Source organism: Neovison vison, chromosome 5 (genome assembly GCF_020171115.1).
Source record: "Neovison vison isolate M4711 chromosome 5, ASM_NN_V1, whole genome shotgun sequence".
NCBI classification, from domain to species: Eukaryota; Metazoa; Chordata; class Mammalia; order Carnivora; family Mustelidae; genus Neogale; species Neogale vison.
This window is the reverse complement of record NC_058095.1, coordinates 28977689-29266046: the sequence shown is the minus strand read 5'-3', so window position 1 is coordinate 29266046 and position 288358 is coordinate 28977689. Positions and strand designations below refer to the sequence as shown.

Below are 288358 nucleotides of genomic sequence, written 5' to 3'. Positions count from 1 at the left end.
TTAGGGAGGGCAATCTGCTTTACTCAGTCTCCTGATTTAAATGTTAATCTCATCCAGGGGCACCTGGGTGGCACGGTCAGTTCAGCATCCAACTCTTGGTTTCCGCACAAATCATGAATTCAGGTCATGAGATCAAGCCCTGGGTTCGACTCAACACTCAGTGTAGGGTCTGCTTAAAAGACTTCCTCTCCCTCAGCGCCCCCCCCCCGCCTCTCTCTCTCTCTCTCCCCCGTTAAAAAATAAATGTTGTTAATCCCATCCAAAACACCCTCACAGAAGCACCCAGAATGTTTGGCCAAATCTCTGGGCATCTCACGGCCCAGTCAAGTTGACGTATAAATGGAACCCTGACAGTAGATGCTTAATATTTACGTGTCAAATGAATTCTCCCACTCTTGCCCACAGTCTGCTTCCTGCAGGTCTCCTGACCCTACAACACTCAGCTGTTAGGTCCAGCACCTCCTCCTGGAAGCTTTCACTGACCCACCAGCCCTGCTACCACGTTCAATGGGAGACCTCTGGAGTACCTCAAACAGGCCTCGCGACCCCACATCACTCTAGTTCGGGCTTCACCATGTGTCACCTGCATTACGGGAGGGTACCGGCCTGCCCTTGGCCCCCTTCCAGCCATCCTCCACATGGCAGCCACAATGCCTTGTCGAACACCTTACTTCAAATCCTCCCACAGCTGGATGTGACGGGAGATTGTGAATTATTACTAACTATGAATTTTCTCAGGTGGAACAACAGTGCGTCGTGTGGGAGAATGTCCTCATTCTCGGGAGACGTGAGTGGAAGGAAGTGTTTAGGGGTGATGTGTCATCACGTCTGCAACTTACTTTCACATTGTTCCACAAGAGGCAACACAAAAAGAGAAAAGATAGGGTGAGAAAGATGTGGTGAAATGTTAAGATCGTGTTTAGAGGGCAGGAATAGGGTGGACCTTGTGCTATTATTTCAACTTCTCTGTATTTTGAAATTTCTTTTGTAACTTAAAGTCATTTTAGAAAAACCCTTCCACGGCTTTCTCCTTACCTAGGGGATAAAGTCTTAAACTCGTGAGGCTGGCACTGACTCCTAAAGCCTTCTTGCCCACCCAGATTCACCCCTCAGCACTCCTCCACCTGCCAGGCGCACTGACACTCCACCTGTGGTTCCTTTAGTAATAATAACAAACCCTGAGCACTTAGGATGATTACGATCACAGCCTTACTGAGTATGTAGCATGGGAGAGACACTATTCTAAATGACGCACATGAATTAATTTCATCTTCACAATAATTCAACAAGGAGGTTCCATTATGCTGTCCTTTTACAGATAAAGAAACAGAGGCAAGAAATGTGTCCAAGGTCACAGAGCTCTGAGCGCAAAAGCCAGAATCTCCACCTGGGAAGTCCGGCTCCAGAGTCCAGGTGGGTGCTACTCTTCCTAACGGCACCCCAATTTCTTTTTAAGGAATGACTTCTTCCCATTGAGCCTCGCCTGCTGAGGCTGTCTGTGGCTCCATCTCTCCATCTCTCCTGGCCAACAAGGAGAACATGAGACCCAGGTGAGGCCAACTGAGTACTCCCCATCTCTGGAAATGCGCTCTTGAGCAAGGTTACAAAGAACATGAAAATGAGTTCATGTGTTCTAGCAATGGCTGCATGACGAGCCTCTTCCTGCTCTGAACTGTCCTTGTAGCTCCTGCCTCCTGGACTTCCAGAAATGTCTAGATTCCTGCCAGGTTCTCCAGCCTTCTCCCTTGATTCTGTGAGCCCTTAACACTCTTCCAGGAAATTTCTTTTTGGTTAAGTCTTCCTGTGTCCCCTTCCTCCCCACACAGAACTAGACTCTCTCCCTGATTTGTCTGCCCACAGCCTGTTGTGCCTGCTTAGATCAGCAGGAACCACCCAGGCTCTGAGTGTTTGCCTCTCAATCTTCTCTGACCAGACAGAACTCCCCTGAGGACAGGAAGTGTGTCCGATTCCCCCATCTCTATTCTCTCAGTGCCAGCACATTACAACCTGGTACCAAGCACACTCCTCCATCAATGCTTCCTAGCTGATGAACCTCAGAATCTTCCAAGCCCTGAGTTCTCCTGCCCATCACCTCTGGCAGCAACATCCTCCCTCTCCTGCCCATGCCAACCCTTTCCGGTCCTCTCAGCTTCCCTGCAGGTCACCTGCAGGAATTCCCTGTAGGCAACTGACGCCTCCTACCTCGGTCGGTCTGGGGAGGCCATCGGGCAAGAGTATTTTCAAATCCCCTCTTTCATGAGATTCATCCTTGCCCAAGAGCTGACTGATGGACTAAGAGAAGTGCTAGACATTTTTACAACCACCCTTGGACAAAAAAGCATTGTCATCCCATTTTGCAGATGTGAAAACTGAAGCTGACCATGAATACACAACCAGGGAGTGGCAGCGCTGGGATGTGGACTCGGACTTGACTTCAGTGCTCTAACTTCCTTGAGTTCTTGAAAGAAAGGAGTCCCTCCTTTTCCCTGTCTCTGTTAGGCTCTCAGAGCCTCTCTCCTGGATTAATCCAACACCCCTTCCGACATGTCTCTTCTTCAATCCCTCTCTACGTGCAGCCAGAATGAGCAATGGAAGACCAAAAAAATCTCATCTTTGAGCCCCTTGCTTGACATCCTTTAATGGCACACACAGAACAAGCTCTAAGCTCATCAGTATATGAGTGTGTATGTGGGGGGGGTGTCAAGGCTTTCCTAGGCAACTGCCAATCTCTATCCCATTTGAAACCAAATTCTCCATTCCCTCCACCCTCTACCCAGCTCAGCCTCCTGTTAGGCGCACCTGGCATGCAGTGGTCTCTCAACAGAAGGGTGTCAGATTGAACCCTTCCTCTCTCCAACACCTTCTAGTCAACTCTCCCGCATCCAGAAGACTTGAGTGGAACACTGAAAGTACATGGGCCCCCGATCATGGCAAGACTGATGGGAGGATTGAGTAAGGCAGCATGCATGCCTGCCGGGATCATGGCAGCAGCCCACTCAGTAGGGGGCCCTTTTCGGGGCCTGGAAAAGTAGCAAAAGGGAAAACAATACGTTATGATATCTTTAGGTGCTTCTATCTGAGACAAGACTGGGCTGCGGAAGGGAGATACTCACGCAAACTGACACTGGGAGAGGTGGTGGATTTCACTGATTTAGTGACCTCTACCAACATCAGAGAGAAAAAAAAAATCTTTTTTTCTTTGAAATCAAACTAAAGAGCATATGAAATTTATTTAGCTTTCTCCCCAAATCAGAACTGAACTCTGGTTATTCATGCTGTCGCCTCCGATGAATTAGAAAGTTCTAAAAATACTGAAGGTGGCATGGCCTGACTCATGGTAGACACTCTCGGTCAGAGGTGTTAACTGAATGAGCAGAAAAGTCATCCAAAGTAGGGAGTCTCAAAACCAGAGCACCGAAGGCAGCCTTTTCCTATCCAGGGTAAAAGAAATCTCTTCTCCCCATCCCTGGCAGGGAGCTTTCCAGCTTTTCTCCCTTAATATGCTCCCTCGTGGTGGGGAGCTCACGACCTCCCGTCTGAGCTCTCCACTTCATTCGTGGATCTGAGCTCTGCCTTCTGGGGCTCAAGTCTCTACCCGCTCCCCCCAGCCCAACGACCTCCGAGGCCATTCTGTCATTGTTCAGTTAGTGACCCCAGCCCCGAAGTCATTCTCTTCCAAGATCCCCACCCTGAAGGTGCCATCCTCTCCTAATGCCTCCCTGTCCCACTCACACTCTTCAGGACACACGCACCCTCAATATCGGTCTCCCTCTTAGATGTACTGTCCAGGGGGGAAGCCTGGATCCTGACCAGCTTTGTGGGTTCTGGATCTCAGAGGGCAATGTCCCCTCCTTTACCTAGCTGTTCAAGAAAGGCCACTCAGACAGCATTCTTGGCTCAGGCCCTCACGGTGACTCTGGCATTCAGCTCAGAGGAACATTTTTTTCCATGAACACTTCTTAAATCTGTTTCCCACCTTGTATTTTATTAGTTCTGTCCAGAGTCACCATCTGCTACAATCTCTGGGGTACCTGACCCTGTCTATTAGCCAGCTCCACTCAACTCAGCACAACAAAAGCACGAAACAATCCCATCCCAGGCATGAATGGGGTCCAGAGAGAGAGACAGGAGCCCCAGTGAGCTGTGTCAGTCACCCACACAATATCATTCAGAGAACCTAGCACATGTATGGCTCTGGGCTCGGCCCTAGGACCAGAGACGGATGGCCTGGCATGTTACCTAGCTGTCCCACCTCGAGCTTTCTACACGGCTGATGCCATGTCGTATGACCTACCATTCAGGGAGTGATCAGGAAGTGCCAGGAAGGTGTTGAGCGCTTCATGTGTTACCCTGTGCACCCTCACAACAATCTTCTGGGGTAAGAATCATTAGTCCCATTTTATAGATAATGAAACTGGGGCTCTGAGAGGGTAAGAAACTTGCCAGAGACCACACAACTATTAGATGGTAAGGCCAGGAATCACACTGAGAACTGCTGCCCCTTGCCCCTGCCTGCTTCTAACACCACCTGCTACGTCTGTATCTGAGCCATCCACTGAATGCCGCCTGGATCCAGGCTAAGGACCCCACAGAGAACTCTCCTGGAGCTCATTCAGGACCAGGCCCGCAGGCATGAAAGCACTTGACTGTGCTATTATCCCACACTTATTTTTCAACCTTCTCCATAAAACTTTGCTCCATGCTTTTCTGAAACCCAAGGCCATCATCTATAGCTTCCTGCTGCATAAAGATGAAAAAAAAAAAAAAAAGTCACAAGGCTGATGTCAATTATACAGACAAAGAAAAGGGGGCAGCTAAGGAAATACTAAAAAAGTTCTTAGGAAACCCAAAGGAGACGATAACAGGATAAAGGAAAAGAGTGAGAATAAAGCCACAAAGGGAATTTCCTGGGAGCCAAGTAATATCACTGGTACAAATGCTGAGAAATAGGCCTACGGCCCCATTTAACCCCCCCTGGCTATTTCCCTACCCTGTGCCCTGACATAAGGCACCTAAAAATAAGTGGGAAAAAGTCATATATTTAAAAAAAGAAAGAAAAGAAAGAATGAAACTGCAGAACAAGACCAGAAATTATGCCCTATTAAATACTGATACAAGGCTAAATTAAGCCTGTGCAGGCCATTGTTTAAATATGCAATTATTTCTCTGGATGGGGAAAGTCGCAATATAGAAGCAGAGTGATTCTGCTCCCCCACCTCTGGGGCTCTAACTTGCACATGCACGTTCCAAGCTAGAAAACGGGGCAGCAATTTGTGCTCCTCCAGTCCCTTTCCTTCATGGTCAAGGCTCTCAAGACCCACCCTCCCCGTCCTCAGTGTCCACCCCCGCTTCATTCACCTGGACAGTACCTGGGCTCCCAGCTTTGTAACAATACCTTGCTCAGACTATCCGACTATCAGTCTCTCCAGTCCGACCGGAGGATACCTCCTCAAAAGCACACTGTGTCACTCACCTTCTCCAGAACCTCTGTGGAACGTTTACCCTTCTCAAATCTGCTTCCAACTTGTCTCGTCAAACTCATCTCCTGCTGTCTACAGTCCCTACATTCTAGCCACATACTGAACTTAGAGGCTAAGTTTCTGGACCTTGGGATGAGGCAGTCTACGTTCAAATCGTTGCTCCATCACTGGCCAGCGGTGGGACCTGGGCAAGCTTCTCAATTTCCATCGCAGAGTCAGCTGCACATCTGTCCATGAGGCAACTAATGGTATCTCCTGCACAGACTCATTGCAAGGACTCATGAATGCTCCTAAGCCACTAAGAATGCTCGGCACATACGAGGCACTTGGTAACTATCATTAATTGTGTCTCTGAAACACGCTGTGCTCTTCAACGCTTCTCTTTTCCTTACGCTGGATTCTTCATCTGCCTCAAGAATTCCTCTTGATCCTTCAAGATGTAGCTCCCGCATCCCTTCCTCAAGGCTCACACCACATGCTGCCCATACTCCTCTATAAGATCTCACACTGGAATCCTTTCTATAAATGTGTGTTAACTTCCATTTACCAAAGAGGACACTAAAGCCAGGAGGACAATGGCTGTCCTGGAATCCCAAAGCCTCAGACTCGGGCCCTGGATCCTCAGCTCTTCCTCCCACACCTTCTGTCTCTCTCAGAGCCTAAGGAGCCACTCTGAACAGCCCATGTGTCCACTCAGCCGCCCTGAGCTAGTTTGCCAGCTTCAAATGAACCTGGTAAGCTAGCCCCGTCAGTGCAAACTGGAAAAATCAGACAAAAGGCAAACATGCTGATCTCAGAGCAGTGCGGCCAGCAACATGAAGCAGGTCATCGTGACATTAGGCAACGGCCTCCCACACATAGGCCACAACATACCAGTGTGGTCCGAGGGCAAAAGAAGGAAACCATGACACATCCACCAGGTGTCTGCCACGTGGCTGAGTACTTCACGGGGGCTACTTACTCTACAATCCTAATACTTCCATTTTGCGGAGGATGAAAAACGGAGGCTCCGGGTCACACAGAACTGGGTGAGCGCGCAGCTAGGCTTTGTACCTAGGTCTCTACCCTCCTAACAAGCTCTTTCTACACATACGTAGGGCTCATCTCAAAGGACCCTTGAGCTGAAAGCTCCCGATTTACCCTTCTCTCACTCTCTCCCTTCCTCCCTTACCCAACAGCTCTTCCAGGCACCCACATTGCTCTGCCCTAAAGGAATCCAGGTCTCACTTAAGAGGACGTTCCTACCATTCTGCAGTCCCTTCTGTCTTTCTTCCTGGCACTTTTCACCACCTGACACCTCTGTATTCCCCCCACTGGAATGTAAACTCCATACAGCAGGAAGTTAATTTGTTTTGTTCATGGCTGTCTCCCTAATATAGTACGGTGCCTGATACATGGTAGGCATATGAGCATATGTATTGAAATAGTCACTGACATCAAGGTCTAGGTACTGGGGTTACAGAAACAAACAGAAGGCCCTGACCCTATATACCTTACACATTAACACAAAATTAAAACTAACTACTCAGTTATAATTGCTACAAAGGTGAATTCAGTCCCTGAGAGAATGGCTCATAGGGTCCCTCACCCAGTCAAGGGTCAGAGGTTTCTTGAGAAAAGGGCATTCAATCTGAGGTCTGAAGGAAGAGTAGGATTTGATGAAGGGATGGTGAAGGCGGAAGGCAGCTTGCATGAAGGCTTAAGGGAGGAAGGGAATGCCAGGACCCCCAGAGTCGGGGGAGGGGTGCCAAGGGAGAACAAGAGCTAACAAGATGATGGCCAGGAAGTCTGGGTCAGATCCAGAAGCGGCTTGGTAGGAGGTGAAGAGATTAGTCCTAAGGTCCATCAACTGATGAATGGATAAATAAAACATGGCACATTCATAGTGGAGTATTATTTTGTAATAAAAAGAAATGAATACTGATACAGGATACAAAATGGGTAAACCTTGAAAACATTACTGTAAGTGAAAGAAGCCAGTCATAAAAGACCAAATATTGTATGATTCCATTTACAGGAAATGTGCAGAATGGGGAAATTCATAGAGACAGCAAGTAGAATAGGGATTGCCCAGGGTGGGGGTGGGGGGAATGGGAGTTTGAGAGTGACAGCTAAAGGAGAGATTTCTTTTGGGGACAATGAAAGTGTTCTAAAATTGATTCTGAGTATGGATGCACAACACTGACTATACTAAAAGACATTCGATGGTGCACTTTAAGTGAGTGAATTGTAAGCTATGTAAAACAAACAAACAAACCACTATGGTGACTGCTGTGAAATGTGTAAGCCTAATGATTCACAGACCTGTAACCCTGGGGTAAACAATACATTATATGTTAACAAAAATAATTTTTAAAAATAAAAATAAATAAAATAAAACAAGACAGTCCTGAGGACCAAGAGGTTTCCACACTCCGCGGGACTTGACGCATCTTGCAGACGCGTCTATCAGAACGTGAAGGTCACTCCAGGCAAGCGTGCTCCCCGGGAGCTAGCCTGGGGCAGATGGGCCGCGGAAGGGCCCGTCTGCTTTTATAAATGGCCCAGCCGAGACTGAGCGCGGAGGTGTGTGCCAGACAGTGGGCATTTCATAGAGGCGTCTGGAGTCCCCCGGGCTCCCTGCGGCCCTCCCAGCAAACTGGGGCCTGCCCCGCTCTCCCGAGCCCCCCGGCGAGGCCTGCGACGGGCCCGAACGCGGCCGGGAGCCACACACCGGGACACCTGGCCCTCCGAGGCCACGAGAGCCGACGCGGAGGGGACGGGGGCAACAGAAGCCCCGATGGGTCTTCCGCTGGCCGCGCAAGACCGAGGACAGCCGAGGCCTCACACCCCTAGCTCACCCCGCCGCCTCGGGCGGCTCCGTCCCCCTTGCGCCCTTCCGCGCGCGGCTCCTCTCCCGCCCTCCGAAAGCCCAGCTCGGCTCACCCGCCTCCACCGAGCAACGTCAACCCCGGACGCGACGGACGCCGCAGCCACGAGTGCGCCTGCGCTCCAGGTTCAGCGCGGCACCGCCCCCGCCCGTCGGCTGTTAGTCGAGCGCCCTCTGCCGGCCGCATGCGGGGCTGGGGTCTGTTTATAAGGAAACCCTACAGGCGAAACCAGTCTGGGTGCCCCTTGCCTGATCCAACCCCACCCAGATGAAAAAGAAGGCTGTCCCACTAACAGTTGCCTTCTCTACCTTAAACACCCACTCTTCCTTCTGGCTGTTGCTACCTCGGATATAAGCCCTGAAGGCAGGCTCTCCCCCATGTTCCTGAATACGGATCGCTGCTAAAACATTAGGGGTGTTCAAGATTGGTGAAAAGGCTTGCTGGAGGACTTCCCCTAAACCACTCGTGCTGATGACAGGAATTGTATTTGTAAGGGAATCTGCGTTTTGAGTCATTTCATCAAATTACAGTCCCATAACACCTGTCAAAAGAATAAATATGACAGTAATAGGCATGCTTCCTTTCAGTCCCATCTATAATTATAATTGAGGAAAAGAATACAGAATTTAAACTCAGAGCTACTGCCAGTATCATTCTTTGAAAATGAAATAATGCTGTTTTATTAAATAGGCTTTCCCCGCTCTCTAATGTTTAAAACTAAAGTGCTTCTCTGAATTGATTTAAATACAAGTTTTATATCCTGAAAGAAATAAAGATGAGTCTTTATCTTAAGACAAACCCCCTGTTCAATGATGCTGCTGATCTTCTCTCAGCTGTCTGAGAGAGAGTTGGGTTGTTAGTGGATAATATTGTTTCTGTTCACGTCTCACTTCTCTAGGGCTTTTTAAACCCATTTGTAATGAAAAGGCTGATTTCCTTACACAGACTGACTCCATGTGTAGCTGATTTAACAGAACAACTTTTTCTTTTTTTCTTTTTCTTTCTTCTTCTTTTTTGAAAGGAAACTATTGCTCCCTGGTAGCATCTGAGAAGCTATTTTTCTCCTTCTAGACTAAGAGAAGCAGGGGCTATTTCTTAACAGAAGTGGGGTTTTTTGTTTTGTTTTTTTTTGGTGTAGGCTTTTCTCTCTTGTTTTTTGCAGTTTCTCCTCTCCGGTTTTTGGTTTTTTTTCTTCACCTAATACACTAGCCTTCACCTACCATACAAATCATGTGGGCGTTGCTTTCCTGAAATATTCTGATAACCCTTCAATTTATTTTCAATATGTAGACTTGGACCAAATATATCTGAAAGATACGATTGTACCCTCATAAATCAGCCCTCTTAGTTACACACACAGAGTTAGGGGCACATCATTAGTGAAGATCCAACCAATAAATCATTAAGCTTTTAAATCCCTTATTAGGAACAATCTGCAGTATCCCCATCCATTGCTATTTTCAGCCTTGGGATCACTTGATTATTTTGAAGAAATTTCACAGTCTGTTCCTTGGCCCCCATCTCCCTTTTGTTCCTAGATCGCTGTGTTCCTGCATCAGAAACATTGTTCTAATACCTAGATCTCATAAAATATTTAAGATGCAAGCTGTTCACTCCACCTCAGAAAGACACCACCTCCAGAATTACTTGTGCCTCTTCTGTCCTTATAAATACATATAGTTTTATGGTTCACAAAAATTCTTTATAAACATCCAAACAACAGGCAAAAAATAATCCAAAGTTGAAAAACCTTGTTTTTCAAAAATAATTGGATTATAATACTTTGAACTTGACAGCAGCCTTAGATTCTTGACAGCTTCAGTAGTAAAACTAAAGCATTCTTTCCAGGCCAAACACTACAATGACGCCAGGCCCCCTAATCTAATGAAAATCCAACCATTCTTACTATGTCATTTTCCTTTACATTTAAATTGTAGCAGATGAACACCCTTGTGTCAGACGGTCCGGGATGTTTTACAGATAAATGGAATTGAAAGACTTCCTTGAGAAATTTGTCACCCAAGAGTTGACTGTCCAGGGGACATGTTCTCACAGGGGAGTTTATCGACTTTCCCAAGAAATACATCGCCACATTTCTGACATTTTGTCATTGAACCTGATAACTGCTGGTGTGTAACCAATATTTGTAGGAAAAGATACAAGTGGTGATGCTTCTTCCAGTTCAAACCTGTTTTTAAATTTCAAAGAGAAATGATACATTTGCATCCTCCGGTTAAATCAGGTTATTGTCTCAAAGGTTGACCATGTAAATAATTCAAATGAATTCATCACTGTACAATAGATTTAATAAGCATAATAAACACTTGGAAGAAAACACTTAGGACCCTCGGTCTGCCCTTGCCCTCACTCCCATTATCTCAGATTTCCCTGTGAACAGAATGAGTGTACAGTGTTGTTCCCTTCTATTTAAAATATGCAAAGTTGCTATTTACCAGTTTGCAATTTGCATGTTTCAAATCCTGCCAGAGCACAGGGTGGGGGGCATGGGGTGACTGGTGAATGTGCCAAAAGGGGACACCAGGGAAAAGTTGGAAAACCCAGTGAACAGATCATCTCCATCTCAGGCTGTTGCAGAACATAACCCTTTGTTTTTAAGACAACAAAAATATTGGGTATAAAAGGTTATGTGAATTCTCAGACACCTACTGTCTTTTCTTCTTTAATTGCTGGGCTGAAGAAGAGGATGAGCAGGGATTTCAAGATTTTTATAAAAAGGAGTACAAGAGGGATGCCTGGGTGGCTCAGTCCATTGAGCGTCTGACTCTAGATTTTGGCTCAGATCGTGATCTCAGGGTGGTAGGATCGAGCCCCGCATGGAGCCAACATCAGGTTCTGTGCTCAGTGGGGAATCTGATTGGAATTCTCCCTCTCTCTCCCTCTGTCCCTGCCCTTGCCTCGCTCACTTCCTTTCAAATAAATACTTGGAAAAAAAAAAAAGGAGAGAGAGAAAGAAAGAAGGAGTACAAGAGAGAAAAGAGAACAGTGATGACTGTTTACAACATATACCAGGAGACTAATTTACAGCCTGGGTTTTAGCATTCCTGGACCTCTGTCCTGTGTTACTGTCTGAATTAGTTCCCTAATTCTAAACGCGCTGACTGGTATATATCATTCAGTGTCTCCTGGTATGTTCTGTAAACATGTAGTCATCGCAGCCACACGTGAGAGCACATCGATGATCACATGTTCGTCATCTCTGAATATGAGTCTGAAGATGAGTAAGAGAGCCACAGATCAGAGTTCAACGCCCCAGTTAATAGAAATGGAGAATGAAAGATTTGATGAACTTGATTAAATAGGATTATTTGGCAAGAGAGGTGTAGAGGAAAAGGTAGGAAAGAGAAGAAGAAAGAAAAACAGGGCAGTGGATAATGAGAAAAGGTAGGAGGGAGTCATCACTTTGGTGCTGTCCCAAAGAGAAAGGCCTAATAAAGTTAGGTGGGGCATCGTTAATTAAGGAAAATCATTATTCATCTCAGCCAGGAAATAGGGTGTTCTGGTCAATCAAATATGTAGTTAATAGTTACCTTCCACTTCAGCAAATATTTGTTGAGACTCCATCCGTGCCAAGTCCTGGGTCCCTGTGGAGGCCTCCTGACCCCCTCTCTCCTGCTCCTTTTCTCCCCTCCTTCTCTATTTCTTGTTGGGGGCAGATCCCATCTAGTCACTGGCCAGCCTCAGACCTCTCAATGGCCTCTCAGTGTTCTCTGCGTAGATGCGTCAGACTCCTTACCTGCAATGTCTGGCCTCTTGGGCTTCACTCCACGGCCCCAGTCCCCTTCTGTGGACTTCCTGACCCTCAAATGCACCATGTTCCATTCTGCTCCTCCCTTAGACCCCAAGTCACAGGTTGTCTTTCTCAACTTCCCTAATGTGCCTACTACTCCCGTTTGACACTGAGGCAGATAACCCTTCCCCTCTCCTGGCCCCGGAAGAATAGCCTGTACCTTGCCCTGTGGCATGTATCATAGTTTATAACGGTAGATACCTTACTTTGGAATCCCCCAGAAGAAGACTTGGAAGCTGTTAGTGAGGGCGGTGAAAACAGCCCCGAGCTGACAGGTTTTGCTTTCAATGTATGATCGAAACTCAAAGGCGTCCTGGATCCTGCCTGGGAAGAGAATGACAGTCTCTCTGAGGGCCCACCCTCGCTCTCAGCAGATGACCTCAGGGAAAAGTTAGACACTCTTCACACTCCCTCTTCTTTCCTGGAGAGCTGCCTTCTGCCTTTGAAAAACCAATCCCTCTGCTGGATCTCTGGACCCTCTCCCCTCTGCCTTCCTAAAATCTTTGCTTCTGCAGTTATTCAGTTATTGCCTCTTTCCTGCTCCATTAATTTCCTTTTCTTCACCTGTTCATTCTAAGCAACATACCGATATGGTCTAAGGGCTTTACTACTCAACATGGGGTTCACGGACCAGGAGCTCTAACCTCATTTGGGAGTTTGTTAGAAAGGCAGAATCTGAAGCGCCTGGGTGGCTTAGTTGGTTGAGTGTCTGCCTTCCTCAGATCATGATCCTAGGGTCCTGGGATGGAGCCCTGTGTCAGGCTCCCTGCTCAGTGGGGAGTCTGCCTCTCCCTCTCCCTCTTCCCACCCCCCTGCTCATTCTCTGTCTTTCTCACTCTCTCTCTCCCTCTCTTGTGTGCACACTCTCACTATCTCCAAAAATAAATAAATAATCTTTTTTTTTTTTTAAAGGCAGAATCTTCCACCCTAGAGTATCAGAATCTGGATTTTAATGAGAGTCCCAACTATGGTTCCTAGGCATACTAAAATTTGAAAAGCATCGGGCTATTCCTCCACTCTCTATTTTAGACAAAATTTTATCCATCCATTGAACAAATGTGTATAGAACATCTTCAAGGTACCAAGCAAACTGTCAGGTTCTGGAGATAAAGGAGAAAATAAACCAAAACCAAAACCCACCACTAGAATCATATATGTGTGATGTCCCAAGGGCAGAGAACAACAAAGAAAGCAAGAAGATATGATCAGGTCAAGATATGATCAGGTCATAAGTAAGTGCTTTGCAGAGAAATTAAATATGGCCACGTGATAGTGACCAGGTGGCTACTTTAGATGACTCCAAAGAGGCGATACTTACTCTGAGATCAAAATGACAAGAAGCCATCATTAGAGTTGTCTAGACAGGCTGTCTCACCTCCTCACTCATTCACCCATTCATCCTTCTGGCAGTACCATTGGCTCCCACCTTTATGCCACCGAAACTGCTCTTTGTATAGTTTTGGATGGCTTCCATATTGTCAGAAGCAACGGTTCCTTCTCTGTCCTTAGCCTCTACTTCTCAGCAGCCTTTGGGTCCACTGACCACACCCTTCTTCTTGAAGCATTGTAAAATTAAGTTAGTCACCTGAGTAACATTTTCCTTACCACAGAGTGTTCAATGTAGCTATTGTTAGGTGAAAAGAATGAAAGACTTTAATGAGGAAGAGAAGAGAGGGCGGAGAAGAGAAGGGGAAGGGGAATAAAAGATCCCTTTTGTTCCAGTGTTTGTGTGGAATTCCAAATCAGGGGGAAAAAAAAAAACACATTTTAGTTCTAAAACCCCTTTGTGGGGCACCTGGGTGGCTCAGTTGGTTGGGCCTCTGCCTTCAGCTTGGGGTCCTAGGATCCCAAGGACCTGGGTCCCGGGGTCCTGGGATTGAGCCCCACATCGGGCTTCCAGCTCGGCAAGGGCCTGCTTTCCCCCTCCCCTGTGCTCATGCTCTTTGTCTCTCAAATAAAGAAATGAAATCTTTAGAATAAATAATAAATAAATAAATGAAATAAAACCCCTTTGTTATGTCAGGTGCATCTGGAAAGTGAGATAGATAGCTGCTTTGATCCAGCTCACAAAGGATAAAGCTGTTTCAACATGCCTCTAGGGCTGCCTCCCTGAGCTCCGAGTTAGGTCTCAGGGAGTCTGGGTGGGAAGAAGACCTGGCAGGGGCTCTGAGGTTTCCCACAGGATCACCGGTCTAAACTCCAGACTAGTTCTGGAAGGCAGGTTGGTCTTGTGAGGGGCACTGGGGGTGGGCAAAAGTTGGAGAGGAGTCACTCGCTGGAAAATGTATCACCTCACACAGGAGAAGGATGGAAGTTATTCTTAGCTGCTGATGTGCAGAGAGACCTTATGAAGCACAGGGAAGGTAACTGAGGGATGTCAGTGTTTAGCATCCCAAAGTGTGGGGTCATTAAAGCAGAGGATGGTCTGGGTACCACACACATAGGATCATAACACTTGACCCAGGTATTTGTTTTTTATTACCAAATACTGTGAAGCCATTGGGAACACACAGCCCTCATGGGACCCTAGTGCTGGATGCCGAAGCTTGGTCCTGGCCCACAGCAATGAGCATAGCACCTGCCGAGGGGCGCATGCACCCTCAGGGTCATGTGACACCCTGACACCCGGCAGGTCCAGACTCATCAGCCCTTGGCTCTCTGCTTATGGGGCTAGGGCCAATGGTAAAGAAAAACTCTACAGGTTAGAAGATAGTTCTAGGGGCACCTGAGTGGCTCAGTGGTTAAATATCTGCCTTTGGGATGGAGCCCCACATCAGTCTCCCTGCTCAGCGGGAGGTCTGCTTCTCCCTCTCCCTCTGCTGCTCCCCCTGCTTGTGTTCCCTCTCTTGCTGTGTCTCTTTGTCAAATAAATAAATACAATCTTCAAAAAAAAAAAAAGAGGAAGAAAAAGAAGATAATTTTAGCTTCACATCCCTGCCCCACCCCCAATAGCCGGGGATGGTTAGCACAATCGAAAGAAGAATATTTTGTGACACGCAGATATTTTACAATAGTCATATTTCAATGTGGACAAGTCGAGTATTACTGGAACGGCCATTCGTTTACTTGTCTGCTGCTGCCTTTGTGCTATGGTGGCAGAGTTGAGTCAACTGGGAGAGAGACCTCATGTCCCCCAGAGCCTAAAATATTTACTCGCTGGCCCTTTAAAACGCACACACACACACACACACAAAACAAGTTTGTCAGTCTCTGGTCTACAGAAAGCGGTGCGTGCCTCTTCTAGGTTCTGCTTGGTGGAGCCCTGTCCTCCCTGCGTAGCATTATCTGTGGGGCTTTCCTTCACATTGCTTCCTGGAATGGCTCTCGTAAACATCTTGTGGGTTTTTTTTTTTTTTTTAAGATTTTATTTATTTGTTTGACAGACAGAAATCACAAGTAGGCAGAGAGACAGGCAGAGAGGGACGGGGAGGCAGGCTCCCCGCTGAACAGAGAGCCCGATGTGGGGCTCGATCCCAGAATCCTGGGATCATGACCTGAGCTGAAGACAGAGGCTTTAACCCACGGAGCCACCCAGGCGCCCACATCTTGTTCTTCATTTAAATGTCATGCTATCCCACCTCTGTGTTTTCTTTCTGCCATTCCTCTTGCCTGGAAACCACACCCGATACTCTCGATTTGCTTTTATACGAATTTTCCCCAACCTTCAAGCAGGCCTTCCTGAATCTCTCAACTGTAATTTATTTCTCCACCCTCTTTTGGCCATAATTCTTTCTGTACTGTCTCATGACAGACCAGTTTCCTACTTTGCATTATAATTATTTATGCACATGTTATTCCCCCTCTAGACTGTAAACTCCTTGAAGAATGCATTGGCTCATTACAAAATTAGCATTCTGAGAACCCTTATTTGCATCACACACAAGATCTCTTGTCTTCAGCAAAAGGAAGTATACTTATGACACATTTAATTGGCACTTATCACACAAATCAATGATAATGGGGAACAAGGGCAAGACGGTTAATTAAAACCCACAGAAAATTCCTCCAAAACTCATTTTTGCCCTTACCATTTTACCAACGTGATATACACTGGTTTGGACAAAATGCCCTTTCCACCTTCATTGTGGGTGTGTTGGCCACGAGGCAGTTAGTGGGAGCAAAAAGATCAGAAGTGAATAATAATCCACAAACCGAAAACATCAGGCCTCCAGTAATGGAAAGCTTTTGGGGCATCCTTCCAGGGGAGTTTATGAGCCTCTGAACTTTCCACCCTGAGGGCTCCATAAAGATTCGAATTTGTGTGTGTGACATTTGGAACTTAGACATGGAACAATAATCTTTCAGTATGGCCTGCGTGCTCAAAAGAATAGATAGATTTCAAGTGAAAGAGAAAGAAAGAAAGAAAGAAAACAATCAAGTTCCCCGCACATATGCTTGATTAAGCAGGCCAAATATTCTCTTGCAAACATTAATTCAACAAGAAATGATAAGGCAATAAAATACATACGCAGTGTAACCCTGCTTTGCCAAAGCAGCATATGCGTTTGGGCTGATTCTCTGCACCCATGACTAGTGTACACAAATATTGTGTTAAACCTCTCCTCCTAATAGCCTCATTTCTCACATGCTCTTCAGAGGGAAAAATGTGATGCTAATTTAAGATGACTTATCCTGCTAAGCACATAAATAAAAAATAGTTCAGAATCCAGAACATGACAGAACTCCCCTTTCACGTCTAATTAAGTACTTTTAATTGGCAATTCAATTGGCAGACTGTATATTTTGTGCCAGAGAGTGGAAAGCAGAAGAGACCCCTAGTAAGATACAAAAGAGATATGGGTCGTGGACAATTGCTCTACCGTATGTGATGCAGAGAAGTGATGTTAGGCATGGGGGGAAAAAAAAGGCAGCTATCTGTACATCTGGGAAGGAATTAGCAGCTAACAGGGCAAATGCTAGAGGATCTGATCATGATTATAAAATGTCATTTAGGAAGATATTTACATTGTTAATTAAGCAATGAAGCTGATAACTGCTGCTCTGTAAATTGTGCTAATTACCCCTGTGCCTTGGAAGTTTCTCTAATCAGCCAGATCAATAGGTTCCTGGTTTATGCTAATAATACCGCGTCATCGTCCTTCTGAAGTGCTTTGCTTACAGCATTCTGAACTCGGTACAGCTCCCGCCCACTGTCCTGCGCTAGAGGCAGCCAGTATTCATCTGTCTGCCCAATCACAGCGGTGAGGATGATGCCCACTCACCCCCAAGGCTCACAGCGAGAAAACAAGAATCCTACCGTGCACTGCGTCCCCATCTATTGTTCAGAGGAGTGCCCTGAGCCTTTGTGTTTCATGAGATTTGTACGTGGTCACAGCCCCATTTTCTTCCAACAGTTAGAAAGAGCCCATAGTCTGGGGGGATAAGGGCCACGAAGGAAGACCTAGATTTGAGGGTCCGCTCTGCCATTGACTTGATGGCATGACCTTGAAGCGGGACATGCCAGTCGTTTTGATGAGCATGTGTGTGGACCAGGAGGATCAATTCGGTTCAGCTCCTGGGTGGACTTCCAGGGGTTTTTGTCTGTTTTTGTTTTTCGCTGAATTGAGGGGTTGTTCGTATGAACAGACTGGGCTTTTGAACCAGAAGAACCAACCTTTGTTGTCAGTTTCTCGAAGGCACCAGCATGACACTAGGCGATACTGAAATATGTAACACAGGCCAAGACAATGTCATGTCAAGGGTTCTCATGGGTTCGCCGGGCTCTTGGTCATCCAAAGGAAGGGGGAGCATGTGCATGAAGGAGACCTAGAGACAACTGATATACCTCATTGCAATTTACAGTTTCTCTTTCCTCCACCAAATCTCAAACAAAAAATCACCAGCTGGTAGCCAAGCATCCTGGGTTGAAGATTAACTTATTTGCTTTCTCTCTCATTTCTTGGTAGGTGGCCAAATGAACAGTCAAAATCCCACCTGGAGGGGAGCCGGGTAGAAAACAGAGTTAGCCAAGGGCTCGGGGAACTCATGGATTGGTAGCCAGCCCCCAGGTAACTGTGAGCGGATGACCCAGGAACCATGGCCAAGAGCAGGCTTGGCGGGGAAAAGCCAATGTGAGAGGAGTGCAGGAGCACAATTAGGGTTGGAAACAGCTGGGATCCATTTCTTCACTTGAGAAATAAAACTCATTCTGTGCACCTCTGCGTGGGGCTCCAGAGCTTTCATCACCGGCCACCCAGCCCCCGCGGGCAGAGCCTTGGAGTTCAAGGCCAGCTCCCAGGCTGGGCTTTGGGATGGAGCCAATTTGTTGAGTTGTTTCAGTGCTTTGATGTGTAAACTAATCATCCGTCATTGTGCTCTAATTAAACCTAAGTGGTGCAATGGATTTGCTGTCACAGAGGCCAGGGCCCTTCCTGGACTGGGGGAGGGAAGGGCAGCATCCGCTGAAAAGCAACCCAGCCCCAGGAGAGCCAGAGCAAGGAAATGCCAGATATGAATATGAAAGAGCTGGAAACCCTGTCCTGGTCCAGGAGGGCTGGAGAAAATGTAACAAACCAGAAATCTACGTGTTTCTGATTTCCTGGGTGATGTTGCCCTCGGTGTGAGCGTCTAGACATAACAAGCTCAGGTCAAGTGGGTAATCACAAGATGACCTTACTGTTTGCCATGGTAACAGACCTCGCAGGGGCCAGCTGGCCCTGGCATTGTCAAAATGCAACCCAGTTTCATAAGGCGAATGAGCCATTTCCACCGCTACTCCTAAACCAGATGACCGCAATGTAGAGGGAGGGCAGCTTCAGGACTCCTTAGAAAATGCTGATCTTTGGAACTATTTTCCTTTTCCCTCCAAATTTTGGCATCCTAACTCAAAAGATGTGCTTCTAAAATTATGAGAGGGAGAGTTGAGCCTCCTTAGGAAGGAGAGCCAGGGGGGCAGGGGAAGAAGATGGTGGTGGTACAGTTGACACTATGACATGGGTCCTGGGAGTTCAGCCACCTAGACTCAGATCTGACTCCTCCTTGGCTCAAGTGCATTGCCAGAGAGGGCAGGCAAGAGGAGGTTCAGGTTCCTATCTGCTCCTCCATTTTGTGAGTTCTCAACATGGATAATGCTGATTTATTCATGCCCTTGGCCCAACACAATTGACAAAGGGTAATGGCGTCATGAAGAAGCTCGACTCTTCGTCAACCATGTATCCATTGATTGAACATCTCGGTACAAGTCATGCTATAAGCTTGAGGCTGTGCAAGTTGCAGATGAAAGAACTCAAGCTCTCAGAGGACAGATAAGATGACCACACATGACTGGACAATTGCAAGTAATTCAATAGTCAACGTACCTTGGAAAGAAAGAAATAGGTCAAGCATAGCATATGGAACTATCTGGACGCCTAGGACAGGGCAGCGTAGGATAAGAAAGTGTGGCAGCCGCCCTTCCCTGCCCTCCCCATACCTCATAGTCTGCTCTTCCCTTCTCTGGTCATAGAAATGTAGTCTTCAATGGTTGCTCAGGTACAAAACTACCTTTCCCAGACCACCTTATATAGCTAGCTCTGGCCCCACGACGAGGTCCCAAGAACGGGACCTGAATGGATGTGATCTGTTCTCTTTTCAGTTTGCACGTTTAAAAAGATGGCAGCCTGTCTTCCCTTCCCTCTTCACCCCTTCCTGCAGGTAAGAACGCAGATGTGATTCTACTATGCAAATGAAAGGCACATACTGGGGGGAGGAGGAGGTAGAGAGCGACTAGCTGGCAGGATCCCGGACAGCCTGCCTCGCAAAGGCTCTACAGCACTTTGGACCACTTCTACTCTTATTCATCCATGAAAACAATACAATACACTATGTTATTGAAGTCACTGATGTAGGGACGCCTGGGCGGCTTACTCAGTTGAGCATCTGGCTTGGGCCAGGTCAGGATCCCAGGGTCCTCAGATAGAGTCCTGCATTTGGCTCCTTGCTCAGCAGAGAGCCTGCTTCTCCCTCTGTCTGTCGCTCCCCCTGCCTGTGCTTGCTTTCTCTCTCTCTGACAAATAAAATCTTTTTTTAAAAAAATCACTGATATAGGGGTGCCTGGGCTGCTAAGTGGGTTAAAGCCTCTGCCTTCGGCTCAGGTCATGATCCCAGGGTCCTGGGATGGAGCCACGCATCGGGCTCTCTGCTCGGTGGGGAGCCTGCTTCTCCCCTTCTCTCTCTGCCTGCCTCTCTGCCTACTTGTGATCTCTCTGTGTCAAATAAATAAATAAAATCCTTAAAACAAAAATCACTGATATATTAACCTTTGCTGTCTCAGGTGTATCCTAACCAAAACAGAATGACACAAACCAAATAACAAAGAGGTGCCTAGGAGAGGAAAACCATTATGAAAAACATTCAGTTAGTCCAAAAATATATATATTTTTTAATCAAGTACCCGTTATGTGCCAGGCACTGTCTTGTCCCTGGGGATTCATGCGTGGATGAAGCCAAGTCCCTGATCTCAGGAAGGAAACACCCAAAACAATCATTTAATGTGGCAATAACAGTGATAGAAATAATCACAGGGTGTCACGAGGGAGTGGGAAGTGGACACCTGTTTTGGCCTAAAGGAGTGACACATTTCTTTAATCTGGGCCTGGAAAAACCAGGTTGGATTTTAGTGGTGCAAAGAGCACAAGAAAACCTGCTGGCAAGAGGTTGCCTCCTTGACTGGCCTGTGTTGGTCCCCTGCCAGGAATGGATGCCTGGGGAATTCTCCCCTCTCTCTCTCCAGGTCCTAACCATTCTCGCATGCATGGTTTCAAGTCCGACCTTCTCTGGAAGACTGCTGAACCTCCCTCACCCCAAAGCTGGAGAAGTATATCCAACAAGACTGCACCACTAGCCTGATGGACTTCTCTCCCCATTGAGATGAAACTCCTCCAGCGCTGGAACGATGTTTTCTGAAATTCTGCGCATTGCAGTCAGTACATGGCCCAGAGCCTGGAGCTGGGAGCCCAGAGCAATGAAAAGAGAACTTGGACTTTGCACTGAGGCTGACCTGGGTTTAGGCTTAGGCTGACCTGGCTGTGTGTGACCTTGAGCAAATTCCTTATCCCTCCAGGCCTCCCCTTCCTCCTACATGAATATAGGAATAGCAGAAACTATCTGGAAGAACTGTTGTAGCTACTAAATACGATAATGATTGTAAAAGTACCTAGCAGAGCGCCCAGCACAAAGATAATTTCTTCTCTTTTGTAAAATAACTCTTGATGTCGGGATGGTGAGCTCAAGCCCCACGTTGGGCATGGAGATTATTTAAAAATAAACAAACAAGGGGTGCCTGGGTGGCTCAGTGGGTTAAAGCCTCTGCCTTTGGCTCAGGTCATGATCCCAGGGTCCAGGGATCAAGCCCCCCCACCGCCCCCGTTGGGCTCTCTGCTCAGCAGGGAGCCTGCTTCCCCCTCTCTCTCTGCCTGCCTCTCTGCTTACTTGTGATCTCTCTGCCTGCCTCTCTGCCTACTTGTGATCTTAAATAAACAAGATCTTTTAAAATAATAATAATAAACGAACCAGTAAATGTCCAAAAATCCCTTAACTCTACATGTTATATTATTTATTGGAAACTGCACTATAGGGATACCTGAGTGGCTCAGTCGGTTAAGCATCTGCCTTCAGCTCAGATCATGAGCCCAGGGTCCTGGGATGGAGCCCTGCGTAGGGCTCCCTGCTCAGTGGAGAGTCTGTTTCTCCCTCTCCCTCTGCCTCTGCCTGCAGCTTCTCCTGCTTGTGCTCCCTCTCTTTCCCCGCCCCCTCCACCTCTGACAAATAAATAAAAGCTTAAAAAAAAAAACAAAAAACCCACTGCAACGTACAAGCACTCTGCTTATTCACACTGACAACAGTCTGAGGAGTTTGGGAGATTCCCGTCTATACGGCCTAGATTCAACTGGTCTAAGTGTTATCGTTGTTGCTGGTGCTAATCTGGAGAGATGTGTGTTGAACATGTGAGAGACAGAGAAGGGGAGTTTGCTGGTCAGTCCTGGACCTTGTTTATAAAGTTGGTTATTTATTAAGCCTTTAACACTTGCCAGATTGGACCTCCAAAGCAAAGATTGTTGTCAGCAACCCCAAGCTGGGAAAACAGATCATTCATGCTCCGTGTGCCTCCTGGAGGCATTTCTCTTGCAGAGAAAGGCGATAAGGCACAGTATTTGCAATTGCCTGGCCTTGAGTTTTTTGGTTCCCTCCCCAACACAGTCTCCCACCACCCCCCACCCCAAAAAGCCTATCCGTGCCCTGGACTTCTCTGTGTCAATAAATGGTACCACCATCTCCCAGTTCCCAAAGCCAGGTACCCAGAAGTTGTCCTTGCTTCTCCCTTCCCTCGTTCCAGATAGGTCCTTCAGGAAGTCCTGTCAATTCTATCCCCACCTATCTCTTAAATCCATCCTCTTCTCTCCATCCCTCCACCAACCTGGTCCAAGCCCCCGTTGTCCATAGCTTGTTAGAAATGCAGAGTCTCAGGCCCTGACCTAAACCTAGGGAATCTGAATCTGTGTTTTAATAAGATCCCCAGGTGATTCGTTTGCACATTAAAGTTCAAGAAGCACCCCAAATCCTGCAGGAAACTAACTGGTCTCCCCCTCTTTCTAGCTGCCTCTAATCCATTGGTTTGGGATCAGATCTGCCAATCCCCACACTGCTCTGCATCATTATTTGACTCCACCCCTCCACGTGGCACCAGATTGAGATGTCTTATGATTCTTTTTTAATGCAAGACAAAGACAAGATTTCCAGCTTTCTCCCTGGGTTGCTGAGGGAAGGCATTTTAGCTGTTTCATTAGGGGATGGGGGACCCCTTTGAGGGTCCTAACTTTATGAAGGGTTTCAGTTCTAAGCCCTCTTTACAAGTAGGTCCAACCCAGTCCCTTGTCCCAGCACAAGCACAAAAACTCCAGCTCATACCCATTAGGGTTTGTATTCTGGAACTTTCCTCCAAGCCCATTCCCACCTCCAACCAGCCAGAATCCACTTGGAGATCCTGCCATGTCTTTAACTACCCTCTAACCCTCTGGCCCAAGATAATTTGGATTTCTTGCCATCAAACTCAAATACACAGTTCAGTTTAGTTTTGTTTAGCTTTTTTTTTTTTTTTAAGATTTTATTTACTTATTTGACACAGAGAGAGATCACAAGTAGGCAGAGAGGCAGGCAGAGAGAGAGGAGGAAGTAGGCTCCCTGCTGAGCAAAAAGCCCAATGCGGGGCTGGATCCCAGGACCCAAAAGACAGAGGCTTTAACCCACTGAGCCACCCAGAAGCCCCTAGCTTTGTTTTTTAAATGAAGGCATTTCTGTGTGTTTGTGGCGGGGAGGGGTCTCTAGTGATCCAATTTACCCAGTTACCCACCAGAGCCACCTTTTAAAAACTGAGATCAGATCCCGTTTAAAACAGATCAGTAGTTTCTCTTCATGTTTAGGAAAAATCCAAAATCCTGAGTAGGCAGTCTGGTCCCTGCCTACTCAGCTCTTCAGCCATTTACGCCCACACAGCAGTCCTTTCCGTATCCCCCATGCCGAGGGCTTTCTGGCCTCTGGGCCTTTGCACTGCCTCTGGCCTCTGCCTGGAAAGGTGTGCCCCCACCTCACACTGCCAGTTCCTTCTGCCCTTCAGGTTCTAGCTCAGATGTCCCCTCCTAAGAGAAGTCTGTTCACCCCCTTCTGCCCAACATGTTCAAGCTCAAGTGTCCTCCCAAGTCACTCTGAGGTAACTGCTCATCAAAACCTATAATCACCTTGTATGTTTGCATGTTTACTTTATGTTGTCCTCTCTGGAATGTAATTCCACGAGGTCTCAACTGATGTAACGCCTCTCAGGTGCTCATATTCGAGAAATGAAGCTGTGGAAAGAGCTGCGGTCTATGGCTGTGTCATCCACTACAATGGCCACTAACCACACGGGGTTTCCGAACATTCAAAATGTGGTTAGTCCAGACTGAGTTGTGTGCTCAATGCAAAATACACAGTGGATTTCGAGGACTTAAGATGAAAAAAAGAATATAAAGGGCACCTGGTGGCTCGGTCGGGTTAAGCATCTGCCTTCGGCTCGGGTCATGGTCCTGGGTCCCACATCAGGCTCCCTGTTCAGTAGAGAGCCTGCTTCTCCCTTTCCCTCTGCCTGCTCACTCCCCCTGCTTGTGCTCCTTCTCTCTCTCTGGCAAACATATAAATAAAATCTTAAAAGAAAAAAAAAAAGAATGTAAAATACCTCAAAAATAAATTCTCATATTTTTACATGTTGAAATGATAATATTGGGGATCATTGTGTCAAATAAAATGTATTTTTAAAATTAACTTCACCTCCTTAAAAATAGAGGATTTTAAATGATGCTTGTGATATATTTCTATCAGACACTGCTGTCCTAAGAGTGAATGAATTCCATGGAACCCAAGACGATGGCAGGTATCATTTGAACTCACACCATTTCTGTTTGGTCGAGTAGTCTCCTTCATGCCTCTGGGAGGCCCGGTGATTTGGGAAGCCATTCATTCCTCGACATCTAAACTCATTCCTGACTGTGTTGAGGGATGGACCACCTCCGTGGGGGGAAAAACAAACAGCCCCATCAGGCTTTGTTCTTAATGATACTCCTAAGTGCTGACGACACCCCTGCTGGGTCCAGCCTCCAGGGGAAACAGTGGGGAACTGATTGACAGCCATTAAGAAAATGGAATCGAACATCTCAGATCAGACATCGGGGCAGAATCTTTATTAAGCAAGCCCTTGTCGGCCCTTCAGCTAAGACGAAGGCTTGTTTGCCTTAAGGAACTTCCTACTTGGGATTATGTGATAGTCTCCTCTCCTGTTTAATATTCCAGAATTAGAACTCTAAAAGGACGCTATTGTGTAACTGCTTGCCATTCATTAGGCGTGTAGGCAAGTTAGTTAACCTCTGTGTCCCTCGGTTTTCTCACATGTAGAGTAGTGATAATAATTGCACCTACCTCACCGAGCCAGTAAAGACAAGGGGGAATACCAAGCAGTGCCCTTAGAACACTGTTCAGTACACACTAAGTGTTTGATAGAGATCAGCTGCTGTCATCATGATTGCTATTTATGTTTCATATGAAAACTTACATAGGGGGTCTGGGTGTTCAGTTAAGTGTCTCACTCTTTGTATTGGCTCAGGTCATGACCTCAGGGTCCTGAGATCGAGCCCCGCGTTGGGCTGGGCACTCTGGGCAGCATCTGCTTGTCCCTCTCCCATTGCTCCCCCCCTGCTCTCTCCCTCTCTCTTTCTCTGTCTTGAATAAATAAACAAAACCTTTTTTTTTTTTTTTTTTTTTTTTAAATCTTAAACTAAAGCTGAGAGATGTGCTTCTTATCACCCCACAAGCCCGAGAGCCTTTTCTGGAGGCTGGTGATGAATCCATCCAGAAACATTTTGCGAAGAGAGATTCAAATGAGGACTTTTCTGCTACTGTAATGGTCATAAACCATGTTGGCTGTCACGCATGCATACCCTTTTTCATAGCCCCACAGTTTTCTTTTGGGAAATGGAGCTCCTCTCCCAATGTAAGCGCACGCCTCTCTCTGTGTCCAGGGACCGAGTGCAGCAAGCACGTGATCTTGCCTAAAGGAGAAGGGGCCAGTTCCAGCTTAGTCTCTGCAGTGGCAGTGGCCTAACCAGGCTGTCCCTGCCATGAGACCATTGCTAGGGCTCTCGAGATCCAGCTCTGGGGTATTTTTCCTCTGAGCTGTCTGCCTCCATGCTATTCTTCTCATCCTTTCCTTTCTGGGTAACTTGATGAAAGTCAGTTTCTATTGCAACCCAAAACCCCACTGATAAAACCCTTCTTCCTCCCTGTTCCCCAACCCACCCTTTTCTTTGGATGTCACCAGAATAGAGAGCAGAGCAGATGGTCAAAGGAATTGTACTTCTGTCGGTTCTTCCATCAGATTTGAGGGTGAGGGAGTGGTCCGTGCTCCATCAACAGCCCGAAATCATAGGTCTTCTCGCCTACAGCTGAAATGTTATGACCAGAGCGACAGCATCCGATGTGGGAAGTCAGCTTTGTAGTGAGGGAGACAAGGTTCAGGTCTCAGCTGCCCCTTCTTGGTTACATGACCCCATGCAATTATTTTATTTCTCGGATGGTCTGTTTCCTTACACGTCTACCCACACACACTCACATCCACACACCCATGATGGTGAGGGTGGGTAAGGCTGGAAACTAGGGCAGGAGTTAATGTTGGATTCCAAGACAGAATTTCTTCTCCGGAAAACCTCAGGTGTTGCTCTTCAAGACTTCAACTGATTGGATGAGTCCCACCCACGTTATTGAGTGTAATGTCCTTCACTTAACTGATTGTAGCCACTAACCACACCAGCAAAGCTCTCACAACCCCTAGATCAGCGTTTGAGTAGCTTGGTACTAGAGCCTAACCAAGCTGATACATAAGAACCATCATAGGGATTATAAGACAATTTTGTATCCTTGAGGGTGAAATAAGAAATGCATATAAAGGGGCACCTGCGTGGCTCAGCTGTTAAGCAGTGGCCTTCAGCTCAGGTCACGATCCCAGGGTCCTGGGATGGAGTCCCACATGGGGCTCCCTGCTCGGCGGGGAGTCTGCTTCTCCCTCTCCCACTCCCCTTGCTTGTGTTCCCTCTCTCCCTGTGTCTCTCTCTGTCAAATAAATACATAAAATCTAAAAAAAAAAAAAAAAAGAAAGAAAATAAAAGAAACGCATATGAAGTACTTAGCACAGTACCTAACATTTAGTAGGTACTTAATTAGATGGTAGACACTATAACAGGCAGGAAAGAATAATGTCATATATGCAATGTCTTGTACTCTGGACTGTTCTAAACAATACAAATATAATACAATATAATTAACTTTTTTTAGTTTTTTTTTTTTATTTTTTAAGGTTTTATTTATTTATTTATTTAACAGAGACATAGTGAGAGAGGGAGCACAAGCAGGGGGAGTAGGAGAGGGAGAAGTAGGCTTCTTCCTGAACAGGGAGCATGATGCGGGGCTCGATCCCAGGACCCTGGGATCATGACCTGAGCTGAAGGCAGACGCTTAATGACTGCGCCACCCAGGCACCCCAAATATTTATTCTTAATTTACTCTCCAGCAACCCTAGGGCTCAAGTGATATTCTTTAAATGATGAATTGGAGGTCCGGGGAGGCTAGGTAAGTCACCTGAGGCCAGATAGCTGGTATGGTAAGCTCCGATGCATGGAATTGTCTCTCTGAATCAACTTCCCCCCACCACCCCTGCTGAGCCATTTCCCCAGGATGTACAACCCAACTCAAAATCTTCATCTACAGTGTGCCTTGCCTTGTCGTTTTAAGTAAAGCCTCACCCAATCCCACAAACATGGCCAGATTTAGCTGCCAATATGTTTTAGAATAATATTTTAGGGTAGAATATCCTACCCAGCGACCCTCCCCGCTTCGCTCTCACCCCCTACCCACGATGATAAAAAGCCAACACCTTTCCATCTATGAAGATTTGGCAGCAGTCCCACACACATGACGAAGGGCTCCTTCTGCCCACTCCCACCAGGAGCCACACAGAACAAATGAACTTTCCAAACAAAGAAATGTCAAGGTAGAAATAAAATCACTGGTTAATTGTGATTTTTCTGGAATGGATGACTATATAATATCCTGATCAAAGAGTTGGAACCACACTTGTATTTAGATAAAGGCTTGTTAGAAAAAAGATGGCCATAAAAGAAGGCTCGACACTATGGGTACTTCTCCCAAGGCCAGTCTCCACTGATATGGGCAGGTGCCCAGCAAGTGTCAAGGTGTCAAATTTTGGTCAAGTCCAGGACTCTAGGACTCCAGGAATGTCCCCTTGTGTCTACAGGTTCTTTCAAGGGACCCCAAATTCTTCTTCCACTGTAGCCATTAAAGCCTTCAAGCAGCTCCCCTACCAATTTGCTAGAATCTTCTCTCATAGTGGTGTTTCTTTGTGTTTTGAGAAAGTGCTGGGAATTTATTTTTTTTAAGATTTTATTTATTTATTTGACAGAGATCACAAGTAGGCAGAGAGGCAGGCAGAGAGAGAGAAAGAGAGAGAGGAGGAAGCAGGCTCCCTGCTGAGCAGAGAGCCCGATGCAGGGCTCAATCCCAGGACCCGGGGATCATGACCCGAGCCGAAGACAGAGGCTTTAACCCACTGGCCACCCAGGCGCCCCTGTGCTGGGAATTTATAAATTAACTTATATTAATATTAATTTAGGGTGCTTGGGTGGCCCAGTTGGTTAAGTGGCTGCCTTTGGCTCAGTTATGATCCTGGATCCTGGGAATGAGGTCCATGTTGGGCTCCCTGCTCAGCGGGGAGCCTGCTTCTCCCTCTCCCTCTGTCTGCTGCTCTGCCCACGTGTACTCTCTCTCCATCTCTCTGCCAAATAAATAAAATCTTTAAAAATATATATTAATTTGTGCTACTAGTCAGTAAGATTGAATGCCATGGTGAAGATGTTTAAAATCAAGGGCCAAGGAATTCTCTCTTTTTTTTTTTTTCCAAGATTTTTTTTTTTGAAATTAGAGAAAGAGCGAGAGAGACACAGAAGGAAAGGGAGAAACAGGCTGGCCGCTGAGCAGGGAGCTTGATTCCAGGCTCCATCCCAGGACCCTGAGATCACGACCTGAGCTGAAGGTGACACCCAACTGACTGACCCACCCAGGCGCCCCAACAACCAAGAAATTCTTAAATGTGACTGCTTTTATTTGGGCAGAAGTCAATTCCATATGGTGGGTGTGGGATAGTAAATTCATAAGCAGACATTCCAATGTGTTACTTTCCTCTCGGAATAAGAAAGATCTCCCACAGACCATGGGCCATGCCTGGGTGCAACCATGAAATACAGACAGCTCATCTTTGTCCAACCTCACTTTTTCTTTTTAATGCATTTTTTAAAAATTTTTTTTAAAGATTTTATTTATTTATTTGATAGAGAGAGATCACAAGTAGGCGGAGAGGCAAGCAGAGAGAGAGAGGAGGAAGCAGGCTCCCTGCTGAGCAGAGAGCCCCATGCAGGACTCGATCCCAGGACCCTGAGATCATGACCTGAGCCGAAGGCAGCGGCTTAACCCACTGAGCCACCCAGGCGCCCCTTAATGCATTTTTTTAAAAGATTTTTAAAATTTATTTGACACAGAGAGAGAGAGAGAGATCACAAGCAGGCAGGCAGTGGGGCGGGAGCAGGCTCCCCGCTGAGCAGAGAGCCCAATGTGGGGCTCGAATCTAGGACCCTGGGATCATGACCTGAGCTGAAGGCAGAGGCTTAACCCTCTGAGTCACTCAGTTGCCCCAGCCTCACATTTTTTAATCTCTCCTTTTTCCTCCATGATGTCAGGCTTTGTCTCTTTTCCCCAGAACCTAGACTTGGGAGCCCCAGATCTCAATACTGGGGCTTCTAGTTGGGCAAAGAGCTCCACTAGGTGACAATTCCAGAAGTTACTCTCTGCTTCCAGACCAAGCAGTGGAAATTGGGATTCCAGGCTGACATGATCCTGAGATCCCGAGAATTAATTTGGTAGAGCTTGAATGATACCAGTTACGCCCTGGGGTTTGGCTTCTCTTGTGTCTTTATCTGTCAATGTCAGTGTCAAATTAGGGAGAGAAATGAAATAGGACAAGCCAAGGGCAGCCTTTCTGGGAGTTATGCCAGGCTGGCAAGATAAGGCAGTGTGCTGGCAGGAGGTCACGACCGGGTCAGATGACAGAGAAAGAGGTGTGTGCAGGGAGAGAGACGGCGCTTTGAGTCCAGAGGACTGAGTTAAGGTCAGAGGTCGGGGGGTGGGAGGGCCGTGATAAACTGGTGTCAGCAATTCAGAAGCCCAAACTGGAAAAGAAATGTGTGGTCTAAGGGTGAGCTCCAGGCCAGTCACGGAGAGAAACAATCGCAATGCAGCCACGCTTTCCAGGCCTAGGGATAGAGAAGAAATGGAGCACGTGAATAGTAAGGGAACACATTTATTTATTTATTTATTTATTTATAACTTTATTTATTTATTTATTTATTTGACAGAGAGAGGGAAAGAGTACAAGTAGGCAGGGAGGCAGGCAGAGGGAGAGGGAGAAGCAGACTCCCCGCTAAGCAGGGAGCCAGATGCGGGACTCAATCCCAGGACCCTGAGACCATGACCTGAGCCAAAGGCAGATGTTTAACCCGACTGAGTCACTGAGGTACCCCACGAGGACACATTTCTCTCATCCTCATTCCTGTCAGCGCCTTCAGCAGCACAAGGGTCCCTGCAAAGACTTTCCTAACCTATCTCCCAATCGTTTCCAGGAGGCTGGAGGAGTTCTCAAGTGGTAGCCACTGAAATCAGTGGGAGGGCGACCGTGAGGCTCTCATTTTTCCTTCTCCGGCCTCCCGCCTCCATCTGCAAGGTTCCCTGGAGGAACCCCCACTGTCCTCACAGCAGTAAGCACTCGCTTCCTCACCAGCAGCCCTCACAGGCCAGGCAAGCTGTCTCCCCACTGCATGCCATGTGTCCGGCTCTCTGTGGGACCCTCAGGAGACGTACGTTCTGGTTTTCCACAGCAGTACCTCAATTAATGCGTCTTTCCCTGCCTCCTTTCCCTTCCTTGTCCCACTTGCCTGCGTCTGTCCTGGTCTTTCTGGGACCCCTCCCAAATATACTTCTCACGCTAAATTGCCTAACTCAGGCTGTGCTTCCAGGTGACCCCATGGTACGTCTCCACCCAGCCTATCTCCTTGCCCTGTCACTGGTGACTCTTCACGTAGCAACCCGAGTAGCCTCTGATAACATCCAACAGAGCAGGTCCCCTGACTTACTCAAAACTTCCCAATGGCTTCTCCTTACATCTAGAGTGAAAAGGTAGAGACCAGCTAGAGAGCTGCAAATGTTCTGGGCCTGGGTCATCTGGGTGTGTTTGCACGGGCATAAACATATATAAAAATGGATAGGGTTGCACGTTTAAGATATATATACAGATAAGATGTGTGTAAACTACAGCTCGATAAAAAAAAAAGTGAGAAGAAAAAAGAAGAAGAGAAAGAAAACAATAGACTGAGGAGGAAACTAGAATTTTCTAGAACCAGCTCAGTTCTCACTTTAGGCCTAATTAATATCAGAGCTGCTATGGATATGTTGGCAAAGAAGAAAAAGCTGAAGCTGAAAAAAGGCTCTCGCAATGATTTATTAATTGCAAAGGGAAAATGATAGTTTCATAGTAAAAAACAAAAGCCACCAAAGCTAATATCCCCAATACAGAACCAACATCCTACGTCCACTGATATGATGCCCGAAAAAGGACACAATATCACTTTACTGATGTTTCTGCCAAAAAATGCAGAAGCTGAATCTGATCATGAGAGAAAACCAGACAAGCGCAAACGTAAGTACGTTATACCGCATAACTGGTCTTTAATCTTCAAAACTGTCAAAGTAAAAAATACAAAGACAGGCTGAGGAGATATTCCAGATTAAAGAGATGTGATAATTTAATGCAGTGAGTGATCCTGAAATTCATCATAGACCTGGGAACATATCTATAAAGGATATCATTAAAATAATTGGGAAAAAACTTGAATATGAATTACCAAGTAGATGACACTTCTGTATCAATATAAAATTTCTTGATTTTGATTCTCACCGTGGTTATGTGGTTGTTTTTAGGAAACATACACTGAAATATGCAGCTATGAGAGGGACACGATGTCTCCAGCTTACTTCTTTATGGTTTAGGAAAAAAAGCAGGGAAAACAAAGCAGTGGGGCAGAATGTAAACAATTGGTGAATCTGACTGAAGGTCATGTGGGAATTCCTTGTCCTATTCTGACGACATTTCTGTAAGTTTCTTATTTGTTTGTCCACTCACATTTCTGTAAGTTTGAAATGACATCAAAACAGAGTGATTCTAAAAATCTAAAGCAAAGCATGATGATTTAATGAATAAAACAACATCTGTCTATATAAATGTAAAGACTTTTTTTAAAGAAGGGGATTGTGAATTATGTCTACCTTTCCCTATACCATTACTGTGGGAAGCGCAGGGCCAAGGCCGAGTTTACCAAGGAAAGTGAACACCATTTCTACCCAGGGTAATGTGAATTTCCTGGCTTGAAACAGGAAATGAAAGAGACACTCTTGGACCAGCATATCTGGACAAGCAAACAGAATACAACAGACAGCTGAAGGACCAGGCCCTCAGCTTCAGGGATTTCCTGGCTAACCTAATAAGACATTACAACATTTTCTTCAGTAATAATAGCATAAAAAAAAAAAAAAGTTTCTGCAGCAAAGGACTAGCCTGAGACCAAGGTCTGTTCGTCCTGAAGTGACAATATCTCAGAGTTACACGCTAAATGTTAAAGTTACATGCCTTGGAGGAGTTTGTTTGCTCTGGGTTTAAATGCAGGCTCTACCACTTATGACATGGATGGCCTTGGGGAAGCCCATTTTGATCCCTGTGGGCCTCAGTGTACTCAGCCTTAAACCAAAGCTTTCAATATATCTACCTCTTAGCCTACTTTGAGAAATAAATGAGAGAATGAGCAACAGGCACTCAGTACCATGGATGCCACATAGAAAGTGTTCAACGTAGAAACAAAAATATATTAAAAAAAAAAAAAAACACAAAACCATCCTGTGTGCCCAGGTTGCGGGGTCAGTTAAGCAACAGAGTCTTCGTTTTGGCTCAGGTCGTGATCTCAGGGTCGTTGAGATGGAGCCCCGCATTGGGCTTGCCATTCAGCCCACAGTCTGCTTGAGTTTCCCTCTTTCTATCCCTGTTCCTCAAAATAAGTAAATAAATCTTCAAAAAATAATAATAATCATTCTAGAGTCAGACGTGTTCAGAAAACTGGTTAGGGGCTGAAGCATTTCCTAAGAATAACTTATAATACTTATTGAATATTTACTCCACACCTGGCACATGGAAGACTTCACATCATTTAATTTTCACAACCACCCAATGAGATAAGCATTGTTCCTATTTTACAGAGGAGAAAGTAAGACCAAGGATGATTAAGCCACTTGCTGGAAGTCATGCATCTAACAGAGTTAAATCCACTCTAGAAAGTCAAGGCAACCTAGTTTGGTTCAAAGACAAAGGGGTGATATGAACACAGCCAACTCACTGTCTCTGAGGTTGTCCTTTAGCAGGTTACCTGGCGGGTCCTGACCTTTACTTGGGGATCAAGTGGGCTCCAGGATCAAGGGGGCAGCAACAACTTTTGAAGAAAAAGCCATTGCTTATGATACCCCAACCTGGGCTCCAGAAGCTTAGACCACAAGCAGCAATGACTCAGAAATGGGTCTGGCTACAGCAGGAAATGGTCTTCTTGGCACAGATAGAACAGCTCTCAACACTGGGCCCTGGCAGCCTCAGCAGAGATGCTGACAGGCATCAGCCGCCATGTATCTTTGGTTGATATCAGCAGGAAACACCTGGTGACAAGCTGGAGTCCCAGAGCAGGAACACAGGGCTAGGGTGGGAGGGTAGGACAAGAGGACCAGACCTAGCGACACATATTAAGACCACTGCCGGGGATTCCGATCACAGTGGGAGAGGAATCAACCACAGCTGGACCTCCCCAGGGCAAGTGGCAGGAGACCAAGCAGTATTACTGCTGGGTAAGAGGATTGTATTTTTCAACCCAGATCAATGGAGGCCGGACGATTAATTATAGCTTACATATCAGAGTAGGATTCTGACGCTCACATTATACTAGCCAGACAGTAGACAATCACCAGACCATTCATTATTCTTATTTCTTACATTAGTGAAAGGTTCAGGGTTTGTCTAATAATAGTCTTCATTTAGGTCTTTGCAAACAGTGTTGAACGAGAAATGTCCTTACAGGTCTGGGAATATACTAGACCTAGAAGGGACTTTCTTGGGGTGAGACTTGCCCATTGAACCTCAAATACATGACTTCTTCCTCTTGGCTGGGTAGGAAAAAAATAAATCTCATGGGCTCTAACTTTTAAAACAGGACATTGCTGTTTTTAAGACCTGCATTACGCGTAAGAATAAAGACAATGCTTGCCCACTGGGGCCCAAGGACCACCATACCAGCTTCTTCTTCTTTTTTTTTTTTTTTTAAGATTTTTATTTATTTATTTGACAGACAGAGATCACAAGTAGGCAGAGAGGCAGGCAGAGAGAGAGAGGAGGAAGCAGGCTCCCCGCTGAGCAGAGAGCCTGATGCGTTGCTCGATCCCAGGACCCTGAGACCATGACCCGAGCCGAAGACAGAGGCTTTAACCCACTGAGCCACCCAGGCGCCCCCACCATACCAGCTTCATAACACACTAATTTACATGCAGGCTTTCTTATGTACCTGGGTATGCCTAAGACCTCCCCTTATGCACAATGATCCAGGCATTGCTTTGTGGTCCACAGGGAAGAGAGACCTTACAATGGCAAAAAAACACAAATTCCAAAAAAGAAAACTGGTAACGCATTTGCCAACAGATCAGATATACCTTTGAAACCAGGGGGAGTTGGGATACTCTGAAGAAGAAAGGGGAGCATGAGGTTGAAGATCTATGAAGTGGTCATGAAGGTGGTTCAGAAGAATAAAATATTCTAAATCATTTCTGTTGGTTTGGTTTTTTGGTTTTTTTAACATTATTTATTTATTTATTTATTTGACAGATAGAGATCACAAGTAGCAGAGAGGCAGGCGGGGGGTTGGGAAGCAGGCTCCCTGCTGAGCAGAGAGCCCGATGTGGGGCTCGATCCCAGGACCCCGAGACCATGACCTGAGCCGAAGACAGAGGCTTAACCCACTGAGCCACCCAGGCACCCCTGTTCGTTTGGTTTTAATGGAATAGTTGACATGACTGATTTTGGAGTAGTTCGTTTCCTCATCCCCTTCTGTGATCCTGCACAACCAAGGATTCATTTGCAGCCTGGATCCTAGCCAAGGGTAACTCTTGGGGAGGGGGTGCGGGATACAGGTGTGAGATGTGTCCTCTACCATGCCCGATCCCCATGGCCACAGCGTGGATGAAGGCAAACAGATGGTCCTTTGGTCCTTCAGTCCTTCAGCTAGGCGCCCTAGCTGGAGGGGATACAAAGAAGGTAACAGCCTTCCACATAGCAGCCCAGTTCTTAAAGTCTGAGCATTGAGCATTGAGAACCAAATTCTTGGTGCTTGGCTTTAATAATGAAGGTCTGGGAGGGAGAGGCAGGCTCAGACAGGTCAGGGAAAACCAGTGGGACCAAGAAAGAGGATTCTGGCTGACTGGGAACCGTTCCCACAGCCATTCCAGGCCATCAGGACCCCCATTCCTTAGAAGGGGGATGGGGAGGTGCCTGCTACGGGAGCCACTGTGAGGCTGGATCATTCAGAGCCTATAAATATGTATCACACTCCACATCTAGGTCTCATTTCAGACTGTGGTCTCTCTCACCCTTAACAAATCCTTTTGTCATTTTCAAAAAGTCTCAGCCTAGAGAAAACTTCTACTGTTACAAATGGGCATGTAGACCCAAAGAGCCATGCCTGCTAGGGTCAAGATGCTGGTGGTGACAGAAGGCAAAACCCCCTAGCTCTTATCTCACAGAATATTGTTTTAACAAAACTAATCTCCATCAGGTGTGCTAGGTACATGTATACAACATTTTTCTTATTTTTATTTTGTCACTCGTGTGTGTGTGTGTGTGTGTGTGTACCAGTCAGGAATCTTTCAGTTGCCAATGACAGAAAACCCAATTTAAACTGGCTTAACTGGGGTGCCTGGGTGGTTCAGTGGGTTAAAGCCTCTGCCTTCAGCACAGGTCATGATCTTGGGGTCCTGGGATCAAGCCCCACATCAGGCTCTCTGCTCAGCAGGGAGCCTGCTTCCCTTCCTCTCTCTCTGCCTGCCTCTCTACCTACTTGTGATCTCTGTCAAATAAATGAATAAAATTTTTTTAAAAAAAGTATAAACTGGCTTAACCAACAAAGGGATTCTATTAGTTTAGGTATTCCACAAATATTTATTGACAGCCTACTATGTGTCAGGCAACTGAGAAATGTGAAGATAGTATTAGCTTCAGGCAAAGCCTGATCCAGCAGCTTAAAATGTTTGACCAAGAGTTTGGTTTGTCTGTCTCTTGGCTCTACCTTTCATTTGTTCGGTCTTAAGCCCCACAGGTTAGTTGTTCCACTCTTAACTTCTCACCAAGGAGCTCTCACCAGGAGCTTCACATTATACTGCCCTGTAGGTGAATCTCCCTGGATATCTCCCTTAAAATTCTGAGCACTCACTGTGGTCTGGTGCCCATTCCTGACCCTTCTGGGTGGCTGAGGATAAGATATGCTGATTGGGGGCACCTGGGTGGCTCAGTGGGCTAAAGCCTCTGCCTTTGGCTCAGGTCATGATCCCAGGGTTCTGGGATCGAGCCCCACATCGGGCTCTCTGCTAGGCAGGGAGCCCACTTTCCCCTCACTCTCTCTGACTGCCTCTCTGCCTACTTGTGATCTCCATCTGTCAAATAAATAAATAAAATCTTAAAAAAAAAAAGATATGCTGATTGGCCTACACCAATGAAGATCCACCCCTGGAGCTGGGAATGGGGGCCGCACACCCCCAACCACGTGGAATGTGGAGAAGGGGTGATAGATTCCCCAAGAAAGAATAGGGATGCTGTTGGCTAAGGAAAGGTAAATGAATGCTGGAGAAGCAAGCAACGAAAGGTCATCTCTGCATTCTATCCCTGTCCCAGCTACATGGCTGAAAGCACCAACCGGAGCCAACTGCCTGGGTTGGAATCCTGACCCCAGGCTCATGTATCGCGTGACCTTGGGCAAGTTACTTAAGTTCTCTGTGCCTCAGTTTCCGCCTCTTTAAAGTGAGGGTAATGCTGGTTGGTATCTGTCTCATAGGAGCATGGTGAGAATGATAGAAGTTAGTATTTATAAAGCAGTTGGAATAGTGACTGGCACTTAGCAAGCATTTCTAACCATTTGACAAATAAATGTGGTCAGAACTAGTGCATGATGGTGCACACAGCAGGTGGCCCAATAAATGCTTGTAGAATGAATGGAGTAAGCGACAAAGCTGGCAGGAAGTCCCACTGCTTTCTAGATTTTTCTCTCCCAACACCTTCATCTTTTAGGGTTGGCCCTCCTGCTCCGGAGTCCGTCGTTCAGAAACTGTTTTCCCAGGAAAGTGGCAGCTGGGCAGAGATGGGTGTCCCCCTTTCCCCGTGTTCCATGATTAAGATGGCACTGCCCCAGAAGGCATCATTAGAGCAGCAGCCTTTCCTATAAATTGACAAGAAATCTGTAGGGAGGATCCCGGGGGCCCATCAGGGCACTTCTGGAATAAATGATCTACATGTGTCACGATCATCTGTATGACGATTCAGGGTTGGTTTCTCCCCAGCCTGTGACTTTTCACGCTTCTCAAGCTGTATAAAAATGAACTGTAATCAGGCTGATCTATAGATAGACAGTTCCTGTTTCTGAGCCTGCTGAATGAGGGTGGGTGTGTTTATACATTTGCATAAAGCTGATGGATGTAGAGGGCTCTGGTGTTTTGTGTTGCTTTTTTAAAGAGGGGATGGGGTATTCTCCCAGAAGTGGAGCCAGAGAAGGAGAGGTGGAAATAGGGGTGGAGAAAATTGGGAGAGAGGACAGCTTTTCCAAATGATGAGGAAAGGGAGAATAAACACAACATAAAGTTTATCAGTGGTTTGTCTGCAAGGAAAGAAGGAGCTGGTCGAACAAAGAAACTGACCAACAGGTGAATGTGAGGGACAGAGGAAGGTGGGTATGATCTCATTTTTTCCTGTCTGCCTCTTTCCTGCCCTTTTCCTGTATATGCATTAGGGTAAGATGGAATCGGCTCTGTTTTCTATGTACAGGGATATTTAGATATGCAAATGAGCACAGCTTGTTAATGAGCCAAGGGTGATTACACTGCGGGGAGCTGCCAGCCCCGCTGAACAATAGGTAAAGGGATACCAGGTGTCTGCGAGGGGGAAATGGATTATTCTGAACACCCTCCCCGCCCCTGCCTCAATGTCACAGACACGTCTGCCAGATCAAAGCGGTGGGTCAGTGTCTTCCTTTTGTTCATTCTAGCTCCCAGATTCTAAATCTAATAAGGTAAGACAAGAAGAAGTGGAAGACCAGGTAAGACTTGGGGTCTAATCGGGAACTGACCCAGAGGCTGCTGAACTTGACTTGCAAGCAAGAAGCGTGGACGGGCGGCCAATGAAGCACGAGGCTTCCTCAGCCAGGGAGAACCGCCTGCCAGGTATGCGGCAGAAAAGCGGCAGAAGTCTGCCCCCATGGAGTGGGCAGGTCCCTCGGTGCTGCTTCGGGCAGCATTTGGCTCGAAGATAGTGATTGGGAATCCACATGCTTTTCAGAAGTCAGGGCAAAGTTTTGCAGTGGGAAACAGAAAAAAAAAAAAAAAAAAGAGTCTGCTTTGGATTTCTGGGGCGAGAGGCTCAGCATTATTGAAAAGGGCATGGACTTTGTAATGATACAGACATGGGTTTGTTGAGCCCGATCCATTGGCTCTGTTTTATCCATGGACCATGGCTAACTGGATGCACAGCTAACCCTCCCCTGTTGATAATATGTGCCCTGTTCCATACTATTGTCCTGAAACTGCTGGCAGATTGCCTAGCACAAGAGGCAATTCCAGAAGAATCTTGTGCTCACTCACGTAGATGCCCAGCCTGGACAGCCTGGTCAGGAGGAGTGTTCTAAGCCCTGCCCACTCAAGCAGGATCTGCAATGCACTCTCTGAGTTCTGAGTTCGGAGAGCAGCAGAACAGGACACCACCATTTCCTGTCAGTTTCTCAATCTCCATGATACCCAGATAAAAAGCAGGGGCTTTTATTTTTTTTCCCCCCAAAGGTGAGTTGTCTCTGCTTGGACTCTTTCTTTCTTTCTTTTGTTTTTTTAAAGTAGGCTCCACCCATGTGTAGCCCAACATGGGGCTTGAACTCACAACCCTGATATCAAGACCTTAGCTGAGATCAAGAGTCAGACACTTAACTGACCAAGCCACCCAGACACCCCTCTGCTGGAACTTTTATAGACCCCCATGAGAGGCTTGAAACTATCTTGCAACAGCAGAAGTCTTTGTTAGGTCCCCTCAAATCTCCATCTGCCACGTGCCTGGATTGCTGCAGGACAAGGACATATCCCTAACCTTCTGTTAAGGACAGCGACTCGGCACCTTCTCACAACAGCATTACTCAACCCTGTCTATAAATATGGATGCTATGCTAACAAGACTTATTGCTAATTTAATGGCAGTGGGGGCTTGCGTGCTGCACACATACACAGAGAATGGTATTGAAAACGGGAAAGATAATGAGAGTTTAATAAATGGTAATTTGCTCCTTGCTGCTGTGTATGTCAGGGGTTGGGGAGCGATGAAATAGAGCGGGGCCTTCCAGAAAATGAAATTTAGATGGTGGGTCTACCAATGAGGCTTCATTTTGATTCTAATATTGCCCAGGACTGAAGTTCATTCTCATTTACCTACGAGAGATCCTCTTCCCTGAAAATGACCGCCCCCTGCCCCCCGCAGTGGAACATGAGTCAGAGAAAACAACTAGATCAGAGGGGACCAAATTTTAACTAGAAGTCATAGAATGCAGAGGTCAGGGCTCCAGAGACAAAGTGAAGCTGGGAATTAAAACAATTATCTGGATTGTTCAGGAGGGGGGAAAATTATCATTTTTGCTTGAATAAGTGTCTGAACTATCCGAATAATTGTTCCCACCCTCTTTTTGATCTAGTGGCGAAGACCTGGCCAATAGACCCAGTAGCAAAGAATGAAAGTTGTGGGTAGCAAAGAGAGAGAGGACACGAAGGCTGGTTAAGCCTGAAGCCCCCTGGCTCCCCAGAGGGTGGTGGGCAGAGGCCGGCCCAGTCAGGAGCTGGGGTGGGAGGTCCCTTGGAGTAGGTGGCAAGAAAGTAAACAAAGCTAAAACCAGGGCCCAACAAACCAGAAATGCAGCCTGCAGGGGACTGGATTTGGTGTGGGAAGTCAAGAAGCTAGAAGATCAAACAAAACAGAGCCAGAAGCTGGGTGTGTGAGTGTGTGTGTGTGTGCGCACGCGTGTGCGCATGTGCACACACACGTTTAGGAAGGGTGAAACTGTCTACACCAGAGGTTCCCAAACCGGACTGCACATCACATGCCCCTACAAGCTTCTCAATACAGATTCTTGGGGTCCTCTGGTAGACCAGAAGTGGAATTTGGCGGGGCAGGGGTGCACTGCTGGTGTGCAAGTGGAAAGTATGATGTCATTCAATGGACCTTGGAAGTCTCCCCTTTTCAAAGACAGCTACTCTACTTAAATGCCCAGTAATCCATCCCTTGAGATTCATTCATTGCCTCCTTGTGTGTTCATTTGTCAAACACAAATTTCCTTTGGAAGGCAACCCAAGTTTCCAAGCCTGCCATGGTAATTAAGAAGAGCTAATTCTTGGGGTTCCTGGGTGGCTCAGTGGGTTAAAGCCTCTGCCTTCGGCTCAGGTCATGATCCCAGGGTCCTGGGATTGAGCCCCGCATCAGGCTTCCTGCTCAGCGGGGAGCCTGTTTCCTCCTCTCTCTGCCTGCCTCTCTGCCTACTTACGATCTCTATCAAATTTAAAAAAAAAAAAAATCTTAAAAAAAAAAAAGAATAGCTAATTGCAGTGGATTTCAAATTCCACAAATCATTTTCTCCTTTCAAGAGATGGAACTTAATCTCCCTCTCCTCGAGTATTGGCTAGACTTAGTGACTCACTTCTAACAGAATAGAACAGAGGTGATGGTGTGTAACTTCCAAGATCAGGTCATAAAGGGGATGGTAACTTCTCTCTTGTTCTCCCTTCTGGATTGTTCATGGGGGGAAGCCAGCTGCCATGTAATGAGGACTCTCAAGCAGCCTATGAAGGTGTCCATGTGGTGAGGAACTATGTCTTTCTACCAACAGCCATGAGAAGAAGCCATTTTGGAAGTAGATCTCCAGCCCCAGTCAAGCTTCCAGATGACCAGTCAAGCCCCAACTGACATCCAATGGCAACCACATGAGGGACCTTGAACCAAAACAAATTCCGGGGAGCCACTCCTGATACCTAACCCTCAGGAACCGAGTTACCTAATAAATATTTGTTGTCTTAAGTGGCTAAATTTGGGGGTAGTTTGTTGCTCAGCAATAAAGAATACACCAATCATAGCTGAGATTTACTGAACATCTATAGACATTCACATATGTTAACCTATTTAAACCTCATTGCACTCCTATGACATAGTTACTATTATCAGCATTTTTAAGATGAAGAAACTAGGGGCACCTGGGTGGCTCAGTGGGTTAAACCTCTGCCTTCAGCTCAGGTCATGATCCCAAGGTCCTGGGATGGAGCCCTGCATCGGGCTCTCTGCTCAACGGGGAACCTGCTTCCTCCTCTCTCTCTCTGCCTGCCTCTCTGCCTACTTGTGATCTCTCTCTCTGTCAAATAAATAAATAAAATCTTTTAAAAAAAAGATGAGGAAACTAAAATTTTCAAAGTTAAACGCGGTGGATACTGGTTAGACCCTTTCCTAGGTAGGTGTCACCACTCCCCAAGTGCTGAAAGTGTTGGCTTCTAGGGACTCCTAGGTGGCACAGTTGGTTAAGTGCCCAACTCTTGGTTTTGGCTCAGGTTGTGATCTCAGGGTTGTGGGATCGAGCCCTGCATCAGGGTCCACACTCGGCATGGAGTCTGCTTGAGATTCTCTCTCCTTTTCTTTCTGCCCCTCCTCCCCTAAAATAAATAAAATAAATCTTTTTTTTTTTTTAAATGTTGGCTTCTAATGACTCACAGCCTCCTCCCTCCCCAGAGAAATGTTCTTGGCCGAATGGGTATGATGTCACCTGGCCTTTTTCCCTATCGTGATGGCCATCAGCCAATGACTAACAGTGATGGGCTGGGACTCTACAAGGTGGGACTAAACTCCATGTCACAATTTCTTGTCCAGAGCTACCTGTGGGGTCAGTTGCAAAACTCTAGCTGGGATTGGATCCTTGCTCAGATCCATCAGCCACCCCTCACCTGCCTCCCACATCCCATTTTTTCCCAAGAGCACTCTCTCAATAAATCAAATGTGCTGAAATCCTGTCCCAGGCTCTGCCTTGAGGGAACCCAACCTAAGTAATTTGCCCAACGTTAGCCAGCCTGGATTTGTACCCAGCCTGGCTGACTCCAGGATCCATACTCTGATTAGAGAAACTAATATCAGTAGATACTGAACCTCTAGTCTACCATCAGACAGGTGGAATCTGGCTTAGTTTGGATTTTCAGAAGTGCTAGTCCTGCCTACACATGTCACAGATAACACCACATAAAAGCCAGCCCCTCACCCCAGCTCCATGGTCTTCATCTCTTAGCACACCCTGTCCTCCGCCCTTAACAATCTGATCCTCATCCTTGCCACAAGTTTTAGCCTCCTCCCTTGGAAAGAATTTAAACTTTCATCCCTGTAAGTGGTTGAATTGTGTCCCCCACAAAAAGATATGTCCCAGTCCTCACCCCAGGCCCCTGTGAATGTGACCTTACTTAGAAATAGAGTCTTTGCAAATGTTTTTAAGGTAAGAATCTCAAGATAAGATCATCCTGGATTTAGGGTGGGCCCTAAGTCCCAAAACTGGTGTCCTTATAAGAGAAAGGGTAGAATGGAAACAGAGAGACCCAGGGGGAGAGCCTGTGAGGACAGGCAGAGACTAGAGTGGAACCAGACCCGCAGGAGCTCAGAGAGAAGCAAGGAACGGATTCTCCTTTAAAACATCCAGAAGGAATCACCCCGGTGGATAGGTTGGTTCCAGTCTTCCGGCCTCCAGAACTATGAGAGTAAGTTCCTGTTGTTTTAAGCACCCCCATGCCCTGGGTTGTGTCCAGTTGTCATGGCAGCCACGGGAAGCCTCTTGGTTTACTAAGCACACGTTTATCTCACTTGGGTCTAACCACAACCTTGTGATGTTTCTTAGGTAGGACAATGTTATTATTATTCCCTTTTTCCTTTCTTCTTCTTCTTTTTTTTAACAGCTCAGGAAAAGGGCCCAGGAAATTTATGTGATTTGTCCAAGGTCCCCCCAAGAGGATGGCATAGAGCCTGGAATTTGGATCTCTGGATTCCGAATTCTGACCTCTTTAATCCTCAAGAGGAGACTGGCAGGAATATGACAAGGACACTACTAAAGTCGGCCTGTTCACTGTCTACAATCCCTCAGTTGACAATGTCGATACTGATTGGGGCAGGCAGGGAGGTGGGATCAAGCTTACCACCCTTCTGCTTGGCACAGAATTGCAAGAGACCTTTGAGAGCATCTAATATTTTCCATCAACTGCAGCAGCAAAGCCTAACTTAAACATTGAAGTGACCCCTTCAGATCCTTAATGATGCTGTAAACACAATCCTGGTGTGATTTATACAACTATTAAAATAAACATTACTACCCTCAGCGTATGTTTACTTGCATAAAACAGGCACAAACTTACCTGAAATGTGCAAAACACGAAGCATGATGATAAAGGCAGGGAAAGGGGCTGCACGCAAAGGAACAGGGTGTTTGCATGTCTTAAGGGTGTCTTCTTTTTTTTTTTTAAGATTTTATTTATTTATTTGACAGAGATCACAAGTAGGCAGAAAGGCAGGCAGATAGAGAGGGGAGGGGTAAGCATGTTCCCCGCCGAGCAGAGAGCCCGATGCGGGCCTCCATCCCAGGACCCTGGGATCATGACCTGAGCTGAAGGCAGAGGCTTTAACCCACTGAGCCACCCAGGTGCCCCAGGGCGTATTCTTCTAAGGAGAGGTGGTCTTTCAGCCTTGAAGCCCTTGCCTCGCTTCTCAGTTTGGAGAAATGCCTCCATGGCCTGATGCCCAGCTGCCACTCCATCCATGAATTTCAAATTATGCACGGAGAAGCACTTTTTAAAATGCTCTCCCCGACCTTTCCGCATGGTTCAGCTCACATGGAAAGCCTCACTTGGGTCTTTACCATTTCTCATGTCACAGAGATATCTGTAGGGCCTGGGACCGCGGGAGGTTAGGGAGCAAAAGAGGGGCAGGATCAGATTTGTTAATCACATCTTGAGGCATGAGCTTTGGGGGCTCTATTGAAAGGAGGCATGAACCCAGGGCCTGAATTTAATTCATCTTCAACATTACAGTTCTTTGATCTGCTACGTTTGTTCATTATGTGAGACAGGACATTTGAGAAGAAATTAACTAGGTTCTAGCCAATGCCAGGGGTCTGGGGACTCAATGAAGGAGCAATGGGAAAGAGTTTTCTCTTGTCCCCATCTTGTTCACTGTGACAACACCTGGCACACAGAGCAGGCTGGAAATTAGTGCAGAAGGAAGGGAGACAGAAAGGAAAGAAGGGAGGTCAGAGGAGGAGAAGAAATTCTAAATAATCTAGGGCACGCAGAGACCCAGCTTCAAGCCCCAGTTCCACTACTTACTGGCTACCTGACTTTAGGAAAAATTTCTTCATTTCTCTGAATCTCTATTTCCTCCTTTTGAACTGAGGATGACAGTACCTTCCTATCATGAGTCTTACACAATAGCTCTCATATAAAAATATCTAGAACAGGGCCTGGCACGGATTAGGTGCTCTATTCTATAAATGTTTGGTAAATGAAAGAAAGGAAGGAAGATGGAGTGAAGGAAGAAAAGAGAGAGGAGGTGGGGGAGGAAGAGAAGGAGGAAAAGAGGGAAGGAGGTAAAGCTAGAAGGAAGGGAAGAAGAAAGACAGTCCAGTTGTTTCCCTGTGGATAAATGGCCCTGGAGCATGGGGGCATCGGTCTGGCACAAAGAGCCAAGTCAATCACATCCCCGGGAGTGTCAGTGGAGTGCTGCCCGCCTTGTTATTTATGTGCCAGATTTCCATCATTTACCATGCATACTTCGGGGATTCATTGCTGGGGAATTGCAGCCTGTAATGTGCCAGCTAGTCAGACAACAACAGATAAGAGGAGCTAAGGCTGTAATTCCTATCTCATCGACAGCCCCTCAACAAAAAGAGGAAGAACGGTTCAACCAGAAGCTTCCATTCAAAGTCAGTAACAGTAGGTTGCAAGGGAAGCCATGGGTGCAGGGCAAGCAAGAAGTGGGCAGGAGGAAGGTGGGGAACCAGCCCCAGCTCTTTGTACCAGCCATGAAACAGAGGGTCCAGTCAACCTGAGCACCATGAGCCTGCTTGGATTTTAGGCAAATGATTGAAATTTTCCAGGTTAGAGAGAAAAAAGTGTAAGAGCTTACTTCTTTCTCCTTTTCCGCTCAGTACCTTTGGAAGATCTACAGCTGTGGCACGTGGAACACAAAATGTTTCAGCTGCTGTAGAAAGGAGTCTGGTGGTTCCTGAAAAAGATCAACACGGAATTACTCGATGACCTCGCCATTCTGCTCCTGTTGGAAAGAGATTCTCAAACAACTATATGCACGCACACATGCATAGCCAAAGCAACTCACAATGAACGAGAGCCACCCAGGTGCCCCCCAATGTACTTATCTTAATAAGTGCACAAGATAAAGAAAATTCCAATCCCATGGTTGGGTATAAATGAAAGTTAGGTCTCCCTTCCACACCCGGCCTTCAGATTTGATGATTTCTAGAGACTTCTGTGTTCCTTTCAGAGATATTTGAAGCCTTTGCAAGTATATGTATATAATGGAAGCACACTATATACACTGTTCTGCAATGGAGAGGTTTTTTTTTTAAGATTTATAATTTATTTGAGAGAGAGAGTGCACGCATACATTATGGGGAGGGGCAGAGGGAGAGGGAGAGAAAAACCTAAGCAGGTTCTGTGCTCACATGGGGCTCAATTCCACAACCCTGAGGTCACGACCTGAACCAAAATCAAGAGTCTGACGCTTAACCAACTGGACCACCCAGGCACCGCTGTGGTGGAGAATGCTTTTAAATATAATTTCATGGGCCTTAATCCAGATCCAATCAGAATTTTTAAGGATGGGCCCAGGATCTGTTTTTACAAAGCTCCCCAGGGGCTGTGATTGTGCAGGTGTTTGGTAGGGATGGGGCTGGCCCAACCTGTGGCTTCCCTGCCACTCCTGGGTTCCCTGCTTTCATCTTGGTTGGCCTCCTGGGGTCTTCTTAGAGCTCACTGTGTGTATGGTCCCTGGCCCTCCATTCTGCTCCTTAAACATTCCTTGTGCTCACCAGCTCCCTCAGATCACCTTCTACCCCACCAGGGACTTGGCTCCCAGGGATCCCAACCCACTGTGGCTTGCTAGTCTCCCAACTACTCAAGGCCAACTGTGGCCCTGCCTGTTGGCTTCTCTCACGCCATTGTCCAGGGTCAACATCTTGGAGGCTGGCTCCCTAGAACCTGATGGAATTCTCCCTTTTACTCTGTTGCTACCCAATGTCTAAGACACCAACTCACAGAAGAATGATTGACAAATCAGAATATTAATGAGTTTCAAAAATGTCTACCATTCATTGAGCCCCTACTATGTGCCTGGCACTGGGTCGAGCATTTCTTACAATAGCTCCCTTAGGGTAGATCTCATTAAAACCCATTTTATAGGCAAGGAAGGAAACTGAAGCTTTAAGAGGTTAAGGAGCTGACAGGCAGGGGTACCTGGGTGGCTCAGTCAATTAAGTGTCTGCTTCTGCTCAGGTCATGATCTCAGGGTCCTGGGATCAAGCCCCACATTGGGCTCCCTGCTCAGCGGAGAGTCTGCTTCTCCCTCTCCCACTACACCCCCCTCCATCCCAGCTTGTGTTCTTTCTCACTTGCTCTCTCTCAAATAAATAAAGACAATCTTAAAAAAAAAAAAAAAAAAGCAAGCCGGGAGTGGGGAGGAGCTGGCAGGCTAAGAAGTAGGGAAGCCAGTCTAACCCTACAATCCATATTCTTTCCTCCACGTTGCTCAACGGTCCAAACCCTGGCTGTCACGATGAGAAGTAGACCTCAGGAACAGGAATAAATATGTCTGTATCCAGCACAGCCCTTCCTGCTGGTGAGCCCCTAGAAACTCAATTATAACCTGAAGATGGGAGTCAAGGAAACAGAGCATCTAAAAGTATTGTCCACAAAGCTATGGCCACAGTAACCTTGACCCACAACAAAACTCTCATCTCCGTGGAACTAAATATTGGCATCCCCCCATCGCTGTGAACCCTCCCTTTGCAGAATGTCAGGTAAACCCTGGCAGATTTCTGTCTTGTTTCTCTTCTATCAACGTACTGACCAGCCCGATCAGTGGGGAAAACAAGCTTTGGAGTCTGCGAACCCAGGTTCAAATGCCGGCTCTTCCATTTATTAGCCATGTGACTTCAGACTCAAGATGCCTCACTTCTGCTCTGCCCTCCAGGGTCTCCCCATAGCGAATCCTCCAGGATGTTCGCAGAGTGAATGTGTGTAAAGCTCACAGCCAGGGAGGTTAGGGGTGCTCCCCGCCCTCTTGCAGACACAGCGTTCCTCCAGGCTCTTTTCTTCTGCCACATTCCAGTCCCAAGGGCTGTCTCCAGTCATGTTTATGGGACTTGGGTAATTCTTAATCCTCTCTGTCCTGGCCCTCTCTCCCCTTTGCCCTCAATCCAAACAGGCATATGATCAGGTCCTGGCCCAGACACAGGGTAGATATAAAAAGGACATTGTATCTGAGACAGGGAGCTTGGAGCTCCTCGGGGGTGGATTTCTACCTCCCACAGCTCACTAATAAGGCTTGGGGTGTCACATGGGGACACGTGGCCCCCCCACCCCTACCCCCAGCCCAGATGGCCTCCCATCTCATTGCAGACTGGACAAGACCCCTGGGACAAAGCAGCTTCCACTGCCAGACTCCTGGTTAGCCTCATAGCAAGGCTTACCTGAAATGCGGGGTAGCATCTGAATTCATAAATGGAACCCTCTCGTATACCTAATCATTATCATTATTCCAAGGGATCCTTGGCCTTGGCTTATATTCACCAACCAGACTGTGTCTGCTTAAGATATGGGGCAGAACTAATCTGCTGAGTGTTTACAACATGCTAAGTGAATTATACATGAGTTATTTCATTTTGGCCTCAAAACAATCTTGAGGGTGGATACTGTTCCTATCCCCAGCTCACAGACAATAGCTAACATTTATATAACACTGTGTAGCAGGTCATTTGTTAGTACTGTAGGCTCATTAACTCATTCTATTATCACTGCAGTCCTATAGCATAGGTACTCCAGATGTCTCCCTTGACTGAGACTCAGAGAGGTTGAGCAAGTGGTCCAGGTCACACAGCCAGCAAATGACAGAATCTGGTTCGAGCCCGGGCAGTCTGGCTCCAGAGGCCCCCGGCACTCTGCTGCACACCCTCCCGGCTTTCTCAAAGCAGGTTCCACATGTAATTTCAGCAACCCACAGATACCATGACAAATCAATAGAGTTTGAGCCAGATGAGGCCTGGCTCAGCCATACAGGTTCCCGAGGCGCTGAAGGACAGACCACACTGATTGATTTCTCGGCTGAGTCTTTAAATGTCAGCATGTGCGTGACCACCTCAGACCTTGGGCACAGAAATAAAATGCAAAAGGAAAGGGCATTCTAATGCAGGGGATGAGAGGGAGGCTGGGCAACAGGAGAGCAATGGCCGGGGATACACATTGTGTGGGGGCTGGTGGGCATCCTGGGCCATGGGGAGGGGTCCCTTGTAGGCAGTGGGGGAATAGGAGTGGGGCGGTGGCGGGGGGCATTGGTGAGAACTGCACCCTTGACTTTGGGCTGCTGAGAAGCCATTTATAGCATGACACCCACCCATGAGAGCCGGGTCTTAACCTGATTTAGCTCCTCTATCCGTATTGATCGGTCACTGTTAGCAACTGCTCATTTAGACCAGCCTGGCTGCTGGAGCACAGCTCATCATCACAGATACAGTGTGGAAGAGCAAAGACAGCTCACCCTCCCTCCCACCCCTGGAACTCACCCAGACCCCCTCCTGTCACCAGGCCCCACTACAGGGCCCTCCCAGCCTGCCTGGTTCAATCATTCACCACTCTAGGAGCTGAGGGGACAGACCGACCCATGACAGGGATGGCCCCACCTACTCTCATGCAGCCAGCCTGGAAGGGGAGACTGGCAGGACAAGGAGAAAATAGATACATACCTAAGGTGAATTTCAGATGTGTTGTGTGCAATAAAGAAAATAAAATGAGGTGAGGCAAGAGAGAATGGTGTGGGGGTCGGAGGGGTGGGGAGAAGGCAGCCGGGGAAGGCGTCTCCAAGGAAGTGACATTTGAGCTGAATTCTGAATGCTGGGGAAAATGGACCATTCTGAAATCTAAGGAAAGAGTTCTAAAGGCAGAGGGAACTGCAGACGCAAAGGCCCTGTGGCAGGAGCAGACTCAGCCTTTTGGACCATGAGAAGATTAGTGTTGTGAATGGCAGAGAGGTAGGTGGTGAGAGGGCAAAAGGAGGGCGGGATCAGATGGGCCCCGGACCCCTGGTGCTCTGTCCCTATGGGATGGCAACCCAAGTTCATCACCAGGAGTCAACACCAATGGACCTCTTTCTCCTCTTCCCATCCATGTTCCTGGATACGACTTTGGGTTGACCTCTTGTGGTTGTAGTCTGCATCAAAGATTACAGAAAGGAGATGACTCTTGCCCAACCCTGCCTTAGAGGGACATCCAAAATGGGAGACTCAGAAAGGACCCTTGGGACCTCCCCCACCACTTACACATCCAGTTCTGCCCTAGGCTCTGTCTCCAGGCCTCTGCTCCTGCTGGCCCACCATTGGCAATTACCTTGCCCACGTTCCACTTAGGGAAATCCTTCTCATTTGCCTAGCATAAATGATCCTGACTCTGTGTAGCCTTTCATGACTCAAATCACATTTAATTGCTGGGCTGGGTTTGATTTTTTTTTTTAAATGTTGGGCTGGGATTTGTTTGAAGATCTATTTGATCTTTCATTTCCTTTTGTCTTACGTTATAGTTATCTGAATACCTGTCTCTTCCATCATACCGCAAGGTCTGTGGAAAGCAGGACATCAAATATCCTGGCTGCGATGCTCTAGGTGACACACTGAGACTTTCCAGACTTCTGCTTTCTCTGATTCCCGCAAACCAGGATTTAATATCAGAAATTTAGCAGGAAGTAATCCCAGGAAGTCCCAGAAGGCAAATGGAGGAGTGACACAGAGAAAGGCAGAACCCCAAAGAGGGTGCATTACCAAGAGATTTACCATATTGAACACCTGGAATTCAATTCTGCTGGGCCACCTGGGGAGACAAAGGAGAAAACAAGGGCACAACTTGGCTGAACATAGTGATCAGTACGGATAACTCAGTTCCACCCATGGAGATTTGGAAATAATTGGTCCAGGGTGTGACCTTGGCATCAAAGCCTTTTTTTTTTTTTTAATTCCCCAGGTTATCAAATACACAGCAAAGCTCAAGATCACAGGTGTAGTACACACCTGAGAGCTGAGTTGGGAGGTAAAAAACATGGAATGTTAGCCACCAACTAACTCTTCATTCACTGCTGATTGAAGAGCTACTTCCCAGCTTATTCCGTGAGTGGTCTTAGCATGCTCCCTTGGCCAGAAAAAAATAAAAATAAAAACGAAAACCCCAAACTCCCAGATGTTGGTAGTCAGCCGTCTTGGGGGCCTGAGGGTGAATGTGAGTAAGGTGTGGACAGCATTGCTACACCCTTCATCTCGAATATGAGGGCTTTTTTAAAATAGTGAATTTTTGAGAGGATTAGCGAATGTCTGTTTAGTGCCGGGCACACAAGAGGCCCTCAGTAAATGTTGGCATTATGATCTCTACCGCTGGTTATTGCCATATTCCCTTCTGCACCCGGCCTGGGGCTTTGCACAGTGACTGCCCAGTATCAGATAATTACTGATACTCTAAGACAGCTGCGCTGGAAACCTGAATCGATGGGGCTGCTGGGACGCATCTTTCAATTCTGCAGTTCCCGAGAATCTGAAAGAGCGTCTTCCCCTCCATGAGCTGATACCTTTAACCTTAGAGGCACACCGGACTCACCCGAGGACTTGAGGAAAAAATCCGCACGCCTGGGTCCCGCCCCCTGAGAGTTCTGATTTAATTGGTCTGGGGTGAGGCCTGGGCATTCCGGGTTTGTGACGGCTCCCCTGGAGACTTGCGTGGTGCAAACATGGTGCTTATTACCCAAGGGTGGGGGGGTGGAATCAGGTAGAGGGGAGTGGGGGATGAGCAGGGCTAGGATCGTGGTATAATTCTCCCCTCCATTCCATCCAGAGCCTGCCCCATCCTCTGTGTCCTGAGGCTTTCAGAGACTCCAATGTCTAGGAAAGAGGCGGGATTGGGACCCTGGTGGGCATGAGCCTGGCTGTTCCCCTCTCGAAGGGTGGGCACTCACCAAAGCAGGTAGCTTCTTGCTCAGGCTGATGTATGTCCTCCTGCCCCATCTGGCTAACATGGCCTCCAGCCCACCCTGCAGGCCCCCGCTGGATGTCCCACCTGCCGGGTGCTGAGTGAGGGGCAGAGGCACAGGGATGTCCCGGGCATCACCCACCCAGCTCCGGACAGGAGAAAAAGCAGAAAGGTCAGGGGACCTCGGTGGCAGTCCGTCTCTTTGCCATAGGGCACAAAGGATGGGAGGAAAGTACTTAAGGCGCGTTCTATAGAAACCCTTTGAGAGAGGTAGCGATTAAGACCTCTCTATTCAAAGGGCACCTGGGTGGCTCAGGCTGTTGAGCGACTGCCTTCCGCTCAGGTCATTATCTTGGGGTCCTGGGATTGAACCCTGCATGGGGCTTCCTGCTCAGTGGGGAACCTGCTTCTCCTTCCCCCTCTGCCCTTGCCCCTGCTTGTGCTCTCAAGCACATGCTCCTGGGGTCTCTCTCTCTCTCTCTCTCTCTCAAATGAATAAACTTTTTAAAAAAACTTAAAAAAAAAAATCTCTGTTCAAAAACAAAAAGGGCACCTGGCTGGATCAGTCGGGAGAGCATACGGCTTGGCCAGGGTTGTGAGTTCAAGCCCCACATTGGGCATGGAGCCAACCTAAACAAAACGAAAGGAATTGAAGTCTTCAGGGAGAAGGATGGGATAAACCAGTCTCAGGCCTTTACGATGCTCCTCCCAGGCAACGTACACACATCGTTCATAAGAGTAGTCACAGCTCACCCAAGCTGCGGGCCTGCTAGCTGTCAGGACTCTTAAGCGCTCATTTCATCCCCATTACTCCCACGATGAAGATGCTACTGTAACCCCATTCCACAAACAAGGAAACTGAGACTTGGCAAGGTGGAGTGACTCACGCAAGGTCACACAGGGGTGGTGCCGGGAGCACAGCCCAGGCTGCTGGGCCTCCTGCCTTAACCATGACATCCTCGGACTCCCATCACCTCCTTGCCTTCCCACAACCCAGTGAATGAGCTGTTGAATTGTTCTTATAATCAGAGACGGGAAAGAGCAAAGGAAGCCACGGTCACACTGTGGGGATGGTGCAGGCTCTGAGTCTAGTCCTGGCCTGCCCGGTTCGGAAACCCTTCCTGGTCCTTTGCCCCGGCCTGTTCCCATGGACCCGCCTTCCTTCCCTGCTCCATCCTGTTTGGACAATTCTAGGCTCTCTTAATCATCTCCTCGCCGAAGACCAGGCCTGTGCAGCAGACCCCGCCAGTTGCCTGCTTAGCCTCGTGGGGTCTCAGCCACAGCCAGGTCTCCTTCCCCACTCGAAGAGCTCCCACAGTCATCAGGTCAGGCCCACTCAGCCCAGAATGGACATCTCTAGCCCCACAAGAATGGTGCCAATGGGTAGGCCCTAGGGTGGCCTGATGTTCCTGCCAGGTGTCTTGCTTTGTCCCATTTCCATCGTATTTTTAACCAGGGCTGAGGAGACACTGGGAAAGATGTGTTTTGCCGGATTGAGCCCAGCCCAGCAGGTCTCAGGCACCCACTAGCTCCTCATACCCCACTGGGCAACCCACCTCTCCTCCTAGGCTTAGATCTCTGTTCCTTCGCAAAAGTTCAGGGAGACTGCTTTGCACGCCAGTAAAACACTGTTAGCAATCCAAGGGCTTGTAATGAACCAAATTATGCTGAATTAATTGGTTGTCATTAGTAGTGTCAGGGAGGGGGCTGGGAAGCAGCAGCCTGCACCAAGCCTGGGAAAGAGAGAGGAGGAGTCAGGACAGCCCACAATACAAAACGCGCCCGCTGCACAGCTTGGGCGGGAGAAGAATTCCTTACTGTCAGCTCTTGCCAAAATAGCCAAGGCGCACACTCGCCTCTGACAGCACCTCTCTTCTGAAACTGGACTCCCAGCCTGTGGCTTGGAACACTGGGCCTCCAGGTGCTTCTGTCCCTGTTCACAAGAGCCATGACACAGCCCTGATGATAAGAAAGGGGCCGTACCAGCCCCCACTGCCCTGGCGGGCCTCAGGATCATATTTCAAAGGAATCAGGAGACCCCATCTCTTGGCTGTACATCCTCCTTCCTGCCCTGATGGAACAGGCAAGTGAGGAGCCCCCAAGCTGGTAATCACGTCTAGTTAAGGGTTCGCAGGAAACAGAAAACAGAGGCTCAGAAGAGCGCATGTGATCTTGAGCTGGGGCAGAACAGCATTGATGTAGGGGCAGGAGCACCTGCCAGAGGGATTCAGGCGCAGAGGTCTTCTCCTGCCTCTGCTACTGACCAGCTGCGTGGCCCTGGACAAGGTCACTCCCTTCTCTGAGCCTCAGTGTCTTCAACTGAGGAGCGTGGAAATGAAGAACTAATGTTAATCTGTGGGTCTCAGACACTGGGAGAAGGCATTCCTGCAGCCATCACGAAGATTTAGAAATCTTTGTATGTGTCCTACACACACATGTCGGTGCGTGGGGAAAAGGATAGTCTCACACTCACATGTACTATTGTTTTTCTTTTTTTTTTTAAAGATTTTTATTTATTTGAGAGAAACAGTTTGAGACAGTGTGAGCAGAGGGAGAGGCAGATGGAGAGGCAGACTTCCCGCTGAGCAGGGACCCTGATGTGGGGCTCAATTCCAGGACCCTGGGATCATGACCTGAGCGGAAGGCGGACACATAACCGACTGAACCATCCCCGTGCCCCTGATTCTACGTTTTCTAATATCAGGAGTTTAAAATCAACCTGGTAATTCTTTTTTCTATAATGAAGATAAACGAAAGTTTACCTTCAATTTTTTTTCTTTTCATAGGGTGGGAATGTGGAGGGAGAGCCTACAGGAGGAGTTAGCACAAAAGCCAGAGTAGTGGTTTCCTCTGCAGGCCTGGAAAGGGCCCAGAGGAACCTCGTGGGCAGCAGGAATTGTTCTGTATCTTGATCTGCCAGTAGTTACATGGGACGCATGTGAAAATCACTGAGCTGTTCAACCATGAGTTATGCACTTTGCCGTATGTTTATTCTACCCTGTTTATCCTGACGTGGTTTTAAAAAGGGAGTGAGCCGTCAGTTCAAAAGGGTACAAAGAACAACATCACAGGCAGGGACGGCCCACATCTTTCCCTGGGCCGGGTTGTTTCCTGTGAGGGTATACCTTGCTTGTACAAACGGGGCAAGACCTGTTCTATCCTGAAATCATGCTGGGTATGGATCATTTGTTTATTCATTCGAGAGAGATAAACCATGCCTTCTTTGAGCCGGGCCCTTATAGAAGTCCCTGGAGATGAGAGAGGGTCCCTGACCTCAAGGAGCTACATCAACCCTCGCCATCTCCCTAAGCCACCTACAATATACATGGCCAGGCTCTGTGCCGTCCCACCTAAAAGCACCCGCTCAATCTCAGCTCCCTTCCTCAAAGACTCTGTCAGCCGAGGTCATCTTAAAGACTCTCTGAGGGCACACTGGGAAGCTCTGGCCAGATGATCACCACTAGGGAGTAATCCTCTTTGGCAAGCAAAACAACCTCTACTCCTTTATAAACCTGTTCCTCTCCAAACCCTCTGACCAAAGTCCCTTGGTTTAACTCTAACTGGGTGGTGTTGCTGGTTATCTGTTTCTGTTTCTCTAACCGTGAACTTCTGGAAGACCGGGACTTGCCATAGTCATCGTTGTGTCTATTACATTTACTGAGTGCCAGATAATGTGGGTATCGCCGAGTCTGGCACGTGACAGTTGTTCACACAGTTGACTGAACGGATAGGTGAGTTTACGAGTGGATAGATGGGTAGAGGAGCAGCAAGGCCCGGAGTGGCCACACAGCAGGCTGAGGGTCACACAGCTGTGGCTGGACCGCGGGTGACGCTCGTCTGGGCCCACCTTTCTTCTCTTGGCAACCAACAGCTACCCCATAAAACTTTCTGTCTATCCCTTTGAAGAGGTGAGTGTGATTTACATCAGCTATCAGGTAGCAAAAATATGGGCCTTCCAACTTTCATTGCCTTTTTATTATTCCTGGTGATGCACAGAAATATCATCCAAAACATTAGCAATTACTTTGAAGGTGCATGTTCCCGAGGTGCGGGGATGGGGCGTTTTCTAATTTGATAAGTCAGGGTGTTTCTGCCAAGCGGGTCCGGGAGCCTCAGCAACACTGGAGCTGATTCAAAAGCAGAAATGATCTTTCAGGCCTCATTTTCATCTCCATCAGCACCCTATCAGACACCTAACGCCCGAGCCAGTTCCCATCCATGTATAATTTATACATTTGATTTCAATAGATTAATCTCTGCTTCATTCACAGGGAGGTGGAGCAGGGAGAGCTCCCTCTTTTATTTTTCATGGTGAGTGATCATGTATATTTCCATAGATTTCATCCTGCTTCTGCCTGGAGGATTATTATTTTAAGACTGATTCCAAACTCATTCTCCTATTTATTACGTTTTTAAGAATAGGGGGAATGGTGGCCATGTATATGGTGATTTCGATTTCTGCTGGGAGTAGGCTCGTGGCAGACAGACCAGCCTTTCACCTCCTGAGGTTTAGGGACAGTCATCTACTTTGGGGCTGGAACGGGGATGCCAGGAGAAGGCTGAAGCCACGCTCTCCTGGCACCAGGGAGCCCACTGACCTCCGACCCAAGTGTAGTTCCCCATCCCCTAAGCTCCCAGGGCCCTGCTCAAGTAGCTTAAGTAGGTCTCCTGGAAGAAGACCAGAACATCACCAGACAAAGACTAAATGCTATTTCTGAAGCCCCAAAAAATCCCCATGATGCCAAACTCTGGGATTTTTCCCTTTCTCTCCATTTTTCTGCCCCATTTTCCCCTATGAGAATCTAATCCAATTTTGGAGTTCCAGAGTTTCAACCTTGGCCGAGACAGAACCCCCTCTCTCCCACCTCATACCCAAAGCCTCTTTTCAAGGGACTCATGCTTCTGTGTACACTAACAACTTCCCACCTGGCAGTCCAACCAGAACCTTCTTTCTGAAAATTCTTCCTGGTGCGGTATCGAGGCAGATGGGATTTTCCAAGATGGCTGCAACAAGGTCTCCCATCCCCTGCGTCCTTACGCAGTGACACCAATGATTCTCCCATCCAGAGACGAGGTCGAAGTTTCCTCCATGCAGGTCTAGACAGACTTGTGACTAGAAGTCACGGCTTGGTTTCTACTTAGTTCTCTTGGAACTCTCATTCTTGGAGCCCAGCCGCCATGCTGCGAGGAAGCCCAGACCACAGGGAGAGGCTCCTGCTGAGATCCTAGCAGATGGCCAGCATCATGTGAGCAAGGAAGCCTTTGATGGGACTCCAGCTCCCATCTGACTGTAACTGTCCAAGTGTTCCTGGACAAGAGCACATGGCCAAGGCCAGTTAACCTATAGCACCACAAGAGCTAATAATAAAATAATCATTGTTGTTTTAAGCCACTGCTTCTGGAGATGATTCATTTCAAAGCAACAGATAACTGAAAGATTCCCAGGGAGCAGAGCGAGGAAAGATAAAAGTGCGCCTCCCGCAGCTTTTCCACCTCCCGAGCTATAAAAACACCCCACATTTATACGAAACCACATGCACGTGAGTGCCGGCAGTCGCAGATCCTCCCTTAGCAGACGTTTGGAAAGGAGGACAAGGTGGGGAAGAAAGAGAAACAATATCCATTCGGTGCCTGCCATAGACGAAGAAAGTGACTTCTTGCCCATTACACAGAGGTAGAAACGGGATGTCCACAGCAGTTAAGTGACTTGAATACGGTCACACTGGTCTGCATAAGTAGCCTATGGTTTAAAATACTTTTGGTGGAAAGAGGTGCTCAGTACATAACAGCTGAATGAATGAATGAGTGAGTGAATGCACTCTGCTTGCCTTCTCCCTCTGGCTTTTTCCTGGCAAATTGAACAGCCCATGAGACAACCCACCTGATTTGCTTTTCCTAGAAAGGGGAAGAGAAGGCAGAGAATGGCTCTGAGCTGAACCTAGGACCCCACCATGGCTGGTCTCACAGAGATAGGCTGGCTTTCCTGCCAGGCAACAGTTGCCATCCTGTCCTCTCTCTCTGGCTGGGGCCTCGGGGCTACCTCCTCTGGTCTCAGCTCTCTCTCGGAGGTTCGGCTCCCTGCCTGGGGTCCTGGCTGCTCCTTCAGGCGCACTTCAACCCCATCCTGGCTGTGTGTGCCCTCTCCGGTGTCGGTTCCCAGGGCAACACTAACGCCATGGCGATTGCCACCACAGACAAGCAGGGCAAGCGGACTTCTCTGTGCGAACTCGTCCTCTCCAAGCACAGCTGGAATCAGAAATAACTTTCTCATCGCCACAGGCATTTAAGGAAGGCTGCGGGCCCTGCGGCTTCACTGCCTTTCCCTTGCTCACTTTTTATCCACCCCAGACAATCATATTTTTCCAGGAAAGAAGGAGAAGGCAAACATGCAGAGGAAACGCCCCCAGACTAAGGACCATGGGCATCTACCATGCCCAAGCACTGTATAATGTACACATATCCTCTCATTTGATTCTCATGATAATGCTACAAGGTACATATTATCGTTATTTTACAGATGAAGAAAGTGTGGCTCAGAGAGGTTAAGTAATCTTCCCAAAGTCACCCAGTTACTGTGACCTGGAGTGGATTTCAAGCCCTGCCAAGCCTGTGTCTAAAGCTCTTTTCCTCTTTCCTGGAAAGAGAATCCTCTTGCCTCTGAAGCCTATGGGACCATTACAAGCCCAGGGGATAACCCCATCTCTGCCATCCAAATACGGACCTAGAGCCATAAACACTGGCAAAGATCACAAGCACCTGGCTCAGCCCCACCTGCCCCCTCACCTCCCCTGTCACCCCTTCCAGAGAACCAGGAAGGGACTGGCCAGGAGGCCTTTCCACATGAAGGAGGATGCTCTTTGAAACTGGCCAGGTGTGGCCTTAATAGCTCACAACCCAGCTGTACCCTTGGTTCCCTTCATGTGGTACAGACTGTTTCACCACATTCAGGCCTCGCCTTGAACCCTCAGATCATTTCCTCCAGCCGCCCGTGCCTGGCCCAGAGGCAGTGCCCCACCCAGGGAGCTGGAGAAACAGAGGCTCATTATTTTGCCTCCTCCCCTCCTCCTTTCCATTAGGACATGAATCACTTCCCTAGAGGGGACTCCGCAGCCCGAGGGCGAATTGGTGACCTAAGCACTCAGTTCACTAGGTTCCAGGCATCCCAAAATGCCAGTGACCTTTTCTTTCCCTTTGATGGGTTAATGGGGGGCTTCTGGGTCAGAGATCCCACCCCCAGGTTCCCAGACCCCCATTCCATCCAGGTGCAGGACCACTCGGGCACATCAAGGGATTCTAGACTCTATAAATGGCACAGGTTAAAGTTTTCTGCGTGTGTTTGTGGTTTTTCCCCATGGGTACCCTGACTGGTAATAGCAGAGCCAAGTTGATGCCAGGATGGCCCAAGATGCAGAAGCAGAACCCTGATTCTGTATCGGGCCTCTTTCAGCTTAGCCATCCTGACGGCAGCAAGGTAATTCCATGCATCCTCTCATTCACACCACCCCTGTCCCCCTGCCTCGGGGGTATAGCAGAGCACTTCATTCCTGGTCCCTTCTCTCAGCTGACCTGTATTTCCTCCTGTATCAGAACTTTTTAAAAAGATCCTCGCTGAGCTCCTGATTTGCAGCAGGTCATGTGCTAAGTGATCGAGAGGTATTGTCTCATTTATTCCTCACAAATACTCTGCAAGGCAGGTAGTGTCATCAACCCCATTTTACTGCTGTGGAAACTGAGGCTCAGCGCGGTTAAGAAACTTGCTTAGATTTCACATCCAATGAACAAACAGCTGAGCCAGGGTTTGCATGAGGTCTCTCCAACTCCAGAACCCACTTTGGTCTTAGCACAACGTGTTGCTCCCTTAACGCCTTATCCTCCCTGCAGATGCGTCTTCACAGCAGTCCTGTCCCCTCCATGATTCAAGGCAGAGGTTCTTTACCTCGGGCACCCAGCCCTACTACACACAGGCCCCTCTTTGCCACTTCTCCGGCTTCACTGCCTTAAGTCGCTTATGAGATTCCGAGCAAAGCAGCTTAAGATTCTCAGTCTTGTTTCAATATCAAGAGGTCTGAGTTCCTACACCTGTGACATAGTCATTGGCTAGCATTGCAAGAAACAGCAAAATTAAAAATGAATAGGGAAAGGGAAACCTGGGTGGCTCAGTCGGTTGGGTGTCTGCCCTCGGCTCAGGTCATGATCCTGGGAACCTGGGACAAAGCACTGGGTCAGGCTCCCTGCTGGGTGGGGAGTCTGATCTGTCCCTCCCCTGGATCATGCTCTCTCTAGCTCACTCACTGTCTGTCTCAAGCAGGTAAATAAAATTCTAAAAAAAAAAAAAAAAAAGAATGGGAAAAAAATAACTTAAGTCACTGAAATCTTATAACGGATACCTAGGTGGGTATTAATATATAATCATTCCTATTATTGTTAACATTTTAAATTTTCATCATGTTTTAAGTAAAGAATTAAATGATTTAAGGGTTTTTTTTTTAAGATTTTATTTATTTATTTGACAGAGACATAGCAAGAGAGGGAACGCAAGCAGGGGGAGTGGGAGAGGGAGAAGCAGGCTTCCCGCTGAGCAGGGACCCCAATGCGGGGCTCGATCCCAGGACCCTTGGATCATGACCTAACCTAAAGGGGGACACTTAACGACTGAGTCACCCAGGCGCCCCAAGAATTAAATAATTTATGGAAAAGAAAGCAAGATAAGAAACACCAAAGTTAAAGACCTAGAGTAGCCCCACCAATAGCTGGATTCAAAATCCACCATCCCAGTACCAGGATCTGAGCATCCCAGCACAGTCACCTAGATTCAGTATGTGAGGAAAACATAAGCTGCGTTTCCTAAATTCTGCCCTAGGGAACCATTACCCCAGGAGATGCTATGCCAAAAAAAGTTTCCGTAGTTAAACAGGTTTGAGAGCTAGTACATACTCCCGTTCCTGCCTAAGGGTTTACTACACTCCTTAGCAAATTTTAAGTTTGAGAAGTTTTTCAGTAAAGAGATCTGCCTCTCTTTATTTAACTCAGTGCTTCTTCAATTTATGTAATCCCAGAACCCTTTCATCCTTTTTAGGTGCCATGGAATCAGTGTTCAGCGGAACAGACTTTGGGAAATGCTGTTCTGGCATCTCCACCCTCGCCTGACTCAGACCAGGTTCATCTGCAGATCACTAGCCTGCCAGCTGGAGCCACCCACTCGGCTGGCGGTGCCAGTAAGGCCAGCAGCACGTGGCCAGGGCCCGTGGAGCAGAGCTCACATTCCCGCTCCCTGCGGGGCCCTCAGGCTGCCTCTCTGACCCCCAGACCCTGGAGCTAGCTGCTGGCCCAGCCCACAGCTGACCTCCCTTGACTCGATCCCCCGCCTTCAGGGGCCTTCTGCCTCCCCCCGCTTCCTGGTGCCAAGTGCGTGTGCCTGCTCCCCACCAGAGAGGACACGCCGGAGAGCAAGCTTGGGTGACAAGCCTGGCTGCTTGGGAGGGGACCCCCCCACACCCACCCCACCCCACCGAGGCAGCCCTTGAGCAGAGCGGGGTGCTGGGGAACCGGCCTGTGTTTGAGCAGAGGCATCCGACAGCTTGCAGGACGAAGACACAAACAGCTCCCAAGCTCCAAACGCCTTCACAAACTTCCAGTGTGTGAAAGAACCCACCTGTCTCTCCAGCACCCCACCCACCAGGTGACACCCGCAGCAGCCGCCTCCGCCCCCGACAGCCAAAGTCATGCGACTGCTACCAGCCTTTGCCCAGCAGCCCGTAAGGACGGGGGCAGCATCCCCGGTACATTCTGTCCAGCTCCAAGCCCAGGACATAGGTCGAGAAACAGTAAGGACCATAAAAGTCCCAGGAGGGGGTGGGCTGGGGATGTGTGGTGTGTGAAATCAGGGGAGCCATCTACATCCTCATGAAATGTGCTTCTCCAAGCATCCTCTTTTTTAAGGACCGGGATTAATAATGTCCATGACTAAGGACCCTGTGCACCTGCTGGTATCTAAAACAATATTCATGGGTCCATATGAGTCTGCGTGAGCAGGGGGGTAAGTCAAGAACACAGGACGAAGCCAAAAGGGAAGAGTTCTGTTAGACAGAACTGCCTTTAAAAGGTCCATGTTTCCCATGATTGGTAATTAACTTCGGCATCAATGAACTGCTTGCCTTTCCTGCCTCCATGCCCCCACCCATGGATCCCCCCCACCATGAAATTTATAGCCCCTCTCTTGGATTGCTACAGTCTACAGCAAGTGTAGGACTGAAACAACAACTAGAGGGCAAAGCAATTAACCATTTCCCCAGGCTGAAGTTCTAGCCTCTTATTGCCTTGATAATTTACTCTGCAAAGTGGCAGGCACCTTGGCTCAGAGTCACTTTCCAAATCTATTTAAAAGTCCCTGAATTCTGCTGAGTCTGATTTCACTCTATGAACAGGACAAAGAAAAAACAATAAGGTCTTCAACACTTCATTGTTTTGTGTTAAATATCACCCGAGATACTTATTTAAAAACCTGTAATTATAATACAACTTGCTTTTCCTGCAAAGCTTCCATTTCCTGGTATACTAGGAGACAGAATTAGTGGTTTTATTGTTTCAGTGCATCTCTGGAGCAGTGGACCAAAGATTATATCACGGGGTGTCATCCCTCCTCCACCACATCTTATTTCCACAGAGATCCTGCAGCCCTCAGACCCAGCCTCATGGTTCTTGTGGAAAAGTTGTGGGGGTTCTGAGCTTTCAGGGAAAATACAAGAAATGGGAATGCCAAGACTAAAAGGAGACAAAGTTATATCACAATCTGTCCAATTCTGAACCAGTGATATTGTCTACTCTGACCTCTCCTCACCTCCAAATGCATTTTTTCATGCTTCCTATTCACGGAACAGCTCCACCATCCGCCACTGGCTCAAGCCATTTACATGGCGGTCATCTGGGACTTACCTATTTCCCTCACCATTATCCCTGTGCCAGATCCACCCAGTCTCTTAAGTTCTAAGGCCCGTCAGGACTCCTCTTCTTCTCCAGCCTACCACTACCACCTTTGTTAAAACCACCATCACTTCCCCTGGTTTAACAAGAGGCTCCTACCCAGTCTCCCTGCCTCCAGGCTTGCTCCTTTCTCTCTATTCTCCACACTAGAGCCAGGATGATCTTTTATCAAAAACAAAATAGATCATATCACTGCTCTGCTTAAGACTCCCCAGAGGGGCACCTGGGTGGCTCAGTGGGTTAAAGCCTCTGCCTTCAGCTCAAGTCATGGTCCCAGGGTCCTGGGATCAAGCCCCACATTGGGCTCTCTGCTCAGCAGGAAGCCTGCTTCCTCCTCTCTCTCTGCCTGCCTCTCTGCCTACTCTCTCTATGTCAAATAAATAAAATCTTTAAAACAAAAACAAAAACAAAAACAAAACTCCCCAGAAACTCAGGGCGCCTGAGTGGCTCAGTCAGTTAAGCACCTGCCTTTCGCTCAGGTCATGATCCCAGGGTCCTGGGATCTAGCCCTGCATCAGGTCCCCGCTCATCAGGGAGCTTGCTCCTCCCTCTGTCTCTATCCCCCACGCCCGGGCTTGTGCTCTCTTTCTCAAATAAATAAATAAAATTAAAAACAAAATGAAACAAAACAAAAAACACCTCAGAAACTACCTGTGTTCACCAGGACAAAATTCAAACCCTGATCTTGGTATATAATACCCTTCACGTTAGCATCCAGGCCCCCTCTTCAACTTCCCTTCTCGTATCCTTTCTCTTATCAAATATTAAACTATTGCAGTTCTCAGAACACACCATGCCTTACCATGCCTCTAGCCTTTGCACGTACTGTTTTCACATTCTGGACCAAGTTTCCATCTTTCTCCTGGCTAAAGTCCATTCCATTCTCCAAGATTCAACTCATGCATATCTTCCTCTGGAAAACTTGCTGGAGAGGTAAAAAGTCCATCTTCCCTTCCTTACTCTTGCCAAGGGTTAGCATAAAATCATGTTGTTTTGCTGTTGTTGTTTCTTATCCGTCTGGTATGCGGCACAAAATGAGGCAGATCTCCAAGCAACTCCTGACAAACAGCATTCGTCTTTCCTTTCCTCTTCCCTAACAGGGCCCCGACTGTGTTCTGGGACTCATTCTCTCCCAAGAAGCTCCAAGTCTCAGGTAAAGCTGACTACATCTGATTGGTCCAATGGCAAGTGCACTTCCTTTCACAAGAATTGGCTCAAGAATGGCATGTGACCCAGTTCTGGCCAATGAGATATGATGTTTCTTGAAAGCAACAAGAGGTGTGAGATGTCCTTGCTCCTTCTTCCACATCGGTGTATATTTGGTGTCAGGGTCCGTTTGGCAGTCCGGTGAATTCTATGGACCCCTTCTTAGAATGATATTTTTAAATACATCAAATAAGCTACATGCAAACAATTATACTATAACATAACTATTAAAATACGAAAACAACAAATTTATGATATAATAATATATGCAATACTTTATTAACATATTCAATATCAAGTTCTAGTGGCAGGTCTAATAACTACTACAGTTTCAAATTAAGCATAAAGTATTTTCATGATATATTCACAATTATAATGCTACTTGAAAATACATATGATTTCTATTGGGGGAAACCCACACTGCCCTTCTACTACTATAGTTTGTTACCTACATTCATAATTGAAGGAAATAACAAATATTAATTAGAGTTTGGTGATGTGATTCTTTTTCCCATTCAGGTTCATGGATCCCTGAGCATATCCATGGAGCTCAGAAAAGAACCCCTGCTCTGGACTTTATACTCTGTGGTTGTGATGGCAGGAGCCACTGCAGCCATTTTGCTAACAACCTAAGGATGAACTAGTATGGAGGTTAGCATAGCAAAAAGATGAAAAGAAACTAAGTCCTTGATGTTGATGCTGAGTAAACCAACCAACCAACCCCAGAGCCCATGGACTTCATTTATGAAAAGTAATAAAATTACTTACTGTTCAAGCCCATCTGAGCCAGGGTTTCAGTCTCTTTAGCTAATTTACAAGAGAAAAAAATGTTTAACTTTATATCAGAGTCACGGTCATAGGACAGAACAAATGCAACATCTACACTGAGTTTCCAGTCAAGGCAAGAAGCTCCTCTCCTGACTAAAATCCATGTATTTTATTTTTTTATTTTAATTCCAGTATAGTTAAAATAGACTAAAACCAATTTAAACCACCCTGCTATGTTCACAGTGCAGGACAGCACTGATCTCCCCGAAATCATGTTAGCCCTGAGCCCTATGCCACAGATGCTAGAGAAGCACCTGTCCCACAGCACCATTTTGCAAAGCTTATTGGTTGGAGGTGAAGCCTTGCACAGAGACCAATCAACAAGAATACTTTTCCTAACTACTGTACATTGAGCACACCTGAAAGCCCTAACAAGGGTTCTGAACTTAAAAGCTGACATTCTAAAGACTATACTTTCAGGGATCATTTCTATACTTCATTACTAGAGAAGTTTCTCTGAACATGTAGAGTACCTGAAATCATGAAGAGGAGATGCAGGGTCCCTTCCTGCGTGTGAAGCTGGTTCTGGGAGTGACTTCTGCAGCTGCCCTCTGTCATTAATGATGGTTTTTTTCCTCCTTTGGGGGAGTAAGAGGGAAGGGAGACCATCTGAGTGGGTTTTTTTAGGGGGGCTGATACTCCATCACCCACAGGGAGGGGTGAGAACAATGTGGGACACCCAAAAAAGCAATGTTATTCAAACTATTAGTCCCTAGAAAAGATGGACCTTGAGCACTTGTCAGAAACACCTTGAATACGCATTAGGAACATGGGAGAGAGATGTCAGGGCCCTGTCCCCACAGGTTCTGATTCAATAGGTTGGCAGTGGACCCCAAAATTTGCATTCTTAAAATGTCTGGGGTTATCCTGATGCTGGGGACCACACTTTGAGAAGCACTAGCCTACAACCTCCGCAACAGCCCTGAATTATTTCCTTACCCACGTGGCAAATGATAACACTTAGGGAAGAGGAACTGGCCTTAAAAATTCATCAGATATTAACATTCAGAGACAGCAATCTAGTTTTCTTTACCAAATATGGTTTGAGCCAGGATTGTGGTTTGATACTATCTTTGGTGGTGGAGTGCTGGATAAGTATAGGTATACATAAGTATATCATATATCCTTATAATGAAATCAATTATGGTAAAAACAAAGGTAATAAGTACTCAGAACACCTCACTTTCCAATTATTTGAGTACATTTTATTATCATCTATGCTCTTGAGATTATTTACACCTAGTCTGTGTGGCAGAAATACTACAGATAATGTCATGCTATTTTACATCTCTTTCCAAATCCACATTCCGTGACTTAAAGATGGAAGATTGAAATCAGCCATGGTGAGAGTATTTACATCACGAAAATTGTTGATTGCATAGATTTAAAGAAAATGACAGAGAAACATCAATAATGGAGATTCGACTTAAATGCACATTGTATCTATAATTATTACTTTGTGACTGGCACAGAAAATTCAGGAAATGTTCTCCCAGAGCTCAAAAACCACTACCTGATTCAGCAAAGGAGTCACTATGTCATTAGTGAACAAATGAAGGTCCAATAGACATCTTTGTTGTTTCTCTTCAGCCTTACTCCTCAACAGAAAGGAGAATATCAACCCATACTCACATTGGAATTATACTCACTTATTTTGTGACACGAGCACCTTCTTTGCTGAATGGGATAGTAATCAAGTATTTATTCATAGTCTGATTTGGTCAAATCATGGTTGAATTGCAACCATAGTTTGGCTACGGACACAGGAGTTCAACAAAGGTCAAGCATCCTGAGAATCATCATGATAACCAACTGCCCATTTGGAATTTACAGTACTGCACTGTTATTTGTAAATGGTGTGCTACATTCCTTTTCTATCTATAAAATTTATAAAATTTTATAATAAACATATATAAATTATGTAAAGCTTATAATAAACATATTTTTTCCTGGAGAGCTGGTTTTTTAACATTTATCAGCACCCTCTTTTGATCATCTTTGACTCCTTAATGGGGTGGGTCCTTGCTGATCATTAAGGTTATGATTCTGGTGCCCAGAGTAAGCAAAATGGGGTAGCAAGTAGCAACTCCCTTAGAGAACTCTTTCACCAAGCTGATTTCTTTTGAATGTGCTGGCTCTAACAATAGTATCTTCCATCCTTGTTGAACTTGTCCTTGAGTGGGGACACTGGTGCTTTCATCCTCATAGGTATAGCTTGGTGCACTTGCCTGTTACAGGGGAGACGCCCTGAAAGTAACAAAACTCACAGACCCAGGGCCACACCCAGCCTTCCAGTAGTTGTATTTTCCTACAGCTGTATCATGACACACAGTAGACAACTTCCTGGGGAGTCTTTCCGTGAGAACAGGACTGGGGAAGGGAGCTTCCATCCTCCTCAAAGGTCTGGGGCAGCCGGGCAGCATGCTAAGGGAGGTTGGGGGAAGAGTCCAGACTGGGGGTGGGGAAGCGGGGGGACTGCCACACAAACAGGGCATTCTGGGCAATGGTAACTACTGTGCAACATGAGGCCTTGAGCACCGCGGGAGCAGAGGTTCTTTCCAGAGCTGTGGAGTTGATGTCAGACTGGATAGACCTGTTCACCCACACCCTCAAGGACTCCCAGATATGCTACAGAGGGGAGGCCTAGTCCTACAGTTACTAAGGTGGGACTACCCAGCCGCCACCTTCTAGAGTGGAACCTTCCAGTTCCACTGCTCAAGAGATCTCATTTGTACCTCATTTGCCAAGCCTCATTTTGCAGACAAGAAAGTCCATCTCAGGAGGGAGGTGACTCAACCAAATGAGTCACATGGTGAGTCGGAGTCCTATGCTGTGGATGTGTCTGTTTTGCCCAGTCTCTGCTTGAGGCAAAAATTCTCCTTGAAATAGGCAGGGGAAGCATCAACAACTTGCACAGAAACACGGAGGGCCAGCTGGCCTGTCTGTAACTCAGCATTTGTGCCTCTCCCAGACCATTTACAGATTCTGGGAAAGAGAGTGCAGGGTGAGGGGGCTCCAGGGGCATGGTGCCCACGGCTTTTCCACAAGGGCCAAGCTCTCCCCACCTTGGCTCATCATCCACCTGTTCCATGTGGGTTGGTCTGGCAGCCCAATACGGTGGGAGTTCCTATAGGCAGGGAACGTGATGTCCACGGGCTTTGGGGTCAGAACTGGGTTCCAATATTGCTGTTGCCATTTATTAGCTGAGACATTGGGCAGGTCCATCAAAAGGGGAAAAAAGTAAAGGAACAAAATGTATTGAAAGCCTGTATAAATAGGATATTTATGATTGTAAGTGGTCGAATCCCAATTCAAACAGGATTAAGCAAAAAAAATTAATTTACTGGTTCAGCAATCCCACTAATCCTGGAACAGGTTTCGTTGGCTTCAAATGTGGCTGAACCCAGGGGAATATCTTCAGGACCCACATTCACTCTCTCTGCCTCTGGAGTCCCCATTCTCTGGGCTCCGTTATCGCACAGGCTCTTTACTCAGAGTAAGAAAAGGACTGCCCAACCTCCTGTTATACACACTGTCGGACTCATAATAAGCAGTAAGGAGTATACTTTTCTTAAAAATGCTCACAAGAATCCAAGGAGTCACTTGGATTGGACGGATCTGAGTCACATGCTGTACCTCTGAGCCAATGACAGTGGTGAGGTAAACTCAGAGCACTGATAGGCCAAGCTTGGGTCACATGCTCCTTCCTAAGCCAATGACTGGTGGGTTAAGTTCAGAGCCCTGATTGGCCATTCTTGGGTCACATGCTCCTCCCCAGGAGGCAGGGATGAAGCCCGGGGCAGGCGGGGAAAAGTTTTCCCAGTCAGGACATCTCTCTGAAAGCAAAGGGAGTGGATTCCAGAGAGCCGAGGAGATGTGGTCAAAGGCTTGCTCTGCCTACCCTCTGCCAGGCCCTTCGTTCGCTATTTTCATCAAGGTCTTACAACAATGTAATTTAGCCTTTCAGATCTACAGTTTCCTCTTTTGCAATGAGAATAATAGTATCTAATAAGAATAGCTACCACTTGCTTAGTGGCCCAGGCACTGGGCTAAGTGTTTTATATATTCCAACCCAATTATTTATGTCTTAAGATTCTTGTTAGATTGGGCGCCTGTGTGGCTCAGTTGGTTAAGCAGCTGCCTTGGGCTTGGGTCATGGTCCTGGAGTCTGGGGATCGAGTCCTGCATTGGGCTCCCTGCTGGGCAGGGAGTCAGTTGCTCTCTCTGATCCTCCCCCATTCTTGTGCTTTCTCTCACTCTCAAATGAATAAAAATCTTAAAAGTAAAAATTGTCGTTAGATTAAAGTCGATAACATAGGAGGTCCTAGGCATTGTACCTGGATGGAATAGGTGCTAAATGCTTAAATGTGGGCACCTGGGTGGCTCAGTGGGTTAAGCCGCTGCCTTCGGCTCAGGTCATGATCTCGGGGTCCTGGGATCGAGTCCCGCGTTGGGCTCTCTGCTCAGCAGGGAGCCTGCTTCCCTCTCTCTCTCTGCCTGCCTCTCCATCTACTTGTGATTTCTCTCTGTCAAATAAATAAATAAAATTTTAAAAAATGCTTAAATGTATTTTTATTTGTATCAGCCACTCACTTACTACTGTATTAAACATCTAACTGGTACATATCGCAAAAGTTGCATTCATGAATGAAAGTACGGATTATTTCTGTGTTTAATTATTTATATTCTCATAGTTGCACAAAGGATGTAGTATAACACACAGGATACATTCAGCAATATAGTGTAATATATAGAGAAAAAAAATCAGAACCAACAGACTTTGTAGATTAGAATAACAAGGTAAGTGGAAAAGTAAAATGCATTCATGGAGACCATGACATTAGTTTTCGAATTTGGCTCTGAGTTTCCTGGTAAACACAGAGAAAAGGGAAACCCCAGTATTTGGCAGTTATATAGTTCAAGAGTGTGGGGGGTGGGGGATGGAATATCATTCCTCAGGGAAAAGAATTCAACACACTGAATTTTAAGATAAAGGAATTATGGTCAGGGGTGGGGTGGGTCCAGGGACAGTTAGGGATAGATCCTGTCCAGGGACAATGGTGGCAGCTCCAGCACAGAAAGTAATCGGCAAGGCAGTATTTCACCTTTTGTGGGGCAAATGCCTGCAGTACTTTTGATAACAGGATGAGATGCCACTTTTGGTCTTTGATAAGAACTCCATTTCTGGAGGCACAGGGCTTCCTACGACCTTGGAAGAACTTCCCTCTGACAAGAGAGTCCACATTTAGAGAGGAAGCAGAAGCCTTGTCTCTAGGAAGAAGCTGACCCTGAGGTCCTGAGCTCCCTCCTCACAGCCCAGAAAATGTTCTCCAGGAAGCTTTTGGAGGAGAAATCAAGGGGTTCTCACCTAGCATCTCTCCTAGACAGGGCACCTCCTTTTGACTCCAAGGATCTGGCCTGCAGCTGGGAGAGAGTTAATTGTGGTGACCCAAATCTGCAGTCCCATTTTCAGCATGCTGAAAATGACTTTTTAATCCTGGCTTTCAAGGCTTGCCTGGGGAACCATCTGCTGCACCCTCCCCCACCCCGGGCACATGGGATTACTCCCACCTGCCCCTCCTCACTTGCTTCTGTGGGGCCTCATTCTGCTCCTGCCCATCCAGATAATAATAATTCGCAGGATGACAGTTTCATTTGTGGGGTGGGAAGAGAGCCTAGATTTTCAAACAACAAAAATCAAGGTCTTCCAGCCCAGATTAAATAGAAAGCAATTGGAAAGGTCAGAATCCGTAAACGATTTGAGGGTCTAGGATAATCAGACCTCCCAGCCTCTGGGATGCAGGGCCATCTGCTGCAAGCTTCTGGGGCTGGGCAGTGTGGAGCTTGGTGTTTTTCTGGGCTCCAGTGGGTTACAAATGTGGGTGATGCACCCATGACTCCGGGTTCATTCCACCCAAGGAAACAGCTGAAATCCCTGAACTCCCATTGGACAAAAGCCAGAGATTAGGGACCCATTTGTGTAGACCACCTACTGTGTTCCTCAAGCTACACCCTTAAGGACCTCACTAACCAGCAGAGGACAGAGTTGGGTCAACAAAGTGGACCCAGTATGAAGTGTGACATGTGCTAGGAAAAGGGGTCTCTGGGAGCACAGAGAGCACCCATCCCAAATCTGGCTTGGGTGGAGTTGAAGCTAAGCCTTAAGGAATAGGAGTGCACCAGATGGACAAGGTGAGACAGGATGTCCCAGGGAAAGGGAATAGCATGGTCAGACGTCTGAGAGGGGATGGTGCTTCTGAGGGAAGTTGCAGGGAAAGAGTTCTCATCCACATGGCTGATGGAAGCCTTGACTGCTTGGATACCACCTCTATAAAGTATAAGTCAGCAATAATTTTTGAAATTTTAAACATATCCTTTCACACAGAAATTCCACTTCCGAGAATTTATCTTGCAGACACACTTCCACCTGTGCAAAGGGACGTACTCAACAACGTTATTCAATAGCGAAATGTTTGGAATGACCTAAATGCCCACCAACAGGAGGCTGGTTAAGTAAATTCTAGTAGAGCCTTATGAAGAGTACTCCACAATGGAAGAAAGGATGAAGTAGTTCTTTATGTTTGGTATGAAATGATCTCCAAGAGTATTGTTAGGTGATAAGAAAAGAGGGATCAGCACCTCTGAGGTGTAGACCTTATTTGAGTTTTTGTTTGAATAAAGCGGCATCTGTTAAAAAAGGGGAGAGAGAGAAGGAGGTGGGGGGACCATCAGGGAAATCTAAATGCTGACTGGATAGTTTATGATATATTTTTTTACATGTGATAGATATTGTGATTATATTTTAAGTCTTTTTTTAGTGATATATACTGAATTATTTATAGATGAAATTATATGTATGTCTGGGACTGGTTTTAAAATAATCAGGAGTGGGTCAGTTGGTTAAGTTGGTTAACTCTTGGTTTCAGCTCAGGTCATGGTCTCAGCATCCTGGGATCGAACCCCGCATAGGGCTCAGTGCTGAGGGGGGAGTCTGCTCAAGGATTCTCTCTCTCCCTCTGCTCCTCCCCCTGCTCATGCTCTCACTCACTCTCTCACTCTCTAAAATAAATAAATAAACCTTTTAAAAAAATAATCAGGGTTAGGGCTGGGGGTGTCAATGAAATAAGATCCACCATGTGTGATAACTGTTGAAGTGGGCCGATGGGTGTATGGGAATTCACACTATTTTCTCCTCTTTTGCATATGTGTGGGGGTTTTCCTATAATAAAAAGTTTTTAGAAAGCAAGAAGCAGAGTAGTGTATCTAATATGCTGCTACTTAAAGAGAGCAGACCCTCATATATATATATATATATATATATATATATATATATATACACACACACACATACACACACATATACACACACAGATGTGTATTTATTGAATGAATGAATATCTTCCTGGAACTATCAGACTATTTGGGGGAAAAATTAGCTTAAAAGTAATTATGGCATAGTCTGAAACATGGGAGGATATGAAGAAGGAAATGAATAACCATAAGCCGGGAGAGGGGGGAGTTGGGGAAGATTTCTCAAGAGGAGATGACATCTGGGCTTCAGCCCAAAAGATGCCCAGCAGCTTGCCAGATGCAGAGTGTGAGGCGTCACACGTTCTGAATTGAGGGAAAAGCAGGAGCAAAGGCAGGAAACTTGAAAGAATGTAGCAAGTTTAACTAAAAATATGACTTAAGTTTAAAAATTTCCAAAATCAATACCGCACTATTGTCTTATCTATAGAAACTTAACAATAGCCCTTCAATTAAAAAAGATGTATGCGCCCACAAAAAGAAAAAAAAAAGAGCAGAAACAATAGATTTGCCTCTTTGTTCATATGTGTGTCATAAATCCCCAGAAGAAACAGATGCAGCTGGTAAAATCAGTCCCCTCCAGGAAGGTTGGACGCGGGCTGGAGGACTGGGCAGGAGGGAGAATTTTCAGTTTTCTTTTCTGCATCTTTTGAATTTTTTTTAAGACACAAGACTATTTTATTTATTTATTCATGTATTTCCCAAAGCCCTACCCACAACATGGGGCTTGAACTCATGACCCCGAGACCAAGAGTCATATGCTCTACTGATTGAACTGACCAGGCACCTTGCTTCTTTTGAGTTTTGATTCAAGTGAATGCATTACCTATGCTTTTAAGTTGATTTTTTAAAAAATATATAAGATTTGGAATCATAATTACCTGTCTAGCTCGAGCAAGTCACTCAGCCTCTACCTCTACGAACCTGTTTTCCATCTATGGGATGGGGACGATAACATTAGGATCTTCGTTGTGGGATTAAATGAAATAATAAACAAAATGAAATAATGTAATAAATGAAATTCTGCATGGAGAGCACTGTCTGAACACCAGCTACCATAAGTGGCAAGGCCAGGACTCAACCTGTGACAATCTGATTCCACAGCTGGTGTGTGCTTTCCAATCCAAAAGTTAATTACCCAATCAAGTTCAAGAGCTTCCCCAGGTTGAAGACGGGAATGGGATCAGTCTGAAGCTTAGATGCTATGGCCTCATGGGTCTTTATTATCCATGATCAGCTCTGCCGGGAACCATGTACTGGGGCTCATCATCAGCACTCCAATGTTTTCAATGGTCTTGTCTCTCCTCGGGAGGATCACTGAAGGTCAAATGGACGAAAGGTGTAGTCTTGTCTATACAACCACTACCAAATCTTACTCTCTGAGAGAAGTGGTTCTTCCCAGAGCTGCTCACAGACCGCTGGTTCCAACAGCAGGGAACCCTGGCCGGAAAGTTACAAGGTTTGAGACCCAGGGTTGGGAGTTGAGGTTTGTCTTTATTCAAAAAACATATAACCTAGGGCGCCTGGGTGGAAGTCTCTGCCTTCGGGCTCAGGTCTTGATCTCCGGGTCCTGGGATCAAGCCCTACAGGTGGGGAGCCTTGCTTCCCCCTCTCTCTCTGCCTGCCTCTCTGCCTACTTGTGATCTCTCTCTCTCTGTGTCAAATAAATAAATAAAATCTAATATATATATATATATATATATATATATATATATATATCCTAAATCATATACCTTAAGTTCACCAGGCCTCAGTTTTCTCATCTGCAAAATGGGAATAAAAATGTCTGCCCTAGTTACCTTTTGGGGTTGACAGGAATAGTTAATGCAAAGATATGTGTGATATTACATCTTCTAACTCAGACTCGAGACTATTAAGATCTTTTTCAATCCACTTTACCCACGCATATTCTTTGGTCCACAGAGATAGAACTTCTAAAAATGTGATCAAAGGTAAGTTGAAAATGCTGACCTTCCATTAGCAAGTCAAAGCTGTCACTTTGAAGTTCCCTAAACTGTCCTCCTCTCCTCTGTCAAAGAGATTACAACACACACAGGTGGGTGGGAAGGATCTTGTGCCCCATAAATACATGTAGGCGATATCCATCTATTTCAAATGTCTGTCCTTGGTGAGAGCTGCAGCTGTCTTGATGTGGCTAAATGAAGTAGGGAAAAATCAGAAAAATGCAAATGAGATTCTTATTTTAGGCAAATCAATCTCAGCAATGCTCATATCTGATCAAGCTTATCTTTAGGACGATCATTAGGATAATGGATTAATGCAAAAGTTTATTTTTGCCCTGTCTGTTCTCAGCTCTTAAGATTCTTCAAATCACATCTTGACTCTGCCAGACTCCCCCCCCCACCAAAACCCCTTACAAGTCAGTTTGGTGACAGTGCCCCCAATATTAATGCTGGAGGGGACCTTGGGAATCACAGGGTCCAGCTTCCCACCCCTCCTCACTGACATGAGCCAACTGCAGCCACCCTTGGACTGCAGGGTTTCCCATGGGGAGCCCCAGAAAGAGGATGAGGAAGCCATTTAGGACTTTTCTTTTTCATGAGGTCTTTGAGGGACAGTGCAGTGAGGAGGTTAGGGGTATGAGCTTGGAAATGGCAGTCCTGGTTGAATCCCAGCTCTCTCACTTACCTGCTGGGTGAAAAATGCAGATAATAATAACATCTGTTTCATAGGGTTGCAGCGTGATCTAAATGAGAATCACATGTGTAGAGAGCTTTGTGACATGTCTGACATGGGGTAAAAATGAGAACTACTGGAGTGCCTGGGTGGCTCAATCATTAGGAATCTACCTTCGGTTCGGGTCATGATTCCCAGGTCCTGGGATCACGCCCTGCATCAGGCTCCCTGCTCAGCAGGAAGCCTGCTTCTCCCTCTCTCACTCCCCCTGCTTGTGTTCCCTCTCTTGCTGTGTCTCTGTCAAATAAGTAAATAAAATCTTTAAAGAAAAAAACAAAATGAGAACTACTGAGCCATTCATATACATCAGCATTGTCCCACATCCTTTATGTGCACTTTTGCCTTATGGCATAGGTGGTATTAGTCCCCTTTTAAAAAAAAAAAAAAAAAAAAAAGAGGAGGAAGCCAAAGACCCTGAGAGGTTGAAGTACACACAGAGAGCCCAAGTTAAGATTTGAACCCATGGCTCCAGAGCCCAAGTTCTTGCTGCCACTTTTCAGCTACGCCTACCCACTTTTTGAACTGGCAAAGATGGAAAAAGGGTCTCCCCGCCCAACACAGAAGCTGGACTTGTCCTGAACCTTTCCAGAAGTCTGTATAATGAGAAAAAGAGGGCACCCTGTCAAGAAGGGAGAGGCACGTAAAGGAGAAGTTTGAGGGGACACAGTGCTTTCCCATTGCAATATTGAGAGAGATGCAGAAGCATCCCATTGGCAGGCAGCCACCTGCTGGTGTGGAGAGGCCGTAACCCGGCCGGAGCCCCCAGTACCCCTGTCTTGAGCCTGAAGCTTTGGCTAAGGTTCTCTGTCCCTTGCATGGTGGGAAGGGGGCTGAAGAAACTTGGTAGGTCTCTGCGGAGATGAAAGTCAAGGCACACTCCCAATGCCTTTTTCATTTCAAGCATTAGATCACTTTGAACCAGAGCCACAATGGGACTGGAAGGTGGGAGTCAGACCGGGGAAAATGGTATTTGGAAATATCCTCCCTCTGAGTCCAAAAATGTCTGGCTATGGAAAAGCCCAGATTCTTAGGAACAGCATAATGATTGAGACTAAGGACTCAGAACTCAGGCCTATTTCAGATCCAACATTTACACAGATCTGTGACCTTGGGACATGGTCATAACCTGAGGTCTTGGTTTTCTCATCTGTAAAGTGGGGCTAACAATATCTTCCCATAGGGTTTTGAGGATTAAATAAGAGAATTTGTACAGAACCTAGATAGGGTCTGACACAGAACAAGTGGCTAATAAGTAGTAACTAGTTTTTGTTATATGTGGTGGTTTTAAATCTCTGGAAGACAAAAATACTGAAACAAAACAAACAAAGCAGGAAGTGGGAGAAAGAGAGGCAAACCAAGAAACAGACTCTTAAGTACAGGGAGCAAACTGAGGGTTGCTGGAGGGGAGGCAAGACAGGGCGGATGGGGGAAAAGGGTGATGGGCATTAAGGAGGGCCCTTGTGATGAGAACCAGGTGTTATATGTAAGTGATGAATCACTAAATTTTACACCTATAACTAATATTACACTTGTATGTTGACTAGCTGGAATTTAAATGAAAATTTGGAGTACAGGGAAAAAATAAAAACCAGTTGTCGGGGGCATGTCAGTACGTAGATATAAACATGCATTTTTACGTGGTTTCCCAGATAGGTCACCGAAAAACCAGCACCTGCTTGAATCAAAATGGGGCACATTCTACCTACTCCTCAGTCCAGTGGGGTGTGTGCCAGACAGCGATTATTACCCCCATTTTAGAGATCAGGAATCTGAGGGACTCAGCATGATCTAGGAAGCTTGCTCAAGGATTCAAGGCTAATCCAATGTCCCTTCTAGCCTTTTTTTAACTTTCCTCAGAATTTATGCCCACCCTCTCCTCCCATGCAAATTCTTTTTCAAACAAAAGGATTATGGATTCCCCCAAACAGGGTCTGGTTATGGGGAGAAGACATGTAAGAAGAGGGGAGAGGAAAAAGAAAGCAAAGAATAAGAGAGTGAGGTGAAGGGAGGGGCAATGTCTTTGTTACTGAGACCGGGTCCCTTCTTTCAAGGCCAAGAGCAACACCCACCCATCCTGCGTGCCCCGCCCCCCAGCCTTGTGTCTGCCCCCACTCCCACACCCGTGCTTCCCTGCCTTGTTGTCCTTCCGAGGGGATGCCCCAAACGTCCCCCCCAACACACACACACAGAGCGGGGTCCCTGTGAGGGGCTCTAGGCTCCTGGTCCCACCCTGCTGCTGGCTCCCTGCTGCAGGCTCCCTGCTGCTGCCCGCCTCCTGTGAAGGGCTTGTGGTACAGTTGAGATTCCAGAAGGGAAGGAGCAGCTCTCTGACGTTGAAAGCAAAGGTGAAGGTTCTGCAGAAAAGAGACCAGCGTGAGGATTATATGAGGTAGAGTGCGCAGAGAGGGCCCAGCACAGAGCCCGGCACACAGTAGGACTTCAGACCGAAGACGGTCCTCCCTGCCCAGCCCCACCAAGGAGCTCCCAGAGGCCCCCACCTGCCAAAGCTGCGTTTCAATTTGTCTCATACACTCAGGCTTCACTCCATTACGCAGGGAAATTTGGCTTCATTGATATGAAGGGGCTAATTACTACATGAAACATAATTACAAGACAGGAAATGGATTTATAGACACTCGCAGTGGGAGGGGGAGCCGCCTCCGCGGCTGTGCTGCTTCTGGGTTCCTATAGCGCTGAGACCGCTCTGCTTCTGGCCCTGAGAGTTCTCACTTTGCAGAGAAATGTGTTTCTAGAAGGGTCGGCAGTACCACAGATTTCGGGAACTCAAACCCAGTTTTCCCCTCTACATTTGTTCCACAGTTGGCGATATGTTCCCGCAGGATCCCGCAACGTAATAAGCATCATATTTAAAAATGAAGTTAGTCTTGGGACGCCTGGGTGGCGCAGTTGGTTGGACGACTGCCTTCGGCTCAGGGCGTGATCCTGGAGTCCTGGGATCGAGTCCCACATCAGGCTCCCAGCTCCATGGGGAGTCTGCTTCGCTCTCTGACCTTCTCCTCGCTCATGCTCTCTCTCACTGTCTCTCTCTCAAATAAATAAATAAAATCTTTAAAAAAAAAAATGAAGTTAGTCTTAATGGCATCACTTATAGAGAAAAATGACAGGAGAGGATAGTTCTTAAAACTAGCAAAAAGGAGAAGGCCATGTAGGAAATATAGGGCAGCTGTGGCTGCTTTTCTCTGGGCGTTGTGAGCCCCAAGAAAGAGCCGTATGTGCAGTGGGTTGCCTGAGAAATATGCTCTTTTCAAGTTCTTTATGGTTTAGTTTTTTTGGCTCTAAAGTAATAGATCTTAATTTATACATGTATACACACGCCCGTACGCAAATATAAACAAGCAATAAACACAAGTCAAAGGGTCCATCTTTGTTGATAATGAGAGAGACAAATTAATTGCCGCTAATATTTATGGACCACACTCTCTGCCAAGCCCTGAGCTTTGTGTACATTGATTGTCCATTTCTGCAAGGGCCCCATGTGGAGGATTCAATCACCCCTAATTTACAGCTAAGGAACTGAGACTTAGGGGAATGCTGGGCCAGGGTGCCCAAGATCACACAGGTAATTGCCTGAGCGGGGATGTGCGCTCAGCGTTTCTGAATCCTGAGCCTGGATTCTCAGGAAAAATGAGAGAGTCCCCCCAGTTAGCAATGACATATTTTCAAGAATCTCAAGAATTATCCATCTCTGAGATCTCAAACCTTTGACCCTTGATCACCTATCTTGAGGAAAGAATCTTAAACACGAAACAGGTTTAATGCACAAAGATTGTCTTGGCAGACTGACTTACCTATAACAGGGAAGAAATTGGAAGGTAATTGATCAACAACAGGGGAAAGGTTACATTAACATGGCACATCCATAAAATGGAGTATTATTTACCCACTAAACCTGATATTTATAAAGGGTTTATAACAACACAGGGAAATGTTTATGTTATATAGAATTTTAAAAAGCGAGATTCAAAATATACATACATTGCAGTCTCTACAAGTAAGAGATATGCAAAGGAAGACACACCAAATGTTAGTTGGGGTTTTTAAAAGCATAATCATGACTGAGAAACAATTTTCTGTCTTTTGTGATAGCCCTTCATTGTTTGTATTCTTAACAGCCTTTCCCAGGCTCTACCCACAATTGTAAGGCCTTTATGGTGAGATCTTGCTTATCTTTCCTCACAGATGTCTGTTTAAAAGAACCACCATCATCATAATTTATTATTCCCATAACTGTAAGTTTTCACACAATGGGCTTCCCTTAAGCAGAAGATATCTGTGCCAAAGTTACCTCCGCTCTCTTGGCTGATGACATCAGGTCCAGAGTAAGGGACTTTTTTAAGACCAGAGAGAGGGCTGTCTCAGAGGGCAGAGCTGCAGGTACCCGTGAGTCTCCCCCACATCTGAATGGTCACTGATTCATTCATTCATTCATGCAGTCAACAAACCTTCACTGGATGCCTACCATGTGTCAGGCACCATACTAGATTCTGAAACATGGAAATACAAAACATGTCAAAAAGTTTAAGTCATGTTTGCTTGAAGAGCATAAGGCATGCACGAGAAAAGAGGAGGAAGCTGAGGCCAAAATTAGTAACTGAAACTGTAGCAAGTCATTGGCTGGAGACAGAACTCAAGTCATCCAACACTTTGCATTTACTCCTTTCTTGGTTGAAGGAAAAGAGAGCTGGGGAATGTGAAGTTCTCTTGCTGGTCTGGGATGGTGGCTTCTTTACAACAGTAATCCATTCAAGCCTGTAGTGGGATGAGGAAGACAGTGGCATGAGTGGCTTGTCTTCCACAGGCCAGGCCCATGCCTACGTACTCACAGACTGGGACACCTGAGTCCCGGTGTTCCTAAGACCGATGCCTATGGCCTCCCAGGATGGTCAGTAGGCTTGGTCTCTCTAGAAGCTCTATGCTTTTCAATCTGGGAGAATACTGCCTTCCCCCACTGTGCAGGGGTTTTCATGCTAGAATAAAGCGACAATCACAGATTCTGCCCCCTACTCTACAACTTGCTAGCTGGGTGACCTTGGGCAAGTTGTTTTTTCTGTGATTCAGGGTCTCCAGGATTGGGGTTGTGGCCGAAAGCCACAGCACCATCTGAGGAATACTTAGCCTGCCTGTTAGTTCCAGGGCTTTTCCCCAGGCCTACTGAATTGGATTTCCACAGAGGGGCTTAGAATCTGTATGTTTAATGAGCATCCCAAGTGGTCCTTATGACCTCATCGTAAGTGTTCAATAAATGGTAGCTTTATAGGGTTGCAATTTTCTTATCAATATCTACCATCAGTTTAACAATGATGTCACTATTTCCTTCGGGAACAATGAAGGAGTTCAGTGTTTTACATTTACATTTACATTTGGTTCAGTGTTTTACATTTATATTTACAAAGAAAAAAGATATTTTTTTAAAGATTTTATTTGTTTATTTGACAGAGATAGACACAGCAAGAGAGGGAACACAAGCAGTGGGAGTGGGAGAGGGAGAAGCAGGCTTCCCACAGAGCAGGGAAGCCCCATGAAGGGCTCAATCCCAGGACCCTGGGATCGTGACCTGAGCCGAAGGGAGACACTCACAGATTGAGCCACCCAGGCGCCCCTGAGATTTTTCTTTAAACAGCAATCTTCCCCAAAGGTGAATTAAGGTCTCCAAATCCAGATACTGAAAATGATGATCTATAAATGGCAAATGAGCACTTTTTCTGCTTCTACCTACTAATGCTTCAAACACTTTAGCGCTTGATCTTATATGGACATTATCCCATCAAGCAATCTGTAAGGCCTGGTATATAATATTTCATCTTCAGAATTACATTAAATTCACAGATGCAACTTCAACACTTGCATAATTTTCAAAATGTAGCAGACTCAGGAACATAACCCTTGCGTGCTTTGGGAAGTGGTCATATATGTTATTACTCAGTTTATTCATCTTTTTAAATCTTTACACCCAAGCGTGATCAATCATGGCTATCCTTTATTATTATGGATTTTCTGCAGTCTTTTCTACAAATACTTTAATATCCTTCCTGAAACACCCCTTCTCTTCTAATATTATCTTGTTTTCCAACTTGTTAGACTGATACTTTCTTCTCCGTGTAAAATTGCTGACATCAATGAGGTGTGAATTCACTCTCCTGGGTTTTGTTCCTGTATGAATTCTCTGGAGAACCATGAATCATGACTTTTAGATGAAAACCTTTGCCTATTTTTGCTCATTGATTTCTTAGAATAAGCTGTTATATGAGCTTCTTATGTCATATGAGAGCTGCATCTGGAAATATAACCCATGTTCAGTAGATCACAGGACTTTTTCGTATGAATTCTCTTTAAGTTTCAATTCCCTTTTGAGGTGGTCTCTTGGCATCTCCAGAGACCTTTTATTCATGCCTTTGTTTTTCAGGGAGAGGCTCATCAAATTGCCCTCCACAACCCTGCTTTGGAAGACCCTGCTGCTCTCTACCACTTGCCTAGACCCCAGCATAAACACTCAAGGCAGGACCTCCAGTTTGGTTTCCTTCCAGGAATAATAGCAATAGCAACTATTCATGGGTGTTTTGCTAAAAGCTTTACCTGCATTATCCCATTTAATCTTCAAAATAGAATTTCAAAGTGGCATAATTTCTATTTTGAATATTTAGTTCAGAGTGGTTAGACAACTTGTTCAAGGTCACAGAGCTAGTAAGTTGCAGAGGCTGGTCCTTCGGACGCTAATGGCAGTGATTCCAATCTCTGTAGAGCTGCCTAAAATCCCTCTCACTTTTGATCTTGTCCCTTGTGACCTGCTGTGAGCCCCAACCTTGCCAAGGCAAAGTCCACAGTCTTTAAAACCTGAAGTACAATGTTGGCCTTGCCCGTCCCAGCTGGACTTGCACCACTGAGAAGCTTTATTCTCCAGCCTCTGTCCTCCTCCATGGCCATTCTCTGAGGGATGAGATCATCATGAAATTACTTCCTGCTGCTCCAGGCACTCTCTCGCAACTCCAGTGCCCTCAACACACTCCAGTCTCCCCATTCTAATTATCATCAGGCTGAGTGGACCCTTGGAGAAGCCTCAAGGCAGAAGTAAATTAAAAGCCTAGGTGGCAAAGATGCTATATTATCTTTCTGTATAAGAAATTATCCCCGAAGGTTAGAAGTTTAAAACATTTATAATCTCACAGTCCCATTGGCTAGGAATCTGGATGTAGCTTAGCTAGGTGCCTCTGGTTCTCTCATGAGGTTACTTACAGCCAAGCTGTTGGCCAGGGATGTGGTCTCATCCAAACGCTCAACTGGAACCAAAGGTTCAACTCCAAGCTCACTAACATGCTTGTTGGACTGAGAATGTCAATTCCTTGCCATGCCATGTGGACCTCTCCATAGGACTATTTACACATAGCAGCTTGCATGCTCCAACAAAAGTGACCTAAGGGAGAGAGCAGGAAAAAGCCCATCTAAGGTACAAGCCACGGTCTTTTTATAACCTAATTTCAAAATGCTCTATCACTTTTGCTGAGTTCTATTTGCTCGAAGTATGTCACTAGTCACTCAAGGGGTGGGGATTACACAAGGGTACAGATACCAGGAGATGGATATCACTGGGGGCCTACTTAGGGGTGTACTAGACAGCATTAGTGGAACTAATTCTTTACCACCATCAACCGCCCCAAAAAACATACACACTAACTTTGTTCCTCTCTCCTTGAATTTTAATTTCTTCTCTAGACAATAGCTTTTATAATCTCTTCTGCTTGACTTTTGGAGTCCCCTACCAACAGGATAGTATAGCAGTTGATATCTGCCAACGTTAGTGCCTTCTAAATGCTGGGTCAAGCATCACAAACTTGAAAGATGTAGAAACTGAAGCTTTGAGAGATGAAATAACTTGCCCAAGATCACATAGCTAGTAAAGAGCAGGTGTGTGGTTTAAAAATAAAACCATCTGGGGGCGCCTGGATGGCTCAGTGGGTTAAAGCCTCTGCCTTCGGCTCAGGTCATGATCCCAGGGTTCTGGGGTCGAGCCCCACATCGGGCTCTCTGCTCGGCGAGGAGCCTGCTTCCTCCTCTCTCTCTGCCTGCCTCTCTGCCTACTTGTGATCTCTGCCTGTCAAATAAATAAATAAAATCTTTAAAAAAAAAATCCATCTGGGCACCTGGGTGGCTCAGTGGGTTGAGCCTCTGCGTTCGGCTCAGGTCATGATCTTAGAGATCAAGCCCCACATCGGGCTCTCTGCTCAGCAGGGAGCCTGCTTCCCCCCCTCTCTCTGCCTGCCTCTCTGCCTACTTGTGATCTCTCTATCAAATAAATAAATAAAATCTTTAAAAAAAGAATACACACACACAAAACCATCTGACCCCAGAATCTTGTTCTCTTTACTATGCTGGTCCACACACACCCCTTATTTTTGTTTCTGCTGACTCTCACTTTATAGTAACTATGACTCCTACAATTTGGGAGAGGGAGAGGATACTTTAGGCAAAAAAAAAAAAAAAAAGTTTCATTTTAGGGATCTTCCCAACCTGCCTGTGAAAGGTAGAGGGAACACATTTGAGGGGGCTAGATAAGTGAGTGCTTAGACTTGCAGGAAGTCCCTCAGAAGTTTTAAGTATAGTAATAAATTGAATATGGAAGGGAAGATTATCCATTGGAATCCCTTGCTCCTTCACTCCATTCCTAGGCAGATGTTGTCAGGCTAACTTCTTTTCCAGGCTCCTGAACTGTGCTCCCACAAGCTTCGATCCACTTGAGATCCTAGGGTCAATGCTAAACAAATTGCTAATTGATTGTTCCCTGTATCTCAGACACCATGCAAAGAGTTTTACCTACATTGGGTCATTTAATTCCTACAAATATTTCTGCTGATATGCATACATCGTCTTGAGGTGGCTCAGCTGGAAATGATCACCGTAACAAGGGCAATGTGGCTCTAAGAATGACCCCAGTATAAGCTAGATGGTTTCATTCTACTCCCTCAGGGAACACATATACTCTTGATCACAAGGCAAAAGAGGATGAATGGGTCAGGGAAAATCCATCTTGGACCTCATTCAGGAAGGCTCAGCCATACAGTGAGTTGGGACCACAGCCACATACCTGGTTAGGAGCAGGCAGAAGTATGAAAAGGCAGGGGCCACGCTGGGGAAGCTGAATCCCTAAATGCATCCTGGGATAACCACATGGCTGGATGCAAACTGAGAAGTTTGTGCTCCCCTGTGGTTTAACTAGCATAGGCACCAAGGTTTCCCAGTTGTAGTTAGGGTGTAGCAGAAAGAATCCAAGTGAAATCAGGCTTCATGGCTTCAGATAACTTGTCCCTTCACAGCAAGAATCAGGCCAGAAGAACTTAGTATCTTTTCTTCCCATCCCAGAAAAAGAGCTTCCAAGAATGAAGTAGGGTGTTGGAACCCCAACCAAATAAGCTAAATTTAGGGAGTGTTTGAACTCCCACAGAGATCTTGAGTTCTCTGCAGGTCCCCCAGGCAGAAGCCCAGTCATCAGAACAGTACCAGCATGGTGGGTTGGGGTGGGAAGATGGGAAAGGAAAGAAAAGGAAGGGAAACCAATGAGAGGTTCATTTTGCTAAGAATTCAAGAATCTAAGGTTCCAAGCATGTTATATTCAGGTCTTCAGAAGTAAGACTAATTCCAGATGGGCTGAGCCTGCAGATGGAGGGAGCCTTTGACCAGAGAAAAGAATGGGGGTTTTGGCTTCCAGTTGTGACTTTGCCATTACCTGTTTTGCAACTCAGATCAGGTCACTTATCTTCTCTTATCCTTGAGTTTCCTGTGAGGAATGAGCCCCTAGACTATAGACTCCATGGGGACAAGGATCTTGTCTGATGTAATCACCTCTGTACCTATCAAAGACTTAGCAGAGTACTTGGCACACAGTACTAGCTTAATGAGTACTTGCATATTAATGAATTAATTAATTACACTATGTCAAAAGGTTGTGAGAATCAAACATGATAGTTGAATATTATAAGTCACAGAGACCTAATGCTACAGAATGACATAAAGGTCTGAACATCAAACAGAGATGGACTAGATGGACTAAGGCATGCTAACAGGCAGAAAACTACCATTCTCCTTTCTCTCTGTGTCTAAAGCAAGGATCTCGCCTTCAGGATGGAATGGCCTTGAATTACCTGTTGTTTACATGGTGACTTTCTTAACTTTTTTGTTTCACACCAAGTCTACTGCAACTTAATTTTCCTTCATCTCAATTGTTTTATGGCCATGCTAGAATCCACACTGTCCTATTGGATGGATAGCACGTAGGTAACTTAAGGGTCTTTGAAGCATAGTGGTAGTCTTTTTTTTAAAAGATTTTATTTATTTATTTGATAGAGATCATAAGTAGGCAGAGCAGCAGGCAGAGAGAGAGGGAGAAGAAGACTCCTTGCTGAGCAGAGAGCCCAATGCAGGGCTCGATCCCAGGACCCTGGGATCATGACCCGAGCCAAAGACAGAGGCTTTAACCCACTGAGCCACCCAGGCGCTCCGCATAGTGGTAGTCTTAATGGCAGAAAACTCTGGAATTGAGGGCAAGATTAGTGATGCTATCTATTATGAAGAATCTGAAAGAATGTAAGTGCCAGAAAGGCAACCATTGGATATTTTTTCTCTTACTCTTCATTATGAAATAAGGGTTTTTATGGGACACAGGGAAGAAATGGGAAAGATAGTGGCAAAATCATATCTACAGAATCTTTGTGAAGTCTCTTCATCAATGAGCTTGAGATATCGTATCATTTATTCTTCTGTGGCCTGTTGGCTTCATGGAGTTAATAAATTCCCCGAATCTCTGCAAGCTGAATTATTTCCCCTAAAAGTCCTTGTCTAAGAGGAAAGATTCCTTATATAAATAATGGAAATAAGGAACAGAAGGTTCATGGAGCAATGTGTCTGTCTGTATGACCCATAGACTACCTGCACCAGTTCACCTAAGGAACTTGTGAAAACTTAGATGCTACGTCTTCATCCCAGCCCTACTGAATCAGACTCTGGGGAAGAAAAGGAGGAAGGGGAAGAAAGCTCTCTAGTACCCCCTTGGTAGGAAGGTCGGAAGAAGGTCAGGAAATACCTGTACATCATGAAGTTCCAAGCAGGTAGGATGTTATCCAAGGCAGACTAACTGGAGATGTGAGAGCATCTTTGAGACCACTATAAGTCAAAGTAGAGATGCTGCATTTCATCTTTAAATTGCAAAAAACAAACAACAAAAACAGGAGCAGTGCTGAAAGCAAGAAACTAAGCCAAAGGGTCAGGAACTTAAAAGATTCTTTCATCAGTCAAGAACAGGAGCTGATTGAAGGCTTGGCTAAATACTGATGACGGAAAGGGGCTTTTAAAATTTTTTTCCAGAAAGGGGTTTCTTGTCTGCCATGTTGGTGTGGTTCTGCCTAGCCTAAAGAGTTTTCTTCAATTGTTGCACACCCAGGAGGAATGCTGTCGTGGTCCACCATTTCCCCTGCTGTCACCCTCCATGACTCTGACTCAAATTTGGGGAGATTGATAGAGCTGCCAGAGAAGACAGCCTGACTTCCGGTACATGTAGTTAAAAATAATCTTTAGGGATGCCTGGGAGGCTCAGTGGGTTAAGCCTCTGCCTTCAGCTCGGGTCATGATCTCAGGGTCCTGGGATCAAGACCTGCATCGGGCTCTCTGCTCAGCAGGGGGCCTGCTTCTCCCTATCTCTCTGCCTGCCTCTCTGCCTACTTGTGATCTCTCTCTCTCTCTGTCAAATAAAGAAGTAAAATCTTTAGAAATAATAATAATCTTTAGAGTCTTCTAAGCTGGCTTCTGAATATCTGTGGCTCTAATTGATGGGTGATCTTCATGTGCCATATGAATTTGAAAACTGTGGTTTCCAGAAGGCATTGTTGCCCTGACTGCCATCTGTCACGCCTCCCTATACTGTCCCTGTCACGTGCTGACTCCAGCCCCACATAATCTATCCCTTCCAGGGGCCACAACCTATGCTTTGATCCACTGGGTTCCGAGTCTTGTCTCGCTTACCAAAAGATACCTAAAAACCAGCTTGAACTTAAAAGAGTAACAAAGGGGTTTTACCACAGTTTCCCGTTTTGTTTATTTCTTCTCTGGGATTTCTCTGCTCCAGCCACCTCAGGGGGCAGGTACAACAAAATAACAGAAATGAAAACACTGAGCCACATTAAAATGCTCTACCAGCAACTGCCAAATCCTGAGCATTTGGAGAATAAGCGGATGGAAAGTACAGCTGTCCCTCTACTAGCAACAGGGTGTGTAGGCTCAGATTGATGGTTTTGGACTTAAGCCCAGGAGTTTAATGATAATGATAATGATGATGATAATAATTATTATAATACTAACTAACATTTATTGAGTGCTTTCTACGTGCCAGACACAGTACTACACATTGTGTGTACATATCTGTATCTGTATCTAACTATATCAAAAAATCTCGTTTAATTCTTACTAGAGTCCTAGGATGTAAGTACTATTATTACCTCCATTTTACAGAGGAGGAAACTGAGGCACTGAAAGATTGAATAGCTTGAACAGAAACCCAACCCAATCTAGCTTTATCCAAGAAGGAGATTTTTTTTTTTTTTTTTTTGCTCATATAGCTCAGAAGGATGTAGTGGAATGGAGGAGGGTTAGGGATAGCTTCAGGCACATCTAGATGCAGGGGCTCAAATGATGTCCCTGAGAAACTTTGTCACTTGCTCATTGTCAATCTCCCAGGCCTGCTTCCCTGTGTATATTGACCTCATTCTTTGCTGCTACAGTTGGGCTTCCAGATGACCACAGGCAATTCTGGGCTTGCCTACATCCCGAACCCACGAGGCTATGCTTGTGAGTAGGCAAGTGAGTAGGCTTGTGAGAAGAACTGATGGACTTAGGAGGACATGCCCCTTTGATTTGTCTTCTCACAGCTGCCAGACCCACAAATCCAACCATGTCATTCCCTTCCTTAACACTCATCCTTTCCCCTCCATTGTCACCTACAGGATTAGGTCACAACTCCTTAGCCAATCCCTATGATCTTAGCCTAGCCCCCCATGATCTGCTTCTTGTGTTTCACCTCCCATGACCTACCCACAGACACCCTGTGTTCCTGGTAGACCACAGTACTGACACCTCCTGGATGTTCTTTTACACCTTCATGCCTTTGTTCCTGCTATTTCCTTGGCCTGCCACACCCTCTCCTCACTTCTGATTCCTCCTGGAAAATGCTTATTCATCCTTAAAGATTCAATAGCCTGGCTCCAAACAGCAGACTGTATGATTGGGCAGGAACTCTTCCTGGTTCAGGCTCCTTCCCTTAACCTCATCCACCAGGACTTAAGGTAGACCACAACAAGTTCACCGCCAAGAGAAGCCACACCATGAATTGAACTGAACCATGCCCAGGTTACTGACAATGACTGCCAGGGTAACTTGTGGTTTCCTGGGGCCCAGCAACAGCAGGGAGGATGAATGAGCAAGTGATATGGCCTGGATAATAATAACCATTAGGACCACAAAACCTGTTATTCCCAATTCCCATGGTAAAATCCTGAGTTTGGCCACCTTCTTTCCCCTCCTTAAAGCCTTCCTCTTTTCCTCCACCACTATCTTGCTCCATTCCCAGCCCCAGGAGAGTCCCTGAAGGGCTCATGAGCTATCTTCACTGCAGACTTATGCAGAGGACCCTGGCTGAGAGACAAAAGTCAGAGACTGAGTTCCAAGAACCCAGGAACTGGGGCAACCAGCCCAGAGCCAGTCATCCTTTTTCTTTCACTGAATTGGTCAGTATTTAGAGGCCAGTGTAATAATAATAATAATAATAATCCTTTGCACTTTCAAAGTGCTTTTACATCTGGGATGCCTGGATGGCTCAGTCAGTTAAGCGTCTGCCTTCAGTTCGGGTCATGATCTCAGGGTCCTGAGATCAAGCCCCTCAGCTAATTGTAAAGGATCCAGGACCAGAAGGCTGGTCTCCCGCTTTGGGATCTATCCCATCTAACCATAGGATAGGATCTATCCTATCTAACCATCACTAATGGTTTCCCAGCAGGTATGACTCCCAGTCTCTCAGTGGAGGACAGGGGAGCTCAGATTCAGAATATAGAGAGTTTCCCAAATGTCAACATTTTAGCTTTAACAAATTTATTTGAAAACACATTTCTTCAAAATGATTTATTCCTAAACAAACAGTTAAAGCAGGGTTGGGGGGGTAGTTGTCAAAGAATGAATTGAACAGACGGGATAACAGACAGGTTAAGGGGAATAATTAGAGGTTTTTTTCTTGTTATTCAACTGCCTCTTTTTAAGGCCTGTCAATCACTGTTTATCACACTTGAACCAAAACAATGATTTTTTTTTTTTTTTTTTTTTTTTACTTCTCTGAGGCCAGGAGGACCTACTGGGGAGATAGTTGCTAACAATGAAGTTGGACCAGCATGACATATAGGCTGGAGCTAGGGTGATTTAAAAGTATTTACAGCAACATGGAAACCAAGATGCCCTTGCCGAAGGGAATAGTCCATACCAGTAGCTAATGATACACCTGGCAAGAAGGGGAAGCAGATGTTTTCCAAGCTCATACTGTAGACTGGCATTCTTTATTTTAATTTATCAACAACCCTGCCAGACAGACACTCTTGTCCCCACTTCACAGATGAAGATGCTAAGGCTCAGAGATGTTAAAAATTACACATGAAAAATAAAATGCACAGGCTAAATGCAACAAAATTCAATATTAAACAGAACTGCACCATGGTCCCAGAAGAAATGTCCATTTTTGCAACCAAGATGAGTGTCAAGATCCCAGTGCAGGCTGTGGTTCAAGGAAGTTCCTGTCCTCCTGGGACTCTGGGGACTAAGGCAGAGCAATCAACATGATTCTAGATAAGGCATGAAACAGAGGAAGAGCAACTACTTAACTCAGGGGGCAGAGGGCTGGGGACGGGGCTCACCCCTGGCAGACGAGATACTTAACTTGGCTAGTGGCAAAACCACATTCCAAACCCCACCCAATGAAGTCTTGGGCTTTGGATAGAGTTCAGACATAGACCCACCTTGGAAAGACTAAGCATGATAAGGAAAGAGAACAGAAAATGTCAAGGGAACACAGAGGTAAGAATCTGGCCCAGAAGGAGAAGAGAAGACTTCCTAGAGGAAGGAAAAATTCAGTTGAGTGGTAGCCATGTAAGTGAAAGTGGGAGAGAGGAAAAGAGAAGAAAATTCCCAGATTCCCAGCAAAAAAGACAGTAAGCAAAGGCACACATGCCAGAAACTCAAGGTTGGGAGAAAACTATGGTTGGATATAATGTGAGTGTTAAACTTGAAGCAAGAGGTGGCCGTTAGTAAGACAATAGCTGATAATAGCTAACTTCTACTGAATGGTTACCCACATGCCAGAAACTTCTCTAAGTTCTTTACATGTATTATTCATTCATTCACTCCACAAATATTTATTGAGCACTATAAGGATGGCTACCTGATGTGTGAGGCTCAGTACAGTGTGAAAAGGTGGAAGCCCTTGTTCAAAAGCAAGAAAAACTTTTTACTTTCTTCTGCAGTCTCCCTCTCCACTAGTCATGGAACTTTATTTGCCATTTAATGTTGCATTCCTGGAGCACAGAGATACTGGCAGGGCAAATAGAAAATATCACAGGTGCCCAGTGTCCTGCCCTGCAACTTGGACCATGGGCACACATATGTCTGACTCTGACCTTCCGTGAGGCCATACTGAAATCTCCTCTGGGACACAGTGACAGTGGTTGCTGAGTAGGGGTGGAGGGCAGGTAGGCAAGAACCCATCCCAAAGAGGTGGACAGCAATAGGGGCAGGATCACATGTGAACTGAGGCTCCAAATCCTGGGGTGTGCTCTACTGTTCCATTATACTTCTCTTTTAAACACAGATACAAAGATAAAATTATTATGAATTTCAAGATGGTGACCACAGAGCATTAACCTCCAAAAATAGGGGCCCGCATTCTGAGAGTGGATCCTGTGCAAGTGGTTTCAGTTTTGTGCCCAGGAAGTTGTTCCCAGAGTACCGCCATGTGTGAGGTTCTGTTCTTGACTGTAGGGAAAGCAGTTGAAGAAAGCAAACAGGTAACAATACCACCTTCTGGCAGCTTACATTCAAGTGGGGGTAGCAAGCCAACGAAACAAATGAGGCAAATAGGCGGAGATAAGTAAAAGGGAGGAAAGCTATCTAGGAAGAGGGCATAATGGTGCCAGGAAAAGTGCAGCTTTTTATTTTTTATTTTTTATTTTTATTTTTATTTTTAAAGATTGTATTTATTTATTTGACAGAGAGAGACACAACGAGGGAGGGAACACAAGCTGGGGAATGGGAGAGGGAAAAGTGGGCTTCCCGCAGAGTAGGGAGCCCAATGTGGGACTCGATCCCACAATCCTAGGATCATGACCCGAGCTGAAGGCAGTTGCCCAACAACTGAGCCACCCAGGCACCCAGAATTGCAGTTTTTAAAAGGGAGCCCAGGCACAGGTTTACTAAGAAAGTAATTTTTTGGGTGTGCCTTGTGGCTCAGTGGGTTAAGTCTCTGCCTTCAGCTCAGGTCATGATCTCAGGGCCCTGGGATCGAGTCCCACATCGGGCTCTCTGCTCAGCAGGGAGCCTGCTTCCTCCTCTCTCTGCCTGCCTCTCTACCTACTTGTAATCTCTGTCTGTCTAATAAACAAAATCTTTTTAAAAAGTTAAAAAAAAAAAAGAAGGTAACTTTTGAGCAAAAATTAGAAGGAAGTAAGAGAGTGAAGCAGGAGCATAAGAAGAAGACCTGCATGCAAACAAAGCAGCAGATACAAAGGCCTTAAAGCAAGAGTGTTCTTGGCTTATTCAAAGAAGCCAGTGTGGTTAGAACTGGGCACGTGAGGGGAAGCTGGTAGGAGATGAGACCAGAGAAGAAGTAAGGAGTGAAGACCACGCAGATCCTTATAGACCATTGGAAGGAGTTGGCTTTGACTTTGAGTACTATGGGAACTTTTAGAGGGTTTTAAAGAGAGAAGTGATATGGTCTAATGTAATTAGTTTCTAAAGGGATCACTCTGGCTTATATGTGAAGAAGAGATGACTGAATTGACTTGAGTCTCAAATATTGAGTGGTAGCAATGCAAGTGAAAGTGGATGGTAAGGACTAGGTAGACAGCATGAACCAGAGACTACTGCAATAATCCAGGTAAAAGAGGATGGTGTCCTGGGCCAGAGGGATAGCACTGAAGGGCATGAGAAAAGATTGGATCTTGGATATATTTTGAAAGGAAAATCAACATATTCCCTCACAAATTAGATACGGGATATGAGAAAAAAGGAGGACTCAACAATTATTCCAAGAATTTTGGCCAGAGCAATTGAAAGGGTGTTGCCATCAACTAAGATGGGGAAGAATTTGGATGAAGCTGGTATTAGGAGAACAGTGTTTTGAGGAAGAGAGATTTATCCTCAACATTAAACACTGCTGATGTATCATTGTGAGGAATGAGGTATAACCTTTGAATTTATCAACATAGAGTTCATTGGTAACCTCAACAATAGTAGATTCAGTTGTGTGTATGAGGGGAGATATGAAATCCTTATTAGAGTATGTTTAGAAGAAAATGGGAGTGAGCCAACTCATTATCTTGAAAATTAGTTTTCAAAAAGGGGGAAAATCAAATATTTATCTTCTTTTTCCTCAGGATGACCATATAGTTGATGAGGAGGAGTTTCTTCTGATATAAGTATTCAGCTAGCTTATAAGGAAGGAATAATAGAATATCATTATTTTGCAGACCCTGATGAATAAATGGATCTTAACAATGCTCATCATTGACATTGTAAAAAGACATGTACTGTTGAATAAAAAGGAACCTGAATGTGATTAAGCCTCTAGATCTAACTATCAATTTACAAAAGCCATAGGAAGAGAGGAACCCATTTAGCAACACCACAGGAAGGCAATCAGGAAAATCCAGTCTATGGAAAACTCTGCAGGAGAAATGGCTAGTTTCTTTAACAAAAACATTTCAAAAATGAAAAAAAAAAGATGGAGGGAGAAACTTATACATTAAAAGAGATTTAAGGGTAAATCAACAAATTATAGTGAATGACCCTTATTTAGATCTTAACTCAAACAAACTGGGAGGGAAAGCTTGGCATTTGAAATAATTGAACATTTGAAAGGAGTTGGATATTTGATTATATTAAGTATTGCTTTTATTTTTTTGGATGTGATAGAGTATTGAGGTTTTTGGTAAAGCGTTTCTATCTTTTAGAGGTATATAATAAAATATCTACAGTTGAAATTATATATCTAGGATTTTGTGCAAAGTAATCTAGGAGAAGGGCTGGGAGATAAGACAACATTAATCATAAATTAATAATTATCGAAAATTGGGTGATGGGCACATGGGAATATATCAAACCATTTTCTTTTCTGTGCATGTTTGAAATTTTGTACGAAAAAATATTTGTAAAAAATAGAAATCTGAAGGAAAGAAAGAAATTGGAGATTGTGGATAGAGACACTTCCTTCTTTCTTTTTTTTTAAAAGATTTTTTAAAATTTATTTATTTGACAGACAGAGATTACAAGTAGGGAGAGAAGTAGGCAGAGAGAGAGAGGAGGAAGCAGGCTCCCTGCTGAGCATAGAGCACCGGACCCTGGGATCATGACCTGAGTCGAAGGCAGAGGCTTTAACCCACTGAGCCACTCAGGCATCCCAACACACTTCTTTCAAGGAGTTTTGCTGTGAAGGAGACTAGAGAAATAAAGCAATGACTGGTACTACTTTTTAAAATCGTTTGATGTATTTATTTGACAGAGAGAGATCACAAGCAGGCAGGCAGAGAGAGAGAGAAGAGGAAACAGGCCCCCTGCTGAGCAGGGAGCCCGATGCGGGACTCGATCCCAGGACCCTGAGACCATGACCTGAGCCAAAGGCAGAGGCTTTAACCCACTGAGCATTCCAGGCACCCCAATGACTGGTACTATTATATTGAATCCTCAATAACAACTTTTTGAAGCAGGCGCCATTATTATCATTCCCATTTTACAGATGCAGAAACTAAAGTATGCAAAAATTAAGTAATGTGTACAGGGATACATAGTAAATGGCAGAGCTGGGATTCAAACCCCAGTTGTCTAGCTCCAGAGCTTTCACTCTTAACCACAATGCTCACTACATTATATGGAGGGGAATAACATAATCAGCTTTGCATTTTTTAATTGTTTTGAGAGATTAATGGAGGACCAAACTGGAGGCATGGAAACCAGTTCAGAAGTTTCTGCAATAGTCCAGGCAGGAGATGATGATAACTTGAGCCAGGCCAGTGGCAGTAGAAATGAGAGAAATGAAGAATTGCAAAGATATATGGAGAAATGCCCACCAGTAGATTTTGGTACAGTTAGGAGAACAAGTGTGAGGAAGGCATATATATGGATCTCAGATTTGCATCTTGGTTTAGTGAAACAGATAAGACAGATAAGATGAGGAAAAGTAGAGTAAGGTGAGGAATTAGTTCATTTGGGACATAGTAAATGCCCCAGTGCTCTCTATGCAGGGAAGGATATCAGAATTGAGATCACCTCCATTCTTTGGCAGAGTTGTTCTTACTGATAAACATCTTGTTTTTAACTACAAGTGATGGGTTTCTAATTGAAGAGGAAGATGAGCATTATTTTCACCAAATGTCTCTAACAGAAAGAAAAGAGGCAATGGAGTTAACATGGTGTCTTCAGATTCTGGCCTTAATACCTACCTCATAAGTATGATTTCCCAGGGCCACCCACCTTTCCATGTAATAGGCATAGTTCCACTTTGGTCTTGACGTCAGCCCTAGGTAAATGTCAGCTGGTAAAAGGATACAAGCTAGGAAGTGAGACAAATTTTATATGCAGAACCTGGATTTCAAAGAGGGGGACACACCACTTATTAGCTATGTTATACTGGGTAAATTTACTTAACCTTTCTGAGTCTTGGTTTCCCCAGTTGAAAATGAGAGTAATGATAATTGTGTCTTAAAGGTAAAATGAGTGATTCAGAGTAAAGAACCTACCAGAAGCAATTAGGTGCTCAACAAATATCAGTTACATCCATTCCTCTTCCCCTTTGTGAGATTCTTGGGATGTGATATCTCCCAAGGCCTTTGTGGTATTTATGGGTCAATTTCTTTTTTTTTTTTTTTTTTTTTAATTTATGGGTCAATTTCTACGTTTGGGCAGAGCAAGGGCATCAGACTTCAACAGTCTTACCTGATCCAGTTGCATTCCATCATAATCTAGAGTCTATGCCCATCCCCATCTGGGGTGCGTAAATTCACTAGGTAAGGCTCTCCTAGGACTACAAGATTGTTGCATATACGGCTTCTGCCTGCAGTTGCACAGTGGGTTCCCTGCTGGGGGTATCAGCACCAAGGGCGTGGACAGCTCCTTCCCCAGGATTTCCTTACTCTATTCTGGAACCTGGCCTCTGCCCATGGTTCTGATCAGGATTTCCCTGCCTTCTTGCCACAGCTAAACACTCAAGTTAGAGTCCATAGGTTTGGCATTTAGAATACCAGAAAGTACCCGGTTCCAAACAAACCAGATTAAACAATATTTTTTAAAAATTGCTCAGATAGATAAACTTTTCTAAACTTGTACCACTGTCCAGCTGTTAAGGAAATGTTGCATAGCTATTGAGGTTGATTCTGACATAAAGCTTATGTTTTGCAAATAGTATAACTTTTGAAAGTTTTTTAATGAGCCCCTACTGGCTTGAAATTAATGCCTTTTATAGTTTCACTTTCTGTGGCTTTGTTTTCCATGTCTTAAGAAAATACTTGTATAGCTGCAAGTATTTTCTGTATAATTCACAAATTATCAAGGGATTAAGGGCACATCTGGGGGGACTTGCGTCTTATAGACTTACATTGAGAGTATACAGCTTAAATAATTCTTTTCTCTCTTTTCCCCCAGAGACAGGCATGGACTATGGAAGGAAAAAAATAGTAACTGTTGCCATAGGGAATAGTTTTGTTTTGTTTAAGGGAACTAAACAGAATGATACATACATTAGCAAAGATAGTAGATACTTAAATGTTGACATATAAAGCTAAAATGTTAAATGTTGCATGTTGGTTTCAGGCCTCCTTAAGTTGAAGTATTTTCTCTCTTTCTATAAGTCCTGGGCTGATAGCAACACTCTGATATTAGGGTGTCTGCAGGAAGAAGCCTGATAAAGACTTCCTAAGAGTACTCAGATGATCCCACTTCTGGAAGGTGAGCCAGAATTTACTGCATAACTACTGTGTACCCAAGTCTCAATTAGATGCTTTATGCATGTTATCTCGAAAGTCCTTATAGCAACTCTTGGAGGTAAGAGTTAGAACCCCATTTCACAGATGTGGTTGGAACTTAAGGCTTGAAGACTTAAGACCACACTGTTTGCAAATGGCAAAGGCAAGATTCAAACAGTTCAGTCTTAACACCAGATTATACTACCTACCTGTGGCTTCAGATACTCCAATAAGGCAAAAGGTTCTGTTAGCATAATAGGGACTGAAGGTGGGGCACAAGGTTGATGGTTCCAGGATGAATGTGGAAGTTTCAGGGGCATCCTTCACATCTGTGAGCCAGTGCCTTTCAAAAATTTATCTTAGAAGCACAAGCTGTTGCTAGGATGGCTGTATCAGAATCACTTCTACAGACAGATTCAGGAACCACTTCTCTTGGCAATATTAAAAGCCTCAGGCTTTCCCCTTCAGCCTGCAGTTATAAAACACTATTCAGGAGACTCAGAACCAAGGCACTACAAAGACCTACAATTCCCATGGAAATGGACACACAGTACTTAAAGATTGGTTAGGTCAGTAGTTCTTAATCAGAAGGCCATGTGTCAAAGCCAGGGACATGTTCTTTTTAAAAAGATATTATTTATTTATTTGAGAGAGAGATAGGGTGAGCAAGAGAGAAAGCATATGAGCAGGGGCAGAGGGAGAGAAAGAGGGATGAGCAGATTACCCTGCTGAGCAGGGAGCCTGACATGGGGTTTGATCCCAGGACCCTGGGATCATGACCTGAGCCAAAGGCAGATGCAACTGACTGAGCCACCTAGAGCCTCCAAGGACATGTTCTTAACCTACATTTGAGAACTACTGTATATCCGATGAGCCTAGAAATGAACTTACTGGAAGGAAGAGATAGCCATTTCCTCAGGGATTTCCTCAGGTATTAACCTCTTCTGCACTAGTACAGAGCAGCCACTACATTCTTCACTATCTGGTATATCTTCTGGGAGGGCTTCTAATTAATCTCCAGGGAATTTTCCATGTATTCCCCCCATTACAACTTGAGGGGTTTTGCACTTGGAGGTTCTCTTTGGGCTTTTCTACATAGGGGACTGATGGGTATGTCTCTTCTCATTTTTGAGTGTTCTGGGGCACAGAGGCTACTGCCTGAACGTTGAAGGAGGTCTGAATTCAAATAGGTATAATAGCACATCTACGTGCTACAGGAGTAGTGGGAACTAAGGTAAACAGTCTAAAGGGAAATGCTGCTTTCTCAGTACCAGTCAATTCTTGCTATTTAGAAATACAAGCTCAGTATTACCAGAGGTTCTGATTTAAAAAAATAAAATAAGGCCAGAAATAGGGATTTCTAAACACTGGTTCAAATTAAAATTTTAAAATATCATGTGCGCAAAAAAAAGATTTCTGTAGATCACATCTGGCCAGTTTGCAAACCAAACTCAGCAGAAGACAACCGCTTCTTGATTTTTGGTTAGCTTGAGAGCAGGTTGCCACACATGGCCATGTCTGCCAAAGGAATCAATTGCATTTTGGAAGCTGCAATTCTAAAGCACTTAGTCACTGCCGTGTGGTTTTGGCCACCAGTCAGGAAGACGCTCTTAGTGTGGCCTTTGGTTTTAGGGAGACAAGTTAAGGGAGAAGGTCTGGGACAGAATCACTTCTTACCATCACCAAACATGCTATAGGTAGGTTATACTAAAGCATCTTACTGACATGCTGATGGCCTTAAAAATTCCACTGCTGAAAACCACTCATACCTTACTGTTGTCCAGACCCCCAAAAAATCAAATGGCCAACTCAAAGCTGTTAGAACTCTAGCAGTTAGACTGGTTCCTTTTCCTCTTGCGCATATTCCAAATCTCCCATGGAAAAGAGTCATCTCCATTGACAGGTACCACCCTCTGCAACCGGAACAATTTGAAGGTGGCATCACATTCTGCTTAACCTGTCAACCCAGATGCTAAGGGAGTTGGGGTATTTGACATTTGTGAAGAATATTTAACCTGCTTCTTTACATTCTACCATCACAAAATGACTGTGAATTCATTCATTTTCCTTCACTTTCTAAAACCCTTTAGTCAATCTTTTCTATCACAAAGAAGTAGTGGTGCAGGCCGTGGGGGGTGGGGATCAGTCATCAGAGGAAAAATATTCCTCTTGCCTTGCAACTCCCACTTCCATCAGTCCTCTTCTTTCCCACTCTCTGGTGGGTGAGAACTCTGGTGGATAAATGCTTTTCCTGAGAAAGAAAGCCTCAACTAGGTGGGTGGTTCTGAAACAGAAATAGTGGCAAAGACCTGGCTGATGGAGAAGTATCCAAGGAAGTTTTATGGGATCTTCCTGTCTCTTCCAAAGCAGCTGGGCTCTGGAATCACAGCTTAAAGGTGTAGTTCCTTTGATGAAAGGGTCTGTGGGTCTCACGTTCCCAGCCACAATCAGTGACTCCCTTGAAATTCATGAGAGTTCTCACAAAGATGGAAAAGAAAGAAAAAGACTTACAGAATCACCTCTGGAACCCATCCAAAATACTCATTCTTGTCCTTTCAATCCACCCCAACCCTCTGGTCTAACAGAGTTGTCAATAGATAGGATGTCAATCATGTAAAGTTCAGAATATCTCCCTAAGTGATTTGACTCACTTCCCTTTCCACTCCCACAATATCCTCACTTCTGGACTTAATTGGAAATCATTAAACTGAGAATTACCCAGACACTTGGGTTGCTTTGAGAGTATAGTGGCTACACAGAGTCTATAAATGAGTTGCCCATTAACACACACACACACAAGCGTGCACACACATGCACACACACACACCTTGGACCCTAAATAAGATAATGGATGGGATTAGACATATGCATAATCACCTGAAAGAGACAGGAGTGACTCCTTTGCATAACTAAAGATATTAACAAGACTAAAGAGTGGGTCAAAGTGAACAGGTGGGTAGTGCAGAGGTAAGAGAAAGTTGGTCAGTTAAGAGAACACAGACAAAAGAAAGTTGCTGAAGCAAGGGGTTAGTAGTGCCCATCTCCAAAGGAGCCTCATCAATCAGACTTGGAGCATCATGGACCATTGGCAAAGTCACCTCTGCCATGAGAAGAACAGATCAGGCCACCCAAGGCTGGTATCAATAGACATCCATCAATCTATTACCCCTGGGGCTAATTCCTTGTTCCTTCAAGCAACCTTCTGACCTCCTCTCTTATAGGGAGAGAAAGTGCTGGTCTGTATTTCTGGCCTCTGAGACAGTGGTCTTTCATGGTAAATGGCTTTTGATGGATCATGATTTGGCATCTCATGAAGCTTGATCCTAAGGCCCTGCCTGACATGGCTCAAGCTGCCTCTTCAACCTAATCTAAAACCACGAAAGGTGGCACAATATGACTTTCTTTTGAAAAGGACTATTCTTTAAAAAAAAAAAAGTGAAACTCATGTAACACAAAATGATCTATTTTAAAGTGAACAATGGAGTGTCATGTAGTACGTTCACAATGTTGTGCAACACCATCTCTATCTTCCAAAACATTTTGATCACCCCAAAAGGAAACCCTATGCCCATTAAGCAATTGTTCCCTATTCTCCTTTCCCTCAGCCCCTGGCAACCACAATCTTCATTCAGTCTCTATGTTTTACCTATTCTGAATATTTTATATAAATGAAATCATGCAGGGTGCCTGATTGGCTCAGTGGGTGCAAGAGGCAACTCTTTTTTTTTTTTTTTTTAGATTTTATTTATTTGTTTGACAGACAGAAATCACAAGTAGGCGGAGAGGCAGGCAGAGAGAGAGCGGAGGAAGCAGGCTCCCCGCTGAGCAGAGAGCCCGATGTGGGGCTCGATCCTACAATCCTGGGATCATGACCTGAGCTGAAGGCAGAGGCTTTAACCCACTGAGCCACCCGGGTGTCCCAAGAGGCAATCCTTGATCTCAGTGTGTGCCCAGATTGGGCATGCAGCCTACTTAAAATAAATACATACATAAATGAAATAATGCCATATATGATCTTTCTGTCTGGCTTCTTTCATTTGGCATAATGTTTTCTTTCTTTTTTTAAAATATTTTATTTGTTTATTTGACAGAGAGAGAGATCACAAGTAGGCAGAGAGGCAGGCAGTGAGAGGGGTATAGCAGGCTCCCCGCTGAGCAGGGAGCCCGATGCGGGGCTTGATCCCAGGACCCCAAGACCATGACCTGAGCCGAAGGCAGAAGCTTAACTTACTGAGCCACCCAGGTGCCCCTGGCATAATGTTTTTAAGGTTTATTCACATAATAACATAAATCAGTACTTCCTTTTAATAGCTGAATAATACTGCATTCCACATATGTGCCACAATTTGTTTCTCTACATACTCACTGATGGACATGTGGGTTGTTTCCACCTTTTGGTTACTGTGAATCTACCCCTATGAACATTTATGTATGTGCTTTTATTTAAGTACTAGCTTTCAATTTGTTTGTGTATGTACCTAGGAGTAGAATTTCTGGGTCAAATAATTCTATGTTTAACTTGTATTTTATTTTATTTATTTATTTAACAGAGAGAGAGAGAGATAGTGAGAGAGGTAGTACAAGCAGGGGGAGTGAGAGTGGGAGAAGTAGGCTTCCTGCTGAGCAGAGAGCCCAGTGCAGAGCTCTGTCCCAGGACCATGGGACTGTGACCTGAGTCGAAGGCAGATGTTTAACCACTGAGCCACCCAGGCGCCTCTATGTTCAACTTCTTGAGGAACAACCAAACTGCTTACAACAGTGCCTGAGCCATTTCCATCAGCAATGAAAGAGAGTTCCAATTTCTCCACATCCTTGTCAACACTTGTTATTATCTGTCTTTTTTATTATAGCCATCCTAGCAGATGCGAAGTGGTAATTGTGGTTTTGATTTGCATTTCTCTAATGACTAATGTTGTTGAGCATCTTCTCTTGTGTTTGCTGGCCATTCATAGATCTTCTTTGGAGAAATGTCAACCTACTGCATAACTTAATCAATACCAAGAAAGAAAAGAAGAAAGACCTAGTACTTCTCAATAATAATAGCTAGTATTTATTGAGTGTAAACTCTGCACCTGGTGCAGGGTAAAAGGTTTTACATCACCTCATCTAATCCTCACAAGCAAATGTAATATCATAAGGCCCGAGGCACCATTTTTTCAGTGCTAGGGTCACATGCTTTGGAATGCAAGCTTGTGTATATAGCTAAAGGGAACTACTGAGATGGGTACATTAATTTATTTAAGTGAATATATGTCAATGTCATTTTTTTAAAGGGTGCTGACTTATGCCAGCATAAATAAAGCCTTGGAGAATCATGCAGTTGTGTTAATGAGTAACTGCAAGTTAAAAAATTCACTAGGCAATAAAATATATGGAGCCCTACCATGCACATGTTGATAAGGGTGAACACAAGACAGAGAGTATGGACTTAGCTGGGGAGAGTTGGAACTAAAATGGGGATGGGTCATCAGCAAGCTCTGGAAATCTGCCTATTGGTAGCCTCTCTCTCCCACTATTAATCTCAGGGGTTCACACAAGGCCCTGTACAACTGAGTATGGTTTGTAAAGGCTTCTAAATAATACCCCACCTAAAAAATTCCAAAAGCCAACCCACAGTGATCTGTCTTATAATGGAGGCTCTAAAGTGGGTGCTGTTCTGAGAGGAAAGGCCTTGCTAAGGAAGATAAGAAGCTATGTCAAAAGGACACCCTGAGTTGGGCTGCGCTTGGTGACTCACTCTCAAAGAGTCTGGCATGGAAGGAGGGGTGTAGGAAGTAACTTTACAATGGGGAGATCTGGCAAACACTACCTCAGCAGGTGACTGGTCAACATCAACAGTGACATGTCATGTGAAGCCATGTGCCCTTGTTATGATATGATGGGAATGGGGCAGTGGCAGTATCGTAGCCAATGAGGTTTATCCGAGGCGCGATTATTGCTAATTGATGGGAATGGCAATTAACCTCATTGGGAAGTTTTTCCTACCCAAACCCCATAGCCCCAGTCTAACACTGAGGAGAATACCAGACAAACAGAAACTGAAGGACATTCTACAAAATAACTTATCAGTACCCCTCAAAGCATCCAAGGTCATCAAGAACAAGAAAAGTCAGAATGCCAGGGCGGCTCAGTTGTTCAGCACCTGCCTTTGGCTCGGGTCAAGATCCCAGGGTTCTGGGATCAAGTCCCATATCGGGCTCCCTGCTCAGTGGGAGTCTGCTTCTACCTCTCCCACTCCCCCTACTTGTGTTCCCTCTCTGACTGTGTCTCCTCTCTTTGTCAAATAAATAAATAAAATCTTTACCAACAACAACTAAAAGAATAAGAAAAGTCTGAGAAACTGTCACAGACCAGAGGAAGCTAATGAAATGTGATATCTAAAATTTTTCTTTAATTTCTTTTAGTGACAACTGTTTCATTTCCTTTTTTTTTTAAGGATTTTATTTATTTATTTTGACAAAGAGAGACAGAGGGGGAGAGGGAACACAAGCACAGGGAGTGGGAGAGGGAAAAGCAGGCTCTCTAAGCACGGAGCCTGATCCCAAGCCTGGAGATCAGTCCCAGGACCCTGTGATCATAACCTGAGCCTAAGGCAGACACTAAATCAACTGAACTACCCAAGTGCCCCAAATGTTCTGTTTCAAGTGTTTATATGTCTTTAGTGAGAGGCCCTGTAATGTTGTGTTTAAGACTAAGAGCCATAGCATTAGCTGGGCCTGGATCTGAATACCAGTTCCCTCTACTTATTAACTCTAAGAACTTAGTCAACTTAAACCCTGTGAGCCTCAGTCTACTCATCTGAAAACAGAAATAAAAGGATAATACCAACCTCATAGAATTGTCATGATGCTCTAATTAGTAAAGACTTGTGACATGCTTAGTATCAGGTCTGGCATATAGTAAACAGTAATTTGAGTTATTGAATTCATCTTTATTTATTTCAGTAAATGGTACAATATAGGGATTTAACTTTTTTTTTCCACCCCACATTTTTAATCAATATGTCCCAGCATCTTCTGAATGATCCACCATTTCCTAAGTGATCGGAAAATGCCACCTTCAATGACTGATACTTAATATATACTTTTAATTGTTAGAGGCTTTCTATTCTGTTTCATTGATTTGCCTGTTTATTTTTCCACAATGAGCACACTATTTTACTTTGTAACCTTGTGTAGGTTTGTAACATGTTTCACAAATACGAGTAGTACAAGTACTCCCATGGCATCATTCTTCATAATTTTATGTTTGTTTTTATTTGAAATTTACTGAACAATTTCCATGTGGACCACTTTCATAAGCTCAGTGAAAGGGGTACTAGAATTAGAGCAGAGTCCCTGCAATGAAGGCTGTGTGTGTGTGTGTGTGTGTGTGTATGGAGAGAGAGAGAGAGAGAGAGAGAAATTGATTCTAACATTAACCATTCAAAAACATTTCATGAGTGTTATTCTCACACCAGGCGCCGTGTTTGGTTTTGGAAATACAATAATAAGACGTGGACTCAGCTCTCAAGGAGCCTTCAGTGTAGGGGCAGAAACAAGCAAACCTATGATTCTCAGTATTGAATGGGTTTAAAGAGGGCTGTGGGAGTGCAGAAGTGTGTCAACTTAATGAAGAAGCAAGAACTGATAGGACTTTTGAAAGATTTAACTGTGATGCTATAGCAGAGGGAAAGTAAGGGCAGGGAGGGGATACTGGGGGAGGGCTCTCCAGTGAAGGGGAACAGAATGAGTGAAGGTATGTCAGTTTGTGGAAAAGGACAACCTGCCTAATATGGCTGGAGGGCATGAGGAAGGCAGGCGGAGAGGGGGAGTAGGAGAGAGAGGGGGAGGGGGGAGGGGGAGGTTGTTGGACTGGAATGCACATGAACATAGACATAGAATAACTCCAGGATATTTAAAGGGCAACTTCACTGCCTAAGTTCTAGCTGATGTCCTTTCTTCTCCCTGAAGCTTTTCAGCACGTTCCATTCTACCAAGATCTTGTCAATCCAGATCACCAAGGAGTAATTATGTGATATTTTGCGACATCTCTGTTCATTTTTATTTAATTTCCAACTCCTGTGCCTTGAAGGCAGTTTCTAAATATATTTACGTATCAGACGTTCCTCTTGAAATTGGGATAGAGCAAGGAACAAAACAAAACCCCTGCCTTCATGGAGTTGATAGTTTTAGTAGAGGGAGACAGATAATGAATAAACAGGTAAATATGGAGTTTGTTGGACGGCAATAAAGGATGCTTTGGAGAAAAATAAATTAGGATGAGAGGGAAAAGCATGGCTATTGTGGTACTTGCTACTTTGTATAATGTACATTGTATAATGAGCTGCTTCTCCCTCTTTCCCACTAGATAGAGCTTTTTTTTTTTTTAAGGATTTTTTAATTTATTTGAGAGGGAGAGGGGCAGACGGAGAGGGAGAGAGAGTCATAAGCAGACTTCGCACTGAGTGCAGAGCCCCACAGGGGGCTTGATCTCATGATCCCGGTATCAGGACTTAAGCCAAAACCAACAGTCGACCCGACCCCTTGGCCAACTATGCCACCCAGGTGCCCCTAGATAGAGAATTTTTTGAGGGCATTGATTTGATTTCATTAATCCCTGTAGCTTACTGGTTCAGTACCTGGAATAGAACATGTGTATAATAAAAATAGAGGAGCAGTGTATGTTAAACCTGGGTGAGACCGCCTTATTCAAATCTAGTTGCTGTCATGTATTATGACTGTGGGTAAGGTACTTAGTTCTCTGTGTTTGAGTTTCCTTGTCTTAAAAATGGAGATAATGATAGCACCATCCTCAAGGGCTGTCAGGAGGCTTAAATAAAGTAATACATTAAACTACTTAAAGTAGTTCTCCTGCATAGGTAGCCTGAATAAATAACCTTTATTATTAAGGAACAGAGTATGATCTGAATATATTCTAGCAGTATGGACTTCAGGGCAATTAAAATAATTTGTTGGTTGAAAAATCTGCTCAGGCTAGGATAGATCTTCAGGTGAACCTTCTGAATTTATACCAGCATATCCTTGCAGTTCAAATATGATCTGAGAAATTTACCCATAATATAAAGGTATGAGCAGTTGACTCACTCATTCCCTGGCTGTCCTTCTGTGAACCTCAGACTCCACGTTGCAACCAGCATCTTGCCAGAGCTGAGCCTTTCTGCCTAGTTACTAGGTTTGGGAACATGGCGTTAAAAATACGATTATCCAGATTTATTTGGTGATAACATGTTCTGACAGTATTTAGCCTACAGGCCATGTACATTTCCATCATCTCTTCTCTGTAAAGAGATTGCCTGGAGCTATAGCATGTGTCTAGAAATATTGCCTTCCCAATTGTCAACAAAGTAAAAGGGAGTCATTTCTTAAATTTGTCTGGGACGCTGTAGTTTGCAAAGCACTCTCCTATCCATTATCATTCAATCCACAGGCAAACACTCCAGAGAGACAAGGCAGGGTGATCATTTCCACTTAGCAGCTATGGAAACGGAGGCTTATAAGGTTAAGCCTCAGCCAAGTTGGCTGAGCTTCTTCTCACTCATGATTCAGTCTTTAATGCCCTACACCAGGCTTCCCACAAATCCTGGGTTCTCTCCCAATATTCAACATGTGAATATGGGTCCTTTCTCTTGATGTTTATCCATTTTTATATTTGCTTCAACTTGTCCTTATATCCCTCTGTTTAGAGCAACAGTATTGACAATTAATACCTTTTTTCAGGTCAGGTGAAGTTGACCTCAATCCATTAAAGCATCAGAGGCCCTCTGCATCCAGTCCCTTGCATTTCTGTCACTGGGGCTGACACCCTCTAGTTGGGGGATGGAGGCTAAAATTCTGCAATGTCTCTAAGCAGGTCGATGGTTGCCCTAAGTAATAATGACAATAGACGATCTATTACCATAGCATGGCACAAATCTAAGCAGACTGAGGTTATATATTCTCTAATTCTCAGACTGGTAACATTTTTTTTTATTGGTAGTATGTGGTAGATTAAGATAAATTTGCTAACTTATTTTACCAAATAATGGTAAAATAATATCATCATCATAAAATAACGGCATAGGGACATTTTCATACCAAAAAGGTAGGAGAGCTAGAATCTCAGGATAAGAGACAACACATTTAGCTTCATGAAGAACTCACAAATCATCCTTATATTTCTTGTTCTGCAGAGGTCTGTGTGAGACCCTTCATCAAGCTCTTGCTCCAGGGCTGGCATTTGGAATCACCGCTCTGGGAGTTATAACATCATTTTTACACTTTTTGTCCTAGTATCCTTAACTCCTGCTGTGTTCAGAGCTGGAGAACTCCAGGTCTAAGAAGACGTGTGTATGAATTAACAATAAAGTTTCTCTGTACATCTGAACTGGAGCCAAGACTTATGAATCATTCTTTCTGGATATACTATTAAAAGCATTGAACGTGATATAATTAGGTATCATTTGGAATAGTGCATTGTTTTCGTAGTGGTTGGGATAACATGTTAATCCCAGGAAGTCTTAGTCTGGGAATAATTATGGAATCTTCAGTCAGCAGAGGGAAGTGCCTGATTGGATATCAAAAGTTACTGCGACCCATGGAGTTGTCATCTGCTGATGACCTTCCTATATGGCCAGTACATAATAAAAAAAACAACAACCAGGGCACCTGGGTGGCTCAGTGGGTTAAAGCCTCTGCCTTTGGCTCGGGTCATGATCCCAGGGTCCTGGGATCGAGCCCCGCATGGGGCTCTCCGCTCAGCGGGGAACCTGCTTTCCCTCTCTCTCTGCCGGCCTCTCTGCCTACTTGTGATCTCTGTCTGTCAAATAAATAAATAAAATCTTTAACAACAACCCTATTTTGAAATTTGGGCAGACATTACAAATGTCATTATTAAGTCAAAAGCATGTTACAAATAGAAAGCAAGGGATAGAAGGAAGGTAATAATATTTTTGAGTGTCTACTATGTATCAGATACCTGCAAGCAAACCAAATATCATTCACAATAAACCTGAAATTCTACTTAGTTATCCTTATTTAACAAGTGAGGGAGTTGAGGTGGAAGATAGAGAACTTGAATATGGTCACATAACTATAAAGTGGTAGAGTTTGAGCCTATTCAACTCCAAAACTATACTTTCTCTATAGTAATGCTAAAGAAAACAGAACCAAGACCTGGAGTCCCAATAACTTTTAGCATAGTATAACATAAACACAAATACTTGGAACTAAAAATACTTGCAGGTTAAAACTAGAGAAAAATATCTTAAACTGGGCAAGAATCATCTATGAAAAACCAACCGATAACACAATAGTTAATGCTGAAAAACTGAATGGTAGAACACAATTTCCTAAGATTGGGAACAAGGCAAAGAAGTTGGCTCTCATCATTTCTATTCAACAGTTCATTGGAGGTCTTAGCCAGGGCAATAAGGCAAGAAAAAGAAATAAAAGGCCTTAATATTGGAAAAGAAAAGCTAAAACTTTTTATTTATAGAGCAGTAAGATTAGAGAATCCTCAAAAATTTAGAAAAAAAAAACTATTAGAACTAATAAATGAATTTAGCAGGGTCACAGAATATAGTGTCACCATAAAAAAAAAATCTATTATGGGGTGCCTGGGTGGCTCAGTCTGTTAAATGTCTGACCTTGGCTCGGGTCATGATCTCGGGGTCTTGAGATCAAGCCCCACATTGGGTTCCTTGTTCACTGGGGAGTCTGCTTGCCCCTCTCCTCTTCTGCTGTCCCTCCCCCTGCTCATGCTATCTCTGTTTCTCTCTCAAATAAATAAATAAAATCTTTCAAAAATTAAAAATTAAAAAATCGATTGTATTTCTATATACCAGTGATGAAGCAGTGTAAAATAAAATGTAAAAACCAATACCACTTATTTTTATTATTATTATTATTTTTAAAGATTTTATTTATTTATTTGTCAGAGAGAGTGAGCACAGGCAGACAGAGAGGCAGGCAGAGGCAGAGGGAGAAGCAGGCTCCCTGCTGAGCAAGGAGCCCGATGTGGGACTCGATCTCAGGACACTGGGATCATGACCCGAGCTGAAGGCAGCCGCTTAACCAACTGAGCCACCCAGGCGTCCCACCAATACCATTTATCATAACATTAAAAATCTTGAAATACTTCCAGATAAATTTGACATAATACATTCAAGACCTATACATTGAAAAATATAAATATTGCTCAGGGAAATCAAAGAAACCTAAACAATTGGAGAAATATACTGTATTTATAAGTTCAAAGACTCAATGTTGTTAAGATGTCAAGTCTTCTCAGATTGATCTGTGGACTCAGTGAAATACCAGTTGCATATTTGTTGATGCCTTATTTGTAAAAGCTAAAAATTTTAAGCTTTATTAAATAAAATTTTATAAAATTTTTATTAAAAAATTTATTAAAAACTTATTTTAAATTTTTAATAAAATTTTATAAAATATAAAATTTATTATAAAATAAAATTAAAATTTTACTTTATTAAATAATTTCCTTAAATAGGAAATAATTAATTTCCTTAAATAATTTTATTAAATAATTTCCTTAAATAGGAAATTATTTCCTTAAATTTCCTTAAATTTAAATTTAAATTTCCTTAAATTTAAGGAAATTTCCTTAAATAGGAAATTCCTTAAATAGGAAATTACTTAATAGAGTAAGGCACTGTCAGCATTCTACCCACATAAGCTGGGACTTGCCATATCTCTGTATGCTGGCAGACTTCCAGCTGCTAACACCTGCACGTACTGACTAAGGACTTTCTCTGGCCACCAGACCTCTCTCTGCCCAGGTACATGGCAAGCCATAAGTACTAGGGAGTTAATGCTTCTCTGAAGCAGCCCTCAACCAATGGTAGATGAGGAACTAATGGATAAATACTTCAGCTCTCTTTAGATGAAGGGGTTATGCATTCATGTTATATATTGGCTCCTAGAGTTCCCCAGTGCACTTGAACTCTGGTTACCTACAGTGATGACTTGCTTAATGAAACACTCTTTACTGACTTCCTTTCTCTTCCTTGTCTCACTTCCCCACTTCCCTATTGGTATTTTCTGGAATTACTTCTCACTTGAAGTACCTGCACTTAAATTCTAGAATTCACTTTAGAATTCAGCATTTTTTTTTTTAAGATTTGTTTATTTATTTGAGAGAGAGAGAGCATAAGAGCGAGCATGAGTGGGAGGGGCAGAGGGAAAGGAGAACGAATCTCGAGCAGAATCTGTGCCAAGTGCAGAGCCTGACGTGGATGAGAGTCAAGGGAGATTTTCACTTAAATAGCAAAACTTGGAATTTGTAAAACAAAAATGTATTTGTGAATTATTTGTATTTTTAAAAGTAAGGGTTTTTTTAAAGATTTTATTTATTTATTTGACAGACAGAGAGATCACAAGTAGGCAGAGAGGCAGGCAGAGAGAGAGGAGGAAGCAGGCTCCCCACTGAGCAGAGAGCCTGATTTGGGGCTCGATCCTAGGACCCTGAGACCAGGACCCGAGCCAAAGGCAGAGGCTTAACCCACTGAGCCTCCCAGACGCCCCTAAAAGTAAGTTTAACATACTTTATAACCTAATGGATGAATTCAGTTTCCTTTAGCAAAAACAACAACAACAACAACAACAACACTGGGCACCAGGCAAGTGGAGAAAAATAAGAACAGAGTCTTCACCCTTAGGGAGCTCCCAGAGCTTCAGACAGGTAAACATCTATAATGCTGTGTGATGAACACCATGACAGAAATAAGCAGAAGAGACTGCGGGAATCCAGAAATGGGACCCAGCCAGCCATCTATCAGAAAAAATGTGGAAGAGCATCTGGGTGGCTCAGACGTTAAGTGTCAGCCTTCAACTCAGGGTCCTTGAGTGAGTGAGTGAGTGAGTGAGTGAGTGAGTTATTTATTTATTTATTTATTTGACAGAGATCACAGGTAGGCAGAGAGGCAGGTAGGGTGGGGGAGGGGTGGGAAGCAGGCTCCCCGCTGAGCAGAGAGCCCGATGCAGGGCTGAATCCCAGGACCCTGGGATCCTGACCTGAGCCGAAGGCAGAGGCTTTAACCCACTGAGCCACCCAGGTGGCCCAATAAATAAAATCCTAAAAAAAGAAAAAATAAGAAAACTTGGGGGTTTAGGTACACTTCAACCAAAATGAGTAGTGTTCAGTCAGCACAGATAAAGGCATAACAATTGAGAATGAAACAAATCAGGGTGCCTGCGTGGCTTAAATGGTTACGAGTCTGCCTTCCGCTCAGGTCGTGATCTTCCGGGTCCTGGGATCAAGCCCCACGTCAGGCTCCCAGCTCGGTGGGGAGTCTGCTTCTCCCTCTCCCTCCTCTGTCTCTACCTCCTGCTCATGCTTTTTCTCTCTATTTAAATGACTAAATAAAATCTTCAACAACAACGACAAAAAGAATGAAACAAATCAAGTGCTTGCCACCTGGTCAGAATAAAGATGGTTTTAACAGACAGGTCATGACATCCCTGGAAAGGTGTCCTGGAGCAGAGATTTATTGGTGTTTCTAGAGTCACCAGGAATTTCCAGTCAGTTACACTGGCACAATGACCCTGGCTCTTCTGTTCCCTTAGCAGCCTCCCCTCCATGCTGGTACTCCTAGCCACTCCATGCTCTGAGACTGGGCCCACAAGCGACCTTCCTTGGAAGAAGGCTTGCCTAGTGGAAGAAAATGTACTCGCTTGAGGAGGCAAGCATTACAATCTAGCTTCCTGTTGTATTTGTCACTGAAAGGCAATCAACTAGCCTGTTTCTTGCTTCTGGCCCTCATTATGAGGCTCCTTAGCTCAGAAGTCCCAAGTCTTGCTGCAGCCAATCTACTGGGAAATTCTTACTGACTAAAAATCCTGATGTAATGAACACTGTGATGCAATGCGCACTGGGTATTATATAAGACCAATGAATCAGAGTCTTGTACCTCTGCAACCAATAATACATGATATGTTAATTAAGTGAATTTAAATAATTAAAAAAAAAGAAATTGGGGAAGTAAAGATGTATCTGCCAGAAAAGTTTTGACCAAAAAACTCACTGAATGGGATCTTAAAAAAAAAAAATCCAAAAATAAAAAACATTAAATCCCTGATGTCCAGCTCGCACCCTATATCAATTAAATGGGGGTGGATTCCAGAAGTGGTCAGCTGCTACTTGACTCAGAAGACCCTATCGTGTATGTTTCTGTCCATCTCCACCTTCAGTGAAGTCATACTGGGAGAAAGTTTTCACACCACGAGAATGGGCTACAGATCAGGGCTTCTTTTTTTTTTCTTCCCCATCTTTCTTTCTGTATCAGGGAGATTGTATGATAATTGTCTTTCTCTGATTGACTTATTTAGCTTAGCGTACCATCCTCTATCTAGTTCCATCCACGTCATTGCAAATGGCAAGATTTCCTTTTTTGTTGGCTGTATAGTATTCCAGAGTGTGTGTGTGTGTGTGTGTGTGTGTGTCTATATATAGATATAGATATAAATATAGATATATATCTTGCATCTTCTTTCTTTCTAAAGAACCAATTGTTAAACATTTACCAGTACATCCCTGAAACCAGGCATCAGTAGTTTTTAAAGATCCCCAGGTAGTCCCAATGTGCGGCAAGGTTTGGGAAGCAGTCTTAGTCTTTGCTTGCACTGTGTTCAGTGCTGTTTTGGGGAACTTGGTTTCACTTACTAAACTCTAGGAATGGCTCCTTAAGGCTCAGGCCTCTTTCTAACCTGGAGACTTCTGGCAAGGGTAGCTTTTATTCTGTTCTGGAGGCTGAGATCTGTAATTCGATGTGTTCAGGGTGTATAGTTGGAAGTTTTGTGCAAGGCTCATTATTGCCTTTTAGTAAAAAGTATCTTATTGTATTTTGAGTCCAAGCTGAAAAGGGATCCACAGTACATTTCCTGTATGACATGAGGAAGCATCCCTTATATTATCATATGTCCTCATGTGTGTTATACATTTTTATATTGACTTAAGAAGTCAAAGGAATAAAGGGCATATACAAATATTAAATGTAACAATTTTATTACGTATTTTAAACCTTTATTTAAAAACCAATTTTAAGATAAAATATTCATTGCTGGGGCGCCTGGGTGGCTCAGTGGATTAAAGCCTCTGCCTTCGGTTCAGGTCATGATCCCAGGGTCCTGGAATCAAGCCCCGCATCAGGCTCTCTGCTCAGCAGGGAGCCTGCTTCCGCCTCTCTCTCTGCCTGCCTCTCTGCCTACTTGTGATCTCTGTCTGTCAAATAAATAAGTAAAATCTTTAAAAAAAAATATTCGTTGCTGACTCATTTGGGAAGGGGAAAATACTGGACATTGTCTGGCCCTCCTGGCCAGAGATATGTGGGTCAGGGCTAAGGTTTTGTCCTGGGGTTTGGAGATGGGACAAACATCCAACCCGGTGACTGAAAGACAGAGACGGGTAAGATGAAGCCAAAGTCCTCTAATGCATGCAACAGGAACTCTTGTGTAGTTTAGGTAGTGTTGTTGAGTTGAATGGAGGCCTAGCTGCAGGGAAAGAAGTCCAAGGCCTTCAGAGGAGAGACTGGACAACACATGAACTTGAATTTGGCTGGCTTTCTCCAAGTCCCCAGTTTGTTACCATGCCCCATCTTGTTCTTAGTTGCTATTGACTACTGACACCCTACTGAGCTGCAGACTGAGTCTTCCACTGTCCTGTCTGGCTTCCCTGGCTATGCCTCCCTGTCATTGATTGTGGACATGCTATTTATCCCACAGTATCACCAAATGCTGAAAGGCGCACAGCCTTGCTCACACTCTTTTATCAAGCCTCTGGCTTTACTTTGGCACTGACAGCTTTATGCCCTGTCACAAGGCTGATAAAGGGCCACACAAAAATAGATGAGGGGAAATGGGAGAAGCAATTTACAATTTATTAAGATTTAAGTATCATATTTCATCCCCCAACCCCAACTCCCCAAACTGAAGAGCGCTTGAAATGGAGACACCAAGAAAAAAAATTGATCAGTCAACAATGCATAGAGGTGGGAAGGAAGCTACCTGTCTTGCATGGTTTCTCTGTGTCAGGTACCGTACTAGGTATCATTCATTAGCATAGAAATGTATTTAATCCTCTCACTATCCCTTCAAAGTAGGTATTACTTTATATTTCAAAGTAAGTATTGCTACTCCCATTTCACAGATGAAGAAACTGAAGCCCGGAAGTGTTAGGGGCCCAAAGTCACATAGCTGAAAAGTTTCTCACAGCATCACATGTTTCAAGTAAATGTTGCAGACATTGCATGTCTAAGTTCTTCAGGGAAGGAGACATACGGAGAGCCTAGGGTAAGAGAAAGACTTCAAGAAAGACCTGAGGTTCCAGGAGCAGAGCCTTAAAAAGTGAACTGAACTTGGGTAGAAGAAGAAATAGAAGGATATTCCAGGCTTGTGGGAAAGGAGTCAGAGCATGGAGAAGGCACCACCCAGAAGTGGTCCTACCTGTCTGCCCCTAGGGGTTCGGATAACAAATACTGGGAAGATCTCATGGACTCAGTGTCAGAGGCCTTTGGCTGCCAGACTCCTAAATGGAAGCATTTCTACCTGTTCTTCCACATACTTCGTAGCATCACTTCCTTGGCCATCCCTTCCAGCTGTGCAGGGCAATGCGAAGACCATGACCCAGGGAGCTGGCCACTCCCTCTCTCTTTGAGGTTCAGATCAGTTACTTGGGTTTCCTAACTCTATTTCTTCATTTGCAGAATAGAATTTAGGGACTATTTATCACATGAAATAACAGGCGTTGAACACTCAGCTCTGCTGAATGTGAGTTGCTCCCATTGTGGTCCTTTAACACCACCCCCACCGCTCACCCTGGCCCAAGTTCTACAAAGTCTCCACAGACAACGCATGGGGGGGGAGCCAGTTCTTGGAAGAAAGGGAAGATCACCTCCCACTTCCTGTACATTCTATTCCTGCTTAAGCATTCTGATGTCCTGCTTGCTTTTTTAGGCTCTAAGTGCTATCCTGCTGACTCACTTCCGACTTCTCGTTCATCATGCTCAGCTCCTGAAAATGGAACAGAATGGAAAGGGCCGGATATTGTACTGTCTGGTGATGTGTTTAAGGGGAATTGGGTGTCTGTCAGGCCGGCCCCACGTGGATGGAATGCTGGGGACATGAACCAAGAAGTGCCCAGAGTGTATTTCTCATCTGACACTTAGGACACTTTGCCTTGGATTGTAATACTAATAATAACCACCCCTCTCAGTGTCACTGATGAGGAGCCAGGCAGGCCCCAGGCTATGTGCTTTCCATGGTTGTCAGTTTGAATCACCACAACTGGAGAAGTCAAGTATCTTCTCTATTTTATGAACAAGGAAATTCAGACTAAGATAGGTAAAGGAATTTGCCCAAGATCACAACATGTAAGGGACAGAGCAAGGATTCAAACCCATGATCAAGGGTCTAATATGGTAGCCACTAGCCACATGAGACTATTGAGCACTTGAAATGTGCCTAGTGTGACTGAGAAAATGGAATTTTTAATTCACTTGAAACATGTTGCAAATGCAAAATATACACCAGATTTTGAAGACTTAGAATCAGAGTATTTATCATATATATACATCTTTTTTTTACATTGATTTCATGTTTAACATGATGTTATTCTGGATATACTGGGTTAAGTAAAATATATTAAAATTGATCCTCCTTATTACTTTCAACTTTTTTTTTTAAGATTTTTATTTATTTATTTGACAGAGAGCGAGAAATCGTGAGACAGAGAACACAAGCAGAGGGAGTGGGAAAGGGAGTAACTGGCTCCCCTCAGAGCGGGGAACCCCATGTAGGGCTTGATCCTAGGACCCTGGGATCATGACCTGAGCTGAAGACAGATGCTTAATGACTGAGCCACCCAGGTACCCTACTTTTAACTTTTTAATGTGACCACTAGACTATTTAAAATTTCATATGTGGTTCTCATATTTCTATCAGAGAGCTATCTAAACCATGGACATTAAATGGTTACAAGCTAGTGATTTTAAAGATTTATTTCTTTATTTTAGAGAGAGAGAGTGAGCTGGGGGGGCAGGGACAGAGGGAGAGGGGGCAAAGGAGTCTTAAGCAGACTCTGCTGAGTATGGAGTTGGACACGTGGCTTGATCTCAGACTCTTGAGATCATGACCTGAGCTGAAATCAACAGTTGGACGCTTAACTGACTGAGCCACCCAGGTGACACAGATTTCTCAATATTTTTGATAAAATTTTTTGAGCATTAATTCCCAATTTACGTATTTTTGTTTATTTATAAGTTATATACATTATACTACACTGTATATTATGTATATTATAAAATAGACATTTAAAAAGATGAAATAGGGGTGTCTGGGTGGCTCAGTCAGTTAAGTGACTGACTCTTGGTTTTGGCTCAGATGGTGATCTCCAGTTATGAGATAAGCCCCGAGTAGGGCACTGGGCTCATCGAAGTTTGCTTCAGATTCCGTCCCCCTCTGCCCTTCCCCTCCAGCAGGCATATGCACGCTCTCTCTCTCAAATAAATTAATAAAATCTTTAAAGAAAGATGAAATAAAAAATAGGCAGAAATAGAAGTTGTACTAATTTCCTCCTGGTGCCTAATGGCTCGTTTTGTGCACCACTGGGGGTGTGCCCACACCATTTTGGGAACTCCTGCACCAGACTTAGAGCTCCTGAATGACAGAAACTCTGTTAGGCCATGTATCTTCCCTCCCTCATAGTTGGCCTTAGCATCATGCCTAGATATAGTTGGTGCTCAATAAATGTTTGTGGCAGGAATAAATAGTTCCTCACCTGCAATCATTTTCTGGTGGATTGGGTGTATTTCTTTATTTCACACATATTGAATACTTTCTAGGTGCTGAAAAGTAAACAAAGTTTAAGACTCAGCCCTTTTCTTCCAGGCCAATGCTTCTCAAACTTTAGTGTGTAAAAATCACCAGGAGGGCTTATGAAGCAGATTCCTGCCCATGAGATTCTGATTCAGTAGATCTGGGGTAGAACCCAAGACCCTGCATTTCTAAGAAGCTTCTAGGAAACTACCTTGGAGGAGGCTGATACACATTGGGAAATTGGAAAGATATCTTAAATATTATGTGAGGATGGGGATAGGGAAGGAAAATTAACATATTTTGAACTTTTACTACTTGCCAAGAACTTTTTTTTTTAAGATTTTATTTATTTGACAGGCAGAGATCTCAAGTAGTCAGAGAGGCAGGCAGAGAGAGAGGAGGAAGCAGGTTCCCTGCTGAGCAGAGAGCCTGATGCGGGACTTGATCCCGGGACCCTGGGATCATGACCTGAGATGAAGGCAGAGGCTTCAACCCACTGAGCCACCCAGGCGCCACTGCTAAGAACTTTTAAATACATGACCTCCTTTAACCCTCAACTCGATTTGATGAGGCACACTTTATTTTCATTTTCAGTTGAGACAGCTGAGACTGAGGAAGGTTAGTTAAACTGCCGAAGTCCCAGAGCTAGTAAATGGCAGAGCTTGCATTGGTATCCACCACACCAATAACTTGTGCAACTTCTTAGTAAGTGTCTCCACCTGGGGCGCCTGGGTGGCTCAGTGGGTTAAAGCCTCTGCCTTCGGCTCAGGTCATGGTTCCAGGGTTCTGGGATAGAGCCCCACATCGGGCTCTCTGTTTGGCGGGGAGCCTGCTTCCTCCCCTCTCTGTCTCTGCCCGCCTCTCTGCCTACTTGTGATCTCTGTCTGTCAAATAAATAAATAAAATATTTAAAAAAAAATAAGTGTCTCCACCTTTTTTTTTTTTACTTTTTATTTATTTATTTTTTAAAGATTTCATTCATTTGATGGAGAGAGAAATCACAAGTTGGCAGAGAGGCAGGCAGAGAGAGGGGGGAAGCAGACTCCCCGCTGAGCAGAGAGCCTGATGCGGGGCTTGATCCCAGGACCCTGAGATCATAACCTGAGACGAAGGCAGAGACTTAACCCAATGAGTCACCCAGGCGCCCCTATCTCCACCTTTTAAGACACTTCCCCAGGAACTGGGCATACAGCGCAGAGTGGGACAGACCAGCTTTCAGTCCTGGTCAGACTTAATAAACAATTAAAATATAGAGTTTTCAGTGCTACAAGGGAGGCAGTGCAGTAGAGATACATAACAGAGATACATACTCTACAACAAAGTCAGGAAAATTTTTCCAGAAAAAAAAGAAAAACATAAAATTTATGTGAAAAGTAAAATTCATCTGAATGATAGATTAAAAGAGTGGAGGGTGGATGGGGAGTGTTTGGGGCAAAAGATATGCATGAAGGCTTAGAAGCCACAGACTATTTGTGGAACTGAAAGTTCAGAAGGTCTGAAGTATAGAGGGTGGAGGTGATAGATAAGGTTATTGAGCAAGATGAGAACCAGATCTAACAGTGCAATTAATTGGCTTTTTTCAAAGGTGGGGGCGTGGTCAGACTTGTGTTTTTAAGAGATTGCTCTACTCTCAGTGGAGGATGGAATAGAGGGGTGCTAGCCTGCAGGCAGGGAGATACTAGTTAAAGATACTAGTGACATAAATTGGGGTACTAGTGTCCTAACTGGGGAGAAAGGGCAGTGTTTAGAAGTTTGTTGTTGTTTTTTAAAAAGATCTTTTTTTAAAAAAGATTTTTATTTATTTATTTGACAGAGAGAGACACAGCGAGAGAAGGAACACAGCACCGGAGTGAGAGAGGGAGAAGCAGGCTTCCTGTTGAGCAGGGAGCCCGATGCAGGACTCTATCCCAGGACCCTGGGATCATGACCCCAGCAGAAGGCAGACGCTTAAGGACTGAGCCACCCAGGCGCCCCTAAAAGATCTTATTTATTTATTTGACAGAGAGAGAAATTACAAGTAGGCAGAGAGGCAGGCAGAGAGAAGTGGGGTGCGGGGAGAAGCAGGCTCCCTGTTGAGCAGAGAGCCCAATGTGGGGCTGGATCCCAGGATCCTAAGATCATGACCTGAGCTGGAGGCAGTGGCTTAACCCACTGAGCCACTCAGGCACCCCTAGAAGTGTTTTAAAGTGTTTAAGACGTGATGATTGATTAGAAGGGAAGGAGTGGGCAGGCAAAGAGAAGTCAAAGCTGATCTCCAGGGTTTTGAGTGCAGTTTTCATAAAAATAAGGTTCTGGGAGCTTATTATTTCATATTTTAAAGGAAAATTCAAAGTAAGTGTGGTTATGTGATAGGGAAAAGATGTTATTTTAGTAAGATTTCAATGACGAAAACTCAGAAAATACAAGAGAAAATTACGATCTTTGTGGTTAAGTTTATTACTTATGTTGCTTTAGTTTGTATCAATAGCCTTATCATCCATTTGAGTGGAGAGGTGAATGCTGGAGACATCACCTCTTTTTGCCAAGATCAGGATTCGCCATGGAGGACCAGCCACAGGCTATGAACTACCCGTCTACTGAGTTTCTTCTGTGACTGTCTTGTTGGATAAGCTTGGACCTTGAGTTTCTGAAGTTCGACATCCCTTTTTGCTCCCCCTCTTTCTTCTCCACACTTGACTTAAGAAGGGATAAGACATGGCTCCCATCAATGGACCAGCGACGATTGGGACTCCGCCTTCTAAGTCTCAATCCCGCCCACCTCTCCTTAGACCACACCCCTTTAATTTGGCCCCGCCCCCAAAGAGGTCGTCTCTGATACGACAGAGAATTCTCCACAATCCTGACCTGTAGTAGACCTGAAGGGTGGGACCGAGATCAATCTTTTTTTCCATTTGTCAAATCAAGTGTCTATCTGGCCCCCGTCCCATCCCACTTCGTCTTCAAGCCAAGGATTGGTTGATCTGTTCTTGGTCTCCGGCTCATAATTGGTTCTTTTATTCCACCCTCTCTTCCAGCTTTTGCGGGCGGGATTAGCACGCAGCTTCCTGCTCCTGCCAAAAAAATAAAAGAAGAAAAAGAAAAGCGGAGAGAGGCGAAAGAAAATGTCACGGAGATCTTTGGGTTTTAATTCGCTTTTAGTCTTGTCGGTCAGGCCAAACTCTGCCTTTGATTGGTCTCTCTATCTGCCCATCCCGGATCGGGGGCGGGATTTCCCCAGGAGACCCACACCTTGTTGCCACTGGCCGAACAGTGCGCCTGTCTGAAGCTACGGGCCCAGGATTGGAGGCAGACGCAGACAGGTGGGCGTGGATTGGCTAGGGCAGCCGGTCAGTGTGAGGCGGGGGCGGGGCCTCGGTGGCTGGTTGCGCGTGTCCGCCGCTGGCTCCGCTCTATCCGGCTTTGCTAGGGGAGGTGAGTCCGGCCGCGGCGGCACCGGCGGCTGAGGAGGCGGCGGCTGAGGAGAAAGCGGCCGGCAGCGACTGAGGAGAAAGCGGCCGCGGGGACGGGAAGCCGGGTGGGGGGGAGGGGGGGAGACGGAGCAGCCTTGAGCCCTGCGGGGGCCGTCGCGCGGGGGGACCCACCCGCTCTCCCCCCCAACCCTCTTCAGCAGAAGCAGCCGGCGGCGGGGGCAGGAGTCAGCCCGCTTCCGACTGCACCCCGCCCGCCTCCCGGGGCTCCTATTCTTTGGCCCCGGGACCCTAACCTCATCCCGGGGCGGTTCCCTCTGTCTGGGCGTCCGAGTGTTGCCCACCTCTCTTTCATTCCTCCTTACCTTTACTTTGCCCCGGTTCTCTTTTCTCCTCTCCGTCCTGCCCTGTCGCCTGCTCTGCTTACCCTGTCCCTCCTGCCTCCTTCCCTGGCTCTTTTCTGTTCTGGAAAGTTTAGTACCCCCCTCCAATCAGGTCAGCCTGACTAGGAGTAGGGGGAGATGTAGGAAGGCCTGAGAGTTCGAGGGGGGGGAAGCTGGTTTCCCTAAAAATTTTCCCCCCATCTTTATAATTGGGGTGGTTGGAATTTTTTTTTATTTAATTTTTTTTTTTATAAAATTGTATTTTTGAGGAGGTGGTAGGTGTTTAGAAAAGGATGTGGGAATGGAAGGGGTAGATGAGTCAAACCTCTTACAAGATTCCAAAGGTGGCGTGTTACCTGATCCTTTTCGTGTGTGGAGTTCAGGGGGTCGGGAGGTTTGGCCTTTATTCCCACATTCAAAGTTGGAACCTCCCCCCAATTAAGGATGGAGTTTTAGTACCCACTTGTGGCAGGAAACCTGGGGGGAAGGGGTCCCTTTTCCTTTTTCTTTTCTTTTCCTTTTTCCTTTCCTTTTTCTTTTTCTTTTTCTTCTTTTTTTCTTTTCTTTTCTTTCTTTTTTTTTTTTTTTTTGGCAGTCCACTCCCTTCCACACACGCTCACCCCAAAACTAAACACCAAGATCCTCTAACTTGTTTGGATTGACTGATGAAGACATAAAGCCAGTTACGCTCCATGTTTTTTGAGGTGGAGTGAGTGGTTTTTCTTCATTTTTAAATGGCCAAATGACAGCTTGACCCAGTTTGCTTTCCCATCAAAGGGCATTTTTTTGAATGTCTCTTTGTGGTGCAAGAGCCAACGCAAAAATGATGGCGGCTTACAATGGCGGTACATCTGCAGCAGCAGCAGGTCACCACCACCACCATCACCACCACCTTCCGCACCTCCCTCCTCCTCACCTTCACCACCACCACCACCCTCAACACCATCTTCATCCGGGGTCTGCTGCCGCTGTCCACCCTGTACAGCAGCATACCTCTTCGGCAGCTGCGGCAGCCGCAGCCGCGGCCGCAGCTGCAGCCATGTTAAACCCTGGGCAACAACAGCCATATTTCCCATCACCTGCACCGGGTCAGGCTCCTGGACCAGCTGCAGCAGCCCCAGCTCAGGTACAGGCTGCCGCAGCTGCTACAGTTAAGGCGCACCACCATCAACACTCGCATCATCCACAGCAGCAGCTGGATATTGAGCCGGATAGACCTATTGGATATGGAGCCTTTGGTGTTGTCTGGTGAGTATCAAAAGAAGAACGCAACTTCTCGTGGTTTCTTCTCATGGTTGTGATTGGGCGCGTCAACAAGTCATGCTTCTCTCCATGTTGACCGAAGTGGAGCGCGTCAACTGAAGGAAGCCACCCTCAACCAGAGGCCCAGTGTGTTGGCTGGCTGGGCTTATGTTTTCGAGTCCTGGGAAATCATGGGAGAGAACACCCTCTGAGGATTCACACACATGTTTGCTGTCTACCCGACTTTTGGTTTAGAACCTAAGCAAGCCACTGAATATAGGATAATTGGGTGGATGTATGAAATGTGTATTGCTACAGACCTTGGTCGTCTCTTAGGTTGGATGGAGTTTGAATCAGTTGCTCAATTGCTGCAGATGTCACAGATGACCCAAACTTGATTCCTTATAATAGTCTTGTCATTGGGTCATACTCTGCATAAGTACTTCACTCTCCTTTTTCCCCGTGATCTTGATCCCCAGAAGGAAGATAGGGTTCATACTTGAACCAGTTAAGTCATTGCTTGAGTGGTTTATTTTAAATCATAAAGCTACAGTTGGGAAGTATGTAGCTTGAGCTTTTTGATAAGAATGCATTAAATATAGCATCACACATGAGTACCACAAATGAGGTCAGTAGACTGTAGCTATGCCGTGGCCCACATTCTGTGTAATGTTCTAGTGTCATTTAGTGTCTCTTAAGTTGCTGTTATCCCTTGGTGGGTTGCTGAAGTAGTATACTTTTTAAACACATGAAACTGCTTCACTTTGGCTAGTGCTAGGGTATTTTTAAAAGTCTTGAGTGCTTCTTAAATGCCACATTTTGTCTATTTGCTCTTCTTAGTAGTCTGTAATAAAATGAATTTATCATTGTAGGGCCTGTTGCTGTCAAAACTAGAACAAACTGAATTTTTTTCTCAAGGGTTAAGTAATCTGGTGTGGACAAATGAATTAATGTTTTCAGTGCATTCAAAAATAGATTCTTGTTAATGTCTAGAAAAGCCCCCATCACCACAGGAAAATGAACTCTTTGGAACTAGCCTGGTAAATGTCTCCTTTTGTCATTGTTTTTCAGGCTGTAATTGATACAAGTGTCATGTTTGCTTTGTATCTGGGCATCTTTATATTTCAGATTTTATAATCTAGACTACAATGTGACCTGTTTTTGTTTTGTTTTGCCTTGTTTTGTTTTTAAATTAGTCGGGTCTAGTGTTTTCCCAGCTAGCTCTCCAAGGAGGTTGCTGCAGTGCTCCCTCCAAGGTGTATGGGATTCCTGGTGGGAAGGAGTGTAGCCCGTAATGGTGCCTCTTCAGTCAGTCTGCTCAGGGACCTGTCTGTTCCTGCTTTCATCTCTTCCATATCCTATCTCCAGGGATTGCACTGTGAACTTCCATTCCTTGCCTAACACTTGAGGATTGAAGCTGTGGGGCCTGGGGGGGTGTAGACAGGAAAAAGGTGGTTCCTTGCTTTAAATTTTGTCATCTACTGGCTGAGAATTTGTTTGGATTTTCTTAGACCTGGATGCTCTCTTTCATTTTAGTGCTTTACATACAATGCTAAGAACTAGAGCTACTGAAGGGGAAGTGGATTGCAGCATTCACATTGTATTCTAAAACTGTTCTACATTTTTCTCGAAAGATGATATGACTTGTAGAAGTTTTCGCTTCAAGCCCGTGCTAAAGGTAAAGATTCTTTTTATGGGGTAGAAGGTGAGAAACTGGAGTGCTGAAACATCTCCTACAGCAAACATTCTGGTAGTACCTCTTCTGAAGTATTTTCATATGAAAAACCGAATGGTTTTGATTTGAGTCCATTCTGTATTCTTTCATTGATTGACCCCTTCCATCACCAGCAGAGTTCATTCCTTGTGCTTGAAGTGTACCTCCTCTGTACACCATCTTCTGTTTTATGCCGGTTGTTTTGTGTTTGCCTTGTCTCACAACATTTGTAAGCCCCTTGAGGGTACGGACTGTATGTACCAGAGTACATCTTTTTCTCCCCTGCACTTAACACAGTGCTGTGGAATCTTTGCTGCTTGATTACTTGATCTCCTGGTCAGGTTCTTTTCTTCTTTAACCACATTTTTTCCGGTTAGCTGCATTGAGTGTTTTTAATCAGTTGTTACAGGTGAAGTACAATTCAGTATGAAAAAAAGGAAGACTTCCAGGTGTGTGTTCTAGTATGCGAATCCTTTTCTATTTTTATATTTACATATTGATGACTTGCTGTCTGAATTGCTTATTACATTTGGAATTTAACTGCTATATAACCTGAGTAAAATTGTTAAAACTAGTGATTTGAACACCAAACCAGAGTGAATTGCACTAGTATTCTGAAACCCAAGCTAAAGATATTAGTGAGGTTTTTTTTTTTTTTTTTTTACATATTAACTAGCTGAACCATAATTTTCTTTTTAATTTAGGGAACACTTAATGGACCTGAAACTCTTTTTTAAAATGATTAAAATGGGACATAAAAAATTTCCCATATGACTACTTGGGCATCGTAAGATTTACTTAGATTCTTTTATTTATTTAATGCATTTTGCAAGTATTTTTCTTTTGGGTTACTACACAAAAGGAAACTGCTTTTGCTCTTAAGTCTTTTTCTGGATGTGGACCTAAAATTACTAACTGATGGCTGAAAACATTGCATGTAATTTTGAGAGATCCTGTTTTTCCTCTGTGTAGACACGGAAAGATATAGAAGTGGTATAGCATTTTACCAGTCAGATTTATCACTGAACAGTTTAGTCAACCATCCTTGATTTATCTCTCTGTTGAATTTAACTATTGGAATAACTTATCAGTATTGGACAGTTGTGTAAAAGTAGTGAATTACCTATTAGCTTGCTGGTAAAGATGGTGCTTTGACAGTTCAATTAAGGTTTCTTTAACAACTGTCTGCTGTATTTTATCTCAAAGTAAGGGTTCTAGTTTACCTGGTAATATGATCATGTGGTAGCCTGAGATACATTCATTCCAATGACAGAATATTGTTCATGGGTTATCAAAGCATCATATATAATTTGACCTTCCTTTATCAGATGTCAGGTCTTCAGACGTCCATATGGACATTTTCGTAATGAAAAACCAAAACACAAAACAACCCGCAAATGGAAACCTCAGTCATTTGGTGAGGATAATATAAATACCTATTTGTCCATAGTTCACATTGGCCAGAGGAAAATGTACTCCTTAAACTTAAAAATGTGACAACCTTGGAACAAAAAGTGTTATAGCATAAGGCTTCAGGGACTCATGAAGTGTATAATTTTGAGAGTTGGAGGAAGTTGACCACATGAGAGAGGTTTGGGGACTGCTAAACTCGACCAGTTTTATCAATGACAACCTGAAATACTGATTGGATTAATGGCACATAGTGCCACCTTGATAATGAGTCTGGGAAAAGCTTCCACTTAGAATATTAGTGTTTTGGGCGCCTGGGTGGCTCAGTGGGTTAAGCCGCTGCCTTCGGCTCAGGTCATGATCTCAGGGTCCTGGGATCGAGGCCCGCATCGGGTTCTCTGCTCAGCAGGGAGCCTGCTTCCTCCTCTCTCTCTGCCTGCCTCTCTGCCTGCTTGTGCTCTCTCTCTGTCAAATAAATAAATAAAACCTTTAAAAAAAAAAAAAAAAAGAATATTAGTGTTTTGGTTTTTAATTTATCTGATTAATTGAAAGATCAAAGATCCTGGGATTCATTTGGTCTCTTCTCTTTGTACTCCAGGTAAAGTTGGAGAACTTTGAATTTTATTATTCTAATATCTTCAGTGGGTTACTTTTATGTCGGTCTTTCAAAACTTCAGTGTCACTGTAGTGATACTTACTTACTAGCTGTGTCATCTTAATAAATTGTTTAACCTCTCTGTTTCTCATTATAAAATGAGGATAATAATAGCACCTCTCCTAGGATTGGTATGAGGATTAAATGAGATAATCCTTGTAAACCAATGATTACACTGTATAGCATACAGTAAGCATTCAGTGAATGTTAGCTGTTTTTATTGTAGTTATTGTTGGTAGAAAAAAACCTGTTGTGTTAATGTATGGAGCAGTGGCTTCATGTATGGCCAGATTTATCAGGTGAAATCAACAACATGCAGACCGTTTTTGGAAGCATGACTTCACATACCATAAAGTGCCCCTTAGTTGTGCTATGTGCTATGTATCTGTTATTAATTAACAATTAAAAAAAACACATTAAAATATACAAAATACATGTTTGCATGGACTTTGCAGGTATTCTAGTCAGTTCATCTGCACTGTTTTAGAAAGTATTATGGATTTATGTAGTGGGAAGGAAATTAATTTTTTCTTTCTCAGAATGTAACAAATGAAGGACATTCTTATCGTCAAAGTTCAGCTTTAGTGGAATCTCATTTTACTTGTGTTTGGATGTAAGAGTGTGAATTGCTAAAGAAGATCCCAGTGAGGTGGGGGAAATATGTGTGATTTAATGAAAAATTATTCAGTGTAAATTCTCATGTGTGGCAGATATCATCTAGCTTGCTCATCTTGTGAAAATTAGAGGCATCATTTTTTTGTGATGTTTTCTTTGGTCCTTTTACGCCTCGGATAGCCAGCTTTAGTTTGGAAAAATGGGTGCTTTTGGGATATGTTTGGGGAAAATCCTAGAGTTAGTTGCATTAGAAAGTATACTGGAGTTAAAAAAAAAAAAGTATACTGGAGTATATTCTGTTAACTGTGTTTTACAGTTTAAGAATTTGTAGTATTGAGAAGTTTCTCTATCGGCCAGGATTAACTGCCACAGCTGGATTCATTGGTGGTGGTGGGGGGGGGTTGGTGTGCTCTGCTTTGTGAAAAGAGCTTTGAAGAAGCAGAGCCTGCACCATAAAAAGGAAACGGTCTCTCTTCTAGACATAACAAAGCATCCGTGTGAAACTAGAAATGTGGAAATCTATATTGTTAATTTTAACTACAAACGAATTTACTTTTAGAAACTGCAAGTTCATGGTCATAAAGTAGAGAAGTCAGAGAGAATAAAAGTAGCACAATCTAATGATAATGAACTGGTTTTTTGGCAATACAAACGCTATAGCCTTTAACATTGGAAGTCATTTTGTACTTGGCTCCTGACAAGATTTTTCCAAATTATATTTAAAAACCAAAAATAAAATAAAACCACAATACAACAAAAGAACTCCTTTTATTCACAACAAAAGAAACTCATTTTATTCTTGGACAGAAATTTTATGTTACTGATTACTAGCTTAGAAAGAAAGATAAATATTTTTTATTAAGAAAAAACGTTTCAGAAAGAATTGCCGTTTCAAACAAGCTAAAACAACAATATCCTTCAAAACTACATGCAACTTTAAAAAAAAGATTTTATTTATTTATTTGAGAGAGAGAATGAGAGAAAGCATAAACGGGGGAGTGGCAGAGAAAGGGGGAGAAGCAGGCTTCCCACTAAGCTGGGAGCTCATCTCGGGGCGCTTGATCCCAGGATCCTGAGATCATGATCTGGGTTGAAGGCAGGTGCTGAACTGACTTAGCCACTCAGACACCACTACATCCCACTTTTTTAGGCATCACTTAGTACCACCAGTACATGTTCTGAAGAAAAGATGGGGGCAGATAAAGTTAGCTTTCAGATGCTTGCTGGAAGAAGAATATTTGCAAAATGTATTAACTGAATGTTTGTTTGAATTTAAGTTTTGGGGTTTCTGGGGCTTTACCATGAGCAATTATAGAAATGTTGTTCCATGATACAGAAGGCCATCCTCTAATACAGTATTGGAATATTTCATTATCTTCACAACTTGGTGTATTAGAGTTTTCATTGACTTCTATATTGTAGAATTGAGTGACTGTTCTTGGTTGTTTTTATTAGATTTGCTGATGTTCTAGCAGTTAAAGGATCAACTGTTTATGTAATGTATATTTCTTTTTTTATGCTAGTTTTATTTTTTTGATGGTAATTGTGAAGGCCAAAGAAACTTTCTCATTTGTCATCCAACCAAATGGAAAGAAGTGACTGGGTAGAAGCTCTTTCATTATAAAGTTCTGTTTGGGTTATATTTATGATTCCCTGTGCATCCATAATACTCCAGTGAATTATTTGTTGATTGGGTCATCTAATGCAGATCAACAGTGATTTCCTAACTAACACAGTTTGTCAGTTTGATCCGGTTGTTGCTTAGGGATAACACAGAGAGTGCCTGAGGCAACAGTTGTAATACTGTCAATAAGCATGTGACACGTCATCATAGACTTGGTAGTTCTAAGATACCTAACCAAGAGACATTGGAAAAAATTCTAGCACTCTGGCATTATGAAAAGGAAACTAAGGAAACTATTGAGTTGTACTCCAACAGTTAAGTATAATGGTGTGAGTAGAGGAAGTGTGTACAGTGATGTCTGTCATTGATTATGATTGGCTGTCTTTACTTATACCTAGCTTCATATCTGAGTTTTGAATTAGTTTGTCTAATTGAATCATATCTACTATCAGACAGAGGGTTTTGACATTGCTGGAACTCACTAGTCAGTGTATTTTTATTATCAACCTGCTATGGCCCAGTACCACTGTAGACTCTAATGAGGATATTTAGTTCTGTAAATAATTTTACAAACTCTGTCAAGCTTCTGCTATTATCTATTCTTTGCTTGTACTGGCATGTAGAGTTTAGTTATGATACTGCCCTAAAGGAGCTTACAGTTAAGTAAACAGGGTGTAAAATAATACATCCCTGCTTTCAGGGAGTCTTGATGGAGAGTTGAAATTCAATTTGAAATAAAAACAAAAGGATGGGGTCCCTGGGTGGGTTAGTCAGTTAAGTGTCTGTCTTCAGCTCAGATCATGATCCCAGGGTCCTGGGACCAAGCCCTGCATCAGGTTCTCTGCTCCGTGAGGAGCCTGCTTCTCTCTCTCCCTCTGTGTGCTCCCCCTGCTTGTGTTCTCTGTCTCTGTCAGGTAAAGAAATGAAATCTTAAAAAAAAAGAAAAAAAAATGAGGATATATTTTCACTTGTTCTTACAATACTTATTTATTGGTGATGAGAGGGATTTAAAGAAGATTATGATCTAGTGGAAGAAAGAGACTCATAAATGGATAATTATAATTCATTCCATTGATACAATAGTAGTCGATATGTAGTAGTAGATATGATTCAATAGAGATATTCCCTGGATATTACGGAAACAGGAGGGATTTCTGTGGAAGGCATAAATTTTTTTTTCTTTCTTTCTTTCTTTCTTTCGACCCCATGTGGGGTCGATCCCAGGACCCTGGGATCATGACCTGAGCCGAGGGCAGAGGCTTTAACCCACTGAGCCACCCAGGCGCCCTGGTATGAATGTTTTCTAGAAGAGGTAATATCTCAACTGAGTTTCAAGAACCAGAGCTAATGGGGAAGAGCATTCTAGATGTATGTGTTCCTACACAAGAGACTGTAGGGCTGGAGTTACGGAAATTAAAGTGCCGTGGAGAGGGTGGGAGGTGATAGGGTGGCACAAACTAAAGCTGGACCCGGAAGTTGGAGTGTTCTGCTGAAGAGACCACTGGTAGTGGGAGAGGGGCAAAGCTTACACTTTTTATGAATAAAGCACGTGTATACATAACAAATGTATGGCATATCTATGGTGTTAAAATTTCATGGGGAGTCCGGGGGAAAAATATCTAAAAAGGCTCCTTGGAGGGGGTGATAATGAAAAAAGTTGAAATACTGGCAATGGCAACTATGGAAAGTTTTTAAGATTAGAGAGTGACTTGTTCAGAGATACATATGTGTATATTTTGATATATAAAGAGAGAGTGGAGGTAGCTGAGGCCTGAGCCTTAGGGAATGTTCTCAGTTGTCGGTGGAAATTATTGGAGGCAGAACTAAAGGGCAGTCAGATAGGAAAATGTGTTCATAGTGATTGACAACCTATGCATGGCAGAAGATTGTTAGGAAGATGGGAGAGATCTTTGGTACAGATAAAAAAAAGTCAAAGAAAATGATGGGGAGAAAAGACCATTGAATTTAGCAGGTAGGTCATTAATGGTATTTGAGAGCATGATTGTGTCAGGCGAACGTGATAACCACTACACTACGGAAACGAGAGCACGATTGTGTATGTGTTTTTTTTTCCTCTCTGATATATAAATGTGTGTGTGTTGTGTGTGTGTGTGTGTGTGTGTGTGTGTATACACATTTGATTCTAAAGAATGTCTTCGGGCACCTGGGTGGCTCAGTGGGTTAAAGCTTCTGACTTCGGCTCAGGTCATGATCCCAGAGTCCTCGGATCGAGCCCCCCGCATCAGGCTCTCTGCTCTGCTCTGCAGGAAGCCTGCTTCTCCACCTCTCTCTGCCTGCCTCTCTGCCTACTTGTGATCTATGTCTGTCAAATAAATAAAATCTTAAAAAAAAAAAAAGAATGTCTTAAGTATTAGCAGCATTCTGCTTTATTATTAATAAAATTCTCCCAAATCCCAAGTTTTTATTTCCAGTTTAATAAACCAGAGAATTTAGTGTTTATCATGTTCAAGGTGCCATTTGTTTGCGAAGTATTTTTTTAATGACAGGGTAATAGAGTACTCAACTAAACTTGTTAGGAGACAACTTGTTCTGGTCCTGCCTTGCTGCCAACAACCCTATGACCTTGATAAAGTTATTTAAGTTTTCTGGGTCTTGGTTTCCTCATTTGTAAAAGCCTGTGTTTCCTAAGTTTCTATTATAAAATTGCATTAGTATTTACAAAGCATTATAGCTTTATTTGTGGACAAATCAAGTCTGTTATTGACCATATGACACCTTTCTTCAAGACTACAGATGTTGGGGCGCCTGGGTGGCTCAGTGGGTTAAGCCGCTGCCTTCGGCTCAGGTCATGATCTCAGGGTCCTGGGATCAAGTCCCGCATCGGGCTCTCTGCTCGGCAGGGAGCTTGCTCTCTCTCTGCCTGCCTCTCTGTCTACTTGTGATCTCTGTCAAACAAACAAACAAATAAATAAATAAATAAAATCTTTAAAAAAAAAAAAGACTACAGATGTTGAATAACTTCTAAAATTATTTAAAGGAAGAATGAGATAAATGTCACCCTATTCCAGTGTGGTGACTTTCATAGAGTTTTCAAATTCGGAATCAGATTTTAAAAGTGCAGTTTGTCCAAGACATTTATTTTCTTCTATTGGTTTACTGGTAAGGATTATACATACTTAGTTATGAAGAGCCTGCCTGTTTGCAGATGGACTATCAGTTCCTTCTGAAATGTAAATTTGATACTGTTTTTCTGGTAATATTTTACGTTTTAGCATTCTAGATTTATATTCTTGCTTTCCTAAATATTTGGAGTGATTTTTAATTTTTTTTTTTTTTTTAAGATTTTATTTATTTGACAGAGATCACAAGTAGGCAGAGAGGCAGGCAGGGAGAGAGGAGAGAGGAGGAAGCAGGCTCCCTTCCGAGCAGAGAGCCCCATGCGGGGCTCCATCCCAGGACTCTAGGATCATGACCTGAGCTGAAGGCAGAGACTCTAACCCACTGAGCCACCCAGGTGCCCCTGATTTTTAAAATTTTAAATGAAATTTAATATTAAATACTTTGTCTTTCTGTGTGCATGTGAGTAATAGCTATGGTGATTTGGAGGCCAGTGCTTACATTAGCAAGTTGATTTACAGTATCTCGTTTTTAGAAATCTATCTCTCTCTCTCTCTTTTTAAAGGAATCTCCTTTAAATTCTGAATTTGGGTAGGGAATTTACTAGTTGGCGGATTCACCTAGCACAAAATGAGCTGTGTCACAGCTTTAAGGCTGTAGCCATTTGGGCATACAATGCCCAGAGAGAGAGCGGGAGTGTGACTTCCTAAAGCTTCTACACAATAGAAAGGGAGCATTTTCACAGAAGCCCTCAGCAAACTAGCAGCACTGTCCAGTAGATACATAATGCAAGCCACATATGTGATTTAAAATTTTCTAGTGGCCACATTAAAAAATGTGTAAAGAAACAGGTGAAATTAATTTTAGTAATATATTTTTATTTAACACCTTTAGCCAAAATATTGTCATTTTAGCATGCTATTACTTTGAAAATTATTAAGTAGATATTTTACATTCTTTTTTTTTATATATAAAGTGTACTGACTACCTTATTGTCCAGCACAGTAGTAGAGTCTCTTTGACCTTTATTGGGTTGTATACTGATTTCTGAACAAATGATGTCAGTAGAGTTAGTATTACTTTTGGAGTAATTAGATCCACCCTGGACCTGGAGAGGAAGTCAGTTTTAAGTGGAAAGGATGAATTCCTGCAGCAGATGCTAGGAATTCCTTAGTTACCAAGTCATTAGTTACCAAGAATGCATTCATCTAACTTATATTAGACTCAGAAGATCTTGACCGGGTGCATTTATAGAGCAAAGTGGAATGAATGATGCTCTCTGTAGAGAAGTTGTCCTGTCTGCCCTGAATCATTTGGAGTCTTTTCTTTTTCTTTTCTGAAGCCTTGTTTGCCTAAGGTACCAGAAGGTAAAATTGGTACCTGATCCTTGCCATGTTTGCTTTCCTTCCCAGTTAGATCAGATACCCTCCATTGATTTCTTTCCTCTCTCAGTGTTGTGGTTTTGTTATCTAGATAAAGTTCTCAGTCTTGTTTTCAATTTCAGTAGTGTTGGGCTCAGTATTGTCAGGCAGCAAACTCCTTACAGGGGAATGGACAACACAGAAACTTACTGTTTATCCATTCCTTGACCTAAAATTCTTGCTCTGAGCTACAGAGAAAAGGTGAAGAGAGACATTTGAACAAATAGATAAAATTAGTCATTTGACCCAGATTGCAGCTGTTTTTTTTTTTTTTCCTGTCTGCATGGATAAAAACCATCCTCCAATTTGCATAAGCAGGTGATTTTTCTTACATGCTAATTTTCTTAATGTACCATGGCAGAGAGCAGCAGATTTGCAAATTGTGTAAGTAAATTGAAATAAACCAGGTGACTTTGTTTCGCTTTATTATCTTACCAGTACAGAAGTACCCAAAGGGTGCAATTATCGGGTGATTATCTCATTGCACATCTAAGTTAACAGGCAGCCTGGTGCAAAGGTTTTTGGTTGTTTTTTCCCCCCTTTCTTCTCTACCTCTCTCTCATTTTAGTTTTTAAAAATAGGAAACTGTTGATTTCTATATTTACCTTGATATGGCTAAAATTTTGGTAATACAGATGTGGGGAAATTTGAACTTTATTCAAAGTAATCCAGAAGCCAAAAAAAATTGGCAAGTAATGTAGGTACTGTGCAGGAAAAGGGACACATGTATACTTGATTTGTGTTTGAATTGCCCGAGAGAATTAGGTGAGAACTTCAACCATGTTTAATTGGTTGGCTTCCTCTGTTTTCCTTTTCCCAGGTTCTACATGTTGCAGGAATTGGGATTATTATGAAGGTAACTGGGTGGGTATTAAAGCCAGTATTCAAAACGAATATTATGTGTATCCTTTTAAAAAATCAAAATAATTATAATACACTTTGAAATATCATTTCAATATGTTAGACATTTTAGAAAGGTACAACAGTTAGTTTAAGGGGCTCTTTTCCCAGAAGATTTACGAGGACAAAGAATATCAATTAAAGTGACTTCCTTGTATTAAAAACAATATTTACAGGGGCACCTGGGTGGCTCAATTGGGTTATGCCTCTGCCTTTGGCTCAGGTCATGGTCTCAGGGTCCTGAGATTGAGCCCCACTTCCGCTTCAGGCTCTCTGCTCAGCAGGGAGCCTGCTTCCCCCCTCCCTCTGCCTGCCCCTCTGTCTACTTGTGATCCTTCTCTCTCTCTCTCTCTCTCTCTCTCGCTCGCTCGCTTTCGAATAAATAAATAAATAAACAAATCTTTAAGGAAATTTAAAAAACTTCTTTTAAAAAAACCCAATATTTCCAAACAATAAATTCCATTATCAATCTTAGCAATTAATTTTGTTGAATTCCTCAGATGTTACAGTATTATTTACCTAGGGATATGTATGGAGATTAAATTATATTCCTTGTAGCGTGGAAGTAATGATTTTGAAATGAATCATAATTGTAAGCTAGCAAATTAAAAGTTTGGCCAGGCTTTTTATCTCAGCACTTACGTATTATTTCTTTTCAGTTTAAAGAAAAGTACTTCAGAAGAACTTTGAGAACAAAAGCAGGGAAAGAATGACCAGAGAAGGGCAAAATTTAAGTACAAAGGGACTGTATGGGTTAGTAGTTAAGAGCCAGTATTATGATTATAGACTGGATTTAAATCTTGACTCTGCTCTCTCACTTAACCTCTGTGTGCCTCATGGTCGTAGTGTATAGAATGGGGATAGTAATAGTGTATCTGTTTCAAAGCGGTTATTATATGGAGTATATGAATCCGTATATATGTAAAGTCAGAGAACTGTGCCTGGCCCTAGGTATGTGTTGACTCTTGTAATTTATTACCAGTTTGAGTGAAAATGTAGTACCTCCTTAGAGTTTACTAATTTAGGGTAAATAACCCAACAGCGTTTGACTGTTGATAGATGTGTGACTATCTCAGATATATATATATATTTTTTACCGGTTAGCTCCTGCCATTTTTGAAAAGTCATTCAAATTGTAGAATGCCTTCCAAATGTAAAATTACTTTTAGCACATAAAAGGAGGGTTTTCCCTTTCTAACTCCAGCTCCCTCCTCCCACCTCATTATCAAAGTAACAATACCTTTATTGTAGGAAACTTGAAAAATACAGAGTTGTAACCTACAACTCAGAGATAGCACTGATAGATAGCATATGATACTCCCCCCCCCCAATTTTGGATCTGGAAAGTGTGTTTGTAAAGAGTTGGGATCAAGATTGCATTGGGTATTTACATTTTTGTATCCTGTTTGTTTCACTGCATTACAAAGATTTTGGGTGTTGTGGTGGTGGTGGTGTTTTGGAGAGCTAATTTGTTTTGGAAGCCTAGAGCTCTATCTTGAAAGGAATTAGAGTTGGAAGATACTTTAGAATGCATCTAGTGTAACTGCCTCATTTTTTAAATGGGAAAATTGAGACCCCGGGAAGCTAAGAGATTAGTTCAAGGTCACACAGCTGGTTAGAAGCTGAGCCAAAACCTTTGCTCTTTTGCTGCTTTACTAGTAATACCTGTTCAACTTAATGCCCATCGAAACGGGAAGAAATGTTCTTATAAAGGTAAACAAGCAATAAACAAAAACTCTGAATGGAGCCAGGAATAGTGCATCTGGGGAAAAAAAAAAGAATATTTACTCCATTGGTTGCTTTTTGTGCACCAGTGACTCTAAGGTTTCTGGTAAAAGTTTAATATCATGAGCCACAAGGCTTTTGGTGGAAAACAGCCAGGTCTCTTCATATTATATATAATTGTGTTGTATATCCTCTTTGAGAGTATTGTGCTCCCCTCTTACTTTTTGAAAAATTTTAAACCTCAGAAAATATAAAAGAATTGAACTGTGATAATTCCATAAACCATTCCTTCAGATTAACATTTTGTGACTTTTGTTTTATCTAGTTAGAGGCTATTTCTACAGAATTTGCTGAGATTGGGTTAATGGTCATTGCCTCAACTTGTTGTTCCATGTAAGTTTTGTAAGTTCTCGAAACTAGAGAAGGAACTGGATATTTTCAAGCTTGTGACTTTTGGAATGCTATTTATTCTCCTAATACTTAAAAGAAAATTCAGTGTGAATCAAATGTGTAACTGAAACATATACCAGTCAAAACTAGGCTTCAGGCGGAATAGAAATATTCCATTCTGCAAAGTTTTTCTTTTTTGTGGTATTCATCTCAGGTTGGGAGTAAAGGGGCATTTTAAATAATCTGATTTCTGGTTTCACAATTTTGTGACAGAGGACATCATTGAGGATACTACATTGTTGAAGCTAAATTTTAAGTTACTGTAGTTTTTTTTTTTAAAGTAAATTACCCTGTTAGTCACATGAGCTGATGATGCTGTGATTTGTGTCACCCAATTCACTGCTCAGTATTTCTCAGTACCAAATAATTCCTTTGTTAAACTCATTTTCAGTAAATGAGCCATTGTTTCCCAAGGGGTAATGATTATTTCTATATATAGCTCAAATTCCTAAGAAATAGCTTTTAAAGTTTAAAATATTAGTAATTGGTTGTGGTTGAAATCATTGCTCTGTGTATATCAAGGCACAACTATGTCTATGAAAAGGGCAGCTGTTGTGTTTGCTCCCTAGGCTACAATATGAGATATTATGCTTACTGGAAACCAACTGACAAGTCTTTAAAAAAGAAGTCTTTTGGTTTATGTGCAAAAAAGGGTTGTTTTATTGAATCTGTCCAGCTCTTACATTACATAGTTTCATAACGTAAACACCTAGAATGAGGTAGCTGGAGTTCAAATCTAAATGGCTTGTGACAGGTAAGGAAATATATAGGCAGCAGATATTGGTTTACTTGATACAGTTGATGTCAGTATCTGCAAATAAATTGTTGACGACTTAAAGTAACTCAGCAGTAAAGACATTACATTTGGGACACTGATGTTTAACTGGTGTAGATGCTGAAGATCTAGTTTTCAGCATGTATCAGCTTATCTCCATAGGTGGGCAAACTTTAAATAACTAGTCTTTATACCTAGATTTTTTTTCCTTTTAGAGTAGATGCTTGTTTCTTAGACAAATTAAAATCGGCTTCTGTCCTTTCCCTCTCAATGCAAATAAAAGCAAATGCTTACAACCACTTACGACAAACTTTAAACCCATCGATACACTGAAAATGATGAGTGTTTCGAGGACTGGGGCCATGTCTCATTTGTATCTCCAGTGCCAGATGTGGTCCTTGGTGGGTACTTATTGTTTGTTGTGACCTTGAAAGTTGCTAATGCTAAATTTGATGTGGTGGTGACTGTCAAAGAAGAGTACTGTCATTGGTCCTTGCCATTATATAGATCCCTCCTTCCTCATACACTGCAGGAATTTTTAGGAAGGAACACTTGGAGAGTGGTATTCAGACTGCCCCATGATAGTGATTTTGTTTTATGGGGTTTGGATTTTTTTTTTTTAAGAGTTAGGAGCCCTAATCTAAAAATAGTATACAGTAACCAACTATCCCTCCAAATAGTCATTATTTTGCTACTGCTTTCTATAGTCTACTTTTTGGGGCAGGGGGCAGAGAGAGAGTAGGGAAGAGAGAGAGAATCTTAAACAGGCTCCACAACCAGTGCGGAGCCCAATATGGGGCACAGTCCCATTATCCTGAGATCATGACCTGAGCTGAAATCAAGAATCAGTTGCTTAACCAACTGAGCCACCTAGTTGCCCTCTATAATCTACTTTTAAGTTAAGAATGCTGTTGAATAGTTTAGAAAAAATACATTCTTGATGCAGAACTGTGATCTCATGTTATAAAAATGGAAACTATGTCTAAAGTCGCATCTCCTACATAAAAACATAGCAAAGTCGTCCCTGATGCTAGCACAGGAAAAAAAAATATGTTCAATTCTAAGCTCCATATTCCATTCTATAAACTTGTGAATAAATGACAGATTAGTATGTGGTAGCCATGCTCTTTAAAGTTAGTGAGAAAAAATGGTTTAATTCAGTGGTGTGCTGGTTTATGTTTCACAGGGTCTCTGAAAAATAAAACAGCCCTGGTTTGTAGGGCCTGCCAAAGTCCTGTGGTGTAAATATTCCTGTAATGGCCAATTTCAGGCTACCAATGTGAAGTCACCAAATGCCTGAATTGGAAAAAGAAACACAATAGCACACCATTACAAAGTATTTTTACCCTACAGGTAAAGAAGATGTTAACCTTGAGAGTATAATATTAAGATAATTAGGAAATGATGATTTCAGAGTATTTATTACCTTTGTTTTGATTTATTACACTGTAAGTTTATATAATTTAATTTTTAATAATGCCTGTGTTTCACAGTCCGCTTGCAAAATACCAGAAAATGTAATAATCTCTCAGGGGCCAGTATGAACCAGCTCTAACACACCACTGATTTATTAAATCTTTGTTGGGAGGGTTCGCTAGTGTTGGGGAGAGATGAAATTGGATCCATATTTATCATTGTACAAAAAGTCCCAAGTGGATTAAAAATTTAAGTGTAAAAATATAAAGCCAAAAATAAGAAAATATGGATAACTATTACTATCATCTTACAGGAGAAGACTTATTACCTTGATTTCAAAGCAAGAAAAAATATCAGACTTGTCTGTATAGATATTTATGAGGTGTATTTGGTAAAATACACCATAAAAAGCCTAAAAGGAAAAAAAAAAAAAAGCTGGAGGGAAATATTGGCAACATATATGAAAGATAGAAGTTAATATCTTAAATACTTAAAGAGCTCTTAAAGTCAGTGAGAAGTAAGGGTGATTAACCTAACTAAAAATGGGCAAAAGCTAGAGAATGGGCTGTTTGTAGAAGAAATAAAATTTGTTTAAAAACATTTGAAAGAGGGGCGCCTGGGTGGCTCAGTGGGTTAAAGCCTCTGCCTTCGGCTCAGGTCATGATCCCAGGGTCCTGGGATCGAGCCCCGAATCGGGCTCTCTGCTCAGCAGGGAGCCTGCTTCCTCCTTCTCTCTCTCTCTGCCTGCCTCTCAGCCTACTTGTAATCTCTGCCTGTCAAATAAATAAATAAAATCTTAAAAAAAAAATTTGAAAAAGATTCTTATTTTCATTCATAAAGAAATGCAGAAATAGGATATCACTTTTAACCTGCTTGATTGGCTTTTTAAAAAAAGTTATTTATTTGAGAGAGAGGATTAGCAGGCATGAGTAGGCGGGGGCAAAGGAAGAAGGATAGGCAGACTCCCTGCTAAACCTAAAGTGGGTCTCGACCCCAGGACCCCAAGATCATGATGGTAAATGTCAGAGCTAATGTCAGAGGCTTAACCAATTGAGCCACCCAGGTGCCCTGCTAGATTGACATTTTTTTAAAAAGTGATAGCTCTTTCAGTTGTTACAGATGTAGTAGAACAGATACTCAAACTTTTGATAATAGTGTAGTTGGGTAGAGACTTTCTGGGAGAGTAGTTTCTCAAAACTGAATGTACATACCCTTTAACTGGAGATGTCATTGAGCTTACAGATGCAAAGATGTATTCACAAGGAAAGCAACCTAAATGTCTGTGAGTAGTGGAGTGGTTATCTTTGAAGGATAATCAACAATTAAGTGAAAATCAGTGTCAAAGATTGCCCCCCCCTTTTAAAAGATTTTATTCATTTATTTAACACAGAGAGAGAGAGAGAGAGAACACAAGAGAGGGACTATAAGTAGGGAGAGTGGGAGAGGGAGAAGCAGGCCTCCCAATGAGCAGGAAGCCCAATGGGGGACTTGATCCCAGGACCCTGGGATCATGACCTGAGCCAAAGGCCGACGCCTAACAACTGAGCCTTGTCCCCTTTAAAAAAAAGAATTACTCATATGTTCCAGGAAAGTCTGGGACGATATCTGCCAATAATGGTTTTAGTGAGGTGAGAGTATAGCAGATTTTCACTTCGGAGTTTATAGTAACTTCTACTTTAAAGAAACATTAAGAATTTCTTTACTATAAAGAATAGACCTAAGGAGGTACGTTATAGTTTCGCTTTTTTTTAGAGGAGGAAGCTACAGATCAGAGAGGTCTTAAGTGACTTGCCTGAGGCGTCAGAGCTAATTAAGAGATCCATAAAAGATATGTGATAGAGGTTATTAAGAATAATAAAGTATCCAGGGGTGCCTGGGTGGCTCTGTTGTTTAAGTGTCTGCCTTCAGCTTAGGTCATGATCCCAGGGTCCTGAGACTGAGCCCTGCATCTGGCTTCCTGCTCAGCAGGAAGACTGTTTCTCCCTCTTTTCCCTGCTTGTGCTTGCTCATCTCCATCCTGTTCCCTATTGCTGTCTTTGTCTCTCTCTCAATCTCAAATAAATAAATAAAAACTCTTAAAAAAAAAAAAAAAGAGAGAATAGAGTATCTGCAACCCAGCCTAAGAAATAGAACTTAAAACCAACACTGTGAAGCTGCCCTTGAACATGTCCCACCTCCCCATTCCATCTTTCTGCCTTACCTGCCTGCCAAGAAGAAACTACTCTCCAGCATTTTTGTTTTTTATTCCCTGCTTTAAAAAAAATAGCTTTCTTGATGATATAAGTCACATATCCTATAAATCACCCATTTAAAGTGTATAATTTAATGGCTTTTAGTATATTCACAGAGTAAATATTCTTTTAGAACGTTTTCATCACCACCAAAAGAAACATACCCATTAACAAATCTCTGTTTATTCCCTGTGCCCTTGGCAACCATTAATGTTTCTGTTTCTATAGATTTGCCTATTTTGGACATTTCGTATAAATAGAATTATTCAGGATATGTGGTCCTTGTAACTGATTTCTTTCATTTAGCATAATGTTTTCAAAGTTCATCCCTTTTTATTCCTGAATAATATTCCATTGTATGGCTATACCACATTTTGTTTACCAGTTGGATATTAGGATTGTTTCCACTTTTTGGCTATTTTGAATAATACTGCTTATGAACATTCACAGACAAGTTTTATAAAAACATATGTTTTCATTTCTCTTGGTATATACCTGGGAGTGGGATTGCTGGGTCATCTAGCATCAGATAGCTATGTTTAACTTCTTGAGGAATCGCTAAAACTGGCTGAACTTTTTACATTCCCACCAACAGTGTAAGAGGGTTCCAGTTTCTCCACTTCCCTGTCAACACTTCTTATCTGCCTTCTTGATTATAGGCATCTTAGTGTGAAGTTACCACTTCATACTGAGTTAACACTACACACTAAGTTACCACAACTCATTGTAGTTTTGATGTATATTTTCCATTAATATGGTGATCATCTTTTCTTGTGCTTGTTAACTAATTATATGTTGTCTTTGGAGAACTATCTATTCAAGTCCTTTGACCATTTTTAAATTGGGTTGTCTTTCTATTGTTGAGTTATTAAGTTCTTTATGTGTTCTAGATGCTAGTCCCTTATCAGATATATGATTTGTAAATATCTTCCCCCATTCTGTGGTTTGTCTTTTTACTTTCTTAGCCATTGGTATCCTTTAAAGCATAAAAATTTTTGATTATGGGGGCGACTGGGTAGCTCAGATGGTTAAGCATCTGCCTTCAGCTCAGGTCATGATCCCAGGGTCTGGGAATGAGCCCCGCATTGGGCTCCCTGCTTGGCAAGGAGCCTGATTCCCCCTCTCCTGTTCCCACTCCTTGTGCTCTCTCACTCTCTCTCTCTCTGTCAAATAAATAAATAAATAAATAAATAAATAATTTTGATGAAATCCAGTTGATCTATTTTCTGTTGCTTGCCCTTATGTCTTATCTGAGGTTTTACCTAATCCAGAATCCTAAAGATTTACACCTGTATTTTCTTCTAAGAGTTTTATAGTTTTAACTCAAATTTAGGTCTTTGATCCCTTTTGAGTTAATTTTTTGTATGTGACATATGGGTAAAACTTTATTCTTTTTCATGTGGGTATCCAGTTGTCCCATCACTATTTGTTGGAAAGATTATTATTATTTCCCAATTGAATGGCCTTGGCACCCATGTTGAAAATCATTTGGCCATAAATGTAAGAGTTTTTTTCTGGATTTTCAATTTTATTCCATTGATTTATAAATTTCTCCTTATGCCAGGGCCACACTGTTGATTACTATAATATTGTAGTAAGTTTTGAAATAGGGAAATGTGAGTCTTCCAACTTTGTTCTTTTTTAAGATTGTTTTGGTTATTTTGGGTCCCTTGCATTTTCATAAGAATTTTAGGATTAGCTTATCTGTTTCTTTAAAAAAAAAAAAAAAGCCAGATGGGATTTTGATAGGAAATTGCATTGAATCTGCAATTTAATTTGAGGAATACTGTCATATTAACAGTATTAAATCTTCCAATCCATGAATATGGGATATTTTCCCATTTATTTAGATCTTCCATTTCTTTCGACAATTTTGTAGTTTTCAGGTACATTTTACGCATCTTGTTAAATTTATTACTGCATGTTTTATTGTTTTTAACAATATTGTAGTTGGAATTGTTTTCTTGATTTCATTTTTAGATTGCTCATTGCTTGTGTGTATAGTTGATTTTTGTATATTGATGTTGCTCTGCACCCTGATTGAGCTTTTTTTTTTTTTTTTAAGGATTTTATTTATTTATTTGACAGAGAGAGAGATCAGAAGTAGGCAGAGAGGCAGGCAGAGAAAGAGAGGGAAGCAGGCTCCCTGCTGAGCAGAGAGCCCAATGCGGGGCTCGATCTCAGGACCCTGAGATCATGACCTGAGCCGAAGGCAGCGGCTTAATCCACTGAGCCACCCAGGTGCCCCAAGCTTGTTTTATTATCTTATTTTTGTTTTTATTTTAAATAAACTTTATTTTTTAAAAGTAGTTTTAGGTTCACAGCAAAATTGCATAGGAAGTACAGAGAGTTCCCATAAACCCACTGACCATGGGCATATGTAGTGTCCCTCACTATGAACATCCTGAACCAGAATGATAACATTTATTACAATCAGTGAACCTGCATTGACACATCATTTTCACTTCAAGTACATAGTATACATTAGGGTTTACTCTTGGTGTTACGCATTCTATAGGTTTTGACAAATGTATAATGACATTCTATCCTACAGAATAATTTTGCTGCCTAAAAATCCTCTGTGCTCTACTTGTTCACTTATTCCTCTCCCCTAACCACTGGTAACCACTCTTCTTTTTACTGCCTCCATAATTTTTCCTTTTCATATCATATAGTTGGAATCAGTGTATCTAGCTTTTTCAGATTGCCTTCTTTTACTTAGTAATGTGCATTTAAATTTCCTCCAGGTGTGTTCATGGCTTGATAGCTCATTTCTTTTTAGTGCTGAAAAATATTCTATTGTCTGGATGTACCACAGTTTATCTCTTCATCTCTTGAAGAGTGTCTTGGTTGCTTCCAAGTTTTGGCAATTACAATTAAAGCTGCTGTAAACATTTATGTGGAGGTTTTTGTGTAGACATAAGTTTTCAGCTCCTTTTGGTAAATACTAAAGAGCATGATTGCTGGATTGTATGGTAAAACTATGTTGAGTTTGGTAAAAAAATTGCCAATCTGTCTTCCAAAGTGGCTGGGCTATTTTGAATACATTCTCACCAGCAGTGAATGAGGGTTCCTGTTGCTCCATGTCCTTGTCAGCAGTTAAAGTTCTGGACTTGGCCATTCTGAGCATTCTGTGTAGTGGTACCTTCTCTTTGCATTTCCCTGATGACATAAATGTGGGACATCTTTTCATATGCTTATTTGCTATCTGTATATCTTCTTTGGTGAGGTGTCCGTTAAGGTCTTTGGCACAGTTTTTAATTGGGTGTTTCTGTTTTCATATTACTGAGTTTTAAGACTTTTTGATAGATTTTAGATAACAATCCTTTATTAGATGTCATTTGCAAATATGTTTTCCTTGGCGGTATCTTGTCTTCTCATTATCTTGATACTTTATTTATGAAAAGTTTTATTGAGTAAAATATGCATGCTGTAAAATTCTCCCATTTAAAGTATGTAGCTCATTGAGTTAGTAAATTTATACAGTTACGCAGCTATCACCATTATTAGTTTCAGAACAGTTCTATCACACCCCCCATCCTCCCTAAAATTCACTAAACAATATATTGTTTAGTTTTGCATATTTGGGGGCTTTATACAAATGGTAAACAGATTCTAGAGTACTTGAAACTCCTTAGAGAAAAGTATAAATACAGAATGCAATAACTTTAAACTTTGGGTTCTTTTTCTAATTAACAAAAGTGATAAAGACGAGATGGGTTTGTTCTTTCTTCATCAACAATTTAGTGAATCTTTGAGGGAACAGATGAATCAGAGTTTATACGAAATCTGTATACTTTAGAGTATGGTTGCCCTATTTATTCAAGTTCCTGAAAGTGGAGGAAATGCTTAACTAGGTTAAATATAAAAGTGGTTCTTTGAGGCATACCTTTAAATTTCTCTGTAGCTAACTTTTTATGATGTCCATGATATCTTCAAAGATATTTGCATAAGTATTACCACCTTGTTAGCCTTAGCAAATAAAAATCATTCTTTTCTATTAAAATAAACTTAGTTGGGTTTTTTACTTAAACTAATGATTCTGTTATTTTTCAAATCTGAGTTTTGGGGAATTTGGTTTTAAGGATAACCCCTGAATTTCAATACTGAGCAGCTGTTATTACTTGACAGCTGCATCCTCAGATAACTTGATTCTTTGCAGAATGCTGTGGGAATGTGGTTTATAAGAGATGGTAGGAGGAACAGTTAGTTTTACAGACTTCTCCAGTGATTCAAGTTGTTGAGATTTAAAGGTTGAAGTACTAGTTTTTCCAGTTTCAGTGTTTTACCATTCTGTAATTCCATGAGGTATTTGTGAAAGGAGTTCCTAGTCTTATTTTTTTATTTTTTTTTAGATTTTATTTATTAATTTGACAGAGAGATCACAAGTAATCAAAGAGGCAGGCAGAGAGAGAGGGAGAAGCAGGCTCCCTGCTGAGCAGAGAACCCGATGCGGGGCTCAATCCCAGGACCCTGAGATCATGACCTGAGCCCAAGGCAGAGGCTTAACCCACTGAGCCACCCAGGCACCCCTGGAGTTCATAGTCTTATCGTTAGAAGAAAATTGAAAAAAGACATTTAAAAAAAATGACTTTGCACAATCCTGGAGATGATTTTTTCTTTTGCCTTAGTTCTGATTCAGTAGTACCAGTGACAAAAGTAACAGCAACTAATTTGGGTTGTAATTCAATTCACTTGAGTTCCTGGCTTGAATTTGAGAGTGATATAAGTGACCACATGGTTTGTGGGGTCTCTGTACTTCATGGGGTCCATTTTTCCTCAAATCAAAATCAGCTTATTTCCATAAAAACTTTATTTTGTGGTTGTAGAGGTAGAAGAGACACAAAGATCATTTCATCTAATATACTCAAATGATGCTCCAGTAATTGATGATTCCTTCCTTCAGTTTTGCTATACAGGGGAATATATTGGATTTCTCAAATTATTATTAAGTTATTTTTTTAGAAAATAAAGTCATGTGACTAAATGGGCAAGGTTTGAAAGGTGATGCCTGTTGAAACTGTGTAAATTAGAATGGGGTATTGAAACTCTGCAGAGAGAGAGAACAATATAGACAGGACAGGTTTTGACTTTTTTTTTTTCTTAAGATCCCTATAGTGGTGACTCTAGAGTCCTCATTTAGTGACTTTAATTTTGAGTGTTATTGTCCTCTTGACTTTCTGCTCAAAAGAGTTCTAGATCTAATACTAACTCTATGCCCATTTCCTATCATTTAGTTTTCTTTCACTGAATGTTAATACTATTATTAAGCTTCCTATGACACTTAAAAAGTGAGGGTGATCCCAGGGTTCTGGGATCGAGTCCCACATCGGGCTCCTTGCTCGGCAGGGAGCCTGCTTCTCCTTCTGCCTCTGCCTGCCTCTCTGTCTGCCTGTGCTCACTCGCTCTCTCTCCCTCTGTCTCTGACAAATAAATAAATAAAATATTAAAAAAAAAAAAAAAAGTGAGGGTGAAGGTGAGGGTGCCTGGGTGGCTTAGTTAGTTAAGCATCTGTCTTTGGCTCAGGTCATGATCACTCAGGGTCCTGGGATCGAGACCCACATCAGGCTCCCTTGCTCAGTGGGGAGCCTGCTTCTCCTTCTACCCCTACGCCATACTCGCTCTCTCTCTCTCAAATAAATAAATAAAAATCCTAAAAAAAAAAAGTGAGGGTAAATGAGGATTCTCAAAGTGACTTTCTGGATTTAAGGGAAAATCCTTACTTAGTAAAATCAAAATCTGGACTTGTACTATGTTCTAGGTAAACATTCTTAATTTTACTGAAATGTACTGTGGTGTCTTTGGATAATGATGAAAAGTTCAATATTAAAGTCATGTGTGGTATAATTAACACAGTAAACTATGAAATAAATGCTTTCAGCAAAATTATTAAATTATGATAGATTGACAACTGTTTTATCATTAAGACATAATCAAGTCACCCGGTATCTTTTTTTTGATTGTTATGCTCTCAGTTGGGTAACCCAGCTGGAATAATTTACCCCCCAAATAAACTTGGTTGAATAATATTAGGGTCCGAAGATAGCTTACTTCAAGTATAAAGCTTGATATATAGCCTCCAAAAGGAAAAAGAAAATTAAAGATGATTTATGTATGTACACCATTTTTCTGCAGTCTACCCATTTTCTAAGTTGATTTCTCAAAGTTTGGGTTGTAAAAACAAGTCATTTTATCATATCTTTCTTATTAAACTTTGCAAGTGTTTTCTTTTGCGAGTGTTTGCTAAAATGCTTTCCTGAAAGGGGAGATAATTTTACAGTATAAAAGTCCTTTTATATTTTGTCTGTATTTGTCTATATAAAGGAAGTTCCTAATTCTTCTCCAACGACGTTTGTAGAGTCAACTTGTGGAAGATTTATCCCTTCACTCTCATAAAAGTTCAGTTAGTAATATGGAACATCTTATTCCCCACTCTTTTTTCTGGAGCTTTTATGACAAATAGGGGATTCACAGGAAGGAATCATGATAAAGTGAGAAACCCCGAGAGGTGCATTTGGAGACTAATAAATAATTAAAAACTGAATGAAATGACCAAGGAGTGATTATTTACCTGTTGAAAAACTGCAAAACTTAAGAAAAGTTAAGGCAAAATAATATTTTATTGAAAACCTTACCAGGGGCACCTGGGTGGCTTAGTGGTTTGTGGCCTCTGCCTTCGGCTCAGGTCATGATCCAGGGGTCCTGGGATCGAGCCCCACATCGGGCTCTTTGCTCAGCAGGGAGCCTACTTCCTCCTCTCTCTCTGCCTGCCTCTCTGCTTACTTGTGATCTCTGTCTGTCAAATAAATAAATAAAATCTTTAAAAAAAAAAAGAAAAAGAAAACCTTACCAAAGGGCACCTGGTGGCTCAGTGGGTTAATAAGCCTCTGCCTTTGGCTCAGGTTATGATCTCAGGGTCCTGGGATGGAGCCCCGCATAGGACTCTCTGCTCCGCAGGGAGCCTGCTTCCCTTCCTCTCTCTCTGTGCCTGTCTCTCTGCCTACTGGTGATCTCTGTCAAATAAATAAGTAAAATCTTTTTTTTTTTTTAAGATTTTATTTATTTATTTGATAGACAGAGATCACCAGTAGGCAGAGAGGCAGGCAGAGAGAGAGAGGAAGGGAAGCAGGCTCCCTGCGGAGCAGAGATCCCGATGCGGGGCTCGATCCCAGGACCCTGGGATCACGACCCGAGCCGAAGGCAGAGGCTTTAATCCACTGAGCCACCCAGGTGCCCCTAAATAAGTAAAATCTTAAAAAAATAAAAAAAAGAAAGAAAACCCTACCAAAGTAATGGTTCTATTCTTTGACTGTTTAAATAGCTATGATTTCAGTTGAGTAGTTGGGTGAATGTACAGATTTAAGATGTCAAAAATAATTTTTTTAAATGTCAAAAATAACTTTCTGAACCCAAATATAAGACTAACATTTTTATTGCCAATTTGGACAATAACATAGAAGGCTTATCAAATTTCCCAATCAACAGGAGCTAGGAAAGATGGCTAATATAGTAGATGACAATTATTCAGGGAGAGCACTCTAAGAATGAGAGGCAGAAATTGACAAGTGGAAATTTAGGAGGGTTAAATGTAAAGGCCTGACTTTAGAGTTATCTTTAAATTAGCAAACGTTTATTGAAGACCTGTGTAGTAGACTTTGAGCACGGAGGGTGTGTGGGGAACAAAATTTATATGATGTTAAGTAAGGAAGACACGTTTAAAAATCTCCCAAGATAATTTACTCACATTCACAGTCAGCTCCTTATTGGCCATGTGACTTTAAGCAAGTTGCTTTGTTGCTCTTCATGTCTTAGTTCCATCTTCTATAAAATAGAAATTATAAAGGTACCTATCTAGGGTTCTTTTGAGAATTAAATGAGATATATAAAATTCTTAATGTAGTGCTCACCTGTAGTAAACAATAAATATCAGCTGTTTTTATTGTTATCTCTTAACACTTGCCATCTTTTTTTATGAAGGAAAATAGAGTGATTATAGTACCTAGTCTAACTGGTGAGGCCCAGAAAGTTTCCCTAACAAAATCCCTACCTTGAAGAAGATTGTACTTGAATCTTTGTAAACAGATTTCAGTTAAGATACGCATACAGGTAGGCACAGGATGCTTACTGTGGGAAGACAAAGGTTCTCAGTTTGTACAGTTTCAAGGGGAGACTTCTTACAGCATTATACTGTGAATGATAATCCCTGTAGTTATGCAATTTTTTTTATTTTTTATTTTTTATTTTTTTTGAGTAATAGGCCAGATTAAGGGAGGAGCATCTGAGTTACCTGTTGGCAAAGGTCAAGGGATGACCAACAGAGGGAATTTCATGTACAGAATAATGGGTACATGTGAGACCATGGTGTGTTGGGGACCTGAAATTACGTAATTATGACTAAAGTTAAAGATGAGCTGTGATGGTTGAGAGTGATTGCTAAGAGATGAAATAAAGAAGGACCTTGTTTGCTATTTTAATGTTTTCAGATTTTATCTGAATCTAGGAAGCTATTGGTTAAGTTAAACAGAGGTTTAAGTGATCACATTTATTTTTATAAAGTGCTCAGGGAGTACCAGGCAGTACTGAGAAGGAATGGTCTGCAGTAGGAACAGGTCTAGAAGTGAGGAGAAGGCAACCATAGTAGTTTAGGTCAGTGCTACTCCTAGTGTGGATCACAGACTTCATTACAGGCTGGCAGTGGTGAAAGTACCTTTGCCTTTGCTTGCTTGAGGCTTATCCCTAGATGTTTAGAAAATTGATGGCAGCTTGACATAGTTCAAGGTTGATAACCTTTACTGAACTTTGAGTTGTTCTTTAGCAAGTCTTACACACTCATCTCAAGACAGCTCTTTTCTCCACTGCCCACAGCAGCTATTTCAGACCTCTGTCACTCTCCTCAAGTTCCTACTCCACCTCTTCCTCACTTTCCACAGATGACTTCACCCTCTATTTCACAGAGAAAATAAAGCTAAAGGATGCAGGAACTGGATAACTTCCTGTTCCACCCACAGACAAATATGCATGTCAATGTTATTCAACTTTCCTCCACTTCTCAAGTTGTCTTTAGATCCTGTTCTCTCCCTATTATTTTCCAGGGCCTTTTTTCCTTTTATTATCTTGGGTTTTCAACCTCTACCTCTCTATAGTACCTTTACCTATACCTCTCTATAGTGCCTATACCTGTATAGTACCTTTACCTATACCTTTAAACTTGCTCAAGGCTCACCCCTAAATTCAGTCTTTATCTTTTAGATTACCAAACCTCTCTTTCCCTTCATAGCCACATTCCTTGAAAGATTAGTTTTCAGTTATTATCTCCACTTCGCATTTTCTCGCAACTGCTGTATGATCCTTTCTTGCACAAACTGTGCAGCTCAAACTGCTCTGACAAACTAGCAGGTAGATACTAAATCCAGTGAGCACATTTTAGCCCTGTGATTTATTTTCCTAATGGCTAATGATATTAAATATCTGTCTTGTTTGCCATCTCTTTATCCTTTTTGTAAAATACCTCTTCAAGTCTTTGCTCATGTTTAAATTGGGTTGTTTGTTTTCTTAATATTGGGTTTTGAGCCGTCTTTATATATTCAGGATATATGTCGTCTTTTAAGTATGTGATTTACAAATATTTTTCTCTGATTCTCTAGTTCTTTTTAAAAAATATTCTCTCAGCAGTGTCTTTCATAATACATTTCAATTTTGGTGAAGTCCAGTTGATCAGTTTTTTTCTTTCACAGGTCCTGCTTTTGGTGACGTATTTACAAAACTCCTTGCCTGTCAGGTCATGAGGATTTCTCTTGTGTTTTCTTCTGAAAGTTGTATAGTTTTATGGTTTATGTTGAGATCTATAATCCATGCATGAGTTAATTTTTGTACAAGTTGTAATGTTTAGGCTGAGCTTCTTTTCTTTAACATATGGATATCTAGTTTTTCCAACACCATTTGTTGAAAAGCACATCCTATCTTTTCTCCATTAATTTGATTTTGTATCTTTTTCAAAAATCAACTGGCCATATTTGTATATATCTCATTTTTTCTTTAACTGGTAGTTTATTTAGAAGTGTGTTTTTAATTTAAAAAATTGATACTTATTTTTAGTTTACTACCTTGTAACATTATTTTGTTATGATTTGAATATGTCTGCATGATACCATTTTCTTTGAATTTGTTGAGATTAACCTATGACATAGTATATGATCACTTTTTATAAAAATTTTTTGTGTCTGAAACATGTTTATTCTGCAGTTATTTAGTGAAATGTTTTGTATATGTTCACCAGTTTGCTAATTGTGTTGTTTAAATGTTATATGCTTTATATAATTAAATATATAATAAAATATTTTTATATGCATAATCTTTCAGTTGTTAAGTACTGATAAATATATTGTTAAAGCTTACTCTGGTGAATTTTTATTATTTCTTCTCTTGGATCTCTCACTTTGCTTTTATATGTTTTGAAACTTTTCTTATGTACAAGTTTAGAATTTATATCCGTCTATTATATTGAGCCTGTAAGCATGTAGTCCCTCTTATCTCTAAAAATTCCTTTCCCACAAAGTTTATCTTTTAATAATGTAGCTAAAACTTTATCTTTATTTTCTCTTTCTTTCTTTCTTTCTTAATCAGAGAGAGAGAACACAAGCAGGGGTAGCAGCAGGCAGAAAAAGAAGCAGGCTCCCCCTGAGCAAGGAGCCCAGTGGGGGATTTGATCCCGGGATGCTGGGATCATGACCTGAGCCGAAGGCAGACACTTAACTGACTGAGCCACCCAGGTGTCCCTTTTTCTTTATTTTTAGTTAATTTTTATTGAATTGTAATTTACATACAACAGAATATACTTACGTATATAATTTGAATTTTGACAAGTAAGCAAGCATCACCCCAGTGAAAATACAGCTAATTTCAGTACCCTGGGAAGTTCACCACGATGTACTCTCCTCCTCCTGTCCTAGGCAACTTTTTTGTTGCTGTCATCATTGATTAATTTTACTTGTTCTTAGATTTTTTATATATGGAATCATACTGTATGTACTCTTTTGTGCCAGTCTTACTTCACTCTTCATGTTTTTAGAATTCATCTGTGTTGCCTACCTGACTCCAAAGTTATGAAAGTATTCACCTTTACTTTTTTTTAAAGAAATTATATACTTTTAGTTTTTGTTCCATTTCAAATTAATTTTTGTATATGGAATAACATAAAGTTGTGAAGATTTTTTGTTATTTTGATTTTTAGTACTAATAACCTTGTCTTAACAGTACTTCTTGTTGAAAAGACTTCCCTTTTCTTATTGAAATGGCTTGCTCTGCAGGGAAAATCACTTGATTGTGTAAATATAATCTAATCTGTACTTCAATTTCTTTGGTCTTTTTGTCTATTCTCATATTAATGCCATACTATCTTGATTAGTGTAGCTTTACCTCAGCACTGTTGATATGTATTTGTCATGTTGTTGTGAAGGTTCTCTTTATGTATTATAATGATGTTTAGCAGCATCCCTGGCCTCTGCATGCTAGGTGCTAGTAGCATTCCTCTAGTTCTGACAACCAGAAATGCTAAATATTCCCTAAGGGACAAAATCACCCTCAGTTGAGAACCATTTTAAAGTAACTCTTGAAGTCAGATAGTGAAAGTCCTCCAACTTTCATGGTCTCATTCAGGATCATTTAGTTATTCTAAACCTTTGTATTTCTATATCATTATAGAATTAACTTGTCAATTGCTATTTAAAAATCTGTTGGGATTTTGATGAGGATGATGTTAAATATATAGATCAAACAGAAGGTAATTGACATCTTAACAAAATTGAGGCTTCTAATCCATGAATATGGTATGTCTCCACTTATTTTTGTGTTTAATTTCTCTTGGCAGTGTTTTGGAGTTTTCATTATAAAGATCTTGCACATGTTGTATTAAATTTGCTCCTAAGTATTTAATATTTTCCAATGCTTTTGAAAATGGTATTTTTATTTTAAATTTTACTGTTTAATCTCATTGGCTAGTTATAGGCCCTCTTGCTCTATCGCCAACCTTATATTCAGTTAAGGCACGACAGCACTTGAAGGGGATCTCTTTCACTATTCCTATTGCTCTATCCTACTGAAGGTCTTATGGGAAAAAAATTGGCAGAAAAGGTGTGGATGTTGGGTCTGCAGATCCTCAAGTTTCTAGTCAATTGAACCAACCCATTTTCAGCAAATAAAAGTTTGCTAAAAAGTTTGTTTTCTCCTTAGCATTCTTAGTGGTCAGTTTGCTTCTCTGTTTTAGGATGAAAGGATATTTGGATGTTTTCTCTCTTAGCAAGGGTTATCCCTTTCTGGAATTTAGTTTATTTACATTTCTTTGAATTCTTAACTTTCATGTATACAACCAACCAGGAAACTATGTTATTTCTTTTTCCTTTGATAGGAAGGAGTATCTTGTAAATTTCTATACCCTAATTGGAAATGGTTACGTGTTTTCTTGGTTCAGTGTTCTGGTGTCTTTTTTTTTTTTTTTTTTTTTAAAGATTTTATTTATTTATTTGACAGAGAGAAATCACAAGTAGTCAGAGAGGCAGGCAGAGAGAGAGAGAGGGAAGCAGGCTCCCCGCTGAGCAGAGAGCCCGATGCGGGACTCGATCCCAGGACCCTGAGATCATGACCCGAGCCGAAGGCAGCGGCTTAACCCACTGAGCCACCCAGGCGCCCCTGTTCTGGTGTCTTTTAACTTCTTTCTTATTATCTTTTTACTTTCAGCATTTTCATGTATTTATTATATGTCTCTGGTAAGCAGCATATGTTTAAATTTTTTTATCTAGACAATCTTTTAAGTGAAACATTTAATTCATTTACGTTGAACATGAGTGCTGATCTTTCTAAATTTATTTCTGACATCTTATATATTTTCTGTATGTCCTGCTTTTCTTATTTTTGTATTTCTTTACTTGCTTTTGAATTGCTTGAGATTTCATACCCCCTTTCTCTAATAAGTTTCATCTCTAGAAATTTTATTTTATTTTTTAAAAAGAGTTTATTTATTTATTTGGGAGCAAGCAAGTGAGAGAGCATGAGTTAGGGGAGGGCAGAGGAAGAGGGGAGAGGCACTCTCAGCTGAGCAGGGAGCGCGACACGTGGCTGGATCCCAGGATCCTGAAATCCTGACCTGAGCTGAAGGCAGACACTTGGCCAACTGAGCCACCAAGGCACCCCTGTCATAGAAATTTTAAAGTGTGAATTTAAAGTCCATAGGTAATAATATTGCCTGTTTTCAGATTTCTTAAGATTTTATTTTTAAATAATCTCTGTACCTAACATGGGACTCAAACTTACAACTGCAAGATCAGGAGTTGCATTCTATACCAACTGAGTCAGCTGGGGGACCCTGGTCAGTTTTTTTATTTTTATTTTTTATTTTGTTTATTTATTTATTGTCTTTTAAATATTTAATTTATTTATTTGACAGACAGAGATCACAAGTAGGCAGAGAGGCAGGCAGAGAGGAGAGGTGGGGAAGGAGGCTCCCCGCTGAGCAGAGAGCCCGATGTGGGGCTCTATCCCAGGACCCTGAGATCATGACCTTAGCTGAAGGCAGAGGCTTAACCCACTGAGCCACCCAGGTGCCCCAGCTGGTCAGTTTTTTTTTTTTTAAGTAAGCTCCACGCCCAGCATGGGGCTTGAACTCACAACCCCAAGATCAAGAGTTGCATGCTGTACCAACTGAACCAGCTAGTTGCCCTCAAATGTGGTCAATTTTAATAGTCTCCTAATCCTGTATCATACTTCTTTCCCTGTCTTATTTCTTCATATTAAAATACTTATTTTTACATTATGTAATACTTATTTTACATTAGGTAAAATGTACATTATTTGTAGTCCTTGTTGGTCTTATTCTATAGTTTACTATTCATTGGCTCAGATTCATAGATGCTGGTTTTTTTTTAAGATTTTATTTGACAGAGAGAGACACAGCGAGAGAGGGAACACAAGCAAGGGGAGAGGAAGAGGGAGAAGTAGGCCTCCTGCTGAGAAGGGAGCCCAATGCAGGGCTCGATTCCAGGACCCTGGGATCATGACCTGAGCCGAAGGCAGAACCTTCACAACTGAGCCACCCATGCGCCCCCCATAGATGGTTTTTGTGATTTTTAAAATTGCGAGCTTATGACCTTGGAGCTTTTTTGTAATTTTTTTGAGGCTAAGAATCAGATCTTTCTTCAGAGATAATATGAGTGCCTAGAGGAATCACCTACTTTTAAGTAAATTTTTGACCTTAGTTTTTTAGGCCAAACAACTAGTTTGAATTGTAATACCATAAGGGTGCAGCCTTGTGGTAAAGAATTCTCAGTGAAGACATGTTTCTACCATGAACCAAAGCCAATAAAAACCCTATTCCCATCATCTCCTCCTGCAGAATGAGTTTTGTTTTGTTTTTTACCTATTTTGCCCTCTTAAGGATGCAGTTTTTTGGGGCATCTTGGCATTAGACAGGTGTTAATCCATTCTGTCTCCATGGTAGTGCTCAAGGTAGCCTTTTCTTTCTCTCTCTCTCTCTTTTTAAAGACTTCATTTTATTTACTGAGAGAAAGAATATGTGAATACTTGCTTGTGTGCACACATGGGGAGAAGGTAGGGAGAGAGTAAGGGAGAGTTTGTTTTGTTTTTAGATTTTATTTATTTGAGAGAGAGAGAGAGAGAACGAGCCAGGGGGAGGGCCAGAGGGGTGAGCAGGGCTGATCCCGGGCTTGATCCCAGAACCCTGGGATCCTGACCTAAGCCAAGGCAGAACTGACTGAGCCACCCAGGCGAGGTAGCCTTCGCATCTCAATCAATAGCCCATTAAAACCAAGTGCCCCTCCACACACGCCGCCCCCCCGCAAAGTTAGCCATATATTTAAAAGCAGTATATTTTAAAATATATTTTATCCAGCATTCTAGGTATATTTTTCAACCTGATCTCCTATTACCCTATACCAGTATATCTTTGGTAGTTAGACCTGTATCTGTTTTCGGAGTATGACATACAACAAGGTATAATACAAGAGGAAAAAATAAAGTCCACATTCAGTCCTATCTCCAAGCTTGGAATATCCTTCTGCTTTGATGGTGGCAAAAACATCATACACTTCACTCACTTCAGTTCTTTTTCTCTCTAGGTATTCTTCACCTCTGGCTCAGCTCCCATCCACATCTATACCCCCAGACAGGATGAATTAATCTCTTATATTTGTTTCCATACTGCTTTATATATATATCTTTTTTAAAAGGGGAGATATCCCTGTAGATACAAAGAAAGACTGGTTTTTATTTATTTCTATGTCCCTAGCATGTATTAGGCATTCATTAAGTTTGTTGAATTGAGTTCTCAAAATCTTTGTAACTTAATTTATTGTTTATTTTTAGGAAATAACTTTTTAAGTAGGTGAAGTTTATTTTAGCATATTGAAGATAAAATAATTTTATCTGGTGTTTGCTAAATTGCTTGGGCTGATTATATTTAAGGAAAGATTAAAGTGATTAAAATGTTATCTCTTACAATCTCTAGAGGAACTGGGTGGTATGATTTTGGAACAGATGGATATTTAGATCCCAATTCTGAATTCTAATTTACTTTAAAATTATGGGATATGTAGGGGCCCCTAGCTGGCTTAGCTGGAGGAGCATGCAAATCTTGACCTCGGGGTTGTGAGTTTGAGCCCCACACTGGGTGTGGAGATTATGGGGGGAGATAAAGAAAAGAAACTTTAAAAAAATGAAATCTAGAATATTCTGGAAGCAGCCTTTGTGTTTGGACCATCGAAGGGAATTTTTGCCTTTGGGGCACTTTTTTTCTAATATAAGATTTTTTATTTATAGTTTGTCAGAGAGAAAGAGTGCACACAAGCAGGGAGAGCAGCAGTCAGAGGGAGAAGCAGGCTCCCTGCTGAGCAAGGAGCCTGATGTTGGGGTTCCATCCCAGGACCTTGAGATAATGATCTAAGCCAAAGGCAGACACTTAACCCAACTGAGCCACCCAGGCATCCCAGGGCAGTGTTTCTTAAAAATGAAAAAAGGGGCACCAGTAACAGAGGTTGGGGGATGGACAGGAAGCTGGCTTATGTTGCTCAAAGAAATGTGTTTCCCATGTAAATGTTTTTCTGATAGTGCACATTTTGTTTTAAGATCTCCACAATCAAGATGTTTCTTACCATCAGTCATAACCCATATTAATAAACAGCATGTTTTTTTTTTTCTTTTTGGTGGTACCTAAAATAATGGCACATTTACCATTAGTGGCATTTTACAGTTAATGAAATAGGGTGTAACTTTACATTGCTCATGAGGAGGAATATTGGTTGTATTAACCTGCTTACATTATGTGATCTGGCAGATAAAACAGTTATCTTAAAACATTCAGAAACAGATTCTCAGCATTAAACTGATTCAGACAGCTGACTCTTGATGTTATTTCAGTAGAAATCTCTGTGGTTTATGTGTAATGATCAGCTACTTTTGTAAAATGTCCACCACTAAACAAGCTGTACTTGCCATTGCCAGAAATTGTGAATCTTGTGTAAGCAGTCACTAGACAGAAATGAAAGTGACCTTTCCCCATCCTTGTTAGTTGGGGGTCTGTTTTGCTGTAACACCTAATTATTCTTTATTAGGCAAGAAAAACTTGTAACTTCTTATTGGCATTGCTTAGATAACATCTTTGCAAAATTTATCCCTCAAGTTCATCTCTGTATTTTATTGTTGAATTTCTTTGGAATTTTGACATTAACTGTGGAGCCCATGGACTTGCATTGTTTGACAGAACTGGTCATTTCAGTGAAAATAACTCAAAAACTATTCTTAAGTTTTCCTCTTTTGTTTTGGCTGCTATAAAGCTCATAGCCAACTGTGCAACCTTCTTAGTTAAGGAATGTAGAATATTTTAGCTTATGTTTTGCATATAGACCACCTTCAGTCCCCCTCATCCTCACTTCAAAACTTTCCTACCCATTTTTTCCACTTCCCAGACTTATTTCCTCCTTTTTTTTTTTTTTTTAAAAGTCCTGTATATTTGTTTCTTTCTTAGCTACCTCCCGTTTGTTTTGGGATGGGCAGGATATAAATAAAGGCTAAAAACACCAACAATAAAATCCATCTTTTAAAACCTTTTTTCCACATAGTGAAAACAGCAAATTGAAACAGTTGAAGCAGAAAGTCCATTTTTGTTTTCCTTTCCTCATACCTGTATTAAATGAGGTGAGTTGTTTTGGGGAAAGGAGAATTTTGTTTCGCTGAATCATTTGTTACTGTTCTCACATTTGGGGGCTAAAAAGGATTGTGAATTCTTTCAAGTTATTTCTAAGTTAGAGACTGGATTTTTAAAGAAATGGTAATGATAATTAAACATTTGAATAACTTTTATTAGTAATTATTGATTAGCTGAAGTAGTGTGAGAGAATTACATTCTTTTCTAACAGGAAAGGTGCTTTTCTTCTGGCGTTTTGCCTGAGAATGGAAAAGACAGAAAAGTACCCTTATTTCTATACATCTGTGGGCATGTGTTTTAAGTTGAGTTAATTATGTGAATAAAATACAGAGAACCTGTAGTTTATAAAACAGTGGAAGGAAAGAAATGGGGATGGGCAGGTTAACTGTCATTGGTGTCTGCATTTTTTTTTTTTAAGATTTTTATTTATTTATTTGACAGATCAGAATTAGTCAGAGAGGCAGGCAGAGAGAGAGAGAGGAGGAAGCAGGCTCCCCGCTGAGCAGAGAGCCCAGTGCGGGGCTCCATCCCAGGACCCTGAGACCATGACCTGAGCCGAAGGCAGAGGCTTTAACCCACTGAGCCACCCAGGCGCCCCTGGTGTCTGCATTTTATTCAAACATTTGTCCTCTCTTTAACCAAATTGAGTCCAAAATGGGAATTGGATTCCTTTCACCACTGGCATATTTTCCTCTTTCTCCCTATTTCTTCTGCCTCTGAAGTAACAGTGTGGCATGAAAGATTGAGAATTAAAGCCAAAGATACACATAAATATTATATTAATATAATATGTTGTGTCATGCCAACTCTTTCTTTTTTTAATGTTTGCTATTCTTGGTGCTTTCTCTTGTTAATATCTATGTCCCCTTTCCTCATTTCTCCTATTATCTTTTTTTTGCTGTGCACTTCTCTTTGTTATACTAGCTATAAACCTCCTTTCCCTTTCTTCCCCTGTTTGCCAGCCCTTGGGGATAGAAGTCATTCTGGAGAATTGTCTTGGAATACTTAAATTATAACTATTTCTAAGCCTATTAGGCATCTGGCACTGTAAATTAATCTAAAACATTATTCTAGAGATTAAGATCAGGCATCTTGATCATTTTGATGCAGAGAACACTGTTATATTGAACTTTGCATTAATATGGAAGGAATTAATAAGAAAATGTTTGGCAACTTAAGCCAGTTTCTTGTTAGTGATATTCATACTGGAAATGATAAATGATTTCTGGATATTTCTGTTGTATATCATTAACCTTACATTGCTATCATAGTCTCTTTCCTGTAAGCTTTGAAAGAAGATTAGTTCTTTTTAACAAATATAAATTCACAGAAAATTCCAGTCTTTCTCAAGCATTTATAGTTCAAATTGTGGAACAGAATAGTATATGTTGTTACTTAAACACTGAAAAGAATAAACAAATAAAATGACATTGAATGGAGCTTATTAATGTATTCAGTCAGTTAAAATTATGAAAGAATACTGGTTCAGTCTGCTTCTCTATATTATTTTCTTTTCTCCTAGAAGGTGTCAGTGTGCTAATTTTTGGTAAAGGTAGCTGAATGGGAGTTTAGATCACTGCCTCTCTAAAAGAAGAAAATTAAAATTTATTTACTAGAAGATTTCCTGAAATAATAATAATACCATTTTTCAAGCACTGCAACAAAAATGTCCGTAAAACCTTCTTTGATTATATTATAAAATAGATCATGTTATTTTTATTATTTTTTTATTTTTTAAAAAAGATTTTATTTATTTATTTGACAGAGATCACAAGTAGACAGAGTCAGGCAGAGAGAGAGGGAGAAGCAGGCTCCCTGCTGAGCAGAGAGCCCAATGCGGGGCTCTGTCTCAGGACCCAGAGATCATGACCCGAGCTGAAGGCAGAGGCTTAACCCACTGAGCCACCCAGGTGCCCCAGATCATGTTATTTTTAAAAAGGTAACAGACTTCATTTTTTAGAGCAGTTTTAGATTCACAGCAAAATTACATTGAAAGTACAGAGTTCCCAGGTATCTCTCTTACCTTCCCCTTCAGTTTTCCCACCTCCAATATCGCATACCATTATGGAACATTTGTAACAATTGAGGAACCAACATTGGCACGTTATCATCATCCAAAGTCCACAGTTTACGTTACGTTCCTTCTTTGTGTTGTGTATTCTGTGGGTTTTGGCAAATGTCTAATGACATATCTAAACTTAAAGTATCATACAGAATTATTTCACTGGCCCCCAAATCTTTATCCCTCCTTCTTCCCAAACTTTTTACTGTCTCCCTATAGGTTTCCCTTTTCCTGAATGTCATATAGTCGGACTCATGTAATATGCAGCCTTTTCATATTGGCTTTTTTCACTTAGTAATACGCCTTTATGTTTCTTCCTTGTCTTTTTGCTGCTCGATAGCTCATTTCTTTTTAGTTCCGAATAATATTCCTTCGTAGGGACTTAGCACAGTTTATTTATCTGTTTACCTGTTGAAGGACATACTGGTTGCTTCCAAGTGTGGGTTATTAATGAATAAAGTTTTTGTAGACATTCATGTGCAGGTTTTTGTATGGTTGTAAATTTTCAGCTTATTTGGGTAAATGCCAAGGAGTGTGACTACTGGATTTTATGATCATGTTACTATTTGTTAAAAAAGAAATTCTGTAGAACAAATAAAAACCCCACAAAATCTTCCTTTTGCTAGCAGAATTAAACCTGGTCCAGGAAATTATTGAAGACTTTTCTGGGGGTCATTTCAGTTGTGGGGCTAGCAAGTTTTATCACTGCTGTTATTTCCTTATGCCAGCATTATTGCAGTGTTCCATAGTTGATCTCCTTATAGGCACCCCTCCCCCCAACTTTCCATTTTATTTTGTCCTCATTTGCAGGCTTAGTGGAAGATTAAATGAGATTGTGCATGTAATGTGCCTAGTACAGGGCCGGAATCAGAGTAATCAGAATATTTGGTATAGCACACTTTACCCCATTTCGTCAATGCGTTTGTTAATAAAGTTCATCCATAGCCCTAGCATGCCATTAAAGGACTCCTAAAAACCCACCTCAGACTCTCTTCCTAGATTTATTATACTATTATGGATTCTTTCCTTGCTGTCTCTTTTTTTTGTTTTGTTTTTTGTTGTTTAATTATAAAAAACATGATACAAAATTTGCCCTTTTAGCCATTTTTAAGTGTACACAATAGTGTTAACTATATGCATATTGTTGTTTAAAAGACCACTAGAACTTTTCATCTTGCAAAACTGAAGCTCTATATCCACTGAACAACAACTTCCCATCCCACACCCTCCCAAACCTAGTATCCATTTTTTACCATGTTTCTATGAGTTTGACTACTTTAGGTAGCTTATATAAGTGGAATTATACAGTATTTGTTTTTGTGATTGGCTTGTTTCCCTTAGCATAATGCTCTCAAGTTTCATTCATGTTGACAGGATTTCTTTTTTTAAAACTTTTTAACACACACATATATGTATGTATGTAAAGGAATATAATATATACATACATGCAAACATACATGTATGAATGTAAAGGAATATCATATATGTATATACATATTTTCTTTTATCTATTCTTTTGATGGATAGATACTTCTACTTCTTGGCTATTGTGAATAATGCTTCAATGAACATGGGTGTGCAAATAGCTCTTCCAGACCCTGTTTTCAGTTCTTTTAGATGTATACCAAGAAGTGGAATTGCTAGATCATATGGTAATTCTATTTTTCATTTTTTGAGGTACCTCCATACTGTTCTGGGTTTTGGTTAGTTTTTGGATTTATTTATTTATTTATTTATTTGAAGAGAGAGAGAGAGAGAGAGAGAGAGCGAGTGAGAGACAGAGCAAGAGAGCCAGTATGAGTGGGGAGAGGGCCAGAGGGAGAAGGAGAAGCATACTTGTTGCTGAGCAGAGAGCCGGATGCAGGACATGATCCCAGAACTCTGGGATCATGACCTGGGCTGAAGGCAGAAACTTAACCAACTGAGCCACCCAGGTGCCCAAGTTACTTCTATACTGTTTTCCATAGCAGCTGCATCATTTTACATTCCCAGCAACAATACACAGGGTTCTAGTTTTTCCACATCCCCACCAGAACTTGTTTTTTTCTTTTTTGATAGCAGCCATCCTAATGGTGTAAGGTAATATCTCATTGTGGTTTTGATTTGCATTTCCTGAATGGTTAGTGGTAGATTGAGCATCTTTTCATATGCTTGTTGTCCATTTTTATATCTTCTTTGGAGAAATGTCTGTTCAAGTCCTTTGCCCATTTTTTAATCAAGTTATTTTTTGTTGTTGAGTTGTATGAAATAAAAAATATATATATTTGTGATATTAGTCCCTTACCAGATACACTGTTCGCACATACTTCTCTCCCATTCTCTAGGTTGACTTTTCACTCTACTGATTGTTTCCTTTGCTATACAGTTATGTTTGATATTATTCCATTTGTCCATTTTTACTTTTATCACCTGTGCTTTTTTTTGTCATCTGAGAAATCATTGCTAAATCCAGTATCATGAAGCTTTTCCCCTGTGTTTTCTTCTAGGAGTTTTATAGTTCCAGGTCTTACATTTAGGTTTTTCATATATTTTGAGTTAATTTTTGTATATGGTATAAATAAGGGTCTAACTTCATTCTTTTGCATGTGGATATCCAGTTTTCCCAATATTATGGATTATACTATGACCTGCAGGTCAGCAGCTTCAGAAGATCTGTGAATCCCTGATATTGTATGCAGTGGTGTGTGAGTGTGTGTGTGTGTGATTTTTCAAGAAGATCCATTAACTTTCATCAGATTCTGGAAGTGATTCTCTCTACCCCCAAGGCTAGGACGATGACAGTCTCAAAGAGGTAATTATCTAAATGTAAATTTGTTTTTGAGCCTGGTTAGGGAAAATTGTGGTTATCATCGGAACATAGCACACTTACGAATGCAAGGTATGTTCATCCTACTAATGAAATAGAGAGCCTTAGTGAGAAACAGGATGGGGACCACTATCCAGTGCAACATCTGCGGGCACTTTAGTTCTTCAATTAGTTTGTAGTATCATGAACCTGGTTGGCAGATTAGCATAGTATATATTCTTGTTAAATAGTCTGAAAATTTGTTGAACACAGAAAACCAAAATTCAAATACGAAGCACAAAGAACTGTAAGAAAATCTCCTCTATTGTGGGGCAAGATTGAATAAAGCTTACCTTTGACCTTTTTGTCCTGAGGCCTTTTTAACCCTTCACATAGACCACTGATGTATATATATACTGGGGGAGCAAAGGTATTTGGCTTTTATGTTGGTATGAAAGTTATCTGTTAACAGGTTTGCCTTTGATAGATGCTTTCAAGCAAATTCACCCTTCAGGAGCATGTGTTAGGAATGCTTTGATTACTAACACCCCCCTTTTCTCCCTGCCTCTTCCTGCCCCCCTCCATGTCCCCAAAAACTTGTTAACTGCACAAGGGAAAGCTTCCCCCTGCACCCAAATGTCATGTTTTTTTTTTTTAAAGTAACTCTTTATATAGAAATGGTGCGTCTGTATTGCACTAGTAATGGCTTTTTCTGACAGTCTTAGCCAAAGAAAATAGTTCTCTGTGTAATCTTTATCTTAAAAACATTATTGGCTATTAAAAAGAAAAAGAGTGCTATCATGGCATATTAAATGCCTTTGAGACACCTGAATTATAAGAAAATATTTTGGCAAAATTCATCTTTACACGTCCCGGATACCTGATTATGAGTTTCTGTTAATATATTCATCTAACTTTTATCAGTTCCTTTTGTCTGAAACCAGGATGCCTCCCTATCCTTGTGAATAAGAGTCTGGGAAAAAGGGAAGATGGGGTTAAAAGGGAAGCACAGTCCCCTGTGTTTCCTGTAGCTCTTTTTATTGCAGGATCAGTTTGGATTGTGAGATGAAATTGAAGAGCAGAATTTAATGTCGACCTCTAAAGTTGATGGTCCAAAAGGGTTTATTTATCTTGACTAAAGCCTGTCAGTTGTTGAATTGAGTAGAGTGCTTTTGGCTGTAAAAGCTTTAAAATGTAAACACTGAGGAAATAGCATGTTTGTAATGACTAAGTAACATAACATATGCAGGTGCACATCTTAGAATTTTCTCATTTATCCTAAAAGTTACACATAAGCAGTCATTTATAAGGGAAATTTTAACCATTAGAATGGGTTGTACTGCATAGTTTAATGCCAAAGTTCTTTTTATGGCTCTTCCTAAAAAGTATTTTTGTTATCATAAAAGCTGTGTGCAGAAGACTATTTGAAATAATAGACACATGGTTTAGAAATAAGAAGAGGAAAAGAGCATCCTTATGTTGTGTATTACATCTACCTTTCCCCACACTATTCTTTCTGTTTGAGAGGTAGAAAATAGTCTTGTGTTAAGTCTTCCATCTGTTTCCAGAATCATTTGTACCAATGAAGAGTCTTGATTTCTAGAATCTAATTGTATTTGTTTAATTACTAGATTGAAAAGTTCTTGATGTCAAGGTGGGTGTCTGTTCTCTTTGTATATGTTGATATTGCCTAACAGCAGCTTATAGGTGATTTATAAATATTCATTGAATTAATAAAGTAATGTACCATCCTTCTTCGGATAACACCCCTAAAAATGAGTTTGTGTTTGAAGATTTTAATTACTTTAAGCAAATATTTTCTTGGAATAGAAAATAATATGATTTTGTGTGATATTGATAAGAAGTTACCTTTATATCACACTGAGAAAGGAAAAGGTTGCAGTTCTGGATTATTACATAAATTTGAAACAGAGTCTAAGCCTTTATAGTGAATGTTAGCCAGGAATGTGCATCAGATGTCTACTTCTGATGTCCTCTTCCTAGCCCAGACCTGCTAAATCCTAATCACTGGAAGAAGAGACATTGAAAAAACTATCAGAAACTTGAATGTATTGTTATGGTTTGAAGGTTCTTTTTGATGATTTTGTAGCAATTAAATATTGCTTTATATGACATGGATTTTCATATATTTGGAGTTTGAATACAAGTCAAGAGCACAATAATTCCTTTAAATCTTATTGGCCATTTAATAGATATTATTGTATGTTTCTTTTAGAGGTGGGGCTTCTTATTATCACATAACCATGAAAATTCTTTATGTGACCTTTATGAGAGAATATAGAGAAGTAGCAACAGAGAAGCAGTTTAAGATATGTTGAGTGGTCCCCACATTTTTCCCTCAATTGATAGCTTATTGCACAACGCTTAGCACAAAACTATGTAGAAAGAATGAATTGTGTTATGACACAGTAGCTTAGGACAGTGTACAAGATCCATTAGGCCAGTATTTGAGAAAACTGAGGCCCATTAGGGTTACTTGTAGTAGGTCTAGCCCAGGACACAGAGGCAGCAACCTGACTTGTATCGAAGTTCTGCATTTAGTTGTGTGACTATGACCACCTTCTTTAATACCTCAGTATTGTTTTCTTGTCTGTAAAATAAAGGTAAAAGAACCTACCTTACATGTTTATCATAATGACTGAATGTTGCAGCATGCCTTCACTAGCATATAAGGATGTTCAAATTAGAAAATACTGTTTTGTTAAATGTCTGAAAGCTGCTGAGTGGTAGAGCTAGTAATAGATAGAACCCAGCCACCTAACTGCCAGTTCCAGAATGGGGCTGGAGTGATGGAGATAAAGTCTTCTAGGCTTCTGAATTGCCTGGGCTGTGACTTATTAATAGGACTAAAAGTTCTAGTCATTGCATTTTGTAATTTTTTGGAGTATTGTGTGTGCTGGAGAAACCAAATTTCACTGCATTAAAGTTTCGTTCAGTATATGGGATGCCTGACTGGCACATTCTGTGGAACCTGTGACTCTTGATCTTAGGGTTCTAAGTTCGAGCCCCACATTGAGTGTAGAGTTAACTTAAAAATAAAATCCTTTTTTAAAAAAAAGAGTTCAGTATTTGATTAATCAGAAAAAAGTATAGTTGGAAAATTGTTTTATTTCAGCTACTCAACATTTTTAATTTACTTGATTAAGTAAGAAGGATCATATATGTCTTATGCTTTTTCTTTCCATTGACACTATTCTGTTAGTGAATTTTCTGATATTCATGTAGTAAATAAATTGACTTCAACTTGCAAAAAGGAAGTTTGTGGTACTTTTCCTTTCCTTCTCCTCAAAAGACACCTTCCACAGAATCTTTCACAGATAGATAGATTGATTTAAACTTAAACTAGATACAGAGAAATATATATTCCCATATGTTAGGTTTATTCTGGGAAGATAGCTCAGGTTTATTTTTTATCATGTTTGGAACTCAAATATACTCATTTAGAATATGTTTTTAAAGCACATAAGATTAAGAGTAGTAGAATGTTGTGTTACGTTAGAAAATTACTGCTTTCTTGTAGAATGGGTGTATTAATTGGTTTATTGAGCTAGTTTACTTGGCATCCACAGCAAATATCTCTTCTGATATTTGGAAAAGATTGAAATAGCCATTTTTCTTCACTAAACCTATAATAGTTGTTTGTAGTTACTATAGTCTTTTTTAATGTGTGGGATTTTTTTAAGAAAGAATAAGTACGGGGCACCTTGGTGGCTCGGTTGAGTGTCTGCCTTGGGCTTGGGTCATGAGGTCCTGGGATCAAGCTCCCAAGGCAGTTTCCCTGTTCAGTGGGGAGCCTGCTTCTCCCTCTGCCCCTCTCCCCTGTTTGTGCACGAGCGCTCTCTCTCTCTCTTTTTGTCAAATAAATAAAATCTTAAAAAAAAAAAAATAAGACATTTACATTTGTCAACACTCAAAATATACTGAAGTTTGTACAGTTTTCTGTCTCCCCAGTCACCCCTCTTAGAGGCAAAGAAAAGCATGTTGCTAGTTTCCTTTTAAGGATCCTTCCTGAAAAATCACAGTATTCCATCTGTATTTCACTGGACAAAACTGGATCACCTGGCCAACTAGCTGCAAAAGAGTCTTTTAGCTGAGTGCCTTGCTCCCTTGAAAAAAGGTGGCCGTAATGTTTCTTAGGAAAACGAGAAGAAGATGGTATTGGGTGGCAGCCAGGAGTCTTTGCCTAAGATGGCTCTAATTTACATTTACCAACAATGTATGAAAATACAAGTTTACAGTATTTTTGTTTTGTTACTTTTTACTAACCATGCATAATTGAATTTGTATAAGCTAAAGAACTTATGTTTTTTGCCTTAACTTGAGAATCGAATTTCAATATAAAGTGTGACTCTGATGAAGTTTGAAAGACCTTGGTTACGCTTTCATCTCATTTAAAAATGAGAATCAGGTAGATATTAGGTAGATATAACTGCGAGCAAAATACTTCTTATAAGGATTATAGGTGAGTCTTTTGCTCTTAGGCAAAATAAGTGAGTTTTCACAGAGACAGAAAGGCTCATCTTATATTTATGTATGTGAACATTACGGTCTCATTTCTAGCATGCCTAGAGTTTATAACTTCAAAATTACCTAGGTTGAGGGCGCCTGGGTGGCTCAGTGGGCTTCCCTCTCTCTCTCTCTGCCTGCCTCTCCGTCTACTTGTGATTTCTCTCTGTCAAATAAATAAATAAAATCTTTTTTTAAAAAAATTACCTAGGTTGATTTTTTAAACTTTGTATAGGCTGGATATATGTACCAAATGAGAAGATAGTTCAGGACATATCGGTCAGAGATGAATTAGAGCTACCTAGGTATGAACAAGTGTCGGTGTCAAAGATACCACAGAAATGTTAATCATTTACCATTATTATTGTATATAGGAATGTAAATCAGAAAAGAAAACTATTCGTAGTCCTATTATGGGAATATTTCAGCTAATGGAAGTAGTAAGTGGGGGTGGGCAGGGAAACAAATCAGGCAAGGGCATGTAGACTTGGGAATAACTATGCCTAGTATGGCAGTGTCAAAGAATATATGTAATAGAGAAGAGAGACAAGACTAGAAACAGATTGGGCTTTGAATGTTAGGATAAGAAACTTGTATTTTATTCAGTTTAGTTTTGTATGTTCAGAGTTTTTGAAGAAGAAAGTGGCCTTATTTGCATTAGATGAATATATTAGGTGGGGGGTTAGACTGGATGGTCTCTTAGATGCTGTTTAGTACTATGAATCTGTAACCCATGATGGGGCTGGGCTATACACATGTCACCTCTGTGGTGTCAGTTGGAGAGATTTAGTCATTAGTCATAAGGTTTATAGCATAATACAGTGGATGAGGTACCAGTGAGGAAAGGGTAGAGTTCCCTGAGAATGCCCACATCAAGGGAGTGGTTCCTTCTAGTTTCTCCTTTTTCTCCCCTTAGAATTTAATTTTAAAGAATCTAGGTGGCTGTGTCTTAGAGTTTTCTGAGATTTTCTAGTTGTGTCCCTGTGGTTTAGCATGCTATTCTGTTTCGTTTTGTCTTCTGCTCATTAGTAGTTGGATCTAGAGGCTTGATCCCATTCATGTTTTGTTTCTTTTTCTTTTTTTCATGGATGGGCATGACTGCTTCACTGGGTAGTGGTGTATATTTAATCAACAGACTCATAATATTGGGTTGTCTCACCTTTGTGATATTAGTAGATATTGATGATTCATGCCTACATCCATTGATTTGCTAAGGTTTGCAAAATGGTGATATCCTATTATCCCTCTTCATTTATTAGCTGAAGTACTTCTATAAAGTGAAGCTTTGTCTTTTTGATTGCCTGTTGATTGATACAGTTTGTATAGGAAAGGTAGGATAAGTGCATGATTTGTTCCCTATATCTGTTTTAAAAATGATGAATTGGCTTACTAGCATCCTCCAGCAACCAATTAATACTATTTTATGGATTAAAAAAATTTGATATCGTCACTTCATTGCAGTTATTGTCTTTGCTATACAAATTAAACTGTTTTGCACTGGGCTTCTGAATCCTTTCAGCATAAACCTAGTAATGTAGATATGACAAAATGTTCAAGACTTATCCCATACATTTCTCCAGGTCCCCTGGACAGTAGAGGTACTCATTCCTTTTGGACTGGACATTTGTTTCTAAGGCTCATTCTTTCAGTAGACAGATCTTTTTAAAATAAAATGATATCAGGAGTTCATACTGATAATGTCAAATCAAAATTACTAAAACTCTGATTTTAGACTTGTATCTTCTTTCTCACATTCAGATCCTGTTTTCAGTGACAGCAGAAATGACAGAAGTAAAACCTCACAGAAGTATGTATTTATTTCATTCCACAGTATGTACACAGAACTCAGCATACCAATGCCAATAATGTGATTAATGAAAACAGCTGAAGGTTTTTCTTTTCAGCTTTATTGAGATATAATTGACAAATAAAATTGTAAAATATTTAAAATGTACAATGTGATTATTTGATTTATGTACACACTGTGAAAGGATTCCCAAAATTGAATTAATTAACATATCCATCACCTCATACACTTTTTTCCCCACCTTTTTTGGGTAGAAATGCTTAAGTTCTCTCTGTTATCCAATACAGCATTATTAACTATAGTCACCATGTTTTAACATTAGATCCTCAGAATTATTCATCTTACAACAGAAAGTTTGTACCCTTTTAGAAAATAGGTTAAGATTACTTAAACAGATTTTTTAAAATTGAAGTGTAGTTGACACACGGAGTTACATTTATTTCAGGTGTACAACATAATAATTTGGAAACTCTGTACATTATGCTATGCTGGCCACAAATGTAGCTTCCATCTTCATCTTACAATCTGCTATTACAATGCCATTGACTATATTCCCTATGCTGTACCTTTTATCCCTGTGACTTTTCATTCCATATCTGGAAGCTACTCCCCTTCACCCATTTTGCCCAAACCTCTGCCCTTCTCCCCTCTGGCAACCATCAGTTTATTCTCTGTTTTTATGGGTCTGTTTCTGCTTTTTGTTTGTTTATTCATTTGTTTTGTTTTTAAGATTCCACATATAATTCCACATGTGGTATTTTTCTTTCTCTGACTTATTTCACTTAGCATGGTACCCTTGAGGTCCATCCATGTTGTTGCAAATGGTAAGCACACTTGCTCTCTTTCTCGTTCTCTCTTGTGCCTGATTTATATATGCCACATCTTCTTTATCCATTCATTTGTCGATGGACACTTGGGTTCCTTCCATACCTTGGCTATTACAAATAATGCTATATAAACTTAAGGGTGTATTATCTCTTCAGTTTAGTGTTTTCTTTTTCTTTGGGTAGAAACCTGGTAGTGGAATTACTGGATCATATGGTATTTCTATTTTTAATTTTTTATGAATCTCTGTACCATTTTCCACTCCACAGTGGCTGCACCAATTTACATTTCCACCAGTGGTACACAAGGGATCGTTTTTCTCTACTTCCTTGCCAACACTTGTCTTTTTTATTTTAGACATTCTGACAGGTTTAAACAGCTTGTTAAAGTATAATTGATATACAGCGAACTACATATTTATTTATTTTTTATTATCCCCATTTTATATTTTTAGGGTTTTTAAAAATTAACATATAATATATTATTAGTTTCAGGGATACAGGTCTGTGATTTGTCAGTCTTAGACAATATACAGCACTCACCGTAGCACATACCCTCCCCAATGTCCATCACCCAGCCACCCTATCCCTCCTACCCCCTTACGCTCCAGCAACCCTCAGTTTATTTCCCTCTCTGGTTTCATCTTGTTTCATTTTTCCCTCTCCTGCCCCATGATCCTCTGCCTTATTGCTCAAATTCCACATATCAGTAAGAAATATGACAATTGTCTTTCTCTGATTGACTTATTTTGCTTGCATAATACCCTCTAGTTCCATCCGCATCATTGCAAATGGCAAGATATCATCTTTTTGATGACTGCATAATATTCCATGGGGAGATATATAGATATATATATTTTTAATATATAATAATTTTTTTTAAAGATGCACCACATCTTCTATATACATTCTTCTGTCGATGGACATCTATGCTCTTTCCTTAGTTTGGCTATTGTGGACATTGCTGCTATAAACATTGGAGTGCATGTGTCCCTTCGGATCACTATATTTCTATTTTCGGGGTAAAATACCCAGTAGTGCAATTGCTGAGTCATAGGGTAGTTCTGTTTACAACTTTTTTTTTTTTTTAAAGATTTTATTTATCAGAGAGAGAGAGGGAGAGAGAGCAAGCATAGGCAGACAGAATGCCAGGCAGAGGCAGAGGGAGAAGCAGGCTCCCTGCTGAGCAAGGAGCCCGATCTGGGACTCGATCCCAGGACTCCGGGATCATGACCTGAGCCGAAGGCAGCTGCTTAACCAACTGAGCCACCCAGGCGTCCCTGTTTACAACTTTTTAAGGAACCTCCATACTGTTTTCCAGAGTGGCTGCCCTGGATTGCATTCCCACCAACAGTGTAGGAGGGTTCCCCTTTCTCTGCATCCTCCACAACATCTGTCGTTTCTTGACTTGTTAATTTTAGCCATTCTTATTGGTGTCACATGGTATCTCATTGTGGTTTTGATTTGTATTTCCCTGATGCTAAGTAATGTTGAGCACTTTTTTCATGTGCCTGTTGGCCATTTGGATGTCTTCTTTGCAGAAATGTCTGTTCATGTCTTATGCCCATTTCTTGGTTGGATTATTTGTTCTTTGGGTGTTGAGTTTGATCATTTCTTTATAGATTTTAGATACTAGCCCTTTATCTGATATGTCATTTGCAAATATCTTCTCCCATCCTGTGGGTTATCTTTTGGTTTTGTTGACTATTTCCTTTGCAAACTACACATATTTAAATTGTACAATATGATAAGATTGATGTATGTATACATTCATGAAACTATCATCCCAGTGAGGATTCTGAACATATTCAACACCACTAAAATATTTCTTTGTCTCTTAGTAACCTTCCCCTTCTGTAGCTCATGGCCTCCCCCACCACTTCTAGACTTTTGGTCTCTATGAGTGGTTTGTATTTTCTAGAATTTAATGAAAATGGAATCATAGGATGTACTCTTTTCATCTCATTTATTTCATTTAGCATATTTATTTTGAGTACATCCATGTTGTACAAATCAATAATTAATTAGTTTTTATTGCTCAGTAGTAGTCTATGAAAGGATTTACCATAGTTTTGGGTTATTTCTATATGGGGGTTGTTACAGGTAGAGCTGCTATGGACATCCATGTCTAAGTCTTTGTATGGATGTATGTTTTCATTTCACCCAGGAGTGAATGGCTGGGTAATAAGGTAAGTATATGTATAACTTTGTAAGTTAAAGTGTTTTCCAAAATGTTTTTTACCATTTTACATTTCTAATAGTGTGTGAATTCTGGTTCCTCTACATTCTTGCTGATCCTTAGTAGGATCAGTCTTTTAAATTGTAGATGTGGTGGTATCTTACTGTAGTTTTAAGAGGCTTTTATTCTCAATATAAATCCTTTATCAGTTATATGATTTTCAAATAAGTTTGCTCATTTGTTAACATCTTTTCATTCTCTTAATAATGTCCTTTGAAGTGAAGTTCTTAATTTTGATGACTTCAGTATATCAACATTTTTATATGGATTATGAGTATTTTTATGACTCCATTTTATGTTTTTTTGTTGTCTTTTTAGCTATAAACCTATCCTTTGTTATTTTAGAAGTTGCTTTAGAGTTTATAGTATACGTCTTTAACTTACCATAGTGTGTACCTTCAGTTGAGATCACTTTATGAATAGTGTAAGAACCTTACATAGTCTGCTTCCATTTCTCCCCTTCTGATCTTGGTGCTACTATTTTACATATGTTTTAAATCCCACACTACATTGTTATTTTGCTTTAAACAGTTGATTATCTTTCAAGGAGATTTAAGTAACAAAAAATCTTTGCCTGTGTTACTATGCCTGTGCTCTTCATTCCTTTGTGTAGATCCAGGTTTTCATCTGGTATCACTTTCCTTCTGCTTCTGGACTTCTTTACCACTTACAGTACAAGTCTGCTGGTAATTAATACTTCCAGTTTTTGTACAGCTGAAAAAAATCTATGTCATGTGCAGTTTTGAAAATTATTTTTGTTGGGTATGTAATTCTAGGGTGACAGTTTTTTTCATTTAAATACTTATAAAGATGTCAGTCTTTTGTCTTCTAGATTGTGTTGTTTTCAGTGAGAAATGCTATAATCCTTATCTTTGTTCTTCTGTTTATAATATCTTTAGTCTTTTTTTTTTATAATATCTTTAGTCTTAAATTCTAATATACCATATATAGTATACAGCAATGTTAACTGTAGTCATCCCCAGTACTTACTTACAACTAAAAGTTTGTACTTGTTTACCACCTTCATTCAGTTTTCCCACCTCCCATCCCAATTTAAGCATTTTGATTATGATGTGTCTTGGAATAATTATCTTCATGTTTCTTCTGCTTGGGGTTCACTGAATTTCTTGGATCATAAAGAAATAAAAACCTCTGATCACTGTGGTTTATTGGTTTTTCATATAGTAGAATATTATGCTACAAATTAAGAGTACGCTAGGTCTAGATGGATCAACATGGATAAATTTTTAAAACCAGGTCAGTTATGGGGAAAAGCAAGTTAGAGGTTAAAGTTTAGGCCAGTGTGATTCCATTTATGTAAATTTTTAAGACAATAATTATATATGTTTTTATGGATATAGTTTTATGTATCAAACACTAGAGTCAAAATAATGGTCAACTCTGGGGAGGGGAGGGCTCCTGAGTGGCTCAGTCGGTTAATCGTCTCCATGATCGCAGGGTCCTGGGATAGAGCCCCACATTGGGCTCCCTGCTCAGCGGGGAGTCTGCTTCTCCCTGTCTTTCTGCTCTCTCTCGTCTCCTTCAAATAAATAAATAAAATCTTGAAAAGAAAAAAAAAACTCTGGGGAGGCGTTTGAGGGAGAGGCAATCTTCTAATGTGTCTATAGCATTTAATGTCTTAACAGAAGGTCTCTGAAGCAAGAATGGCAAACATTTTATCTGGGCAGTGAGTACATTGGTGTTTAATTTCTGTACTTAAATGTGTCTGAAATATATTCTCACTGTTTGAACAAAGGTCTGTATAGTTCTTATAGCTTCTATGGCTTCATTTTATTAAATGTATAATAACTGCTCCCACATAAATCTTGTCCACATGGTTAGTTACATTTCAGTAATCTGCCAACTAAGTTGCTCACACAGATGTAAGACCTGTTTTCTAGTAGTCTCTTTTAAAAAATAGACCAAACTTGGGGCACCTAGGTGGCTCGGTCATTAAGTGTCTGCCTTTGGCTCGTGTCGTTATCTCAGGGTTCTGGGATCGAGCCCCACATCGGGCTCCCTGCACAGAGGGAATACTGCTTCTGCCTCTCCCACTCCCCTGCTTGTGTTCCCTCTCTCGCTATGTCTCTCTCTGTCAAATAAATAAATAAAATCTTCAAAAAATAAATGAACTAATAGACCAGACTTTTCATAGTACTCTATAAAGTGAGAGTATCCATTCTGTGGGACCATTCTTTTTCCTGTAGGAAACTCTTGTTGATTATACGTTGAGGTATCCCAGAAGACACATTGAAAGTTTTATGGCATTTAATCCAAGTAAAACAGTTCATACTGGGTAATGTCCCTTTCTTAGCTTCGTTTTCAGTAATGTGGTTGTTACATATCTTCCAAAATAAAAAGCCTTTGTCCTGCTGGCATCAGATTTCTTTTCTCTTTGGACAACTAGCCTGTCTTCTATGTCCTGAATGTCATTTTATCATTTTTTGAAATGTTGGCAGGTAGGTGCTCCTTGTTGAACAAGAAAGACTTAGAAATCATTGTAAGTACCAACATACAAGTTTTTCTCAAATGTGCTGCCAAAGAGCAAAACCTCTTTGGATTGGTGACATGTAGCACGTGCACAGCAGCTTTTTCTTCTCATTTCAAAAGTAAAATGTTTCTCTTTCAGGACCAGCTTTTTCTATGCTGTTAATACATTCTGGTCTTAATACATTAAGACTGATGTATTGCTTATAGCTTGGGAAAACATTAAAAAAAAAAGAAGGAAGAATAGAGGGTAAGAGAATGAGTAGGCTTGTCAGCATTTTTGTCTTCAGAAAAGACTTTATTTTAGATCATTGAAATGCAACATTTAACATGTTAGCAGTTTCAGAAAACTTATGGCTATACATGGTTCTTTACAACAAATAACATCTAGAACATTTTTTACCACTCCATTTTATCAGTATGTGGTAAGTCTTTCATTTGTGTGATACTTAATCTCTTTGGAGGAAGCCATAGTTCGCAAGGGATTTTCTTGTTCCCATTAACTACATAAATATTTTTGGAACATTATTTTAGGATTTCTCTTACCTTTGTTAAGGTTATTCCATCTTAGAACTCAGTAAAAAATATTTTGTAAAACTTGTTTTCTAACCAGGTTTACATTAGAAAAGCCCTTCCTTTCAACAAACACCTACTGTGTAACAAGTGGCATGGAGATAAAGGTGAAAGGAAACAGGTCCTATCCTTGCATAGAAACAGCTCAGAAACTGAATGGCTTTTGTTATATTTGTGATTTTTGTTGTATTTTTAAAATTTTCCTTAACCAGATTTCTGAGAAATGCTCTCTCCCAACTAATGAATAATAACCAGCTGGGAAGATAGTTGGGTGAAGAGGGGACATATATTAATGAGACAAAGGACTTTGGTTTCTTTGAAATATTCTTGTGACCAGATGCTAGAAAAATATACAATGGGTTTTTTAAATATAGTTCTGGCTCTGAAATACATACATACTTAATGAAACCAAAATTGAGCACTCCTAAAGTAGGCTGATCTATATATAATAGAATAGCATTTCTAAAAGTAGAACTTTTGTGGGCGGTCCCCATTAACTCTCCCTCCATGTCCTCCCTGCATATTCCCCTTAACTTACTCCATAGGCTTGCCAAAAGGAGCGATTTATAATAAAAAGGAGAATTCTGTGAAATGTAATTGTGGTCAAAGGGGTCCTTAGGAAGTATAAAGGGAGAGCTTTGTAATTGCTGCTTCATAGAACTTCAGAGTTCAGAGAGAGCAGCTAGTATAGAAAAAAGAACACGTACTGTAGAGTCCAGCAGACTTTAATCCAGTCCCAGTTCTGCCATTTATTCTCTGTGACTCAAGGCAAATTTGTTAACTTCTCTGTGTATCAATTTTCCTTTTTGAAAAATGAAGGTAACAATCTTTCCCATGAAAATTGCACATCAAAGGCTCTCACTATTCATTTATTTCATTTGTTCAGCTAATTTATTGATGTTGTACTAGACTCTTTAATGGTTTCTGCTAGTGTTAATAATTGATGAACACTGTGTCAGGCTTTATTCAGCTGTTAGACTGCCCAAGTCAGGGTATGGTCCGCATTAGAACACATTAGAATTTCAACCCAACATCTCTAAAAAGAGAATGACAAGAAAGATGGCAAAAATTGGCTATTGCTCACTAACCAGGATAGCAGAAAGGAGCTGTAGTCTTTTACTAAAATATGATAAATTCGCAAGTTTTGGCAGTAGCAGTTATATTCTCATCAGATGATACTTAATAACTTCTGAACAAGCAAAATGATTTATTTTTGTTTATGTGTGGTGAAATTAAACTCTCTGAAAAGGCTATAATTTTTCACAGCTTCCTTAGGATTTGCTATATAGGGAATGGTTAGAGATTCTTTCTTCAGATTTCTTAGCAAAAACACCACCAAAACAAAACCAGAAGTAGTTTCAAATCCAAGTAGCTTGAAAGTTGGTAGATTGTTTCTGTCCTAAGAATCTTAAAAGCAGGAACACATTTCAATAAGGCTGCCTTTCTTTTTTGTACCTTTGAAATGACTGTCATGGATGTATTTATAAATAGTGCATTATAACCCAGCTATGATCACTTGTCCTTTGCTGATCAAGTTCAAGGCTTGCATACTAGGGAAGGGAAGTAGTTTTGGGAGAGATGAGGGGAGTTCTTGATAAAGGAGCTACTGATTTGTATCCATGGTAGCATATAATGTAAGGTCAGTGATGGAAGATTAAATGCCAGAAAAAGATTATATATATATATTTTTAAAGATTTTATTTATTGAGAGAGAGCAGGAGTGAGAGAGCAGAAGCAGAAGGAGCAGCAGAGGGAGAGGGAGAAGCAGGCTCCCCGCTGAGCAGGGAGTCAGGTGTGGGGCTCAGTCCCAGGACCCTGGGATCATGACTTGGGCCCAAGGCAGATGCTCAACCATCTGAACTACCCAGGCGCCTTGAGGAGCAAATTATAATGTTTATGATATGGGAAGGGAGGGGGGTACAAAAGGTAATAATTTTACACAGGTGAAAATGAGTATCTAGTAAAGGTTGGTATATGAGCTGGGTCTCTTGGATTATAAAAGTTCAACTCAAACTACTAGAAAAGAATTGTTGGCTCACATAACTGGATTTAAAGATAAAAGTAGGGCGCCTGGGTGGCTCAGTGGGTTAAGCCGCTGCCTTCGGCTCAGGTCATGATCTCAGGGTCCTGGGATCGAGTCCCGCATCGGGCTCTCTGCTCAGCAGGGAGCCTGCTTCCTCCTCTCTCTCTCTCTGCCTGCCTCTCTGCCTACTTGTGATCTCTCTCTGTCAAATAAATAAATAAAATCTTAAAAAAAAAAATAAAGATAAAAGTAGAACCAGCCTTATGTATATGTGAAATATAAGACTTGAATATTATCTTGTATTCTTGTCTCCCTTCTCTTTCTCTGCAAATTGTGTTTATTTTCTGGAATTATTTTTTTCCACATGGCCGAGGCAAGCTCAGTGTACATTCTTACAGCTAGCTGCTCCTCTTCTTCCTTCTTCCTCCTCTTCCTCCTCCTTCTTCTTCTTCAGCTGCTGTTGCTGCTGCTGCTTCTACTTCTTCTTTTCTTCAGATAGAGAGAGAGCAAAGCTCCTGTGTGTGAACTGCAGTGCAGGATGGGGAGGGAGAGGGAGAGAGAGAATCTTGAGTGGCTTCCACACTCAGTATGAAGCTGGGTGTAGGGCTCAGTCTCATGACCCCGAGATCACGTGAGCCGAAATCAAGAGCCTATTGTTTAACCAACCAGAAGAGAAAAGGAGATCTTTCCCACCTTCAATTTTAAAATTCCTAAAGAAGTCTTTTTGGATGGTAGAGGATGGATCTGTTTATCAGAATAAGTTGAGAAAGAACTTTGGGAAGGCATAAATAACCATTAGCCATCTTAGGTGGAAATTGTGGCTGCATGTGGTAGGAAAGGATTGTCTTCTAAGAAGAGACTGTGTATTATATATAGTGGGATTAAATGTTAACACCACACTGTTACACTGTTGCTGCCTCCCTTTCCTAGTCCTCCTGTTTGATCTCCCTCTCTCGCCTAAGCAGTGCAGTACCCTCATCAAACTGGGAGGGTAGTCAACTTGGACAGTGGCCTGGCCCAGGGAGGAGTTTGCTGACCATTCTACCTAGTAGTGTATTTCATTCATGCCATTCCTAACTCACATTAGTAGCTTCTACATGTGATAAGATTGTTTTACTTTTATTCCCCCCCTAACTATAACTTACAGAGTTATGGAAGAAATTAGAATTCTTTGGAAAAGATCCATCTCTCTATCCAAGTGTCCCTTCTGGAGTCAGGGATCCTACAGCTAAGGATTGTAGTATAACTGTATTCTAATCTTCAGAGGCTTTATTGTAGAGTGAAGTGTTAGTAAAATTCACTTTTTTTTTTTTTTTTTTTAAGATTCATTGGGGAGGGGCAGAGGGAGAGGCAGAGAAGTAGATTCCCTGCTGAGTGCAGAGCCTGCTGTTGGGCTTGATTCCAGGGCCCTGAGATCATGACCTGAGCCGAAACCAAAGTCAGAGGCTTAACCGATTGAGCCATCCAGGCACCCCTAAAATTCATTTTCTTGATCAGGATGTAAAGTATTCTATGATTCCAAATTTTCTATGATTAAAATAAATACACTTGAAGTGTTTATAAGGCACTCCTTCCATTGCATCAGTCCTTAAAGTTACATTAAAAAATTACATCAGTGGTGTAGCTAGATGGCATATTGTAGGATTTTCTAAAATAGAAAAGTCATCTTTCTCCCAGGTATGTTCCTGTCCTTTTTTCTTGGTTGTGTGTCCTAACTGTTGCATTTGTCTTAAAATCAGAAAACCAGAATGGAGAATGTAACTTTCCCAAACTTCCCATTTGTTTTTCCATCCAAGTCTCTCTTATGAATGAACTATAATTATATGTTTACAGTGATGCCTTCCTTATTAAATAGTGATATTGAAGACATAGTCAGCATTAACATTCTTTTATAGGTCAGGAATATACTTCTTTTGAAAAAGTTGGAAAAGAATCATAGCTACTTAACTAATTACAGAAGAATCTAGTTTAAACAGCAGACTGGACTTACACTGACTCACTAAAAAATAGGAATTAGTTGTTTTTGTTTTGTTTTTTTTTTAAGATTTTATTTATTTATTTGTTAGAGAGAGAGAGAACGCGAGCACAGGCAGACAGAGTGGCAGGCAGAGGCAGAGGGAGAGCCAGGCTCCCCACTGAGCAAGGAGCCCGATGTGGGACTCGGACACTGGGATCATGATCTGAGCCGAAGGCAGCTGCTTAACCAACTGAGCCACCCAGGCGTCCCAAAAATAGGAATTAGTTTTGAAGAAGATAATAAAATGCATAAATCCTTGATTCTACTATGTAAAATTATAATTTTACACATGAGACACATTACTTTTAGTTTAATTATTACATAATTAAACCTAGAAAAGGCAGGCTGACAAAAATTTTGCAGAACTGTTATTATTGTGATTGAGTTGGTATAACCTTGAGTTTTTGAAAATGTAATATTCTTATGTATTTTAAGTCCTCCTACAATATAGCCTTAGATCTCTAGACTGAAGGGAATATAATCAAAGGAGGTATGGAAGGAGGAGAAAATGTCTATCAGTCATTGCATTTGGACTGAGAAGGTCATCTGAACTTTAATATTGGAATCCTGACACCTGGGTTCAAAGGAGAAACTTTCGATTGGTTATCGATATAAATTAGTAAAAAACCTATGTAGATCTTGAAGACACTTCTCTAGTTCCCCATTCCCACTTGTGTTTCCATCTGGCAGAGAGAAAAGGAAGGAAAATATTGAAACATTTTCATTTTCTTTAGTAAAGATATGAGACCTATTAAAAATGTACTTTTACATATCACTGAGGGAAACTGTTTAAGAAATCTCTTGCTATTAGGGGCACTTGTATGGCTCAGTCGGTGAAGCATCTACCTTTGGCTCAGGTCATGATTCCTAGGTTCTGGGATCAAGCCCCGCGTCCATCTCCCTGCTCAGCGGGGAGCAGCTCCTTGCTTCTCCCTCTCCCTCTGCCTGCCGTTCTGTCTATTTGTGCTCTTTCACTAGCTCCCTATCAAATAAATAAATAAATAATCTTTTTTAAAAAGGAGGGGGGCACCTGGGTGCCTCAGTGGGTTGAGCTTCTGCCTTTGGCCCAGTTCATGATCTCAGGGTCCTGGGATCGAGCCCTGCATCGGGCTCTCTGCTCAGCAGGGAGCCTGCTTCCCCCTCCCTCCCGACTGCCTCTCTACCTACTTGTGATCTCTCTCTCCCTCTGTCAAATAAATAAATAAAATCTTTTTTTTTTTTTTAAGAAGTCTCTTGCTATTGGCAGATAAAGAATCATTTCCTTTTCTGCTAGAAAATAAGAGATGCATTCTTCTCTTAGCAGTTGCTTTCTAGAATACATAAGTGAGACACTGTGGGGTCTAAACAGCAGTAGGATGGAGCCTTTCCCTTGTTTCAGCTTTGTTTGGCTGTGTCTTGTATGTTGCAGCGCCACATCTCGTTACCACTATCTCCAGCCAGACTTGATGGTAGTTTTATTTTCCCATCTAATGCAGTTTTTGCTTGGGCCAATTGCTTGTATTTCAGTTTGGTTTGAGTTACAATTTAACTTAAAAATGAGGCACCAAGGTATAAGGACCATACTACAAGTTATTTTCATTGTGTAATTCGTGAAGACAGCTGCAGAGAAGAACGTTCAGATAACAAAATATTATGAGAAATTGGCTGTTGTCCTAAGAATATTTAATAAATGAGCTACATTTCATGTGTGTATGTATTTAACTTTAAAAAAAAAAAAAGATATTTATTTATTTATTTATTTGCTTATGAGAAAAAAAGCCCTAGTAGGGGACAGGGGCAGAGGGAGAAGCAGACTCCCTGCTGAGCAGGGATCCTGACTCAGGGCTTGAACCCAGGACCCTGAGATCATGACCTGAGCTGAAGGCAGACAGTTAACCAACTGAGCCACCGAGGTGCCCCTATATTTAACTTGTTTTCTTGGATTTGGCATTAAACAAGTAAAACTCAAGTCTTCTTTCTTTACAGTCAACTTTACAAGCGTTTTGCGTAGATTATTTAACTCTCTTTGAATTAAGATATGCTTAATTGAAGGGTAAATTTGTTAGACTTGGTACTATTTGTTAAGTGGAGAAGGAGGTTGTATTTCATTTTTATAAATGAATTATCCTTACTTGATGTGAATATATGAACCTAGTTGAATTGGGAAACATTACTTTAAAGTAGGCACAATAAATTATTAGTCTTGAGTAACCAGTAGTATATTATTCTTTCCTGTTTGAAATCAGCTGTAGATGTGGGACTATTAGACATCTTTTTACCTGATGCTGATGTGGTTATAATGACAGATGCTCCATACATTTTCACTGTCTTCAAGCAAGATAATTGACTTAAAATTTTAGCAACTAGGAAACTATTGAGGATATATCACTTTTCAGTTGTGATTCCTGCCTTTGTTAGTCTCCTTGATGATTGAATTTCCATTTTATGTTATAGTGAATGTTCCCTAGGTTTAAATTCACCAGGACTTAACAAAGATCCTAGTCCTTTTTTTTTAAAGTGATTATTTATAAGGAATACCAGACTCATTAACAAAGGCTTATTTCTGGGCACTTTGCATTTGCCAGTTCTGTAATTTTTGAAAGTGTTGACAGATCTTTAATAGATTACTCTTCCTTAGAACTAGAAATGACCTAATTACACAGCCAGCCATTTTCCTTTATAGGTAAGGACCCGAGGCCCAAATAATACCTAGAAAGTATATACCAGAACCTTCGGTTACTCCTTTACCACAGAGCAGACTGTCCGTAAATTATTAAAATAACTAATTAAATTTGTGGGTCAGAGCTCTTTTGAAATGAAATAGTTGCTCATGTCAGATCTTTTGTGATAATACTGAGTATTTTGTGGTAATACTGAGTCCAAAGATTATTTTTTAATTTATTATTATTATCATAAGAATTAAACAGAAAATATAGCCTCATATGCTAAAGTGGTATAAAACAGGGCAGGAGTGATTAGTTCTTTTTCTTCTAATGATAGAGATCTAGCTGTTAGGGTAGTTATTAGTTACTGTTTGTTTCATAACTTGTACAAGTGAAAGATACTGGCATAGTATGCATTAAAGGGGAAAAAATACCAACATTGAGTACATCTTCATACATCAGTAAGGACACGTGTTTGCAACTAATGAATCACCAGATTTCTACCCCTGGAAGTAAGAATACATATAACATATAGTTAACTTAATTGAATTTAAATAAAAAATTTTTAAAAGACACATGTATATTGTTCGCATAATTTTAATTGGATGGACATTTCATTATTTAACCAGTCTCCTATTGTTAGACATATAGGGCTTTTTTCCTAATTACTTTTCACCATTATGAAAGGCTTTCCAATACCATTTTCGTATATAGTTTTACTTTTAATCTGATTATTTCTGTAGTGAAAATAATTGCTGCATCAAAAAGTCCACTCATCTTTAGAGTTTAGGTATATATTGCCAGACTACTCTATAGAAATGTACTAATTAGCACCTTTTATCAATAGTGTAATTTTGGCTAAGTCTATGGAGAAAAAAAACAATGTAGCTCATGGTAACATTTCAGTGTTAATGTCATTTCTTTTATTGGTGAAGTAGAGCACCATTGCCTTTGTTTTTTAAATTTTTTTAGAATTAAAGTTATATTGGGGCACCTGGGTGGCTCAGTTGGTAAGCATCTTCCTTCTGCTCAGGTCTTGATCTCAGAGTCTTGGGATCGAGCCCCACTTCCCCTGCTTAGTGGGGATCTGCTTCTGCTTTGCAGTCTTCTCCACTCATGCTCTCTCTCTGGCTCTCTCGTGCTTTTTCTCAAGTAAATGAGTAAAATCTTCAAAAATAAATAAATTAGTTATATTTATATGCAGTAAAATTCGTTCATTTTAATTACACAGTTTGATGAATTTGGGTAATTATATACAATCATGCAACCACCACCACACTCAAGACATAGAATGGGTCTCTAACCCTAAAAAGTTTCTTCCCATGCCTTTACAGTCAGTCGTCATCTATAACCCCAGGCAACCATTGATCTGCTTTCTGTCACTAGTTTTGTCTTTATTCTAGAGTTCCAAACAAATGGAATCCTATAGTACATGGTCTTTTGTGTTTGGCTTCTTTTAGCATAATGTTTTGAGATTCATCCACATTGTTTTGTTTAGTACAGTTTCATTTGTTTGTAATATTGTGTTCTGTAATATGGGTGCACTAAAGTACATTCAACTTGATGGACATTTGGATTGCACATTTTTGGCTATTGTATGAATCATGCTGCTTTGAACGTCTGTGTACGAGTCTTTATGTGGATATATATTTTTTAATTGCTTTTGGATAAACACGTAGAAGTGGTTCACTTCACATGTGAAGTATGTACTTAAATTTATAAGATACCGCCTTACTGTTTTCCAGAGAGTCTGTACACTTTACATTTCCACAAGCAACATATGAGAGTTCGAGTTGTTCCACATCCTTACTATCAATAATTCAAGTCTTTTTTTTCCTCTAGAGCTTGCATTTTATCTAAATAGAGAGATACTCATAATTACAATATAGTGTGATTAGGACCAAAAATGTCACTCTTTTTAAATGTTAACCATTCTAGTGGGTATGTAGTGGAATGTCACTGTGGCTTTAATTTGCATTTCTTTGAATATCTTTTCATGGGCTTATTCTCCATCAGTGTATCTTCTTTTTTAAAGTGTGCAGGTCTTTTGCCCATCTTTGATTGGATTATTAGTCTTCTTACTGTTGAGTTGAAGGAGAGATACATATTCTGGGTACACGTCTTTCATTGTTTTAGAAAATATTTTCTCTTATTTGGTGGCTTGCCTTTTCATTTTCATTTTTTTTTTTTTAAGATTTTTATTTATTTATCAGAGAGAGAGAGGGAGAGAGAGCGAGCACAGGCAGACAGAATGGCAGGCAGAGGCAGAGGGGGAAGCAGGCTCCCCACTGAGCAAGGAGCCCGATGTGGGACTCGATCCCAGGACCCTGGGACCATGACCTGAGCTGAAGGCAGCTGCTTAACCAACTGAGCCACCCAGGCGTCCCGCCTTTTCATTTTCTTAATAGTTTCTGTGGAAGAGCAAAAGTTTTTAATCTTGATGGAGTCCATTTCATCTTTTTTTTTCTTTTATAAAAAGCTGTGCTTCTTCGTATCCTAAGAAAATGTTGCCTAACCCCAATCACAAAATTTTCTATTTTTCTTTCCTGAAAGTTAATAGTTTTAGCTGTTACATTTAGGTCTGTGGTCAACGTTGAATTAATTGTGTCTGTAGTGTAAGAATACAACATGGTTCGTTGTTCTCCATGTGGTTGGTTATCTCATTGTTCCAGCAGCACTGATTGAAAAAACTCTTTCACTCTATTACCTTCATCCCTTTGTTTAAAATCAGTTGACATGTAAGTTTGTGTCTATTTTTGGACTCTACTCTCATGTTTTATGTCTGTCTATACCACACTGTATTGATTTCTGTAACTTTGTAATAAGTCCTGAAATCAGATAGTGTAAGTCCTTCAAATTTGTTCTTCAAAACTATTTTTTTTTTTCTTTTTTAAGAGAGAGAGACAGAGATCACAAGCAGGCAGAGGCAGAGAGAGAAGCAGGCTCCCCGCTGAGCAAGGAGCCCGATGCGGGGCTCGATCCCAGGACCTGAGCTGAAGGCAGCGGCCTAACCCACTGAGCCACCCAGGCGCCCCTCTTCAAAACTATTTTGAGTATTTTAGATCTTCTGTTTTTCTATATGAATTTTTAAATCAGTTGTTTGGTTGGAATTGCACTGATTCTAAAGATAAATTTTTTTTTTCAAGATTTGCTTTTTGTTATGAGAGAAAAAGAGCATGCAGGTGGGGGAAGGAGCAGAGGGAGAGGGACAAGCAGACTTCACACTGAGTGGGGAGACTGACATCGGGCTGGATCTTAGGAACCTGAGATCATGACCTGAGCTGAAACCAAGAGTTAGTTGCTTAACCTGCTGAATCATCTAGGTCCCCTCTAAAGACAAATCTTGGAAGATTTCCTGTTTGAACAGTATTCAGTTTTTAAAGCCAATGAACATGAAACCACAGACATGGTATTTCTCTTTAATTAGGTTGTCTCTAATTTCTCTTCACAATGTTTTGTAGTTCTCAATATATATAGATCTTGCACATCTTTCATTAAATTTATTCTTAAGTATATTATTTTTTCATTTTATTATAAATAGGTCTTTTAAAATTTTTATTTTCTAATTGTTCATGGCTAGTATTTAGAGATACAGTTGAATTTTGTATATTAACCTTACATCCTAGAACTTAGTTACATTAATTTATTAATTCTAGTAGTTTTGTTGAGGGTTCTGTAGAGTTTACTACATGCATGATTATGTCATCTGCCAATAAGGACAGTTTTTCTTAAATTTTCTCCCATACACCTTTTATTTCTTTTTCCCCTTATTGTGTTAGCTAGGTACTCCAATATACTGTTATATAGAAGTGGTGAGAGTGAACATCCTTGCCTTGTTCCAGATCTTAAAAAACATAGAGACTTTGATCATTGAGTATGGTTTTTGCTGTCCATTTCCATCTGGTTGAGGAAATTATCTGCCTTTAATCATGAAAAGAGTATTGAATTTTGTCAGATGCTTTTTCCGCATTTATTCAAGTAATTGTGTTCATTTTCTCTTTTATTCCAATGTGCTAAATTGATTTTTAGACGTTAAACCATCCTCACATTCCCAGGTTAAGACCCACTTGATTGTTATGAATTTTCCTCTGTATATACCATTGGATTCAATTTGCTAACATTCTGTTAAGGATTTTTGCAATTTATGTATGTTCTTGAGGGGCATTGGTCTATAATTCTCTTATGATGTCTGTGTCTGCTTTGATATTGGGACAATACTGACCTTATAAAATGAACTAAATATTGTTCTCTTTATTTTCTGAAAGAGTTTATAGAATTATTTTGTTATTTTCTTTTTTTTTTTTTTAAGATTTTATTTATTTATTTGACAGAGAGAGATCCCAAGTAGGCAGAGAGGCAGGCAGAGAGAGAGAGAGAGGAGGAAGCAGGCTCCCTGCTGAGCAGAGAGCCCGATGCGGGACTCGATCCCAGGACCCTGAGATCACGACCTGAGCCGAAGGCAGCGGCTTAACCCACTGAGCCACGCAGGCGCCCTATTTTGTTATTTTCTTAAACATTTGATAAAATGTATCAGGGAAGCGATCTGTGTCTTAAGTTTCCCTTAAGGGAAGTTTTTAAATTATGAATGTAATTTCTTTAATGGATATAGGTTATTTGGGTTATCTGTTTCTTTTTGAGTCAGTTTTGGGTATTTCTGTCTTTCAAGGAATTTGCTCATTTCATCTAGGTTCCTAAATTTATGAGCATAAAAGTTTTTATGATATTCCATTATACTTTTTTTTATTTTTAGATTTTATTTATTTATTTGACAGAGAGAGATCCCAAGTAGGCAGAGAGGCAAGGCAGAGAGAGAGGAGGAAGCAGGCTCCCCACGGAGCAGAGAGCCCGATGTGGGGCTGGATCCCAGGACCCTGGGATCATGACCTGAGCCGAAAGCACAGGCTTTAACCCACTGAGCCACCCAGGCGCCCCTCCCTTATACTTTTTTTAAAGACTTTGTTAGTGAGAGAGAGCACAAGCAGGGGGGAGCAGCAGGCAGAGAGAGAAGCAGGCTCCCTGCTTAGCAAGGAGCCTGACAGGGGACTTGATCCCAGGACCCTGAGATCATGACCTGTGCTGAAGGCAAATGCTTAACTGACTGAGCCACCTAGGCATCCCTCTTTTTTAATGTAATGAAACTTGTTTTACAGCTCAGAATATGTTCTGTTAAACATAGCCTGTGCTCTTGAAAAAAATATCTATTCTGCTGTTGTTAGGTGTGATGTTCTGTAAATACTAATTAAGGAAAGGCCAGATATGTCTTTTTCTTTCTTTCTCTCTCTTTTTTTTTTTTTAAGTTGAGGAGAGGGAGTATGAGTGAGAGTGTGTACATGTGCTTGAGTGAGGCAAGCAAGTGGAGGGGCAGAAGGAGGAAGAGAGAATCTCAAGCAGACTGCACTGAGCTTGGAGTCTGATGTGGGGCTGCATCTCACAACCCTGACATCATGACCTGAGCTGAAACTAAGAGCCAGGTGCTCAACCAAGCCACCCAGACATCCCCAGGTATGTCTTATTTGATATTTTGGCTAGTTCTTCTGCCAATTAATAAGAGAGGTTAAAATCACAACTATAATTATAGAATTGTCTAGTCCCTTTTTAGTTCTATAAATTTAACTTTGTTTATTTTGGTTTTTTTTTTAAAGATTTTATTTATTTATTTGACAGCGAGAGATCACAAGTAGGCAGAGAGGCAGGCAGAGAGAGAGAGGAGGAAGCAGGCTCCCTGCTGAGCAGAGAGCCCGATGCGGGACTCGATCCCAGGACCCTGAGATCATGACCTGAGCCGAAGGCAGCGGCTTAACCCACTGAGCCACCCAGGCGCCCCTAACTTTGTTTATTTTGAAGATAGGTTATAGGCACAGGCACACTTAATGATTGTTATGTCCCCCTGATGAAATGCCCTTTAATGTATATGTCTCTCTTTATATCCTATATAAATTTTGTCTCGAAATCTATTTAATCTACTATTAATATAACCATTCCAGACTTCTTGTTATAGAAGTGGTTTGATACATCCTTTTTCATTCATTTACTTGTAACCTATCTTGATTGTTAAACATGTGTCTCTTATAGACAGGATATAGTTGGGAATTGTTTTAATATCCATTCTGATAGTCTGCCTTGTGACTGGATTTTTAATTCATTAATGTTTAACATAATTAGTGATATGGTCAAGTTTGGGTTTACCGTTTTATTATTTGTTTTCTATCATCTTTTGTTTTTTTTTGTTTTGATGCTCCTTTTTGCCTGCCCCCCCTCCCTACTTTGGGATCATTTGAACTATATTTTTAAAATTCTATTTCAATTTTCCTTTTGCCTTTTTGGCTGTATTTATTTGCATTGTGTTTTTAGTACTTGCACCGGGGATAGTAGTATATATCCTTACCTTTTCACAGCTCACCTACAATTAGTAATGTGCTACTCACAAAATATCAAAATTTTGCAACATTATAGTTTGTAAAATATCTCCTCATTTATGGCATAGTTGTTATATGTAATGCATTGTTGAGTTCCGCAGAGTCATTTTATCAGATTTTCCCAAAAATTTTGTTAGTGTTAATTGTAATTTTGTTAAATTTACAGATGAATCAGTACTTTACATGCTAATAATATTTTCCCACTTAATTAAAATGGCTGTGTAATGCCACTTGAGAATTTAGGGCTAAAAACAACATGTTTTGTGAATCTGCAGTCTGATAAGGACTCAGTTGGGATAGTTAGTTGCTGCTTCATTTGGCGTTGGCCCTGACAGCTCTAAGGCTGGAGGTTGGAATTACCTGAAAGTTCTTCCTCAACATAAATGGTGCCTAGGCTACAACAGCAAGGGCTCCTCCCCAGGTACCTGTGTAGTCACTTCAACATGGTTGCCACAGGAGAGCCAGACCTCCTTACATGGTAGCTCAGCTCCAAGGGTCAAAAGAAAACTTCGATTGGCTTATGTTTGGGAGAATTTCAGCATTTGAATAACATTATTTGTTACAAGTTTCCCTCAGATTCAAGGGAAGAATGTAGGGCCCATCTCATGAAAGGAACAGTGAAGTTTTGAAGACTTCATTGGTAATGTGGAATTGGTGGCCATTTTTGAAGATAATATCTGTCACCCCCTTGTCTTTCAGGAATGTGGTTGATTTTGCTTATTCAAGTTGTCTCTTGTATTTTTCAGTAAAATGTTACATATTTATATATACTCATCTGTTACCTATCTGTCCTTCATCCTTATTAGATTTATTCCTGTATATTTTGGATCATTGAGAATCTCTTTTCGTATTACTATTTTTTTCATATTCAGTATGATTTTGACATTGAAAAAGGCTGTCTTTGCAAAGTAAAATAGAATATTTCTAACGTGATATAAATTTGTTCTACCTTCATGTGACATACTAACTCTTTAGAGGACTTTTAAGCTATATGTTTAAGAATTGCCATTTGGAAAGGAAATTGAACTTTTGCTTCTGGTCCAGCATCAGGGAGCTTAGAAGTTGCCATTCCATCCTAAGCATTGGTGAAGTGGAGGGAATTTTATTTTGTAATATGTGATTTCTGCTCTGTTTCTTGCAACTTTATATGTAGTGTTAAAAATGTGTGAGAAGAGTGACAAGGGTAAGTCCTATAGATAACTCTCTGGAAGGAAAGAAAGCTTAGTAAACCAGCCACCTTTGAGATTATGCATGGAATTATTATGGAATAATATTATGGAATTATTATGGAATCTTTGGGTACTCAACTTTCTAAGATGATGCTTTACCCCTTTTTCTGAACTACAGACTTCGCTGATGTTAAAAAAAAATTTTTGAAAGTTGTTTGTATTCACCATCTATTAAAAATAGTTCAGGGGCGCATGGGTGGCTCAGTCAGTTAAGCATCTGACTTTTGATTTTGGCTCAGGTCATGATCTGAGGGTGGTGAGATTGTGCCCAGCATTGGGCTTGCTGCTAAACTTGGAGCCTCCTTAAGATTCCCTGTCCGGGCACCTGGATGCCTCAGTCAGTTAAGCAGCTGCCTCAGCTGCCTTTGGCTCAGGTCATGATCCCAGGGTCCTGGGATTGAGCCTTGAGTCAGGCTCCCTGTTCAATGGAGAGTCTGCTTCTCCTGCTCCCTCTTCCCACCAACCCACACACCTCCAGCTCCCAGCCTGGTTCGTGCACATGCACTCTATCTCAAATAAATAAATAAAATCTTAAAAAAAAAAAAAGATTCCCTCTTTTCCTTCCCTCTGCCCCAGTAGTTCAACAAGAGCTGCTTTAGGTAGTCACTATGTATTTAAAGTCCTAAAGATTTTTTTTTTAAGATTTTATTTTTATTTATTTGACAGACAGAGATCACAAGTAGGCAGAGAGGCAGGCGTGGGGGCAGAGAAAAGCAGGCTCCCTGCTGAGCAGAGAGCCTGATGTGGAGCTCGATCCCAGGACCCTGAGATCATGACCTGAGCCGAAGGCGGCCGCTTACGACTGAGCCACCCAGGCGACCCTAAGGGAAATAGTTTTAAGATCGATAAGCTCTTAGGAGAATTTTCTGACCACTTTACCTGCTAGTTTTTTGACTCCTATATTTATCATACTGTATATTCTCATTCTATTTCTCTTATTGGTTGTAGTTGCTACTTAAATTAGTGTAACACTTCAGAATTCCTTTTCAACTTAGATTCCCTGTTGACCTTGTTTGGTGATAAATATGTTTCCAACCTGGTGTTCACTTCATTACATTGTTCACCAAAACTTCTATATTCTTTAAGAACAGACAGGGATTTTGAGATAGTCTTGGAATAAAAGTATGTGAAGCTTTTCTAGCCTCGCTCTTGGACCATGGCAGCTTCTTTTCTGGGAATTTGTTTGACCCAATAACAATTTATTGTTTCTTCTGGGAATTTGTGTGACCCAATAACAAATTGCTGTATATAAACAATCATTTTTACTTTACCATAGTGGAACTTTTTCAGTCAGTGGAAGGCAGGGACTAGGTTTTAGTTATTTTTATTAGATATTTTAAGTAATAGTTTTCAGATAGACTTTCTGGCAAACAAACTTGACATTTCTCATTCTTATGACTTTGATGGTTAGTTTCATCTTTCCTGAAGCAAAATGAAACTAACAACAAGCAGAGCAAGGCTTTCAAGGAGAGAGAGTCAGGATCCGTGTGAAAGTAATTTACATTTATTTGGTAGGCAGTAGTAGTAATAATCTTGAGATCTTTTGACGTGGAACCCTGTACCTGTGGGTTCAGGAAAGCCTCTCTTTTTCCCTGGGACGGTAGTTTGGATTTAAGTGGCAAAAGAAAACTCAACAACAATCTGATGGTGTCCTAGTTCTAAATCCATTTTAGGGTTTTCTTGTGGTCACCTTCTCTGAACTCCCACTACTGAACCTCTTGCACCATTAATCCCACTTTAGTTCTGCTTGATTTAATAGCCTTCCAGTTTTCTGGTGATTTTGTTAGGTGTTCTCTCCTCAGGAGAATCCCAGGCAGCAGACCATTTTCTGTATTCATCCACATTTTGCATGACTGTCTCTGTGCTACCTTTAAATTTACCTTGGTTCAAGGTTTTCTATCTTCGCTGAAGGGAAAGGAAACCTGCATCTCTGTCACCCAATGCAGGCTTTCAAATTCACATCCCAAAGGAGGATTGAAAATCCTCTTACCATGTAATATACACCTGAAATTCTAGCTGTAGTATAACAGGTGGCTTCTCTAACATGGCTAATGAGCTGTAGCTGAAGCAAACGCATCCCTCCTTACCTGAGATTTTATAGTTTGCAGTTATATAAATCTCTATATTGTATTAACTTATAAATATATTTTAAACTGGTAATATAAAATTCTTAAATGTGTATTTGATCCAAAGGCTGGTGTGCTTCAGATCTATACCTGGGATGGTGTTTTCATCTCCTTCCCTTCAGCTAGCTTTCTTTTTAAGTGGGAGAAAATATGCATTATCCTTCAAAGGGTTGCAGGTGTTATTTGCTGATGAAAATGGATTTGAGAAAAAGTGAGGTCTCAGTCATCAGATACATTCCTGCCAGATGTTTGAGCAGCCAAATCCTCCCCTTACCCCTTAAGTGAGGCATGAAGAAGATCTGGTAATTTAACCATAGATGGGTCATAGAAGAAAGTCCTTTTTATCTCTTACTAGCAACATTGAAGCCCACCCCTCTTTTCCTAGGTGGGTCTGAGGTAGACATTTTTAGCTGATTATGATCACTTTGCTCATTTAGAGCTGTTTTGCCCCCTACATCATGCCAGCAGGCTTCAATGCACAGAGCCAAGGTTATGTAGAGCCCTATGTTAGAACACCAATATATGAAAGTTTATTGTTTGTAATGTTTGATGTTCCTGTTGTGGGTGATTTACTTCATTTCCTTTATTGTTCTGTTTATAATAATTAAAAATCAGAGGTAGAATAAATTACAACATTTGCCATTCCATTTTTCCAAGTATGTGTTCCAAAATTTATCCTGTATCAAGTGTTCATATTGTGGTTGAAGAACCAGCATGAAATACTTAGAATAATGATTTGTGCACCTCACTCTACCTATTTTATTGAAAATACACCTAAACAAGATAAATTTCTTATTTTTTTTACTTTTTAGAATGTTTTCTCATATTTAGAATTTATCCTCAACTAAAATAGCATGCTTTATTTATATAGGCAAATACATGATCACTGTAAAATAATTTTCAGTTCATTTACAGTGAAAATATATAAAGTATTTATCACAATTTCATTTATAAAATTGGTATATAAGTGTATAAGTGTCAAGTGTATAAGCCTGTGCTGCCAGCAGATGTGTTCCAGATTATATAACAGGAAAACATGGGAAACAAAACCTAATAAATGCAAGAGCTATATATATACACCAAGAACACTTGAGTAGGTGACAATATCTCACGATCAAAATTTCAATTCAACTGAACCAAAAGTTAATTGTTCTCTAATAAATAAATTTTTTAAAGAATGAAATGAAATAGTAGGAATATATGCTCTATTTAAATTTAAATACTTCCAGTATTTCATAAATACTTTCAGCATAAATTTTACATATAGCATCCTTAGGTTATGGTAATCCTTAGATAATCCTTAGATTATTAGGTTATAAACGAGTAGCAAAACAGCACATTTTCAAATAGATGAGAAAGGGAAATATATACTACAGAAAGCTATACTAGAAAAACATTTAAAAAAATAACCAATTATTCAACTCTTAAGGCTGACAAAGCTAAGTTTTATTCAACTCTATATGTCTGTTTCAGTGAGAAAAAAATATATGATGGACTAGTTAATCTCAAAAAGATCTAAGAAAATAGTAATAATGTAGATAAAATTAAGATGAAAATTTTTTTTTAGAATTTATGTAATTATTTGACAGAGAGAAAGGGGGTGAGAGTGAGAGAGGGAACACAAGCAGGGGGAGCTGAAAAGGGAAAGTAGGCTTCCCACTGAGCAGGGAGTCTGATGTGGGGCTCGATCCCAAGATGCTGGGATCATGACCTGAGCCAAAAGCAGGTGCTTAATGACTGAGCCACCCAGGTGCCCCAAGAACCTTTTTTTTTTTTTTTGGATGTGTATAATGTATTATTGGTTTCAGAGAAACAGGTCTGTGATTCATTAGTCTTATATAATACCCAGTGCTCATTATAACCCCTGCCAATGTCCATTATCCAGTTACCTCATCCCCCAACCCCCACCCCTCCAAGATGCAAACTTTTGAAACGGTTAATTTTTTGTAAAAATTTAGAAACTAGACAAAAATTTAGAACAGTATGCTGAATGCTTTGAATAAGTCAGCTGCAGTAGGAAACACAAGAAAATTTGCTGGAATCACTGGTGAATATTTTTCAGCAGATAATACCTCTATCATATAAATAGCTACTAAATACTGAAGGATGCTATTTTATTTTGTGAGACAGATAGATATGGTACTTGATATGATCAGAATATGAAAATGAAAGCCAATCTTATTGATGAACACAGATGAAAAAGTTCTAAATAAAGTAATGAAATAGAATGCACATTAAAAGGTGTTCAGTATTTTTTAAAAAAATATTCACCACGACCAAGTGAAATTTAGTGTAGAAATTTAAGATTGCTTCTGTGAAAGGAAAAGTATTTACATAATCCATTTTCTTTATTAGGAAAAACAGTAAAATCAATTAAACCAACATTCATTGACCTAGGATAGAGAAAGTATTGTTTCAGGCACTAGGAAGTTTTGAAACTACATCTAGTAGAGTCCTTTTTCCCCAAGGATTTATAATCTGGTAAAATTAAAAAGAAAATTAGTAAAAATCATGATGTCTCCACAATATTTTTAAATATTCTAAAAATATTTAGTAAAAATCAACACTATTTCTGACAACTCTGAAAAGTATAAAGGAAATACATTTTCCCTATATAAAAAGGTTTTCCCGGGGTGCCTGGGTGGCTCAGTGGGTGAAAGCCTCTGCCTTCAGCTCAGGTTGTGATCCCAGGGTCCTGGGATCGAGCCACGCATCAGGCTCTCTGCTCAGCAGAGAGCCTGCTTCCCTTCCTCTCTGCCTGCCTCTCTGCCTACTTGTGATCTCTGTCTGTCAAATAAAAAAAATCTTTAAAAAGGGTTTCCCTATATATTTGTAACTAAAAGTCCACATTAACCAAAATAAAAAAGGCATCAGCGAAATAATGCTGTCTATTATGGAACGTCAGCTAGTCTAAAAAGGTAGAGCAAAATAAAGTATAGATATATGCAAGAAGGAAATTAAGTTACAACAATGTCAATGATAGTTATATACCTAGAAAATTCTCAAGAATTCAACGGCATGACAACTGAATCTAGGAAATTTGCAAGTTTTAAATTAAAAGTATGTTAACAGTGCCTTCTTAGAGCAGTAGGCAGTGCGTCAGTCTCATAAAAGTCTGTTAACAATAGATTATAAAACAGTAAATGTACACTTATTTATGGTGATACACATTAAATACTGTAGCTTAATGTTATGTGTATGTGAAAAAAAAGCTTTAATGGCAAGCAGAAAAGAAGTTTGAATAAATAGGAAGTTATACCCTAGCCAAAGGGAAAGCCAAATGTATTAAAATCCCATGCTTACTCTATCAGTATATTTAATATTTAACCAAGTAAGATACCGACATATCTTAAAGGCCTGCCACTAGCATCACCTGGGAGCTTGCTATATAAATGCAGAAGCTCAATTCCCCACCCCAGACATAGTGAATCAATGTACCTTTTAAGACTTTTAAGAATTCCAAATGATTGTTATGTACATTAAAGTTATGAATGCATGCAGTAGTTCTTGAGTCTTGTTAAAAGTCAAAGTCTGGGGCACCTTGGTGGCTAAGTCATGAAGCATCTGCCTTCTGCTCAAGTCATGATGCCAGGGTCCTGGGATCAAGCCCCACATCAGGCTCCCTGCTCAATGGGAAGCCTGCTTCTCCCTCTCCCACTCCACCTGCTTGTGTTCCCTTTCTCGCTGTCTCTCTGTCAAATAAATAAATAAAATCTTAAAAAAAAAAAAAAAAGTCAAAGTCAGCTAGGAGCTTGTTAAAATACAAATTTTTAGGCCCTGCCATCAGTTTAGTGAAATAGAATTGCTTCAGTTTTTGTGTTCTTTTTCTAAAGCCCACAGTTGGTTATGATATACTACATTTGATGGTAGCTGCTTTAAAGAATTTGATAAAATGGCAATAAAGTACAAATGGAAAAGTCATAAGACATTGGTTGACCATAGAACAAAGTAGCAGTTGAAAAAATTGATTCAGGGCACCTGGGTGGCTCAGTGGGTTGAGCCGCTGCCTTCGGCTCAGGTCATGGTCTCGGGGTCCTGGGATCGAGTCCCGCATCGGGCTCTCCACTCAGCAGGGAGCCTGCTTCCCTCTCTCTCTCTCTCTCTCTCTGTCTGCCTCTCTGCCTACTTGTGATCTCTCTCTGTCAAATAAATAAATAAAATCTTTAAAAAAAGAAAAGAAAAAAATTGATTCATAGTTTATATTATTAACCATTATATTAATTATATTATATATTAACCATTAATTAGCCATAACCAATATAATATAACCATATTAATTAACCAGTATGTTAATTATATAACACATTATAGAAATTTCCAAGTCAATTAGCATTAAACCAGATATTAAAAAAGAGAAAAATACCATTTCTCTGTATTTCTCTGAATAAGTGATTAATTTGTGATCTGTGTGGATAAATGGAAAAACTGTAAATATCAAGGGAAGAAACTATACAAACAAAATCAGTATAGGACCTAGAATATTGTAAACTGTTTATACTCTGAGGTGATAATTTGTTTTTGTTCTAACAGCCTCGGGAGGCATAATTTAAATACCATTATGAATATAGTTCTGATGTTATCCACAGGGGTTATGGTATGTTCCAGGACCATAGTAGATGCCTGAAACTGCAACTGCAGGTTGTACCATATCTTTCGTATGTATAGATAGAGACACACCAACACACACACACACATTATTAAAGATTTAGTTATAAAAGTATAATATGCTTATAAATATGTATTTAAAGATTTGTTTTATATAAATATATTTAAATATTTAGAGATATAATGTATCTATATATTTTATTATATATAGATTAAATAGACTAAAATAGACATAGTTAGATAGAATTAAAGATAATATATATTTATAAATATATATATATTTAAAAATTTATTTAAAGCTTTATTTTAGAGAGAGAGCAAGCATGCCTGGGGAGGGGCTGAGGGAGAGAGAATCCTCAAGCAGTCTCCCGGCTGACCACAGAGCCCAACAGGGGGAGTCTGTTCCAGGACCCCAAGATGATGACCTAATCGGAAATCAAGAGTCAGCTGCCCAACCTACTGAGCCGCCCAGGCACCCTCCCAAACCTTACATATATTGTGTTTTTCCCTATACATACAAACCTATGATAAGATTTATTTTTATATTTTTTTAGCTTTTTTTTTTTTAAGTTTTTATTTAAATTCCAGTTAACATGCTAAACTAATATTAGTTTCAGGTGATAGGGTTTAATTTATAACTTAGGCATAGCAAAAGATGAACAGTAATAATAATGGAACAATTATAATAATACACAGTAACAAAACTTATGAATGTGACCCCTCCCTTCTCTCAAAATATTGTGCTACATTCATCCTTCTTGTAATGATAAAGTGATGAGGTGAGGTGAATGACATAGCATTAGGCTACTTTATTGACCTTTTGACATTGTGTCAGAAGGAGGGTCATCTGCTTCCAGACAGCAGTTGACCACAGGTAATGGGGAACTATATGTAATTCAGTGATTTTTCGTAAATTTCACTGTTATGCATTTATCACCAATACCCAATTTTAGGACATTTCATCACCCCCAAGAGACATTTAATGCTTAAAGTCAATCCCCCATTCCCTTTCGAATCTTAAACAGCCACTGAAATGCTTTCTTTCTCTATAAATTTGTTTTTTCCAAAAATTTTTTATAAATTCAATCATTGTGTCTGGCATCTTACCCTTAACATAATGTTTCTGAAGTTTATCCATGTCTTAATAAGTAGTAGTTTGTTCCTTTTTATTTTGTTATATAGGTGGACCACAGTTTCTTTATCCACTCACAGGATGGTGAATTTGACCCCATTTTTTGGCTATAATACTGCTATGAATTTTGATATGTAAATCTTTGTGTGAACAAAGATTTTTTTGTTTTTAGAATTTATTTATTTGGGAGAGAGAACACAAGCAGAGGGAATTGACAGAGGGAGAGGGAGAAGCAGGCTCCCCACTGAGCAGGAAGCCTGATACAGGGCTCAGACCCAGGACCCTGGGATCATGACCTGAGCCAAAGGCAGATGCTTAACTGACTGAGCCACCCAGGCACTCCATGAACAAATGTTTTCATTTCCGTTGTGTAAATACATAAGAATGGAGTTGCTGGGTCATATGGTTGGTACCTTTAAGAAACAGCCAGACTGTTTCCCAAAGTGGCTATTCCATTTTACATTCCCATCAATGATATATAAGGATCCCAGTTTTAACTGAGACTGCAGTGAATCTCTAGGTCACTCTGGGGAGAATTGCTGCCTTAACATTGAATTTTCCAATTCATGAATATGAAATGTTTGCTATATTTTAATCTTCTCTAATTTATCTCAGCATTATTTTGCAGTTTGCAGCGTATACATCTTACACTTCTATTAAATTTAATCTCTATGTATTTTATTCCTCTTGATTCTGTTGTGAAATTTTAATTACATCCTCAGATTGTTCATTACTAGTATATAGAAAAACAATGTGTTTTTATGTAATGATCTTGTATCCTGCAACCCTGATAAACCTGTTTATTAGTTCCAGTAGCGTGTTTGTGTTCTCTAGGATTTATTACATAGAGGATCATGTTATCTACAAATAAAACCAGTTTATTTTTTCCTCTTCAGTTTAGGTGTCTTTACTCTTTTTTCTCTTTTTTGACATTTTTCCACTGACAAGACCTTTAGTAAAATTTTAGTAGACATGGCTAAAGTAGACATCTTTACCTAGTTTCTGATCTTAGGGGGGAGTGGTCAGTCTTTAATTATGTAATAAGATATTTATTAGCTCTATGTTATTCATAGATGTTCTTTGTTACATTGAAAAAGTCCCCTTTTATTTCTAGTTTGTTGAATTTTTTTTTTTTAAAGATTTTATTTATTTATTTGACAGAGAGAGATCACAAGTAGGCAGAGAGGCAGGCAGAGAGAGAGAGAGGAGGAAGCAGGCTCCCTGCTGAGCAGAGAGCCCGATGCGGGACTCGATCCCAGGATCCTGAGATCATGACCTGAGCCGAAGGCAGCGGCTTAACCCACTGAGCCACCCAGGCGCCCTGTTGAATGTTTTTATCATGGGTTCAATTTTATGTTGTTAGATTTGATTTCCTTCTCATTTGTTTATGGATTTTCCATCTATATTCGTGAAGGATATTGAATTGTAATTTTCATCTCTTGTGATGTCATCATCTGACTTTGGCTGCAGAATGAGTTGGGAAGTTGTCTCTTTTCAGTGTCTAGAAGAATTTGTGAAACGCTGGTACTATTCTTAATTGTTTGTTATAACTGATTAATGATACCATCCGGACCTAGGGTAATCATTGAGACAATATGTTGAATTACTGATTCATTTTCTTGTTCTAGGTTTATTCTGATTTTCTGTTCTTGAGATTTTTTTTAGTAATTGATATCTCTCTTGGATTTTTTCTGTTTCATATAAATTTCCTGATTTGTTAGCACAAAGTTGTTTTTCACACTTTCTTTTAATTTGTGTAGGCTCAATAGAGATGTCCCCTTTTATAGTCCTGATTTTGTCAGTTTATTTCTTTGTTCTTGATCAGTTTAGCTAAAGGTTTATCGATTTTTTTTTTTTATCTTTCAAAGAACCATCTTTTAATTGATTTTCTTGGTTTTTTTTTGTCGTTTCCATTCTGATTTTATTACTTCCTTTTGCTTGCTTTGGGTTTAATTTGCTCTTTTTCTAGTATTCTTTAAGTAGAAACTTATATATTACTGTCTGGAGTCCTTTATTTCCTATATAGCTGTTTAAAGATAAAATTTTTCTCTCTAAGCACTTCATCCAATAAATTTTTATGTATTATATTTTAATTTTCATTCAGTTTGAAATATTTTCTAATATCTCTTCTTATTTCCATTTTGACTCATGGATTATTTAGAAATGTTTTCTGGGACACCTGAGTGGCTCAGTTGGTTGGGTGGCTGCTTTCGGCTCAGGTCATGATCCCGAGGTCCTGGGATCAAGTCCCACATCGGGCTCCTGGCTCAGCAGGGAGCCTGCTTCTCCCTCTGCCTCTGCCTGCCACTCTGTCTGCCTGTGCTCACTCTCTCTGACAAATAAATAAATAAAATCTTAAAAAAAAGAAAAGAAAAAAAGAAGTGTTTTCTTTAATATCCTAATATTTGAGGATTTCCAAATTGTATTTCTGTTATTTGTAATTCTGTTGTGGTCTAACAATAGATACTTTGATTTCAATCCTTTCCTCTTATTGAGACTTTATGACCTAGCATTTGGACTTTTCTAGAGAAGGTTTTAAATGTGCTTGGAGAAAAATATGTATTCTATTCTCATTAGGTACAGTGTTCTATAAATGTCACACAGGTCAAATTAGGTGATGTTATTTAAATCATTTCTGTCCTTTCTTAATTTGTGTTTAGTTGTTCCTAGTTTTGAGAGTAGATATTAAAATGTCCATATATAATTATTGAATTGTCTCTTTCTTCTTTTCTGTCAAATTTTGCTTTGTGAGTTTTAGGGCTCTATTTTTAAGTATATATACATTGATCATTGTTGTATCTTCTGATATACTGACTCTTTTACCATTATGAAATGTCCCTTATTGTCTACAGTAATATTTCTTATCTTAAAATCTTTCCTGCCTTTATATTAATATACCTTCTCCAGCTCTCTTATTGCTATTATTTGTATGGCATATCTTTTCTATTCTTTAACTTCTAACCTATATCTGTTTTTTAATATAAAGTATGTCTTTTGTAGGTAGCATGTAGTTGAATCTTGCTTTTTAAAAATTAAATCAGATAATCTTTGCCTTTTGATTGAAGTGTTTAATCCATTCACATTTAGTGTACTTATTGATATAATTAAACTTACATTTGCCATTTTGCTATTTGCTTTCTATATATCTCACATTTCTTTGTTTCTACGTTATTTCTTTTGTTAAATTTATATTTCAAAATTATATTCTTTTACATTAAACTCTTTTAATTCATCTCTTTATTTTCTTAATCCTCTTTTAGTTTTTAGTTATTTTCTCCTTGATTGTTCTGAAGACTGTAGTATGCATCTTAACTTCTGAACAGTTTATTTCAAATTTATACTATCTTAATTTTCATAAAATTCAATAATACTGCTTTAATATAGCTCAATTTCCTTCGCCCTCTGTGTTACTGTTATGTGTATTACATGACATATATAATATATACATACATTTATACAATGTGATATGTTAAAATATTTATAAATATGTTTAATTTATATATGTTATAAATCCAACAGTATATTCTTCTATTCTACAAGAGACTTGTTTCAGACCCAGAGACATGCAGACTGGAAATGAAGGGTTGGAGAATCATTTATCATGCAAATAGAAGTGAAAAGAAAGCCAGAGTAGCAATACTTAAATCGGACAAAATAGACTTTTCTTTTCTTTTCTTTTTTAAGATTTTGTTTATTCATTTGACAGAGAGAGCACAAGCAGGGGGAGTGACAGGCAGAAGGAGAGGGAGAAGATGTGGGGCTTGACCTCTAAAGACCCTGGGATCATGACCTGAGCCAAAGGCAGATACTAGCCACCCAGGTGCCCCACACAAAATAGAAAAATAACTTTATTTTTTTTTTTTAAAGATTTTATTTATTTATTTGAGAGAGACAGAGCAAGAGCCAGGAGGAGGGAGAAACAGGATCCCCAAAGAGTAGGGATCCCGATGAGGGCTCCATCCCAGGACCCTGGGGTCATGGCCTGAGCCAAAGGAGATGCTTAGTCAGCTGAGCCACCAGGTGCCCCCAAAATAGACTTCAAAATAAAGGGTGTAAGAAGGGACAAAGAAGGACATTATATAATCGTAAATGGTACAATCCAACAAGAAGATCTAACAGTTGTAAATATTTATGCATCCAGCATGGGAGAACCCAGATACATAAAGCAGTTAATAACAAACAATAAATAATTGAAGTAATACAATTGTAATAGGAGACTTTAATACCCATTTACATCAATGGGTAGATCTTCCAAGAGGAAAATCAATAAGGAGACAGTGGCTTTGAATGACACATTGGACCAGATGGATCTAACAGATACATTCAGAACATTCATCCCCAAAAACATCAGAATACACTTTCTTTTCAAGCAGGGATGGAACATTCTCTAGAAGAGATCACATATTAAGCCATAAATAAGTCTCAACAAATTCAAAAAGACTGAAATCATACCATGCATCTTTTCTGACCACACTGTGAAACAAGAGATCAACCACAAGAAAAACCTGGAAAGCAGGAAAATACGCAGAAAGACCTGGAAATACACAAAATTTAAATAACATGCTACTAAACAATGAAAGGGTCAACTAAGAAATCAAAGACAAGATAAAAAAAATACATGGAAATAAATGAAAATGAAAACAAAATAGTCCAAGAATCCTTGGATACAGCAAAAGCTGTTCTAAGAGGAAAGTTTATAGAAATACGGGCTTATGCCTCAAGAAGCAAGAAAAATCCCAAATAAACAACCTAATCTTAAATCTAAGGGTACTAGAAAAAGAACAGCAGGCAAAACCAGTAGAAGGAAAGAAATAATAAAGATTAGAGCAGAAATAACTAAAATAGAAGCTAAAACAGAACAAAAAACATAACCCCCCCAAAAAACCAGTGGAATAGATCAATGAAACCAGGAGTTGGTTTTTTGAAATGACCAACAAAATCAATAAACCTTTAGCCAACCCCATCTGACGACTCCAAAGAAATCAGAAATGAAAGGGGGAAAACAACAGCCAATACCACAGAAATACTAAAGATTGTAAGAGACTATTATGTAAAATTAAATGCCAACAAATTGGACAACCTAGAAGAAATGGATAAATTTTTAGAAATATATAATCTCCCAAAACCGAATTGGAACGAAATAGAAACTTTGAGCAGACTGATTACCAGAAATTGAACCATTAAGCACAAATCTCCCAGCACGCAAAAGTCCAGGGCCACACAGCTTTACAGGTGAATTCTGTCAGACATTTAAAGAGATCTTAATATGTGTTCTTAATCTATTCCAGAAAGTCAAATAGGAAGGAAAACTCCTAATTCATTCTGTGAAGCCAGCATTACCCTGATACCAAAACCAGATAAAGAAAAAAAAGAAGAAGAAGAACTACAGGCCAATATCTCTGATAAACATAGATGCAAAACTTGTTAATATATTGGCGGACTGAATCCAACAATACATGAAAAAACCATTCACCACACTCAAGTGTGATTTGTTCCTGGGATTCAAGGGTGATTCAGTATTTGCTATCAGTGTGACACATCACATCAATAAAAACCATATGGTCATTTCAATAGATGGAAAAAAAGTGTTTGCAAAAGTACGGTATCCATTCATGATTTAAAAAAAAAAAAAACTTAACAAAGTAAAATTAGAGGGAATATACCTCAACAAGCTGTTCTATAAATGCTATATATAAAAACCCCACACCAACATCAAGATGAGATGCATTTCCTCTAAGGTCAGGAACAAGACAGCAATGGCCACTTCCATCACAGTTATTTAACATAGCACCGGAGGTCCTAGCCACAACAGTCAGACAAGAGGAAGGAATAAAAGGCATCCAAATTGGTAAGGAAGAAGTAAAATTTACACTGTTTACAGACAACATGATCCTTTATATAAAACCCTAAAGACCCCTCCAAAAAAACTACTAGAACTGATAAACTCAGCTGGTTGCAGGATGCAAAAATTATTGTGCAGAAATCTATGACATTTTTATATACCAGTAATGAGGCAAACAAATTAAAAAAGCAACCCCATTTACAATATTACTAAAGATAATAAAATACCTTAGGATAAACCTAACCAAGGAGGTAAAAGCCCTGTACTCTGAAAACTATAAAACATTGATGAAGGATATTGAAGGCAACACAAACAAATGGAAAGATACTCCATATTCATGGAGTAAAAATAAATAAAAATAAGCGTTGCTAAAATGTCCATACTGCCTAGAGCAATCTACAGATTTAATGTAATCCCTATCAGAATGCTAACAACATTTTTCACAGACCTACAACAGACAATCTTAACATTTGTATGGAACCACAGAAAACCCCAAATAACCAAAACAATCTTGAAAAAGAAAAATCTGGATTGTAAGTTATACTACAAAGCTGTAGTAATCAGAACAGTATGGTACTGGCACAAAATTAGACAGATCAGAGGACTAGAATAGAAAGCTCAAAAAAAACCTGATGTTTACATGGTCACATAATCTTTGATGAAGGAGGAAAGAGTACGCAATTAGAAAAAAGACGGCCTTTCCAACGAATGGTGTTGGGAGAAATGGACCACTGGCCTATACCATACATAAAGATAAATTCAAAGTGGGTAAGGACCTGAATATGATACCTGAAACTATAAAAATCCTAGAGAGTACAGGCAGTAATTTCTCTGACATTGGACATACCAACTTTTAAAAAACATGACTCCTGAGACAAGGGAAGCAAAAGCAAAGATAAACTTTTAGGACTATATAAAAATAAAAAGCTTCTGGAGTGCCTGGGTAGCTCAGTCGTTAAGCATCTACCTTCGGCTCAGGTCATGATCTCAGGGTCCTGGGATAGAGCCCTGTATTGGGCTCCCTGCTCAGTGGGAAGCCTGCTTCTCCCTCTCCCACTCCTCTTGCTTGTGTTCCCTCTCTCGCTGTGTCTCTGTCAAATAAATAAAATCTTTTAAAATAGTAAAAATAAAAAACTTCTGCGCAGCAAAGGGAACAAACCTACTGAAGACAAACCTACTAAAAGACAGCCTACTGAATGGGAGAAGATGTTTGCAAATGACATTTCTGGTAAAAGGTTAGTATCCAAAATATATAGAAAACTTTTACAACTCAACATTCAAAAAACAAATAATCCAGTTAAAAATGGACAGAAGACAAACAGACATACAGAGAAAGACATACATACATACAGAAAACATACAGGCAGGGTGCCTGGCTGGTTCAGTCACTTAAACATCCAAGTCTTGGTTTCAGCTCAGGTCATGCTTCCGGGGTTCTGGGATCAAGCCCCACATTGGGCTCTATGCTCATTGTGGAGTCTGCTTGTCCCTCTCCTTCCCCCCTTCCCCTCTACTGCACCCTGTTCAGGTGTACCCTCTGTCTCTCTGTCTCTCTCTCAAATGGATGAATAAAATCTTAAGAAAAAAGACATACAGATGGCTAACAGACACATGAAAAGATGATCATCACCCATCACCAGGGAAATGCAAATCAAAACTACAATGAGATATCTTCTCACATCTGTCAGAATGGCAAAAATCAAAAGCACAAGAAACAGACCATGTTGGTAAGGATGTGGAGAAAAAGGAACCCTCTTGCACTGTTGGTGGGAGTGCAAACTGGTGTAGTCACTGTGGAAAACAGTATGGAGGTTCTTCAAAAAGTTAAAAATGGAACTACCCTAGATCTAGTAATTGCACTGCTGGGTATTTACCCAAAAAATATAAAAGTACTAGTTGAAAGGGATACATGCTCACCTATATTTATTGCAGCATTATTTACAATAGCCAAGTTATGAAAGCAGCCCAAGTGTGCATTAATAGATGAATGGATAAAGAAAGTGTAGTGTATGTAGTTTTATGACTAATTCTTTTTTCTGGCTGAAATAATATTCTGTGTATGTGTGTCTATATATCTATATATAAAATAAGTCAGTTGGAGAAAGACAAATACTAAATGATTTCACTCATATGTGGAATTTAAGAGACAAAATAAGCAAAGGAAAGGGGGTAGGCAAGAGAAATAAACGAAGAAACAGACTCTTGACTATAGAGAACAAACTGATAGTTACCAGAGGGGAGGTGGGTGAAATAGGTGATGGGGATTAAAGAATACGATTATACTGACCACTGAGTAATGTATAGAATTTTTGAACCACTGTATTGTATACCTGAAACTAGTATAACACTGTTATTAACTATACTGCAATAAAAAATAAAAATAAAATAAACTTATATATTCCTCTATTTACCCACATATTTGCCATTTCTAGTTTTTCATTTCTTCTTGTGGATTTGAATTACCATCTGGGGTTATTTCCTGTAAGGCAGATCTGCTGACGACAAATTCTGTCCACCATTTCTTATTTTGGAATGTTTTTATTTTTGAAAGATAGAGTCTTTTTTTTTTTTTTTAAAGATTTTATTTATTTGACAGTGAGATCACAAGTAGGTAGAGAGGCAGGCAGAGGGCGGGGGGAAGCAGACTACCCACTGAGCAGAGAACCCGATGCAGGGCTCGATCCCAGGACCCTGAGACAATGCATGACCTGAGCCAAAGGCAGAGGCCCAACCCACTGAGCCACCCAGGCACCCTGGATAGGGTCTTTTTTATTGCATATGGAATTTTTGCCTGCTCACTACCACCACTGCAAATATGGCATTCCACTGCCTTCTAACCTCCTTTGTATCTGATGGGAAGTCAGTCAACCATTCTATTGTTTTTACTCATTATTTTCAGGAGTTTGTTTGACTTGATAGATCTTTGACTCTGACATGTCTTGATGCAGTACTCTTGTGTATATCCTATATGAGATTTTTGAGCTTTCGGGATCTGTACATTTTCATTAACTTTGGGAAACTTTAAACCATTATTTCTTCAGATTTTTTTTTCTGCCCTGTTTTTTCACCTTTACTTTTGGTACTCCCATTAGATGTATATTCATACACTCAGTGTTATTGCATAGGTTTCCGAGGCTCTGTTCATTTTTCCTCAAACTTCCTGTTCTTGAGATTGTGTAATTTCTGTTGATCAATCTTTTTTTTTTTTTAAAGATTTTATTTATTTATTTGCCAGAGAGAGAGAGAGGGAGAGAGAGAGCGCATGCAAGTGAGCACAGGCAGACAGAGTGGCAGCAGAGGCAGAGGGAGAAGCAGGCTCCCGGCCGAGCAAGGAGCCCGATGTGGGACTCGATCCCAAGACACTGGGATCATGACCTGAGCTGAAGGCAGCTGCTTAACCAACTGAGCCACCCAGGCGTCCCGATCAATCTTTTAAGTTAACTGATTCTTAGGCTATTTCAGATCCACTATTGGACCAAGCTACTGAATTTTTCATTTCTTTTCTTTTCTTTTTTTTTTTTAAAGACTATCCATCCATTTGACAGAGATCACAAGTAGGCAGAGAGGCAGGCAGAGAGAGAAAGAGGAGGAAGCAGGCTCCCTGCTGAGCAGAGAGCCCGATGCGGGGCTCGATCCCAGGACTTGGGATCACGACCTGAGCCGAAGGCAGAGGCCTCAACCCACTGAGCCACCCAGGCGCCCCTGAATTTTTCATTTCTAATACTGTACTTTTCAACTCTAGAATTTGATTTCTTTCTTTTTTAGTTTGTTTCTATATTGTGATATCCTACTTGATGTCATTGTCACCATTTTAAAAAATTCTTTAAGCATGATTTCCTATAATTCTTTTTTAAAATTATTTTTATTAACATATGATGTATTATTTGCCCCAGGGGTACAGGTCTGTGAATAATCAGGCTCACACATTTCACAGCACTCACCACAGCACATACCCTCCCCAATGTCCATAACCCAGCCACCCTCTCCCCACCCCCTAGCAACCCTCAGTTTGTTTTGTGAAATTAAGAGTCTCTTGTGGTTTGTCTCCCTCATGATCCCATCTTGTTTCATTTTTTCCTTCCCTACCCCCCAGACCCCTACCCTGCCTCTGAAATTCCTCATTATCAGAGAGATCGTATAATAATTATCTTTCTCTGATTGACTTATTTCACTCAGCATAATACCCTCTAGTTCCATCCACCTCATTGCAAATGGCAAGATTTCATTTCTTTTGATGGCTGCATAGTATTCCATTGAATATATATACACCACATCTTCTTTATCCATTCATCTATTGATGGACATCTAGGTTCTTTCCATAGTTTGGCTAATACTAACAAGTCAGGAAACAATAGATGTCAGCAAGGTTGCAGAGAAAGGGGAACCCTCCTACAATGTTGGTGGGAATGCAAGCGGGTACAGCTACTCTGGAAGACAGCATGGAGGTTCCTCAAAGAGTTGAAAATAGAGCTACCCTATGACCCAGAAGTCTTACTACTGGGTATTTACCCTAAAGATACAAATGTAGGGATCTGAAGGAGCACGTACACCCAGATGTTTATAGTGGCAATGTCCTTTAATTCTTTGAACATATTTGTAATAGCTGCTTTTGAAGTGTTACTGAATACAACTTCTGGGCTCACTCAGAAACGATTTCTATTGACTGCTTCTTCCCCTGAGTATGGGTCACATTTTACTGTTTATTTACATGTCTTATAATTCTTTTGTTAAAAACTGGGCATAATTGGGGCGCCTGGGTGGCTCAGTGGGTTGAGCCGCTGCCTTCGGCTCAGGTCATGGTCTCAGGGTCCTGGGATCGAGTTCCGCATCGGGCTCTCTGCTCAGCAGGGAGCCTGCTTCCCTCTCTCTCTCTCTCTGCCTGCCTCTCTGTCTACTTGTGATCTCTGTCTAATAAACAAATAAAATCTTAAAAAAAAACTGGACATAATTAATAATATATTGTAACAACTCTGGATCTGATTCCTCCCCAGCCTCCCTCCCATCTGAGGGTTGTCTTTATTGACATATTGCTGTTACTTGTGTATGTTTGCTTATATTTCAGTAACTTGACTTGACTTAATGTGCACAGTGTTTCTCCCCCATGGGGTACAGCCACTCCAGTTGTTAAAAATTATATTTTAATTTTTAGGCTGGCCTGCTTGGGGTGCCCCTTTGTGTCTCTGTAGCTTAGTGTCAGCTAGTGATTGGTTGAAGATTGTGCTCAAATATCTTGAGCCAGTACGGCTTCTATCCTTTGATTATGTTAGGGAGCTCATCTAGTTTTCAGCTATGCCCCAGCTTTTATTTTCTCCCAAGCCTCTGAGTTCTTCCCTTCACATGTGTCAAGGCTCTCATTCAGTCATGAGTATGTGCAGAGCTTAGGCCCCCTCAGATCAGCTCTGAATACATGAGCAGCCTCCAGTTAGCCAGGGATGTGTGGAGAGTTTACCTAGCCCACTGTGGCTCTCATTTCCAGAATCTCCTTGTTAAATTTCAGGATTTATGTCCCAGCTGGAATAGCAACCTCAGATTCGCAAATTTTTTTTAAAGATTTTATTTATTTGACAGAGAGAGATCACAGTAGGCAGAGAGGCAGGCAGAGAAAGAGATGAGGAAGCAGGCTCCCCGCTGAGCAGAGAGCCCAATGCGGGGCTCGATCCCAGGACCCCGGGATCATGACCTGAATCAAAGGCAGAGGCTTAACCCACTGAGCCACCCAGGCGCCCCAGATTTGCAATTTTTTCTTCTCCAGTTGAGTTGAATGCTTTCATGGTCAATGCTACTGGGTGTGGGGTTTTCATCCTCCACTTCAGATCACATCAGCAACCTCAGGCAGTGAAATTGCTGGTTTTTATTGCCAACTACTGCATGGACTGTGCTTGGGTGGGGGTAAGGAGCAGCCAAGCAGTAACACCACTGACTCTCATTGTTCTTCTTACCCATAGGTCCATAACTTTTCATAAATAAACACTTTTGAATTTGTTGTTTGACTTTGGCTGTTTTTCTGGAGTCCTGAAATGATTGTTTTTGACATTTTTGTCCAGTTTTATAGTTGTTTTGAGGGGAAAGGATTTGCTGACCTCTTCAGATTGCCACAGCCGGAAGTCCTGCCTCCTGCTTTATATTTGCAGCATTTTTGGTTTTGGTTATTTTTAAAAGACTAATTAAAAACCTGAAGCACATCTATATATTGTAGCTGCTTCAGCAGTTTGCTTTACAATGGAAGAAGTTAGGAGATTGTGATTAGATTAGGGGTGGGACTGTAGTTCTGTTATAATTCTGCTGACAGCACTCTCCTGTGGAATGTTTCTTAATAGCATATTCTTGTGTAATGATGAAGAAAATGTTTTATTTTTTTAAGTAAGCAAATTCCTTTGGAATTCTACCAAAACATAAGAAAGATAGTATGTATACTCCTTACTACAAAATAAATCAGTGGCACAAGGAAATACATGAGAGTATTCATTGGGCTGGTATAGATGTGTATTTTTACAAAAAAATAAAATAAAAAGAATTGTCCTCTTTAAAAAATTACTTATACAGACTTCAACCTGAAGTGCCTTTTTATGCTCAAAAAAAAATTTTTTTTAAAGATTTTATTTATTTATTTGACAGAGATCACAAGTAGACAGAGAGGCAGGCAGAGAGAGGAAGGGAAGCAGGCTCTCCGCTGAGCAGAGAGCATGATATGGGCTTCGATGTCAGGACCCTGGGATCATGACCTGAGCCGAAGGCAGAGGCTTTAACCCACTGAGCCACCCAGACGCCCCTGTGCTCAAAATTTTAATTGAGAAATTTATCTTTACCTTTTTAGTTATATAATAATAGAAATACAGAAATGTACAGAAAACATACAGCTCAGTGATTTATCATAAAGTACACACCTCTGTTGCCACCATTCATATAAAAAATAGGACATCGCTAGCACACACAAGTCCCTTCTAGTCTCCCCCGTCATCATTGCCTCCCCAAGATAACCACTATCCTGATTTTATGGTAACTACTTCCTCTCTGAATAGTTTCTGTCTCCTAAGTATACACCCTAAACATTAGAGTTCAACTTTGCTTATATTTTTAATATTATGGAAACAAAATCTTACATTATTTGTGACTGGTTTCTTTTGTTCAAAATCAGGTGTATGAGATTCATCTATGTTGTTGCACATAGCAGTAGTTCATTTTAATCAATGTAGAGTTTTCCATTATATGAATAGACAATTTGTTAATCTGTTCTGTTCATGGATATTTGGATTGTTTCCATTTTTAAGGGTACTGTGAACACACTCACATGTTTAGTGATAAGTGTGCACATTCCTTTGAGGTATATACATTGAAGTCAAATTTCTGGGTCACATTGTATTTATATCTTCATTTTAGTATATGAAGCCAATCTGTTTTCCATAGCAATTGCATCAATTTACATTCCTATTAGCAGTCTATAAGAATTGCCGTTGTACCACATTGTCACTAAAAATTTGGTGTTGTCCACTCATTACGATTTTAATTTTCATTTCCCAAATGACTAATAAGGTTCAGGTCCTTTCATATGTTTATTAGCTGTTTGGATTATCCTTTTTTGTTAAATGCCTATTTAGCACTTTTTAAAAATTGGTATGTGTGAATTCTACATGTCTCTGGATAAGCACTTTATTCCTTATATGTGTAGTACAGATGTCTTCTGCATGACTTGCATTTTACTCTTAACAATGTACGTATAATGAAAAGAAGTTCTTGAATTTAAAGTAGTAAAATGCATGAATTTTTCTTTTGTATTATGATTTGTGCTTTTTGTGTCCTCCTGAAGAACTCTTTCCCTGCCCCAGTGTTTTAAAGATATTCTACTACATGTTATCTTCTAAAAGCTGTATGATTTTGCTTCTCACATTTATTATCTACAATCCACCTGGAATTTGTGTACAGAATGAAGTAGGAGTAAAGATTCATTTTGTTTTTCCATATGGATATCTAGTTGTTCTATACCATGCATTGAAAAGAATGTTGTATCTGTCAGAGTCCAGGGAGGAAAAAGAAACCATACCAGTTATTTAAACAGAGTTTTTAAGGTGTGTGTTGGGGGGGGGTACTGATTAGCTGTAAAGTTGTTTGTAAAATTTTAAATTTGTAGGTAATAAAAAAGACAAGAAGAGTACACTAACAGCTACCTCCTGCTATAGTTAGAAAAATACCATGGAAGAGCTTGGAATTATTAAGACTTAGAACATCGTGCAGCAGTTATCTAAGGAGAGAATACAAGCTCACTAGTGCTGGTATCTGGGGTGGAGGATGCAGTGAGGCTTGTTCTGCAAACGGGGAGACTATAAACTGGGCTCAGCTGCAGTTATAGGAAGGCGTTGCCATGGCTGAAGTGAAGAAGTGTTGCTAGGGTGACCCAGAAACAAGAGACAGGCAGGTAGCCCACAGGAAGGGGCAAGTCCCCTTTTACTCCTACAACTCTGTAGTCTGCTCTAAAGCCCCATATTGGGAGAGCCCAACATGGAACTAGTTGGCAAAACCAAAATGTGGTTTGTGGAGTTGTAGCCGCAATATTATAGAGTTGTGTTTAAACAGATGGGTTTGAACCTGAGAGACAATAGCTTATGGCACAGCCTTTCTTTCTACAAAGACACCTTTATGACAAGCCAAGTGGCTCTGTATATGTGAGAGTCTGTTTTGGGGTCATATTTCCATTTCTTTGGTCTTGCTCCAGAGTTATGTTATCTAAACTATTGTGGCTTTATGTTAAGTTTCCATATGTGGTAGAGCAATTTTGCCCACCTTCTTCAAGAGTGTTTTAGCAGTTCATGGCATATTTGCATTTCCATAAAGACTTAAAACTGATTTGTGTAGTTCCATGAAAAGAAAACCTTTTGGGGTTTTGGTTGGAATTTCACTGAATCTATAAATCAGTTTGGGGAGAATTGAAGTTTTTATAATATGAGTTCTCTAGTCCGTGAATATGTTATGTCTCTCCATTTATTTATGTCTTTAATTTCTCCCAATAATGTTTTTTAGTCTTTATGTAGACGTGTTGCTTACTTAGCTTTTGTTAGCTTTAATCCCAGATACCAGATATTTTATATTATAAATAGTACCTTTAATTTTTTTCACTTCATTGTTTTTATTTTGAAAATTTTTAAACATGTATTTTCTTTATTTTTGAATAGTTTGACCTCATTATACCGATCACCAGATTCAGTAATTATCAACATTTTCTTCATTTGTTTCAACAGTCCTTGATGAAGTATTTTAAGGGAAATCTTTTTTTTTTTTTAAGATTTTATTTATTTATTTGACAGACAGAGATCATAACTAGGCAGAGAGGCAGGCAGAGAGAGAGGAAGGGAAGCAGTCTCCCTGCCGAGCAGAGAGCCAGATGAGGGGCTCGATCCCAGGACCTCAGGATCATGACCCGAGCCAAAGGCAGAGGCTTTAACCCACTGAACCACCCAGGCGCCCCAAGGCAAATCTTAAGTCTCTTATCATTTCACCTATGTATACGTAAGTATACATTCCTAGAACATATGGACATTTGATTTATAACCATAATTCCAAACCATATTCAGATTTTCCTTTTTATTTCAAAATTTACATTTTACTGGTATGTTGGTTGGTATATTCACTTTACTTTTAACTAACAGCATACTAGGACTTCAATTTTATGTTAAGTAATTATTAAAATATTAGCCTCTAAAATATTAAATAATAAACAATTAAACACAGATTTTTTCCAGTCATGTGAACTTTGCATTTCTTTTTTAATTTTTAATTTTTTATTAACATATAATGTACTATTAGCCCCAGGGGTACCGGTCTGTGAAACTTTGCATTTCTAAATTCATTATAGTTTTTCAACATCATCAAAATTGTGCTGCTATAAACCTGTGTAAACAAAACCATTCTTTCATTTGGTGTCTTCTATATTTTTAAATCTAATGTGCAACAAAAATTGCCATTCTTTAATTTTTTTTTAAAAAAATCTTTATATTTCTCAGTATTCCTATTACCGAACACATCTTTCAAGAAGTCATCGGCGGGATTAAAAGCAAGCACATTTTTGTGTTACATAGTTTTTGTTTTGGTTATCCCTTATAACCCTTTTTCAGCATAAATTGTTAAAATGTAAGAAGAAGGTGCAGTTGTGAATTTTTTTCTTTTGTCTTTGTACAGAGAAACCTGTCTTTCATTGCGGGTGGTTCTCCTTCCCATACAATATTTGTGGGTCTGTTTCTAGGAGAGGACTGTGGGCAGTGGGGCCATGGAAACTTCCTAGAGTTGGCATGCTAGGCTGTGTCATGTTCACCCACCAATGTGAGAAAATCCCTACTGAAAAGACAGTATGGCAACTTCCCTGCAGGCACGTCATTCTCCTCACAAAGATATTTGACAGTGACTAAGGAGTAAGAAGAGTCTCTATGTCTTTCCCAGCATCTGGAGCAAAGATGAAATTATTAACTCATGGTTTAAAGGACTAAAGTTCTTTCGGGCCAACAAGAATTAATAGAAGAGGATTTTGCATCTATATTTTAACTTAACCAATAATAATTGGTGGGGGATTGGGGTCTTAAAAGTTAGATCTTATTCATTAGTAACAAGTATTTGAAAATAAGTATGACAGCCTGATATTGGATGATTTGCCTGTGTCTTATTTCTCCTCCCTTACCAGCACCCCTGGGGATCTCACTACAGATCAGAATGGCTCAGGGATGTCTCACCTGCTGGGATCACTGCTATTTATACTTATTTAAACAGAGAGTTAGAGGATGTTTAAGTTCATATTTAACTCTTTCAAGTAAATGTAGATGTTTTGCTTCTTCTGATCAATATTGGAATGTAAAGATACAAGGAAAAGAATGAACAATTTTACTGCTTCGGTTTAGCTGTTACATAAGGTCTTTTTTCCTTATAATATCAGATTAACAAATTTGAGGATCAGTTCAGTAGAAGTATCTTGGGAAAAAAAAAAGGAACTCTTTCTTATATGTTATATGTAGAACTAACTCAACAAATACCAAATTTGGATAAACATAAAAGAGAAACCAAACATCAGAAAACCCCAACTGATGGAACAAATTACCTAACCATGAGAATCTTTTTTCATAAATCTTTGGGTGGAGGCAGGGAAAGTTTATTCCTCTGAATAGTGTGCAACTTTATGAATTATGTCGAAGTACATGAACTATAGCCTGTTAAAATTTTGGTTAGAAAGACCAAAGAGATGTAAAAATAAATTCCTCATTCCTTGGGGCGCCTGGGTGGCTCAGTTGTTAAGCGTCTGCCTTTGGCTCCGGCTTGGGTCATGATCCCAGGGTCCTGGGATAGAGCCCCACATCAGGCTCTCTGCTCAGCGGGGAGCCTGCTTCCTTCTCCCTCTCTGCCTGCCTCTCTGCCTACTTGTGATCTCTGTCTGTGAAATAAATAAATAAGATCTTTAAAGAAAAAAAAAATCCTTATTCCTTAACCTTTAGTGTCCTTGAACATATAAAAGGGACTAAGTTACAGATAAGATACATTCTTTTTTAAGATTTATTCGTTGTCGGAAATTTTACCTCATAGTTTGTGATTATTTTCTCAAGCTGACTTAATCTAAATACAAGTAAAGGTAACTTTTAAGGAAATGAATTTCAAGATGAATGCAAAGGCAATAATCTAAATATTTAGTCTAGTTAGGAGGTTCTGTTACTGAGGTACATACTGTATTGGTACAGTTGACGTAGTAATTGTAGTGTGTATAGCAAAAAATAGAAGATTGCTGATTACAAGTTTATGTGAATAGAATTAGAAGAACCTGATTTTCTCAATCTGAATGAAACATTCTCATTATAAATTATTTATTTGCTTTGAATAGTTAAGACCCTGTATCAGAAAAATGAACTTGAAAACTGCTAACCCATGTGGGGAAAAGATTCTTCATATAAAATGAATGTAGAGCATATAATTTCTTGGAAATGCTTGCTTAGTAGTTATACTAATCTAAAGCTGTTCTAATGTTGGGTTCGAGTGCTTGGGAATGTATCCCCAATAAGCTTCACTCTCGTTTTATTCCAACCCTTCTGCTTGTCCATAATTTAAGCAGATTTGTGGCAATGGTCAGAGTTCCTAGGATTAAGGAAGCTCTACAACAAAACAGCCACACCAGATCTAAAAAGCTTTCTATTTTGGTTTTCTGCTCTTTTGGCTGACTATATTTCTCTGAAGAAAGGCTTGTCAATTCTTCTGACTGTTTAAAAAACAGTTGAACTGGGGCGCCTGGGTGGCTCAGTGGGTTAAGCCGCTGCCTTCAGCTCAGGTTATGATCTCAGAGTCCTGGGATCGAGTCCCGCATCGGGCTCTCTGCTCAGCAGGGAGCTGCTTCCCTCTATCTCTCTGCCTGCCTCTCCGTCTACTTGTGATCTCTCTCTGTCAAATAAATAAATAAAATCTTAAAAAAAAAAAAAAAAAACAGTTGAACTGGTATTTGCAATGCAGAGAAGGATTGATGTACTCCGGGCAGATGTAAAAAAGGATTCTTTTTCCACAGACCTTAAAACTGTATTTTTAATATACTGTTTACAGAATCAAACATTGATTTAAAACCTAAGAAGTAAATACCTGTTCTAGTGTAACTTGAATGCCCATGAAGATAATGAGGTGAAATGACAGATGCCCTGTTCTATGTAGGGCTTCCAGTGTTTAGTAGAGAAAGTAACTGACCAGTAAGTGAATTGTAGATCAAGGGACGGCTCCTTTTTTTTCCTGAAATGAGGCAAGTTGCCCTAAATGTTGTTCATTATTTCTACAGCTGGAGCTTCATTAACAAGTACAGTTGGAATAACCAGGGTGTTGCAGACACAGAGGAACTAAGCACGGCAAGCCTTTCCGTAACAAAGAAAATAAAAGAATTCCTGTGTAACAGGCTTCCACACTTATCTGTGTTCTGTGGTACTGTTTGAGCTGAACTAAAGCGTCTGCTGCCTCAAGTTGAGAGAACAAACTCAACATGGCGTGAAATTACTGCACAGCCATTCACATTCATTAGTGTTATATTGTTACCAGCCACAGGCATGACTGGCTTTTGCATGAATAATAAAATAAAATTCTACTTTGTGAATTTTACCTTAAAACACTGCAAGGCACAGTACTAACCTTGGGCCAGGAGTAGTAGAGTCAAGACCAATAGAAGTCAGAAGTTGGGAAGAAGTAGTGCTATATGAAGCCTGGGGAAAGGGCCTTGTGTTAAAGCAATTTACTCGCTTTTTTAAAATGAATATTTATGTGTGGACTAGCTATTTGGAGACGTTAAAACTATTAAGCTACCATTTGGCAACCATCATAGTAATAGTTGACTCAGGCAAAAATCATCAATGGATGCCAAAGGTCGTGGGTCAAAGTTTGATGAGGAATAGAACAGTTACACAATTACCAAGGGAAAAAGGAGTAATTTTGCAATAGGCAACCTGACAGACACCTCATCCAAGTGACCAAAGTTAATCACCACAAACGGGGAAAATTGACATCATGTGCCTCCTAATATGTTCACTGAGAAGACTTCACTTCTGTGAGTTATTCCTGTTAAAAATGCCTAATCTGAATCTAATCATGAGAAAACACCACACAAACCCAAACTGAGGAGCAGTTTACAAATAAGTGGCCTGTACTCTTCAAAAATGGCAGTGTCATCAAAGACAAAGGAATGCTAAGTAACTGTTCTACATTAAGGAAATCTCAAGAGACATTGGCAACAATGTGTGGTCCAAAATTTTCCTTCCTTCCTATTTCATTGACATTTTTGTCTTCTAGTCTAGTTATAGAAGTGGTGTATTAAACAGGAAAAAAATACTTTTAACAGTCTGAATATAATACTATATCCAATTTCCTTCTTACTTTATGTTTATGTATATTTTTAGGCAATGTTGTAGATCTGTTTTGGGTTTAGGTTGTTTTTTGTTGTTCTGTTTTTGTTTTTAATATGGGACACTTCACAAATTTGCATGTTGTCCTTGCACAGGGGCCGTGCTAATCTCTGTTATGTTCTAGTTTTAGTATATGTGTTGCTGAAGCCAGCACTGGGTAGGTGTTTTTTAAGCGTTAATCGCCAATGTTAAGTTCAAGTTCAAGCTATTGAAAACCTAAAAATTATAATTCTTAATTTTTTTATCAGATTTTTAGTCAACGGAAGAAGAGTCCTCATGCTATTTTTTTTTTTAAGGTTTTATTTATGTATTTGACAGAGAGAGATACACCGAGAGAGGGAACACAGTAGGGGGAGTGGGACAGGGAGAAGCAGGCTTCCCACTGAACAGGGAGCCCTGTGTGGGGTTCAATCCCAGACCCTGGGATCATGAACTGAGCCAAAGGCAGATGCTTATCAACTGAGCCACCCAGGCACCCTCTCATGCTGTTTAAATAGTAGAATGCACCATTTAAAAGTTTTCATGAGCACTTAGGAATAAATGATCACTAAGATCACAAAGATGAATTTATAAAGAAGTCGTCGTATTCGTAAAGAAGTTTGGTATAGTCTTTAGACAGGTGAGTAGGTAACAGGAATGCTTTGTTTTCAGGAAGGCAATTTGATAAGTGATTTCTTGTGGACAAGATGAAGAAATAAACTAGGTGGTTGTAGTTAAATAAGTAATTCAATAATAATTGGATGTTAGGCTCATAGATGGTTTCTAGTGTTGTATCTGTTGTAGAGATCTATTCTGTCCTGTTCTAAGTTTTAATAACTTGGATAAAGTCATTGATAACCTATGGAACAGACTTTTAAATGACACAAATCTGGGAAGGATAGCCAAAGTATTGGGTGACTGAAACTGGAACTGAAAGATGATGGTAGTCGAGAATGACAAGCAGGAATCAGCAAAATAAATTTGACAGAAATAAATTCTACAAGGACAACCAGTCATATATATCGGGTGGAAGGAAAAAAAAACGTTAAGATAATTCATGGAAAATCACTTATAAAATGGTCAGTTGGCCATATTTAACATTTATTGCTTTGTTTCCTTTCACTATTTAATATGTATCATTTGGGTCCAGTCAGAAAAATGGAAACCATACTAGTATGTCAAACATAGGGAAATGTAATTCAAGGAATTGGTTATACAAGTGTTAGAAGACTAAAAGATTTTAAAAATAAAGGGGGGGGGACACTGAGCTATTAAAGAAAAACTACAGGAGGCACAGTTACCATACCAAGAGGCTTATAAGAAGCAAAAGGGAAGAGGTCTTCATAATCTAGAAGCTATGGCCCTAAGTTGACACTTGGACTTCTGAGGAGGGGATACTGTTCAGCTACTGGTAGGATTGAAATCCATATTACTAAAAGATGTTCATTTACGTAAGAAGCCAAAATAATTAAATTGAGTCTGAATTCTCTATTTTTTTTTTTAATTCTCTATGTTTGACTAAACGAAATGACATCTGAATGAACATCTCTTCCATCTTGAATTTGGTTCCAAAAATGAAGCATAAAACTAATTGGACTTAAGTTGTATTAATCTGTACTCACCCCTCATTTTTAAAATGGCTTTACCACTAAAACCCTCCTACCTGAGATGAATTGCTAAGTGACCTCTCAGAAAAAGTGTTTATAAAAATTTAGAGAAGGATTAAAAAAAAAAAAAAAAGCATGGCAATTAAGTTGGATGGCCTAAACATACTCTTTGATTTTAAGTGTGTACTTGTTTTAAATCTTCTTTCTCACTGATACCTTTAAACATTAAGTGGATTGAGTAGTCTAAGATAAAGATGATTGTCATGTTCTGAAACATTGAAAAACAAAGCTTGGAATTGATTTCTTTTTTCTTTTTTTCCTTCTCCCCCAAATATTGCTTCTTTAGGTCAGTAACAGATCCAAGAGATGGAAAGAGAGTAGCACTCAAAAAGATGCCCAACGTCTTCCAGAATCTGGTCTCCTGCAAAAGGGTCTTCCGGGAATTGAAGATGTTGTGTTTTTTTAAACATGATAATGTAAGTGAAGTTGATGTTTGAGATAGACTGTTTCCTATGCATGCTTAATTGTATTAGTAGAAAGCAAAAGAGAGTTAAAAAGGGAATGTGTAAGTTATTAAGAAGTTTAGGAACCTGAGACAAATTAGACTATTTTTTGTGAACAATGAGCAAATTTATGTAAATTCTAAGGTATATCAATCAACAGATAAATATTAATTGATGTAAAACAAATGTTAATAGTTAGCTGAGGAACGATCCTAATATTAAACATAAAAAGAGTGCAGTATGTACTATGAGTGATTTAAGTGGAAATAATTGGTCCCTGATTTTTTTTTTAAGATTTTATTTATTTATTTGCCGGAGAGATAGAGTACAGGCAGGCAGAAGAGCAGGCAGAGGCAGAGGGAGAAGCAGGCTCCTCTCGGAGCCAGGAGCCCAATGTGGGCCTCGATCCCAGGACACTGGGATCATGACCTGAGCCAAAGGCAGCTGCTTAACTGACTGAGCCACCCAGGCATCCCGGTTCCTGACTTTAAATGCTTTATTCTTAACTTTAATATTTTAAATCAGAGGTTAATATAAAGATGTAGGGAAATCGTTTCTTTTCTTTAAAACCAATATAGCTGTTAAAGTAACGTAGGTTAGCTTATTTATGGCTGTGTTTAGAGGACACTCATGGTGTACTCACTCATGATGAAGAGAATCACTGTGGTTTGAGAGATAGTTTCTCCTCAATTCTGAAGTAAACGTTTGATACCTCTAAAATTTACCTGGGGATGTTATGTTAGCATTGGACTCAAGTTTTCGATTTCATGTGAAAAGAAAAACTGCCTCACATTCTTCATTTGGTACTCAACCTATGTTATTTTAATTGCCAAAATAAGAACTTTATCAGAAATACAATAATTACTTGTGAGTCTGACTGCTTGTTTGCACAGGAACTTTAGAACTTTGGCCAAAGTGTCTCACTTTAAGAGAGAAATTTGGAAAAGTTTGAGGTGTTTGGTAAAACTAGGAATATCAAATAGATAGGTTTACTTGAAATTCCTTGCTTTGACATATTTCATTTTATTGATTACTCCTCTTGGCATCCATTTTCCTTAAACTTTGTTAAAAAAGTTATTGCTGTCAATTGGAACTGCCTAAAAATTGGTTTCAGTGACTTTGAAAATACCACTCGAGTTGCTAATTTATGACTGATCCCTCAAATTTTGTAAGTGATTTAGAAAGGTATCTAGTGCTTGCTTAGTTATTTCTTGAGTTTGAGTACCATCCCAACATCAAAGAGGCCAAACCTTATTTACACTGTTAGAGACTCAAGTAAAGGTATCCATGGTGAAGAAATTTTTTGAAGGAGGGAGTAGTAATTTGCTTACTAAGGATTTCAGTGGTTTATTATATTCAGACCTATGTTGGCTTCTTTTATAAAGGAGGGATGGTATAATAGGCTGCTATCTATATATACTGGTATCTTTGCTCGTGACTCATTCCTGTAAGTAACTAATTAAGTTACTTAATTAATTAAGTAACTAATTAGTTACTTAACTAATTAAGTTAAGTGGTGTCAGTGAGTAGTGTAAGAAAAGAAATAAGTGAAATTCTTGATAATCGTACCTACCAAAACATAGTAACCAATTGGAGCTCCTGAGCTCTCTCATTAAGTGAGTGCTTATGACTTCTGTGAATATTCAAAAGTGAGACAGATGGTTAGAGATGAAGATGGTATGGCACCACTGTTTTATAAATCATGAATTTATGCTGTGCTCTGAGATCTCCAAAAGCTCCTCAGTGCCACATACCTGGTATGTATGGAATGCCAGTCCAAGAAGCAGCTGGTATTTGATGTGGTTAAGGCAAAAAATGTCTATTACGTCCTGTATAGAGGCAGTGAGACGTCATGTGGAGGATACAAAACAGGTTTAAAATGTCCTATTTTGAGGAATCAGGTATTTAACACTTACTACTGTGTGTCAGGATGTGTGGTAGAGGCTTTCCTTACATTAATTCTTTTAATCCTTAAAAATCTTGTCAGATGGGGTTTGTTATCCTTACTTTGCAAAGGAGAAAACCAAAGCTTAGAGTTAAGTAACTTGCCCCAGGTCAGGGTGGCACAAGATTGGAGTCTGTCTTGCTTCAGAGCCCATGTTCATTAATTCAGAAAACATTTATTCTTTACATCCTATATTCCTAAACTATGTAGCTTCTAGGGCTTTCTACCCTTAAGGAGTTTAGTAATGTGAAGAATACTATGATTACAGTGCCCTGGGAGGACTGCTTGCATGGTTAAGTATTAAGGCAAGACGGTCTGTTTTATGTATGGAAAAAGCTGGGCAACCAAACCTAGAAGTATATTACAGTCATCAAAGGTGATTCTTAAAAAGACGAATTCATGTGTCTCATCCCAGACCCACTAAATTGGAATCTCTGGGATTGAGGTCCAGGGATCTGTACTTTTTAAAGCTCAGGTGAATGCTGCCACACAAGTACCATAATATTAAGGAAAAGAGAAATTGTTGTAGACTTACAAGCTCAGAGATGCTTTAAACATGGAGAAGATAAACCTTAAGATGAGCCTTTTGAGATTAAGATTTGATTGAAAGAAGGAGAAGAGAAGAATGTCATGATGAAAATGGCATTTAGAAAAGATTACCCTGGCCACTGTAGGAAGGTTGGATTTTAATTTGGATGGCATCTAATGTGTCAAGGAATAGTTACAGAACCCTGGGAGGCTTTGGATTTTCTTTTGGATAGAACTTTCAAAGTCACTGTATCAGAGGCACCTGGCTTGCTCAGTCGGGGGTCATGAGTTCAAGCCCCATGTTGGGCATAGAGCCTACTTTAAAAAAAAAAAAAAAGGCACTGTATCAAATTCATTGGTTTTAGCTGATCTGACTGATTGAGATATATACACAGAAACTTTTTTTTTTTTTCTTAAGGATGCATTCACCTTGATACAGTAATGGGTTTAACTTTCTAAAGGTTGTTGTTAGCTAGGCTTATCACCAGAGTCTAGTCAGAATTGGAGCTATTATAAAACCTGGCAAAAATGTTATCTACTTTACCCATCTATGCACTTGTGCATGCGTTTATGCACACACATAATTGCATATTATCAGCATGGTGAAGGCATGATTGAAGGGGTTTTGTGTTTGGTTTTGTTCTGTTTTGTTTTCAGTTTTGTGCTCCTTTGAGAATCTGATAAAAGCTATGCATCTTCTTTTAGAAAAGTGCACATACACATAATATTTATGTCATGTTAGGCTTTCGCTAGTCCTCTAAAGCCCATTCAGAGCCCCCTTAAGGTCCACTGATTCCTGCAAATATCCCCTGCAATACAAATCTGGGGCTTTTTCTTGTCCTTAGGCAATAGCACTAAGTATGCAGTAGGCAGTCAGTCTATCTGAAGAATGAGTAAGTAAATGGAAGTGACAGAAAAAAGAAATCTCCCAAGTCTGGCATGATAACCTCAGTGATCTCTCTCAGAGTTACTTTTTCCCAGTCTTTTAATTCTGGAATACTCCAGAGGGGTAGAGAAGACAAAGAGGAGATAATAGAGCCAAAGAAGAATGATTCGTTTTTCTTTGTATAGTCTGACCTAAATCAGGGCCTTGGGTTCATAAGTAGGATGAAGAATCATATCAATATGAGACCAACAGGACGCTTCTCTGAATGCAGACATGCTGTTTAACTGCAGTCATTATTAATGCTAATGTTTCTGCTGCTGAGGAGAGTAAAAAGGCAAAGGATGCTGTAACTGGCTTACTTTTCATGGATTTGGTTTTGTTTGCTCTGTACCTAAAATTTTGTGGTACTGGGCAGATTCTTGATGCATTCAAAATAATACATTCTTGTATTCATGAATCAAAAAAGTCAATTCGGTTAATATGCATATTCTCTCCAAGTTGAGCTCTATATTTAATGATATACCAATCAAAAATCAGCAGGATTTTATATATATGTGCGTGTGAGGAAATTGACTAACATTCTAAAGTTTGTGGAGATTGAAAAGACCTAAAATACTCAAGACAGTCTTGAAGAAGCTGGACAAAGTCTGTCTCTTAACAGATAAATAAATTCAAAACAGATTATAAACTTAAATGTGAAAGGTAAAATAATAAAGCTTCTGTAATAAACATAGGAAAATAATCTTCATGACTTTGAGATAAGCAAAGATTTCTTAATGAGACAAGTGAAGCATTAACCATTTTATTTATTTGTTTTTTGAGAGGGGAGCACAGGCAGAGGGAGGGGGCATCTTAAGCAGGCTCCGCACTCAGTGTGAAGACTGATACGGAGCTTGATCTCACCATCTGAGATCATGACCTAAGCCAAAATCAAGTTCAGCTGACCTGAGCCAGCCACCCAGGCACTCAAAGCTTTTAACCATTAAAAAAAAAAAAAAAAAAAAAAATTTGCGGACATGAACAACATTAACCTTAAGAATTAATGCTCATCAAAAGTTAAGAGAATGAAAGGACAGGCCTTAGACATATATTCCACAAAAAACTTGTTCCTAGCGTGTATTATGTTAGGCAATTTTAAACAACTATGTGATAGACAATTATAAATATTTGGCATTTGAGAAAGACCATTAGAAGTAACTATTTTACTTGACATTTTTTGAACTGTAAATTCTGTATCTGAACATCATTTATTTTATAAAGAGCTTCTACAAATCAAGAACTTTTGCCCATTAGTAAAAGACTTAAGAATTTGACAAAAGAGGATAACCAAATGGCTAATAGGCATGTAACAAAGTGCTCAAAGTCATTAGTCATCGGAGAAAGGTAAATTAAAAGCATGAGATAATAATATACCCACCGAGAGTGGCTAAAATCAAAAAGACTGACAATATCTACTGTTGACAAGAATGCAAATCAACTGAAGTTCTTAACATTGCTGGTGAGAGTGTAAATTTCTAAAACCACTTAGGAAAACTGGCAGTTTCCACTAAATTTAGGTAAATACACACCTACCCAATATCCAGCATTTATATTCTTTGGTATACTCCAGACAAATCATATATCCTCCAAAAGACATGTACAGGAGTGTTCATGGCTGCTTTATTCATAATACCTAGAAATTGGAAACAACCCAAATGTCTGCCAGCAGACAATTGGATTGTCTGGATAAATACATTGTGTTATAGTCCATTCACATGATGTTATAGTACACACCAATAAAAAGGATGAACCACTGATCTGCACATCAATAGGGATGAATCTCATAGGCATAACAGTAAAGGAAAAAAAGTCATACACAAAGGCTTCATTTTTTATGATTCAATTTGTATGAAGTTCAAGGACAGGCAAAATGAATCTGTGGTGATGGAAATGAGAACAGTGGATACCTCTGAGCAGGGATGGGATTTGACCAGAAAGGGACAAGGGGACCTTCTGGATTGTTGAAATGCTTAACTTCTTGATCTAGATGTTAACCATGAAGTAAAAATCCATCATATTATATACTTTGTGTAAAAATTAATCAGATTACATACTTGGCAGCTGTATTTTAAAACTTTTTTAAAAAATAGTAGTAATTACATAGTCTCCACCTTAAAGAACTTAAAATCTCTTGGGGAGTAAGATTGGGGAAGGGGTAGCTCCTTTGCTAAACATGGGATTTAATTGTATTTTATGAATAGTTAAATTTCTAGTTTTTATATTTAGGATTAGGATTATTTACAGCAGTTGTTTTATTGGTAAAGGGCTAAGAAGAAGAAGCCAGTTTTGTATTGCATAACCAATTTATAGTGAATCTCAACATCACAGAGGTTAAAATTCTAAAAAACTGCCACCATAATGGGCTTTTGTCCAGTTCTTAAAAAGATTTGAGACACTGTTTGGTAATGACCATTATTGACAGACGTATTTTAGTCCATTTTTTTTAATTAGACAAGTCTGCTTGCTTTTTTTGTATTTGAGATCCTTTGAAGAGTTGGTGGTATTTTGGGGATACTTTGACTCTTTACAAGTCAAAGTCTTTACAAGAGTCCTCCTATTTACATCATAAGGCTAATTTCACACACTTGATTCCCACAAATAATGGGGTTATAGAGGGACTCAGCCTATTTAAATAGGGAGTCAGGCATGAAGTCTGGAGTTTGAAACTGGTACTATTCCTTCTTACTTACTTATATCATTTCTGAGATTCCTGGATCATTTCTACTGATCTAAGCACTCTGGGAACACTGTGGAATGCCATCCTCTGATAAACATTTTGAGATAAAATAACAGTAATATAAAACAACAGGCATTTAAAAAATTCCAAGCAGAATTTAAAATATTGTACCTTTGAAGCTAACAATCACAGCTAAATGCTTTAGTGCAAATGTCTGACCCTGTTTTATATGGCTTTTCTACAAAAAGCCTCATCAAATCTGGAATAAGAAAGCCTCATTCTTCTCCATCAAGGTTTAAAATGTATGGTTGTCACTTTCTCTAGATAACCTCTAATTATAGCAGATAGATTTGAAGTGTAAAATAGCTTTGTCTAATGGACGCTGTCACTCATTGCATTCTGGTTTCCCCCAAGACAGGATGTGTGTTGTTCAGATACAGAATGGATAGTCCGAAAGATGTCAAGTAAAACACTAATTTCTGTCTTCCTCAAACATCAAATATTCATGTTAAAAATTGTTCTATTGCATAATCAGAAATGAATTTGTGTGAATTTGTGACACTAGCTAATTATAGGGTTTTAAATTTATAGAAATGAAATAATTTATCTTCTATATGATAAAAATTATTTTTGAAGAAACCAAAAAATCTGTTATCTTTCATTTATATCAAGATTCTAAGTATAAACATTTTAATTCAGAAAGGAAGGATCAAGATTCTTTATAAAGCATCTAAACTATTTTCAAACTTTCATGTATAACTGGTTTTAAAGTGAGTAAAGACTTTCATTACAGGAGGTTTTAGTTTAATTTAGAATTTTAAAGTGACAAATGCTTGGCTGAAAAAAAATGAGCAAAGGTTCTTCCACATGTAAATTGCAAGGGGAAAAGAAAAAGAGGAGAAACCTGTAGGTTAAAACTTAAAACACAAATCAACCATAATATGTAAATCTTATTTAGGTCCTAATTTAGACCAAAAATTAAAAAGAAAAAGAAAATTGTAAATTTCAGAACTGGATAGTTGATGGTATTAAAAAACATATAATTTTTAGACTTGATAATTATATTTTTTAGAAGTTTTTCTCTTTGGGGCGCTTGGGTGACTCAGTGGGCTAAGTGTCCGACTCTTGAACTCAGGGTTGTGAGTTCAAGCACCACATTATTTAAAAATAAATAAATAAAATAAAAGCTTTCATCTTTTAGTGATGCTTACTGATGTATGGCTGAAATAAGTTTGCTCTTTGCTTCAGAATTATATAGGGAGAGAGGGGGTGTAGAAGCAATAATAATTACATATGTGGATTACTAAGACTGGGTATTGATTACATGAGCATTCTTGATACTGTTCTACTTTTGTCTGTTCGAAATTTTCCATAATAAAAATTTTTTCTTAAAAATAAGAAAACCTTAGCTAAAGATAGAAAATTTGAACTTGTACCACAGTTTATTTCCTGTTAAAAATTTCTTCCATATTCTTTCACCCTCAGGTTTCTTATTAGTTAGATAGGTCAGATTCTTCCATGTGATATCATGGATGGGACTTAAAAGAATAGCTGGACAGCTGGTAGGGGAAGTAGGCCTATTTGTTATGTTTCAAAGGCAGAACTGACTTTGTTAGTATGCTGCTTTTATAAAGGACTTGAATTTCAGATGCCTTAAAGTCTTTCCACCCTGGTGACTTCTTTTTTTGTACTTGGAATAAAATCCAAAATGCTTAACAAAAATTTAAAGAGATTTTTATGTGATATATCCCCTGCCTTCCTCTTCTGTTTTATCCCAATCTGTTTTCCTCCCACCCTCTATGTTCCATAAGCACTGGCATTTGTTTCTAGAATTTGCCTGGTTCCTTCTTGCTTCAGTGCCTTTACAGTACCTACTCATTGCCTGGCTAACTCCTATTCACCCTTCAACTCTTAGTGTTACTTCAGGGAAACTTTTTTTTTTTTTTTTTTAAAGATTTTATGTATTTGAGAGAGAGAAAATGAGAGAGAACATGAGAGGAGAGAGGTCAGCAGGAGAAGGAGACTCCCTGCTGAGCAGGGCGCCTGCCGTGGGACTTGATCCCAGGACTCCAGGATCATGACCTGAGCTGGAGGCAGTTGCTTAACCAACTGAGCCACCCAGGTGCCTTTCAGGGAAACTTTTGTCCACATTCCTCTTGACTTTTTCCCTTCAAATAATATATATCATAATTATATAGTTGTGTAACTGCTTGTTTCTTTAATGCCTTCCTCACTACTAGTCATGAGAGCAGGGGTGGTATCACTTTTGTTTATCAGTATAACCAAAGAGCCTACCATAGTGCCTGCCAGGTAGAATGTACTTGGTAAACGTTTTTTGAACAGAGGAGTAGAGGAATGAATGATAGATGTGTTTCCTCGTGCTCTTAGAGCAACACTGATTGTTAAAAATAATGGCGTTTCAAAACACTTGCCATGCAGCAGTCTGGTGGCATGTGGTAGAGCCCAGTTGGCCCTGTCATTTTAGTTTAGATAGAATTGTCTTTTACATAGTAGTTTTACAAACCCATCTTAGTGTTTAGGACTGTGACTTGGCTGATAAATTTAGTTAATTTCCATGAGCAATTATAACTAAACCTTATATCATTAAAAAGTTAATAGTATTTACTTGCATTTATGTCATATTTTGCTTCCTTTTTAGTTCTCTAAATTTGACTTTTTTTTTCCTTTTCTCAGGTACTCTCTGCCCTTGACATACTCCAACCTCCACACATTGACTATTTTGAAGAAATGTATCCTAACCAGGGAATGTGAAAGAAGGGGACAATATTAATTTATTCTTCTAGCACCTTTGGGGGTTCATGCTTTAAGGTGTATAAAATCTCATCCTTGCAGAGGTGGTTGAGTACCTGGAACCAGGTAATTTTAAAATCCAACAGAGCAGTATTATCAATGTATCCTGAATTGTGATACCATAAAATGGGACTTTGGAGCACATTTTTTTACTTAATCTCCACACAGCCTATACGATAGGTTATTACCATCCCCATTTTGCAGATGAAGCCAGTGAGGCAGCTATGTTGTATGGAACTCAAGAAAGTACTCTTGTTGCTATACAACAACTGCCTGTCAGTTAAGAGGATAATACTGCCCCTTTTTTCTACCACTTGGTGTAAGGTGAAAATTAGAGAGATAATGTAAGTTAAATCCCAACTTCTTTGGCGTAATAGTGATGGTGCTGGTAATAGTCATTACTTACATAAGTTTTTATCAGATGTCAGGCACAGTTCTAAGTTATTTACACATACAAGTTTATTTAATCTCTATAACAACCATCTGGGAGAGAGACTTTAACTGTTCCCATATTACAGAAGAGGAGATTGAGGCAGAAAAGATAAAAAAGACTTGACTAAGATCACAGACCTAGTAGATATTGAGATCGAGGTTCAATTCCAAATGGTGTGACTCTTTGGTCTTTATTTCAACTCCTACATGATTCTCTCAGGATAGAGGCTTTACCATTATATTACTACTGTTAATATGTAAAAATAGTATGTAAGGTATCATGGATAATAATAAACTCTAAAATAATGCCTAGTATTAACTCCTGGGACTGTGCATGAAAATAAAAAATTGGGACATAGGTTAGCCCTAGGAAAAGCATCACGATTTACCATTCTGTATTTCACTGGGTAAAACTTGAAGTGAAAGACAGGGAGTCCTAAATCTTTGAATTCATTGAGCTCAGGACACTAGTTTATTTACCCAAATCTTGTTATTAACACTAGGCCTATGACTTAAGAGTGGAAACCAGTATGAAAGCAAGATAGTTTTTCAGACTTAGCAGTGAGATTAAAAATCTCATTCTTACATAGGTGGTAGGTAATTCTATACTAGACAATTATCTTTGATAATTTCTTTAGTAACTGGGAACAATTAAGAGCTTCCCTAAGGGAAGGAGAATAGCTAAGCTGACTGGGGAATTGGGAAACATTGTAAGGTGATAGAATTATCACTGATCAACACTGCTGGGATATTGTGATCTGATAAACCTAGAGCTCTTGAATGCTGTAATCCTTGGTGATATTTTAACCCATGAGTCTTTTACGGAATTAATGAAGGCTTAACTCAGTGGACTTGGGGTGCACCAACCTGCACTTTCAGAGAAGGGACTGGGTCTTGACCAGCTTCTGGATAACAAGAACGTCTTTGTATACCTGAGATCTTGGGCCTGGTCAGGCAGTTCTTGACATATGCTTATTTAAAGAATTTAGAAATTTAAAGAATTGAGAAAGTTCTTTTCTCCTCCACTGTAGATCAGAAGTAACAACTGAGGAGAAAGCATTGATGATTTCATTTCATAGACTTCCTGAAAATTACCGAGGTAGGGAACTCATGGGAGTGGAGCCATACTTGTGTCATTCTTCCAAAGTAACTTCCTACACCTGGCCAGGAGTCACCTTTATCCTTTTAGTTGGCTGGAAAGGAACCTACATGTTAGAAGCATTCCTATGAATGTGTAATGCTCTTTCTACCTGTTTGGAATTGACGTTGCTGACAACAAACCTTGAAATTAGAAGAAATCTTCTTTATTAAATAAGAATTTTATTGGGCTCCTGGGTGGCTCAGTGGGTTAAAGCTTCTGCCTTTGGCACAGGTCATGATCTCACGGTCCTGGGATCGAGCCCCGCATCGGGTTCTCTGCTCAGCAGGGAGCCTGCTTCCCTCTCTCTCTGCCTGCCTCTCTGCCTACTTGTGATCTCTCTCTCTGTCAAATAAATAAATAAAATATTTTTTAAAAAAAGAATTTTATTGTATTGTAGGTTGTGTCACGGGTCCCCAAAATTACCCTCAGGTTCCATGATTTGCTGAAAGAACTCACAAGATCCAGAAAAGGTATTCTAACCATGGCTATAGTTTATTACAGCAAAAAGATACAGATTAAATCAGCAAAGGAAAGTGGTACATAAGGCAGAGTCCATCAGAAACCAGGTACAAAGTTCCAATTTGGCCTCCCCATAGAATTACACAGATCTTGCTTAATTTTCCCAGCAACAATATATGACAACACAGATAAATGTTGTCAACTGGGGAGGCTCACTTGAGCCTTAGTGTCCAGGGTTTTTATCAAGAGGTCAGTCAGGTAGGCATAGAGCACCCACAGGGCTGACCTTAGCTACTCAGTCTCCAGCACTCCTCCTCTTCCACACCCAGAGGTTAAACTAATACAGCTGGCCCAAGGCCCCAGGCAAACAAAAACAGGTGTCACCATAAATCATACTGTTAGCATAAACTGTCTGATGTGACCAAAGCCCCAGGTATTCTAAGACACTCTTACGAGGCAAGACGTTGCAAGGGCTCAAAGGTTATTTCCCAGGAGTTGGTTCTGAGCCAGTCCTAAAGACTTTTGGAATGTGTTGGGTTTGGGTAGCCTAGATCTGCTAAGTTAACCCTTGATTGCACCTAGGCCATCTGTGAGGAAAAAATGTTTTCAAATAATAAATTGGTGAATATGTTTATATTTAATAAGTGCCAGATATATTTAGATTATCTAAAGTGAGCACTTAGCTAATTTATAATATCATTTTCTGTTCTATAGTTCAAGCATGAATTGTTTATATCAGGCATTAATTCTGTATACTTGGGTTTGTCATTCTTTTAAAAACTTTGTGTGCTTCTGTAAACTAGGAGTTCTCAATCACGTATTAGTGACCATAATTGGAGTCTGGGAGATCCTTGATTGATTATTATTTCAAATACTTGCAGAGCAGAGGGAAAGTTAGCATAGTTATATTTTAAAACCATGAGTAGCATAGATAGTGTAGTACCTGTTGATGGCTTATTTCAGCCCATTTTATTAGTTAGCATAATGTTTCTGTGCAATTCCTCTCCCCAAAATTGTTCATGAATGTTGAATTAAAAGACCTTGTCATAAGTATTTGTGGAACCATCTGGTACACCATTTACTTAAATGTTTTACTTTCTTACTTAATTTTTTTACCTTCAGGTTAAAAAATCGACACCTGTTGTAATTAGCTACAAAAGAGTCTTTCAAACCTAAGCCTCAAATATTCTTTTTTTTCTGTTGTATAATTTTTAGCTATATATAGAATAATGCACAGAAAAAAAGGTGTTTTCTACTGGTGGTGCTATTTGGAAAACATTGAATCCTTTCAACAAAAAAAGAAATTGTTCCTATAGCTGCCCCAGGATTATAAAGACTTTGTAGGAAGGCAGTTATTCATCTGTGTTAGCAGCTCCCTCTGTAGTATCTCAAAAACATGGCATACACATTACACATGGTTTTAGACAGTGGCTTTTTTTTTTTTTAATTAGAGGATTGTTGTGTCTTTGAAGATTTTAGAATGGATAATATTTTGAGTTTTAAATGTATGATCATGGAATTGTGCTTTGAAGAAACTCTTGAGGTCTGTTTGAGGCTCTGTCATTTTAGGTAAGTTCTAAGTATGTTGCTATTCTAATGGATGTTCTACTATTTAGTTAGTTGATAAAGGAATCAGTTCATAGAGTCAAAAATATATATCATATTATTTAAGTCATTAAAAGGAAATAATCTTAAACAACCTTCTATTATGCATACAGTACCATTTATTATTGTACTTTTTTCTAAGATTAAAAAATTGTGCTGTTGTATTTCATATGTAACTGTTACTACAGAAACATTTTAAGATCTCTTTACACTGATTTTAAGATTTTATTGATTTATTTCATAGACAGAGATTACAAGTAGTCAGAGAGGCAGGCAGGGAGAGAGGAGGATGCAGGCTTCCCGCTGAGCAGAGAGCCCGATGTGGGACTCGATCCCAGGACCCTGAGATCATGACCTGAGCTGAAGGCAGAGGCTTTAACCCACTGAGCCACCCAGGTGCCCCTCTCTTTACACTGATTTTAATGGTTAATATCATTTTAGAAAATCTGAGTCTATGAACATTTTGATGTAATCAGATGTACAATAAGAGCATGATCATATAGTATGCAGTTAATCATACATTTTTCCCTGACACTGTAATAAAATGATTGCAAGAGTGCCCACCATCAGTGGCTTGAGTTTTCTTTAGATAGCTCCTTAAGCAACTTGTAGAAAGATAATGTCTAGATTTTAACTGTTGACAAATCTACCTACAGGGTCCAATAGATTTAGCAGGAGTCCAATGTGGAAGGAGCAATAAATTCTCCCATGTTCTCTGTATCTTGTAGCTTTTCTGTTTTCATATTTTTTAAATCTGATGTATCACCTTGCAAAATATGTTCCTTAATAATGAAGAAAGATTATTTTTTAACCGAACTTTTAGCTGTTAAAGGATTACATTATTCATTTTGCACTTCGACTTTTCTGTTTGGAAAACTGTGTGAAAATACTTCAGTGCTAAGTTACTTTGAGCCTACTGAAATTTAACCCAAGAGAAACCAGTTATAATTATTTGATTGAAAATCGTGTATCATGCTTTAGTAAGAATCTTGAATTCTGTACATAAACATCCAGGAAGTACTGGATGCCTGCTGGATTAGAAATAAAAATTTGGCCTGCCTTGGGAAAAGTTTACTTTTACTTTGAAATATAATGAAACATGCTCTTAATGTTTTATGGAGAAGAATATGGGTAGCACAGGTTATTTGTACTAGAAGCAACTACAGCCTAAAACCAGTAGAAGTGAGAAGTCTAGTGGGGGATCATGTGTCCGTGTTTATCAGGACTCCTGGATTTTACCTGATGCCCTGTATAATTATTAATAAGTTCCTTCTTTTACTATAGAAGTGTTTCTATAATAGGTTTGGCCGGTGCAAGGCATTGTTTAAACAGGAATGTCTTGTCGTAAAGGCAGCAAGGGAACTTCCATCCCCATTTTGACCAGTTAGAGTCCTTGGTGAGCAATAATGTAGTTTTGGGCTCCTCAAATGCAGTCGTTTTAAATTTAATAGTATTTGTATAGTATATTTCATAGCAGCATTTTGTAATTTAAAGAATACACAATACATGATTCCTTGGTGCTGTGAAACAGCTCTGTAGGGATGCCTGGGTGGCTGAGACGGTTAATGTCTGCTTGGGTCATGGTCCCAGGGTTCTGGAATCGGAGTCCCGTATCAGGCTTCTTGCTCAGTGGGGAACCTGCATCTCCCTCTGCCTCTCTCTCTCTGACAAATGAATAAATGAAATCTTTCCAAGAAAAGAAAAGGAAGAAAGAGCTCTGTAAACTTCAGGGAATCTTAGGAGTCTGTGAATTGCTAAGAACAAACAAAATGAAGTATGTGTATACATATGTAAGTGCACTCATACTCTCAATCAAACCATACAAGGAAGAACCAGAAATCTACATCTGAGGAGCTTTGAAGCTCCTCCATCATATGATGAATTTCCTCCGTCATATATATATATATGATCATCATATGATAGAGGATATACATATGATATATGATCATATATATATGATGGAAGAAATTCTAACAATATGAGGATTTTCAAAGCCTCTTCAAAGATCTTCAAATCTTCAAATCTTCAAATATATATATTTGAAGATATATATCATATGCTATATATATACATATATATGTAAATATATATTTGAAGATATATATCATACTATATATATACTATATATATATATATATATATGGTAGGAAGTTCTAAAAGAATATGGGCAAATGGTGTGGAGCTTTAAAAGGAGAGATCACTTCAGGCAGGAAAAAAAAAGAAAAATGAAAAAAAAAACTAAGACTTCATGAAGAAAATGACATTTCAGCTGAGTATTGAAAGATGTGGAGGATTTGGACAGGTAACCTTGGGGAGAATGGATATTCCAGATGGAGAGATTAAATATCAGGATCATCTTTTAGGGAATGGCAAGTCGTCCAGTTGGCTAGAATTTAGCTTGCATGGATAATGAGAAATTAAGCTAGTTGGGGTAAATCATGGAGGGCCTTGAATATTAAACTAAAAACATTCATCTTTATTCAATAGGCATTTGAAGGCACAGTGAAAGATATTTGTGATGAGGAATGACAGAATCAGAAGTGTCCTTTATAAACTTAACAAAGAGTTTCTGTTTGGGCTAATGAGGAAGTTCTAGAATTAGTAGTGATAGTTGCACAACATTGTGAATGTACATAATGCCCCTGAATTGTACATGTAAAAATGGTTACAATGGTCAATTTTTTGTTATGTGTAGAGGCCACTTTTAGACAACAGACTTGAGCAATGGAAACTTGATCAAGGTCAAAGGGCCCACAGCGACCACCTGGCTGAATACAGACAGGCCCATCAGGTAACCCACCTCAAAATATCCATTGGCCCAAACTGAGGAATGGGCTACTTACAACCAGGGATAATTACCAAAAAAGGGAAAATTCCATACATCCCCATACCTCCTCACCTTCCCACTTTAAATAGAACCCCTACTCACTGCCACCTTGCAGACAGTCTTTTGTTTGCTGTTCACCCCGCCACTATCTTCAATGTATTCAGTAAACTTCTATCTCCCTTGTTCTGCCTCGGGTGAATCTTTTCATTGCCTGCACCACTGGCTTCCCCCTGATCATTGTCCCACATCTGGAGGCCTGCATCTGATGGCAAGGGACTCCCCATTATGTATATTTTACCACAATTAAAAAAGTAAAAAACCTTAAAAAGGACGCAACTCTTAGGGCTGAGAGTCAGCAACTGTGATACAGACTCGGAAGGATTCTTGGCAATTCATTGGGACCTCTTTAGCCATGTACACAACAGCCTGGGCTTTGGTGTTGATGGCAGGTTGGGTATTCACAGAGACAGAACAAGGAAATGAAAAAAATGGGGAAGGGCCTCCCTAGATCATCACAGAATGGCTGGCTACATTGATAGAGAAGGAGTTAGTATCAGAAGACGAGTTGGTGTACCCTGAGAAAGGAGAGGTGAGATCCAAAGGCAGATGTTAGGGTGATAGCAAGCAACAGGTTTAGAAGGAGTAGTAGTGTGGTTAGAATATGGAGACTGTGCTCAAAGAAAGGAATTTGTAGTTAGAACAAGTTGTAGTCGTTTCAAGAGATAGAAAGTAGAGTCACGCTTTAAGGTAGATGAAGTAGAATAGTAACAAAAGTCCTTAGAGTTCAGACAGTTGAGAAATTGAAGGATAGAGATTCTCTACCCTGGTTGCTCATTGAAATCATCTAAGGAGCTTTTAAAAAAAACTTCAAATGGGGGTGCCTGGGTGGCTCAGTTAAGTGTCTGCCTTTGGCTTGGGTCATGATAGGTCATAAAATCTTTAAAAAAAAAAAAATTCAAATGCTCAAATCCTATATTCTGAGTTTGGTCAGAATCAAAGGTATCAGTATTTTTGAAAAGTTCTCCCAGTGATCTGAATGTGCCCTCAGAGTTAGGATCCACTAGACTAAACTCACCAGAATAATTATCAGCATGAATGTTGAAGTTACCAGTGACCACCTAAGGGACTTTTAAGAAGCAAATGTGAACCAACTGTTTGTGTCATGTAGCTAAGATCTGGATTACTGTGAAGACTGCTAGAAAAGACAAAGATAAGTCTTTTTGTTTCTGGTATTTTTTTTTCTTTTATTCTTTATGTTTTTTTAAGGAGAGGTCTTTGAGAATTAGCAGTGGGACCAGCCACAGCCTGGAAAAGGAGGGGAGATGGAAATAGCTTACTCTGTTTCCACTTGTTAGCTCTTTATATGAAGACTGCTGCTCAGAATGGTGTCGATGCTGTTCATGTATTCATCGTAAATGCTTTTTGATGACCAAATTAACTGTGATTGACCTACCAATGTTTAAAAACATGAGGATGTAATTCATCTTATGTTTAAGCTTTAAGAAAGTTAGAATCTATTTTCTATTTCAGGCAGAAAGTTCCAACCGTATTTTCATTCTGACACAATAGTGGTAAGGTTTTAAAATGAAGTAGCAGAAGTTTAAGACTATGTGTATCTTTGACTTGGAGCCTTGAACTAATCACCCCAGATCTCTGCTTCATTCATTCCTTGACTTTTTAAACACTATTAAAAGTGGTAATTACTTTGTGTCCCATTCCATTCATTTAGCGGATTTTCCAGAGTGAGCATGAGCTAGGAATCAAGAATGTGCTGTTCCCTCAGGTAATTTCAGCTCCCATAGGCTTCGCTAGTGAGAGAATGTCCCCAAACTAAGCATGATGCTGTTGAGAGAGGTAGTTTTATACAGTATGACCCCTTAACAAGAGCCAGCTGTTTCTGTGGGGTTCAAAGAAAACAGCATTCTGCTGCAACGCCAGAGAACACAATACTGTTGAATTTAATGTGAATTTGACATATTTGTCTCCAACATGGTATCTTCCCAGATGACTTGTGATACTCAAAGTTCATTTTATGTGTAACTTTAGAACTTTATCTTCAGGTTAGAAGTACTAGCAGGTAGTATGAAGTATAATGGCCATTGTTGTTATCCTTAAGGGGTTCATGGTTCAGTTGTGGATGATTCATGATTTTCAAATAATTATAATACTAGAGTAATTTTCTTAAGCAGAAAAAACTGCTCTGCCCTTCTCTCGTTCCCAAAAAAAGTTTGGAAGACTTACCTAGGACTTAAAGTTTTCATAGAATAAAATATTTTCTCTGGTCCTTCCTTACAGGAGCCATACAAGATCAATGACCTATTAGTAGGATAAATTATATTTTCAGTATTTCCAGCTGCATTTTTATTTTCCCACAAAGTTTTAGGCAGTATCTGATTTTGTGTTTGTGGGTCCATGTAACTTTCTGCATAGCTGTTCTAATTAAGTGGTGTGGAACAGTGCTAATAGGTTGCACATCTAAGTGTATATTAGATCATTCATTACACAAATGTTAGAAAGTGAGCACTCTGAGCAAATGAAGAAGGCAGAACTTATATCTTTTTTCTTACATCTTTTTTTTTTTAAAGATTTTATTTATTTATTTGACAGAGAGAAATCACAAGTAGGCAGAGAGGCAGGCAGAGAGAGAGGGGGAAGCAGGCTCCCTGCTGAGCAGAGAGCCCGATGCGGGACTCGATCCCAGGACTCTGAGATCACGACCCGAGCCGAAGGCAGCGGCTCAACCCACTGAGCCCCCCAGGCGCCCCTTTTCTTACATCTTTTTAAAGATAAAATTGACATACAACAAACCTATCTTGACAGAGAGGCAGACCCCTTTACGCGGACCACCATTTTATTTCATCTTATCTTAATGCCATAAAAAGTACTCAGGCTTCTCTGATACACCTCTCCTAGATCCTTTCTTCTTATAGATTTTTGTTCTCTATATATTTTGAACCCTCCCTGCCCTTCATAACTGGTTCCTTTTATAACTTTGTCTTTTAAAATGAATTTCACTTGGTAGGTAAGAAAGCATCTGTAGCTTGTCATATTGAGAGGCTTGTCTTTCCTTCAGAATGCTGTTTGGGGTTGTTTATACCACTGATAGCAATCTGCTCTCAGGTTTTAATGACATCATTCTTGCAGCTTTACAATAGATCAGACTGGAATAAATTGCTCTCAAATTCTGTTGGGCAGAAGGATATTTGAAACCAGATTGTCTGGACACAGAAGTAAGTTTTTAGACCCGTTAAGAAAGGTTGGTGGGTCTAATTTGAAGGCTCATTGTCCTTAGAGAAAGTATTAAGATTTGTTATGATGGCAGTAAGGAGCATTTTATATGACTGATATAAGCATTTATCCCCTAAATGGATTAAGAGGTGATTGAAGAATTTGCCCTTTCTCTACATGAATTAAAATAACTGTTTCTAATCTAGGCAAAGGCTCTTCTTTCAGATATCTTTTTTAATATTCAGAAAAAAATAGTGACTATTTCCAATCATTTCTTTTGGCATCTGTTTCTTGACTCTTGGTCTCCATTTTTGTGTGTATGTGCATTTCCTTTGGAGAGTTATGATGGTGAGAAGTTAATCACCAAGCTTTACCATCTCCGTTTGACGCACATAGAGCTTGCCTTTGCCTTCTTCAAACACTTTGGAAAGAAGAAAGCTGTTTAAAGTAATCTTTTTTTCCTCTAGGATGCTCTTTCTGTTTATAGCCTTAGTGACAAGGACTCAGCCAACAAAACCTTTTGGGATATGACAGAGTATGTAGAATGAAGAACGTAGTATGTATCTTTCCAGTGATTTTCCCCTTTTTTCTGGTGACAGAATTGATATTTTTAATTAGTTTTAAATTGCAAATTAAAGGTGGTTTTAATTTCTAAATTTTTGACATTCTATATACAACAGATTAATTACCTTAAAAATAAAAGGAATTTGCCATTGCCTGGGAAAGAGATTGTTGTATTCAAACATTTTAAAAACATGACCTTTTATTCCATTGATTTCTATAGAGAAGCACAAGCATGCTTCAGAAAAGGTCAGTGATTCTAATTGAAGCACATACTGATTTTCTTTTTTTTTCTAGTTGCAAAGGCGCCCATGCTTTTTGTTCCAAAGAAGATGATGAGATTTAGGGCTGACCATTTGTTACAAGAGAAAGCAATTCTCTCTATGATGCATTGCTGTTTTTCTTCCACATGGAAAGCATTGCTTGAAATCAACAATATCCATAAACCAGAGTTTCATTATCCATGCTATTTAATGACCTCATTTTTATTTCAGAGGCAGTTACATATCTGAGATCTAGGTTGAAATTTCCCTCCTCTATGGACCTGATTTGGGGGAAGGGGAATGTGAATCTATTAAAATCCTCCCATATTTATGGTTTTGAGATTTTCTTCTTCAAACAGGAATGGCAAGATTTCAGAATTAATGCTTAATATGGGTTTGGGCATGTTTTCACTGTCATTCTTGGACTTTTCATATAAGAGAATTCATGGCTGAAAGAGCCAGACCATGACAATCCGTGTATTATAACTTATTAAAGTACAAAGTCACTGTCTTTTTGGAAAAATCACCAGATTCCTATTTGTTCCAACATGTATCACACAAAGATGAAGACTCTTAAAAAAAAGGGTTAGAGAACCTTTGACCAATACAACACCTACTTGATAAATATTTAATACTGCAAGATTTCTTTTTGGTCTGGCTTAGTGTTGGTTTTTGTCCAATGTGCAATAGAAAAAAGAATGATCCAATTTTCATTATCTGAAGTCAGTAAAGACTGTTTAGGGAGTCAAATTGTGTTTTCAAAGCTTTCTGTCCGTATTCATTCTTTTGGAAATAATTTGATACAACAAATTCTCAGTTTTCTTCTCCCAATCTGGCTAAACCAGTTAAATACCCTTATTTTGTTCTCTGAGAGCTTGTAACATATCATTAATAATTTTTCTTACAAAATGAGTTGCTCATTGCACATAAAACATCAAATGTGTTCTCAGACTTCAGTTTATTTGAGCAAGCAGGTCAGACCACTGTAGTTCTGAACTGCAGATCGTGAGAGTTTTAGAACCTGATAGGTAGTCATCTACATAAGACCGTATTACAGATTCCACAGTTACACGCAACTTGAGCTGTCCAGGATGATGAGCTCTCTATTATTAAAGTGTTCATTTAGCAGTGCTTTTTTATGACCTATTTGCACAACACCTTATTAATAAACATTTATTCCTAATAGCTTCAGATTCCCCCAGTATTTATTGATAGTGGAAGCTGTGTAATGAATCGGTTTTATTCTTTCTCTTTTGTCTGAGAGGTGGGAATGATCTAAGTCAGAGACCATTTGGCAGGCCTGAATATGGGAATGTGGAATATTGACCTTCATCCCATAATCTTGTTATATTTGGAAAACTGACTGGAGAGTGTCTCTATTTCTTCCCCCTGCAAAGCTTTGATGGCTCCTTCAGTACTAGATACTAGAGCTTTAATTGACATTCTTGATACTAAAGCACTTTAAAATCAGTCCCCTTCTCCATCCTTCTGCCCTGCCATATTCATCATCCCTTACTTCTGCTGCCCAACAGTAGCTTTCTTGAGTTTAATAACTTACTATCACATCATGAAACAGGAACAGGGGTCCTCCACCTCTGTTTATTTCAAAATCTTAACGATTATTCCAGGGCATACCTAGTCAGCATTCTAACTTGACGTAATAGAAAATCTGTTGTAGTGGCAAAGAGTATGGAATCTGGAGCCATACTACTTAGACTTGAATTCCAGCTTTGCCTCTTACTATCTGTGTGACTTTGTGATCTTATTATCTATAACTTCTCTGTGCCTCAATTTCCTGGTTAATGAAATGAGAATAATAAACGGCATCTCCCTCATAGAGTTATTTTGAGGATTAAATTGGTATAGATTGACAGACTGACTTAGAACAGTGCCTGGCACTTAATAAGTGCTATAAGGAAGGCCTTGCAGAGGAGATAGAACTTACTGAAGCTGAAAGACAATAGGGATCTATTTGAATTTTCTGATGCCTACAAAATGCGTCAAGGCAACCACCAGCTACCAATAGATGGCATTAGCAAGTACTTGTCGCAAACAAATGGATGTTCATAATGGCCTATCATTAACAAACATAGCCTGTTTTTAGAGAGAATTTTTATTTTTTATTTTTTTTATTTTTTTTTCCTTCTCCTTACTCATTTATTTTTTTTCCAATTTATTTATTTTCAGAAAAACAGTATTCATTATTTTTTCACCACACCCAGTGCTCCATGCAAGCTGTGCCCTCTATAATACCCACCACCTGGTACCCCAACCTCCCACCCCCCCCCCCGCCACTTCAAACCCCTCAGATTGTTTTTCAGAGTCCATAGTCTCTCATGGTTCATCTCCCCTTCCAATTTACCCAAAAGCACATTTTAAATAGGCTGTGAACTGTTAATGAGGAGTGAGTGGATAACTTCAGTACCTCATGTTTACTTAACCTGCTCTCCTCTTCCCAGAAGAATGTATTCCACATACAACCCACTGGCACTTTCCAAGACTTCATCCAGACTGAACCCACATTCTGTGCTTCTTGGTCCTTTCTCCAGTAACTCTCCCAAGCCCTTCCTATTAATTAGAAAGATAAGACATAATTTCCTCCTTCAGCCCACTGTCCCAAGAACCATTCCCTTTCTTCTGCCCCATGCTTATCTCTCCCAGTAGTGTCCTTTTCTGCCTGCATGCGGATTACCCACCCAGGCTTAGCATATTAGCAAATCCTAAGAATGTTTTAGAGAATGTTTAAAGTTCCACCTCACAGTTGGAATTTTTTTTCCCCTCTGCTTTGAAGAGAATCACTATAGATAGAGCAACTTATTCACACCAGCTCTTTGAAATACATGTGTTCCAGGTGAAGCAAAAAAAAAAAAAAAAGGAAAGCTTGAATCTAGTCTTTTCACCTTTACCTCTCCATTAAAAAATAAATATGTTTCTAACTTCCCAGCTGTGGGAATGAGATGCTGTCAGGCCTCCCAACTATTATTGGATGACAACAAAGCCACACCTAATTTAAGCTGTTGAAAAACCTCATAACCCCATTATCATTCTCCTGAACTGCTTAACCTTCTGGTTAACCTTCTGATTATTAGCCTCTTGACATACTTAATTCAGGTGTGAGCATTTAGGGAGACTCATAGGACCATTTATTTTATCTTTTTTGTATATCCCACTGTTCCCGACTTTTGTTTCTATTTTTTAAGGTTGGTAGATACCAGGAGGCATGTGTTACATGGAGACCCAGAGGTTTCAGAAGCCACTAAATATATCAAACCTGCCTTAATTGGAGGATGTGGGGAAGCAGTGGGGCTTTTAGCCACTTGATAGACCAGCTGAGTCTCCTGCTACCAACTCAATTTATTTGAGAGCAGCACTTCAGGGAACTTCACAGAGCACACTAGCACAAACCTGTATGTTAGCCAGATACAATTTATTTATGTACTACTTAGTATATCAGTTTGCTCTCTGCATACTATATGAATGTCATTATTAAATATTAAGAGCACTGATTTGTGCAGTTGGTAATAGGTTTAATAATTATGTTTAATTGATAGTCTTTTCCTCTTACTGACACATCACTTAAAGGTGGCAGGAGAACCAGATGGTAGGAAATAGGATTAGGTTGAAGTAGCTTTTTTCCAAAGGAAGTCTGTTATGCATGAGCTGAGCAGTTTTGTTTTGCATGTGTTTGTTTTTATTGTTTTAGTTATGTGGAATACTAATCATTTACTAATTTTTACCACACTGAGATCAAAACGGAGAGACCCATTAGGTTACTAGAAGCCCTTTACCAGAAGCAGGGTCCCTGTGTGGAGGTTCTCAAAAGTCTCAGAGATTAGCACTTTTATAATTGCTCCCTTGAGTTCCAATCTGTTCAAACCACCCCTAGGTCTCCCTCAAAAATAATATGTCCTGTAGAAAACTTTTCGTGGTCTAAAAGGGTTTTATGTCCACATATGAAGGAACGTCACTATGATTGACATGTTTAATGCCCAAAAAAACCGCAAGACCCTATTTAATAAGGGAATAAAATTTTCTTTATTTTTATTTTTTAAAAGATACTATTTTATTTATTTGACAAACAGAGATCCCTAGTAGGCAGAGAGAGAGGAGGAAGCAGGTTCCCTGATGAGCAGAGAGCCCGATGCAGGGCTTAATCCCAGCACCCTGGTATCATGACCTGAGCTGAAGGCAGATGCTTTAACCCACTGAGCCACCCAGGTGCCCCCAAATTTTCTTCTTTAGCAATGATAGCCTTAATCTTTCCTTTTACAACCAGTAACTTAAAGGATCTTATGTATTTATTTTTTTAAAGATTTGATTTTATTTATTTGACAGAGCAAGAGAGCACAAGCAGGGGGAACAGTGGGGGGAGAGAGAGGGAGAAGCAGACTCCCGTTGAGCAGGGAGCCTGACATGGGGCTTGATCCCAGGACCCCAGGATCATGACCTGAGCCAAAGATAGACATCTAACCATCTGAGCCACCCAGGTGCCCTTAAAGGATCTTTTTAAACTTTGTGTGTTTTGTTTAATTTTTGTGTGTTTTTTGGTACTTGCATTCTTTTGCCTTTTTCTTCAGGGAGGGGGAAATGTTGGGAAAAATAAGAACACAGTCAGTCATACATTTTGGCAAATGCGTGGACTTTGATATTGGGCATTCCTGAGTTCATATCCTGTGTCCCTTCCTCCCGTTAGCTTTTTGACCTTCAAAAAATTTTGTTGCTCTTCCTTGAGGCTCACTTTTTCTCAGTGATAAATGGAGATATTTTTCTTTGAAGGACTGTTACGGGGCCTGGGTCACTTGGTGTGTTAAAGCCTCTGCCTTTGGCTCAGGTCATGATCCCAGGGTCCTGGGATTGAGCCTCACATCAGGCTCTCTGCTTGGCAGGGTGCCTGCTTCCCTTCCTCTCTGCCTGCCTCTCTGCCTTCTTTTGATCTCTGTCTCTCAAATAAATAAAATCTTTAAAATTTTTTTTAAAAAGGACTGTTGCAAGGAATAAGTGAATTCACATATGTAGTACATTTGGCACAGTGCCTGGCTTATTGATACTTAATAAATTCAGTACTCTTCCTCCTGCCCATCACAATGATGACGATAGCAGCTACCAGGTAACCTTCGTTCCCTGTGTGCCAGGCATTTATATGTGATCCACACACAACGTCTAAACCCTGGCAGTAACCCTGTGTGGTAGATATCATTGTGCCTATTTTATAAGTGTAGAAACAAACTCAGAGAAGCTATTTAACTTGTCCAATGTAATCAAGCAAGTAAGTAGCAGTTGAGATTCTTAACCTGGCCTTTCATTCCAAAGCTTAGGCCACACTGCCTCCCACTACCTAAATTCATTTAACTACTCATATTTAAAACCAGGTTCTTAGTCTTCTCTTCTGAAGTAGAATTATTTCCTTCACCATTTTTCCCGAAGTTTATCTTTTGAAAGACAGAGCACAAGTTAAGACTGAAGGCCAGGATCTTACATTTACTCTGCTGCATACTAGCTATGACCTTTGGTTGGTTCCTTTGCCTCTCTAAACCTCTCAACTTATTTGTGTAATGGAACCAGGATATACTTATTTCTTAGCATAGTTAGCAGTACATGAGGCTAAATAAGTTTAAAGCTGGATGCTTAATCTGTAGAAAAGTCTCAATAAATATCAGCACTTTTCTTCTCAGTAAATATTTTTCTTTTCCAGTCAGGCTTCTGTGGCCATGTATTGTACATTAAAATCTTTACGCTTCCTTGTTGTCTCTACTTGATTTTTTACATAGCAGTCTCGGTCTTTTCTAACCTCTTGAATGTTGCCTTGCCTTCATCTGGCTTTCCTCACTGTTTTGTCGTTGAGTTAGCGTGCTCTCTACACCCACTTGGTGCCCAGTCAGTATTTATGGATGCTAATGATGATGGTTACACAAAGATGCTGCTGGCACCAGCCCTGCAGCCTCTGAGACTGCTTTGAATAATCATGACTTCCTAAAAACAGAAAAGGAGTCAGTCATCTTCCTCATAATTGAAGGTCAGAATCTGGTGTCAGCATTTGTTTCTGTGGTGATTGTGTAGCTTTTTCTGCAAAATTACCTTTCACAGAGTAGTCAGGTTTTCTGACATGAGGCTGATTATCATACATTCTTACATCACTTCCTAAAATAGATGCAGCATCACAGAGGTGAGTTAAACAAATATTGATCATAGTACAGGTTTGTTTTAATTGGAGCAAGGGTTCAGGGGAGGCTTACCATTGAGGGTATGGTGGGCTTGCTAGGCTCTAGAGAGTTTCCTACTCTTCTTGCCCATAATCATTTTTGCACCGAAGAAAACTGTGGAGAACCAGTTTTAATCTTAAATACTTCTCTTTTCTCAGCCTTTCTGGTATCTCTAATATAGTCCCACCTCACTTAATTGATCCCTTGAAGATTCCTTATTTCTGCTTTTTTTCCTGCTTCAATCTCTATCCTTCCTGAACACATCTTCATACTCAGCAACTTTTGTGGAAGTCTAGCAGGGCGTCCTGTATACTATATTTGGGCACTATGCACTAAAAATTCTGCTAATGACGCTGATGTGCATTTTTCTAAAGAATGTAATAATGTTAAGGTGAATTTATAACTCACTAATGGTGATATGCTTCCATGATTTCAATAGCCAGGTTTTTGAACAAAAAAGGAAAGAAATGAGAAAAAAAATTTTAATAAGAAAAACTTTGTTCAAAGATAAGGAAGATTATGACTAAAAGCAAAATCAATTAAAAAATCCTGTCTGTGGCAGACTTCATTTAGTAGAAAATACAGATTATTTCTTATCATATTTAATGATTCCCAAGCTTACATTCTCAACTTAGACCTCCCACCAAAGACCCGTCCTATATTTCCAGCTATCTCTAGTGAATACTTTTTTTCTTCTCATTTTCTTGTCAAGGGCTGCTAGCCCAACCCTCTACTCCTCCACACACATTCTATTACCTGGGAGTCCCTATTATTTTTATATTTATATACTTATGGATAATAGGCTAACATATACACACATATGCAAATGTTTTAAGTTCTCATCTATTTAAGAAAATAGGGAACATGAAGCTATTCAAGAAGCTATTTCAAGTAAGCATATGTGATTCATAGGTACAAGGAAATGTTTGTTGAATATCAATTTTGGCTTTATAATTTGACTAAAGAAAGTAAAAGGAGTAAGCTTTGAAGGAAGTGGATTATTCAAGGGGTAGAAAAAGATACAGGCAAAGAATGTGAGGTGGAAAAACTCATCTCTGATTTTTTAACATTTGTCTTGTTTTTCTGTTGTTGGCAAAAGGATTATCATTATTTCACCTGTCAGTCTCCTTCACCTCCAGTCTTGACCTGTTACATGAGAATAGTCCCAGGTTGTTATGAGGATTAAATGAGAGGACCTATGTTTAAAAATGGCATTTAGTAGGCCCAAAAATGCTTTTCAGCAAACTGAGATAATCCCCTGATAAACTGTAGGGTTATTTCTTATTTGAGGTTGTGGCCTACTAGTGACAGAACTAAGATTAATTCAGGTGCTAGAAGAAGTTAATAAGAGTACTTGTGTGGATTTGGGCAATTACTTGAGACATCTTTGGATTCAGTTCCTTCCAAAAGGAAAGACTCAAACTCAAAAAGAGAACTATTAGTTCTTTATAATAGCCTGTGACTTGTGTTCTAAGAATTCTTTGAGATAATTCAGAGTGCTTAGAATGTGCCTGGTGCATAGTAAGAACTCAGTGAGTGTTAATTGCTTTTATTTTTATTATTTCTCATGTGTTTAAAAAAATTTTTTTTAGGTGAACCATTTTAAGGAAACCAAATGTATGTAAGTGTTTCTATAGATAGAGGTAAATTGCCAGTTAGAATGTTCATCTAATTTAGAAATCCAGTAGGAGCTGAAGAAATCTCAGTGGTTTTTCTCACATTTTTTTAAGATTTATTTTTAGGCAATCTCTACATCCAGTGCAGGGCTCGAACTTAAAACCCCAAGATCAAGAGCTGCATACTCTACTGACTGAGCCAGACAGATGCCCTGGTTTTCTTACATGTTTAAAGGTCTAAATCTCTGTAGTTATTGGAATTTAGCAGTCCTAATAATTTAGAGATTTATCTCTTTAGAAGAGTATCTCTTGGTTGGGCTACTTAGTGTCTCTTATTTCTATTGGCTATGTGATGCAAGTCTGGTATAGTCAGTTGCAGATCAGTGTCTAAGTGGCTTTACGAGATTAACAGCCATGACATTATTGTAATCTTTGAGCAAATCTGTTTTAATTGCTTGTTTAATCGTCCCTCTCCCTTGTTAGACTATAAAGTCAGCGAAGGCAGTGACATTGCACCACACTATTGTATTTTCAGTGCCTAGAACAGTGTCTGGCACATGCTTCTATTCAGAATATTTGTTGGAGAATAGAGAATGACTTCCCATTTGAAAACCAAGGAAGGGATTCTAAAAGATATATCATGTATTATAGTATTGAATTTCTGATTTTTGTTTGAAAACTGATTTTGCAACATTGCAAGTAATGGCATTCTCATAAATTTCATTTTTCTCTCTCACTAGAAAACAAAGTGAAGGAAATTTCATGGAAAAGATCAGACTGCAGAATCATTACAACCTAGGTTGAATCCAAGCTCTGTGTTTACAACTTAAGCTCTCCCAGCCTCTGTGTGCCCATCTCTTAAATATAGTTCCAAATTAGGCATTATAAGAATTGAATGAGGTGACATACAAAATGGCACAAAGAAGCTTCAACAAAAAGTTAGGCTCCTTTCTCCTTTTCTTCTCCTCATCGCACATAATTAAAAGTGAGTCGGGGGCGCCTGGCTGACTCAGTCAGCAGAGAATGCAGCTCTTGATCTCAGGGTTGTAAATTCAAGCTCCATGTTGGGTGTAGAGATCACTTAAAAATAAAATCTTTTTTAAAAAAGTAATAATTCTGGGGCGCCTGGGTGGCTCAGTGGGTTAAGCCGCTGCCTTCAGCTCAGGTCATGATCTCAGGGTCCTGGGATCAAGCCCTGCATGGGGCTGTCTGCTCAGCAGGGAGCTTGCTTCCTTCTCTCTCTCTGCCTGCCTCTCTGCCTGCTTGTGATCTCTCTCTGTCAAATAAATAAATAAAATCTTTAAAAAATAATAATAATAATTTTTTAAAGTAATAATTCTGCTTTTCTTTATTTCACAGTAATCTGCATACTGTGATGATACTTGGATAAGAAATGGGAATACTAGCAGTCAGACTCCTAGGGAAAACAGGTTGGTGGGGTAGAGAGTGCACTAGACCAGAAACTGGGAAACCAAAGGTAATAATAGCTTTTTTCGGACTGGGAATGTGACCTGGGATAAATCACATAACCTCCCTGGCCTGAATTTGTTTCTATTAAGTGATTTCCCCAGTGACTAACAATATTTGAGAAAACATAAAAGCACTGTTTTCTACCTTGTTAAAAATAAGTTTCTAAAATGTCAACATTAGCAAGAATAACAGATCGGCAGCAAAAAGGTCTTTAAAACAATGTGGAAACACTGTTGTTTGTCTTGGGCGCTTGAGGCATCAGAGATGCCCCCTCCCAATTTAATTGTTAATTTGCATCACTCATTTTTCTGAAGCAAATCAGTACATTTAGAAATCCATATTTCGTGGAGCTACTTAACTAATTACTGCAATCAGCAGCAATTTATTTTATAACAGCGCTGTTCAGATCACTCTGAGGTTGGTATACCGTGCAGTGTTTTTTATGATCATATTTTTAATGATAAGATTTAATAGGGGAAAATGGTTAATCTGTTAATATTCTCCTGAAAATCCTAACTTTAATCCTATATTTGCTCTTTACCCAAAGGTAACTTAAATGACCATAGCAAAGTCATTGACCCAGGGGGTACACCAGCTGTTGGAGAGGCTGTCCCATTTAGAAGGACCTAGAGAGAGAAAGCATACCCTGTTTTCCCTCTTATTTGGAGACCCTCATTAAATTACTCAGAAACAATAATCAGATAGCTGCTGTTCAAGTTAATGGCACCTCTGAGTCCCTGTCAAGAGAGCTTTATTTAATGCGCAACAGACCTGGAGTGATGCAGGTGCTTTTTCAGGCCCTCATTTAATTTAAGCTGCTTTAGTTGGCATGGCAACTAGTTGAGACATCTGGGAGACATTATGCTGGGGATTGAGACTTCAGAGGATTTTTGCCGGAGCAAAGCAGAAACCTTATCATAAAGTGGTGTGTGTTGCTTCTAAATTTCTGAAGCTGTATTGTTCAATTTTCAAATTCAGGAATTGTATTATACAGAGAAATCAAGTTTTTAAAGGTTTGCCTGTTCATTGGCTTGTTTTCTAGGAAGAAAAAACCCCTTTATTTGTGGAGTGAAAAATGTATTTCCCCTGAAGAATTTATTTTGCTAAACTAAAACTTGATAAAACTTATTCTCTGCAGAGTCATCATTTTAATCGCTCTCTAAAAATAATACATTTAAAATCTTTCAGTCTTTTGTGTTTAAAATATTTTAGAGGCAGTGGCTCAGTTGGCTAAGCATCTGCCTTCAGTTCAGGTCATGATCCCAGGGTCCTGGGATCAAGTCCCACATCAGTCTCATTGTGAAGCCTGCTTCTCCTTCTGCCCTCCCCCTGCTCATGCTCTCCCACTCTCTCTCTGTCTCTCTCTCTCTCTGACAAGTAAATAAATAAAACCTCTAAGAAAAAATAAACATTAAAAAATAATATTTTAGAGGAGAGGAAAGCCCCTCTGCACACAGGTAATAAACAAAATGGTAAAGGTAGACAGGTTTTACCCTAGACTTTCTGGTTAATTTAAGAGTTTATCAACCTACCCCATTCAAATTTTTTTTTCATTTTTATTAAGCTTTTTATTTTAATTCCAATGTAGGTAACTTACCGTGCTATTAGTTTCAGGTGTACAATATGGCCATTCAACAATTCTCCACATCCCTCAGTGCTCTATCTCATTCTCTTGTAAGTCAGCTTATCATCTTAAGCAAAAGTATAAAAGTAGCACTCTCCTTTCTTAAGTAGTATAACAGGCAATTGAATAAAAGGTTTTTCAGGTACACAGATCCTGAAGACAGTGACATGGTAATCTAGTCATTTGTGTTTCGCAGGGGGACTACATGATGGCTTATATTTTATAAGAAATTATACACGTATGTATGTAGTCTTAGTAGAGAAGAATTGACTTTACCATGTGAAATCATGCTTTATATTCATTTTCAGTGCCTTGCTTTTTATTTTTTTTTAAAGATTTTATTTATTTATTTGGCAGAGAGAGAGAGATCACAAGTAGGCAGAGAGGCAGGCAGAGAGAGAGGGGGAAGCAGACTCCCCGCTGAGCATGGAGCCTGATGCGGGGCTTGATCCCAGGAGCCTGAGATCATGACCTGAGCCGAAGGCAGCGGCTTAACCCACTGAGCCACCCAGGCACCCCTTTGCTTTTCATTTTAATACCTGATATACTTTTCTTTGTGTTAGGGTTGAACCATATGAAATTATTATTTTTCTTGGTCAGTAATGGTCTAGTATTGTCAGTTCAAATCCAATAGATTTAGAGTGAACAACACCCTGATCTGGAAATAATATGTTTCATAATGCTAAATGAAATGTAAGAATTTTTTCTGAGATGAATAATTATTTATAAAATATCTGGTTATAGAACCTACCCCTTCCAGCCAGCCAATGTTTTCCTTTTCCCCTTTCTTTGAAAATGTAGTCTCTGTTAGAAGAAAGCATATGACATTATTTCATACTTTCCTCGGTTTTTGGCTTCTGTGTCGTTTACTCCCTTTATAAGTCAAAGCAAGATTTTTCAAGTGCCAGCAATATGAATCCAACCCAATAACTTGAAGATTAAGATGTTTTCTCTCTACTACTTCCATGCATACCAACTGTCACTACTAACAGTAAAGATTTTGGCATCACAACTTGGCTGCCTATTGTGTAGATATGAAAGGCAGAATAGACTATAACCTGCTCTTCACTTCCATGTGAGAAATTTTCAGTCCTTACAGGAACAAAAAGTTACCAGACTCAGCAGACATGACTGACATGTGTCATACTGTCTTCAGGGATTTTTTTTTTTCCTGAGTAAAATCTCAAGTTAACAACACTTAATAGAGTGATGGCAGCTGTAAAGTTTTTCTGTTTTTGTTGTTGTTGTTTATGTATAATGTTTCTGGTTTTGGTCCCTTGAGATTTTGGAACCAACTCAAGAATATTGGGACTTTGGGTTAAGGCTTAATGGTACAAGTAGAAATTTTTTCCTGTCTCTGTGATTATATTTTCTAGTGGGTGGAAATGATGAAATAGAGAAAACAAAAAGATTTCCTAGTGGGGAAGAAATTTTTAAGTATATACAAGAGGGAAATAGTAAGATTCATATTTTCTTTTTCTGTCTTACAGAAGACTAAATCTTTATTCCCTAAGCCAGCAGAGCTGAGCTGTGGTGTCTTTGGCCCCTTCCCCAACTCATACAGAACCCTGGCAGCCTGGCTTATGCCTTCTAAGACAGAAGTTTGGAAGGCTCTTCTCCAGAGAAATGGATTTACTTAAGAGAAAGGATCTATACATGATTGAGGATCCATCATGAAATGAAACTATAAAACTCTAAGCCATCTCACAAAGCTACATTACAGTCACAGAGTAATAACCTAAACGACCAGTGACAGGGATTGCTTAAATCATGACATATTCCAAAAAATGGAATACTATTTAAGCACTTAAAATTATGTAAAAGAACTATATATCGTGGAAAGTATTCACAAGTTACTTGAAACGAAAAAAGATATATGTCATACATTCTACTTTAGCACCGTAATTCCACTTAAAGGAATGTGTGAGAAAATAATCAGATTCACCTAAAAGATATGGGTAGATGGAGATATATGATGTTTATCTCAGGTTTATTTAAAGTTAAAGTCAGAAATAACTTGGATTTTCAACAATGATAGATTGGTTAAATGAATTCTATCTGTACATTAGAATGCTATAAGGTCATAAGAATTCTGCTTTATTAGAATAATAACAGGAGAAAATCCCTATATTTTATTAAATTAAGAAGACCGGCAGCAACACCATGTGTGTGTTATAATTCCAATTTCAAATGCACATATATATAGATAAATATACATGTACAACATTTTCACAAAGATGTAAGTTCGTTCAAAGAGCTAGGATTCTGGGTAGTTTTTCTTTTCCTTGGTTTTTTTGTATTTCCCTAGTTTTCTATAGTGGAATTTTTTTTTAACTTTTTTGGAAATTTTCAAAAATACAGAAAAGTAGAGACAAGAGTGTAATAACTGTCACATTTACCCAACACCCAGATTTAACAATTATTCATCATTTTTCCAATCTCATCTCCTCCCTTTTTATTGAGGGTCTAGAAAAGGAAGGCTGGAGTTATTTTAAACAAGATCCCAAACATCAAATTATTTTACCTGCAAATACTTAAATATGCATTTCTAACTATTAAGGACTTTAAAAAACCTAACCATTATATCATTATCACATCTAATAAAATTATCTAATTTCTTACTGTTCCCTGATTTCCTCAAAGATCTCGTTTTAAATCAGGTTTGTTTGAATCAGGTTCTAAACAAAGTCCATATATTGCATTTGGTTATAACATCTTTTGAGACTCTCTTATCCCAAACATTCCTACTTCCTCTTCCCCTCATATATCCATCCCCCTTTTTTTGGTTATTTATTTGTTGGAGAATTTTTCCTGAAGAGTGTTCCACATTGTGTTTAGCTGATTACTTCTTCATGGTGTCTTGTTCTTTTATTCCCCATATTTCTAGTAAACTGGTCATTGGAGCTAGAGCATTGATTATATTGAGGTTTGTTTTGGGGTTTTTTGTTTTGTTGTTTTTGTTATTTTGAGAGAGGCTTCACGGGGTAGGGGAGGGACAGAGGGAGAAAGAATATTATGCAGGTTCCATGCCCAGCACAGAGCCCAAAATGGGGCTCAACATGGGACTTGATCTCACAACACTGAGATCATGACCCAAGCCGAAATCAAGAGTCAGGCGCCTAACCAACTGAGCCACCCAGGCACCCCTATATTGAGGTTTTTTAAAGACATGAATATTTTCTGGCAGTGGTGTGAATGTCACAAAGACATAATACCACAAATTAAGTGTAGCTGTGGTTGAGTGGTGGCCTGAAGTGATGCTGATCAGTTTCCCTTTCAAATGGTTTTAGCAGCCATTGATAATTGGTGCTGATATCCATGATGTCATAGAGGTTGAAAAATGGCAATTTTTTTTTACTCATGTAGTATCGCTTCTGCATTGATTAGCTGAAAGTCCTCTATAAGAAACACAGTGAACATTCAGTATATTTTATTACAGTTTTTAAAATGATAACTCACAAAAAGAAGGGAAGATAAAATCCAGCCATTGAAACAATCTTAAACATAGTCAAGTCCAATTTTACTACTGTGTAAACTTAGGTTCCTTGCCTTCTGATGGCCTCAGTTTCCTCATCTATAATTGGGAATACTACCATCTCCGTGCAGGAATGCCATGAAAATCAGATGAGGTGATATATTTAAAATACTTAGTAGAGTACCTAGTGGGTACTCCGTGTGTGTGTGTGTGTGTGTGTGTGTGTGTGCATACACACACATACTGTATATATAGTTCATTCACCCAACAGTTGTTTATAGGAGACTTAACTGTGTGCAGACATGTGTGTCTGAGAATTTGGGAAAGACTTGTGAGCAACAGACAAAAACACTTTCCCTCTTGGGGCAGGGTTGGGGAGACAGATAAACAGTAAATATAACAAGTAAATTATATAGGATAAGTCCTAAAGGAAAAGAGACAAAGTAGAGCTATGCAAGTGGATAGCTATTGTAAAAGGCATGCAAGATGCTGTATTAGAATGGTCCAGGTAGGCCTCCTTCAAAAGATATGGTTTGAACAAAAACACAAAGGAGGTGAAAGAGTTATCCATGGTGTCTGGGAAAGCCCATTCCAGTCAGAGGGAACTGCTAGAGCAAAGGCCTATGGTCAGAGTGTGTCTAGCATGTTTGGAAAATAGCAAAATAGCAGAAATGATAGTAGAGAAGGTCAGAGAAGTAAGGAGGACAGATCATTTATGGCCCTGTTAAGGACATTTTAATAACTTTGGCTTTGACTCTAAATGAAATGGGAAACTTTTGCAGAAGAGTGACATAATCTGGCTTTCATTTAAGAAAATGTCCTGTGAAATGTAGCCAAGGAAATAAGATGAATTGATGAATGGAAAGAGCCAAAGATAAACATGTACTAAAGCAAATACGGCAAAATGTTAAGTGTAGCATCTAAGGGGTGGCTGTATATATATGGGTGATCACTATTTAAGTTTTTCAACTTTTCCAGGTGTTTAAAAATTTTTATAAGAAGAAATTTTAAGTGGGGCGCCTGGGAGGCTCAGTGGGTTAAAGCTTCTGCCTTAGGCTCAGATCATGATCCCAGAGTCCTGGGATTGAGCCCTGCATCCAGCTCTCTGCTCAGCGGGGACCCTGCTTCCCCGCAACCCCCATGCCTGCCTCTCTGCCTACTTGTGATCTCTGTCAAATAAATAAAATCTTTAAAAAAAAAAAAAAGAAAGAAAGAAATTTTAAGCTATTAAGAAAAAATGTAAATCTAATCCTGGTAATAATATCATAATTTACCTGATATGTATTGTTTTATAGAATGAGTCTAACATGTCACTGAAGACTCTCCTTAGAAAATTCTACATGTAAAATCCCATTTTCTAACTAACTTTCATTACGGAGTAGAATGTAATTCTTTGGAAAGAATCTGATTAATAAAACCTAGAATAAAAGTAACTTAAGAATATGAAAACATTAAAATTTCATATATATGAAAAAAAATTTCATATATATGATATATGACTTAAAATAGAGTATATTTCTTATAATATATATTCTGTATATATTATATAATAAAGTAGCTCAATATATAGACATAGAAATAAAAGCATCAAAATTTATTCTGGCTTGTGTGTCTTAGAAATCTAAAGGTCTTGGGCTAAGGGAGGTAACAGTGGACATGAAAAGAAGTAGTCTAAATCTGTGACTAAATTTTGAAAGAGCCAACAGGATTTTCTGATGAATTAGAGGTAGAATAAGAAAAAGAGAAATCTAGGATGACTCCAAGGTTTGTGGCTTGTGGTATGAGCAGCTTGCTGGAAAAATAGATTTGCTCTAACAAAGCTTACGACTAGAATAAATGATTTGGTGAGGGGGATGGAGAATACACGTTTGGATAGTTTTGACAGTTTGAGATGTCAGTTAGACATCCAGAGGAGATGGTGGGTAGACAGTTTGATAAATAAGGCTGGACTTAAGGAAACAAGATTAACTAGGGATATAAAGTTGGGAGTCACCTGCATGTATATTGTTTAAAGTCTTGGGATTGGATCCAATTTCCCAAGAAAATGAGTGTGGAAAGACAAGAGAACCAAACCCTGAGGCATTTCAACATTAAATCATTGGAGAAGGGAAACAACAAAGAATTGAGAACAACCAGTGAGAGAAAAGAAAAGCCGACAGACAGTTGGGTGTTCTAGAAGCCATTTGAAGAAAATATCTCGAGGGCATTTTGACTGTGTGTCCAGTGTTACCAGTTATTAATTCTCCTCCCTACTCTCAAGTTGTTACCACTTGCTTTTGTTAAAATGTTAAATTAGAAGAGTTTTTAAATCATTCTGCCCAGATAATGACCACTTGTTGTAAGAGTCTTTAAAGCTCATAAAGGTAAAATCCAAAGCCTACCAGCGCTTTTTAAAAATTTAAGTTTTGAAGGCAGACTCCTTCTCATCTTTATTTTTATATTCCTAGCATTTACCCTTACAGCGAGCATATAAGTGCTAAAATAGGAGACCTGGGACCGTCTTAGTTCATTTATAGTTCATGCTAAGCACACTAAGACTACATCAGCCTCTTAACTTAAGATGGTCTGTCTTCTAGGACTAGCTGTGGGACAATACTGATACTGTGTTTTATAGACTGTCGGATGGCTTGTCCTTTCAGATTCCATAATACCGCTCTGGAAGAAGAAAGTTAGGATCTGAAGAGCTAAGGAAGAAAGCAGAAGAACTGTGCAGCCCAGTAACAGCTCTGCTTTGTTGTTGCTATTTTGCCTTTCCCTGCTTTCAGTTGTACAGGGCTAGGGGAGTTTTAGTGTTTTAACTCAGAACATGAAACTGACTTTCTCAAGGTGTCCAAAGAATTTGAAACCTGGTAGGAGGAATCTCCTGAAATCAAAGGTACTCTCCCCTTGTCTTAAGGAAGGTTAAATTTAAATTATAAAATTCACCCAAACTTGTAATGAGTCCTTAACTGTGTGCAGGGTAAGACATGAATTTGCCCTATTTTAAATACAGCAAGAGTTATCTTTTTTTTTTTTTTAAAGATTTTATTTATTTATTTGACAGAGAGAGATCACAAGCAGGCAGAGAGGCAGGCAGAGAGAGAGGAGGAAGCAGGCTCCCTGCTGAGCAGAGAGCCCGATGCGGGCCTCGATCCCAGGACCCTAAGATCATGACCTGAGCCGAAGGCAGCGGCTTAACCCACTGAGCCACCCAGGCGCCCTAGCAAAAGAGTTATCTTCACAAGAGTTCTGAATTCCACCTCTTCATTGCTCCCTGGGCTCCATCCCTCCAGGCTTTGATCATCAGCCATGTGTTGTTTGAACAAAACCTTGAGGGTATTAAAGTACAAAGCATAGGAAGCTTCAAACTTAATAAAGGAGCCATAAATGTAAAAAATAATAATAAGTTAAATAAAAGAATTAAGATTGTGGGTAGATTTGGATTTTAACTGATCATTTTGCACATTTCTAGGAGTACTATTCTTTGTAAAGTAACTTACACCACTGTTGATGGGTAGGTTGTCATCCTTTCCATGGGTGCCGTGGTGGCCTAGAGTGAGACCCCCATCACCCCTCTCTTGTTTGGATTCAAAGGATGCTCCAGTAACATGTTTGAATAGACCCGAGACTATTTGGTCTTCACATTCTTCCTGGCCTGGCTGTCATTTAAAACGTTTATCCTTGGGGCTACTGGGTGGCGCAGTTGGCTAAGCGTCTGCCTTTGGGCTCAGGTCGTGACCTCCGGGTCCTGGGATCGAGCCCTACATTGGGCTCCCTGCTCAGCTGGGAGCCTGCTTCTCCCTCACCCTCTGTTGCTCCCCCTGCTTGTGTTCTCTTGCTCGTGCTGTCTCTCCCTTTCCAATAAATAAAATCTGTAAAAAATAAGTTAAAATGTTTATTATATTTGAGAAGATATTTGCCAATGACATATCCAATAAAGGGTTATTTTCCAATATATAAAGAACTTATGCAACTGAGCCCCCCCAAAAAAAATCAGTTAAAAAATAGGCAGAAAACAGACATTTCTCCAAAGACATACAGATAGTCAACAGACACATGAAAAGATTCTCAACATCTCTTGTCATCAAGGAAATGCAAATCAAAACTACAATGAGATGTCACCTCACACCTGTCAGAATGGCTAAAATCAACAATGCAAGAAACAACAGGTGTTGGTATGGATGTGGAGAGAAAAGAGCCCTGGTGCACTGTTGGTGAGAACACAAACCAGTATAGCCACTGTGGAAAACAGTATGGAGGTTCCTCAAAAAAAAAAAATAAAATAAAACTGCCTTAGGATCCAGTAATCTCACTACTGGGTATTTACTCCCAAAATACAAGAACACTAATTCAAAGGGATATGTGCACCCCTATTTTTCATTGCAGCATTATTTACAACAGTCAAATTGTGGAAGCAACCCAAGTGTCCTCTGACAGATGAATAGATAAAGAATATGTGGTACGTCGATACACAATAGAATATCAAGAGGAATGAAATCTTGCCATTTGCAACAACTGTGGATGGATCTAGAGTATAATGCTAAACAAAACAAATCAGTTGGAGAAAGACAAATGCCATATGATTTCACTCATCTGTAGAATTTAAGAAACAAAACAGACGAACAAAGGGAAAAACCAGATTCTTAACTATAGAAAACAAATACCAGAGAGAGGGTGACTGGGATCGGTGAAGGGGGATTAAGAGTGCATTTATCGGGATGAGCACTGAGTACTGTATAGAATTGTTGAGTCACTATGTTGTACACCTGAAACTAATAGAACACTACATTAACTACTTTGGAATTAAAAACTTAATTTTAAAAGTCTTTATCCTTATTTTTCTTTTATAATGCTGATTATAGAGACAATTTATTTCTGCTGACTTTGAATGGTGAATTCTTTAATTTTGGCCCTGTGTGTGTGTGTGTGTGTGCGTGAGGGCTGGAATTTTTACTTCTGTCATGCTGTCTAGAAGCTTTGGGGTGTGTGTGTGTGTGTGTGTGTGTGTGTGCTGGAATTTTTACTTCTGTCATGCTGTCTAGAAGCTTTTTTCCCTAAGCTTTTTCCAGCTTTAAGAACGAAAGTTATTCTTTACACATACTGCCTACTTTGGGGGATTGGGGGCTGAATTCTCGGAATTCTCCTTAACTTAAAACCTCAAGATATGTTGTCACAGAATTGATGCAGAGTGACCTACATAAAATTATCGTCTCTCCTCAACCACTCAGCTCAGATCATGTCAAAGTTTTTCTTTATCAGATTTTGCGAGGTAAGCTTTTCTTTGTGAAGAAAACTGTAGTGTCACTGTATAAAGTGAAATGTTTTGTTTTTCATTTGAACTTTAATCTGACCTTCCAAGGCTTTTTTCTTTCCTAACGACTTTTTTCTTTTGACCAAGTTATATTTAATAATCTCTACACTTGACGTTAAATAAGAAGCTTTTAAGGGTGGCCAAATGGTTCGTATTTCCATGGATGGAAGAGAAAGGCCTAATTCATTACTCAGTTAAGTAGGTTAATGTAGGGAAGGTAAATAAGCAGGATGGTTTGTGGAACCCCGTGGTCTGTCACAAAGTTCCCTCTAAACAGGAATCTGGTGATTCCTGTGAATCTGGTGAATATACAGGTGATTCCATTGAAAAATAACTGTGTTCTCTTCCCTATGGATGACGTTTATTCTTCAAGTTTTGTCAGTGTTGGTTGGTATACCTGAGTCCAACTCTAAAAAAACCAAAATGACTCTTAAAAGCCAAAGGATCGAGGAGGCTGAGAAACAGCCAGCTAGGTGATTCTCCAGACCGGCTCATTAGAGAGCTCCAACTTGAGGGAGAGGCAGTGTGAGCCGACATTCCTGGCCATTCGATGCCTCTGGCCATCAGGTTTGTCCTTTGGAATTTTGCTGTTACAAATGGAGAATTGTTTAAAGCTGAAACAGCTTTCTTACCTAGTGAAATATTCTCTCTCAGCTCCCACACCAGAACTCATAGATTCAGGTATTCTTTATGGAGATTAAAAAGCATCTGCCAACAGAATGAAAACACACACAAAGTATTAAAACTAGGATGTTCACTCTCCATAGATTTGTTGCTATTCTATGGCAGAACGAAGATATTGGATATTGGATTTTTTTTTACCCCTGTAAAATACATATATATTATTTGCTGTGTTTTATTCAGAAGACTCAGCCTTGAAGCTGTGATCTTTTTCTAAAAGTCTGCTAAAGTCAGTCTTTTAAGATGTGAAAAAAAATAGTTGAAAGTAATTAACTACCCCTCTTGAATATCAGTGATGGGGAATACTACTGACAAACCTGGGCAGGTCACTGAATTTTGTCTGATCAGTGAAAATCTGCCCTGGGAAGGGCTTCCTGGTGGGTGATGAGGATTTGTGGGAGCTGGCTCAGAATCCTAGGTTGAGCGTACCAATAGCCAAGCGCCAGTAGCCCCCCACCCGTAGGAGCAATCCAAGAATATTGGTATGGCCAACTTTAATTCCAGCACCTGAAAAGCTTATCTGTAGGTTGTGTAAGCCTTTGATGACACTTTATTTTACAAAATTACAGTTTTTTGAGGTAGGACTAAGTCAAGCTTTTAATAATGTTTAATATGTCATTATTTAAAGAACAACCTTAAACCCTGTATTCTCTGTTAACTGTGGTTTTTCCCAGATCGTTGGTTGAGTGAAAAGAATTAAATATCTGCAATTAAATCCATTTGTTATTTCAGGTTTGAAATATCTCCATTCAGCTGGCATTTTACATCGAGACATTAAGCCAGGGAATCTCCTTGTGAACAGCAACTGTGTTCTAAAGGTAGCTTTTCAGTTTCTTTAAATATCTGAGAAAAATTCAGAATGTCAAGGCAGGTTTAAGAACAATGTGTCTTTGTGAAAGAGTTAGTTATTTTCATCACTTTACCAAAAATTAAAGAACTGAGTTTTCTCTAGCAATATCACTAGTCATGGCCATAGTAACTGATTTGTCATCTTGACTCATGATTTCTTCATGATAGTTTGCATATGTTTTGGAAACACTGAAATTGGATTTACAGTGTGACCAGGAAGAAGATAGAGAAGGTAATTTCTTTTTAGATTGTTCTATTGCTAAAGAAAGTGTGTATCTAAAGAATTATTTCAAGACTAGTAAGTTATTTATATAAGAATGAAGTATAGCTTTTATAAAGACTGTGTTTTGGGGGGCATCTGGTTGGCTCAGTTGGTTAAGCGACTGCCTTCAGCTCAGGTCATGGTCCTCGAGTCCCAGGATCGAGTCCCACATCAGGGCCCCTGCTCATTAGGGAGTCCGCTTCTCCCGCTGACCTTTCTCCTCTCATGCTCTCTCTCTTTAATAAATAAAAATCTTAAGAAAAAAAAAAAAAAGACTGTTTTTGCACAGCTAACATTTCTATGCCCTGTGTGACAGGTAGCAAAGTAGGGAAGTGAAAACACTGAAAAGTGAAAATACTACGGGCGCTTGGGTGGCTCAGTTGGTTAGGCACCCGCCTTTAGCTCAAGTCATGCTCCGATCAAGCCCAATATCAGGCTTCCTGCTTAGCAGAGAATCTGCTTCAACCTCTGCCCCTCACCCTGTTCATGCTCTCTCTTGCTTGCTCTCTCAAATAAATAAAATCTTTATTGAAAAAAAAAGTTAAAAATACTATGCCAGAAAAGGGTCAAATATATAGTAGCCAATTCTGCTACTCCTTCTAAAGGGGAATTGATTACAGGATTTAATTACAGTAGTAGCCCCAAAATTTTAAGCCATCAATTTCAATTTTACTTTCCCTAGTATCTCTACCTACCCTCCACCCATTGTTTCCTGTTAGAGTGGCTCACAAATTGCAAAATCCACATTTTGCATTTCCCTGCCTCTAATAGATGTATTAGCAAAACTCCTAGTGAGAGGCTCACCATATTTTCTCCATCATAGAAATGAGAGATAAGGGCCTTCCTAGAGTTGTGTCCTCTCTGTGTAAGCAAATTTAAATTCTATTTTATGAGTGGCTATGATATTACATGGTGCTTCAGTCTGCAGTAAATATTCTTCTTAACATTAAAAACTGATAATATTTGAAAAAGAAAACTTTATTTTTGTTTTAATAAAAAAATAAAGTTTATTTATATTTAAGTTTAAATAAAGATTTGTTTATTTGGAAGAAAGAAGGTGCACAATGGGGGGAGGGGCTGAGAGAAAGGGAGAGAGAGTTCCAAGTGGACTCCATGCTGAACACAGAGCACAGTGCAGGGGTTGATCTCACTGAGATCATGACCTAAACCGAATACAAGAATCAGATGCTTTAACCTACTGTGCCACCCAGGCACCCCAGGAAAACTGGCTTTTAGATGTTGCCTGCTTTATAAGTTATCAAGATGTCATTGTTACTTAGCTTGGTGGCAGTTAAACTAAATATTAAAAGCAAGTATATAAATGAATATCATTTTACATTTTAAAAGCTTTCTTTAAACTCTGGGCCAATTTTCTTTAAAAGCTGGTATGTTGGGACACCTGGGTGCCTCAGTAGGTTAAGCCTCCAACCTGAGCATGCCTCCAGCTCAAGTCATGATCTTAGCGTCCTGGGATTGAGTCCCACATCGGGCTCCTTGCTCAGCGTGAGCCTGTTTCCCTTTCTGCCTCTGCCTGCCACTGTGCCTGCTTGCACACGCACGCACACGCTTGTTTGCTCTCTCTCTGACAAATAAATACATAAATTAAAATATTTTTTTAAAAAACTGGTATGGGGGCACCTGGGTGGCTCAGTGAGTTAAAGCCTCTGCCTTCGGCTCAGGTCATGATCCCAAGGGTCCTGGGATCGAGCCCCGCATCAGGCTCTCTGCTCAGCAGGGAGCCTGCTTCCTCCTCTCTTTCTCTGCCTGCCTCTCTGCCTACTTGTGATCTCTGTCAAATAATAAAATATTTTTAAAAAATAAAAATAAAAATAAAAAACTGGTATGTTAATACTGTGAAAAAAAAACTCCATTATAGCCTTGAAGAACTGTTCCTGATGTAACTCTAGAAAGATGTTTTTTTTATTTTATTTTTTTTTTTAACTATCTTTCAGGGGCACCTGGGTGGCTTACTCGGCTAAGCATCTGCCTTCAGCTCAGGTCATGATCTCAGGGCCCTGGTATCCAGCCCGGTGTCAGGCTTCCTACTCAGCAGGGAGTCTGCTCCTCCCTCTCCCCTGCCCTCACTCATGCTCTCTCTTGCTCTCTTCTTTCTCTCAAATAAAATCTTAAAAAAAAAAAAAGAAAAAAGCTATCTTTCATATTTTCCCTGAGAACAACTAGTATTGTAGTTCAGTCTCATTCCACAGAGAAATGGATTGTTCCCAGTGTCCACTGAAGTAAACATTCCTTCTATAGGTCATTGAGTTCATTTCCCCGATACCTTTCCACTTTTTAAAGAGCGTTGCAGGGCACCTGGGTGGCTCAGTGGGTTAAAGCCTCTGCCTTCCGCTCAGGTCATGATCCCAGAGTCCTGGGATTGAGCCCCACATCGGGCTCTCTGTTTGGCAGGGAGCCTGCTCCCCTTCCTCTCTGTGCCTGCCTCTCTGCCTACCTGTGGTCTCTGTCAAATAAATAAATAAAATCTTAAAAAAATAAAATAAAGAGAGTTGCACCCTATCCCCATAACCCTAATTTAATTTTAAAAACAAATTTTTTTAAACCTTAGGAATTCTTTATTCTGTTCAGACCAAATCAGTTTTTTGACAGCTTAAGCCAGTTTCTTCTTATTTTGGTTTCTGGTTGGAGAACTTCACAAAGCTGTTTTGCTTGGTGCCATTACCTGCTTGAGGTCCATTCTTCAGATAATCTCTTACGGTATTATAACTTCTAGCTACATGGACAAGTAACTAGAGGAATATGTCATTAATGAATAAACAACACAAAGATCAGGATAAACTGAAATTGTGCCCCACTCCTTTGACTTGTCTTAGCAGCCTACTTTTAAGACCCAAAATGGAGTTCCAAGCTATAGACACTGATTCTCTTCTCAAATGTACAAATTCATCAAAAATAACTATGATAAAACATTTCTTTTAAATTAATATCCTTTCATATTCTGAATATATTTTGTTTCCTAATAAGCACAAAATGGATAATTTTGTCGGAAATCTCATTATCTTTTTGGTTATCTGATCATATAAGCTTCTTACTTTGGGTTTAGCTTGTCTTCCAGATAAATTGCCAAAAATGACTCCAGACAGACTGGTCTTTTTAACAAAGGACTTGCTTTATAACAGAAAACATTTCCTGTCCGGTGGGTGGTTGCTTGTTTTTTCTTGTTTTGTTTTCTGTTTTTTTACTATAAATACAATAAAGATAGAGGAAAATGGATTTAAGTTCTTTGGTTTTGTTTTGTTTTAAAAGATATCCTAAAACATCATGGCCAAGGAAGAGAGTTTTTTTTAACTATGTGTTATTTGAACACTAACCTTTGGGAGAATTTGATAAACAACTTAGGGTTTTGGGTTTGGGTTGGTTCGTTTTGTTTTTCCTTTTTGGTATGGTTTTCAAACATTTTTTAAAGCTTCCAGACTCTTTTTTTCAAATAAAATCTATGCTGCAACCTCAACTTAGAAAACAGTGTTAGTACATCACTTAAAATATTGACTCATGAAGTTGATCAGTGAGGATACTGGAGTTTGGAAAGCCATTACTCTCTTATCTTAACCTCAGTGCTCCCACATTTTTTTTGGTGGCCCAGGATTAAGAAAATCTTATTTTCTTAATATGAGAAATTCCTGAAAATAAGCAGAATTTGCTGGTGGTGCTGCTGCTGCTGTCTGCCAGCAGCTCACCTTCCAACCTCAGCATCCTTTTCAATGAAACCTAAATAAGAAAAGATTTATCCCCAGATCTGCATATAAATTAGCCAATCGTTCTCATTTACTATTGTGTTAGGAGGCTCTAGCATACTATCCAAACCATAAGAGGCATTCAGTTAAATATTTATAGCACAAAGAAATGAGTGAAACTAGTAACACTGGTATTCTACAGTGTAGTATATTTTGACATATGTATTTGAGTGTGAATAGTATTTTAAATAGATAGGTACAGGGGAAGTTGAGGACTCAGTTTGAAACCTATAGATATAAAGAAATTTTACTATGTGTATTCCATAAAGACGGTGAACATAGCTCAGGAGTTCTTTAAGATAGACCCCCCCTTTTTTTCCCTATAATTCCTTGGTAAGCCTTGAAAATACATAGTTTGGTTTCCACATTAAACCTAGAAATATGCATTGAGCTGTCTTTTTGCTTTGCTTATCAGTTAAAAAGATGAGCGAGAAGAATTTTTTTTTTAAGATTTTATTTATTTGACACACGGAGAGCACAAGCAGGGGGAGTGGCAGGCAGAGGGAGAGAGAGAAGCAGGCTCCCTTGCAGAGCAGGGAGCCCAATGCAGGATTCTGTCCAGGACCCCAGGGTCATGACCTGAGCCAAAGGCAATCGCTGAACCAACTGAACCACCCAAGCACCTGGGAAGAATATTTTTAAGATACATCATTTTATGTAGAAATAAGGAAGTTTGAGACTTTTTTCCTCCTTTACAAATAAGAACAAATCATATATTGACACAAATATGCAATACCTGTATCATTGAAAACTTTTCAATGTTCAGAGATACATCAAGATTCTGATTTTTTGCTTATTGTGTTTTACTTTATATATCTGTAAATATATTTGTCTCTTAAATTTTTGATAATCTTTTCTATTTAGATTTGTGATTTTGGATTGGCCAGAGTGGAGGAATTAGATGAATCCCGTCATATGACTCAGGAAGTTGTTACTCAGTATTATCGGGCTCCGGAAATCCTGATGGGCAGTCGTCATTACAGCAATGCTATTGACATCTGGTCTGTCGGATGTATCTTTGCAGAACTACTAGGACGAAGAATACTGTTTCAGGCACAAAGTCCCATTCAGCAGGTATGATTTTACTTTAGGCTCTAGTAGCTTTCAATTCTATTACAGATTTAAAGGAAAAACTGTCTTGCACACGTGTCTTGGGCTTATTCGTTGTACTGTCTAAATTGCTTTTGGCAAATTGAGGTTCACTTAAAATTCAGAAAGTTAGGAAGTTGAAGATGACAGATTCATTCTGTAACTTACAAACCTATTAGAGGGAGTGTTGACTTTATTACATGCACTGATGCATAGCCGCTGACTGCTGTAACAATTTACACAGGTGTAATCTTCCGTAGTTAGAGGGCCTCTGTTCTTTCTGACTGAATGGGTCAGACCTGAAAATGTATTTGATGGCTTCATGTACTTACACTTTGTGCTTAGAATATAAATTGTGAGTGTTGATTTCCTTAAATCTGAACATTTAAGAACATTTCTAACCTTTATTTTGGAGCTAACATATTTAAATATGGCAGAGAACATTAGAAGCTTATTAAAACGTAGCTTTAGGAAACCTTTACCTGCCCTAAGAGTGAATTCGTCACCCTCCATGTTTTCTTGGGATAATTCCTAAGTACTTTTTTATCCATAAATCTTAACAATAGTGTTTGCATGAGAATAATGTAACAATGATGTGCTTAGTCTTCAGAATCAAATTGGTGGGTTCAAATCCTAGCTCTGACACTTACTATCTATTAATTCTTGGGCAGATTAAACCATTCTGAGGATTGTTGTGCAGGTTAAAAGTAATAAGTTGAAAATGAGGCCTGGCACATAGTGAGCTCTCAACAAGTGTTAGCGGCGCTGAAAGTGATGCCAGGATGCTCGGGATGCAGTGGTAAATAAGACAAAGTTAGTTCTTGCCTTTGTGTGACTTCCACATGCGACAGAAAATAAATAAGTACACAAATAAATATAAAGCTAAGTAATAATAAATTCTGTGAAGAAAAATTGACCCAGGTTAGGGATAGGAAATGATGCTAGGGCAAAGCAGTGCTAAAGGATTCTCTGAAAGGATGACATTCGAAGAGTGGCTCAAGTGAAATGAGGGAGCGAGATACTGGGTAAGTTCCAGGAAAAGGACAACCAATATAATTCAGCTCCTGAGGCAGGAACAAATGTGGCCTGTTGGAGGGATGGCATGATCCAGGGAGAAATTGTAGGAGACCAGGTCAGAAAGAGAGAGAGAGAGCCTGACCATGGTGACTGGATAAGGACTTTGAATTTTATTCTGTCCAAAGTGTAATGGAAAGCTGTATGAAGGTTTTGAGCAAGGGAGTGTTATGACTTGATTGATCACATTTTTAAAAATCACCCTGACTGCTGTGTATCTTTGTAAATAATACCTGCACTTGACCCAAAATGGAGTAATTTCTTTTATGCTCTTCTAGAAAAGAATTCACTAATACATTAGAAACTGTATCTGCTATGATCAGCATTTGAAATTATTTCTCTGCTATACATTCAGTCTATTTTTATCAAGTTTACATCTTAAAAATTGATCCTGGTGATAAAAAATTATCATATATAATAATAATGTTGGGTACTATTGACAGTACTCACTTTACTATTCAGTTTTTTTAGAAAGTAGATTTTAATGGACTACTGTAAGACCCATCATGTCTGGACATGAGACATGTCTATCATACAGAAAAGCTTAAATAGGGGCGCCTGGTTGGCTCAGTGGTTTGAGCCTCTGCCTTCAGCTCGGGTCATGATCTCGGGGTCCTGGGATCAAGCCCCGCATCAGGCTCTCTGCTCAGCAGGGAGCCTGCTTCCCCCCGCCCCCTCTGTCTGCCTCTCTGCCTACTTGTGATCTCTCTCTGTCAAATACATAAATAAAAATCTTAAAAAAAAGTTAAGGGGCTGTTTGGGACACCTGGGTGGCTCAGTCAGTTGAGCATCCGACTTGACTTCAGCTCAGGTTATGATCTCGGGGTTGTGGGATCAGCCCCACATTGTGCTTAAGATTCTCTGTCTCCTTCCCACCCTGTGTGTGTGTGTGTGTGTGTGCACGCAAATGTTTGTTCTCTCTCAAATAAATCTTTTTTTTTTTTAAAGATTTTATTTATTTATTTGACAGAGAGAGAGAGATCACAAGCAGGCGGTGAGTCAGGCAGAGCGAGAGAGAGAGAAGCAGGCTCCCGCCAAGCAAAGAGCCCGATGTGGGGCTCAATCCCAGGACACTGAGATCATGACCTGAGCCGAAGGCAGCGGCTTAATCCACTGAGCCACCCAGGCGCCCCCCCCCCTTTTTTTTTTTTTAAGATTGATTTATTTATTTGACAGAGAGAGAGACAGCAAGAAAGGGAACACAAGCTGGGGGAGTGGGAGATGGAGAAGCAGGCTTTCTCTGAGCAGGGAGCCTGTTGCGGGGCTCTATCCCAGAACCCCGGGACTACAACCCGAGCCGAAGGCAGATGTTTAACAACTGAGGCACCCAGGCATCCCTCAAATAAATAAATCTTTAAAAAATGGGGGAGTTGTTCAATTCCTGTATATTGAACAAGGATCTTGGATTGCTGCTTGGAAAAATACATATATACTACATTATACATATGAAGCAACTGGCGTAGGTAGGATTCAGCTATCTTATTTCCCAGAGAAATGCATAGGGTCTTGAGTTTGCCAGTCTGATGTAGCCACTGACAGAGAACTCATATCTATCTATCATCAGTATATTTTAGGATGAGAAATCAAGACGTAAAGTGGGAAAAGAATCTAACTTCTAAATGGAAGTAGTTACTTTCTGTAACATTTTCTCTGTATCTCTAAGAAATAAAAACCCTAGCAGACTTCATGAAAATGTTTCTCATCCATGGATCTTACCCATTTTAGACAACTTTCTGAATGTTCCCATTGGTTTTCATGAGCCAGTCATTTTCTTCTGCCTTTGTGGTAGTTGTTGTTAGAGGTCTAAAAGTATAACCAACACATTTTTCCCAAAAAGCTTTGTATAGAAACCTTCTGCAGAATACAGCTGCTTGATCATCTCCGTTATCCTGGAGGGCAGTGATCCTTGTCTAAACTTAATAGGTGTTTTGTTTTTGTTTTTGTTTTTTTTAAGATTTTATTTATTTATTTGACAGAGAGATTGAGTGCATGAGCAGGGAGGAGGAGCAAGGGGAGCGGGAGAGTGCTCGCTTCGGCAGCACATATACTAAAAAAAGGGGGAGAGGGAGAAGCAGCTCCCCACTGAGCAGGGAGCCTGATTTGGGACTCAATCCCAGGATCCTGGGATCATGACCTGAGCCGAAGGCAACTGCTTAACCAACTGAGCCACCCAGGAACCCTAAACTTCATAGTTTTGATAAGTGCAGAAAATAGGGCTTTATATCTGGCAACCCAGTACAAGGAAAAGAAGTATTCTGTAGGTAAGAATTTTCCCTCCTGGAGGAATCTGAATGACATGTTATTGCTAATTAGGTTATGAAGTTAGAATAGTTTTCACACCACAGAAAATTGTGAAGGTGGTTTCCTATCTACCAAGACTTGAGAAGACCATTTTCTGTCATGCTCAGCTCACTAAGGTGGTCTTGTGCAGTGTTACAGTTTTTTCTAAGAATGACCATTTTCTGCCAGTGTAAGAGATTTCTAGAATAACTAGAATGTAAATGATGTGTATAGGCCCAAACATCAATAGCTTAGCTTTCATTTCAGATGTAAAAGTTCTGAGTATTTACTGAGTCACAGCTGCCTGATTTATGGATTAACTCCTTGATGAGCCTGAATTCATTCGAAGCATCAGAATCCATTCATTAACTGTTTGAAAAGAAGAGTCATTAGCCATGTGCAAAAGAGCAGTTCACCCCGCAAGGATCATAGATACTGTCTTATCAAGACCCAGGCAGGTACATGCAGATTCCTGTTGCTATAGCCTTAGAATGCCCTGCTTGCCAAAACGCATTTTATTTCTGTCCTATGGGTTCCTAATAAAAACATTTTTTCTGGCTTTTTTAATGTCCAGAAAGTGAAAGTAGGGGCTCCTATTAGTTAATCTGGAACTTACCTTAAAGGCTTGTTTTCCCCCCACATTTGGTCCTTGTCTTTAAGGGCAGTGATTTAAGAGTAATGGAAAGTTGTTTCCATGAGCTCTTACTATCTGTCTGTATTTCATGTTTCCTTGCAGCTGGATTTGATCACGGATCTTTTGGGCACACCATCGCTGGAAGCAATGAGGACGGCTTGTGAAGGCGCTAAGGCGCATATACTCAGGGGCCCTCATAAACAGGTAAGTGAGAGAGCGGGGCCTATAGTTGGTAACCACCTGGGCAGGACTTCTCTTCCAATAGAATAATGACTTGAGACTTTTTAAACAAAAACATGACTTACAGGTTTTATTTAGTTTTTTAGGTCCCAGTCATAAATAAGAAATTGTTAAATATTTGTCAAACCAAATAAAATACCATCATTCCCAATGCTGTGGGAGAGAGTAAATACTTCTGTAGCACTGTTACTAAGAAATGACTCCTGGCATTTTGTCTCCTGGTCTTTGATTTGTCTGGGAAAAGTTACTGGGGTGGAGCTTTCACTTCAGCGCCATGTATATCAAGATGTCTTTTCTGAATACTGAGCCAAAATACGTGGTTTCTCTTATTCCAACCAGGAGTATGAGGCTGATTCTATCGCACTCTTTTTTTTTTTTTAAGATTTTATTTGTTTATTTGACAGAGATCACAAGTAGACAGAGAGGCAGGCAGAGAGAGAGAGAGAGAGGGAAGCAGGCTCCCCGCTGAGCAGAGAGCCCGATGCGGGACTCGATCCCAGGACCCTGAGATCACGACCTGAGCCGAAGGCAGCGGCTTAACCCACTGAGCCACCCAGGCGCCCGATTCTATCGCACTCTTAACCACTCACACAGAACCATGTTTGAATGCTTGTAGAAAGGAAGTATGAAGAAGAGATTGCCAGATTCGCACTGATTAATATTGCTTGTAACCAGTCACTGCTGAGAAAGACAAGAAGATGCTTTTATCTCCACATAAGCAGCATTTTTTTAGGAGAACTTTTCCTAATCTACTTTGGACAGAACAGCTTACCGATGTGAAGAGTGAGGAAGGGAAATCGTTTTCCTAGGAACAGCAAACTGAAACAGAAAGAAGGCTTGAACAGAAAGACTCGGTATCTAATTTTCATGGGCTCTGCCTTGGTTTCTTTTAAATTAGTCATTTATAGGGGCACCTGGGTGGCTCAGTGGGTTAAAGTCTCTGCCTTTGGCTGGGGTCGTGATCCCAGGGTCCTGGGATCGAGCCCCGCATCAGGCTCTCTGCTCAGCGGGGAGCCTGCTTCCTCCTCTCTCTCTGCCTGCCTCTCTGCCTACTTGTGATCTCTGTCAAATAAATAAATAAAATCTTTAAAAATAAATAAATAAAAATAAATTAGTCATTTTTATGCTCTGATTGATCATTACATCTGATTAATCTGAATGACCAAATGACAGACAAGAGTTTGATACTCCTCTCAAATTAGCAGCCAGATATTTAGGCAGGGCCTTGTGCCTTGCCCCTGCAGTTTCTCTCTCTAATTCCAGTGTGACTCCAAAGCTCCCATTTTCACATCATAGGGAGGGGGCAATGGGTTAAGTGTCTTCTCTTCTAAAACCAGTCTGAACTAGAAAAACAGAGATGTGGATGCTGGTATTTTAACCCCCTGTTGGTTATATCTTTCTGTTGTATTTAGTTTATAAACTGTGAAATAATTTGAGCCCTAATTCTCTTAGAAGAGCACACAGTGAGTCTTATCCTAGAGAAAGGTTCTGTATTAATGGAAGGAACTCAAAAGAACTCAAAAGATCTATTATGTTCTATTTATTGGCCATTATCAGGAATATTAAAGTAATTTATCAATACTTCATGGTAAATGTGTCCTTGGAACTAGCAAAATAATTTTCCTCTTTTCCTGACCTTAGGTCAGTAAATCTTTCCTGGCTAAATGTAGCCAGTAATGAAATGTGATTAAGATCACATATCCTGGTGCCACCCTTCCATCTCTAGAGGAATTTTAACGATTGCTAATGGTTGCCAGCTAATTCATCCTTTGTGGCAGAGCTGCTGAAGTGCAGCTGAGAGAGCAAGGCTTCCTAAGGAGTTTCCTCCCTGCCTTCCTCCCTCCCTGCCAAAATGGTAACATACTGCACCGAAGGTATCTGTGCTCTCCTTTGAGCATTCCTGGCAAGTGAGTCCTTTTCCTTAAATTTTCAATTAAATAAAAAATAGTTAAGTATCATATTACTGTCTAAAACAAAGGAGGGAAGAAAGGAAAATTTAAAGTCCTATGTTTGTTTAACTAGTTAAGTAGGTTAAGATGTTCAGAATTTCTTCCTTCACATTTTTACATGAACCAACCTCTTAACAAGAATGCCTCTTAGAATTTATTTTGTTGATCATTAAGTTTTGTGATGGTCTTAAGAGAGCACCACAGCTACCGCTAAATTTAAATCAGCTACTGGAATATTTTGGTTTTGAAGAGAAGACTGGTAGGGTGGAAACAAATTAGGTGACCATTTTTCCTCAAAGGCTAGATACACTTTGCACAAAACTTTAGTCTTTTTTTTTTTTTAAGATTTTATTTATTAATTAGAGAGAGAAAGAGCACAAGCAGGGAGGAAGGGCAGAAGGAGAGGGAGAAACTGACTGAGCAGGGATCCAGATATGGGGCTTGATCCTAGGATCATGCCCTAAGCCAAAGGCAGATGCTTAACCAACTGAGCCACACAAGTACCCCAAAACTTTTAAGTCTTATCTTTAGATGCTTTTAACCAGGGCTAGAAATGGTCTCCTGAGTCAACTGTTCATGGTCTTTGAGCAGTAACCCAGGTAGACTGGTATAGAGAAAGTTACGCCTACCGTATGTAATTAAAGGTAAATGAACTTAACATATTACTTAGTTCCAGTTTTTCCCCAGTTTAGAACTTTAGGTTTTCATCTACATTTGCTAGTTGATCTGTATACCATTAGTGCTCTCAAGAAAGGTTAGCAGACCCTTGAAGCTCTTTACTTAGACCATCATTCAGACTCTACTTTTCCCCTTTCCACTCTCTATTCCTTCCCTTACCCCATGATGCATATCTTTTATGCCTCTTGTTGGCCTGTTAGCAGCTGTTTGAAGGTATCTCCATTCATGTTCTACCTGTTTAGAGCTGAGATCGGAAGACACATACATACCCATGCCCAAGTATATTGGTATGTAGCCACTTGGATTTTTTTTTTTTTTTTTAACTTTAAAAGATGAATTTGGTCCCAAATCCAGTATGGACACTATAGCTTGTGTAGTTCTGTACATGATGACTGTTCTGCAAAGAGCATAGTTCTTAGCTCAGTGCCCCACACCAGATATATGCTCGTTTATTTCTTTGGTCTGTAGTGATGAAGAGTGCAGGCTGCGGTAGCAGGGTCAGGCTTAGCGCAGTGCACAGCATGTTGACGGTGTCCCGGGAGTTGTATGCTACAGTTTTCAGACAGACTGAATGTGAATCCTGCCTCAACTGGTAACTCATTTTGTGATCTTGGGTAAATTATTTAACCTCTGTGTGCCTAAGTTCATTCTTCTATAAAAAAGGAATAAAAATGGTTCCTACCTCATTAAATTGTTATGATGATAAAGAGATAGTGCATGCCAGGAAGCATAGAATAGTGTCTGGCATTCTAAACATTTAATAAATATTAATAAATATTACCGGTTAAAGTTATCACCCTAACATGGTATAACTGTAGCTTGTGATTTTATATATATATATATATATATATATATATATATATATATATATATACACAACATTATGATCAAATGGAGTTTGTTCCAGGGATCCAAAGACGATTCACCTACAGAAAATCTAATAATGTATTTTGACATTTTAAATGAGAAAAATTATGATTATCTCAATTGATGCAGAAAAGGCATTAGATAAGGTTCAGTCCTTTTTATGTGCTACCATGATGAAAGTTCTTTACAAAAACCTATAGATAAATTTATAGATAACTATATGAACAAGGCAGAATAAGCTGTATTAACACATTACTAATTAAATGAGATAAAAATGCATGCACAGAGAAAAAGCCTCTAACTTTTAGAAAGGACTCAGAATTCTTTTTTTATTTAATATTTTATTTCATTATTTGCCAGGCAGATATCACAAGTAGGCAGAGAGGGGTGGGGGAAGAGAGAGGCGGGGGTTGGGGGAAGCAGACTCCCTGCTGAGCAGAGAGCCTGATGCGGGGTTCCATCCCAGGACCCCGAGATCATAACCAAAGCTGGAGGCAGAGGCTTTAACCCGCTGAGCCACCCAGGCACCCAGGACTCAGAATTCTTAATGAAACTGCTTAAGCTACCGGAGGTCTTCCCAGGGCAAGATATACCTTACTGTACTTATACTAAATTACTGGATATAGGAGTTAGATAAACTATGTATAAACTCATAAGGAATACTTCTAAAATTTCAATACAAATATTTGAGTTTGGACTATAAAAAGAAAAACTTTTTTCAAGTAGTTCCCACTTAAGTAGCTACTCAAAGTTAATGGAAATAGCCATTCTTTACTATTAATAATTATTTCTAACAATATTTAGAAGTGTGCTATATACTAGTCACTGTCCCAACCACTTCTTATACATTAGTTCATTAAATCCTCACAGCCCTATAATACACCATTTGTTCCTTTTTACAAACAGGAGATGAAGGATTACTAAGGTCAAATAATAAGCTTAAGGTCATAAGCCAGATCTCAAATGTAGGTTTTTCTACTTCTAAAACTTACTTCTTAGCCAGTATACACTGCTGACACATATACTTTCACAGCAGATTTTTTTTATTAATTTCATTTATACATATGCAAGTAATGTGAGTATATGTAAAATAAAAATTTTACAGTTAGTCATCCATAGCTACCCCCCATACTGTCCCAGTCACCTCTATATTAATGTGAGAATATCTTCCCAGACATATTTTATTTATTTATATATATTTGTATAAGCAAAAATATGTCCTATTGTTTGTTGGGACTTCTTAAAAAATACAACCATACATATACAGAAGGAGAATCTAATTGGCTATTTTCTTAGAGTACAGATTACTGTCTCAAATTAATTTTCTTGTGTGGTTGATTAATATACATATTCCCATGGGTGCCTGGGTGGCCCAGTGGATTAACCCTCTGCCTTTGGCTCGGGTTCTGATCTCAGGGTTCTGGGATTGAGTCCCACATTGGGTTCTCAGCGGGGAGCTTGCTTCCCCCTCTTTCTCTGCCCCTTTGCCTACTTGTGATGTCTGTCTGTCAAATAAATAAATTAAAATCTTATTTTAAAAAATATATATATATGTATATACACACACACACCTACTCCCATACAGTTTATCAGTCAGGACTCTTTTCGGTGAAACTCAATTAAAACTGGCTTAAGCAAAATAGGGAACTTACTGGTTCATAGCACTTTTCATATGAAGTTGTTGATCTAAAGCTGACTCAGTCTTTGCTGGATTTAAGTAGTCAAGTGACATTCCAAGCCAGGAATCTGATTCTTCTCTGTTTTGTTTTCCTGTGTGTTGGCTTCATTTTCAGACAAACTTTCTTTTCCCCTGTGTGTTTGTAAAAATGCAACCAGTGGTCCAGACCTGTGTTCTACTAGCATATCAATCCTTCAGGAAAGAACTTTCCCAAACAGATCTAGAAAAAATATTTGGAAGGTCTCTGATTCAGTTATGAATACGTTTGGTTATGAGCAATAGAAAATCTTGCTTACTATGGTTTAAAGACATAGGGGTTCATTTTTTCCTCATATCAAGAAGTCCAGAGGTTTGCAGTCTGGAGCTGGTATAGCAGCTCATTTTACATCATCAAGGACCCAGGATTTTTTTCCTTTCTTTCTGCTCTGCCATCTGTAGAATATTGATTTCATACCCTCTAGCTTATCTCCTCCTGGCCACAAAATGACTGTAGCTTGGAATCATATTCACATTCAAAGCAAGAAAGTGGAGGAAAGAGGGAGCACTAGTTGGTATCTGTCCCTTATGTTAGGAAAGGATATTTTCCCAGAAGCCGGCCTAGCAAGGTTCTTCTTCTATGTCATTGTCTAGAACTGTGTAATATGTAACCTCCCAGATGTTAAACAAGCTTAAAAAAAAAAATGAGTGTTTCCTATCTTCTGTAATAAAGGTAGGTAAAGGAGAAGAGGACTGGTGTGGGTATGTGTTGGATTAGCCAGTCCCTTGGCTGTCTTCTGTTTTAGAACCTATCTTTCCCAGAGTCCGTCAGAGGTGTTCAGGGGAATATTTTTCATTTGATTGGCCAGGCCTGGGTCACATGCCCATCCTTGGAATTGAGAGATTGAAATCAAGCTCAGCCCCTTGATTTATGAGTGAAGAGGGAGTGGTATTAGGGTTTTTTGTTTGTTTTTTTTTTTTTATTGTTTCTTTTCTACAGCTCAGAATCTTGGATGAATGCAATCTTAGTTGTCATGACCCAAGTATCTTTTAAAGTAGATACTTGGGAGGGGCGCCCGGGTGGCTCAGTGTTTGGGCATCTGCCTTCTGCTCAGGCATGATCCCAGGGTACTGGGATTGAGCCCTGCATCAGGCTCCCTGCTCAGCAGGAAGCCTGCTGCTCCCTCTCCCACTCCCCCTGGTTGTATATCTTCTCTCACTGTGTCTCTCTCTGCCAAATAAATAAATAAAATCTTTAAAAATAAAACAAAAGAATAAAGTAGATACATGGGGCACCTGGGTGGCTCAGTCAGTGAAGCTGCCAGCTCCTGATTTTAGCTCAGGTCATGATCTCAGGATCTTCTCAGGATCGTGGAATCAAGCCCCGCATTGGGCTCTGTGCTCAGCACAGATTCTGTGTGAGATTCTCTCCCTCCCCCTCTCCTCTTCTCACTTGTTCTAAAACAATGAAATATTTAAAAGAAGAAAAAAAAGTAGATACTTTTTGAGGCACTGACTTACTGGTAGGATTGAAAAGTCTATTACCAGCCCTTAGTCCTTCTGTTAATCTCTTTTAAGGTTTAGATTTTCCTTTTTCCTCAGATTGCTCCAACTAATTGTGACAGAAATACATGTAATATTTTCATTAAAGTGAAAATGGTTCTGTCTCCTGACAGGAACCGTATCTTACATTTAATAGATTGTGTTAGAGAGTTCATTCAATTCAAACTAATTATTTTTCAGGTTGGGATTTCTTTTATATAATCCCCGCGTGCTTACCATATAGTGCACTGCACATTGTGCATACTTAATTAACGTTGCTGACTGATGATCACAGCTTTTTTTCCACTGGCTAAAAACTTACAGGACAGGACTCAAATGGCCAAGCCAGCCTAGCCAAGTCTATTGTGGTGACCAGCACTCTGCCCTTGGCTTATGATGACTGTGACATGTCATTTAGGGCCCCTCACCCAGGTCCAAAAGCTCATCCTTGCTTCATTTCACTGACAGTTAATCAGTCATTAATGGAGGACTCATGAGTCAGCACTGGCGCCCACTCACTCCTACGTTGCTGCATGGCTTATAAACTTGCAAAATGAACAGAAAATGGCCTGGCATGTCTTAGAAGGGAAAAAGTAATGTCTGTGAATGCTGGGGGAATTGACAAAAACTTTTTCCCAAATGAAGTATTTAGGGCATATTTCTAAGCATTCTGTTTTTTCATTCAAATTGATTCTGTTGTGCTTGATTGAGAAATATGAACTTCTTATCTAGTTCTGATACATTGTGCCCAGCTGGTTTCAACCATAATGGCTGATGAATTAGAGGGGAAGAAAATGGAATTAGATATTTGGCATCTCTAGTACAGCATCTTTTCCATGGAGCCAGTGCTAGGAACTAAATTATTAGTGGTTATCCTTCTGGAGAGGTCTTGGCATAATAGAACTGACTTCTTTTTCTCTGTGCCCCTTCTGAACGTGCAACACAGAAAAGGAGAAAACATAAGATGATGGTTCCAGGCTGTGGTGAAACTTAGCCTTACTTTTAGTGTGTTTGTTAGGGTGTAATTCTATAAAGAAAGATAAGATGGGAGAGGGTGTAAAATTTCAGCTTACCTTAACATCCACTCATTTGATTTTCACAAGCTCCTCATGTATCCAGTTGTCCTCGTGTCTTAACAAATTTTGCCTTCTAATTTGTACTCTATTCTCCCTCCTCTAGAACTGTTTGTTCATATGTTTTCCTTGCCCATCCAACACCCAATATTCATCTTTGTTACTCCAACATCTAACCCAGGCCCTGGCATTTTGTGGATGGTAAATGATTAACAATGCTTTGGGTCAGTAGGCTGATCTGTGCCAGTACAATCTAATAGAAGAGAAGGCTGAGGTTCTAGCAACTTACTTGGCCATAGTGATGGCAAAGTTAGAATTGGAACCCACCTATTCTAGTATTCATCCCAGTATTCCTGACCCTGAACCTGACCTTAAGCTATAACACCATCTATAGATGTTACAGATGTTATAACATCTATAACACTAGATTCACTTAGAAAGTGGAAAGGAGGGGCTCCTGGCTGGCTCAGTTGATGGAATATGCGACACTTGACCTCAGGTTTATGGGTTTGAGCCCCGTGTTGGGTGTACAGATCACTAAAAAAATAAAATCTTAAAAATTATTTTTTAAAAATATATTTTTTTTAAAGTGGAAAGAAGAGATTTGCTTATGGTGAGATATTTTGGTCAGTAAGAATTGGCTGAAATTTGGCCGCTAACCTGCATAAACCATTGAAAAGGACCAGCTATTTACATCAAACCAAGAATCAGAATCTTTGGGACGCCTGGGTGGCTCAGTTGGTTAAGCAGCTGCCTTCGGCTCAGGTCATGATCCCAGCGTCCTGGGGTCGAGTCCCACATCCGGCTCCTTGCTCAGCAGGGAGCCTGCTTCTCCCTCTGCCTTTGCCTGCCTCTCTGTCTGCCTGTGCTTGCTCTCTCTCCCTCTCTCTCTGACAAATAAATAAATAAAATCTTTAAAAAAAAAAAAAAGAATCAGAATCTTTAAAAAGGTATCAGATTACTTCATTTTACACAATAAAGAAATTGTTAGGGGAAGTATGTAAATGAAGTTGTGAATCAAAACCTCCACACTCTCCACATGCCACTCCTTGACTAATGTAGATAATTTCAGGACTACCACAGACTTACATATTTTTAACAAGAAATACTTCTCTATTGGCAAACAAATATTTGAGTGCCAATTGTAAATGGGTTCTGTGCACATATTGCTTTTTCTGTCATAATCCTATCGAGTTTCCTATAATTTTTGAGCTAAAGTGAACTTCAGAGATCATTTAGTCCAGTCATCTCCTTCTGTGCTTAAGAATACTGGGACTCTCACATGTTGATTTATCCAGTCGGTTAGTGAATTAGAGCCTCATCTTATCTTATCTCTGTTAGTCCTTGATCCTGCAGAAAACTTCTATGAGGTAAATAATTCTCTCCCAATGATTCTGAGACACCTTGCTGCTATTCTTACTGGGTTTTTACTATGTGGCTTTGCTGGAAATAGGCGACGTGTAAGACAGAGTTCCCATGCACAGTTTCCATGCTTGACTTTGCACGTACCTGTGGTTTTAAATATTTTTGCCTCCCAATCCCAGGCATGTTTGGTATTCCCTTCTTGCCTGAGCATTTACAATATAAGACTAACAGGAACACCATATTTACAGGATTAGCTTTCATTTTTTGCAGGCTCCTTTCTGAGCTAACCTACAATAGGTAATCTTGCAATATAAAATATTCTACTGGAAGTCAGTGACAGTTTCTGCTTCTGAAGATTGGTTAATGAGGGGAATACCCCTCCCCTTTGAGGTTATACGTATATGCACACAACTTTTGAGCTGGATACTTGTAATAAATTGGCTCTAATCTGTATCTACGTACACAGAGACTCACATATTTTAATTCTTCATTTCTTACAGCCATCTCTTCCTGTACTTTATACCCTGTCTAGCCAGGCTACACATGAAGCTGTTCATCTCCTTTGCAGGATGTTGGTCTTTGATCCAGTAAGTAGTGTTTATTTTTATATTGTTTTAATGAATTAAAAATACATGTGTTCTAAGAAAAACATCCTGGCTTTAAATAGATGAGCAATGTAAAGCAATGTAAAGAATGACTTTTCAAAGATAAACTTCAGTCCCCAGTTTTGTGTGTACCACTGTGCTCACTCATTGCACAGAAGTTTGGTTATTAACACATAAACATCTAGGTGAAAAGAGATAAGGAACTGCACCATCCTTATTTATCTCAGGATTTGAAAAAAGAGTTTGATGCCAAGGTAAATCAGGAGAAAGGAATTTTAACATTCTTGGAAAAAATCTGCCCATTATATTGCATAAGGAACTGTTGACTCGTTTGGTGGTTGAGATGGTAGCTTTATCAAATGCCATTTGTAGTCTGGACCGAGTTCTGGGACCGAGTTCAGGTCTTCATTTACCTATTCATCCAAGGAGTATTTATTACTCATCTCTGCTCTGGTAACTATTGACAAAGAAGACTCAAAAAGGAAAACATTTAGAAAAGAACGTCCTACTTGCCGAGAGTATAAGAATTCCTCAAGTACAAACACAGCAGGTATTTAAAGAGGGAAAAACCCATTTATGGAACTTACATTGGTATGTTCATAATGAGAAAACAGCTGCATTGCAGGGGATGGAGTGAATTTTTTCTTCATTTGGTGTCTATTTTTTTATTTCCATTTGTTTACTTCAGCATGTGAGGTGCCCATGATATGGGAAGCAAAACAGAGTGGCCCTTCTTGTTTCTGCACCCCCTCCCTGTGGCCAAGCTTCTACCATTGAGGACAGTTTCCAGCACATCACTTGCTCAGTGAGCTGGTGATTTAGTGTCATTAGTTTGATTTTTTTGTTTTATTTGGCAAGCCTATCTACGTAGCTAAACTATTTATACAACAGATGTTAATACCTAAAGACCTTCTACATATTTTTTATATATCTTTTGTGGTTAACAAAACTAGAACCACATGAATTTCAAGCTTCGGAGGTCATTTCTGTATGCCTCTAAACAATATATAACAAATATATTTTGTATATTAATATATAATAAATAAATTATAATAAAGGCCCTGAGGTTAAATTTTATGTTTATGTGTCAGAAATATGTTACTCTTTTTATTCTGTTAAGATTGGGAACCAAGAACCACGTGATTCACCAGTACCAACTTTTACTTGCAGTACTTAGAGCTGTTAGCTGTCCTATTTCTCTGAGATCCCATGATTATTAATGATCCTGTCCTGCCAGGAATTCATAATCTTTACAGCCCTAAGGCTGGAATTTCCTAAGCCACAGAGGGGCTGGGAGGCCTTTTAGACATCAGTTCTACACATGAAATGTCCTTTTTTCCTTAAGAGTGGGATTGTCACATCTAATTAAAATGAAACTTTTGGTGTGTTCATAGTTATACATTAGGTTTATCTATAAGAAAGAGGTAAGGTTTATCTGGTAAAAAAATAAAAAGAGGATCAATTCATATTGGACCTATGCAGATAACTCCATGGTTATTTAAAAAAAAAGAATTCTGTTAACACACCCCATGTAATATTTACCCATTTTTATCATTGTCTTATAGAACAAGGCCAACCAAAATATATTATTATTTATTTACAGAATCATTTTTAAATTGGCCTGATGCTTTATTAGTTTATGACTGAAATTAAGGATTCTTTTCTTTCTAGTTCTGAGGGTTCAATTAGAAATAGATTTTTAAAGAGTGTTTCTGATTTTAACTTATTAAATTGAGGGTTAGAGATACATTAAGAAGAAAGAAATGAGGTTTTAAAAAATATCCTTTAAAATAGAACATTAGCCATAATTAAATCAGTTTATTTAGTCCGGTTAGTCTGAGATAATTATTTAATTACTTTACTAATCTTGGGTTAAGCATGTGTCTGTTCTTGGACTGACACATTCTGAAATCCTGACTCGTTACTTGGTTTAATCTAGGTGATGGCTGTGTGTGGTGATAATACCAGCTGTTCCCAAAGTTTATGTCCTGAATTTAGTAGTCAGGAGTACCTGGTGTAACAGTCCTTTAGTGAGATTCTTGTGATGTTTCTCATGGGAAATTTAATTCCTTAGCTTGTAGTAGAAGCCTTTAGGCAAATATAAGGAGAAACCAGAAGCCACTAAAGGATAAGGTGAAGGGCTCTGGTTCTTTTATTCTAATAATATCAATAGTGTTGGAAAGGATGGGTTGTAGTAATCAGTTTATAAAGGTGTAATTAACTATTAACTCAAATAGTGAAGGCTTTAAACAAATCTCCAGAGACTTTATCTAAATGCAATAAATAGTTACAAGCAGTATTTTTTTTTAATTTTTTTTAAAATATTTTATTTATTTTTTGACAGAGATCACAAGTAGGCAGAGAGGCAGGCAGAGAGAGGAGGAAGCAGGCTCCCCGCTGAGCAGAGAGCCCGATGTGGGGCTCGATCCCAGGACCCCGAGATCATGACCTGAGCTGAAGGCAGAGGCTTTAACCCACTGAGCCACCCAGGCACCCACAAGCAGTATTTTTAAAGCACAGCAATAATTATTAGGAAGTTAGACAAAATTATTCACTTTTTTTCTCTTGCCAAATATATGTTATCTTGCATACACATCTTCCTATCATCACATACTCTTTTATACTCTTTACAAAATACATAGTACTTTAACCCAAAGATACTTGCACGTCTTTTTTAACTGTTTATTGATGGCTCCTCTATGACATATTAATGAAGAGTCTTTGTATATTAAAATTATGTTGTCCAGTTATCCCAACCACTGTCTATTACCTCAAATTAATTATTGCCAAGGTCTTAATATTAACTAAGAATCAGATTAAAATTTAAGTTGACAAATTAAGTCCTTGTGAATTGTAGCATTCTAAAAACTAATTTCTTAAAAAAAAATCTAAAAATTTTAAAAAAGCCTAATTTCTTTATAGAAGCACATTACCTGTTATCATTCATCTAATGTTGTTGAATACATAGTTTTGCAATACTGTAATCTTACACAAAGGGATATTAGTTTATCTGACCAGCAAAATCAGTGGAAAAAAAAATAAATTCAAAATGATTAGGCTTTTTGTGAGAAAACAAACCCAAAACTTATAGAATATTGTGATGGCATTATGTGTACATGGCAATAAAATCAAAAAGAAAACAGAGATTTTAAAATATTTATAACTATTAACTCAAACTGATATGTCCAGAGTCACCTTGCATAGTAATACCATATGACCTCTTTATCTTACACAGTTATATACCAGATATTAAAACTTTTTTAAGAGAAATATTTTGCTTCTTACTTTGTAACCTACTAAACCAAGAATATTATTTTAATTCACAGTTAAAGCTTTGTTTAATCTTTGAGTTACAACTTTTTTTTTTTTTTTTTTAAGATTTTATTTATTTTGGACACCTGGGTGGCTCAGTGGGTTGAGCCGCTGCCTTTGGCTCGGGTTGTGATCTCAGGGTCCTGGGATCGAGTCCCACGTGGGGCTCTCTGCTCAGCGGGGGGCCTGCTTCCCTTCCTCTCTATCTGCCTGCTTCTCTGCCTACTTGTGATCTCTGTCTGTCAAATAAATAAATAAAATCTTAAAAAAAAAAAAAGATTTTATTATTTGTTTGAGAGAGACAGAGACAGAAAGAGCAGGAGCAGAGGAAGAGGGCCAAGCGGACTCCACACTGAGGGCAGAGCCTGACACAAGGCTCAATCCCAGGACCCTGAGATCGTGACCAGAGGTGAAATCAAGAGTCAGACACTTAACTGACTGAGCAACAAAATCTAGGGTAGAAACAAGTGTCCACATCTATTATAAATGTTGATCAGTTAAACAATGTGTGTACAATATGTCATTAAGAATATATATGAACATGGGACGCTTTGGTGGCTCAGTCAGTTGAGTGTCTAAATCTTGATTTTGGCTCAGGTCATGATCTTGGGGCCCTGGGATCAAGCCCCAAGTCGGGCTCTGTTGCTCAAGCAGGGAGTCTGCTTCTCCCTCTCTCTCTGCCCTTCCCCCAACTTGTACATGCACGCACACATGCTTTCTCTCAGATAAATAAATCTTTTAATATATATATAATCTTTTAATATATGTAATCTTTATATATAAATTTATATATACAAATCTTTTAATATATTATTTATTATATATAATCTTTAATATATATCTAATATATACATAATATATACATATTATATATATATACATAGAGAGAGAGAGAGAGAGAGGACATAATTAAGGACCACTAGGTCCTTCCAAAGAACATTATTGAAAAATCTGAGTAATTTTGTGATCCCTTTTTCAATTTAGTAAAGCAGTTTTTCTTTTCAGTGTTCATACCCTTTACAAAATGACAGTCTCCTTTCTTTGCAGAAGTTCTAAAGAGACATTAATTTATTTAGAAAAATTAAAGCTGATCATTGATTGCATGCTAAGGATTTGATTTACTTTTTGATCAAAGATTTCTCTTAGGTAAAACACTTCAGAGGACCCCATGTTGGTGCACACAGAACATACAAACACGGAGCATGCTATCAGTCATTGGGATAACACCAAAATCCTTTCAAACCTGCATTCTGGAATTTTAGGAAATATCAGAATCCACAGACAAAAAAAACTAACAGGAAAACCAGATTCCAGCTGCTGGCGGCAGCTGAGAGGGACCCAATTTCTGACATCTGCCACCTGACGGAAATGACTTAATGGTCAGATGATAAACTTAAACCCCAGATTCACCCACTGCTAACACCTGTGTGTTCACAATTGGCCATGCTCAGTCAGAAACAGAAATAGATTTGTCCAAGAACCAGCTCTAGTATGCAGAAGCCAAGGAGCTCAGTCCCTCACATGAGACCAGCCAGGGTCACTGAGGACTCCCCAGGGGCCCGGTCCCAGGCACAATGTACTATCTAGCCAGCTTGTTTCCTTTGGTTCTGACAATAGACCTTTATCCCAGTGAAACCTCTAGGAATAGCTGGATCCATTTAGAAAAAAAAAGAAGAAGCTTACTTGCTAAGAGTACCAGTGAGTCAAGCTTCAGAAGGGCTGGATCACCAGATATACCATATGACAGGTAGTGGAAGAAATAAAACCAAGGTTGGCAAGTTTACGTTCGTCTGTTCATGGTGTATAGACGGCAGCTTTCTTTTGTGATTATCATATCCTAAAAAGTCATGACATGCCTTTTAACATCAGCATAGCAAAAAATTAGAGATAGAAGTGTTTTTAGGGAAACCAGGTTTATGGGAAATATTTAACATTTTGTTATTTGGGGGACCAGAACCAGTCAGGATGATCCATTTATTTTTGGTTTGAGCACCAAATGCTTTCCTTTGTTTTAAATTGTGTTGTGTGTGAAGTGGGACAGAGTGTCCATTTTTGTTACTCTGTACTGAATCCATCCTTAAATTCTTTAAAATGTACATGTATGTCCACTAAGCTAAAAAGAGGAGCAGGGGTTTTTTTTTTTTTTAATGGAGAAATGATTTTATGATTTATGTAAACCTGAACCTACTACAAGTGTTCTGATCTGAAGTGCTAGAAAACCACAGGCCACTGATACTCAGATGGTGCTGGCTGTCAAAACATGGCATTCAGACCTTATCTGCCGCCTGACCCCAGCAGTTCCCCATAGGCTTTTGCCCTAAGTTCAGTTGGCATTCTAAGAGAATAAAAGTTTCAAGCAACTTTGTAAAATTGCCACTGTGATCACATCTCTACCAAATGCTGAAACACATTTAGAAAATATAACTGTTATTTACAGTTATATTTAAAATGTAAACTTATCTTCTCCAAAGCTTTGCATATTTAAATGTCATGGTATTTGCCATTTTTGACCATGCATATATCTATTTCAAGGTAGGAACTCTTCGGGATCTTAGCAGAGTCACTTCTAAATGCTTTCTGGTGGTGTCTGGTGGTTGGTTGTCCTACATTATACACTCACTCTGCTGCTGCATTAACGTGCCTCTGCGTTCAGACATCCCTCTTTATACAAGACACATTATATATTAGGGATAAGCTGTGAGAAGCAGTCACTGTGTCTTAATGAAAGATCCTGTGTGGACAGTCATGTTTATCTGTAGTGTTGATGTGCTGGTCTCTAAATTTGATTTCAGTCCAAAAGAATATCCGCTAAGGATGCCTTAGCCCACCCCTACCTAGATGAAGGCCGACTACGCTATCACACGTGTATGTGTAAATGTTGCTTTTCCACCTCTACTGGAAGAGTTTATACCAGTGACTTTGAGCCCATCACCAATCCCAAGTTTGATGACACTTTTGAGAAGAACCTCAGTTCTGTTCGACAGGTTAAAGGTGAGTATCTTTTTTGGCCTTTGGCCAGGCAGGATGAATAATAACATTTTCCATTATATGGCTGTGAAAAACTGAGTCTGGATGGTGACCAGAGTTCCTCCATATGTGTATTTTACAACCTTTCATATAGCTGTTTGTCCAGGGCATATATGCCTCCCATCCAAGTACTAACCAGGCCTGACCCTGCTTAGCTTCCGAGATCAGACGAGATCGGGCACGTTCAGGGTGGTATGGCTGTAGACCAGGGCATATATGCCAAGAAAGCTATGTGTGTTATAAAAACAGATTTAATATTGCATCTAGTGAAGGGACAGGCAGAGGAGCTTTTCAGACTGACTTATTTAGTGAGTGTGAGACTCAAAACAGATAATATGTATTCACTCAGTGTAATTTCATTGAATGAAACACGTTGGACTTTTTTATATAATGTGCAGATTTTAGGAAGGATAAATACCCACTGGGGGAATCATTCCTTGAATGATCACAAGAGAGGAGAATTTCCAATAGTCTACTCATAAAACTCCCTGACACAATCTCCTGCTGGGGTGGAGATGGAGGTTAAAGTTCTGAATGATATTAGACATTTTAGGGCATTTTAGAAGAGAGTAGTCACCGAGGTAAACAGGCCAAAACTATGTACCTAAACAACTGTGGGGGTTTTTTAAGTGATTTTCAAAAGAGCAATAATTACCATCAATGTAGAAAATCGATTCATAAGGCCAGCTCTGTGGAATCACTCTCAAATTTGTAGATCCTTTTACTCCTCCCTTGGATGGAGTTTTGAAACCATATAAATGCCATTTGGTCAGGGAGGTGGGGAAGTTGCCTCTGTTTAGCAGCCACTGTCACTTTGGTTTCAGGAAAATTCCACTGGATCCTGCCTTATACATGATCTGTGTGCTTGACCTCACAAAACCAGTAGGAAATGCTGTTTGCAGATGCTGACCAGTTAACTGAGAGTCCAGTGCTCACAGGCCTGCAGATTGGCATGGATTGTATGATGTTTGTTTTCTCCACAGAAATTATTCACCAGTTCATTTTGGAACAGCAGAAAGGAAACAGAGTGCCTCTCTGCATCAACCCGCAGTCTGCTGCTTTTAAGAGCTTTATTAGGTAACTATATGTATGTAATTCTTACTTTCTTGTTACTAAAAGGATGTCATTGTGATTTGATTATTCAGCATATTTCTCTTTTTATTTAGATTAGATAATACAGACAAGAAGATGGTTTCTTTTATGAGTTTTGGCTTTGTCAAAAGGAAGTAAAAAATGTGAGCATTGGTTTCTACACTGATGCCCCTTCATGGTGGTTGATTGGGCCAGGGGGCGGGGTGCTTTGGCAGTTTTTGTTCACAGATGACCGCTCTGCTCCCTGCTCGTGCGCATGCATAGGGATCCTCCTGCAGCAGCAGCATGGCGGCCACTGCCCTCGGAGTAGACGTGGTCATCTTGGTTCCCACTACCATCCCCACCACCTTAATAATAATGCAGGCAAGATGATTTTCTAGGTAGAGTGCTGATGTGTCCTATCTAGAGTTTTGTTTAAAGAGCTTCAAATCTGCTTTGGAACCTGACAGGTCTCATTCACTTTGTCTCCCACCCTGTCCTTTCCTTCTCAGTGTCTTTTTCCCCATTCCTTGCATCAATTAAGGTACAGCCAGGAGAAAGCACACCAGTAATGTGAACAGGGAAAATTTAGTAGTGGGAAGTATTAACTAGGAAAAGATGGTTAACTTCCAAAAGGTGCATAAGAAGATTCTGGAGGGCCCTGAAGTAGCAAATGCAGAAAGCAGGTACTCCCTCTAGACTAAGGAACAGTGAACATGGAAGATATTAAGAATTTGGAGAAGGACCCTCCACCCAAGGCTAATAAAATTTGGACCTCTTTGTAGAGGATATGACTGCCACAAGAACACACACAGCTTGAGGGTGGTGAAGAAACTTTGCAAAAAGTGTGGGCAGAACTGGTCCATCAGAGAGGCCTGCTGGGTTGCAGAGAAACTTGCCAGAAAGTTTGGGTAGAACAAAACTGGGCCTTCCACGTCAGAAAACCACTCCAGAAGGGAAGCTGCTTCCTGATGCTGTGGCCTTGCAGTGTCCTTCCAGCATAAGCCGGCTGGCAGAGGATAACTGTGAGTAGGGTCTGGCTCCAGTATCACAAAGCAGGACAGAGAAGGGTGGATTTAGATCTGGAGGCCACACTCTTCCTCCTTTCTTCCCCACCTGTCTTTCTGCCTTTCCCTTTCCCTCTTCTTCTTGCTTCCCTTTTAATTGGCCTTGACATGATGTTGAAGTTGATTAAAGTTATTAAATCAAGGTCAAGAATTTCTGTTTAGAATTTTTTTAATCAGAGTGACTTTCATTTCTTCCATGTATTTTTCTGTGGAAAGAAGGAATTAGGTTGCATTTTTACTTTTCTGTGGTTTAAAATTACTTTATTATTTTCCCCTAAGAGTTAGTGACCCAGTCAATCATGTGTTTTAATACCTTTCAGGTGCAAGTTATTCATTATCCTGAGCCCCTGGGAAGTAAAATGGTTACACACACACCCGCAAGTTTATAATCTAGTTAGCAAAATTAGATACGTGAAATAACTGAGAAAACTGATCCGTGGATAACAAATGCTAAATGATTATCCATTACTGTTGAATTCATACTTCTTAAAAGAGTGCCTGTAAGGCTCATTCACATAGGTTCCCACTTAAAGTCACTGTATTTTGAGAGGCTGCTTTTAAATGGATAATTCTGCATCCCTTGAGGTTATTTTCTTGGTTGATTATAGACATTACTGTAATACCTTCCACCTACTTCATATTACAAAGTAGGCACAGTAGAAGGCACTTTACCTACATTATCTCGTGTATTCATCACTGTCCTGAGATGGATGGCAGGCATCATCCCTTTCCAAAAGAGGATTATGCTCAGCCTCCCACCTCGAGTAAATGACTTGTCATCTTTAAGCCCATCACTGTTGTCTCACTTATCAGTACAGATTCTTGAATGAACAATTTGGAACAAATGCAGCTTTAGAGAAGTTAAATAAAAATCCAGAAATGGACTTTATAATTTTTTTAAAGGAAGAGAGGAAAACACACAGCGTTGACTCATCCTCTTGCCCTTTGTGGGGTCACACCTGGTTTCACTGTGTCTCCATTTTTTTCCAGTTCCACTGTTGCCCAGCCGTCTGAGATGCCCCCATCTCCTCTGGTGTGGGAGTGACGGTGGAAGATAATGTACTACTGAAGATGTAATGTAGCTTTCCACTGGAGTCTGGGATTTGCAATTCTGGAGGTTAATCATGCTTGTACTGTAATTTTACTAATGAAGTTTTAAATTAACAACCACTACTTGTATGATATGAATAATATTTAGAAATGTTACTAGACTTTTAATCTTGTAAAGTGGTTGTGCTTTTAGAAGAAAAATATTTTACCCAGAGTTGCACATGTTTTATGAATTTAGTGCAGCTGTTATGGCTCACCTCAGAACAAAAGAGAATTGAACCAAATTTGGGATTTTGGGGTTTTGTGTTTTTGTTTTGTTTTGTTTTTCTTTTTTTAAAATGAAGTGAGATTGTTCACACACACACACACACACAGAGGACAGTCGTACATTTTGATATTTGAGCCATTCCTGAAAATTTGGGGTTTTCTAAAACAAAAGAATCTAGAAACCTTGCCTGCGACCAATCATGGAGCCACATGAGCTGATCGTGGCTGCACCTGGGGGGGTGGGGGGTGGGGCATGCCACCTAATGATCAAGCCCTATAATTAGCTTCTCATTAGAGCCGTGACGGTGATGTGTGCTGTCTAAAATCCAATGTTGTGGGTAGAGAGAATGAGTTTGTGACTAGGAGAGACTAAACTTCTGTTTTCCTTACCCAGTATAAATATATATATATATATTTAATCTATTTTTATTAGAAGTTTTTCTGCTCTTTCTTACATAAAAGAACCCCCAAGCATGCATCTTTCATGTGTGTAAATAATTCATTTCTGGGCTAATTTCAAAAGAATCCCAACATTGCTGTATAGAGAGAGAACTAGCTTGCACATTTTAGGTCTGTGAAATTTTGTGAGACTTTTCCTGCACTGGACAGTTAAAAAATAAATAAATAAAGACAAAAACAAATTTTTAAAAATTTTAAAGCCACAAAAAAAGGCACATAGGGAATTATGTCAAATGTGTTTGTGTCCTTAGGCAAAGCTGTGGGAGTCTTGAAATGTCACAGTAGTAAATAACTTATTACTTTTTGACAAATTTTTTTTTCTGTTGGAACACTGAATTCTTCTGTGCATATGTATATATGAATACAAATTGAAGGCCTCTACCTCCTGGAGTTATACAACTTGGCTTGTTTACCTCCACATGCTGATGATGACTATTTTTTTTTTTTAAGTTCAATGTGGAGACTTGAAACTTGAATGTCCCTTCCAACTTTTATATTAAAAATAAAAAGACAAGAAAATTGAAGATCGTTTTTCACCTGTACAAGGAATAACTAATGGATCGTCTTAAAATTGGTCTAGGAAAAAACCTTGGTGTGTGTTATGGACAATTAACTGTTAAAGTTATTGTAAGTTATCTGTATTTAGCAGAGTATTTTCATCTTGAGTGATCTGAGCTGAATTTGAAGACTATTAATAAGTTATGTTTGGAAGTTTTAACTTCAATGAAGTAATTATTTGCTGTGAAAGAAACAAACATTGAATTACTAAACAAAGATGGTGCAATATCTTTGTTTTTTTTTTATGAGGCTCCTGAGAATCAACCCAACTGAAGCATTTCAATTCACTTGAATGAGAAACGTGTTTAGTATCAAAAGAGCCCAAGAAGACACTGGTGTGAAAGGTACAATCTCAGAGGTTGGTCAATTACCGTGGCACACTTACTGGTCACTTTGTACAATGTAGATTTGAAGTACAGTGGTGAAAACATTAAATGTGACATTTGAAAAAGATGTGTCATCCGTTTTCTTTCAATTCTTTTGTTTTCTCTTCAGTACAGCTTTTATTCGTGATTTTGCAGTTTTAAGACATTTCTTATTTTTCTTATTTTTATTTTGATCTTTGAGGAAATTACGGTTTTTGAAATTCTTCCCAGAAACTTTACATTGCCAAAAATATACCAAAAACTTAGTTAAGCAATATTAAAGATATTTTGAGTCATATATAATTTGAAAGTCTTTCCAGACCTTAGAGTGTAATCCAGTGGTTTTCAAGCCTTTTTTTTTTTTTTTTTTTTTTTTTTTTTTTGAGCAAAGAGCCCTGTTCTCATGTGA

The 288358-nt window shown here is 40.4% G+C and overlaps 2 protein-coding genes, 1 long non-coding RNA gene and 3 other non-coding genes across 6 annotated transcripts in view; 4 read left to right on the top strand and 2 right to left on the bottom strand.

Annotated features, from left to right (window-relative positions):
- The window catches only part of LYRM9 (LYR motif containing 9), a 16758-nt gene extending 8323 nt beyond the window's left edge, over positions 1-8435 (bottom strand). Inside the window, exon 1 of the mRNA XM_044248334.1 lies at positions 8406-8435. The gene's annotated coding sequence lies outside the window, so the exon portion shown is untranslated. The remainder of the gene's footprint in view (positions 1-8405) is intronic.
- A 29167-nt stretch (positions 8436-37602) lies between these two features.
- On the top strand, positions 37603-41214 carry LOC122907663. The gene is made up of 2 exons (XR_006384739.1): positions 37603-37843; positions 41027-41214. It is a non-coding gene; the product is annotated as an uncharacterized LOC122907663 (long non-coding RNA).
- A 23647-nt stretch (positions 41215-64861) lies between these two features.
- LOC122907952 lies at positions 64862-65075 on the top strand. Its single transcript, XR_006384806.1, has one exon. It is a non-coding gene; the product is annotated as a small nucleolar RNA U3 (small nucleolar RNA).
- A 36531-nt stretch (positions 65076-101606) lies between these two features.
- On the top strand, positions 101607-101743 carry LOC122908018. Its single transcript, XR_006384823.1, has one exon. It is a non-coding gene; the product is annotated as a U4 spliceosomal RNA (small nuclear RNA).
- Positions 101744-119085: 17342 nt separating this feature from the next.
- Positions 119086-288037, top strand: NLK (nemo like kinase). Its single transcript, XM_044248332.1, has 11 exons — positions 119086-120571; positions 216946-217075; positions 225872-225927; positions 256031-256137; positions 257593-257678; positions 262588-262797; positions 266903-267004; positions 276669-276755; positions 282878-283076; positions 284096-284189; positions 286241-288037. Exons 1-11 carry the CDS (start codon positions 120114-120116, stop codon positions 286293-286295), a joined length of 1584 nt encoding a protein of 527 aa, XP_044104267.1. The 5' UTR covers positions 119086-120113; the 3' UTR covers positions 286296-288037.
- On the bottom strand, positions 215064-215167 carry LOC122908072. The gene has a single exon (XR_006384864.1). It is a non-coding gene; the product is annotated as a U6 spliceosomal RNA (small nuclear RNA).
- Positions 288038-288358: the final 321 nt, after the last annotated feature.

Bases quoted from the DNA above. Each gene is read 5' to 3' on its own strand.
- NLK (XM_044248332.1), top strand. From the start codon at position 120,114: ATGTCTCTTTGTGGTGCAAGAGCCAACGCAAAAATGATGGCGGCTTAC. The intron at 120,572-216,945 runs GTGAGTATCAAA...TTGCTTCTTTAG, and splicing joins GGAGCCTTTGGTGTTGTCTG to GTCAGTAACAGATCCAAGAG. The intron at 283,077-284,095 runs GTGAGTATCTTT...TTTTCTCCACAG, and splicing joins TTCTGTTCGACAGGTTAAAG to AAATTATTCACCAGTTCATT.